The following is a 237,354-nucleotide window of genomic DNA, read 5'->3' on the forward strand; positions in this document are numbered from 1 at the left end:
GATCTCGAGCCCATCTATATGTTGCATCTCTTCCCTGATGGCCTGAGGTATCGTGGGCCCACTGAGCCATAAATAGCTCACCCCTACCTTGCCAGTCCAGGTCCACCTGAGACACTTCAATCTTGGCGGCCTGATCTGCCTGCTGGTTGTTTTGATGTTCTTCAGTGGCTCGACTCTTGGGTACATGAGCATCTATGTGACATACTTTTACCACTAGCTTCTCTATCTGAACAGCAATATCTTGCCACAATGCAGCAGCCCAGATGGGTTTACCTCTGCGCTGCCAGTTGTCCTTCTTCCACTGCTGTAGCCACCCCCATAGGGCATTTGCCACCATCCATGAGTCAGTATAGAGATAGAGCACTGGCCACTTTTCTCTTTCAGCAATGTCTAACGCTAGCTGGATGGCTTTCACCTCTGCAAACTGACTTGATTCACCTTCTCCTTCAGCAGTTTCTGCAACTAGTCGTGTAGGACTCCATACAGCAGCCTTCCACCTCCAGTGTTCTCCCACAATGCGACAGGACCCACCAGTGAACAGGGCATATTGCCTCTCATTTTCTGGCAGTTTATTATACAGCAGGGCTTCTTCAGTCCGTGTCACCTCCTCCTCTGGTGACAATCCAAAATCTTTGCCTTCTGGCCAGTTCGTGATCACTTCTAACATTCCTGGGCGACTGGGGTTTCCTATGCGAGCTCGCTGTGTGATCAGTGCGATCCACTTACTCCACGTGGCGTCAGTCGCGTGATGTGTAGAGGAAACTTTCCCTTTGAACATCCAGCCCAGCACTGGCAGTCGGGGTGCTAAGAGCAGCTGTGTTTCAGTACCAACCACTTCTGAGGCGGCTCGAACTCCTTCATATGCTGCCAAGATCTCTTTTTCAGTTGGAGTATAGCGAGCCTCGGATCCTCGATATCCCCGACTCCAAAACCCCAGGGGTCGGCCTCGGGTCTCCCCAGGTGCTTTCTGCCAAAGGCTCCAGGTAGGGCCATTCTCCCCAGCTGCAGTGTAGAGCACATTTTTAATATCTTGTCCTGTCCGGACTGGCCCAAGAGCTACTGCATGAACAATCTCCCGCTTAATCTGTTCAAAGGCTTGTTGTTGCTCAGGCCCCCATTTAAAATCGTTCTTTTTCCGAGTAACTTGGTAGAGAGGGCTTACAATTTGACTGTAATTTGGAATATGCATTCTCCAAAAACCCACAACACCCAAGAAAGCCTGTGTTTCCTTTTTATTAGTCGGTGAGGACATAGCTGCTATTTTGTTGATCACATCCGCAGGGATCTGGCGACGCCCGTCTTGCCATTTTACTCCTAAGAACTGGATCTCCTGCGCAGGTCCCTTGACTTTACTTTCTTTTATGGCAAAACCAGCCTTCAAAAGGATTTGGATTATTTTCTTCCCTTTCTCAAAAACTTCTTCTGCCGTGTTGCCCCATACGATGATGTCATCAATATATTGCAGGTGCTCTGGAGCTTCACCTTTTTCCAGTGCAGCCTGGATCAGTCCATGGCAAATGGTGGGGCTGTGTTTCCACCCCTGGGGCAGTCGATTCCAGGTGTACTGGATGCCCCTCCAAGTGAAAGCAAACTGAGGCCTGCACTCCGTTGCCAAAGGAATGGAGAAAAATGCATTAGCAATGTCAATTGTGGCATACCACTTAGCTGCCTTTGATTCCAGTTCATATTGAAGCTCTAACATATCTGGTACAGCAGCGCTCAGCGGGGGCTGTTCTCGCGATGACCCTGGTTCATCTTCATCTCTCACTAAGCGAACTGATTTCTTTGTGTGTTTCTTTTTCTGTACAGGGGCGACTGATACTGACACAGGTTGGTTCTCTGGTTTAGCTGCAGTACCTGTCACCGGGGTTGGGGTAGCCACGGGGCCTGTTGTTGGGCTTGGGGTAGCCACGGGGCCTGTTGTCGGGCTTGGGGTAGCCACGGGGCCTGTTGTCCTGTTTTCCATCTTTTCCCCCTGAGGGTGCTGCCTAGTATCAAGCAGTGTTTGGTAGATACTGGCCAGGGCCCAGCACAGTGCAGCGAGTTGTATGTCTCTGGGATAGCCACAGCATTTTTCTTTCAAATATTCTATCACTTCATGAGGGTTCTGTAGTTGTTCGGGAGTGAACTTCCAAGCCACTGGCGGTGAGAAGTTCTCTAGATACCTGCCCATATGCTCCCACATGCCGTGCCACCCATGAGTATCCAGCTTTGGGGCAGATCTCTGAGTGGTACCCTTAAAGAGCCTTTTTGTAGCCCTAAAGAAGACCTGAAACATATTCAGGAGGCATAGCACTAACAGCACACTGGCTTGCGCATCCCAAGGATATTCAAAATTCTCAAAAGCTGTTGTAATTAGTCGGAAGGAGAAAAGGGAGGCGAACGGACGGGGGGAAGTATCCCCCCCTAACTTCCCCATGGATCGGGTGTAATTACCAATAAAATCCGACAGAAGGTGCCCAAAGTATGGAAATGATATCACTGCCTCATACAGATACCAGCTTAACCTCATGACCAGTGATGTAATCATTTCACAAGTCGACATTGCCCAGTACAGCAAAATGATAATCCCAATCACTCTCCCAGAGACGAGATACGCAACTACAGGCAATACATAGAGCATATAAGAGCTTACAAAACGCCACCATGTAAACAAATGAAACAACATTGTGACTAACATCTATTTATCTAGTATAAGAAATGCGTATGACAAATTTGTTTCAACACGCTCTGGCCAGCTCTGTCGTTATCTCAACCCTTTTGCCCCACGTTGGGCGCCAAAAAAGGACTGTCGTGGTTTCAGCCCGGCCGGTAACAAAGGACCACGCAGCCGCTCGCTCACTCCTCCGCCCCCCTCCGGTGGGATGGGGAGGAGACGGAGGAGAGAAAAAAGAAAAAGAAACTGGAACCTCGAGGGTTGAGATAAAGGCAGTTTACTGGGACAAACGCAAAGAGATTACAACAACAACAACGGCACTAATGAAAAAAGGTATACAAAAAGAGTGATGCACGGTGCAACTGCTCACCACCCGGGACCCGACGCTCCGCCACTTCCCCCACCGAAAACAGAGACCACCCCCCGGCCCGCTCCCCATTTATATACTGAGCATGTGCCCCCACCTCCCAGGTTCCTGTAAAAATTAACTCTATCCCAGCTGAACCCAGGACAACAGTGGAGAAGAAGCACTCAAGCACAAAGCTGGAGAGCACATGCCAAAATAGCCAGGGCACAAACACCATCAACACAGTTAAGAAACCACTTTGAGAATTTCAGAGTACACAGCGGTAACAAACAAGAACCCAGATGCCCAATGCTGACGAGACAACTACTGCTAGATACCTGTTCCGTTGCTATGTCATTTCTCTGCAAGGCCAGCGTGTGTAATTGCAAACAAAGCCAGAGGATCAGTCATGCCACACTGCTGGCGTTCATGATAAGGAGGGGTAAAACCTGAGCAAGCTGGTACCCAGGCTACCTTCATAGCTTCTCCACTCTCAGCGAGTCAGCCGGGACATTCTTAGCTACAGAGTGCATCCTCACCGTGTAAATGCTGATGCAGGGGGTGGGAAGGTGCAATGATTTCTGTTAGCATTGGCATGAAAGAGCAGGACTTTTTTTTCAAGAATATATTAATTATAGGGACACAGTCCCTTTTAGATTCAGAGTATATGACAGGCGTGCATGTCACTTAATGCATGAGTACACCATGAAAATCTTTTGCTCCATCTACATTTTCTGGATAGATCTCCGGAGTGCTTCTATCACAGCAAAAATTGTAATTCAGGCTCAGCTGATTTTGCTAGTTGGCAAAATTAACAGCAATACTTTACTGCGGGCCCTAAAATGTAATCACATAATACACCTGCTGCTAAAATTATTTGAAACAGCGTTATTGTTATTGTCTAGGAGATAAATGTCTATAGATAAATGGAATTAAATGTAATTTTTTTTAAAATACTGTGCAGAGTGGTTTGTGTCTAATTCCAAGGCTCAGTCTAGAGACCTTATTAATAGTGACATACTAACCATCAGTATGTGTCATCTGGCAAGTTATCATATTGTCTCAGTTCTTGATTAATTAGTATCTGCATAGTAGTAACCTCAGAAAGGTTTTTTTGCGGTTAATGTATTATTATATTTTGAGACATTGCTAGGGCTAAGTGTTACAAGTTTATCCCAGCAAACTACAAACCTATAATATCGGTATGAATCTAAAAGAAATAATGTGGTTAACATGAAAACCATAGCCATATTATGCAAAATATAAAAAAATCAGGAAGATGCATCAGATGTTCTATTTGTGAAGAGTATACAATGGAGGAGTAGAGCGGTACAGGAAAATGATAGTGGAAAATAGCTGGATGAAAACTCAGATGAGAACCATGAAGAAGCCGATATAGGAAAAGCTTGTGTAACAAAAGGAGCAGAAGCCTCACAGAGGGAAAAATTAAAACAACAATACCACTAAGCACATTGTAAAAATTCTGTCCAAAATACTCAATGTTGGCATGATCTATAAACTGCAGAACAAATACCTGATGCTGTTAAATTCTAGTTGTTTCTCTTGTTTCTGCTTGAAGGGCCTTCTAGTCTCACCCTCAGTTCTGTTGAATAATGAGATCTCAGGCTGTAACCATCCAAGAATTACCAGTTAGCTCAATTTTGTCATTCTCATCTTTCCTCCTGGTGCTGAAATGTGAGATGAGCAAGGTATTCCCTTCCCATCCTGCTCCCCAATATACCTAGGAGTCCTTCTTTTCCCATGTCCTTTTTAGACCCAAACCATCTGATTGACATGAAACTGCAAAAAACTCTGCAGACATCTCTGCAAGAAACACTTTGTTCTGAAGATTTCCATCTACCCCCCTCACCAGGTATTACCAGGGCCTATGTCAAAAGCATGAAAGTTTCTGTATCAATTATATTTTTTATAGGGTTTTTTTTTTCTGTGTAGATCCTAACCATCTGTAGGGTTTTTTTCTCCTGCTGCTGAATACTAGAGCTTGTCATGAGGCCAAACTTTTTTCCATTGTAATCGCTGTGTCAGTGAGGAGCTGGAATTTTTTTCTTACAACTCTGTGAGTAACGATTAGTAGTGAGTGTATCACAAGGGATATCAATGTCTTAAGATGCTGAACAATTTGACATCATGGAGCAAGCTATAACTGGACAACAGAAGTAACTTTCCATTCATCGAATGTTTTGGCCTCTCAGATTTGCAGTGACTCTCAACTCAGAAAATAATTTCATTGCCTCCACAGTTAAGAGAGATCCTTAGCCTCTCATCTTCTCCCCTCTACGTGTTGGAAGCTGGGTCACCAGTTTTGGCATGGACCTTACCTAACAGAATTGCTTTTCCCCAGGAAATTGTTTGGTAAGTGGATGATGAGGCTGCTCTCATCATGAACTTCTTGAAAAGAGATTCTGCGTGAGGCTTAAGGGGAGGTACTACCCTTCAGACCCTCTTTGAAGAGCTAAATGAGTTTTCCCCCCACATTTAACAATTCAAATGAGAGAAACATCAAAGGCAATTAAGGAACTTAGAAATCTTTGATTAAAAATTCTATGCAAGTTCCATTCCTGGGGGAGTGGGCACTGGGGTCTGCCAAATTGGGTTATAGGAAAAGTACAGGTGTAGCCGATCCTATTGCATGGTGGGGATGTGCAGTAACTGGGTCTCCTGGGATGCTTCCAGGCCAGTTTTCTATACTGACTTCTTTAAGAGTGACAATTTGGAGGGCTTCTCTCCAGAGAGAGGGGTCAATGCAGACAGGGAGGAAAGGTCTCTTCTTTCTGCTGGTTGCTGTTGAGACAGGCAGCATCCCACTGTGAAGACAGTGTAATACAGAGGGGAAAAGCTCTGAGGGACGTCTCAAAGACAATTTATTCCTTCCACCTCCTACCTCAGCCTGGCTCTCTTGCTGAGAGCCTGTCTTCCTTCCACCATCTCTTCCCTGCCTGATTCTCTCCCTCTTTTTTCTTCAGCTCAAGCCCCACTTCTTTTCTTAGTGGGACTCTTCTCCCCATTCCTTTTCTCTTCACAGCTCTTTCCTGTACCTTTTTATCCTCATTTCACCCCTCTTCCCTGGGTGAACTCACCTTGGTGAAGTTTTCTTCCTGGACACAACTACAGACTGTTTTTCTGATGCTTTTCTTCTGCTGAGATGTTGGGAGCAGGACAGCGTTCCCACTACAGTTCAGCCCTTGGCAATATTGTTACCAGGTTCTCTATTTCAAGAGAGCCGAATTTGTTCTCATGAGAAAAGCTTGCTGTGTTTCTGCTTCATCCCCATTGTGTCTGTTGGTGCCTCCTTCCACCATTTCCTTTGGCACCCAGTTTCCCTGCTGCAGAGCTACATCAAAACTCTTTCTCCATAAAGAATTCTGTTTCTCTGTAGCACCAAAAATACCTTCTCTTTGGTTCAATAAAGGGACTTGTCATAGCCAATCATTTTGCTGTATCTCAGCACAATGCAGTATCTGACTTATTTTAGAAGCACGTTCTACTGAGTTTATCTCATTGCTTCAGCACTCTAAGAGATCCATAAATATTTTGAGAACCCAGGAGGTCCCAGACAAATGCTTCCTTGCAAGGTGCTTTCATAGAAGAGAATATTGACTTATCTAGTATTTTACTGACTTTAATTTTTCATTTTGACTAGATTGGGTAGTTATTTTGGTGTTCATTGCAGAGGGACATTAGTGATGGAGTCAAGTATGTTTGTGTTTGTAATCCTATGAAAAAATTGTATTGTCTAAACATTATTCCCTTTTAAAATTACCATTAGCTTCATTTAACAGTTCTTTTGTCGAGCATCAGTTCACAACGATTTTCTAACAGGCATTTTCGTACTTAAATTCTTGAAAGGACCACAGGGTGGCAGAGTGATTAAACATATCTGCTGGAAACAGTTTATTTCTCAGACATAAACAGACCGGAGTTAGGTGAGCCAGAGTAGCTGCTGGTGGTGATTATCCCAGTGGATTTGAGTGATGCCATCGGTTTGTAGTGCTGCTGACATCCCGCAGCACTGGTGGCATCACTGCAACGTGGTGTGCCTGCCGCCCGTGCCCCAGAGAGGCCCGTCCGCCAGAGGAGCAGATTCGCTGGCCTGGCGGGTGTTCCTCAGCCACGGGATGCCTCTGTGCGCCGCACAGCCTCACCGAACGACAGGATGCCATGTGGTTAAGGATGGAGACGATGCTGAAACCTCTGCTTTTTAGAGTGCTTTTTGACAAAGACTGGTTTTTTCTTATTAAAAGCCTCATCAATCATAGGGGAGTACAGTTCTGCAACTTATGGCAGCAGCTGTTTGGCATCCTGTCAAACTGTTTGCATCTGTTCCTGCTACCAGAACCACGCATCCATAGATGACGTGCACGCTGTGTGTTTGTACCCACCACCCGCTCCAACGCCTTGCTGTGGTGCTCTCTCCAGGGCACAGAAGAGCCAGATCGCCTAAGGCAGAGTGTGCTCCACCATGGGCAGCGTGGAAAGAGCAACAGTCAACAGCAACTCGGTCTGAGAAGCAGCAATATGTAGCCAAGGACTAGTAAGGAACAGTGTCTTAGACTGAATCTCAGCTCTTAGGTGTTGCCCCTCAAAGGAGAAAAAAAAAAAAAAAAAGGCGCCTGAGCATTCAGGGCTGGTTACGGTGCAGAGTCAAACCGTCAGTTCAAGCCACGGTGGTTTAAGCAAACCTTTTTGATCTTGTGCATTAACACAGATGTAGCTGGGGGACAGCTTAAGAAGCTGGCTTTTACCACTTAGCTAGTAGGTGTTGCCTTCACACTTGAGATGTGGTTTAGAAAGCAGTTCCTTTTCAGGTCTAACTCACACTTCCCAGCTGACTCACACCTCCCAGCCAGTGCACTAAGCTGGATACTGCAAGAGTCACGGACTACAACCTGGGCTAATCATACGATGTAGATACAGCTCAGGCTGAATGAGTACATAATTGCTATCAGTTAAATGCAGAATAAAATAGAGAGAAAACAAACCAAAAAAGAACTACTGGAAATACATATGCAATCTGGAAAGATTTAAGGTTGCTGCCAGTTTTACAGGTGCTTTTTGACAGGTAGATATTTTTGTGATGCTCAAAATTAGAAATTATTACAAAACTACTGAATATATGAAATAAGAGAAAATAGAAGATGTTCCAGGTATAATAGATAAGTAGAGGGACTTGTGTGTATAGAACAAGTGGCATCACTGTCATTGGGTAGTGCAAAATGCTGGTTTAGCAGACCATGCCATCAACTTGAGTTATTGGCTCTGCTGGTCTGATGTGCGTTTCTGATCTTTTTTCTTATTGAAGCTGTTTGTTTCCGTAAAATATTTATGTGTTCACAGGAGCAAGCACTAAAACACATACGCATCTCCTGGTCATGCTTTAACTGTCAGTCTGCACAAGAATCTCACTGTCTCTAGCCCAGTCAGTGTTTGAACATTTAACACAAAATAGAAAAGCTGGGTAAGGACAGGCTTAGGAAGCCCCTTTCAGATTGTCTCTGCATATCTCAGGATCAAAATGCCTTTTTCTCTGCATTTCGGCTCACTGTTATAACAATTACCAGGTCAGTGCCGCATGAAATATAAGAATCTAAACAGATACGAATCTCACTCTAGTGCTGAAATGTTGGACAGATTATGATAAATTCCTCCTGTTATCTCATCATGGTGGCTTTTGCAGGAACTTGGATGTTATAATAGAAAAAGAGAAGTTTAAAACATACCGATTTTTTTTTGCTGAAAACTTACTAACTTTTCCTGTGGTTTATCACAAGACTAAAATTAGCTCAGCCAGATGCATTCAGTCCTTTGAATCACACAAACACTGATCCTTCTGACTGGTTCCTAGCAGACAACTTAAACTGTTTGAACTTAGAGCAGCAAATGAGCAGCAATGAATGTAATCTATGCACTGCCAAGAATGGGAAACACTATTGTACATACCCTGAAAAGAGGAGGGGAGACTGGACAATACCTGGTAGTTCCTCCGGTTCCCCTTGCCAGGCCTCTATAGCTAAGGAAGTGAACCAGTTGAAACACAAAGTGAGCTCTTTGCAAATAAGCATGGGAATATAGAAAAAAACCAACACACATTTTGTGTGAGTGTTGCAAGAGCTACTTAAATGAAAGGCCAACTTAAAAGCCAAAAAACTATTTTGAATTTGTCTTCCTCAGTAAGAGAGGGACCAAGTATTTCTAAATTTGATGTGTACATAATGCTGGCTCTTATACAAAAGATGTTAGGAAAACCAAAGCTGTTAACCCATCAAACAGCTTACCGGCTAATGCATTTTCTTCCTGAAGTGCTTCACCATCTTTTGCATGAGGTGATCAATGCCTTAATGATTTGTCTGTCATTTTCCTGTTTAAAAAGCTCTAGTCATCCCAGCAAGGCAAAGACAAACAACCTTATATGGGACTCAGGAGCAATGCCATAGGAGAAATGAGAAGTACACACATGAATATTAGTAATTTTTTCATGTGAATGTCTCATGCTAAAATAAGCTTGTGGAAAGTTAATTAGTGAGACTAAAAAACTAATTTATCGAATCTCACATTAATTTATCAAGTCAAAATGTAGGCCACAGATGCAATATACTTTAAAGCAGTGAAAGCAATATTCTTATTTCACTATGTAAATGTTTAGCGTTTCACCACTTGAGCATTTACTCAGTGAGATAAGAAAGTTTATACAAATTACTAGAATGTTTTCTAAAACCAGTACTCTAATACAATGTCGCTATTCATGCATGATGTTCCGCACAGCATCATGACCTTGGGGGTTGAAATGTGCAGCCTAATACCTCACTGCATGCCAGAGAGCCTCCAGCGTCATCAAAAGTCACTGGAAGACACTTGAGCTTCCCCTCATGCCTGTGGTACCGACTCTCCACCAGGCCTATGGGGCCCTTCTTATTCTCTTGATGTGGTGGAGGAGGAGTTTTAAAGTGTCCCAGGGCTCCAGCTCAAAGATCTGTCATGCTCCTGGCTGAGGAATGCCTTACTGTTAGCTAGCTACCTTCATCTCACTTAACTCCAGCCGTGCTAAGGTAAAATGCAAGTATGTATTCATACCTAAAATAGACACCAACTCCTAAAATTGATCCTATATCTATAAAAAAGAAATCAATCTACTTCCCGGAGGTTACCTCGGAGGGATGTCTCTCTCTCTCTTGCTGTCAGGATTTCAGACTCTGCACATGCCGTCCCACCTCTTAGAGGAGCATCTTAGTCTTGGTAGCCAGTCTCCCCTGGGAGGAAGGGTCAAGACAGCTTAATCTTTTGCTAGACCTTATGTTCTATAGCAGTCTGTATATTAAAAACAATATACAAACATCTAACCAGGTTATTTTATGTAATTCATTACTGGCTCTTGGCTGAGATGTGACCCTTTGGGGTTATGTTAATCAGCCATTTTTGGGTGACAGCAGGTTTGGGGTGGCTGTTACCTAATTCCCTCCTCTTAGGCACACTGTAAGAAATTTCAGTACGAACATGTGGAACAAATTGCAAATGGGATATCAGTGCACAAAGGCAAACATGGCTGTGTATAATCATTAAATAATTCAGTGCAGGAAATTGCACTGGCCTGCATTTTCCAAGCTGCAAGAATATGCAAGGAAAGATATGCATTTCAGGCTGCAGTTTGCACAAGCACTCTGAGTCAGGCCAATAGCCTGTCACTGCCCAAAGCTTCTTCCCCCTTTTCCTCTCCCTCTTCCTCCTCTTTTGTTCCTGCTCCCAGCTGCCCAGTCCCACTCCACCTCGGTGTCAGCTCTGGAGCCTGTTGGACCCTACAGCCATCTGCACAGCTCTGCTCACTAGCCCAGAAGAAACTCCCCTCTGCAGCGCTCTTCCGCCTGTTCAGTGAATTGAATTGCAGCAAGCAGAGGTCCTAAAAGTGAGAAAACTGGCATAAGACACATTTTCAGATTGTGCTGAAGAGAAGCACAGTGTTTCCCCTTTTAGTAGTGGTGAACGGCTGAATCAGGCAAACCCAGGTGATGGAGCCGAAGGCTTACCCAGAAATGGTCTGCAATGTACAATAACATTCTCTTGAAATTGTCTTTCCTACAGTCATGTGATAAAGTGCTTGATAAAAATTACTGTGTAAATTCTTTGTCCTAAACATAAGGTCAGATGAGACGGTTGTTTCAATTCCCTTTTTGTTTCCAGCGCTGTGAATCTGTACTTTGTATGTTTGCAGTATGAGTGGAATCAGAGGGTGTTTGCAAGTATTCAGATTAAACGCATGTCTTCTGAATTTACAGCAAGCAAGCTCAAGCTGTCGTGTTCGCTGTCCTAAGGTGTCCTCCCTAGCCCATTTCATGAATGAAGTGAAGGCAGATTCTGTTTTTGTCCCTATGCCACCCATGGATCTCTAGTGGTCTTTGAGACCCACAAAGGGAGGTGATTGTCCCCCTGTACTCAGCACTGGTGAGGCCGCACCTCGAGTCCTGTGTTCAGTTTTGGGCCCCTCACTCCAGGAAAGACATGGAGGTGCTGGAGCGTGTCCAGAGAAGGACAACCAAGGCGGTGAAGGGTCTAGAGCACAAGTGTAATGAGGAGCTGCTGAGGGATCTGGGGTTGTTTAGCTTGGAGAAAAGAAGGCTGAGGGGAGACCTTATCCCTCTCTACAACTGCCTGAAAGGAGGTTGTAGCGAGGTGGGTGCTGGTCTCTTCTCCCAAGTAACAAGCAATAGGACAAGAGGAAGTGGCCTCAAGTTGTGCCAGGGGAGGTTTAGATTGGATATAAGGAAAAATTTCTTCACTGAAAGGGTTGTCAAGCATTGGAACAGGCTGCCCGGGGAAGTGGTGGAGTCGCCATTCCCAGAGGTATTTAAAAGATGTGTAGATGTGGTGCTTAGTGACATGGTTTAGTGGTGGACTTGGCAGTGTTAGGTTTATGGTTGGACTCGATGATCTTAAAGGTCTTTTCCAACCTAAATGATTGTGTGATTCTGTGATTCTGTGAAAGGTGCTCACTAAAACAACTATACTGGGTTGAACCAAAGGTCCATCTAGTCTAGTGTTCATCTCACAAGTGGCTATAAATAATGTTTAGGGAACAGGAGGGAAAGCACATATGAAACATCTCACAAGTGCTTGCCTAGCTTCCAATTATTTTTAGCACAGAGAATTTCCTGAGCTGGATGTGGCCGCTGTCAGCTTAGTAACCCTCTGTAGATTTCTTTCCGAGTACTTGTCCATTTTTTCCTTGACTCCAAGTCCATTCTTTCCCATCCAGAGCCTCATTTGGTAATAAACACTGCAAGTCCACTGTGGACTGTGGGGAGAACCACCTCTTTCCCCTTGTCTGCAGCCTGGCTTCTACTAGGTTCACCCGATTCCCTCTTAGTTCTTCTCTTGGTTCTGAAAGGATGGTCTTGGTCCTGACACGGTGACAATGTTGCAAACACTTAAGCACATCCAGTTTCCATGCTCACAGAGTATGTGCGGGCAGAATTAGAGGCAATGAGTAAGCAATCAAGGTATATCTTAATTGCACGTGTTTGTAAATGAAAACCGTGGTTGGACCACTGCAGACGATGCCTCCGGGACTTTTTTTAAAAAAGGCTGTTGTTTGTTTGGTTGGTTTTTTTCCCCATCAAAAACGTTGACAAGCAGTGCTCACGACCTTGCAATTCACTTCCCATCGCCAAGACTAAATGCTCCTCTGCCCTCCCAAGAATTCTGCATCCGCCGTCACCTGGAGACAAAGAGCTGAGGTGGGCAGGGGACCGATGTCTGAGAATAACCCCTGGGTAGCAGATGAACAGAAATCCGGGCAGCAGGAGGGCAGCAGCAGTTTTTGAGGCTGATAATCGGGACCAATAGCTCTCTCTTTGACCGGCTTGCCCCCCCCCCCCCCCCCTACCCCCCCCCCCCCCAGTATCTCTAAGGAGAACTGCCAAGGCGCAGCTCGCACTACCGGAGCGGGCTGCAGCAGCATCCCAGCGGAGCCGGCGGCCCAGCGCCCACCAGCCCCCTCCCGACCGCCGGTGTCCCGTCCCGTCCCGTCCCGTCCCGTCCCCCTTCCGCGGGGAGAGAGGCCGCGGGGTCTTTGCACCCGCGGGAAGGGAGTCACGGGAGGGGAGGGAGGGCTGCCCTCCTCCGTGCGCGGCCGCCGCCGCCGCCCGGGGCAGGCGGGGAGGGGAGCGGCGGAGCTGCCCTCGCCGCGGCGGGGCCGAGGCGGCCGCCGCTGGTCTCGCAGCCGCCGGCGGGGAGCCGGCCCCTTCCCGCGGGGGCCGGCAGCGCCGACCCTGCCGTGTGACAGCCGGGGGGGGACGCTGCTGCCTCGGCGAGGCTGGCTGCGGCTGCGGCGGCTGCAGCCATGTGTTTCTCCGCCTGCCTGTGACACAATAACACGGGAAGCGGGCAGGGGGGGTGGGGGGTGGGGGGGGATCCGAGCCTGCCGAGGGGAAAAGTGACCTGCCCCGTTCAGGTGAGCCGAAGCGGCGGGGGGAGGCTGCCGCTGCCCTCCCACCCCCGGCGACGGGCTCTGCGGCCGCCGGGGCCGGGCGGGAGGCGCCCCGCCGAGCTGCCAGCGGGGGGGGGGGAGCGCGGCCGGGGGCGGCGGCGGGTCCCCGGTCCCCCCTCACCCGGCGGCGCTGTGCCCGCAGGCCGGCGGCGATGGAGGAGGGCATGAGCAGCATGCAGCAGAAAGCGGCGGAGCTGGAGCACATGGCCGAGGTCCTGCTCACCGGCGAGCAGCTCCGGTAAGCGGTGCCTCTCCCCCCCCCCCCCCTCCCCCCCCCCCCCCGCAACCACCGGCTCCGCTTTGCCGGGGACACGGACGCGGGAATCGGCAGCGGGTCCCCCCGAAAGGCGGGAGGGGGATCTGCGGGGCGGAGGGCGAGGGTCCGTCCTCTCGGGCTTCCCTTGCACCGGAGCACCTGCCCTGCTTCCAGCGCGTCCCCGGGCTCCGGCCCCGCTTTCCGCAGCGAGGAGGAGGAGGAGGAGGAGGAGGAGGAGGAGGATTTGGAGGAGGAGGGGAGGTGGCAGCCGACGCTGCCAGCCCGGGGAGGTAAGTCACCGCCTCGGGGGTCTTCTGCCCCGGGCACCTTTGCTCCCCTGCGTGGGATAGGAGGCGTCTGGGGGAAAGGCTGCAGCACCGCTAAAGGGATCTAGCGATGCAGAGGGAGAGTTGCATCTTTAAAGAGGAACAACCCCCCACAACCCCCCCCCCCAAAAAAAACCAAAGAAACCATAAGCCGTAAAGTGTTTCAGCACTCCAGCGAGAAATAAGCAGAGCGCAGGGAACCGCTCCTGCACAAACGCCGTGTGCTCTCCGGCTCCCGCAGCGGTGCCGGGCAGTGACCCTGCAGAGGTGCTCCTTATTCCAAGGGCTTGTTTTGATTTTGCATCAGCTGGTCCCAGCAGATGGAAGGGGATCCCTACTGTCAGTGCCAGCAGTAATTAACAGTGCTGTGCGACTGGAGTTGTGCGCAGCACAGAAACCGTTAACAAAAATGCCTGACTCAGTTAATTTTTAATTTCTGCGATGTATTTAGTGTGCCATCTGTACCCGTACACTCCAGAGGAGAAAAAGAAATTTTAAGACTTTCAGCCTGTAGATGGAACATCTTGTGATTCAGGAAGAAAAATCCTATTTTTATCATGTGTTATATGTGTAGCTAGAAAGAGACTGTAGAAATATTTTCCCAGTAGTTTTTGCTTGAATTTTCTTTGAACTTTTTGCTCAAATGCCGGACAAACACTGCAAAATGATAGAAATGTTGCTTGATTTAGGAGGTGCCATCGTTGCTGCTAGGACAGACGCTGACATTGTGACTGGTCGGATCCACGTGGTGAGGACCATTGTCACCTTGTGATGCACACCAGTGATACCTGTGTTTGGGGGGTAAAAGTTGTTTTAGTGGTCTGGCTCCAGCACACACCAGTGTGTGCTCTAAGCTTGAGATTCCTCTTCAAAGCAGCCTGAAGTGAAACCTCGGGTGACAGGGTGCACCGGCACACAGGCTCTGCATGGTGGACTTAGTGCAGAGTTGTTCATCCAAGTGCCTGATAAGAATCCTGCTGTTCTTAATTTGTCTCACTAGAAGTTGGAAGATCGAAGGCTAATACAACATTTCTATTAAGATCACATTAATATTTTTATACCCCTCATAGTTAAATGTAAAAGCAAAAGCTTTACAATCTTTCGGGAAGGAGAAGACTGAGGAAATTTCAACAAATCTGGCTCCTGGAATCAGCTCATTAGGCTCACAATCAAGCATGATATTTGTCATCTGATTTATTAAAGTAATGAAGTATGGGGCTGCTTTGGGGCAGGACTATCTACAGATACAAAATAATTATTCCCCGTCCTGTGAAGTTACCTATGGACAGTCCTTTGTGAATCTGTAGGAAGTGGCCTAGATCTCCTTGGACTGTGGTTTCGTGAACAGCGCAGCCTGCATAATGTCTAGCTACTGCTGAATGGGGAGATCCACTCTCTCCCTTTTCCTACTCCCCACTCCCGACTGCGTAGTCCCACCTCCTCCCTCGTGCCGCTTGCATACTTCTTGCACCTTCCTGGGAGCAGATCCAATGCAGTGATCTGCCGGAACCCACAGAAGATAGGTGGTGGGAATGTGGAGCCAGGAGCAGGAAGAGGAGGTAGCGGAGAAGAAGCAAGATCTCCCATTTTGGCAGCAGTGAGCTGTTGGGTCAGCTGGAACCGTCTTGTGAAACTGCACCCAAAATTGTCTCTCTTCCCCCAGTTTTTTGTTAGCTTTGTTCTGTTTCTCTGTCAGGATACTCTATGCAAAGTGTTAGTTGTCTTCAGTTTTCCAGACCATAAAAGCCACCAAATATGCAACAGAAAACTGGCCGGTAGACAAGTTTTAGCCAACCCTGCATTTAAAGCTTCTCTTTTCCTGTCCAAGAAAGGTGTCTAATTGTTAAGGCTAAATGAAATTGTGGAGGATTTTCAGGATCAAAGACAGGCTATCTCGGCGGCCTTTGGGGCAGGCAAACAGACGATAGAAAACCAGCACACGCACTCAAGGAAACATACTGTACTCTATTCTTAGTGATGCTTACAAATGCCAGATAAGCCCCCAGCGGGAGTGATGCCGCCAGACAGGTGATTATGTGTGTATTTGGGTGAAAGTGCATATGAGCAAGTGTTGCATACTGCAAGATGAACGCTTAGGAGTAAAAGTGTAAAACGAAACTGTGAGCATGGTGTTGCTTACACAAAGCCAACCGAATGTAGGTATTTAAAGCACTCCTGTACTAGACCAAACAGTGCATGTGCCCAAACTCAAATACTTATGAGAGGTGCTTGATTTAAATTCCTTACAAAGTTCCTACTGCCAGTCTTACCCCAGCCTCACACATTGCCTCATAGCCCCCATTCCTGTGGCCTGTTTGTTGCACATCTGTCCCTCTCTGGCAGGGACTTCTTCATGCAGTAAGGGCTGAATTCATCTGAGCAGCACCTGGGCAGGCCTGGCTTTGCACGCTGGCAGTGCTGGCAGCGGGGATGGAAGCCCTGTGTCCCCTTCCCCTCCCCAGGCAAGTGCAGGCTGGCTAGGGGAGGGAGAGGAGGAGGCCAAAGAGTTTTCTCCTTCTTGTTACTGTCCTTCAGTTGCTTGTGATCTGTGTTTCTCCTTTGCGAGGTCAGGAGCCTCTGCCCCGGTGTGTGCTACGTCAGCTGGCAAATGCTGGCTCTGGGCTTGCACCCACCACCTTCAGTCATGAGCAGTTTGTGGGAGTTGAAGCAGTGATGTAAATCCTGGTCCATGGTTGGCGTGATTTATGGAAAAAGAAACAGGACCTTGAACTGTATTTTAGCTAACGTGGTAGATTTTTACATTCAGTAGCGTCCTCTGCCTCTAACCCCAGTAGCTGGCTGAGTGAATACCTAACTAGCTCTTACTTTTGGTTAATGGGAACATAACTTTTAAAGTGAGGACTTCTGAAGTTTGGCTCTTGATAGGCCTTTTAATTATCAAGCTGACAGCCATGAAACAAAGCAGAAGATCTCAGCAGCGTGGCACTTCAGGACAGATCCTTTGGCAGCTTCTCTCTGCCATGCAGAAGACTAGGAGGAGCAAGGCGAGAGCTGCGATGGGCACGATCCAGCTGTGGGCTTTCCAGGCACCGACAGCCCTGCAAGGACAAACTGCCTGACAGCTCCGAACACCCAAACCCCCAGCTCTTCCCTCTGTTCTGCTGCAGTTTCAGAGACCCTATAGCTGTTCAGTGGTGAGCTCGCTCTTTGGAGGATGCCTGCAACAGAGCTGCCCTTAAAAGGCTCCGTAAATTACAAGTGAGGGGTATGGACCCGTCTCCTGAAGAACCTGCGAGCTCTGCTCGAGAGGCTCACGGGGCCTTCAGCTTCCTTGGCACTGGGAGAGCCCTTCGAAGCCTCCCCCCGGCTACGTCCCTGCCTGCAAACACTTGCCTGGGGGCAGCCCTGGGGAAGCAAATGGCCCTGAGCTTCCTTGGTGTCGCTGGCTGTGCCTGAAGGAGGGTGTCACAGCCTTAGTGCCTTGGATAGTCATTGTTGGAAGCATAATAATGAGAACGTATAACAGCACTACCGAAGTCAACAAGAATTTTATCGGAAGCAGTGCGATTCCAGGCTCATTTCCCTCCTGGTCGAAGGGAACAGGTTATGCCCGTTTCAGCACTGTTTGGGTGAAGGATTAAAGTATATCTGCCTGAGTTTGAGCATTAACTTAGTTAGAGCTGAATCTTGCCTCTGGCAACCAAAAGCAGTTTCAATGGGCATGTTTTGATATACATGCATGCTGGCTGCCTGTCTTACAAGTCAGGGGCGTCTGAAATCTTCCTTGTCTGCTAACTGGTTCTTGATGCCAGATTGTCACCAAAATCTGGTACATCTTCCAAGAGTGCCTCATTTCTTGCAGAAAATATGCCTAGTCATTCAGGGTGTCTTCAGGCTTCAGTTGTCCAAACAGCAATATTAAAAGAGCACCTCTTTTTTTTTTTTTTTTTTTTTTTTTTTTAAAATCAGAAATTGCAATGGTATATATGGTGCAGTTCTCTGTAGTAGGTGTAACTTGAATGACATTTAATGTCTCTGCAGACTTTTGGATACCCCTTTATCACCAGCCTTTACAAGAAGCAACACCTTTGCTGATTCACACTTATGTTAAATAGTTGGATAAATAATTAGGAAACTTGTTAGATGAGCCAGTGGTTTTGATAGAATAGTTCTTATAATTCAGCATCTTCTTTCTTTCTGCTTAGGGAAATATGAAGCATGTTTCTTAGAGATTTTTCTTTCTTTCAGAAGAGACAATGCAAGATATGGTTCAACAGAAATTTGTTTGCTTTTTTATCAGAGTTTTTATATGAGTTTCATCTTACAAAAGAGGTTTTACATGGTAACCAGCTAGACATTTTGAAGCTGCAAGACATGTCAAAACCAGTATTCACTGGTCTTCCAAAGGTCTCACTTCAGGAAGATTATCACTTTAAGAAAACTTCTTAACATATTGGAGTGCATAACTTTCAGAGTCATTAACTTCTGAAGGGTGATAGCACCTACAGGTCCATAAATGTTTTTCTTATTTTGAGCAATAAATAGTCAACCTTTTTCACAGTGGTAAGGTTCAAAAGTTCATTGGCACTCTTAAGGTGCAAAGAACCCAGGGCACCTAACAGTAACAGTTTCTAGAGAAATATAATCAAGAGACCCTTACTGCTAATGTATTGCTACAATATAGAAAAATATTAACCATATAATTCCATAATTTATTAAATGCTATCACTGTGTTCGAAAGTATATTAACACTCTAGTGATGCACTACTACAACTGTGTAAGCTTATACGCTCAAAGGAATGTAAGGATTTATGATACAAAATTGTCTAGAGGTCACTTCCTCTCAAGTCAGGTCCTCACTGATCTTCAGATATCAAACAAACCTATATGCCATTTTTAGAGACAGAATTCATTAAGATGAGATTTTGTAATCTGCCTAAACCAATCTAATATTGTACTTCCACCTAAAGGGATGATGTGTTTTTCTACCCCCTGCACCTTGTTCTTGCAACCTCCTTAGTTCTCCACCAGTGGTTGCATTTCCCTTAGCCAAGAGCTACTGATCGGGCTCAAAGCTAACCCTGAAAAAAATAGTTTTCAGTTATCTCACTTGAGAAGGCTCTTGTTTGCTGACTTCTTCAGGGCAGATAGGACACAGGAGATTGTATCATCAGATCTCTGTGGAACAGGGTGCTCAAGAACTCTCTGTCCAAATAACTTCACTTACATTAATTTGTTTTCCAAAATCAAGCAACGAAAAAATTGGCAATATCTTCTCTGTGAGGTTCCACCAGAGTAATACACTGAAAGAAAAGGTTTCAAAGTGAAGGTTGGTAGAGCTGCAAAATGAAGTGCTGTGAAGTCAAGAAGTTTCCCACTAACTCTACCCTATCACAACACTTTCAATTATATATTTTAATTAATATAAATTATTTTAATTTTATAAAAAGCATGTGCTTCTCAAATTTATATGTTCATTTTTTCTAGACTCTTTGATACCTGGTGCACTTTCTCATGTGTTTCAATCTTGCCCATTTGTACTAATTTTAATGGCATCAAGTCCCATAGGTATACATAAGCATGCATATATATGCATATATGTATATGTGTATGTATATGTATATGATTTCTGGGCCAGGAATCTCAGTTTCTCATGTCCTTCAGTAAAATTTGTGGCTATTCAGCATTTGTAGAAATCAAGACGTAAGGCTTTTGTTTGCTCAGTTCTTTCCTTTAAGCTATGCCTTTTAATAATTCACTTGTTCCCATCAGCAGCTTTCCTCAAACACAACTCAGAGATCAAGTAGTTAACAATGCATGTGCAAATAGTGATCGCTCTTTTGCTATGTACACAAGAAGGCGGATGTTGTACGGGTGGTTTGTGCTGTATATTTTATGTATTCCATTCCACATGGAGTCAATCATTAACTTTTGTCTCAGGTTAGCAGAGATCAGCAGGCAAGCAAAGGATTCTGGATGCGTGTAGCGTGTGCAAGAATATTTTTATTTATTTTATGTTGGAGGAGCTGCCCGTGAACAGGTGAAGGAAACTGTTTTGATGTTGATGCTCGTGCAGGGAAGGCAGAATTAATGTGCCAAAAGCAATCTAGCTTTGCATTTACTACATGATCCCTGCTCCTGTGGGGGCAGTGGCCATAGGCTGGCACCATGACAGAGAAGTACTATCACTTGTCATTATTATTTACTATTTGTGTAGCGATAGTGCTTAGGAATTTGAGCTATTTATCAGGTCCTGGCAAGGGTAAGCACTGTATGCTCTGAAGAGAAATAAAGTCCTTGCAACACAAATCTTGGCTGCAATTCGTAGCAGTTTCTTGCAGCGGTAGCGGGCTCTGGCTGGTGAGGGAAGGTTTGTGTGGAGCTGCCAAACTTGGGGAACCAAAATGGGACTCTGTCAGGATTGGGATTTCTGGTTTGGGAGGTCAGACACCGAGCCCAAGCATGGCATCCCAAAAGCGCAGAGAAAAATACCTCCCAAATGTGGAGATGGAAAGGTGGTGCTGTGTGTGGCGGGATGGGTGGGGAGCTCTGGGTACCATGTTCAGGAAAGGATCCGCTCTTTTCTCCCTCCACGGTCACATCTGTAGAGTGAGAGACCAGACTGAAGCCAGGAGGGAGGCCAACCAGCTTTCACTATTGGATAGATGGACAAAGACTAGGAAGGAATCAGGGCATTTCATTTTAACTGAGGTATATCTTATATCTGTAGACTCCAGTACTTTTTGAAATGTAAAACTTAAAGAATTTCAGTACTTTCTGTGATGTAAAACTTAAGAAAGTGAAGGATATTGTCACAGCAGCAAACGTGAGCTTCTCCGCAGTCCAGCTAAGTTCCTGACACAGACTTCGTCATCCCCATCACTAAGTGCCCAGGCACTGAGTGCTGGCTTGGGTGGTAGCTCTTGGCTTAGGATCTGCTCTCAGAAACAGACATTCCCTCCTGAGACTCTGGGCCTTTCTATCTTTCTTGCCACTTAGTCTGTTTTTTATTTTCGTAACACTTGTATTGTGGTTAACGCTTTTGCCTCTTTCTTCCTTTCAGAGCAGGCTCGTGTGAGTCCTTTTGCTAAATGAAAGATACTTTTTTTCCTGTGTTGAAGGCCAGGGTGGAATACAGTCATCTCCTCAAAATAAACTTTTGTGGAAAGAGATTAAACTAGCTGATGAAGAATTGGTAAAGGGGTGAAAGGCTGGGTAAGAAGCAAGAGCTAAGCAGGTTTGGTTTGTGTACCTGGTCCCTGAATAAAAACTGCATTGAGGCTCTAAAGATTAATAAAGACAGAAACTGCAAAGCTTCAGGTCTCGGCAGAACCACTGCCATTTGTTGAGTGAAGGGTGCACTTCGCATGTTAGTCATGGGTTGTTCCTGGTTTTCTTTTCTTAATCAGGAGCAGGACGTATGAACCACATATTGTAAACAATTTTAATGTATTAACCACTGGAATGAAATACAGTTTAAACCTATCTGAACACAGGCTTACAAGGGTCTTTAATTACACTGCTTCAACTAAGACTATTGGTATTATAATAGAATGGAGAGACAGATTTACAAAGGCAGTTTGCCTTCACTAGCTAGCAGAAGGAAAGCTGAGAAGGGATTTTTAATCAGTTTCATAAATATTAACAGGAATGCCTTTTTAATTTTTTTTTTAACTGTTTGGACATTTGACCTTTCCCTTGAATCCCACATTTTTCCTGTGGCCCCTTAAGGAGAAATGACTGTATTGTGAATATACTTTTGTTCCTTGCAGCAGAAAGAATAAAACTGATTGCAGAGTTAAAGAAAAATAAAATATTTTAACCTACGCTGCCAGGAGGGTGCTATAGCAGGAGTGGAAGTAAAATAACGTGCAATCTTGCTCTGTTATTTTTTTAAAGCTCTGAAGCATTGAGTTGCATGGAAGCATGGAGAAAGGGAAAAGATAACCCACAGACTGTGTCACAAGCTCACTCAGGCTCTAGAGAAACCTGTGAAGTCAAAGGAGCCTCCTCAGGCAGGTCTGCTTCTGTTACATCTATTTCTCTGTTCCTCAGCAGGGCTCTTTTTGTCATGGTACGGCTACACAGGGATCCGGGTATGCCTGGAGCTAGAGAGGCGGAGAGGGGCTAATAGTTTGGACAGCTAAAACTTTGAGCTAGTACTGCCACTGAAAGCAGTGGTCCTCTCTTTCTTGTACCCACACCAACATAGGTTTTTCTGCCTCCTGGTTCCCTCCTCTGTGCTTCCGCTGCTTCGGACTGGCTTAAGCATCTCTGGACCATCACCATACGGTAACCTGCTGTCGTGGTTTAACCCCAGCTGGCAACTAAGCACCACACAGCCGCTCATTTACTCCTCCCTGGTGGGATGGGGGAAAGAATCGGAAGGGTAAGAGTGAGAAAACTCATGGGTTGAGATAAAGACAGTTTTATAGGTAAAGCAAAAGCTGCTTGCACAAGCGAAGCAAACCAAGGAATTCATTCACCACTTCCCATCGGCCAGCAGGTGTTCAGCCATCTCCAGGAGAGCAGGGCTCCATCACGCGTAACGGTGACTTGGGAATACAAATGCCATCACGTTCCCCCCTTCTTTCCCCAGCGTTTGTTGCTGAGCATGACGTCCTATGGTCTGGAATATCCCTGTGGTCAGTTGGGGTCAGCTGTCCCAGCTGTGTCACCTCCCAATTCTTGTGCACCCCCAGCCTGCTCGCTGGGGTGGGGTGAGGAGCAGAAAAGGCCTTGGCTCTGGGTAAGCGCTGCTTAACAACGATGAAAACATCTCTGTATTATCAACACTGTTTCCAGCACAAATCCAAAATCATAGCCCCATACCAGCTACTGTGAAGAAAATTAACTCTATCCCGGGCAAAACCAGCACACCTGCACTGGGGAAGTGATCAGCAGGGCTTTTGGATGTCTGATATTTCAGTTGGGTCAGTTTTACAAACCGATTTACCACATGACCACATAAAAGGTTTCTCTGAAGAAGTGCGGGGGGCGTGGAGAACGTCCACGTCACTGAACTACAGTTTAAGGCTGCGGTTTTCTGATATGGCAGGTCTAACTGCAGTCTGCTACTGCCCTGCTCTTATCACTTCTGTCGCACTGTGCACTGGCATTTGTTTGGGATCAGAAGTTCAGGCAACTAAAGCAGCTGAAGCCAAATAAGAAAAATTTAACTTTCTAAACAGGCTCAGCATGAGGTCAGATCAGTGCCAGCACTGGAGTGAGGGAGCCGGCAGAAACACATAGTCAAGGACAGAGAGGGAGGGAATGGTGGCAGCAGCCACTGCTGGGTTTGCTTGGCCACCCCCTCAGTGCTTAATTTGCCTAAACTCAATGTGGGTCAAACATTTGCTGGATTCCCATTTAAAAAATTCAGACTCCAGTAGAAGACAGATTATAAAAATCATGTTGATTTTGCCCAATGCACATGTTGTTACCAGATAGAAAGAGAAACTATCTTTGCATTTTTCCTAGATTATTTCTCTTTCAAGATTTTTACCTTTACTTCTGCACTCTTGTCAGGGTAGGGTATTGTGCATGAATAGAGACAAATACTGACATTTCATATGTTTTGAAATTTGTACTATGTAATTTATATGGCCAGCACATCACAGTGCTGCCAATGCGACAGCACTACTTCAGAATGTAGCCCCCTACCTTAGTTATCAGCCCTATAATTTTACAGTCTTCATAGTTTGCTTCTTAGCAGTGCCTCGATCAAGTAAATACATTCAGATCTCAAAGGTGCATTTACGAATAATTAAAAAATATGCCTGATTGGGCTTGCTAATTCAGAGTAAATACAGAAGCTGATTTTCACGCAACAAGGCCATAATTCTCCATTTCCTTGCAATTGTGTGAGTGATTACATGGGCTACCACAGCTGTGTCACAGGGATTTGCAGACAAATGAGAGTTTTCTGGTTTCTGTGGAGAACCGGTGGACTGTAAGTCACGCTGTGGGTTTTACAGCGGCGTTGAGCCAATGTGTGTAGCTGTGGCTGCAGAGCAGGGCAGCCCGGCTCCTCTGGATCGGGGCTCCTGCTGCTTGACCTGGTGCTGCTGCGTTGGTGCATGTCTGACCCCATGGTGAGCGGTCTGGGGAGCTCAGCCAGGTTACCGTCATGTCAAACTAGCACCAGTGACGGTGCAAAGGGTAAGGTCAGCTGGCCTGGGGTCGGGGGTGAGGAGCCCCGCAGACCCCCCTTCTACTGGGGGACCCTACAGTGAGATTGGCTTCTCATGGAGGCAAACCCTGATGTTAAAGCACAACTGTGCCAGGCCAGGAGCCCCTTCTCACCCCTTTCATCCATTCTTCCCCTGCCCAACCCGCTATTTAGATGTCAAGTTTTTTGGTGGAGATCGTAGCAATGCTGGATGGGATTTGGGGGACTACATCCAGACAGCTCTGTGGCTGTTTGGGTGAGGGTGCCTCCTGTGCATTAAGGCAGCAAGCACAAAGATGCTCGCTTGAAGATTTAAAACCAAATGGCAAAACGGGAACTAAATGGCCAGTCAGAGCAAAAGCCAACACCACCTGAGAGACGGTGATAGCAAAGGTGGGAGCTTGAAAGTGAAGATAAGCATGGTAATACTGTGTTTGATGTGACAGAAGAGGTGGAGGCAGTGGAAGGAATGAGGGAGATAGGCAACCTTATTGAGATCAAGAGCTGTGGAAACTATCTTTCCAAGAGCATTCCAGATAAATAAGAGCCAGACAAAACAATGTTTGTCAAGGACAGCGCATAGAAGAAACCTTGAGTTGTAAGGTGATAGGGTAAGAGAACTTGGAACAGAACTTGAACTTTCTGGGAGAGAAGTATACCTCTCCTGGAGGTGCATTGCACAAGGAATCCGCAGAGACCAAAGTTCTTCTGCTGATAAGCAGCAGTATCATGTTTATCCTTTATGGATCCTGGTTTGGGAAGATTCTCCCACCCCCAGTAGCACAGCTACCATCTAGCACAGTGGCCTTTGACTTGGAGTTGTGGAGGTTTATGTGGGTTTGTTTCATTGCTTCTCACACAAAGGGCCGTTGCCAAAACAGGTATATTGCTGTAACGTTTCTATTAGTGTCAGCTGAACTGTTGTGCAATCCGCTGACTCTGTGTATGCACCGCTTTCCTGCATGTTGGGCCAAATGAGTTTATCAGCAGGAGTTAAAAAGAAGTGTTCATATGTGGTATCTGTTGCTCTTCATGTTACTCATGTCTTAAAAACGCTGAGGCTGCTTAAGGCAAGCCTGTGTATTCCTTTGTGTTTTCGCAAGCCATTCTCAGCTCCGATTTAAGACGCAAACCAAACACAAGGCATAATTACAATATGGTTCATAAAAGCGATGAGTTTTAATTTAATTCCAGTGAGTATTGCAGAATATTCACAGGAAGCTGAAGTTGTGAGTGCTTGTCTGAAGAATCAGAGTCCAGCACTTATGCTTATCCTCTTTAGGAGGAGAAGCTGACAACATAGGGCCAGCACGTCACTCAAAGTTAGGATTGCAAATAATGGAAATGACTTCTGAAAAGATATTAGCTAAGCATTATTTTAGTGCTGATTGTCAGCGGTGGAACAATTGCCTTTCATTTTTTGCAGAAAAGATCCTTCTCTTGGTAATCACAGATCCTTTTCTGCAGTAGCATATAATTGTATAGCTTAGAAATCAGGGTGATAGAATAGAGAGCTGTTAATTGTTTCCTGATGCTCAGGATGTAATTAACTTATACTTTCCTCTAGCTATTTTTAGTAAGATGTAGAAAGAGTAACTCCTACCTTAAACTGCTATTTTGCTGCTTGGTCAGTGCAAACAGGGGAAATTGTAGTGCGAAGAAGCTAGAAGTAGTATTACCATGTACGAATCCCAAAAGAGATTGTACAAATGCCATTTTGAGAATTATTTGGGCCTAGAAGCTTAAAGACTTGTGGACAATTAAAGTATTTTCAAAACTAACAGCATTTGGACAAACTCAGACCTTTCAAGTCTTTTGGGAAATGGTAGAAATAGATAAGGTTAAATTAATAAGTAGGTCTCTGTGACAAGAAAAATGGCTCCATAATAGGAGCCATTGGTATCATACTACTGCTTGTCTAATTAGACAAGGCAATGAAAGTAGGTTCTTAAAAGCACACTGAACAAAAAGAAATAAAACAAAGTTTATTAAAAGCTTATTATCTCAACCTTAATTTATGCAAAATTATGCAATTATCTAAAATAGACAGCAAAAAGGTGTCTTCGTACAAGAAATGCGTTGACGCACTGGAGCAAGCCCCAAGGAGGGCTGGCTCTTGGGATGGGGGAGGGCTGGAGCACATACATGATGTACGAGGAGATGCTGACGGCTGGGTCTGCTCAGCCTAGAGAAGAGAAGGCTTAGGGGGATCTTAGTGCTGGCTGCAACTACTTAAACGAGAAGGTGTAGGGAAACGGGGAGAGAGTCTTCTCCAAGGTGCACAGGGATAGGACAAGAGGCAGTAGGCAAAATTTGGAAAGAATTATTCACCATAAGGGTAAGTAAAAAATTGGAATAGGGGCCCAGAGAAGCTTGGAAATACTAAAATCTTGCCTGGACGTGACCCTGAGCAGCTTAGTACTAACTGGACATGCTTTCAGTATACGTTGGACCAGATGACCTCCAGAGGACCCTTCCAACATGAATTACTCTATATTTCATGAAGGCATAGTGTGATGTCTTCTTTAAGCTGTAGTGGCTGATATTATCAGCATTTTGCTACTGGTTGGTAACCAGAGGTTATTATTCACTCAGTTGCACTGGTGGGAGGGCTTGTGAGAATTCTTCCTACCCTATTTCAGTGCAAAATCAGCTGGGTTAGTTTGTACAACGAATGCAGTGGTGGAGAGTACCACTCCTTTCACATTGTCCAGCCTTTCAAGCAAATTTAAGGATGAGAAGTGTATCCACTTCCAAATGAACGCCCAAGAACTTTTGAAATCTCTCTGTTTCAACTGATTTTTTTATGCAGATGTGAAGGTGAGAACCTGATTCCTTCGACTGCACTGTCTTCAGTCAGGCCAGGATTTTACTACAGATCATGTGAGATTCATGAGATGTCAACATCACCATTCTTCCTGCCACCAAGAGAGATTTTCAGGGTGTCTGTGAGGTTATCTGTAGATCCATTTCTTAGGCACTTGGGGGACAGAAACCAACCGCATATGTAGGACACACATACTGGTTTTATATCAGTCCTTGAAGGATGAGAATAGAGAAAAGACTGGGGGCAGTGTACAGAGCAATACATGCTGGAAGGCCAATAGATCACGTTAGTGCCAGAAATCCTGCTGGCTATGTCGTGCTGGCATGACAAGAGGAACAGTAATCTCAGGGCAAACCACCTGCTCCTCCGTTCTCACTGCCTGCATGGCGGTTCAGCAAACAGATCAAGCACTCTCAGATGCTCTGACACTGTGCACAAAGGGCCCAGTTTGGGAGTTTATTTGTGTGCATAAATTCCTGGTTTTCCATAGTCCTGCAGCTCCAGCTTTGCTTGTAGAAGGTGGATTTTCAGTCTCATGTTGAGGGAAGTAGGTTTTCCAACTGTTAACGCTTTCTTCCCTTGGAGGGGCATGTCTTATCTGATAATCCATTTGTAAGGTAATAAGATATATTCTCTTGCCTCCACAGATGCAATCAAAGATGTGATTAAATCAGGCATGTGCCCAACCATTATCCTGCCTTTTTGAAAATAATACCTCTTTCAACACGCACAAAGCAATGAGATTTTTTGCTTTCTCTGTATGCTGTTGTGCTTTATCACAATGCTGCAAGGCCTAGATCCTTTAAAAATATTTCATAACAGGGAAAATCCAATCATTTTAGGTTTCCGTAAAGTGGTGGTTTTTCTGAGTGCTATACTTTGGGCCTACTGTTATGAATCAAACAGTGGTGGTTGAAAGATAATTGCTTGCATTCACTTTGGCTACAGAGCTGCTCCAAACTAATATACTAAGAACTTCATATGACATTTTTTTGTTAAATCTGTAAATCAACACCAGCTGAAACAGTGTATCCTACGTAATTTCACATGAAATATGTTTGTATTCTGTGTTGATTTCTTTTCTGATGAATATGGAACATCTGAGTTTATATGAGGCCAGTAACAACGGTACTCTTGGGAAGTACATTACTGGGGCACAGGAGGAAGAAAAAAAGGATTGCGTAAACTATTTAGGAGAAGCACAGTAAACACAGAAAGAAGACTTTATTTAAACATATAATGGCTAAAGAAAAGTTCTAGTGGACTGGAAACTGTGACACTTTGCTTGCAGGCTGAAGACTATACGCAGCACATCTTTTCATGTAAAATATCAGTATTCCACCTCAGAAAATGACAGACCTGTGGAAAAAGGCACAGAAAAATATTGGCCACTTGATCAGTGATTTCATGCCTTCAGTGGCCACGAGTCTTTTGCAGTTTCAGCAGTTCATATATGAACAGCCTACTTACGTATGGAGCGAAATCTTGCAGAGTTCAGCATTCAGAAAGCTCATTGTAGTTACATTCAAATTAAGACCTAATTGGCACTGTTTGTATTGTGCCTTGATAGCCAGGGCGAGTAATGGAGTAAACCTTGGCATACTCTTTAGCATGCCTCCACGTGTCTGGGTAGCTACAAGAAGAAGTGCCTGTGGTCCATCTGCCCAACCGTGGTTGTTGACACCATCTGAGGAGCAACCATACCCATGTTCCTACAGATCCTGCCTTTCTTCAGGACACGTGATGTCAAGGCTCGTCTTGAGTAAATGAATTGAATTTAGGATTAACGCACAGTGTTGGGTCATTTACACCGATGGTAGGGGAGTATCTGAGTCTGTGTAAAGGCACAGTGCTGGCCCTAACCTCTCACCTCCTCTTGTCCTGTTGCCCATCTAAATCCTGTCCCTAACCGTCTGTGCAACATGTGTTTTGGATTCAAGTTCAGGCCTGACCCAGACTTTGGAGCATGTTGTAAACATAACCATATTGTTGTAATCTACGTCTACCAGCATTCAACTGAGGCTGATAGCATATGTAAAGCTGATGCTGTTACTTGGTGAATAAGGATCAGGGTGCACGTTCTGAGTTATTAAAGTAGTAAGAAGTCACGGTTTGCATTTATTGTCAGGGCACATAAATACCTGTTCACTGAGCTTTCTGCATGTGTGCAGAGGGAATTTTGCCTAGAAGGAGAAATGGCAAACACATGGCCCAGCAATGGGAGCAAGCTGTTCAGCAGAGTAGCAGAACTTCTCTGGGCTCCTTATTGATTTATTTAGAATTTTAAAGGAAAAATTCCATTTAATCTTAAAAGCAGAGGAAGAACGCTTCGGTAATATTTATCTTTTCAAAGCTCATCTACTTGTGAACATTTAACAAGGCCTAATCAAACAAGACAAGATCCTTGATAGCATCCTGACAGAAGGAACTATTCGTAACGAGTTGTTACGCAGCAGCTGTGTATCTGTTCATATCATATATCAGATGCAGAAAAATGCTGAGCTCATCCAAAGAAACCATCTCCAGGCTAGATTTTTGCAAAAGTGAAAACCTTTAAATAGAATTAGTGTTTAACTAGGATTTTTATCAATACATTTTCCTTAATGATAAAGTTCTTCCTTAACCTGCCAGAATTTAAGCAGTGAGTAACTTCATGCCATTGAGTAGTTCCCGTAAATTCATATAGCATAATTCTTCATGTTGCATGTTTGTATGACAGATAAAGAAAGAGATTTAAAGCAGATAGGACAGATCTTTATCATTAAAACATTTGTGTCAGAGAGCAATTCTTGCTATGTTTAAAAAATGAATACAGTAGTGTTATGTTGCAGAATTGTTGAGTAAAATCCTTGCTGCCATTTGGCATAGGTGCGTTTGGAACTCATTCAGTGTAGTTTGGGGCAACCAATAGCTTTCTGAGACATTTTTCATTTTTTCTCTGTAGATGGTGATTAATTTCTTCTTTTTCATTTGGCACTCACAGTGAAACCTTATTGGATGTTACAGGTTTCTCTTTAAGAAAAACATATATAAATAAGCAGAATGTTAATTAGGATTATACTGATTTGTTGCCTCCAGCTGGCTGTGAAGGTCATACTGGCTTATATGTTACACTCAAAGCAATGTTTTTTTTAAGCAAACATGACAACTTAAGGGAACTGAAAAAGGCTGTAACATGAGTCTATTTAGGCTTCTATCCTATTTTGATTTATTTACTTTAATAAATACATACTCTATATTATTTCAATAAATACATTTTTTAAAAAATCATATGCCGCTATATAAAATTAAACAAATTCCAGGCTTGAAAAGACCAGGGTGACTGTGACTATATAGTCAGGTTCTTCGTGGTAGCTTCACAAGATCTCAGATGAGGGGCTGGAGGTTCCTTCAAACCTCATTATTTGGGTCCCAGCGGGATGAGTGGGTGTTGCATGTGGAGGCAGGAAAGCCAACTGAGTACAGGCATGTAGAGGCTTCACCCAAAGGTAAAATGAATGCAGAGTTGGGCCATGGTGCTGGGAGAGGGATCCTCAGCCATTGCAACTCCTGGCTTCTATGCTTTGATTTAGCAAGGATGCAGACCAGACCCTTGGCCTCTATGCCTGCTGCTGGCCGGCTAATGGGCTTTCCTCACAGCAGTTCCCCAGCCATTTTTTGAGACAGTCGTATATCACAAAGGTCATAGGATTTCCCTCAGACATTGGAGGAAAACATGCCACTAGTTTGGTGTTGACTATATGATAATGGCAGGCCAGTTACATACCTACCTTCTCAATCAGCCACGTAAGGACTATTGTATGCTTGCACAGTGAAAATGAAAACCAAGTAATACCCTGTTGCAAAAGCAGGGAAGCATACTCACACCTACGGACATCTCTCGTCATACTTACAGCTCCTGTGCCTTGGCAAGCACATGAAGAATATCTGTGTACCTGCATACTCACTTTTACTGAAAGCCTTAATATAAACAGCAAATGTCTTAATATAGGCAGTGCTTGAACTTTTCTTCTTTGCAGCTGACATGAAACAGGACTTTAGAAAGTCTGTGAGTCCTGGTATAGTGCATTCAAAGGCCAGGCTCTGATATTCTTCCTCCCTGTAGTATTCCCAAGGTTGTTCATAGAAATTAGTGTAAAAGTCATGTAATTATTAAACATAGGACTTAAGGTCTTCTGCAGAATACTATAACACATGATCCTGCAGTATATTTATTACAGTTCTCTAAAAGTTAGGTGAGTTCTTACCTTGAGTAACAATTAGAAAATTTTGCTCCCAACCTTTGTCTAATATTTACCTTAGGATCATTCAGCATGACTTAAATAGCTTTTCTTGCACTCTGCTTTTAACTCACCTGAAAGATTATAGACAACAATTCCATTCCTCTCGCTTTTTGTTTAGATAAGGCTAGACCCCCAAGCCAGTAACATTTTCTCTCTGTTCATGAGACTGGCTCATCATTTCTCATACCAGTGTAGCGCTGCTTCATTGCGTCTCTTTGAGCTTATCGTTTTTGAATGAGGATGGCATGAACAATGCAAAATATTTAGATGATGTCCTGTGGTATTATATACAATGACATGAACAACTGGATTTCCCATCGTTTCTGGAAACATCTCAGTTAGTTAGTACAACCTAAGATTGCCTTTGATGTTTGTATGGTCTTGGCCTGTTGGTAGCCTGTAGTCAGTTGTATTGGCTTTGTGTGGCAAGGTTTTGATAGCAGGGGGGGTTACAGGGGTGGCTTCTGTAAGAAGCTGCTGGAAGCTTCCCCTGCATCCAACAGAGCCCATACCAGCCGGCTCTAAGACGGACCCACCGACGGCCAAGGCCAAGCCCGTCAGCGATAGTGGTAACGCCTCTGTGATAACATTTTTAAGAAGGAAAAAAAGTTGCGGGACAGACAGAAATGGCAGCCAGAGAGAGGAGTGAGAACATGTAAGAGAAACAGCCCTGCAGACCCCCAGGTCAGTGCAGAAGGAGGTGGAGGAGATGCTCCAGGCACTGGAGCAGAGATTCCCCTGCAGCCCGTGGGGAAAACCCTGGTGAGGCAGGCTGTCCCCCTGCAGCCCAGGGAGGTCCACGGTGGAGCAGATCTCCACCTGCAGCCCGGGGAGGACCCCACGCCAGAGCAGGTGGGTGCCTGAAGGAGTCCGTGACCCCGTGGGAACCCCGTGCTGGAGCAGGTTCCTGGCAGGACCTGCGGATCTGTGGAGAGAGGAGCCCATGCTGGAGCGGGTTTTCTGGCAGGACTTGTGACCCCATGGGGGACCCACACTGGAGCAGTGTGCTCCTGAAGGACTGCAGCCCATGGAAAGGACCCACGCTGGAGCAGTTCGTGAAGAACTGCAGCCTGTGGGAAGTACCCATGTTGGAGAAGTTCATGGAGGACTGCCTCCCATGGGAAGGACCCCACGCTGGAGCAGGGGGAAGAGTGTGATGAGTCCTGCCCCTGCGGAGGATGAAGAGGCAGAAATAACATGTGATGACCGTAAACCCCATTCCCTGTCCCCCTGTGCCGCTGGGGGGGTGGTGGTAGAGAATTCGGGAGTGAAGTTGTGCCCAGGAGGAAGGGAGGGGTGGAGGGAAGGTGTTCTGACATTTGGTTTTATTTCTCATTACCCTACTCTGGTTGACTGGCAATAAATTGAGTTAGTTTTCCCCAAGCTGAGTCTGTTTTGCCCGTGGCGGTAATTGGTGAGTGATCTCTCCCTGTCCTTATCTCGACCCACGAGCCTTTTGTTATATTTTCTCTCCCCTGTCCAGCTGAGGAGGGGGAGTGATAGAACAGATTTGGTGGGCACCTGGCATCCAGCCAGGGTCAACCCACCACATCAGTGAAAGTTTAGCTACTGCATATTCAGCATTTTCTTACTCTCTGTTGCTTTTAGCCTCCAAGTTCTCAGTTTTCAGCAGAGCATTTTGTTGTTAGTGCACAGCCTTGCATTTCATACTCATACCTGTTCCTCCATTTCTATTTTTGCTCTGTGAAGATCATCCGCTAACAATCTAATAACCTCTAGGTGACCCAGTGAAATGGATCATTACTTTCAGTGTTTAAAAATTTGCATCAGTTCCAGTTTTATTTTATAGTTTAGTGGTCAACCACTGGATTTCAATAGACTTCTGGAAGACAGTGGAAAGAACTCCCTTGAATCATGTCTTCTGTCAGTGTAACATCTTGCATATTACAGTATTGCCAGCTTTAGGAGGTAAAAAAAAATCATGAACCAGTGCCAAATATGGTAAGTTTATTTTTTTATTTAAATAAATTCAATAGAGTGCCTTTTCTAGTCATTATTTTTTCACGTACTGCTTTCACAGCTTCCTTGAAAATAAAATAAAACCCCAGTAATGCAGTTATACTAAACATGAAAAAAAGGAAGCTATTCATTTAGAATGGGAAGAGAGAAACAAAGTGTAACGGTTTTAATACAACATACTGTATATTGAAAGAGTATTGCATCTATACTCATTTTAAGATGAACCTACATATTTGTTGGAAGTGAGTAAAAGTTTTGAATCATAGCCTCAATATGAAATTGGGTTTGTTAACAATAGTACATAGCACTAAGTATTTTATTACTCATTTTATTACCTGTCAGGTACTGGCTATTTGTGCTTAATGACGCTCATGATTACACAGCACAGTAATTGTTTAAGAGTTTTGTGCAGAAATGGAAAACAGTTGCTAAAAGCAATTGAGATACTACTGCAGTATGACACATTATGGTGATTCTTACCCTCTACTGCACTCTTCTGAGACCTCAGCTGGAGTACTGCCTCCAGCTCTGGGGAACCCAACATAAGAAGGATGCAGACCTGTTGGAGCGAGTTCAGAGGAGGGCCACGAAGATGATCAGAGGTCTGGAGCATCTCTCCTATGAAGACAGGCTGAGAGAGCTGGGGTTGTTCAGCCTGGAGGACACTCTAGGGACACCTTACAGCAGCCTTCCAGTACCTAAAGGGGGCCTACAGGAAAGCCAGAGAGTGACTTTTTACAAGGGCAGGTAGTGATAGGACCAGGGGTAATGGCTTTAAACTGGAAGACGGTAGATTAAGATTAGATGTAAGGAAGCAGTTCTTTACTATGAGGGTGGTGAAGCACTGGCACAGGTTGCTCGGAGAGGTTGTGGATGCCCCATCCCTGGCAGTGTTCAAGGCCAGGTTGGATGGGGCTTTGAGCAACCTGGTCTAGTGGAAGGTGTCCCTGCTCATGGCAGGGGAGTTGGAAGTATATGATCTTTAAAGGTCCCTTCCAACCCAAATCATTCTATGATTCTATGATCATAGAATGCTTTCAGCAGGGTTGCCAAGGACTGCCGAAAGGAGTGCAAACAGTTGGTGCCCCTCTGAGGAGCATAAAATATCTGGGAGATCTCCTGCAGGTCTGCGGTGCTCAGGCTGAGAGCAGCCGTGGCTAGAGTGATTTTGAGATCAGGGGTTACCCAAAGCCATAAAACATCTCAGCAAAATGATTTGTCACTCATCAACAGGGTGGGAGAAATATCACAACTGCACTTGAGATAAGGCACTTGGCTGATTTCAGTTGCCCTGTGGATTTCTTGGGTTACCTCTGGCAGATAATGACACCTTTTTACTGTTTGCAGTGCAAACCTGTTCAGTACTGCAGTGCTTTCTGGGTGTTAATGGATTTGCTTTTCCCCAAATGCGCTGGGAGATGGGTGGGTGGGAAGACGTCCTCATTTCTCAGGTCTAAAACTTGCTGCACACAGTGCAAGAGCATAGCAAGGTGATACTCAGCTTTTCCCTATGGGCAAGTGTAAAAGAGGTGTCAGCCTTGGTGCATAAGGGACCTCAGCCTGTAGGTTTTTTTGGCTCCCCTACCCCCTAGGGATGCAATGTGCATCCAAGAGAGTGGTTGTCACACAGCAGAGCTTTCCGGCACCGACAGCCCCTTGTGTCCTTGCTGCAGCCCTTCTTCTTGCTGCCCGTGACACAGACCTGTAGTCCAGCACCCTATTCCCCAGTTCCCAGTCTGTCTCTCCAGGTTCCTGAATGGCAGTGCTAGCAGGAATAGCTGTAGCAGTAGGGCTTGGGCTGTTTGACCCCTATTTTGCCAGCTTAGCATTTCAAAGGAACATTTGTCTCTCCTGGCCATGTTACTGGGATAACAAACAGGTCTGCGTTCCCTAACACAAATTTCATTGATATTCACTGGCCTCCCATGAGACCTACACTGCTCCTTCCTCAGTTTTCTATCCGTAAAACACTTCATTGAGAGTGATTTTCAGCATAAGTCCGCAGGAGTTGGTGGGCTTTTGGCTGCTTTGTTAATCCAGTCAAGAGATTTCTACAACAGCAGTTGTCCTATGGTTTCTGGTCTGCACTTTGAAATTTTGGTGGTTTATGGTAGAATTCTTCAGTTTAGATTTGGGAAAACATCCCCAAGAAAATTAGTCCCCACAGTACTTACCGATTTAGTAAGCTTAAGAATATCCTTGCAATGGAGAAACAGAAAAATAATGTGAATAAAACCTAGTTGATGGACATAAGCAAAGAGGGCTTGTTCTTCAGTGAAAAGTACATTGGTTCTTTTGGGGATCCACACAGTAGTATCACAGAGATCTTGACTTGCATGCATTTGTCCCATATGTGCATCCCCGCTCATCCATACATGAGTGAGAAGCACAATTCTATTTAACTTCCTTGTAGAGGAGGAGAACCGTGAGTTCCTGAGTTCTGACAGCTTCAGCCCAGGAAGCAAGCAGCCGGAGTGAGACAGGCAGGCTTCCACTTTCCTTATGACTAGGGGCAGGTGAAATAATAATTTGCCTGCCTTTTGTGTTTTCATCTTCGTAAAACACGGGTTTATGCTTTCCAGTGAGACAGAAGCTCTCAAGGTTCAAATGCGCAGGCAGTTGGAAGTATTATTCATATTTGCACACATTTTGATTAAAAGTGAAGTGAAAGTGAAATGGCTTGGCAGGCAGGGAGGTTAGCCACTTCACAGCTTCCTGTGGACATGAGAAAGTATTGTTAGATCTGTAACCTTGCAAGATACTGAGTTTTCCTGCTTCTTGAAAAAGAGAGGCGAACAAATATTGTTCTAATTTGGTGATACTGTTAGACTACCCTCACACGTGGGTATACCACAGCCCAAAGAGAAAAGTGGAGGGGAGTCAGCTGTCCACCAAACACATTCCTTTCCCTTACAGGGTCAAACCCTAGAAAAATGCCAACATAAACCTTCCAAAACTTGATATAAAAGTTATCTAAAGATCATACTTACGTTCACTGTTTTACCAGATCAACATTATGCTGTGTTGTTTTAAATGAAGACCAGATAGAGGCTCAGATTATACTCCTTTGAGGTTTAAAAATCCCAACTTTGGTTTTGCAAGTGGTCTCTAGTTTTATGACAGATCAGTAGAAACACACAGATCTAATTTCCTCTGCAGTCTAGAGTACTCACAAGGGAGGCTGTGGGTCTACATTTCTGGCCTGAATTTGTGGGCTGAAAGAGCGTCTCCAAGAGACATCATTTTGATTTCATCCTAGACCCTGAGCCGTGCTTGTGTCTGTTCCCCAGAGCTTGCTTTGACCCCTGCCAGTGTTGGTAAGGTGTTATGAGTATTGGGGATGTCCCTGTGCACGCTCGGTTGCAGGCTCAGTGACCTTATTCCTTTTGAATTTATAAAAAAGGGCTTCACGAAAGAGGCAGCCCCAGTGTTTTATTTAAAGCCACAGGGGCGCTGGTGAACTGTCACTTCTTTGGAAGCTTTAGGCTCTCCTCCGCAGTGCACCAAGAGGTGGTTTATCTGATACCTCTCTATCTGGCTCTGCAGCCTGGCATCTCCTCACGTTGACTACGTGGCTGTGGGCAGAACAGTGGAGATAAACACAGTGATGAGAACTGATATCGGGAGCTGCTTTCAAGACACCCTCTCTAACCCTATTTCAGATGGTAGAATTCCTTCTCTGCCACAGCTACCAACACAGAAATATCTTCATCCTATTACCAGTATGACCCCATGTTTTAAAGGGTATTTTAGCTCCTGTGAATATCAAGTAACAGAACTAAGTGATTGCAGAGCTGGAGCATAAATAGAAAGAGGAACAGGCAGCAGTGAACCGCTGACACTTCAGCTGAGACTTGGCAAGCCCAGATGGAAATGCTTGTCCCAGCAACACACATCGCATTTGCAGAGTACCTTCACGATCACCTCTCTGTACAAAGTTTATATCGTCACTGACCCTTTTTTTTCTGACAGTGCAAAGGCAAAAGTTTAGTATAAAGGACATTTCATGTAGTTCTCTATTTTTCTGGGTGTGTACATATCCACAAATGCCGCTATAGGCTCACTTATTTTGTAATGAATTGGGTCCGCAGCTGACCTGTGAGTTTTAACTTTCAGTGGGAATTATGCTTCTAAGTCACTGAGACACTTTGGAAAATGCCATCTTTTAGAAAGATGCCTGTCTACTGTGCTGTAGACAGGTCATATGCTTACATTCAGAAAATAGCCAAACTTAGTGACCTCTGGGAGGATACAAAACTGTTCTGTTTTGAACAGAAAGGGGCAATTCTACCTGCTGGTGGAACACCCGTGACGTCTTTTGAGAAGAGGTGTGGAAAACCCATGCTCTTTAGCCACCATGAATTGTCCTCATCTTTGGCAAGATATTTTTTTCTGTCCATATATGTTTGTCACAAAGGAGGTCGTGACTTGTTTTAGTTGGAAATAAGTAAATCCTTCTCTGACAGAAGTTTAAAATATATGAAACTTGTGAATTAATTTGAAGATGGCAGAAACCACCTGCAATGCTTTTTCCCTCTGCATATCACTGTTAATTTTCAAGGGATCTAATATGGTTTTGTTCACAGTTTACCTGAAGGTGATAAACATGTAGTAGTGCAATGCATGCTGACTGGCAGTGCTCAAGCTGGGATAGCCCCTGAAACCACGGGTATATGCTGAAGCGAGGTGTAACCCAGCAGTAACCTGTGGGCATGCTGGAACTCATCAGTGGCAGTTGAGCACTCTGGGGCAGGACATGCTTTCTGCCATGACTAATTACAACATCAGTGTATATTATTAAATAATTAGCAAATTCTGCTAAGAAGTGCCATTTTAAATGGTCTCTTCACTGGTGTTTTGTTCTTCCATTAAAAAAAAGTTGTTCTATAATGATGTATTCTGTCATATATCTCTCATATATATGATATATAATATATGCCATTTTACATGATATATACAAATGTATCATACAAATATTATATATCATTTGTATATATGTGATTTATTTGTATATATAATAAATATACAAATATGTATGCACACATATCTATATATGTATGGCTTGGCTTCACCACGCTCAAGTCTTGCCTGACCAGCCTAGTGGCCTTCTGTGATGGAATGACTACATCAGTAGACAAGGCAAGAGCTATAGATGTCATCTAGCTGGACATCTGTAAGGCCTTTGACATGGTCCTCCACAACATCCTTCTCTCTAAATTGGAGAGATACAGATTTGATGGATGGACTGTTCAGTGGATGAGGAATTGGTTGGATGGTCACATCCAGAGGGTGGTGGTCAATGGCTTAATGTCCAGATGGAGATCAGTGTCTAGTGGTGTCCTTCAGGGGTCCATATTGGGACCAGTACTGCTTAATATCTTCATCAGTGACAGTGGGATCGAGTGCACCCTCAGCAAGTGTGCAGATGACACCAAGCTGAGTGGTGCGGTTGACACATCTGAGGGATGGGATGCCATCCAGGGGGACCTGGACAAGCTTGAGAAGTGGGCCCATGTGAACCTCATGAGGTTCAACAAGGCCAAGTGCAAGGTCCTGCACCTGGGTTGGGATAATCCCCAGTATCAATACAGGCTGGGGGATGAAGGGATTGGGAGCAGCCCTGTGGAGAAGGACTTGGGGGTACTGGTGGATGAAAAGCTGGACATGAGCCGGCAATGTGTGCTTGCAGCCTGGAAAGCCAACCATATCCTGAGCTGCATCAAAAGCAGCGTGGCCAACAGGTTGAGGGAGGTGATTCTGCCCCTCTACTCCGCTCTGGTGAGACCCCACCTGGAGTACTGCGTTCAGCTCTGGGGCTCCCAACATAAGAAGGATGTGGACTTGTTGGAGCAGGTCCAGAGGAGGGCCACAAGGATGATGAGAGGACGGGGGCACCTCTCCTATGAAGACAGACTGAGAGAGTCGGGGTTGTTCAGCCTGGAGAAGAGAAGGCTCCAGGGAGGCCTTATTGTGCCCTTCCAGTACCTGGAGGGAGCTTATAAGAAAGATGGAGACTTTTTAGTAGAGCCTGTTGCGATAGGACAAGGGGTAATGGTTTTAAACTACAAGAGCGTAGATTCAGACTAGAAATAAGAAAGAATTTTTTTACAATGAGGGTGGTGAAACACTGGAACAGGTTGCCCCAAGAGGTTGTAGATGCCCCATCCCTGGAAACATTCAAGGTCAGGTTGGACGGGGCTCTGAGCAGCCTGATCTAGTTGAAGGTGTCCTTGCTCATTGCAGGGGGTTCGACTAGATGACCTTTAAAGGTCCTTTCCAATGGAAATTATTCTGTGATTCCATGATTCTATGATATATGCATATGTATGTGTGTGTATGATTGCTTCAGGAAGGTTAAAAGTGGTGAATGAGTGGAGCACAATATGACAGTCTTCATATCACGTTGCCTATCGGGTGTCAGGAACCTACCTGTTCCCCGCACATTTTTACTGAGCCTTGCTAGGATAAACAGGGACTATAAAGGATGTACTAGGAAATGGTAGATGAATTATTCAGAAAATTACCAAGAAGAGCAGGAGGCTCTTTGTCCTTTCATGCATAGAAATCAGGACTGAATGGTGCTCTGCAAGATCTGTGTTAGCCAGGCACAAACTACTAGACTTAACAGAGGGAAATAGCTGGGTGAGATATTTGGATCATGGTCCAGTTAGTGACATCATTACTGTCTTCAGCCAGCAGGCTGGCCTTTTCTGGGGTTTAAAAGGAAAGCTAGACTCTTGTGCAGGCATTGCCTTTGCAAAATCCTTAACCATTGGTTCAGAAAAAGATGCAAGAAACTTCAAAATGCATAGTTTCCCTGGTGGAAAACAAAATGCAATTTTCATGTAGCTGCAAGAGCTATTTCTTCCCAAGTTCGTGCCCGACTCTTAATTTCTGGGTGAAGATTCTGATTTTTCAATTTTCATGACTTTTCTGACAGTTGGCAAAGAAAATGCCTAATGGCCTCTCAACAAATAACATTGTTCCTGATTAACTCTGAGCGTGTTTACTGCTAAGCAGGAGCACTGTGTTCCAGGTTAGCCCATTCCACGCTATGCAGCAGGAAGATACTTCTATTTGGAGCAAGAGTCCCTACATGTTGTTAATTAGGAGCAATTCCTGTTTAGACAAGCCCCCAAGAAAACTGTTCCGGCATGCATGCTTGCAAATACAGACTGTCTTTATTTGTTGTATGTATGAATAAGAGACATGGATATCAATTTGTAAATATTAAAGGGTTGCATATGCCTGTTACAGTTCACAGGCAATTGCTCAAATGCTTTAGTTCTTATATTGTTTTCTGCAGGTAGGGGAGACTGTAGCCCCAAGTGCAAAACCTGGCAGGTAATCTTGAATAATATATGGAATTACATTCAGATGATGTACTGGTGTACACAAGATTGTTTTCTGGTGTTAAGATATTAAGTTGTAGAAAGAGGGACAGTTTTCAAAGGCTTGTTGAATCAAGGTCTCCCCCCCATCACCCCTTGTTTTTCACCCTCTCTCTTCTCCCCTTCTCCCCTCAAACTGGTCAGGGTTTGTCAGTGAGCTAATTCTCCTAAGCAGCTCTTGAGAAAAACTTCTTCTAGCAAGAGAAACGTGACTGGTGTCAAGTTAGATCTTTTCCAGTCATCATGCAGACTAGCTGACGAAAAGTGATTAACATTACTTAAAGGGAAAACATCAAGGTTTTTTGGTGAGAAGCCTGTTTCCCAATGCCAAGGGATAAAGAATTTACCACTTCACTTGAGCATTGGTTCCAGTATGTAATTGCATTCACCACTACATTTTTTTCATTTTTGTCCCATTTGATTTGGCTCCTGATAAATATTTCTGAACATGGACACATTTATAGAATTCCTGCCTAAGCTTTCGATTTGCATACTGCAATATATGCTTAATAACTTTACCTGAGGCACTAGGTACAATTTCAATTTATAGAGCTACTTCTCCTCCATACAGCCTGATTTTTAGCAGGTTTGTAGAGGTGAGGGAGCTCTGACAGAGAGAACAGCATACACCACCAGGGAGAAAATCTGAATTCCCTCTCTGTTCTTTATTCCAAATAAATTAGCCTGGACAGAATTCAGTACGGATACGATTGCTATAGACTGCAGAAAAAGTTCCCGCTTCCATTTGGAAATTGTGGATAAATTTGGTTTTTCAGGTTTCTTGAGGCTTATGTGATCATGCTCTGTTTGATTTAATAATTTTGTAACCTCTTAGCAAATTTGCATCCACTTTAGCAAGTGGGTGGAGATAATTAAGATAATGAAATTTCTATGAGTTTTATGAATCTAGGCAAAAAGGTACAGTGAGAGACCCTATAAATGCTCTGAGTGAGGAAAAAGGTTGTAGTTGGAACCCATGTCTTTTGACATGACAGAGAACTTGAAATATTTATAAGCCCACCAACCACAGGAGAGCCTTCAGTCAGAATGTAAGACATAAATACTCATTTCTGGGGCTCTTGGCTACTGGCTTGTTTGTGGAACACCAGACCAGTCCTGGCACACTCCTACACAATGTTTGGACAAAGGATTTCATAGAAGCGGGTTTCCGTTTTGTATCAGATGGACTCTGTCCATTTAGACTTAGAGTGGTGACTGAAAGCTGGGTCGAGTCGTCTGCATATGTATTATATGCTAGTTTTGTTCTTGCAGATTATCGTGCGACATAAGACTGGCTGAACATTAACAGAACCTGGAATATATTTTAAATGTAAAGGTCCATCAGACATACTGATAATTGCACGTTCTATAATTAAAACTGTGTAGGCTTTTCTTTCTAAGTATGGCAACAGCTGTTAGAGCACATCTGGAAAGTATGCTTTAGGCAAAGGTATTTTAGCTCAGAGAATTTCACAATGCATGGGATATTACCAGCACTTCTTTCCAGAATACTGATCTGATTTATCAGTATTTTAAATATAAAAGTCTTCTTTTTTTTTTTATGATGTTTGCAAAGCTGATTTTGAATTCATATCACAGATTGGCCATTCCAGTGTAGTTCAAGGCTAAATGCTACAAAATAAAACCATTGCTACTATTTTTAGGTAGAAGCCTATGTAGGCCTTGTCTAATGCCCTAATAATATTTTCTTCACTGATTTCAGCCAAGTATTTTCCCTTTCTTTTATTCTAAAAAGAAATAACTGTTTCATACTGGAATCAGATTGAGAGGAAAATTGGTTGAACTCCTGCTCTGTGCTTCTTGAGGCTCATGTTAATGCCCTTTTGCGCTATCTCCCTCTCTAGAAAATATAGTTGTACCCCCTACAGTTATTGTAGCATTACTCAGAACTTCTTTGAAGTTAGTGAGGCTGTTTACAAGGTAGGATCATGGCCACTTGGAAATGAACAGCAATATTTCTGTTTGTGATAGAAGCCCAAGCATTGTGGTTTCTATGCTTTGTTCAGAACTGCTGTATAGACATGGCACTACAAAAACAGTATGGTTAAAATTATGAATTAAAATGGAAACATAAAAAACTTTAAAAACCTCCATCCATTAATTTATTGATTATATTACTTATTTTTGGGGGGCGGGGGGGGGGGGGGGGGGAAATGACTAAAGTAAAGATGCAGAACTCCAGAACCTGTACTAACAAGGTAATACTCTAATCAAGATCTTGCATTCTGACCCAAGCATCTCAAAACCAGCCAACCAACTTGTTTTCAAAATGATGGGGGAGATTTTGCAGATAGGTACCATTTACCAACAGCTCCCCAACTGAGAAATCAGTTCTCCTTTATTTGGCTTAGGAGGCAACTTGTTTATGCTAGATAACATTGTGTTGGAACAGCTTTGCGCCTGAATTTTAAATCATAGATGCTTTGCTTGTTGTGCAGCTGGAGGCAAAATGCAGTTACCCAAGGAAGAAACTACAGCTAAAAAAATGAATGAGTTTAGAAAAAGAAGAAAAATCTACGGCGGTGATACCACAAAATAAGAGTAACATGGAATGTGTTAGTGGCAATGTGGGAAAATGAATTCCAAATTATTGACAGTTTAATTGACCTACAGGAAATATTTTAATGGGCTTAGTGTGCTGCGCTGTTCTTCATTTTTTAATCTTTTCCACTGGGCAGAAAACCAGTTTTTCCAAGTATGGGTTTTAAAGTGGTAACAAATGGTTGCTGTGGATTGCCTGGTGGTCAGATGCCAGCAGTGGACGTGTGACCGAGTCTCCTCCTCTTCCATCCAACACCTGCAAAGCCCATCCTGTGAGCAGGGCTTGGGTGCCTCTTCTCCACTCTTGTCCCAGTCTTGCTAGTTACAGAGGCTCTTTGCAATTGATATTCACAAGGCGATTTGACCCCCAGGCTCCGACTGCATGAAGAAAAGGTCATTAAAGATCGGCGTCACCACCTCAAAACATACCCGAACTGCTTCGTTGCCAAAGAGCTGATCGACTGGCTGATTGACCATAAAGAGGCCTCTGACCGAGAAACGGCAATAAAACTGGTGCAGAAATTACTGGATCACAGCATTATCCACCATGGTAAGTGCAATATCAGCTGCTAAAAAGTTCTAAACTAAATTTTATTGACTGCTGTGAAACAAAGGGAAATCCCACTCCTGTTCTTCAGCCAAGTATAGGAGAGGTAGAATCCTTTCCCTGCCAGAAAGGGAGCATCTCCCTTGAACTGTGCTGCTCCGCAAGGTCCCCCGTGTCTCGAGGGACACCAAGAGCCTGAAGAGGTGTGGAGTGACATTCCCCATGTCAGTGCAGGGAGGGGGAAGTCACTGGAGACTGTGCTGTTGCTTCCTTGCCTCCAGAGCAGCCCCAGCTGGATCCCGTCCCCTCTTGTCCCGCTGCCCTCACCTCCCTGCTCCCCAGAGCACATTTTTCCAGCTGAAAAACCCATCTGAGAAATCAGCCGGCAAAAAAAGGTCATTTTTCTCACGTGGATTAGTTCTCCGGCCCTGTCCCTCACACCAGCTGCACAAACATTAGTGCTGGTACAGCTGCAAGAAGGTTAGTGGTCTGGCTGTGCCCTGATTAATTTTCCTCTAAACTTGTTGTCTATTTGAGATCTGTTCCTTTCAGCTTCTTGAATACCAATTTACACTGATGAAAGGGAGACTGCCAGTTCAGTGGTACCATTTAGTTGCCTTTTAGTGCACAAAAAGGCTAGGAAGCACACAAAGAAGATCCAAGCCCTTGATTTCAAACATACAGCATTACCCATTTCAAAAAGGCAAAATGTACCATTTGTTTCTTTTTTAAGAGAAAACCAAGTGACTGTGAACAGACGAATGTTGACTTTATGCAGGGGTCACTGTATGTGCAGCGATACTGCTGCTATCTGCAATACATTAACAACACCTTAATTAAAGTAAGAAATGCACATATTGAATGAGTGCCACTTCTACAGCTTCTACTTGGCTATTAAATTAAAATTCTGGGTTGTTATGGAAACTGCAACTCATGGTAGATAGTTAAAGAATAAAGTAATTATAGGGTATTCAAATCTGACTACTTAATCCTCTATTGAGAAAATGTCAGTGAAGAGTTGCATGGATGCCTGAGTGACTTAATTTAATTGAGCAATAGATGTTTTATTGCTGAATGCTTGTTTAAAGCTTTAACAACCTTCAAATGTTTTCTACCTCAGGATCCAATTGCACGCTGTAACTTCCGTACATATTTTATATATATGTGTGTGTATACATTACACATAGTGCAGGTGGTTCTTGAAAATGTTAATGTATTGCGCTCAAATCTAAAAAAATAGTTTGTGAAGTGAGCTAGGGTAAAGTCAGAGAGGTTCAGTCAGGTTCTGCAGGACACTCAGAGCATCCTTGGGGTACCAGTTCCTGCTCCTGTAGTGCAGAAGGTGAGCCCATGTATGTGGGCTGCCAACTGTGCTAGGAGCAGCTTGGTTGGGATATCTTTCCCATTAATTTATGCCCTCGCTGGAGCTCTGTTCTGCATTTACAAGATCCCATCGTCAGCTGCTGTCTTATAAACATTATTTAGCATTTCTCAGTGTGCTCCTTTTGTACCTACCATTTGCTAGCTGGCATGGCGGAGCAATTGAGACAATTTTAAGAGGGCAGAAGGCTTTGATTTTAACTCTTTCTGCAGCAAATCTCAGGCTTCCTACGGCATTGCTCAACTGATAAAAGTAACTTTAAGAAGTTTGCCAATCCTTAAATTATTGTGTGTTCTATTGGGTGGTAGCCTTTTAAACAAACAAGCTAACAGACTGTTTTAATGAAAAGGTTTTCCAGATATATAGCAGATGGATGCTTTTTTGCTCTTTATGTTCACAGCAATGCTCACAAAACTGATGAACACTTATCCCCCTCACCTAGAAATGTGGTTGCCTGTCTGAAAGTTTTCTCCAGCCTTTCATCAGTTATTAGAACTGAATAAAGGTGTATGCTCAGAAATACAGGAGGTTAGGCTCCTTATGTGCTTGCTTTGAAGTTCAGCAGGTGATACCTGCTAGATGGATCCTCAACTTCTTAACATCTATATGAAGATTTTTTAATTTTATTTTATGTTTCAGTCTGTGATGAGCATAAGGAATTCAAGGATGTCAAACTGTTCTACCGCTTCCGAAAAGATGATGGGACATTTCCGCTGGACAATGAGGTGAAGGTGTTCATGAGAGGACAAAGACTGTATGAAAAGTATGTTGCATTCAGTATCCGTAATGTGTTGATAATAGTACCACGGGAGGCAAATTATACTTGTTTGTCTATTTTTGAATAGTTCAGAGGCTTTCAAATCATGGAGGAATGGGTCTGGGTAATCCTGTGACTTTAGTTGGTAACCCTTCTCTGTCTTTCCCATTTCTTTTTTACTTTTCTACCATATTCACTTGTAGCATTTTCTTTAAAATGAAATAGCATTTTCCAATGTTCTGGGTAGTCCTATATGAGAACCCAATGTAAAATCAAGTCCTTGCACTCTATTCTGTAAAAATAATTACTAAAGGATGATTTGTCATGTAAAACTGTAATTACAAGACCTAAAATGTTAGTACATCAAAATGCACTGAACAAATGGCTACATATCTGTTGAGAGTCCATATCCACAGCTTCACCAGGATGTATGATTTTAAATAATAGGTGAAATTAATCTTCAGTGTTCCATTCTGCAAAGCTTCTACATCAGAAAGGTTATATTAAAAATAGTTTCAAAAAAACCCCATCCAAGAGCATCTAATTAAGATTTGAAACAGATGATTATGCTGAGATACTGAATATCCCACTGGATTACTTCTGTCAAATAACTAGGCAGCTTAACCATACTTCCCAATCTATAATTAATGACATTTTTATTCAGAATGTAGAGATTGTGACATGCTACTTTCAAGCAGAGAGAATAAAATGCATGTTGGCATATGCTACAAACTAATGCAAAAGTTGTGATGTGCTATTTACCAAAAAGCTGGAAGTACTGCTCTAGACTGAATCCCACCCACTCTCCTGCTTGGTTAGAGCAGAAGTGTGCAGCAGCTGGGAGAGATGCTGTGTTTCCTGGCTGGAGTAATTTTGTTTCCCACTCAGAAAAAGCACTCAGAAAAATCCCAAGTTGAAAACCTGATGACAAATATTATTTTCAAGGTTAGAAGGCTCTGAAGGTCAATTTGGTGAAAGAGCAATTAAACTGAAATATAAACCAATAGTTGTAAATGCCACTCCTTTTGTTGCACCCATCATATAAAATTCCCTGAGACTCAGTGACTGTGAGTATTGAAAGTAAAAAAAAAAAAAAAAAAAAAAAAAAAGTTGTATAAGACACAAGAAAATACACCACTGGAAAAAATCCTTCATTGGATGCACTGAGACAGATTAATTGAATCACCCACCTCCAAAATCTTCTGTGCCTTACTAAGCACAGCATTTGCTCCTTTACTCTGTAACATGTAGTGCCTGCAAGACTGGCCCATACTATGAAAAGCTGATCAGTGTGTCTACAGTAGCAAACTTTTTTTTTCCTATTTGTTTTCTATACTGCTATTTCTGTTCTTCTGTGAGAAAAATATTTTTTTGTTAGTGAAACTGATAACATGAAGGAGTCACGGTGGGAGGAACTCTGTTCTACCAGTGTCTGCTTCCATTCCCATTTCTCTGCATGGAGAACTATCCCCAAACCAATGTCTAACGTCCACTTTGTCCAACACTATACTAGCAGAAAAATGTTCACAACAGTATAGATTGTTCCCATCTTGGAAAAGGAGTTAATGCCAAAAGCAGCACCTATTTCTAAATATAACTGCATCCTCATGAGGTGGTTGCTCCTAGGCAACGTATTTGAAGGGTTCAGAAGCTTTTAAAACCAGCCCTGAGTGCTAAATATAGTATAGATTAAAAATACATGGCATTTCAAAACCAGTCTGTGACAGCCAAAGCTAGTAAAAATTCTCCATGGATCATTGGAAATATTTTATATTCATGGGAGATAAGAATGCATACCTGGGCTATCTGGGCCTCACTTTGTTTAATGTAGCAAATCCAATGTGCAGAGCACTCAGATTTCGTTAGGTCCCTGGTCCATGCATGCTTATTAGTAACACCTTCATAGTTTCATTGGATGCATTTTAAATTCAAAATCTAGTACTGAAAGTCAGGCTACTATGGAAAGAGTTCTGCAATTAAATGTGTGTATGTGTTGTATCAGTTTGCTGATAGCATTGAGGAAGAAAATATTAATTCAGTGCAATTAAAATAGTTATTAAATGGCAACAACTGGAGAATAGTATTCATGCACAGACGTGAAGTCACTTACCAGTATATTCAACTTGTTTATCAAAATGCCTGTAGGACTATTTTCAAGAGAAATGCAACTATGCCAAAGGAAATCTCTCTGAATCCAACATATTTGAAAAATCTGTGTCTAATTTTGTAGATGTTGCTGATCTCTATTAGGCTTTGCTAGTTTAAGACAGACATTATAATACTATTTCCTGCTCTTCTCCACCCACCGCATTAAGGCTGGAGTGCCGTTACATTCAGAAGCCAGCGTAGTTTGTGCTTGCCACAGTTGCGGACACGTTATCCAACATCAGTCCATGCAGATTTGTACCCTCAGTGGCTAAAATCAGCAAAATGCTTTAGGAGGATCAGCAGGTTGTTGCATAGGCAGAGGAATGGGTGCGTTAGGCAGGTTCCCAGACAGCTGTTTTGGGTAAGTGCCTTGTGCTCTCCCCTGGGACATGGGAACATGTTCCCCTGCTGAGGAGCTCCCTTTCCCTGTCTCCCTTCTGTGTGATCACAAAGCTCCTCATCGTCTGGATTCTCCTCTCTTGTGGCATTACCTCCTTCACCTACTTGTAGACATCTTCGGTGGCTGTACCTGTGCAATTAGAAGATTTAAAATCAGTCTCTGATTGTATTCTCCCTTCATTTGCACTGAAAATCATAAATTTCTGATGTTCAGATTCCCTGCATGTCATTGCAAACTTTGGTAGCCCTTTCTGTGAACATGCTTTGAGGTTCAAGTAAGTAACTAGAGATGAAACCTACTGGATTTCCTCCAGTTTTGTCTGAAAATTGTTGAACAGTTTATTAAGTCCAAGGATGATATCAGTTTTCATACTCCACAGGACTGACCAGATAGATCGAATGAGATAAACATGTTTCCTGTTCAACAAAACCCTCCCTGCAAACCTTAAATATGTCCAGTACAGACCTTTCATAGCTTAGAAAAACCAATCAAGTTGTGCAGGCATCCTATTTTTATGATGTTTGCAATTCTCAGTAGGTTTTGGTCAGACACGTGATTGTTTTTTCTGGTGCAGTCGAGTTTAAGAGCTATAAGTCATCTCATGATGTTGACTTCAACTGAGATTTTTCAACCCGATTTCACCATGAAAGAAGTGCAGATTTATGGTTTTAATTTCAGGAAATCATTCAGATAATTTTGAGACTGCATTCTTTGAATCACTTTCATTTTAACTCATCAGTGGTTAAGTCAAATTTATCCTCTCGTGCAGTTATTTAGATAAAACAAGCTTAAAATTTTCTTTTGAAAAGGGTTTGGATTTCAGTGTTTGGCTAAATACATTCCTTTAATGCAGGATAACACCAGTTTTAGCAAATAATATGTTTTGACATGAATAGCCTCATGTTTTTTTGAAACAAGGAGAAAGTGGAAGAGATAGAGGCAGTTTCCAATTCTGGCTAATGAAAGGCCAGGTTCTTGGCTGATGTAAATTGGTACAGCTTTGTTGACAGCTGCAGAGTTGCAGTGATTTACTTCAGTTAGCAATGTAAGTCTATGGGCTGCTGTTTCTGGGTTTGCTAAACTGTCAATTTGTCGTGTCTGTTTGTTCACAAGTCCAAATCTTTTGCAGTGCTATTCTGGGCACATGCAGAAGGGTGTGAAATGTCAAGCGGAGGTTTTTTCCACTTGATATTTTTCCAAATTTCTTTTGTGTCTCTGGAAAAAATCTGACAATTAGCATCTCTTTTTCAAGAACCTCTCTATCTGTGACTTCAATGGTCAACTAATTATAGACTTATCAAAGAACAATTAACACAATCCTAAGGATTTTTAATTTCGTGCCTGCAGAGCCTGGGTAACCAGTTCTGGGTAACCATGCAGCAGATGGTACAAAAAGACACGAGCCTTGGCTTTGCATTTTTTTTCTGGGGGGAAAAGAGCTTGGTGAACGAGGCACATTTAAAGATGGTCCCTTGGAGCACTGTCTGTATTAGATGTGGTTAATGTGGGCCAAAATGTTGCCTTGCATGCAGATGCTTGTAAATAAAAATATGAAAAAGAATAAAGTCTTTGCAAGAGCTCTGGAGTCAATACCTTGTCACCTATGGCACATACTCTTGCCTCATCCCTGACTTCAGCTAATTTTGACTTTCTTAGTTCTTACTCAGCTCAGAGGTGCTGGCAATGATGCACCAACATCTAAACAAGGAGTTCATTATATCTGCCACTGACATACAGCTGTGGCTGAGCAGCCTTTGCCTGCTTTGATGATCTGCTGCCTGGTGGTCAGATCCAGTCAGGTCAGGCTTGAGGTTAGCTCTCGTTAAAGTCAAGGGAATAAATCTTTCAGGCGAAATCACAAGGGCTGGGTCCTGTCAAACCTCCTTATTGTAATTTCAAACGAAACTTTTCTCTGTGTTCTTATGGCACAGACTTTTCTGATGCCTCCCAGAGGAGGTGACATATTCCATGAACTTTGGACATGCTGGCAGTTCAAAAGTGATGGCCTATGCATGGTTTGAAATTCAAATTTTTGATCAGATGGGCAAAGCTTTCAGAATTTTCCTATTGTAGTTCAGTTGTGCCCTTAATTTCAAAATAGTTAGTAAAGGGAGGGGACTTACTTAGTCTTATATGGAAAACAAAAAAACCCCATGCCATTCTTGGGCTGTTATTCTGAAAGTCTTACCACCAGTCCTATTATTAAACTATAATAAATAAAATAATTATGAAGAAAAATGAAATTAGTAAATAAGGAGGCTATGGTGCTTAGTCTCCCAACAAAACAAAAAAAGAGTGGGATTCTGTATTGAAAGGGAGCAATTCTCATTTCTTCTTTCAAACTGTCTTCTCTCTCCAACTGTCAACCTTACTTTTGCATCAACAAAATACTGAGGCCTTTTTTTCTTTTCTTTTTTTTTTTTTAATACTATGTCAGTTGTGTAGGTTACTTGAATGGAGAAGAATTTTATTAGTATATTTATGCTATGTACATGCCAATTGCTAGGAGATTTAGAGACGTCTCAGGATGTTCCTCTAAACTCTGGTGTTACATGGAGCCAACTGAGGCACAGAGACTCTGAGACTCAGATGTTAAAACGTGTTCAGGTGTGTAACTTCACTAATTGCAGCTGCATCCCTGGGTGTTGGACACTAAACAGTTATCAAACACCCAAACCACAAAACTACCTTTTTGTTGTTCCTCTTCAGTTTTTCTGCAGCTGTATTAAAGCTTATGGGGAGAACTTTCAAAACTACCTAAATGACTTCAGGGCATGGTTCTGCTAACTGTACAAATTAATTAGGAATTTTTGAACACATTAGTCACAATCTGGTGCTTTTAGACTAATTTTGTTTCAAAGTTGATTATACAATAACTTTTAGAGAAACTAAGGTACTAGATAGGGGAATTGTGAAACTGAGAAACCTTGTTTTCTTTTAGGGAAAAAAAAAAGGCATTAACTTCACACAGGGATATAAAGCCTAAATTTTTTGGCTAAGCAGTATAATTCACATCCTAAGTTTAGATTGATAGCTTGAGGAAAGATTTAGTAAGTCAGTGAAAGATTCAGATATGTTTGCTTAATATCAATGAGATTTGCCAGAATAGATCTGGAATTGCCTTTTTGAAGAACCAATTTCCCTACAAATTTTTTCACCCCCCCATACCAGGCTGATGAGTTCTGACAATACCCTTCTGCAAGCCAGGGAAGAGGAAGGAGTCAAGTACGAACGGACCTTTGTGGCATCAGAGTTCATTGACTGGCTGATCCAGGAGGGAGAGACCACGACACGGACTGAAGCAGAGCAGCTCGGCCGCAGACTTTTGGAGCATGGGATTATACAGCACGGTGAGAAATTTACTGCCAGGTAGCAAAAGCTACACTTTTTGTAGCACTTTCTTCAGGTCAAATCATGCGGAGGGTCTCTTGTCGTCTTGGTCATAATATGTCCAAGTTCTAAATAATTTCAGGTAGGAGTCTATGTAACTTTGATAAAAAGGGTGGCTTTTTCAAAAGCTCATTGTATTAGTTCTGAAAATTCTGCCTCAAATGCAGAATACAGCTAGAATTTGGGATTGTATAATAACAGCATAAGGACGTGGATGAAAATCCATGCTCCTACACTTGTAATTAACTTGTAGAACTTGTTATCAGCGATATGTATAATTGAGGTAAATAGCTTTGTAGGAATCAAGTAGGGATTAGAGCCATAAATAAGCTAAATTTTCTATGTAGAATAAAAATGACAGGTTGTGTATATCTTCCTACTTGAAGACAGGAGCAGAGCACAGTCTGATGCCAGAAAAGCAGTTTTCCCTCTTGGTCCTGTTGCGGAGTTGTTGTAGTATGTTTGGACCAGAAAGATATCGCCTTTGGCTGAAGTATTTTCTGGTGGTGTAACTTCTTTGAGGCAGGAATTGAATATTTCTTCATGGTCCAGCACAATGTGTCTGGCAGATGCACCTTCACCAAGGAGTTCCCTCTGTTAAGGGTGGAGGAGGCAGAGTTTTCTCTCCATATTGCCCTGAGGGTGAAGAAATGAATGCCCTTGGCACTAAACCCCATTTTACATGTTGTCGTCATCTACTCTCGGTGCAAGCTGCCTTTCTGTGACCAGGCGTTTTCCACCATAAACGTGTTGCAGTGCCTCTGGGAGTGATGAAGGGGTGCCAGGAGATGACAGAACAAGCTGGCAGAAGCTGTTCGCTACGTTGCTTAATGCACAATGGGAAAGTAATCAGATCCTGGTGGCCTGAACGTTGTCACATCAACGCTAATTCTGACAGAGAACAAACAATTCATGATATTAACAGGTTCTTAATATACAAGGTGCTAGATTGACTCGGTTGCTTGTTGCTTTGTGAGAAAACCTAGTTTCAAGGAATAGAGAAAAAGGGGGTGTAAGTGACATGCACCATTCCTTCATGGTTGTAATCACGCTCACATTATCTTTAGCTTCAAATTACTAGGAGCTACTTCTCAATGTTTACAGTAATCAGCTTCCAGTTCTATAATTACCCCTGTGCTTCCTATGATTTATAGGGTGCCAACTGCTTGGAGCTTGACGGACAGGGAAGGTATGCCACCCCTCCTCTTTATAGCAGTAATGATTTCATTCCTATTTTTACCCGAGCATTTGCTGTGTATTATATATGAAGTAAACTTTCCTTAAAAAAAAAAAATAAAAAAAAAAGACAGAAATGATATTTACGCTGCTATTGATGTTTTTGCAGAGGAAGTAAAGTCAGGACTTGACATTTGGTGCAAAGCTGGATTTACTTTGCTATTGAAATCTTTGCAGAGCTAAGAAAGTCAGGATGTGACTTTTATTGCAGATTAACCATTGTTTCAATAACTAAGGCAAATGCTCAGCAGTGCAGCTTGGCAGGGAACTAATTTTGCCCGTGTCAAGCCAGGTTTCTGAGGGTATTCCTGAGCGATGCTGGCCCTGCTCACCTTTATGGATTGCCCTGGCCGGTTTTGCAGATTTATCCCCTGCCCTTCCTCTTCTAGCAGTCAAGAGTGCACGCAAAGTGCTCTCTTAGAAAGAGTTTTGAAACTCATGAAGTGACCGCAAAAGGAGTGCTGGGAATTGGCTGAGTTCTGAGGAAGGCACTCACTCCAAGGTACCGTCACCTTCCTCACTCAGCTTTTATTGCGGCAAAGGTAACTCTGGGGGTTTCACACTGACTTGATGGGGAAGCTGGAAATAAAATAAAACTCAGTGATGTCTGTGAGATTTGTCTTTACCAGTGGACATGCTTTGTGCATGCTCCCAAGCAGGAGATTTCATTTTCCTCTGGATTTCACAGAAACAGTTTGACTAGATAGTGTTAGGAACATTGATGAAAGTACTAGCAGAATTAACACAGAGCTGGTTTGGGGTTCACCTTAGCAAGTGGATATGATCTGTACATATTGAAGGTTTATGTAATGCTGGATTCCTCTAAGAAGGGAGCTTGAAATGAGAACTCCCAGTACAGAACTGGGGCTATAAACCATAAAACAGCAGGAGTGCTTTTCTCTTTTTCCCACCCATCTCACTGAATTCTAGGTAAGCAATTACAAAAAAAGGTATTTTCCTATCTCTTAGTACAGTAAATTCATTTCACCATACTATGGTCCCTTTGTTTTGTATCTCATCAGCAGTACCAAAATGTTACTTGACACTAATTGGCATCCTTCTTGGCAGAACCAGCAGAAAGACTCTCGACTGAACAGGAGTGGGGAATAAAACATTTTCCTGCCCTAAAGGCAATTTTTTGCTAGCAGTGTTGTTTGATATCCACAGTATGGAATAAAATAAAGCTTGCTCTACTATTCTTACGAAGTATTTATTACCTTACTTAATGCAATAGAAAGTAATAGAAATAGTTGCATCAAGCTGCCAATCTCAGTAGTAATTTTCCAGCCACAACTGAATTGTGCAATTTGTTTTTACGGATACTGACTTTCATTTCAATTACTCAGAGAAGCTCTACTCTGCAGCTGAGGTACTGTATTCAAAACAGCTTCCTGACACATTTATCTTCACTTTGATTGGTCAGAAACAAACCAGGTTTCACACAGGAAACAAGCACTGATGCTAATTTTAAAAAGGAAGAGAGCAGTTTAAGAGGAATTGTATAAATGCTGTAAAAATATCAAAAGTTTCAGTTTAAAAATGATCTTCCTGAGCTCTTTGGGCACATGTAACTATACATATTTCCCCTGCCATACATGAAAATGACGAAATGCGTTTAAGTGCTGAATTGCTTCCTTCCAAAATCCCACTGGTGCATACAAATCGAACCCACAAACCACCATTTTCACAAATGGGAGCCAGATGTCCTTTCCTATGGACTGTTGCCCCCAGGTACTACTGAATAAAAAAAGTATAGGTAGCAGAGTATTATGCAGTGTACATTTCTTGAAGGCTTGTGTTGGCAGTGTAATTGCCACTAGTTACTCTGCATTTGCGAACACTGATGGTCTTCGCCAGAATATAGGAATAAAGATTGTGTGAATAATTATAAACACAGTGATGCGCATTCAGTAAAGACAGGGACAAAGGGTGCGCAGAAGACATTTCTAAGCTGTAGAAAAGCCCCTTTCTAGTACAGTGAGGTATATAGAGCTTTGCAATATTAACAGAAGACTTTCCTCCAGGAGACTGGATCTTTCCTAGTTCTTCATATGGAAATGGTGACACAGATTAGCTGCTGTGGTCGAAATTCACGTGCAGCACAAGTAAGTTCTCTGCCAGTTCCAGGGTAGATCAGACCAAAGCAAGGATGGGCTGGGGGCAGGCAGAGGGCAGTGTGAGCATCCACACATAGTCACAGCCCTTGCTCAGTCTGGAAAACAGAGATACTGAGATGTCCAAGGAGGAAAGAGGGTATCCACAGAGCTCTTTCTGGCATCATTTTTTGGCTCATACTTGCTTATGGCACTTGCTGCAGCACTTACCCTGCACCTGCAGCCCCAGCAGCAGAGCTCCACTGACATGACAGGCTAAGTCCTCCTGTCCTCCTCCGAGGACTTGTTGGGTACAGAAGCTTGGGGGATGGAGAAACATCTGCCTGCCTTGCAGAAAGGTTTAAGGACTGCAATCTCAAATGATAAATACTTTGCATTTTAAAATTTCTTTAATACTGATAAGAGGAACCTATGCCTTCTTAGGATAGCACTTGCACTTTGCAAGATGAATATTTGCATTTCCTCTGTGGCAGCGACCAAACCATAGCACATTTAGAAATACTTTTCAATGTGTTGTGGAGTGTAAACACGTGGAGATTGCCCTGCACCGCAGACAATACAGCATGTGCCACTCTCCCGGTTGAGCCTGCGAGAAATGTGGGTCTGAGCAGCAGTGCTTGCCTTCCCTTGCCAGATCACATTCTCTCTCTTTTGCTGTTGTTACTTTCCAAGCTGCTGCTTACCTTTGAGTGGATGCACTTGGTGTTATTTCCTCTCTGACATCCCTCCAGCACCTTCCCCAGGCAGTGACCACAGCACGGTTCAGCACAAAGCTGTTTGCACGGCTGTCCGCTCTGCTCCAGGGGGGTGGGAGGCAGATTCCCAGCCTCAGACCAGCAGAGGAACACATGTGTGATGGCTTCTGGAAAGGTCATAGACTTTGCTTTCCTTGAATGAGCGAGGGGTGGAAAAATCTCTTTTGGAGATGACTGGCTAGCAGGTATCTTCCTTTGAAACATTTTATCAGTGCTAGGATTTTATAATGATAGTAAATATGTGGTAAGATGTCCTAGGCATGATATAAGTGTCTTCTGCCCCCATGCCCCTTTAGAATATCTTTTGGCTTTAAAAAGTTTTATTGAGTTAATTGCACTTGGCCAGATCTGGTACGTTCAAGGCAGGCATATGTTCTGCTGGCTTAGCACAGAAGCAGGTGCTTACCACCTCTCAAGAGTTAATCTCAAGAGTTAATCTTTTATCAGCAAAACTCCACTGTGCAAATTACTTTCAGCGATGAAAACAAACATTTTGTAGTGACTTAGTGAGAACAGTAAATGTTGACATAGGCTATCTCCCTGTCTCAGCAGAAAATTCTTAAAACATGTATTTAATTTTCCCTATTCTTTGCAAGGACTCTGTACCTTTATACAGCAAAATTTCCTTTAACAAGACGATCAGTGCGTTTAGTTTTAAGCATCAAGATACATGGTGCAGCTGAAGTTTGTTATAATTGTGGAAATAGTTTAAATATCCAACAAAGTGTTATTTCTTTTGCTTTCTTTTGAAAAGCTTTTCCTCCCATCTAAAATTTCTGTAAACTGTGAAGTATGTGTTGTTACATTTACTTTTGATGTCCAATGGCTTATGATTAGCTGACATTTCTTACTTTGTAAGTGAAAACTTGCCATATATGTGAAATATACCCTTCTTCCTTAATTTGAGATTTCTCTTTGGAACCCCTTTTCTTGGAAATACCAACGGCAGGTAGCAATTTATAAGTGCCATTGAACTATCCCATAAATTCTTGACATAAATGGTTGTAGAATTTCTCCTCCAAAATTAACACACAGATTTTTTATATAATTTTTCTAGTTGCTCTAACACCTGGATCACATCAGCTGTTGGATATATCCAAGCATTCATTGTGTATACTCCATGCTAAAAATTAGAAAACATCACATTTTTACAGATGGTGCCTTGATTTATCTCAGTAAAACACAAGCCTTCAGTTAGTCTTTGAAGTCCTGCAACACAACTTTGTTTTTATTATAAGCCTGGTTCCCCCTGCGACGATGCCATGCAGAGGCACTCAGTTGTTTATTTGTGTGGCAGTTCTTCCCCAGCAATTCCCACACATAGGGACAGTAACCTCACCCACAGAAATTCAACTGCTTATCCTAAATCTGGAGACCACTGTGCATATTTTTCATGATTTTGCCCTGGTAGGAAAGTCAGAGAATAAGACTGTATAATCTTCCAGCTTCCTATTCTATTGGCTTCTCATTGTGCTCTTGCACTTGTCTTTATCTCAATCAGGAATGGGTTTAGTTTTTGAAAGAGCCACACGCTGTATGCATTATGTAAATAACATATGAAGACTTCTTTTCATATTAACTACCGAATTCTATTTTTCTGACAGAGAATGGGTTTCAGCTTTTAACAGCTGCAACAGAAAAAAAGATACCCAGATGGGCTTTTTCATCTTCTTCCCTTGCCACAGACTGTACTTTCCATACTTTATTTGGAAGCAAAGAAAAGCAGTTGGCTCTGTTCTGTAAACTTGCTAAATTAAAGACGATAAATCTTCATATACAAACTGAAAAGACTACTGAAATGTGTGTGATTCAACACTGGCTTTTCATGCTAGAGTAAGTTGCGTGCATTTGAAAATAGACTGCAAATAGATGGCAAACCTACTGGAAAGACAAAATGTATAGAGAAACACTTATCTGCATGCCTATTTTAAGGCAGCTGAAATAAAATGTTAATGCACTGAGCAGAACATAACCACGTTAGTAAGAGCAGGATACTCTGTATTTCAGTTCCCATGGAACTCTTGACAGTTGTCTATTGTAATCCTGATGCTTTAAAGGCAGTATAAAAGTTGTCTAGACTTTTTTTTGCACTATGCAAATATACCACAGTCCATTGAAACAGCTCAGAAGACATGGTTCTCTAATGATATCACAGCTTTTTTTCTGGACCTACTTACAGGTCCAGGACCTACTTCTGGACAGCTTACTGGCTTCACCTTTAGCTAGGATGAGCTGGAACACCTCTGTGGATTTTGTATTTCAGGGCCAGGATCTGCCTTGCAGTTTTATGCAAGAGGGTCAGCGGAAGCTAGAGCGGTTCAAGCTTAGATCTGTTGTCCATTCAAAGTGAATTCTTTGTAATCCAAATGAGAAAAAAATACTGTTTAGTACAGCTGCACTGCTAGGAGTTTAACGTGCCTGTTGAGTACATTCACAGGTGGACTTATCTACAGTCTACGTAGCATATATACATTCATAAAAGGTGGAAATGCAAGTGTTGTGCTTATACGGTGCAGGGAATCGAAGACCCCAGGCCCTGCGCTCCCTGAACATCTGTAGTCTCTCCTCCTTGATTTGAGGGAGCTCCAAGCAGGTGGAATTCATCAATGCGTAAAAGGAAACTAATCTGAATAGGTGCCATTATTAAAATGCATTTGCAGGTGCCAGATTAGCTTTGGAAAAACAGGAAGGCTTTGAGAGGAGCGGGAAAAGCATTGTCCGACGCGAAGTGCCGGTCATTCTCCTCCAGCCACCCCCTGTGCCGGTGCAAGGCGGGAGCGGCGGGGCCCTGGGGCAGAGGCGGGCGGCCTGGGGCTGGGGCGAGGAGCAGCCGACAGCCCGGCGGCCGTGCCGCGCAGGCCTCGCCGGCTGGGCGGCCTTCTCCCAGCTCGCGGGCTCGCCCTCGCCCTGCGAAAGCCCGGGTGGACGCGCGGGCGCTTTCGCGGCTTTTCTGGCGAGGGACCGAAACGGAGCTGGCAGGAGGCCCGAGGCACAGAGGAGACGGGCTCGGCGTGCTGTGCGCTACCCACGGACGGAGGCGGTCTTCTTAAGGAACCGTTATTTTGCAGCGTTGATTCGTTTCCTTCCCTTTTAAATACTGGTTCTGCTGAGGAGAGGGGAGCGAGGAAGCAAAAGGGACAGGGGGCTGGAGCCAGACCCTTCCCCGGGCATGCTTTGGGAGCTGGCGGGGGCAGCTCGGGCCGGGGCCTCCTTTGGGTACACCAGCAGCCCCCCGTCAGTCCCTGCGGCCCGCCAGCGTGCACCTCATGGTCCTGCCTGCGTCAGCTCTTCTGGGGCAGCGTCCCGCCGCTTCGGAGGCCAAACCGATGCGGTCACCCGCGACTTGCTGCATGAAGGCGCAGACTGTTGCAGCCAGAAATAGTGAAGGTCCAGAATGATCTCCTGCAGCTTCCAACTGGGTTTAACGTCACTTTAATAGAGGAAGCCACCTCAGTAAAAAGATAAAGTGTACTGGCGAATAGATGGGGGCTGCTGCCTCGTGCAGCGAAAAGCTTGGATATGCGTTGTGCACCACTGGGAAGAGTTCAGTGCTGCTTTTGTCTTTCAGTGAGGAAAGACATGATGTATCGGCGCTGAAAACCTCGTATACTCTGCTAATGCTTTTCTAACCCCTTCCTCTTAACGCCAGCGCAAGCACACGCTCACACAAACAAACAAGCGCACACTTCAACGCGTCCTCTGCTCTCCTGAGGAAAGCCGCTCATCCGGCTCCTCGGGGAACTTTGATCTCTTTCCCACCGCTCCCTCAACACGGAGCAGCCGTTCCCCGGCTCCAGCCACAGGCTCACTTGGTGACAGCGCCGCGTTTCTGGGGACGTGCAGAGCAGCTGGAGCGCATCACTGGATGTGTTCTACTGGGAACTGCAGCTTTCGGCTGGTAGAAAGCATTAATCACTGCGGTGGAGATGTACACAGATTATCAGTGCTAAAAATCAGGGGGAATTGAAGAGGTGGGAGGGATTTGGGGGAAAAGCCAGTTATGAAAATGGCCTGATTTTTAAGGCATGAGTCACACCATTTATTAAAATAGGATTTTGTACTTTCTAAAGCCTCCTCAGTTCTATGAAATCAATGTCAAGCTAATATTTCCATCTCTGCTGTGCATCAGCCTCCTTGCAAAAGAAGAAAAGGCTGTTTGAGCCCCGTGCAGTTCCCAGGTTTTTAGGTCAGAATCAGAAGCTGAAAGAAGATTTGCATAGATGTTGCAATTTATATTTTATGTATCTGGACAGAAACCATGGAGCAGCCAGGCACAAGTACCAAACCTGCAACATTAGGTACTCCCGATTGGAGAAATGCCAGAATAAACATTCTGATTTTTCTCTTCTTAACAGTAATGTAAAAGGGAAATGACCAGCTAAAATCCTTGCTAATGAAGTTTGCAAACTCTAGGGATAGATGAGTCAGTAAACAAATAACAGAACTCTATTAATTAAATGGTCATTACCCCAGAAGAGGCGTGGTTTAGTATAACTAATGGTATAACTAGAAGGCAATACATCTAGGAAATGCGAATACAGGCTCTGCTTTTGGGTGTGAAGCAATGCTGTCTAGGGAAAGGAGGATGTACAGGGCACAAATTGTTCCCATCTTATGCTTTTTGTGCAGTACAGTTGTAGTAACTGTTACTATGAGCCTGAGATGTACAAAAAGAACAACAGGAAGTAAGAGGAGGGGAGCGAGGTTGTAACTGAGCTCATAGTTCTGATAGCTGGATTTTAGGAAGGATAAAGAAATTCTGAAGAGGACTCGAGGAGGGCTAAAAAAAAAGTCAGAATTTAAGGGGTGTTATTTATTCAGCTGATCAAAGATGTGTTTGAGAGTTGGCTTCATCACTTCACAGACTTCTGTACAAAGATTTCTCACCAGATCTTATGTAACGTTCTGATAAAGGTGTGACAAAGTCCAGGGATTAGCAGCTAAAGTTAAATATTCAGCCTTGAGTTAAATCTTTATTGCCTGGCAGGGAAAGTAACTGAAGGCTTGAACAGCTCTTAAGGGGAAGGGTAAAATAGTCATTACAGGCTGCTTTAAAGTATGAGTAAACTATATTTTTGCAAGATTAAAAGATAGTTTTTGAATTCTGTTTCTGGGAGAAATTTTGTGGCCTCTGTATATGGGATATTAGGCTTGTGGGTTGTGACCATACCTCTGAAGTTTGACATCAGTGACTGTGAATTAATGTTGGTGCCTTTCCCTCCAGGAACATAAATGCTCTTGTGCACTTTTATGATTTTGGAGGTTGCCAGTCACCATATTTTTACTTTACTCTCTTTGGTACATTTCTTTCTGTTTCATAATGTGCACATCGTAACTTGAACATGTTGCCACATGAACACCGCGGTGAATTAAATTGGAACGAGAAACCCGTGAAGTCACCCCACCTTGCTCTTTACATCACCCTCATCACGTACAAATACAGGTCCAGATACTTGTCAGCCATGCCCTGACTTTTTAAGGCAAACTGAAAGGGGTGCCAGTTTGCTTTTCTGTGCTTCTTTATGAAGGGCAGTGAACTATTTCGGGAGTAGTTAAGACAACCCCTATCTGGAGGCAGCAACTTCCCCGAGAGGGACACGTACCTGGAGCAAGAGACTTGTCAGCTGCCACAAGTTTATCTGCTGCTGCCTCTGAGTCAACACTCCACGTTAGCTCGAGGTAACAACCTCTAAATTACCTTTAAAGAAATCCCTTCCAAGCAAGTCTGTGCAGTCCTCTCAGCATTCTGTAGTCAGCTTGGAAAAGTTTTTCACTCCCACTCTCTGCTGATTGCAGCGAGACACGGACTGTTAAAGCAGTGGAGCTGAGCACCCATGCCTGTGCCAGTACCGCCACCCAGCATGTACTAAGCCTAACAAAAACAACCTTCTGTGCGTGCTTTGCATCTGGCATTCATGTACTTGTGATTTATGAAAGACGAGGGCATGTGTAATGACTCCTCCTGGTTAATGCTGAAAGTCAGCCACTGCACCTGAGGAGGGCTTCGGAGTCAGCCTGCACCAGTGTCTGCCTCCCCCTCCTCAACCTCTTCCTTCTGATCCACCGTCTGGAAATCCCTTTTTCCACATGGTTCCAGATACACTTATCCCTAGGCAGAGTCACAGCATGGACATTTCATCCCAAATCATGAATATGTCAGATGATTTAAAAAAAAAAAAGCCCCACGGGGCACACCAATAATTTTGGTGCGATACTTCATTTGATGATGTATGTACAACAAGGCAGTCTTAACTAACTACTTCTGTTTGGTTTTTTAGCTTCCTCTTAAATGTGCAAAAAGTTACACGGTGCTACAAATATGTTATTTGCTCAAACTGAGGATGCAGGCTGTTATTCTAACACTGTCACATGAAATGTGAACTGTCAGTAGATATGAGGAATTAAACTATGAAAACCAATGAGCACTCCAGATTCTGTACTGGTGCTACTTGTCATAAACATTCTGGCTACAAATCCTTTGTTGTGTAAATCATATACAAATATTCTACAACATACAGTCACTGGTCTTAACCTTTTCCACTTGTATTCATTTATTGTATAAAAATTTACCCTTCCATGGACTGAAATAGTTACAGCGGGGATGAATTACTTCAGTATAAGACCTAAGCTTTGCTCTTGTAAGTATATAAATATTACAATATTTTGGTCAAAACAAGTATTCTTATTCTAAAATATGTTCAGTATCTTGGCATAAAAAAAATTTACATTATCTAGTTTCATGGTCAGTAATTATTGTAGAATTTCAGTACTTTACGATGTCTGCAACATGAGTGTGTGTTTTCTCTGATTATCATAATTTCTGAACTGTCAGAGCACTTCAGTTAATGACACGAACAGAATAGTTTTAATTAAAAACTGTAGTGCCATAATACTTAACTTGAATCAGAAACCACACTGATATTTCTTATATTGCAAATGGTTGGCAACAGTAATTCTACTTCCAAGGGAATATTTCATTTAAGATTATGGACCTCTTGGAGCAAGTCCAGAGGAAGGCCACAAAGATGATCGGGGGGCTGGGGCACCTCTCCTATGAAGACAGGCTGAGAGAGTTCGGGTTGTTTAGCCTGGAGAAGAGAAAGCTCCAGGGAGACCTTATAGCAGCTTTCCAGTACCTAAAGGGGGCCTACAAGAAAGCCGGAGAGGGACTTTTTACAAGGGCATGTAGTGATAGGACAAGAGGTAATGGCTTTAAACTGAGAGAGGGTAGATTTAGATTAGAAGTAAGGAAGCAGTTCTTCACTGTGAGGGTGGTGAGGCACTGGAACAGGTTGCCCAGAGAGGTTGTGGATGCCCCATCCCTGGAAGTGTTCAAGGCCAGGTTGGATGGGGCTTTGAGCAACCTGGTCTAGTGGAGGGGGGCTGGAACTAGATGATCTTAAGATCCCTTCCAACCCAAACCATTCTATGATTCTATGAATCCCAGTAGCGTGCTGAATAAGAAGAGCTTATCTTTTTAAGTTTCAGGGAACTGTTTAAGATGTCATAAAAAAAAAAAAAAAGGATTTTTTTCAGGTTATTCTAATAATGTGGTAGGATATTGCAGCTATTGCTACTTTTACTTATTGTGTTAGTGATATGAAAATGAGACTGGTAGCTGCAAACACCTACATACTAACTCTGCCTCTGATAGCAAATCCTTTTGTGGATGTGGGCAAGTCTCCAAATCTCTCCTCCTTTATTTCCGTTCTTCAAAAATAGTAATTGTTAGTAAGTGTTGTTTAATAGTATTGCATACTATATGTGTCCAAAATGAGGAGCACAGCAGCAGTGTGAGCCTGCAATAATTAACGTGTCAGAACACAGTAACGAACGGCTTGCAATGCTATACTTTGTGTACCAAAGCCTTTTTGCTCATGGAGTATGCATATGGCTGATTTGAAGAAACAACAGGTTCAGCACCAAAATGAAGCAGAGAAAAGCCAAGTGTCACTGGCTTTTCTGAAGCTCTTCAACAGAACCAGGCAATCTAGGTAACAGGGGTCTTTTGTGTAGATGGTACTTGAAACGTCACAGTTTGGCTGACTAGCATGACCCTTCTGCTTTATTCATGAAAAAGTAGAGTTTTAAAACTCTACCTTTTTTCAAAACTCTAAGAAATGCCTTACAGCCTATGCCATGCTGTGGGACTCAGGCAGACGGTCTGCATGGCAGCTCGTGCACAAACACGGGCAGTTCAGAAAGCTCCTGTGTTCTGATTATTCCTTGTGTCCCAAAGGCAGAAGTCCATTTGTACAGACAGTGTCCCCTCTCTGGCAGTGGCCCAAGCAGGCAAGAGACATTATTCTTTGCAAGACAGACATATGGTCTGATCCCATATGGCATTTTCTGTATCCGTATGGAGGGCTGTGCCCTGAGGATCACGTCTAGGACTGCCATCTTCTTTATTGTCTGCATGACTTGACATCCCTGGCATGAATATACTCGAAAAGGTGACTGGGCTTTTTCCTCCTTGAGGCTATTCCTTCAGCTCACAAGCATCAGATGGCAGTTTATGTCTAAATACAGCCTTTTTTGCAAGGCTACCATGTATGTGATGTACTTCTGTAGGGCTCATGGAGAGCAGTCTGAGACACACGGAGGTATTAAGAAGGGATGAGAGCAAGAAAGAGTGTTCTGGGGATATGAGGACGAAGGGAAAGCAGGCCAGCAGCGCTCCAGGCTTTGGATCTGGTGTAGCACCTTGGGCTCTGCTGCCTTTGGACCCCACATGTTGGGCAGAGCAAAGAGCAAGGCAAAAGTTCAGTGTCTGTAGTAGGAGGCTGAGGCCAAATGACTGAGTCATGTACTCAAAGACTTGACTGACCTCTGAGTGCATATCTATGTTGTTGTTTACACTTTACATATAAATACATATAATCCACCAGTTCTTATGTTTCAATATTGGAAGACATGCAATTTGTAAACTAGGTAAATCCAGAATCTAGATCCTTCATGGAAAAGGTCAACTGTGGGAAGTCATTTCTGTGGAACGTGATCGCGGGAGCTAGGTGAAGATGGAGAAAACGCAGCCAAAACATCTACTGCAGCTGTTTAAGGTGCTGCAATGCTAATACAGGGAGTACGCCAGAGGGCTTTCCTGCGACCAAGCCTTGAAGGAGTCAGAGCACTTTTGGGACCTGGCACAGAGCTCCATCTAACTGCTGCATTTTTCATTGCTATTAAGATGCAGCGTCAGTGGCAGCGAACACACAGACGTTATGGTGATGCTGCAGTCTGCGGGTAGGCTCGGCTCTTTTGCTCTGACACCAGCAACCAGGGATTTGCTTTCAGGTTGTAATTAAGACTTCTGCTCATTATGTAAGAAATGATTTTTGGCAGGGTGCCTGTTCCCAAACCTTGCATATCCGTGTGAAGTGGGGGAAGGGGCCTGCAGGAAGTGTCTGGGACACAGTGTCTGTGGTGAACAAGGCAGAGGAAATACACAAGTCTTGATTCTTTGCTGCCCTGTAGCTCCAAACAAGGTAGTCAGTCAGAGCTCCCAGGGGCTACCCTAGACTGATGAATTTACAAAATCTCAATGTAAGGAGCTAAGCCTGATTTGTAGTGACCAGCAGCAGCAAACGGCATACAGAGGAAGCATGTGTGGAGATGGACTATTATGCAACCTGTCACAGAAAGATAAAATACTTCCATTTCCACTTTACAATAAGAAGTGCTTGTCATTAATCAAGGTAATGTAAAAGATTCCCCTCAGCAGTGGACACTAAGGTTCCTACATTGTTATCGATGCTATAAAAGCGTGTATATTGAAGCTACCTGCATGAAGCTGACCACTGTCCTCCTTTTTCTGAGTCTGCAGAGGGGAGGTGAGAGCTCACAGTGTTGCTTCCTTATACCAAGGTGTGCAGTGCATACACTGCAGGTAGGTATGCTCTGATTTCAGTCCTACAAGGCATAGACTTTCTATCCATTTCTTTTCCTAGTGTCCAACAAGCACCACTTTATGGACAGCAACTTGCTCTACCAGTGCAGAATGAATTTCCGCCGGCGGCGACGATTAATGGAGCTCCTCACCGAGAAATCTCGCTTGATGCCAGAAAGCCATGACAGCCCATTTTGCCTGCGCAAGCAAAACCATGACAACAGAAAACACACCAGTTTTCTCTCAGGTGACTCATCAACTGTACTGCTGTCTGTAGAGCAACTCCATGGGATGTTAAAAAATCCTTCTTTGGACAAAGGCTTCCAGTATTTGTCTGAAAAAAAGCAGGGCTTGTTATCATGTGTGCCTGTTCGTAGAGATTGTCCATTCACTCAACCAAATCTTTAGTGACCTGGGGTAGTTTTGTATCTGTATCGATAGCATTTCAGATCCTGATCAAAATTCGGTGTCCATGAGCAAACAGGACTGGTTAAAATCCCCCAGGCCCAACATAATTTGTCATATATACTATATGGAGTTTTTGAGAAGATTAAAAGTGAGGGGAAGGGGTCCTGCAGCATTTGCTGTACAGCAGCATCTAGTAAGAACTGAAAAACTAAATGTGAAGTAAAACTGGAAAAACTTACTTCCCTACATTGAAATGCCTCTGAGAAGATACTGCAATGGGAGCAGTTCAGCCATCGTATTAGCTACAGCATTATACTCATGCAGTGACTCTTCTAACTGTGTAGAACACACTAACCCCTTCCCAGTGTTGTTGACGAAAGCATGGCTTATTGCTATTGTTTTAAAGAAACCAGGGAAATGGGTTTAATAATTGATAGCGGTTCCCTTTCTGTATTTTCTCTCTGTTTGCAGTGAGTCCCACCAAGGAGATAAAGATCGTGTCAGCAGTACGGAGGAGCAGCATGAGTAGCTGTGGCAGCAGTGGGTACTTCAGCAGTAGCCCAACGCTCAGCAGCAGTCCCCCTGTGCTCTGCAACCCTAAATCTGGTGAGCACCAGCCAGGGCGCAAACATCTGTTTGGGGAGAAGGCAACAGGAAGAATGCCTAGCGTCGCATCTAAGTTTATCTTTTCAAGGATACATTAAAAATTCACAGCGTCACAGGTTTTGTAGGCTAGAAGGGACTATTATCTTCTAGCCTGAAGTCCTGCTGAACACAAGCCAGACGTCTGCCTCCAATAGTCTCTGCATCAAGCCCATAATTGTGGTTTGAGCTACAGTTTATCTCGTAGGAGGACATGCAGTCAGAGGCCCAGATTTGCCTCTTCATTGCCAAGCTCTGAACCGATTCAAATCTCCTCCTAGAGACATTCCTTTGGTGCAAGTCAGAGGAAAGTTTAACTATCCAGTGGCTGGTTGAGTTGCCATGAAATAACACAACTCAGAAAACAGCAGCCTCTAAAAAAGAGGCAGCATTGTTTCAGCCTGTCAGGGACCATTTCAACATTTTCATTTGTTTAGGTCTTACACTGGTCTGTTTAGGAAGGTAAAAGTAGTGTTGAAGCTTATTTTCCTTTTGAAAGGATTTCCTATCTCACACCGGAAGGTTAAACACACCCATTCTTCCACAGTTCACTTAAAATTGTTTCTTACTGTACGTCTGAGAAGGGGAAAACAGACCAGGATAGATATTGTTTCAGCCTCTCTGTTTCCCTCAGAAACGGCCCTGAATTTCAAAGCAGAGTCACTGCTGCCCTTTGTGCTCCTTATTATTTCAAACTTACCGGGTCTCTGCCAATGGTGTGGGGAGTGTTTTGCAATAGGGGAAGGCTTCAGAGGATATGTGTAAGCTTTGCTTTCAAAGGGATGCTGGCATTTGAAGTGATTACTAGAGAGTGCCTCAAGCTCTGTATGAATCCTGTTCAAAACATTGGCAATTTACTCTGGAGATGAGTGAGCTAAAGTGCGTTTCATTCCTGCTGTGCAGAGTGGCCATCAGAGAGGCATAGTTATGGGGATATTTTCTTTCTCTCTCCGTTTAGCACATTTCCTTCCGTCTCCTTAGGCTCTGCTGGGAATTCAGTATGAGGCTCAGTATGGAAGGACTCAGTAGGATTGCATGCCCAGCAGCCATAACCCCCTATATCAGACTTGCTGTCCAGCCTGGGGGAATGTTCTCAGTGCTGGTGGTCATTGCATCTTCGGAGTACGTTGCTGTGGGGCATTCAGCACCACCTTCCAATGTGTTTACCCCTATATGCAATGGGTTTGCCCCTATACAAAGAGTGCCACGGTGTCACATTTTTGCAGAATCTCTCTCACGTATACTTCCCAGAAGCGGTCTGATAGATTTTGTATGAGGAGCTCTTTAGCCCCAGCACATCATTAATTACATCCTGGAAAATTTGCTGGGACAAAAAAACCAGCATTCATGCACTGTCCATAAATGTGTGTATTACCTGAACTATGCCGACTATTCTGTTCATTTATGGTTCTGATTATATATGAAGTGTCAACCCATGAATAGTGAGAACAAGTTTATTTTAATGGAGCCGGTTACACAACACTGGAAGAAAAAGGATAGGCTGATGTTGCCCTTGCATAAATTCTTTATTTTTTTAAAAGAAATTCTCCCTTAGGACTAGTTTTCAAACTCTGAATAGCTTTAACAGGCTCATATTTGAAAGAAGACAGCAATGGGCTTATAAACAGACTTATTTTTAAGAATTATACAATTACCAGCAATGTAAGGTAATTTCTCCCATAGGGCAAGTACAGATCCACACATCATCTTGCTTAGGTTAACATCAGGTTATCAGATGTAAACGTGAGGAATTCTTAATCCTCTGCTGGACTATAAAGTGATCTTTTTCACAAACAGTTTTCTGCTATCCAGACCCAGAGCATGTTGTTGAACTGTGTGCTGATAAACACAAGGCAGAGGTATATTTATTGTCAGATGAGTTTTCTTGCAGGCAAACACTTAAAAAAACCCCAGGTCATGACCTAAGCAGTCATATAGAAAAACAATCATCAAACAAAAAAAATTTCTGGAGGTATAATGAAGGGAGGCACGCACACAAGGGAGTCCTGCGTGGATGATTTACCTGATTCTGACTTGTTGGATGAGCATAATTATTCAGGTTTTTTACGTTGATGAGGCATGCTCTGCAAAGTGTGAAGCTGGCTAAATGGCAGTTTGTCAGAATCCATGGGAAAGTAAAAAAAATGCATATTGGTTTGTATGCTAGAATTCTCCCTGCTCCCATGAATGTCATTAAGAAACTCGTTAATGTCTTTGAATACATACCATCTGTGGGAAATTTTAATCTTCCACCTGTGACTGAAAAGGCAGACATCATCAAAATTTTTTATCACTGAAAGAAAAGCAGCCATAACATTAGAGGTGAAGCAGGCAAATATGGTGAACAACATATATCTTTCTATTGTACTCCATCTTGTGAAGCATTTATAGACAGATGAAAAATGGTACACAGAATGGTATCGATTTGATTTGGCAGAACTTTACATTTACTTTGTTCAGGGGAAAATTATCCCAATGCATAGCAAGGCAATGCGGAATCACCTGCAGAAACTCACTGGTGTTTCCTTTCATCTAAAATCCCAGCCAGCTCTAGGTTACCTAGGTTGTCCCTGGATAAGATGAGGTTAGACGTCTGTGCCTACAATTGCAGAAATCTTTTTGTTGGGATAATTCCTGACTCAAGCAGAATTTTCTTATTACTCAGTTCTGTGGTTCAAACCTGGCTCATGAAATAGCAGAAAGCACCCAACATGCACAGAGCAAGCTGGGAAGAAAAGGTGCTCCATGTCAGGTAGGTTGGTCACTGGCTTCAACAGTGGACCCAGGAACAGCCACTTCTGATGTTTGTGAGAGTGTTTAGTGGATCTTGATTGCAGACAACAAAGTCTGTTGGCTAAATGCCCTGATTTTCCAAAGCTCTTATCATTTGTACTTGGAGTTATTCTGTTGCCTTTTCCTTGGCCCTTTTACTAATTTCAAGTAAGTCTGCAGGAACTGAAAGACTGTATGGGAAGTGGGACCAAAAAGATGTTGTATCCCAACACTGTATTTTATTTATTAGGAGGAACTCCAGAGGAATGTTTATATTGAGTATTCATTTATGTATCTCCACAGTATTAAAGAGGTCCGTGACTGCTGATGAGCTCTTGATGCCTGGAGCCCCATATGTAAGAAAAACTTTTACGGTATGTCTCCAGTATTTTTCTTTATTTTCTGCATGTTGTATGCATAAGGTAATCCAAACAGCCATTTTCTGATGGAATAATTAGACCTTATTTGCATTTGCAAAGTTTTGTACTTTAAAATCCCACACTCCGTTATCAGTACTTCCACACATTTCAGGTCTGATTCTGCACTTGTTTATCCTGTCTTTATGCCAATGTAGTACTGCTGACTTAAATGGAGTGTAAAATTACATAAAGCCAATAACATTTGTATTATACAAACTCATCTAGCCTTTGTGGTCCTGGTAATACTTGCTCTGCAGGAGTGGATTACCTACTCAAATGGAAGTTTCCTACTTAGGTCTTTCTAGACTATGATGGGACAGAAATTTTGATTCATATTAACTGTTAGAGAAAGCTTTTCTGTAAAGATATTTTTGAACCTAGTCATTGGAAGCATTGCTTTTTACAGCCTCCTAGTTCAACAAAAAAAGTTCATTAAAAGCAAGAGGAATCACGTGGATAGAGCCTTTCCCATGAGTGATATAGCAGCCTGTATACAATGCCCTTTACTATGTGTTGGAAGTATAGAGATGTTGAAATTATGTCTTGCACCATTTAGATGTTAGCCCCTTGAATTTCCTGGAGCTGCTTGACGGTGATCACGTCCTTCTTTTCTCTTTCCAGATTGTCGGCGACGCGGTAGGCTGGGGCTTTGTGGTGCGGGGGAGCAAGCCCTGCCACATCCAGGCCGTGGACCCCAGCGGGCCGGCAGCCGCGGCTGGGATGAAGGTGGGTTTTCAAAAGGGGATGATTTACCAGGGGTACTTGTGCTGCTCAGTGAAGGTCTTGGGCTGCCTGTGTTTGGGGAGGGAGGGGTGGTTTTGTTTCCACAGTTGAGATCTTTGTTTCAGTTTCAGGCGTTTGCGCACAGTGAGTTCTGCTGCCTTTTACCCCTCTCCTGTTTCTTTTCTTCTGTCTTTGAGATTCTTCAAGTCCCTTTTCCACGTGAAACTCGTTTATCCTCTCCAATTTGCTTTCTTGATCCTTTCCTTTTTTTGTTTTGTTTAGGGGTTTTTTTTGTGTTGGTTAGGTGGGTTTGGTGATGGTGGTGTTTTGGTTTGGTTTGGTTTTTTTTTTATTTTCACCTTTTTCCATTTCTGCACAATTTTAGCTTCCCTCTTTTCTTTGCAATTTATGTGGTTGCTGGTATGCAGCTTCTGGACTTTGCCTATGTAGGAAGAGGCAAAGTCAGACATACCTATTGAAAGTGAAGCTAGCATAACCTGTTGTTCACTGTAAAACAGTTAAGATTCAATATGTTTTGGAAAGAAAAATTTATGACACTTTCATATTTCATAAAGAGTTGAAATAGTTTCATATGTGATTTAAGAATAAATAAATACAAATTCCATGTGAAGGCTTTTGTACTGCTAATGCAGAGCCCATTGACTTACCTGTAGGTTTGGATCACATCCTGCATATATCTGTGGATAAATCACTGTCTTGTATAGTGGGAAAAATAAAAAAAAGCATTATGCCAAGTATAGATAAAAGCGAGAAAGGGAAACTAGCTGCTACACCTACTCCAATGTCCAAGCTGGGCCAGACACAAAGATTAAATTATCAGTTTATGTCATGCTTTATTGTATGATAACACCACAGATGAAGGCTTCAGATGTATGCCACATGCAGCCCAGTTTGCCACAAATTTTGTTCTGCCTTCTAATTCATCTCCCTTTTCCATCACACTCACCCCAGCTGCCTCTTGCCCGTATATTCACACCCACCCGTAACTCCTGGGATCCGCATCCTGCCCATCGCGCGGTGCCAGACCTGCCATGGCACCCTCCTTAGCAAATGCACTACAGGGGTTTCTCCTCTCCGGGTGCTGCTTTTTTTTTTTTTTTCAGATGAAACTTTGAAGAAGGTACTGTCTTTGAAACATTTACTTTTTTTGAGCATGGGCAGGCAAAACTCCTGGGAGGGGGAATGGCAGCTGCAGAGCCTGTTGGTGCACGCAGCACCCTGACGCATCCTGCTGGCAAACAGCTTGATTCCTGAGGGAGCTGGAATTTTTTATGTTTTATACAATACCTCAATATAATATACAGTTACATTTTTTATATGAAGAGTATCGTTTTCAAATGGCAATCCTGCCTAAAATTTAAGGGACTTAAATTGAGTAATAATTCATTTATTCACATGTATGTTCTAGATCCTGAACTTGGGAGTTTAGTACTTTACAGCATTTTTTACTCTCTGAATATAGCAGCTAGCAATAAAATAGATCTATTCTGAAACCTGACTTGTAAAAATAACTGTGGTGTCATATGTATAATCTTAGAGATTGCACTTCTGCACTCAGCAGCTTAGAGCTGAATATAGTGGGCCTTTGGTTTGTTTTTACTTTTGGTTTCATGCTGGCAGCCCTGTGACTAGACACTAGGATGTTTCAATTAAGCTGGGTTCTTTCATAGTTCACCTCTGAAACTGGTTTTATGTACCAAATTATGTCCTCATATCTTCCATTTATGCTCTCCATGCACTCATGTACTCTGAGGGGGTTACAGAGGTTTGCCTGAACCATTCAAGACATAAGAATGTAAAACAGTTTACTGTCCTGAGGGGAGCAAACAGTATTTTAGACAGTAAAGCTGGAATATATTGCCTTGAATTTGCACAAAGGACAGATCTGATTATTTGCAAAGGTGCTATCTTTATATAAAATCGCTTTTCAGAGCAGAATTGCACATAAAACATTATGGCTATGTACTAGATGAGTGCCTGTTTAGACACCAAAATTGGCACCCCATTTTCAGAAATGCTGAATACCTTTAGCCCCTGGTGAAGAAACGCCAGTTTTATTTGAAACTAAGGGGGTTTGTTGAGGTGTTCCCATGGCAATAGGTATGTAAATTATAGTGCAGTATTTGAAATTTTTAAAAATCTATGTCACTTAATCCATCTGTTTACAGAACTCTTCAATCTGGCGATTTTAAAGGAATTGCATGACAGGCTTTAGATGACAGCTCCTTGAAAATAAACCTTCCCCTCTGTGGAAGCTAGAGGAGGAGCACTTTGAAAATAGACTATTGGGCCTGGTAACTTGTGGTGGGCTGGCGCAAGAGGCTTTTGTCTGCCAGTGTTGCTCTGAGTGCTACACCAAAGAAGCGCTAACAAGGAAAGTTGGCTATGATGAAAAGGGCAAGAATTTGAAGAAGAGCCAAGACTTGGCGTTGCAGTTTGTAGGAAAGTTCTTGGCAGTAGCAGCAGGGGTTTTCCTCCTAAGGAGATGTATCCAGTGTAGTCGTTTTTGGAAGTGTCTTTGTAAAGCTTGTGATTTTACACTTATCTCTCTTGGAAAGCGCTGTAGTCCTGCTCTGCATTAGGCTGGACAAACTGTTGAGAAAGGACTGCTGCCTACAATCTCGTTGTCGGACGTCAGCCTGTGCACTTAAAACTCTCCCGTGTATTACATATAGCAGTAAACATTACAGGCTCAACCTACCTGAAGGACTTTGTGGTGGCTTTCAGTTTGACCTTGGCTGGGCTCCTGGCCTGCTCCAGAGCGCTGTGAATTGGGGGTCTGAGTAGAAATCTCAATGAGCTTGGGACGGAGCTCTGACCGCACACAGCGGCTCTGCGGTGGGCACGGCGCTGGGTGGCTGGGATGCGCGGGTCTCCGCAACACACGTGCACCTCTGCATGGCAGCGCTTGCCACGTCCTTATACGTGACATCCTCTTCTGGGGGAATTTTCAGACAATTTAATTCTGAGAAAATCGCTGCTAGCATGGTCTGCTGAAGAGGCGTGAGAGGGTGTTACATTTTTTTGGCTTTAAGTCTTGATACCTCTTCTGGGGCTGGTAAATAGGATTACCATTTCCAGTCTGAGGTTTCAAGTATGAAGCTGAGCAAATAATTTAATAAATATCTTGTCTATTAGCTTTATTAAAGTATTTTTAGACATCATTTGTTGAAGTGCGGTTGCCTGTGACAGCGTTGTGAAGAGCGTGGTTGCTGTAAGCACATTAACAAGTGGGAGCTGGAGGCGGCGCGGGGCAGTGAAAGGAGTCAGTGTTGCGATGCGTACTTGTAAGTTATTTGCAGCTCTGTTTTGCTGTCTGCTGTCGTCAGCAGCGATAGACAGGAAGAGCAGGATTTTGAAGTTTCCAGGTTGCTTTAATATTCAGTATTGACTGGCTGCAAAATTCAGGTCTCTGCAGATGACACTGCTAAATATTGCCAGTTGTTGTCAGGAAAACTCTTTTTCCCCTTTTTTCAGTGTTTTATTCTGTAAGTTAATTTCTGTTTTTAAGGTGCAAGTATTCTTTGAAAAGTTACATAGCTTGACTTCAAACTGGTGACTTAAATTATGCATTACATGTTGTTATTTAGTGTGACGTCGCTGCAACAGAGTGTGACAAAACAAGCAGACCTAGCTTAGTGTGAGGCTTGTGAAAGAGACAGATTAATTACTCATTTTGCTGATTATCTGTTCTTTGCTTTGGCTGGAGAAATCAGTGCCCAGCTCTAACCTTTGAGGAATGCTAAAGAATATCTGATTCCTTAAACTGATTTTGAGCAAATTAGTATTTATACTAGAATTGCCAATGGCCACTAGAGCTTTTTTATCCTACTCTAGTTCTTCTTCATTTCAGTTAGTAGCAGGGAGTTTGGGGACCATGTATAGTCACTAGTACCAACCCCTTCTGTTTTGAGCTCTGCTTGGGGATTACAGTTTACAGCCAGGACCATTTCAGCGTGGTTCTGCTCTCCTGATCTTTAAAGGCTGGTGCAGGGAGGAGGTCAGCCTCATAAATTTTCTGCCTGTGCCATTGTCTTCTGCATTCACAAATTATTATTTCAGGTCTAGGTTTTCAAGTGATCTCACTAGCAGAATAAGAGCCAAATCTCAAGTGTAGTTGAGTAGCCACTGTGTCATGGAGCAGATTGCTGTCAGGTTCATCGAGGTCATCAGGCTCAGTCTCCCTGCAATCAAAGGAACATAGGTACTATCAGATTAGTCCAAAAAGTCCAAATACTGCCACAGTCACAAAATATTACAGGCTTGTAACATAAAGAACTAAAAGCTATGCATTATAAGGTGCCAAGTTGGGGGAAAACCAACACCAAAACATGTGATGTCAAAGAAATTGCCAATGCCTTAGATTCTTGCAATAGGAAGAAATTTGAACTGTGAGATTCTCAGGAGGTTGAATGTACCCCATGCTGCAGAGAAATGCAAAGCCCATTCCATGGTCCTTGCCAATCTGACCTCAAACCTAGGGATTGCTTAACTGTTTGACAGGCAAGATAAACCAGTCTAAAAATCCGCCCCCCCCCCCCCCCCCCGCCCCCCAATTAAATAATTATTCCCCCAGGAAAAAATACCCCATTTATGGCTGTGGCCAGTCTCCAGTGTTTTACAAGATAGTGGGAAAAGTAGAGAAGCTTGGACATCATAAATGAGAAATTTCTTTATAAAGGTAGCCTAGTGGGAGCTTGAAGACTGGGATTTATATTGTATAAATAAGGCACAACGAACATGCCTCCATTTAACCCTCTCCATGAAGCTTAGGAAGGGAAGATACCTCAGTGTTTGGTGCTGGGACTCTAACTCTTTAAAGCACCAGGGAGATGCTTCAGTGCTAATTGAAGGTTTCCGAAGGGTACTTTCACTATCTCATGTGGCTGAGCTTTAAATGAGAAGATGAAGTAGGTTTGGATAAATATTTATACTCTGCACTAGCATATGGTGTTGTTGAAGCAGATGCAATTCAGTCTTAGAATTCTTATCTTATACCAACATGTTACTGATTGTAGAAAAGCATAAATTACACAAGTTGCCATCTGTTTTCAATTACAGCATGAAAACACTGAGGCAGGTTGGTATTTTCCTTTAGCTGTGTTATCAGCTTGCTGGTGAATTTGATAATTATATTAGAGTGAATTCAGAATGAATGTATTTGGTAATGTGAACACTCAAAAAAAGCTGCTGACAAACTGCTTTCATAGCTTGTCCATAAATAGAGAAGCAGCAGAGTTAAACGTGCATAGCCCTGCGTGCAATGAATGACACTACTGTAGGGCTTGAATATAAATGTGTATATGCGTTTCAAACATGTCTTCATGAGTGCCTCATTTTCTGATAGTATTTATTTATAAACTATAACGTAAAGGTCCATTCTCCTCCATAGAAATGTGGAAGCTGTATTCAAGCACCTATGACTTTAGAGAAATCCAATTTAAAGAAATCAGATTTGATATTTTACCATAAAATCAACTCTGGTTTTGCAAAACCAAAGAAAATTCAAACAAATTTTAGCTCCATCTTTCACTTTATGCAGCTGTAACCAGAACCTCAGATTTTATGTGCTACTATCCGTCACAGAAATTGGAGAGAGTGAGCTGAGTAGGGTAGCCATTAGCCTTGAACATCTTGTAAGTCATGCTTGAGAAGAGGGGTTGTCACATTAGGACGTATGTTAAGAGCATAGTAAGAACATAATGGTCAAGTTTGGATGCAATTTTTTTTCATTTGATCTTTAGTAGAAATCTTTCTAAAAGACTCTAAAGAAAAATTTAGTAAGGCAGCTGTTAGTTTCTGGCATGATGATTCAACAGAAGTTGGAAGAGATCAAATATTTGTGAATGTGAAAATACTCAGCTCTGCCATTGAACTTGAAAAATGGATTAGTGGTTGGTTGTCCTTGACAACTGTTTAGCAGCATGTATAGCACTCACCGTACTTTCCCGATAGATGCATGAATCTGTGCCTGGGTGTTCCTACTCTGTCTGCCTTCTCTTTTTGGTCTATGGTCATCATTTGCTCAAGGAGTTTGCTGGTGAGCTGTGGTGATGCCTCCGTAACTGTCCCAAAGTTTCCATTTCCAGGGGGTGTGTTTAATTAACCTCAGTGAGTAGTTCCCAGATTTTTTAGAGAGTCCTGCTACCACTTTTCTATCCTAAAACCCTGTTACTCTAACTATACTGGGATTGTTGCCATCAAAATTATCATAGTAACATAGTTCTGTGAGTACTGGGCAGCAAACTGCATTACATCCATCTCCTCTTGTCTGAGAGTTTTCTGAATTCAGCCCTCTCACCAAACTAGGGGCTTCTCTTACTGAAGGAAAATGTGATTTTGGGAGCTACATTGTGTTTCACTGCCAGAACTTTGCCTGGTTGCCAAAAGGAGACAAGGTTTGGCAAATCTTTTCTTTGCTTTCATTACAAGTGCAACAACAGAGTCCTTATGTCCTTGATCATCCTTTGCATTAGCACAGTGTCTTTAGGCTGATTGAAATAATTAAATGTTTTCTCAGCAGTCCTCCTTTCTCCTCATCATTGGGAATCCTGGTGCAGCGTGGTATGAGCTGCTAATCAGTCTCTCTTCTGCCCCTTTGCTGTACCAGCTACTCAATCTGTTTTATTCCTCTTCCATCGTAGAAGCCCTATCATTGTTGGACTTCTCTGAGTGTCAGGAGACTGTCTCTGAGACACTGTACCACTGGCCTGCTGGTTGAACCTGCCCCATGGTGGTCACATGGAAGACACAATTTGGATTTGGATTCTCTTCTTTACCCTGTCACAAACCCTCTATGCAACTACGCTGACTGTTTCCCTACCAGAATACATAGGTATAGTAGTTTGGGTTTAAATAGATGGAAAATGCCAACAAAGCTGACGTATTATCAAACATAATCAAAACATTCGATGAGTAGATCCATTTTGGTACCAGTACAAATGAAAAAAACTCTAGGTTTGCTTAAATTTCCTTGTGTTTTGTGGGGCCGTGGTTCCCAGTGTATGGTCTAGGGTTCCCAGTCTCAGAGCAACATGTAGATCCAAATTTACAGACTGGACCTACCAACTCCCATGCAGCAATACTACACTGTCACAGGCTCCACTGAGTTTCAGACTTCAGTTTGTACAACTGCCCTCTTTCTAAGCCATCGTCTTCCCCTTCCTGATGAGAAATTTGTGTTTGTATTAATCCCAAATACTTTCTTTGTGACATACCACCTGCCATCCCCGCCCAGGTTGTAACTGTTCTGGAGGTAGAGACTTTCTATTTCCAATGCTACCATATTCCAGTCTCTGCTAATCTTTACCAAAATTATCCTCTGTTTTGCTCTGTTTTCCACTAATAAATCATTAGACTCTAAGTACGCCACTTTAAAGCCATGATAAAGCTCCTGTCTTCTTCAGACATGCCAGAAATTCACCCTATGTTCCTACTTCTTTTGGTAGATCTCCATTTTTCTGCTTGTTTCCTTTGTTTGCCTTGCTTCTTTCCCCACAGAGTTGTTTAAGGATCAGTTTGTTTTGAAGACATCTCTTCTGAGGCCACAGTGCTTCTATTGAAGTTGTTTTGGATGGTTAAGTGAAATCCACCCTTGTAAAGATGCCTCTGAGTGCACAGTCACCACCAAGTCGATGGGGTGCGGGACTGCACTTCCTTCAATGGACTATGGGCTTCTGTTCTTCTGAGTCAGTGAACATAAAATCACCTAAAAAAACCCAGACAGCTTTATACTGGACTAGAGACTAGGTGCTTGCTGTGGCTATCAGGGACTATTACATGATAAAGACATCAAAACTCTGCGTGTGAAAAGTCACCCCCCTGAAGTATAGAAAAGATCCACTTTCATGCAGACGGGCAGTGCAGTGCTCAAACGTCACTCCAGCAGGATGTAAACTGCAAACTGCACGCACAAAAGAAAACAGAAAAATTCTTTTTCTGATTTTCAGTCCTGTTTTTGAATGACAGGGTCCATGGTAGTCACTATGGAGAAAGTAATTAAGGCAGTGGGAATTCCTATGTAAAATATAAAAGGAGTTAGTTTAGCTTTTCTGAGTATAAATTTCACCTTTAACAGTGAATTTCCTCCCCCCCACGCCCCTCTCCCAAACTTGTAGGACACAGGTGTAGCTAGGTTTTACTTGCTTATCCCAGACCTGAATTTTGGCCTGCAGAACAGTATTAGATTTCCAATAACTCGGTGTGATTTTTTCTAAAGACTCTTAACAGAGAGAGAGTTTTACTGGGCAATAAAATGATATTTTTTTTTTTTACAACTGAAAGCTTATGCAAATACAGAAAGTTTCATAATACCTCAGAGTTCCTTTTTCTGCATTCACAGCAGTTTAGGTGACATTAGAATCGAACTTGTTTGTAGGCCAGCCACCTAAAATGCTGTTGGGTAACAAGCGACCTACTATACTTGTGTCTGTACATTGGCTCCTTCTCATCAACAGCAAGTACAATTCAGAAAAAAAATTTGTTCGCAGGTTCATAATTGGAGGTCAGTGGTTGTGTTTTTTTTTTTATTTAGTCACATTATTTTAATAAAAAGTAGATTTAAAAATTCTTTTTGAGTAAATGGTGTTTTATGGCAGGATAACCCGGATAGCTGAACACCCTGCATTTAGGAAAGTGTTTTCTTGATTGTTTCTGAAGTCTTACAGCTGTAGCCATTCAGAAGGAGAGAAAGCAGTCTTGGTTTCAGCTGCACTGTAAAACAGGGCTGTGCTTGTGTTTTGATACAGCTTCCAAATTCCAGCATGGTCTATAGCCCATTGAACGGCGAGATTTAGTGCCAGCCGGAACAGCTGGGATCTTACCCTTGCTTGAGCTTTCTTAGGCTATTGCAGGTCACTCTTAGGTAGTCCAGGCTCTCTAAAGAGAGGGCTGTCATCTGAAAAACTTATCTGCAGAATGGCTGAAATCTTAAAAAGTGTACCCTAAGTGTTTCTAAAAAAGATACAAAATTTGAGGCTGCTACAGCAAAATGCTGGCATTTTGAACTGCTTCTGCTCTCAATTGAGGATGAAAAGCATTTTGTATTATTAGGTTCAGTTGCAATATCCGTTTCACTTGAAGCCTTGAAGGGGTCCTCGGACGCTGTTGGGTTTACAGCATCGTGGCTATCACAGCTCTTCGCCGCCAGCGCTTTGGGGATGCTGCTGCTCCCCGGCTGCCTGCTTTACAGACCCTTCCCCGCACTTCTCCATGTCTTTTCTTGTTTCTGCTCAAGACCCAAGCTGGCTTCCTTTCATGATATAAGCGAATGATTTGGGAAACATGTTGCATTAAAGCCAAGGCTCTGTTTAGCTAGTCAAACACATGGAAAAACAATTGCACTTTTGTCTGCGCAAACAGAGAGCAGCTGTTTGTCTCCAATGGCGCAGACCGTTCCTGCTCGTTACAGTCTTGATATCGGAGGGCGCTGAGGGTGCCCTGCATGGGTCTGACTGCCCTTGTAACTCCCTTGTTTGGGCTGGTTTAGGGACTGTTTTTAACTAGTATGGGCCTTAAACAAACTACATTTAGTTAGTTTAGCCTAATTATATTTGACCTTGTAAGTAAACTGATACACAGTTTTTAAGTTCTTTACTCATTATATGTGTTTCTCTTTTAGCAACTCTAGTTTAGGTATAGATAGACCAGGAAAAAAAAAACCAAAACAGAACACTAAAAGGTCAGTCCAAGCATAAAAAGACGTTATTTCTAAGCTAAGACTCCATGTTCTTCTGCTACTTATGCAGTATTTCACCCAGAGCCACCTTTAGCCATTTGAGTTATTTAACATTTTCAGAGCTGTTCTGTGGTAGGTATCAAATTGCAGTATACAATAAAAACGCTTATAAAGTTAAGCATGTAGTCACTGGTTTGCTTTCCTGATGTGGCCCAGTCCAGCTCGGCTTTACCTGTGGGTATTTCCCGCTGCAACTCAGATTAAGTCAGTCATTTCACACACCAATTCCCAATTAGGGCCATGAGAAGCAGTGACCTGTATTTCCCTATTCCCTATTTATGGAAGGTTTGCATTTCAGGGTATTAGGTCCTTACTGTTATTACCCTCCAGGTATGTACAGATAGCTTTCATTCACCTACATGAGTAATACCCGTTTGCTGTGTTGGCGTTTGTCTGACCACTCCGTCAATCTATTGGGGAAACTGTGCCACTGCAGAGCTGAGACTTGCATGCAGACTGAAAGCCACCCACCCCAGAACAAGAGTTGTTCTCATGGGCTGTTAGGTCAGCTGTTTCCCCCTCTAATTTGTCCACTCTATTTGTGGAGTTTGCACAGCAATGGTTTCATTCTATTCCTGTTAAAAAGAAGACTTAAATTTCCATTAATTCCCATCAGTGGGGGAGGGAGGGAGACAAGACACTATCTGAACTAATGATGAGGCCCTTTGAGAATCTAGGACTTAATTTTATGTTTTGTGAATTGTTATATTATGTTGTAAGATATTTTATTAGATGTTTTTATGTTTTATTTTTATATTATGTAGTTTTTATATGATGCTGTTTAATTTCTGAATTTTTTTCCAGTTATAGGCAGATGAGTTTGGAATACTATAAAAAATTTAGCCTCTTTTTTAAAAACAAAAAGAAGAATTATGTAGTAAATGTATGTAATGAAAATATGTAACGAAGCCTTGCCCAGGCAAACCATCCATACCAGACTGCAGCCACAGACCAAGATGGAGAGACAGAATTACACGCTTATGTTTGTAATTCTGCAAATGGAGTTGGTTTTCTCTGCTATGCATTGTACCATGCTCTGCTGGTATCCAGTTTCTAGCCCACTGATGGGACAGTGGGCCAGCTTAACACTGGTGTAAAGAGTGAACACGAAATGTGTCCCTTTAGAGAGAGAATCCTGTGTTTATGCAAGACCTGGATACTTGCCTACTCCCACACCACCCACTCTACAGCCAATTACACATTTGCTAGAGATATTTACAGAGCTGAACACACAGCTGCAATTTATTCTGTTTCATCCAGTAACCTCAATTATGTAGAAAAGGACATTGCATGATTTTTTAACCTTCTGGCGACACGCAATAGGTTTTGAATTGTTAGGTTTCAGCTTTGATTTATTAATCCTAGCAAGATTGCATAAATTCTTTTTAAAAAGGGCGTGGAGGGGGGAGATAAAAATCTTAGCTGGAAACATAGTTTTCAGGACCTCTGATTTTCATCTCTTTTCCTCATTGCAGTGTGACAATGCGCAGAGTGGGAGCAAATACTTCAATGCTGCCTGTGTTTGCTTTTATTTAGGAGGTTAGTCTTGTGTCTTGGGCTCCTCTGTGGCAGCACGTTCAGCATCTCTGTAGCCTGGGGTCTTTGCTGAGCACAGGGATTCCTCTGCTTTATGGCTATGGGTTACCTATTGAAATAGAAGAGACCCTGTATCAGCATAAATGCAGGTTGTGTGTGTAAGGGTGTAAATGAAGTTGAGCTCTGCGCCCTCTCTCCTCCACCCTTGTTCTCCTGCCTCAGATTTCTCTGCGCTTGTTCCTTCTACCCTAACATCCATCTTCCCATTGATTTCACTGGGACTTTATGTTATCTGAAAACTTAAGCTGCAGTTTACTGATCTAAGCGTAAGCTGCTGCCAGAAAGGTTGATTCTATCTTCATGTCCTTTTCATCTCCCTCTTCCCCTTTTCCTCCAGCCAGATACGTATCTATTGCCTCCTTCCTCCAACCATGTCAGGCACATCAGGGAACTTATTTTGCCTGGAGACAAGTCCTTTCATTTATTTATTTTTGCTGGCACAAGATTAAAAGGGAGCGGTGCCTGGCTTTGGCGCACTGCTCCCTGGAGCCAGCGCAAAGGGACTGGTGAACCTCTTGGGAGTGGAGGCACCAAGTCCTGCTATGAACCTTCCTCCCCTTTAGAAGAGGTTTGATATCTGGATCCACAGAGTCCTTGGCAATTCAGGCTGAGGGTATTCCTTTCTGCCAGCGGAAGGGGTTGTGGGGTCCCAGATCAGGTTACTGCTCCGGCTTTTAATAAACAAACCTTTTTTTCCCCACATTTCTTTTAAAAGTAAGATTAGTCCTTTACACCCTAAGGAAAGGGAAACGTCATTCTCTGGTCTTGTCACTAAGGGTTTTGTGTGCAAACCCATGGTGTGGCGTGTGAAGTAGAAGATGATGATACGGTAATTAGCTCAGAAGATTTATTCAAGAGATCTAACAACCGGCAGGGCAACCCTGCATGGTTACCCGCTTGTAAATAGCTCCTTTTTAAATGGTAACTGAAATAAAAAGTAGAAGCAGTGTAATTTTTTGTTCCTCTGTGACAAAATAATAGCCTTAAATGGGAGTGTTTACTTTCACTAATTTCTCAACTCCTTCATATTTAAACTAGATTTTAAAAAATGACACCTTGATTTCCATTTGTTTGCTTCAGAGTGCAGCAGTGCTTGGGAGGCAGGAGTGGGAGCAGCAGTTCCCAACATTCCCAGAGGAGCAAGGGGAATGTGAGGGGAGGAAATCCCTTTGGAAGGGTAACTCTTCCTTTAAAATGTTGGAAGCTTGGATGTCCCCTTCCGCCTTGCTGAAGGCTGGAAAGCTGTGTTTCAGACGTTACGTTCTTGTAGCACCTAAGCCTGCCTTCCCCCAGTTTTGCTGAAATCTGTCAGCAAGACAAGAAAAGCCAAAGCAGGTATATTGCCTTTTTAAACAAGTGATGGTAAAGAGTATATTTTCTCTTTTTTGCTTTGCTTTTTCCTTCTCGGTTTCAGCAGTTCAGTAACTTTCACAGGTGAGAGCTGTGGCCATACCACAAGAATCAACCAGTAAGTTTTCTGTCTTAGAACTGGCCCAGAGTTTTAAAAAGTATCTATAAAGTGTGAAGAGCTTAATTTGTTTGGTATTCTGCTTAAGACATCTCCAGGTCACTGACAGTTGCCAAATATTAATCCTTCAGCCCCAATTTGCACGGGTGCCTGTAAGAAAGGGTTCTTACTGAGAGCATGGCCTGATATTTAATAGAAATCAGGATCTTGCAGGTCTCTCATGCAGATTACACATAGAAAATAGATGGTTTTGCTAACCACACATGAAGAACCTTTCCTCTGGAAGATCACAGTGAGTTTCACAATACCATAATGAAACAATTATAAGCCTGAGCTACTCAAACTGGCCAGCTGATCATTCTCCCTGTAGGATTAGTAGGACATGAAAAAAAGCATTTATTTATAATTATTGAGGATATCTCTAGAACAGAAATGTAAGCAGGCTGTTTCTGTAATGGATTTCATTTTAATTTTCATTAGCAAGAAGAAAACCAAAAACATTAACATTGGACTGTTCTTTTTGAAATAGTTATATTGTCAGTTCTGGTATCAATTTTATTCTGTAAAATTGTCAAAATACACTTTTCTTTAGACAGCTCTGAAAGAAGTTATACTTAGAAGCTTTTATTTTAGTTCTTAGGAAAATTGCTGAAGAACTTTCCAGTGTTGAAAATAACTCCTACATTTGCCTGAATTCATCATTTCTGTTTGATGCTAATAAGGTTTAAAAAAATAAGACCAAAAAGAAACCAATACATTTTTCCATGCATTTTGGGAATGGCTTGTCTTAAAGTAAAAATTATCTGTGTGACTTTGGCATCACATCAGATGATAAGAAGAAATAATAGTCAAGGGAGTGTGTCCTAAACTATCTGATAACTAATGTAAATCAGTGTGCGTACAAATAATGAACAGAGCAAAGGGTTAAATCCAGTCTGTCTCATGGTGGACGACTGAGCCAGCCCTGATCCTCACACAGCTTTCCCAACAACTGCATGTTTCCGTGCAACATGCTAATAAGTTTTGTAATAAGTACCTTGGTTTCAAAGGGATCTGCTTTGCAGCAGGACGTGGCCCTGGTTTGAGCTGCCAGCTTCTAGAAATCTGTTTCAGATCTCCACAGAGTCCAGGGGTAAAATCCTGGCTGCTCCAGAGTGAAAGATTAGTGCAAGGCTGGATTTCACTCCTTATCTCGCCAGCCTTTTTTAAGATCTTCCTTCATGCAGTTGCCACATGTACAATAATATTCGCACCTTCAATGGAAATGGATTAGTGGCAATGTTTTCAGCATCTCTTTATGCTGTTAACACTTGATGCCAGAGCATCTATCAGTGTCAAACAGCCCGTGAAAACCTTGCCTTTTGGTTGACCTTGGTGCTGTTGGGGGAGAAAACTCAGGGATGCTGGTAGAGACTTTGTGCTTTGCAGTCTTAGACCCTGAATGGTGCTATTACTGCCCAGATAATTGGGTAAAATATCAGTACTGCTGAAAACCAGTATTTTTGCCACTAACTTTAATGTGTCATTGCATAATCTAGGTTCGTATTCAAGAAATTCAAGACTAAGTTGTATTTGGTAACATTGATTTCTTTGGTACCTATTTGATCTGTATTTGTAATAGTCGTCATACTTTCCTTCTTAAAGAGAAGTTAGCAAAAAAAAAAAAAAAAAAAGGAAAGTGGATTCCGGACACTGACCTTGACACTGAAATGTAAATGATAAATCCATTGAGAATTAGAACCTTAACCCATGGCCACTGAAATGAGGTGCACATGTTTGCTGCTGTGGAGAAGGGCAGTCCTCTAGCCCCTGCCCAGCCATGCTGCCTCCTGTATGCTGGTGCAGGCATTTGTGTTCCTCTTCATCTCAAGCTTTTTTAAAAATTTATGTCAAATTGAAGTGACTGTGTAATCATGGTCTTATTCTACTGTTTTGAGATGTATTATCTGTTGACTCTGCATAGCTGTTACTTGCTTCACGACCAGGGATGAACAGTTGCACTCACTGCTTCTTTAAAATGAAATGCTTTTTTTAGGCCTGTCCCAAAGAACTTTGCAATCATCACTTAAACCAAATTCTTCAGTGGGAATTTCCAGCTCTTCATGATCTTTCACAGCACCGTTCTAAAAAGTATGCCTAGAAAAAGAAAGGAAATTTTAAACGTATTTTTATATTTATATATAATATTGAAAAAAGTCCAGCAAGCAAGGCCTGTCTCCACAAGGACGGGTGACTAAAGCCTACGGTGCAAACGGCACCTGAATATCCAAGTATCTGGGCTAACTGCCTATCCTCAAATAATATTCCTGTAGCATTCACAAATATTAAGGTCATCCTGAGGCAGAATGCTAAGTAAGAATTAGTGACAGGTATGCAATGTTTTTATTTAATAATTTGCTTTAAGGTCGTTGTGCAATTCCACGCTTATGCCTGCAGCCGGTCTTGGGAGCATCCGGCAGTCATCCTCACCACAGCTCCTGATCAATGCTGGCTCAGCCATCCAGCCCCAGGGCAGGCAGCCCCTGCGAGGGAGCGGGGCTTTGGTTTGGCTGGCGGGCAATTCTCTTGGCAGGAAAATCAAGGGGTGTGGATGTACATCTCCAGGGCAGCTTGGCAAGACCAAGGAGGGGCAGGCAGCCAAAGCTTGCTGTGGCGGGAAGAGCAATAACCAGTAAGGGGGAGGAAGGGTTGTACAGCTCCAAGTACAGCACAATCCTGATTTTGGCCATTAAACGTTATGGTAACTATTTATAATTCCTCTTCTCACCATCTTCAGTTTGATGATAAATGGCATGACAAACCCTTGCTAACTTCTTTAAGTGATAGGTTCCCAGATCCCTTCTGTTCAAACGTAAGCCCAAAGTTGAAGTTTTCCTTTTCCTGGGAACACCTGGATTTGGTTAAACCTTCTGTATATGCCAGTGGAAACCTGCAGAAAGACAAAGGTGCCTTTTCTGCTATCCCTACTTCTGTGGGCTGCTGTATGCCAAGGTGGGAAATGGAAATACTTAACAATAAATGTTTATTACTGTAACATTTAAATATTTGAAATTAATTAAGGGAGTCTTTTCATGTCAGTGTTGCTTTATTTAACTGTTATTGTTTCTGTGGTTTTTAGATCGTCACATCCTGACCAACAAAATGGTTGGAATTTATTCTGGGCTTTTCATTTCTTGAAGTCTGAGGGATGCTTATCTCCTGTCAAGTTCCTTGGAGAGCGATGAGGAAATGAGCAATAAAAGGCTCTTTGAGGGCCTTTTAACTTTAGTTTATTATCTATTATAGTTATTGATGTGTGGAAACCAACAGAGAAATTCTACATGTTTGTAGTTACAAAGCCCTTAACAGCTGTAGCTATGAGCTGAGCACTTACAGCTTTTTGAAATGTGTTTTTATAAATGTAACATTAAGTCATCATGATTTTGTAAACCAGTCTCCTTAAGAAAATTCCTGAGATAATAATATGTGGGTTGATACACTCAGTCAGGGCTGGTTTCTGGGTACTTGCTCGCTCTCACTCATTTTGTAATTCCACCAAGAGAGCAACCCATGATGTGGGCTTCTTTGGGGCAGGATTGATGATGGCCAAAATGCACAAAGCAGCACTGCATTTCTTTTCCCCTTGCTGGATACAGCACTGATTGGAAAAACGGGGTGGGGAGAAGAAAACTGGGTGAGTCGAGCCCACTGAAGGGCCCAGGGCTGTGAAAACCTCTTTCCCCTCATCAGGACTGGAGGACACAGCAAATGGCTCCACATTTCTTTATCCCTGAGGGAGCCGGATCTGGAATTTGCAGAGACTCAGCCCTTGGGGGCACTGCCCAAAGTGATGGCCATGAAGAGGGCTCTCCACCCCTACGGTGACTGCCTCTTAATTATCATCTCCTGTTCCTCATGGGCCTTTCCATGCAGTTTTAGGAGAGAAGTACACTCTTCTGTGCATTGTCCTCCTCTCTACATTTCTCTTCTCATCTGGCCTGGGTGGACTTTTTACATCTAATCCTATCCACTGGAAATGGTGAAACTAATAAGCCATTTGGATCCAGTGCAAAGGACAGCACGAGGGGGACTGTTCTCAGTCTGTAGACATTGCTGATTAATAATACCGCCAAGGGCATACATTAAAACAAACACATCGAGAATGCAGACGTGTCAACTCTTGTCTTTTGCATAAGAAATTCACTCTTTGGGATCCAGATTGCCATTCAGGGCTGCGGTGCCTGTACTGTCCACATTTACACTACTGTAGCCCTTGTGCGAGTGGCTGGCCAGTCTGGAAAGTCTGTTCCTCTGCCAGGGATGTTCCCTGGAGGCCCCTGAATGCCCCAGACATGATCCAGCATGCAGATTTATCCATCACACGCTTGCATGCCTGTCCCTGGCCAAACACAAGTCCCATGCATTGGGATGCCAGTAACTCGAGAAGTCTGAGAATATGCAGCAGTAAAAAAACCATCAGCCATTCAACTTCCAAAAATTGCATTAAGCCAGAAGAGACAATGTTATTTCTGCAGGTCTGTTTTAAATCAACCCAAATATTATTCTGGAGCCAGAGCTATAATTCAGTAAAACTTGATACAATCTTGGAAATCCATAGAAAGCGTTAGGAAATACCACTGGAAGTTAAGAGACCCATAGATACTGCAATAATCTACCTTTTAAACTAAATAGACATGCTTCTTAAATACTAATTGAGGCACACTACAGATGATGATGGGTTACTTTTTCAACCAAAATCCTTAAAATTCAGGAGGCTTTTCTCTGCATGCAAAAACTGAACCATTTTCCCAATGCTACTTGCAGCTGAAATATAGCATATGAATGTGTAGGAAAGATACACATCCATACTGCCATGGAAGTTGGCTAAGTGGTATTGCCGATTGCCATACTTTAGGCTACCAGTAAGGTTGACTTTCAGGATCTTCAGCTCTGCAGAGGAGTTCTGAGGGTAAGGGGTAAGGTGCAAGAGAGAGGTCTGCCCTCCCTTCAGGGACTGCTGCTGCTGCTCTTCCTGTGCAGAGGCTCTAAGGAGCAGAGATTAAAATTATTGGTGGCATTTTTGATGACATTTTACATTTTTGGATTGGCTTTGCTTCCTCTATAATTTTCCTTAATGGAACATCAATAGGTACATTCTGTACGTTTTGCGCAAATACAAATTGAGTTTCACCACGCGTTTTACTTGAGAGGGAAGGTAGTTGATGCACAAAAGTTAAACGACTTGGCTTGCGAGAAAATCTGTTTTAGAGCTAGCACTGGAAGACACCAGAGCTGCTTCCCACCCCTCCCGCATATATTTCTGTGTTGTGTTTCTGCCTAAATAGGAAAGATAAAAATATAAAATAAAGCCTGAAAATTTCTAGTGATACTCTCCTCATAGCTTCTTTCTTACAGACTCAAGATGACTTATGAGTAAGATAACCTTCTAGTGAATGTATTGTTTTCATTGAAACATCAGGATGATATTACTGTTGCTTCAGGCTCCATATTTTTATCATTAAAAACACAGATCTAGACACTACACATTTTTGGCCTTTTTACCAATACCATAATGTTATGATTAGATACAGACAAGGCTTAACGTTTTTGAGGAATCAGTACTGTTATCTTTCTTTTCCTCCTCTGTTTTTTACAATGGGGATGTGACTTTTTCTCTGATTAACTCTTTTAAGATATACAGTGATGTTGGTCTGAATATTTCTATCAAGACTTTTTGGACAGAAGATGGCCTCTGATGATAAAAGACTTTCAGTGTTTGAATTTGTTATGGCTTTTAAAAACAAAATATTAGCATATTTGAAATTATTTAATGAGCCATACTTGCTGAAGAAAACCAAAAAACATTCATATAAAAAGTAAATCTGTGTAGGAATATCTTCTGAAAATGGCAGTGACATCTTAATCCATCCTACTTAATCTTCTGTGATATTATTTCATAGAATTTGGATCCTTTGGGTTTGTGTTGTACCAGTGCAGGTTTTGGCACCGAATCTAGTGAAGTCATCATCCAGACCTTGCCCTGAGCCTGGAAACATGATGCATATATTTACTGTAGCTACCAAGAACTGTCTAAAAGGGTTTCTATGAAAGTGTTTAAGACAAACTAAGGATAATAGACTCTTTGCAATGGCCAGAGTTGTCTTGCCCACATTGTTTGCAATGCACCATTGATATCAGAAAATATCACTGTTCTAAGAAGAATATCATTGTTATAAGAAAAATGATTGATGTAGGACTTCAAAATTCCACAGATTTGAAAGTTGCAGTGATATTGCAAAAAATTTTACAGAAAATTAACTTGCCAGATTAATTCTAAGAAGTGTGTTTTTCTTAAGAATGCTGAATGAGATGGTATGAAGAGTTATGGAGGTTTTGCACACTCGGGAGTTGATAGTACACCTGTGTAAATAACCTTACAAAAAAGTGCAATGCCTAACTTTTTTTGCTGGTTGCTTTTCTCCTCAGGTTTGCCAATTTGTTGTATCTGTCAATGGCCTCAATGTTCTCCACGTGGATTACAGGACAGTGAGCAACCTCATCCTGACCGGCCCTCGAACAATTGTGATGGAAGTGATGGAAGAAATAGAATCCTGAGAAGGAAAAAAACTCTTACTGGACATTTCTGTGAGAGAAATAGTAATGACCATGGAGCAGCCTGACACAAGGAGGCAGAACGTTGCTGTGTCTAAATAGATGATTTTGCTTTTAGGGGAGGGGAGCTCTCTTTCATTTAACAATAATAGCACTGGTGATTATGCTAAGAAGTGAACAATACATACTGGCCTATTTTCACTAGGGACTTTTCTTTGCCCGACAGTGACAAGGTTAAAGCCTTTAGGTTGTCTTTCCAGCCATGCCTGCATCGGTCAGAATGGTTTCCCACCTGAGAGGCCGTGCAGTCCACCATTGGATCAAAGCACTTCAGGAAATGAAAGAACCAAACACCGTGGGGTCAGGATGTCACAGATGGTTTGCATGACATACTTACGTTAGTAAACATCCTCCTGGTGTCCAGCTTTGTGCCAGGAGCATGTGCTGTCGCAGATGCTCTCTCCTTGGGCTGAGGGACAGCTGACTAAATGCTGGCTTGATTGCAATCAAACACAAAAAAAAATGCAAATGCATGAAAAAAAGCTGTCCATTCTCTGTGGAGGGTACTCTGGTACGAATGTTTGGGCCTGACTGAATACATGGATTAGTCTAGAAAGAAAAATCATGCAAATGGAAAAGCGTGCAGTACTTTTACAAAACCTGTCTTTGAAAATCGGGCTTTTTGTTTAGATGCCTACACACTGGTTTAGGTGCTCAAGTATAAAAATGTTGATCTTGGTTTTTTCCTTATCTGTAAAGGAAAGGTGTCTTGGCCTTGCTGTTTGTCACTTTGCAGAAATTTTGGACACCTTTATTCCTAGAAGAAGAAGATTTGGTGGGTTGAAGTGGGAAATTCAGTGTTAGCATTAGCAATGATACATGGAGATGCTCCAGCAGAGAAAGTACATTTCAAATGGAAGCAATGTACTTGAATGTACATTAAGCTTGTTAGCACTTTCCAATCATCAAATGTTCTGCAAACTACAGACTTGCCACATGAATTGCATTTGACACTATTACTAATAAAACATTGTATTTAACTGACTCTTACTCTTTTTCAAACAGGATTTCTTTGTTGATGAATTAATGCATCAAATATTTTAAAAAAATGTATATACAAATTCCATATTCTGCAGAGTTAGGTGACTTGTCAACTCTATGACAAGAGGACTGCATGGGTTTTCTTTGATGTTTGAACTGAATAAACACATCCTTGTCCACAAACTTATAATCATATATTGCAGACTTTATCTGCTGTCTAAATTTTACAGTTAAAGCTTGACTTTCTATATGAGCATACCACAAATCCTTCAATTACGGGGTGGGGAAAGTATTTTTTTCCTCAAATAATTTTGAAATATGTTTTATATTAAAAATTGTTCTCACTAAATACATTGCTCTTGCAGTATGTTTTTCCCTCACTCAAACACTTCTACATCAGAGATGTAAAAACAGCAAGTCTTCAAAATCACATATGCCTGCAGCTTTGTAGGTAGAAGTCCATGTGTTCTTTGTTTCTGACATAGTATATCTGTGGTTGATTCTTCACCATGAAAACTTCTCATATTCCACTAGTATGCAGCAGTGCAGGGAGGTATAAAACTGCAGCTGCGAACTTGATACTAAACAAGGGACAAAAACGTTTGGAGGATTCTTTCAATCTGTCTTTTAGTATGACAGTTGTTTATCCTGATTGCACCCCAAAAAATTTTGGTACACATGTATAACCCATAGCAGATTATACTCTACAGTTCCTCTAAAATAAACAGTTCAGCACATAATGTTATATGAGATTGTAACAACTGTTGATGGTATCCACTAAGAACAGTTGGAAAAAATCCTGTTATCCCAGAAATGTGTCAGTATGATACAAGTTCTTGATTTTGTGAATCCAGGAATGCTTCTCTAAATACTCTTCTCTTTTCTTCTCTTTTCTTCTCTTTTCTTCTCTTTTCTTCTCTTCTCTTCTCTTCTCTTCTCTTCTCTTCTCTTCTCTTCTCTTCTCTTCTCCTCTCCTCTCTTCTCTTCTCTTCTCTTCTCTTCTCTTCTCTTCTCTTCTCTTCTCTTCTCTTCCTGGGTTGTTTTGGTGGCTTGGTTGGTATATACTTTGTACCACTTTCAAATAAAAATTCTACATGTTAGGCTAGGTTAAATATTAAAATGTGAAGTATTTCTGTAGCAAAATGCTAATGATACTCTCTAATGCCATCATAGATTCTTCTGTCTTACATCTCTTGCCTTAGTTAATATTCTGCTACAAGTTCCCTGTAGCTTACAGATAATTAAGAAACTGGGTCAGAATTTAGCTTAATAATGCATTACAGAGTGCACTTTAGAGTTGAGCAGAAAGAGTGGGAATGGGGGCAGGGAGAAATCTCTGCATATCATTAAGTTACAGATTCGAGATGGCATTTTAATTTGCAAGATACATTAGTCTCTATCACAATTGGAGCACCATTACTTGCCTGCTGTTTAATGGGGATTTCCATACTGTGTTCTCAACTCGATTGGCAATACAGAATTTAATTAATTCTTTCCCTCTTCAATGTGACAAAGGTTTTCAAATTATCTCTGGTATGAAATTTTGTATTTTTGGAAAAAAAGGATCCAAAGCTAACAATTAAGCTATGAAATATATCATTTCTGATTAAATTGCAGTCTGTCTGCACATAGTGATACATACCATCCAAGACAGTCCACAGGAGTCAGTGACAAACTTTCATGCACTTCAGAGGGCACAGAATTTTGAGTATAATAGAGCACCTTGCTTCCTGCAAAGTACCAGGGGAAATGTAAGATTATTCACGGAAGTGGGGCATTTCAAGAGATGCATGAATATCGCAGTATGAACTGAAGCAAGAAACCAGAAAGGAAAAAAAACCCCTGGCATCAGCAGTAATAACTTCTTTAAAAACATAGGCATTTTTGTAAGACTTAGTCTCTTAACGTGATCACATTTTTGGTTACTATAGATCTTGTAGATCCTCTAATAAATCTTTATGCCTTAATAACACAGATTAGTGCCAGTCCTCTGCACATGTACATTTGCAAGTCATTTATGGAACATCTTCAAGCAATATAACAGTTAATTAAACTCAAGTAGCAGTTAAGCTAATTGGAGCATTAATTCATTGCAATATTTCTCCTATTTTTCTTCTGTCTCCTACAAGATACACCATTTTGATTATCAAGATCAAATACCATAAGTATACTATTGAACACAACTGGTTGCACAGCTAGTCCCATGGAAGGCATTTCACTCATGAAATAATGCAATAATCAGGTGTATCAGAATTTGATTGTCTGCAAACTGTAAATCACTGGGGTATTCAATCATAAGGATTTTTGTTTTCTTCTTCAGGTTTTAGACTATCTTGTATTAAACAGAAAAAAAAAATAATAATTCTCCCTCTATTCTATGCTTGTCCAATTAGAAAATGCTCTTTTTCGCCCCTTATATTTCCAGTGGAACTTGTGATGAACAGAAATCATACTTTTCTTTTTGTGCCCAAGCATAAGTCAGGGAATACTAGTTCTTACCTGCACTTCTTAGGCAAACTTCCACTGAGTCTCCCTGGGAAAATTTTACCTGAGCAAAACCTGCAATATGATGCCTATTACTAGATTGTAGCTGGAAAATACATAGTATGTACAAACCATTAGTTTTTGCAAAAAAACCAAGTTAGCTTGTTTTTGATGATTTTGAATTAGAAGCAAAACAAGTGTGGAATCCAGAGGAGCATCCATCAGGCAGGTACGGTGATAGGGTTCTGTCCCGTTATCTTTCTTAATAGCATCACAGAGGAGAAAAATGTTGTAGTTTTATGACTAAATTTACAATTTACATTCTTAACCCTGTCTTCTCAATAAGAACAAAGTTGTAACTAATACTTGTGCATTTAAGAACATTCAAGCATAAAATGCACTAGATAAGAATATAGTAAAGATATATGTTTGTTTGTGAAATACTTGTTTCAAATGTAAGAAGCTACCCAAACAAAACATTTCCTTTAAAGAAAAAAATTTTCATTTACATTATGAAGTAATTAAAACTTTTTTTTAAAAATCTTTGATTTCTTCACAAAATATATATATATATATGTGCAAACACTGTGTGTATCAACTAAAAATAAATACACATGCAGTTAAGCACGCTTGACTGAACAACTGCTTTGTCAATGGAGTGCAGCAATGGGGCTAAGCTGAGCTCTTCATGTTTATTAGCAAAAGTTTAATTAAGCGTGATGTTGAGCAAAGCCTGGGAAATATTAAGTGATTTCACTTGGAAGAAGTTCTTAGTAGTTTGCAGGATCAGGAATCCATTTAATTTCTGTTCTCAAAGTACCCTAACATCCTTGCTTTACCTGCAAAGTATTTCTAGAAACAAGATAAGATTTTCTTAAAACTCATATAAATATTGCAGATGGAACCCACTAGCTGTTACGGGTTAACTTGGAAAGGAAGAATCATGAAAGTATTTAAGATCTTAATGTCACATTTTCCTATTGCCTGTTTTGTTTTATAAGTATTGTCAGGTCAACTGCTTTTTGAAGATAACTTATTGCACCCTTTTGTTAGTTGCTGCAGTTTGGGATGTATGTGTGCTTTGTTTGTTTTGCCAGAACCAGCAAGATCCTCTTGAATAATACAAAAATTCAATAATTCGTTTTCCATTACACTCCAGCAGGCAAATCGTCTACTACAAAATATGTTTAAAAGAAGCATTTATGGAAGGGTGCCGAGTTACCCTGTTACGTGTTTGATTTTCATGATGAAATATGCGTTAAACTTTTTAAATTTTGTTTCATTAGCCACTGTACATGTGTCTGCATGATTGTATTATTGTTCATTCTCCTAAGAGATTATTTTCTGAGGGTTATTGATTCACCTTCATTATAGCAGCATCAGTATTCCATTCCAGAGACCACTTAAATATAAATCCCATTGACCTCATCTCCTACATAGTCACAGAAAAAGATCTTTTCTTCTGGTTCAGTTGGAAATTGTATTTGGAAGATGAAGGCACAGAAAACATTCACCTTAACTCTTGCTGATTAGTGTTTCTTTTGCAAAAAGCAGACAATGCTGTCTTAATGTGCAGAGCTTCAGGAAGCCACGTAATACAGGAATAAAAATTTTATAATTAAGGTCAAATTGTCCACATTTTAAAGGCTCTTTGATGATACCCTTTTCCGGTAGTTATCATGATTAACTCCTAACAATGGGTTTGTAATTGCAAAGATGACCTTTGGCACGTGGGCTAATGCAGTGCTCTTTTTGCCAATCTGCAGATAAACTTTTTCAAAGCATCACAGCAGGGTGATGGCATCTACTTCTATTTAGCTAATTGGAACCTGAACTCAGAAACCAAGGGCTTGGTTCTGTTCCATACATGTAAATGTTGAGTGCCATCAAAGATGCTTTAGGGTATTTGCAATATTCTTATGGGATAGAGAGGACTTATGAGAAGCCCATGCCTCTTGAAATCACATCTAGAGACTAAGTCTGAGAGGACGTCTTAAATACTGTAGGATACTTCAAATAGCACTAGACACCTATGTGTGAACAACTGAATGACATCCCTAATAACCACCACTTAATATCAGCTAATTCAACTGTCTTACTGCTGGTAATTTTACTGGCGTTACCCAGCTGTATATTCAATTAGCGCTTTTGATGGGAAAGAACTTCCTGCCTATCCAGCCAATCCTTTGAGAAGTCGTTGCACAATTGTATCATGCAGAACTGAATGTGATGATGTGCTATTATTAAATGTCCCAAGAAATATGTCTCCTTTTCCTTTCCTCTTATGCTTTTTGTCAAGATGCAAAGTGGCCTCTCACCCAAGGACAGCTTTGTTTCTGAATTGTCTATTGCCAGTCAAGGGGACCAGAGCCATTTGTCAGTTGAGCTGTAATCTGTATGTATAAATGATCCTACATAATTACTCTCTCTATGTCTCAGCAGATTCTTCCTGCTTTTTGGGTGTTACTGTCTGGAAGTTGTCCTGAAAAGTACTAATTTCACCCAAGGAGTCACAGCAAGGCAGCAACCTGTTCCCATTAGGGAAATGAGATGATAAGAACCAGTAGCATCTACTGCAGCCACAGCAGATGAGAACAGAGGCAGCAGCAGCTGAGTATTTCCACTTGAAACTGAGTTTTATTTCACTGCTTGCGATATGACTGGTATCGTAGCTCTCAGGTGTCCTGAAGTATTTATACACCTCCAATATGCTTCGGTGATGGCTCTCCCTACTATGCCCCTTGCACCACAGTCAGTCACGTATCTCAGTGTTTGACATCTCAGCCCTTGGTACAAGGACAGCTTCTGCTCACACCCTGCAGCAGAAGGGGCACTGTGCCAGCGTCCAAAACTGAATGAGGAATTCAAAGTGAAATTTATAGAGAATTTAGGTGCTGACATAGGAAAAAAGTTAATAAAAAATACCTGTCAACCCACACCGGTGTTTAGAGGGCCACCGGCATTGAAGATTTCACCAGTAGTCACCAAATGTGTTGTGACCGTAGCCCTACTAGCTGGCTTATACACCTTCGTGTTCAGCAGGTTTTGCAACTGGCAGCACATCCATCCACGGTAGAGAAGGTAAAACCCAGATGGGCAACCTGGATACCTAAAGTCATCCAGGAAGCCTGTGGAGAAGCAGAGCTGAAGCTCGCTCTCTCAAGGCCTCGGCCGGCTGGCTGACTGCGCCACGGGCCTCAGAGGGGCGGCAAGGCGCCCGCCCGCTAACGCAGAAAGACAGCAGTCCCCTCTATTATAGACTGCAACCCACGGGCTCCGTGGATGTGGAAAACACTACCGTCTACGTATTTTGAATCTTCGGTAGCCGTAAATATGTTGTTTGCGACCCTGTACGTTCATTTTTGGCAGGCTCTCACCACCAGTGTGCCAGGTACCCGCCACGTGCAGTCAACCTGCGAGCTCCTCAGCTCCACAGCCCTCTCCAGGCCCCTTTCCAAGCTTCCCTTCCTCCCGACCTTTCCGAGGGAGAGGCTCCCTCTGCAGCAAGCCTCAGCGCCAAACTCCGCGGCCTGCCAGCTGAGCTTGCTGAGGGCTGGATCAGGCCCCGGTCCCCGGCGCGTGGGAGGATGTGGAGGCCAAACGGCAGGCCGCCTTGCGCAACCGGCCCCGCGCTGTGCAGCCAGAGCCATGTTTGTGCAAGGAAAGCCACAAAAACAGTCTGCGGTTCGTAGAGAAGCCGGTCGTGCAAAACACCCTCAATAGCTCTTTCAGTTCAGGGCTTGATTCGTCTGGCACGTTCCTGCCCATCGCTGAAAAGCCAACATCGGGAAGCCCACGGGCTTTTTGGAGGAATAATGTCATAAGAAAATAATGAGTATTGCTACAGTTCATATAATATTTTTAGTAAAATAAGTGGGAATTTGTAAGTAAATACGTCAGGTTAACATCTTTTGAACTATGATGACTGTAAAATATGGGTTTCACTCATGTGAAAAGACTGTGAATGATGAAGAGTTCAGGTGTTTAATTTTACCTCCATCAATAATTCTATTACTGACATTAATCACATATAGAAAGCCCAATAAATCTTACACGCTCACTAGGCAAGTGAAGAAAATTAACACTAGTTTAAGAAATAGTGTTGAAAATTCTTTGAGAATGCAGTTAGGGAAATGACAATAGTGAATATAAATATTTATGGTGAGCTTCTGTTTTATTTACCCACTTGAAAATTGGGAACAAATCCATTAAGTGTACAAAAATGCCACTTGACTATAAGAGTAGAAGCAAAATTACAGTCTGACCTTTCATTGGCAGGTTGATTTTAACAGCAGAAAGATAAAAGACAACTCATATTTAGGAAATTATTTTGTAAATTCAAACTGGACTTGCCCACCAAATGCAGCCTTGGTTTAATAAGAAATATTATGCAACGCGAGAAGCACAGATTTGACTATGATGATCCTCTAAATCACTCCATGAAAAAAAAAAGACAACAAAAGAGAGAGCAGTGCTCATAGTGACTACTGCCAATACAGAATTATGCTGTCCCATGAAGATACAAGGTGGTTATTCAGCATCACTAAAGCACCAAGTCTTGTTCACTTATTTTAACGGGTTATTTTAAGCGTGGCACACTAGGCTTTCACCTAATCCTGTGAACCCAGAAAAAAATCATGGCACTGCACTCTTACAGTGTTCCTCTGCTGAGAAAATTGTATATACTATGAAATATTTTATAAGTTTTATGAGAAAAATTTTTGAGAATGAACAGAATGTACATAGCAATCTGAACTTACTTGCCCTGTCTTGTGGTTGTAATACTTTGTGAACATGGCAAAAGGCCATGGGTGGAATTTATTTTAGAAGATAAAATATAGGAAGAATGTAGTGCACAGGAGAAACACAGGTGTTCTTCACTTTTTCCCATTATTTCTTTTTTTCTTTAGCATGCTGGCAATAACTACCCAAGTTTTTAAAACTATCAGCAGTTATAATGCAAAGAAAACGGACTTCAGACAGTAGAGAAGGGCAGAAACATGATTTTAGTAAATTTACCTTTATGCTTAACAGTTGTTGTCAGTAACAAAATGCATTGTTACTGCCTGTTCTTTTACTGATACAGTACAGAAGCAGCTAATAGACAGACACCTGGATGGTTCTGCATCACCTGGTGGAGAACCACTCAGGGAGAGCTGAGCCTGAAGCTTACTGAATTTCAAAGGTGCTTATAGCTTTCTTTGAAATAAGCTGACCCCATCCTCCCTCTTCCCTACCGATGAGTTTTGCTCTTCATTTTAATGGAATATAGTCAAATCCCAACCAAGTTGCTTTTATCATTACATAGATTCAAGTCCTTATTGTAGACTCCTACAGTTTGCATATCTTAGGTCCAGTGAAGAATTATTTTACTGAGGAAGACTCATTGCCCCCAGACCCCATGCTCCTCCTATTCAGCTTCCCAGGTAGGCTTTCCAAGCTGGCAGTCTGAAGAGTGATGGACAGCAGGGAAGATGAGAGGGGGAGCTTTCCAAAGATTAATGTCAGTCAAAGAATAGTCTGACTCCCCCATGGAGAGTTACCTGTGCTATATGGGAGACAGGGAAACAAGTTATTCCTTTGGCTGGCTTTGGGAAAAAAGAATTGAACAGGATAGAAAAGGATCATGATCCATCTTGGTTTAATTGATCTGCTGTCTAATTGTCTGTATACTCAGTCTCTTACACAGGCTAATATTAGCTCTAACAAACCAACATATGCAGAAGCAATATAAAAATACGGTTTGCTGCTACAAGGACTCACATGCTCGCTACTCAGTGCAAAAGCATTCAGAGCTTCCAGATTTTAAGGACTAATTCTCCAAGTCAAACCTTGCTAATATTTGAAGGGACAGATTGGCTGATGTCCCAAACACCAGTAACTCCTTTCATTGTGCTGAATAATAATAATAATAATAATAACAATAACAGCAACAACAACAATAACAATACTAGTACTACTACTAATAATAATCATCATCATCACCACCACCAACATTGTGAAATGCCCAGTGGCCTAAAGCAGATGTTTTGGCTATTCTTCCAAGACTTCAGACCTCGGGACAGAGATTTTATTTGTACTAGATAGTGAAGAACATCTACTATTCCACCAGCATCTCTGAAGATTGTGCTGTAAGAAACATTGTGCTCTTCAAGGCTTTGTTTTCTGCAGGGCCCTGTTGTAATCTGACTTACCTTAAGCACTGTGCTAATTTAAACAGGCCATGGACAAGCTTTTTTCTGTGAACCGTAAGATAAATACCATTACTGCTGCCAGTGCCACTATTACAAGAACATTTAAACTAACATTTACAAAGGATGCCACTGGTAAATTAAAGATTACAGTAGGGCCCAAACAGCAATAATCTAAAGGAAACAGCAAAAAACAGATGACATGCCGATTACAGGACTTTGTCAAAAAGCCTAAGATGAAAAGTCAGTCACTACAGTTTAATGAACAAATAATGGAAAATCATGTAGCATCATGGATGGAGTGTTGCCAAATGTCCTATTTTTACCTGGGTTTTGTGAAGAACATGGATTGAGGTGATGTTCAGTGCAAGATTCAGATGCTGCAAAAACTTGTACAACTGCATAAAATATAGCCTCTGAGTGTTGCGGGGGGGGGGGGGGGGGGGGGGGGGGAAGGCTAACCCAAAAGCTTTTGAGATGTTATCTGCTTTTTGTGGTTGTAGACTGCTGCCTCTCCTTTTTTTCAGCTTCCACATTCTTTGTCACAATACCCTATAATTCTTTAAGTCATCAGATAATTGCTTTGGAGCATAATTACTGCCAGCTATTTGTTTAAGGCTAGTATATACACTTGCTTTCCTCCTCAGTAATTTCCTGTTATTTTTGGCTTTATGTTTAAGGTACTTAAATCATGTTCAATGCGAAGTATCCAAACACTTCCTGGGTGCATACGCGAGAGCTAGTTCTGCAACACGTGCAGAGCTGAACCAAAACTTTGCCTCCTTCTTCTCTTCATCCCAGCAATTCTTGGCAAATCTTGAGATAGCAAATAGCCATCTCAGCCTTAGGGACAGCTTATTGACAACAGTCACACATACTCTTGCAGTGTAGGTACCACTCTGCAACTTTAGCAGTAATCCTGAGCAGCACGGCAGTCCATCCCATGGTAGCACCTTCTTCTCCGTAGAGGAGCTTCATGAGTCAGCTTTGGCTGAGTGGAACCCTTCTGCACAGAAGCTGAGTAATACAGGTCTTTACAGCTGATAATTCCTTGACTGTTACAATGTAGATCAAAGCACGGTGACTATTGAAGTGCTGTGTTTTAGCACACAGTACTTGAATTTGGGTCCTCAGAAGCTAGTTTAATACACAAAAGAGATTTTTGTCCAAGACTGCCCCCCTCTGTCATTGCTTCACAACTGAAAAAGAATGTTTAAACCTACTGTAAATTCTTCTTGTACCTGATAAGGTGAGATTTCCAGTATACTGATCTTTAGTACTGATATTTATTGAAAAAATTAACTGTCAGTTATTTCGGCTGCTTAAATGCCCCTGAAATATAAAAATGGAAGGCATACTGAATTTCTTCAGTGAGTATTTGAGTGGGGGTAATTTTATGGAGCTGTCTGCAACAAATAAAAATATTAATGTTTCTCTTGGTTTTCTCCATTCACATTTTGTATAAAATTACTCTGAAACACAGGCTACAGTTTTTTACAATAATAGCTTTTTCTTTGGCAAATACAAATCACAGTACCACTTCTCTTTGTAAAATTTCTGCTAAGGTAAATTTAATATTTTATGGACGGAAAGCTAACCTTATGTTTATATGCTTAAATAAATATTGGAAAACTAAGTCTATTCTTGAAAATTCCAACTGTAATGCTTAAAAATGTGTAGGGGAACAAAGCACCCATCTCTGAATCTCATCATCCACTTCGAATCCCTTGAAACAAAAGCAGCAAAGAGAACCAGGCTGCTTAAAACTGAACAAAGGAAACAGATGAATAAAATTTGTGAGAAGTATCAAGTACTATCTTAAAGGAAAGTTTTGCTTGGGTGTTTATCCAGCGGCAAAAAACTCCCTATGTCTTGTCACACAGTATCATTCTGGGAGATAACTCTGTAATTATTTTTCAGAGTGTAATGAACAGACATGCTTTTCTAAAAATTGCAAATTAGAAAACCTGAAAATTCACAGTTTTGCATTAATTGACCAGATGGGAAAATGGATCATTGGGCAGCATTTAACAAATTTTGTTCCTCACGTCAAGCATTTTACTCTCATGGCCACGTGTACTAGAAAAGTGCTTGAAGTAGATTGAGGCAGACCAGAGATGTGTAATTATAGTGTTCAAGAGTGTATAGGGTAGGAGCTCAGACAAGAAGCTCAGTAGGAGACAGACAAGAAGCTCTGCTTCTTTTAGGAAATAGCTTAAGATACATGATATTTGTAAAGAAATTCTTCCTTGTTCCAGACATCTCTTGTATTCCTTACTCAAGGTACATATTACAGAGACCACTGTGGTATTGCTTCCAGCTCTTACTGGGTTTAAATATTAATTTCATCCTTGATTTCACTCCAGAGAAAATTACTTCTGGCACAGACAGACAGAATCTGTAGGTCTTCTGCTTATTCAGTAAAAAATGTGGGAAAACCTTCCATCACTGTTCTTATATTGTACCATTGGGTGGTGGGCTGCAACTTAATCTGCACTGCAGCATAATCCAATGAAAAGAAATCTGTGCCCACTTTTGCCAGCCTAATGCTGTATTTATCCCTACCTATTTCCAGCTACTGGTAGATCCAAACATCCTAAAGTCTGGTCTTTCCTCTTTCCTCAGGGCACCCTGCCTCCATGCTGACAGCCTCCTGGGACCTGACCACCAAATGCAGCGCTCTCTCAGGACAGTTGATGAAGTCTCAGCATGCAGTCTTGGAGCAAGTGGGAGCAGTGATTATGGATTTGGCATTTTGACTGCAATGTTGTTTATCTTAACTTTAGTAATGTTTTTATCTCATAACTTCCTCACAGACACACTGATGAAACATGGGCTAGATAAGTGGACAGTGATGTGAATTGAAAACTGGCTGAATTGCTGGCCTGAAGGCTTGGGATCAGCAGTGTGAAGTCCATCTGGAGGCCAGTCACTAGAGATGTACCCCAGGGGTTGATATTCAAGCCAATACTGTTTAACCTCTTCATTAATGTACCGGTCAATGGTGGAGAGTGCACCTTGAACATGCAGATAGCAAAAAATGGGGAGAAGTGACTGATACACAAGACGGTTCTGCTACTATTCAGAGTGTCCTCAGCAGGCTGGAGAAGTGGTGAAACAGGAACCTCATGAAGTTCAGCAAAGAGAAGTGCAAGCTTCTGCCCTTAGGGAGGAATAACCCCAGGCACCAGTACACACTGGTGGCCAACTGACTAGAAAGCATTTTTGCAGTAAAGGCCCTGGGGGTGGTGGACACCAAGATGACCATGAGCCAGCAGTGTGTCCTTGCAGCAAAGAAGGCAAACAGCCTCCCAGCCTGCATGGGCAAGAGCATTGGCAGCAGGCTGAAGGAGGTGATCCTTCCCCTCTACTCAGCCCTGGCAAGGCTGCATCTGGATGCTGGGTCAAGTGCTGCACTCTACAGGACAAGAGAGACATGGATTTACTGGAGTAAGTCCAGTGAAGGGCTATGAAGGTGATTAAGGGCTTGGAGCTTTTTTCATAAAGAGAAGAGACTGAGAGAACTGGGACTGTTCAGCCTAGAGAAGAGAAGGCTCAGGAAGATCTTATCCATATGGATAAATACCTGATGGGAGGGAATGAAGAAGAGGGAGCCAGACTCTTCTCATTGTACCAAGCAACAGGGTGAAATGCAATGGATTCAAACTGAAACGCTTTAAATTCCATCTGAACATAAGAAAATGCCTACTTCCCCGCCCCCCCTCCCCGCCTCTTTACTGTAAAGGTGGTCAAACACTGGAGTAGGTTGCCCAGAGAGGTTGTCGAGTCTCCATTCTTGGAGGTACTCATAACTCGACTTGACATGGCCCTGGCCAACCTGCTCTAGCTGACCATCCTTGAAGAGGGTGGGGTTGGACTAGATGTTCTCCAGAGGTGCCTTCCAATGATTCTGTGATCCTGTGTAATGTTCATGGGTCCAGAACATTGCCCAGCAGCAGACCAGGAAACTCTTCCATCTCCTTGCAGCCTGGGGAAGAATGAGCACACATGTGCCCTCCCTGTCCAGTGATGTAAGATGGGCTCCTGCCTTGTGACCACATGCACATCAGAGAGGATAACATCACTTTTCTGGTGGACTGCCTTTTCACTCCAGCTGCGAGGAGGCTGTGGGTGCAGGAATTAGCGGCTGGGGCTCCAGTTTCTCAGCAGACTGAACTCAGCTTCCCTGCTGCTCACGGACCACAACGTGTGGCTGAACTCCCTCCCTAAATGGATCTAGATAAGCTACACTTGTCAGAGGCTAAGAGGGAGCTTAGCTCCTGGCCGTGTCTCCAGGCTTGTACAACTATGTCTGTTCCTCAGCACTGGCCAGAAGAGGGCTCATCAACAAGCTCAGATGTTGAAGTGTAAGTAAACACAGGATAGATGAATCTCACCTCACAAGTCTAAAGGGATCTAATTCAATTGCAGAATGAGAAACGAACTTTATGAAACACTAAACTCACTCTTCCCATTACCTTCTGGAACCCTCATACCAAGAGATGAACAGAAAAATACATGACTGAGAAACATTTGTATTTTTCCATCTCCCCATGCTCCCTTTCCCCAGTTTTGCTCCCTTTCCTGCAGGTTTGGAGGAGCAGGACCAACCCTAAACATGAACAGTTAATGGCATGGCATCAATCTGGCTTCCTATATATTCCTTTCACTTACCTCATTATGTGTAATAAGCTTCAGATGAATAAACCTAGCAGCTCACTAAAGTGCTGACAGCACTGAAATCATCTGCTAAAAAGTATCAAGGAAATGAAAATGACTCATCAGACATGCCAACTGATAACGAAGCAAAGCTGGACTACTGTGACAGTTCCTGTGTGAAAATAGAGCTGCAAAAAGCCACATTTGTGAGGTTGATATCAGAGAAATAGTTGTAGCACAAAGAAAGTCACTAGAAAAATAAAACTCACAAAAAATAGCTACCCTTTTCAGAAGTCATTTCACAGCATATTCATAACACAAAATAATGGTGAAATTGTCTTAACTAATGAAGAGAAGAAACTTAAAAGTAAACATGGCTACTATGTTAGAGAGGGTGTATCACAACTACATTTTTCATTAAAATATTTTTTCTCTATTTTTAATTTTGGAAGAATACAGTCCCAAGTCCTTCTCCGATGTCTCAGATCATGACTTCATAAATCACTTAATTATTGCAAATGTTGACAGACTGATCTTGGCAAACCACTTTTCAAAGAAAGAGCATTGTATGCACCATTGTATTTAATAATAATTACAAAATGCAAAGTAAAAGTCAGTTATGCTTTACCTCAACTATTACCTCTGTCTGTGTTCTTTAGTTCTTTAAAAAAAAAAAAAAATTTATGAATTTTTGTTAGGACTGGGGACTAGTTTGAGTCATGCAAATGGACGCTCCATAGTCAAAACCTTTGAATGTGACTGGAGTTTTTGGATGCTGGGGGAGAGAAGGCATTTAAAAATTTACATCTCAATAAAATATTTTAGTTTAGGAGATAAAAACACTAGTCACCTTTAAAAACATGTAACACACCCCCCTCCCCATAATAAAAGAATACAAGACCTGATTAGTTTTTAATTATTTGCAATTTAAAAATATCCCCCAAACTTGATATTCTGTTTTCCTAAGTCTTGTGAAAAATGGCATGGCAACAAACATTGCATTCATTACTATATCAAAAAAGTCAGCGAAATATTCTAAGTATATCCTAAAAAGCAGAAGATATTTGAAAAAGGTGAGGATTGATAATTACAGCATACTTTTTCCCCACAGCCACCAAAAACATCCATTATTTTGGTTTCTGTTCAGTTCTCACAAATACTGCTGTCAGTGATCTGACACTGGTGATTGAACATTGGTTCCATTGTACCATTAGATATTCAGCACAGCTCATTTTGCGCTCACCAGCCTGCACTAATTCTGTTCTTGCATTGCATTAGTGAAATTGTTTCCAGCTGTATTTTCAGTATCATTCCCATGTAATCCTATTTATAGAAATTTTGTGGAATCTATACTAGCCAAGCAAAGGATGGTTCATATCTTGTTGGTGTAAATACTTTTAAAATGTGGCAGCTGTAAATTGTTCTTTTGAAATCACTGAGACTTGGCCAATTCGAAATAGTGGAAGGTAAATTCACACTCACTAAATTTCTTCTCAAAACTCCAGGCTTTTTTTTTTGGATGGAAGACAAGAAGGAAACATTGGTAAATCATTTATACATTAATATTGTGCATATTGTGATCTTACTCTATTTCCAATGTGCAACTTATACAAACTCTTTCAAGGAAGATTTACCTTTTATCTTGAACTTTTGAACAACATATGCTCTTCCTTGTAATTATGCAAGGAGATTTATGGTGCTTTCCAGAGAAAGTTGAATAAAGCTTAGTATTAACAAGCGTGATTCACTCTAAAAAGTGACAAATAGTGTAAAAATAGCATTGTAAATAAGGAAAATAAACTGACGTTAATAAAATCAGCTGAGTTACCCTTGAAAGCACACACTTCGCACAAACTTAAAATATTAGTTTCATTTCTGATGCAAACAGGTGATTAAAAATTAAAGTATAAAGTTGTTGGAAGGCTGCAGAGAGTTACAGAATCTATTTACCGGTCAGTGGGATCGTCAAGACTTTTTATTGAGTCCCAGTACTCTGACTAGATGTAGCCACAGGATGGTGCTCATGGACTTTGCATACTACATTATAAATCCAGGGGAAAAAAAAAAAAAAAAAGAAAAAAAAAAAGAGCGCGAGAGGGACCCAGACTCTCCCTTTGGCAGGCTTTTCCTTGTCCTGCCCTGAAATACATGAGCCAGCAAGCAGTCATGGATTAGGCTGATTTATCTCTCTACATCTACCAAGACTTCAAGGGCATTGCAAATAGACCTATCCATCTGCTTCCTTGTCTTCTGGATATTATTGTTTAGCTAAATACATAAACTAGGGACTGAAAACGTACAAAATGTATCACATTTAGCATTAATGAGCTGAACATTTTACTGCTTCAGAGGAATTGTTATCTTGTAAGCTAGTCTCTTCTTGACTGGTGCAAGTGTTGGCCATTGCACACAGCTGGCAACGCAGTAGAATAACTGCAGATGATAGGATCTCCCACATTCCTAGATGTGGGAAATGCTTTTTAGATCTAGGAATGTTTTTTAACCTTTGTTATAGAAAACAACTGGACTCAAACACTTCTGCAGTTTCAGTGGAAAGACATCTGTGCACTGTGAATTTGGACAAGAGTCTGCAGGACTGGGAATCCTACTCAGCAACAGAAGGTCCTGCTTTACAGAGTCAGTCACAGTCGTCTCCCTGAGACTTACTGCCTTCCCCTTCCCTAGAAGGGACTCTTACATTAAGAAAGGGATCCACGTCTCTGTTTTACCTACGCCTGTTGTTTCTTCACTGCAGTCCTTTGGTGATTTAATTTGTAATTTTATACAGATGACCAGGCACATCGTAACGACAATTTTCATTCACCTCTTAAATTCTCGGGACTTCCAAACTTTGTGCCTAGCAGCATTAATTGTAGATTCAGTAGGGTATACCATAAGGTAACTCGTATTTCTGTACGAACAGAGATTCTGCAACTCCACGTCCCCACTGCAGTGTCTATGCATACGGCAAAAATGCGCGTATGTACTACGAGGCTTTTAATCAAGGTTTATACTAAGCCAGACAAGTGCTGGAACACTTTAATATAAATGTTTCCCCGATGAATCATTCCTCCACACATCGCAATACCCGGCACTGGGGGATACTTGCATTCCAAGCCGTACCGCGGAGCAGGCACCTTCTAAATCATTTAAAACGCGGTGAACCAGGACCTTCGGGGAGAGGAACGTGAGTGGAAAGGTAGCAACACCAGACGAAAGCCGACACTGAAAAGCACAGCACCTGCACGCGTGACTGCACCGCCCGAGCCCCCCCGCCGCCCACGCCGGCCCTGCCTCCCCGCGCACCTGGCCGCGCCCCCGCCGCGGCGGTCGGGCTCGGGGGCGGAGGGCTGGATCTCAGGCATCGCTCGTGCCTCTCTTTTTTTTTTTTTTTTTTTTTTTTGTTTTTTTTTTTTTTTGTTCCCCCCTTCTTTCCACCTTCTGCTCTATAACTGCCCGCCTCCTTTCGCTACCCTTTCGCCTTATCAGATGCGGCGCAGCGAGGGGAAGAGCGGCCAGAAGGGAGGGAAGCGGCTCTCCCGCAGCCGCCTCGACACCCACAGCCCCGCCTGAACACGAGCGGCCGGGCCGTACCCCCACCGGCTGCTCCCCCGCTGATGCCCGCGCAGGTCGGTGTGAGCTCCGCTTCGTCTCCCTCCAGGGCTGGGGCGAGGCGGGCGGGGGGTCCGGGGCAGGAGCGGGAGTGGGAGCGCTTCCCACCCACCTGCCCGGCCACGGGAACGGCGCCCGGAAGGAGACTTGGGAGAGGGAGGAGGAGATGGAGGGGGTGGCAAGTGGCGACCCCGGCGCGGGGGAGCTCCTTAGAAACTCGCGCGAAAGCCTTACTTTTAAAAATAATCATAACTGAAAAATAAACAGTCACACTTTAAAACGGAGGGTCTGGCCGCTGCCCCCCCCCCCCCCCCCCTCGGGCGCATCCTCCCTCCTTCCCTCTCTCTCTCCCGCGGCGCGTCGAGGCAGATCGCTTCGCCCCGGCTCCTCACGCCCGCCGCCTGGAGCGTAGCGGGTGGCGGCCCGGGCAGGCGGCTGCTGCCGGCGCGGGGGTTCCCGGCAGGCAGCCGCTGGGTCTCAGCGGGCCCGTCCCTCGCTTCGCGCTCGGCGGAGGGCAACCAGCTCCCCGCTGTCCCCTTTCTCAGCGTGGGGGCTGGAACCCGCTTTCACACGGGAGGCCCGTGGGTGCTGGTGGCGCGGAGCGCCCCGAAGAGGAGTCGGGGCGGGGGGTCGTGAGCCGCGGCCCCTCAGGCCGGGCTGCAGCCCCGTGGCGGGGGGCCGCGGAGAGGCGGACGAAGCGCGCCCACCGGGCCGTGCCAGCGCCGGCGGGTCCGCCAGACCCGGGACGGCGTCTCCGCCTCGCCGCCGGCCCCCTCCGCCGCCTTCCCGCCCTTCCCGTGTGGGGGCGGCGGCCATGGCGGCGGGCCCGGCGGCTCTCTCGAGGCCGCGGCGGTGCCGGGGCAGGTAGCGCTCTTCCTTTCGCCCAGCGGGGACGTTCCCAGGCAGCGTGTGTAGGCCGTGTCACGCCGCTCCATAACGAGCCACCGAGACAGGGAGAAATAACCCCCGGGCTCCCCTTCAGGAGGGCAGCGCCAACCCACTCGGCTTGGGGAAGGGCGCCAGGCCTGTGCCGAGGCCGTAGGGAGCACGGAGATGTGCGTCCCGTTTCTCCCGCGCTGGGAGGTCTCAAAGGCAGGTCGTTCCCTCAGGAGAAGGTGCCTGTTGCCAGGCCGGTGCCGATGTCCCGGGCAGGCAGGCAGGCTGGCGCCCACCCGGGAGAGAAGCTGTGAGCACACGGGGGAGTGGGGCTCACCTCATGGGCAGGGCTCTTGGCTTGGAGGGTTTGGTCCCTGCTGCCAGGGCTATTCTGTCAGATAACTGTTTTACCAAATAGTTAAGAAAAGGCGAAATATATAGAAAGCTGGAGGATATTCCTTTTTATTCCCAGATGATGTCAGCCACAAGGTGGCTGCAGACTGGTGGTTGCCTTTCCTAGTTAAGCGAACCTTGAAGTGCCGGTCACGGCAGAGGTGAACTTGTGCCTGGTTTATCCAGCGCCAGTTGTATGTATCGCAATAAATCTTACTTCTCTGTGCAATGGCTTTTCTCTAAAAGCAGCAGTAGAGAGTGCTTTTATGCAGGATTACCTGTCAGTATTTATAGCTCCTATTTGGGAGGAGGGTTTATATCAAATCTAGCAGACGGGAAATTGAGCTACTGCTGTAAGTGAATATTTTAATGTCTGGGTTATTACATGGAAAGAAATCTACACATTGTCAGCGGTGACTGCATTGAAGAATGAGTTGTGTGCTGTTCTTTGAAGGATCTGCCTTTACTTGCCTCAGGTTGTATACCCGAGTGAGGGGAGAAGCATTGATACCCAGTGTGAGATACACAAGGGGTGGATTTCAGACTGTTTAAGACTTGACTCTCTTCGTTCTTCCTATTGCCCGTCACTAGGCAACTGTCTGCTGACTGTGCTGACTCGTCTGGATCTAGTCCTTGGGTGTCTGACTCTTTGTGTTCATGTAGTAGGGAGCCTGGACATTTTGCTCGGCTTTCTGAATTCCATCTGGAGGATGTGTCCTAAGAACCGGGCGTAGCCATACCTAAGTTTCTGGTGCACATTTTTGTTATTGGATCTAGCTATTTGCCTCTGTCTTGAGAGATTTATACTGTAAGAGATAGAGTCAAACTATAGATTTAAGTAGTGTGAAATTTGTTGATAATTTGGCTAAAACTTGGGTAACCTCCTGTGGGGATGGAATTCACAATGATTGAGCCTCCTATATGTTTCTAGATGGCATATCAAGCATTCTTGATTGGGATTTGCAACAGTAGACCTACCAAGTCCTGGGATAACTATGGCAAACTGCAGATACTTGAAGAGAGAAGGAGATGTAGGTCGTATCCCCTTGTCTGTTTATTAATAGTTGAGGTGCTTCAGTTTGCCTTTTATATTAGATAGTGGTTGAACCACTTGCTTTGTGCCTTCCTCAGAAGACAATGAAAACACAGAAGGCGAATTCAGTGATGGTATGTTGGGAATATTAAAGAAAATGACACAGGAGGTAAATGGGAGGACCTGCAACACAGAAATACATAAACCAAAATTTACCAAAGTAAAGCTTCAGATGCTGACTCCTTGTTGACAGTAAGAAATCTATTATTAATTATCTTAATTTAATTCTCCTGAACATAGTTAACAGGAGAGGGCAGCAAAAATTGCTTCCTGGCTCAGAAAATTGACTAAACTAGTGCAGTAAAGTTGAGTGATAAATAAATGCTTATAAGCATGATGTTATGAACATGTTGGTGTATCTTGAGAGGTGCTTCTATATATGTTGAATAACTGTACTGGAAAGTGTTAAAGGCCAAGTTCAGATAATGAAATTTGTACTGGTTTAAACCTAGCTTCTGAGGGACAGATAAATCACTCCTTCTGGAACTTGTTCTTTGGCACCAGATTTGCTTCCTGTAACCCAATGAGTTCACCTAGGACTACCCTGAGCGTTCATATAGTGCTGCACTCTAAAAGTGTTGATGTTCCTAACTGATTAAGTTAGAGTATTTTTGACCATGGTATTACCTACTAATAGAATTAATGCTTACTCAGCTGATACCCTGCATACCTTCTGAGCTGTCTCCTTTAGTCACTGTAAGTGCCAGGTAGTACAACAGAGCACAGAGTAAGTCGAATAAGACAGAAAAAGGAAAAATAGAGTAGGATGTAGAGGACAGTGAGAAGAGGACTTGTGTTTCCTCAGAACAAAGTTCTGCCTTTTTTGACAACTGATGTGGAAAATTGCTCAGTTGAACTCATCAATGATTATTTCACTGCAGTTATTGAGTCTGTGCATTTGCTATTTTATGGTAGGCTTGCAAGGAAGTTCTCATCTCATTTTTTTTATTACAGAATCCCAAAATATGTAATTTAACATCCCATTCTGGATGCTTTCTGGATATAAAGTAGATAACAGTTTCAGTCGTACTTTGTTATCAAGAGCTTCAGCTCCAGAGTTGTCTACCACAGGTATCTTGATAAGGTGCTTGCAACAGTGGATTGTATAGAGATATCCATTTTACCTTGTTATACATAGCAAACTCTACTTCCAATACTCATGCAGGCTTAGCAAAGAATATCAGTTTTTTCTTTACATGGACTGAATTTTCAGAACTGTTGAGTGGCCCAAATGGGGTTCTTCGTCCCTTTCAGGTAAAATATGCTTTAGTTATAAAACTGCTGTCAGGATGAAATCTTGACTCTGCTGATGTCTGTGGCAAATTCCCATTTTTTTTTAATGGAATCCAGATTTTGCCCACACTCTTCATTAAAGTGGATGCCTTATCTTTGCAGGTCAAATAACTCTTTTTGTTCTATGTGTTTTCAGACCTGCTGATACTGTGTGCATTGAGGGGAAGAAGATGCTTTGTCGGTATGAGATACAGAGCTGTTTCTTCTTGGCTTTTTTAGCTGTCACAGCTTTCTTCATCAGTGATGCCCAGGGCCAAGGTAAGTCATAAATAAGATGATGGAGCTTTTCACTCTGATGTACAGAAATAGACTTTCTTATTCCAAATGCAAGTGTTACTTCCGTCTTTGTAGGATGTAGATCCAGTACTACTGAAATGAAGCAGGAATTTTGCTGCTGATCTCGGTGGGGGAGAGGGTAGAATTACGTGTTCATGTGTGCTCTTTGAACTTAGTATCTCAAATAGCATCTTTTTGCAAATTCAGGTGTCTCAAAATGAGTTATATGGAACATTTTTTTTAACTCTTATTTATATGAAAGTACTGATCAGAAATTGCTGTGACTGTCCTCTATGTAATCAAGTAAGTTTGAAGGTCCAGCTATGATACTAAGCTTGTATGGAATATATATTTTTTTTCTTCGTTGGGACAGTAGCTATTTTAACACATCATACAATATTGCACAAGACTGTTAAATGTCACAGACTCCTTCTGCAGCATTTTTTTAAAATCTCCTTTGTGGGTATTAAAGACACTGCTGAGATTGTTAGACTTAAATACTTGTTGGATCGTATTGACAGTGGTTTGACTTCTAGAGACAATTTATCGTATTGCTTGGGGAAGAAGGGAGGAAGAATGCCAATGATTTTTTTATGAGTTCTAAAGAAAGATGTTTCTCTCAACTTTATATTTATGTAATCCCTTTGATATGAGACTGCATAGGCGTAACTGGGAGCAGAATTTGATCCTGGGTCTCTTCTAAAACATCTTGTATAATGCATTATTCATGAGCAAATTTGGAGAGTAGTGGTAACTTGAGGCCTTCCAAGTTCTGGTAAATGCAAATAACGGTGCTGTCCAGTCTGCGTGGCACTCAAGTGCTAGGCAGGCATGCCATCTTGGATGTTTGGGAATCTGCTAGCGTTTTACAAGCCTCTCCCAGAACATAGGGACACATGTAAGCAGTAATATTTAATGTGGGTGATGTGAGGTGAATGAAGAAATACATGTTCCCAGTGTTCAACACATCAATTCTGGTCAGAAATGAGGTCCAGAATGTTTTTGACTTAATGAGCCAATAAAGCAAAGCATATGGTTAGTTGTCTCTCTGTGTATTTCAGTACTAATACATATGGTTAAGATTTGCAAAACAGGATTGGGGATTGAGATCCATCTCCAGAAAATTTTGCAAGATTCCTTGAGCTTGGAAAACCATACTCTTCCTCCCACTCTTTTTTTTTTTTTTTAAACATTGATTTAATCGGTCATATATAAGGAAGAAAACTCTCATACTATTAATACAATGAAATGAAGGTCAGAGAAAGTTTTTTCCGCAATCATCACACCAGCAGAAGCTAGAGTTGGTGTACTTGATGAATAAAGAACAATACTTCCCTTGTTCTTATACTCTTTCAGCAAGCATCAGCTGCTGAATGCTGTCAGCAGTGTGATACTAAGCTAAGTGGACTATTGACTTGGCCCAAAATGGCTGTTGTGTTATGGAATGGGGTGATACAAAGTCTCTATTCCATGTTCACAGAATAAAAATATCTCTTGCTACACTTGAAGTAATAAGATGTTTCTCAAATCTTGTCTTTTTTCAAGGTTGCCACCCCTTGCTGTAAACTCTTCATGCAGCTGGCTAACTATTTACAATTTAATACAGCACTAACAGTATGTTTGTCTGTTTTAAGAAATTGTACACTGCCAAGTTGTAGGAAGAGCTGGTATTAGTTCCAGCTTGTGTTTCCTTCCTTTGGCATAGATGCTCAGGTAGAAGTGTGTAATGTGACTTCTTGGAAAGGAGAATATGTTTGGGAGGCTGAAGTCAACATGCCTGAAGCTACAACTTATTCCTTCAACTGAGGAGTTACCTGCATTGAGCTACATGGTTTTATCTCATTTATTGCCTGAATACCTTAAAAACCACATAGTGCCATTCAGTTTTTACTCAGCAATTATTCTTTCATCACTGCTGTTTCTTCCTCATTCAGCATAATGTCACTTAAACAACAGCAACCAAAAAATCCAGCTTTTGTCTACTTATGTTCTTATATAGTACACAAAAATAGTGGTGGGCAAGAAAAATACTTCAGAATCTTCCATTTATTCATAAAGTAACTTGCTTTAAGAATTTTCCTTCTGTATTTAAAGATGGAAACTTTTCTTTGTGTACCAATTATTTCCATGTGTTACTAATGTAATTGCTATGTAATTGCAGTGCATATTAACTTGTTCAATTCTTATGACAAAAGTAAATTGGAAGCCACAAAGTTTAGTTGGTATCCAATCTTAGACTATTGGATGTCTTAGAGAGCTGCACATATGCAATTTATGGTATTTTTCCTTTCCATTAAGGTATGGAATAGTTCAAAACACTCTTTCCCTAGTTGTCCACAAGAGTCATGTATTTGGAGTGCTAATTTATCTGGTGATATAAACCAAAGCCTTGAACTTGTCTGTAGTTTTCTTTTGGGTGACTGCTCTAATGTTGCTGACGGCCATTCACTTTTGCATTCCTGTAAAACCACTTAACGAGCTCTAGCTACTGATTTTTATCAGTTAACTGACTCAGCTTGGATTAATTTTTTTCCCTTTCTGCAAGAAGTGAGATTTTGTTCCACAGACAATAAAGGTCCAAAGAAATAAAGATATCCTCTTCAGGTTGGTGAATGTGTAGTAATTCCCATCAATATTTTGTTGTCTGTTCAAGTGTTAGATTTTTAACTTCCTTAGCTATATGTACTTTTCTATGCCAGAACCTTAGTCTTTGCACAACTAAGACACAGTTGAGTATCTCTCTCTGGTGAATAATTCTTTTATTCCTTATGGTTAATTGCTGTGTGGGAATGTCCATTCCACTGCACTGCCACCTTTGATACAAAAAGTACCCAGTGAAAATTGACTAGTTATGTAAAGACTATTCTGGCACAACTTTTCTAGTCTTTCACATTGTAACTCTGTAGTAAACAGAAAAACTTTTGGTGATTGTGTCCTTCTTTGCTTGTAAGATCTGTGATTGTTTTTTAGGGGCTCCCAAAATTTATCTGGTTTGGTGATGGCTAATAGCAATTAGACCAGAACTATGCTTCTTTGTTAGAAAGTGCTTTCATAAACTGTTAAGTTGAAAGTAGAAGAGAATGGAATGACAGGGGAAGGAAAAAGATGGCAGAGAAAACAAATTCTGCAGTTCTAAGACATGATTTATTTTTTTTGTCAGTCCTTGGTGTTACTTTGTTGCTCTCTGCTCTGCCTCTTAATCCCCATACAAATTTACCACAATCCGGGTAAAATGTGTAGTATTTTATGCATACTGTCACTGTTCAAAAATTTATTTGCTATTCCTTAGATGAAATAAATAATAAAAGGAATTGCATATTTTGCAAACTTCCAGGTATGATTTGTCACTCTTGGTTCATTCAGCCCCAATTCATTGTGACTTGCGTATAGCTCAAAGACAGAATCAATCTTGAGAATGAATTAAAAGCTGTAATCCATAAGTACAGTCTGCTTGGCTTTCAAAATTTTTTGCCATAGTCTCTGTCATTTTATTACAATCATAGCATGCTGAATGTTCTTGCAGAAACCTGCCCAGAAAAACATTTTGCAATACAAGGGCCAAATTTTCAAAGAACTGGTTTTGTATTTGCAGTGATTCCTACACACACTCTTGCTCGCAGCCTCTCTTTCTCTAAACTTCAGGGAGGTGACAGGCACTCTGAAGACTAGGTCTGACAAGATTGAGCCCAGCAACTGGGGAAATGCACTGTTTGGGTGTAAGCCCAGTGCTGCAAATCAGAACAGTTTTGAGTGTGTGGAATTGGTGTGCTACCTGCTGGTTCTGTCCTCTTGCCTCTCTTCTTGAGCTTGTTCTCTGAAGTCTTTGAGAATGTGGAGGTGTTACTAAGCTGTTCTTGGTGCTTACATACTCTCTGTTCTGCGTTCTGGTGTTAAGTCCCTTAAGGCAGGAACTGCAGAACCTGCCTTTGGTCTGGCAAAACTGTCCCTTATGGATTGAGAGGCTGGGTGCAAGGGAATACATCTCTTGTATTAAACCTCCAGATTTTTACTTCTAAGACCCAAAATGTTTTTAACAGTAGAAGACATGAAAAAACCACGACCCCAAATCTCAAAAAAACTACAGCCTGCCTCTTTTCTTCTTCTTTCTTCCCCCAAGCTGTTGGAAAAAGGAACATGTAGGAAAAAGTAATCCGTTCAGGACAGGTCTTTGGCTGCTGCTAGTGCCAGAGCTGCATTGACTGTAGCAGGTCAAATGGAGAGGCCAGAGACTGTTGGCTAGCACATTTGGCCTGTTGACTCAGATGTTCTGTATGCTGTAATATCTCAGAAATATCATGAGAACTCATATTTGTATCTAGTAGACCAACCAACTGTGGGCATGAGCCTAGTCAATTAAGAGCTATCTTGGGCCCAGGGAAAAAGAAATTGCCACTTCCCCCCCTTCAGATAATTTCCCTTATTTCTTAGACTTACTAACAGAAACCTTAAGGGTGGTAGTGGCAGAAACACCAATGGTTTGGAAAATGAAGGAGAAATTTCAGGGGGCTGTGGAGGTAGTGGGAAGAGGAGGAGTAAAGTTCATGGAGGAGTTTGTTAAGCTTTTCTAGCCCTTTCTGTTGTTCAGCCTCTGGGTAACTTCCCTGGCTGCCTTTCACTCTAGATAGATAGTTCTGCGAGCCGAACCCTGTTCAAATGTATAAAGAGTTCCCCTTATTGGCAGCCTTGGATGCCATAGGCTGTACAACTGGCAGCTCTGCCTCAGTTATTTGCTGTGAAGGAGATATGTGACTCCCTGAAACAGAGCAGAAATGCTATGTAGATGTGTTGTCCAGCATTTCTGGAGCTTGCCTGAGCAGAGGGATGCAAAGCTGTGAAAAACTAGTTTATGTGCATAGATAAAAAGTTGCTGACACTGCAGTAAGAACATAGGGTTCATTTTCCATTTGTTCCTCTGTGCATTGCTTTACTGAAATATCACCTCTTAATCATTTCGTGCTTTTATTCATTTCACCCGCTGCTTCTATTTGAAATCTAGGCGATGGCACAATATAAATAGAAGCCAGATTTGCTTACTATCCAGATTGCCCCTGTCTAAGTCTCGACTAGCCTGTTCATGCCTTCTAGTCTTAAATGAGACTGAAGCAGTGCTTGCAGCTGGGCGAGTTTGCGTGCTGCTTAGGCCAGGTTTGCAAATTGGGCAGCTGATGTTCCCTCTGCCTTGTGCATGCCTATCTTTCCTCTTGGTTATTGTGTCTTCACAAGGCTTTGAAAATTTGGCCCTGAGTGACCTTAAATGTGGGGAAACACCCATGGCAATGCAAGGTAAAGGAGGCTAGGTAATGCATATCATCAGTGTAAGCAAGGAGAGCAATTTTAAATCCCATATATTAACAAAGAGCATTTTTATTACCAGCTTTGCCTGCTAAACTAGAGTCTTAACATCTAACACTCTTTGTCTTTCTGTCCTCTGCTGTTAGGTTGTTAGTTTGTTTTTATAAAGAGATAAATAAAAGGTATGTCTGAGGGAAGTAGTGCACCTGGGGATGTCGTTTTACAAACTAATAAACTGATATATGTGACATTTTGAATAACTTGCATCCTTTATGATTAAAATTTTGTGTTGTCTTCCTATATGTGTTTATGTTTGTTTAAAATTGGTGGTTGCTTTTTATTTGAATTTAAAATGTTTTCTTTCCCCACTTGCAGTGTCCCCACCAACAAGACTAAGATATAATGTAGTCAATCCTGACAGTGTACAGATCTCTTGGAAAGCCCCCAAAGGGCAATTCACTGGATATAAGCTTCTTGTCACTCCAAGTTCAGGTAAAAGAAAAGTCTGTATGTTCTCTTCTAAGGTGAAAGGACTGTCTTCCTAAGGCTGAACAACTTTTCAGAGGCTAGGGTCATCTTTCAGGGCTAAGGAACTGTAAGCAAGCTGTTGATAATGGAGTATTGGCTGGTCAACAGAAGAGAGAAATCAATCTCACCAGAGGGTGGTCATAGGCATAGAATATGGCAATCAAATGCTTAAGATAGTAGACGTGGGTAGATGCTAGTTATGCTTCGTATGTAGTCCTTGGGAATTGTCACTGATCATCTGTCTTTACCTTTCTTCCAGTGGGGTGTAAGGAAGTCTAGGAAGTGTTCAAAGGAGGAGAGCATAGCAACCCTATTTCAGTCAAAGCTTTGAGGTAGATCTCCATGGGCTTTCTCCCATAGTGAGCTCCCCAGAAAAGACCAAAAACATTTTAGACCAAACCTTAAAAAAACCAAACCAAAACACAAAACCTTTTAAATTTTTTTTTGAAGACTTGAAATGTAAAGATAGGCAACAAAGTGGCTGTATCAGGCTACCTGTGTAGAGGCACTACTTCTGTACATATTTAGGTATAGATACACTTTTAACATACAGCTAAAATACATATTTGTACATATGTGTAGATGATCTTTAAATATACGTATGAATTGAAATGTTTAATATTTGTATTTATACACGAGAATTTCCTTGCTCAAAGGAAGTGGGCAAAGAGGCTATTCAGAGATGATGTGGGTATGATGGGGTGAGAACTGGCAGCCAATCACAGAGCAGTGTGAAAGCCTGTGGGTATGATGTTACCAAATTTGACAGCTCTTTGTCAAATGTTTCATTCTTCCTTAATTAATAGTTTTGCTGGACACTGTGGCTATTCCATGAGGCCCAGATACAAAGGCTGATTGATTGATCTTAGAGTGTTTCTATCTAAGAAAACTGTTCTATGCCTTTGGTCAGGCTGCCTGACTTCTTACTTTTGTGGGATGTCCTCTGGCCTGGCTGTGTGGGTGGTCCCAAAAGTGGGAACACTTGGGTCATTGTAGAGCTTGAGGTAGTTGTAAGTTATTACATTTACCATGCTATAAGAAAAGCAAAGTTGTGTATTTGTGGGTTTTTTCTTTTCTCTTACAGGTGGAAAAACCAATCAATTAATTCTTCAAAACACTGCAACCAAAGCAATTATACAAGGTCTTATTCCAGATCAAAACTATGCCCTTCAGATCATTGCATTCAGTGAAGACAAGGAGAGTAAGCCTGCACAAGGCCAGTTCAGAAGTATGTGTCTTTTTATGCCTGACATGTGGAATTTATCAGATTATTAAATATAACTTTTGAAATTGTAACGAAGTCTGACACAAAGGGGGACAATGGAAAAACAGTTTCTTCTGTGGTGAAGGGGTAATCAGAGCCACAGATTTTAACTGGTACGTAGACAGCTGGAGGCCTGAATTCATCGAGTCAGTCTTGCACAGGAGATTCTTGCTTTGGGCTATCTTTATTTCCACTGGTTTGGAATTCCTTTCTTCCCCATTCTGTTATGAAATTAGCCAGTATCTCGTGGAGAAGAATCTTCAGTGAGTGGAAACGAGAAGGGAAGTGCTATATTCTGATACTTAAAAAATTTCCTTCTCTTCTTCCAACTTTTTATTAAAACATTCTTATAGCTGTGCCAACTGGCAACTAGTTGCTGGTTCAATGATACTATGAAAGTCTGAATTCTTACTGGTCTTCAGCTGTTAAAATATGTTTACAAATTACGTTTAAGACTTATTTTCTGACCTACACATACTCTTAATGCCTATATCATAGTGATATATATGTCTTAGCTGATTTGTTTTGATCTGCATCTTAAACAGTTCAGTTAAATATGGTCGGTGGAGATTTGGTTGATAAAGACAAAAATGTGACAGTCTGGGATTACAGATGAAAGCCTACTGAATTCCCTTAACACTGAATATTTCTCACTGACATTGCTAAACCACCTTTCTCTTAGAACCGGCACAAGATAAAATATGCTGCTTGCTTGATGTGGTGTGTGTCAAAGTCTTTCTAGCTTTTCATCACTGCAACTGTGTGTTTACTACTTTAAGTTCTATCCCAGTTAGGAAACCCATGAAACCACAGATTACTTTAACATTAAAGGGCAGCCCACAGAAAGCTACACCGACTTCTATAATGTTAGCTGTGGCTGTTTTTTAAACTACCTCTATTCTTCAGGAAAAGTAGTGCTGGCAACTTGATTTAAGAATAAGGGTGTTACGTTCTATTTAGTGTACTTTGTCTTTGCTGCAGGTGAAAACATGTAGTAGTTAATGAGGCTGGAGTTTCATTTGACAATATGATACCTTGCATGAGTAAAACCAGATACATTGGGTATATAAATCCTTTTTTGCTATCCTGTATTCTATGGTGTTTTTCCCCTTCTCTGACAAGTGGTCGCTAATTCTTGAGATGAAAAAAGGTCAAACATATACAAAGCTTTGAGAATATCCTCTGGTTTAGTGCATTGGAAGTATGCTTTTAATGCTGCTGAGTTGTAACTGATGTGCAAAGAATTCTCAAGCCTACAATAAAATTCTATTGTTGAAAGAGTATTCTTCTTTATATAGTCAGGTATACTTTCTTATTTTAGTGCTGCTTATAAATTATTGTACATAGTACGTAATTAACAAAGATCACTTGGAAATTTTTTCCTTTTAAATGCAGCTGTAAAAACATGCACTAGGTAATTTTTCTTGTCTGGTGTCTTCTGTTCTTCCTATGTGGTTAGAATTTTGACAATTAGAAATGGTTTTCCCAGATCCAGAAATCTCTATCAGGATGTAACCAACTTATCTTCTATGAGCATTTTCAGACTTTTGTACTGTTTCTCTGGAGATTTGCTGCTCAACAGCACTAGCGTTAGAGGAGGCCATCAAGCAGGTCCTTAGCTTGCTCTTAGCCTTTTCTCAAAGGAATGCTCTTAGAAGGCTAAGCAATGGCATCCTTTTTGACTAGTATTATTGTGGTAATTTAATGTCTTTTATTTTAGTTGGAGACTTGTTTAGGTAAGGATTAAACTCAGAATTCTGAGTAAGACCTGGCATCATCATGGCTTTATCTGTAACCCAGCTAATAACCAAAATCTACCTTGGTAAAAGCTGACTCAGTAAGCTTGTTGACCTGAATTTTCTTCTGAACCAGTTTCACAACCATTTGCTAAAGGTAGAGGTGATGTACAGGTACACAAACTGTGTTAGTAAGGAGAGGAGTCAAAACTTCAGCTATTTTTTTTTTTTTTCCCCACCAGTTTTCCTACCTCTATACCTGGAGAGTGAGTGTTATCATACTGAGAAGGTCACACTTGGATGTTTGACAATGGCTTGTTGTCTTCCTAAGACCTTAAGATGGTCTTGTGGTTACATTTTGGATTAGGACTTAGAGCACTCTTGGCTGTTTCAGATATTGTATATACTGTTGGGTAAATTAATGAAATGCATTTGACTTTGGTTCCACTTCTGTAAAACAGAATACTTGTCTATTTTATATCATATGTTTCAAGAGACAGATAACCTTCTTTCACCCTCTCACAGTGTTTTTTGAGCGATGTAGCGCAGACAGACTCTGATCCTGGCTAGGACTCACTGCCTGCTTGGATGAATGTCAGTCATAATCCCGCTCTACATAAAATAAGGATTTTAATTGGAGTAGAATTTTATTTTCTATGAAAGATATTCTCTGTTTCATTCTTTTAAGCTGTTCCTGGCCATTGTAGACAGCTGGGGCGTTGACACCAATTAGCGTTCCAAGGAAATTCTGAAAGGATTTTTTTTTTTCTAGTATGTGACTTTAGCAATGATTTTACCAGGATCTTTCAGACTGAGTAGAGATACTGGCTACTAATGTAATATTAGGAATTGCTAATCAAGCTGGGTTCTGCTTGACTGTTATGAGAGATCTGGGACATAATAAGGTAGGTATCCCACCCACTTGTGGGACAGGACACTGTTGAAGTCTGAGCTTTGGAGCAACTTTGCTCTCATAGGAGTATTTGGTGCCCTGAACACAGATTTGGGCATGGGATCTAAGCTGATTCTTTGAAGAGGATAATGTAACAGCTGGCTTATATGCTTTTGTGTTAAATGACTTGGAGTGGAACTCTGCAATGCTGGACTTACCCCAACTAGCTTTGCCAATTTTCTGGACTATATTTCCAGTACTGGATCTTGTCAGCGTGGGCTTAGGTGCTGATGTCACTGTATTTGGACTCTCCTTGTGTGAGGAGAGTCACTTTCGAGAACTTTAATGATGGTAGGATGGGGAAAGATTCATAAAAAGAATAAACCCAAAGGGAGGGAGGGAAAACCCAATAACAGTCACTTGTTACCAAAGCATATTGCAAGATGTTGCGTGCAACTCTTTATCTGGCAGAAGAAAATTACATGCTTCTGATTGCACTGCTTCTAGTTTGACTGATTTATTTTTTTTTTCTCCCCCCTTACTTTTCAGTTAAAGATATAGAGAGAAGAAAAGAAACGAGTAAATCCAAGGTGAAGGATCCAGAAAAAACAAATGCGAGTAAACCAGCTCCAGAAGGTCAGATCATAACACATATGACTTGTGTGATATTCTGAAAATAATCAACTTTTTTATATAACTTGGCCATTGTATAGATTTTCTTTAAGTCAGTACTTTAAGTCTGGTTCCCAGGGTTATGTTAAACAGAAGGGAAAAATCAGTATTTTCAGGAATATTGGAGAGTTGCTGCAAGAGAAGTATTGCTTTTAGTTCTGTGTTTTGCTTTACCACTTTATACAGTAAGGTCTAAATACCACCATGAACAGCATAAAAGCAGTCTTAGAACCTGTATTAAAAAATCATGTTGCCTGTACTTCCCCACTGGGTGCACTTTGAGTAGTGAAAGAAGTGCGTGCATGTGTAGATACGTAATAATAATTTCATATCATCTTGGCAGCAAGACAGACTTGCAGTAATAATTCCCATCTAAGGTCAAATTGGTATTATTGTATTATTAGGCACATAATAACTTGATAACTCTGTCTGAATGTAGGTCATATATATGAAAACATTTGAAAAATTTTGTCCAGTTGCAAGGAGCCAATCTTCTGGTGAAACATGATATTGCTTGTCATGAGAAGCTCGTCTAGTATGGACAGGAAAATCTATTTCAAGCTTAATATATAACTCTATTTCCTGTTATTCTAAAATTTAAATAACATCTTATTTATGAAGTAACCCCAACAGTAATTATTCCCTTCAGTGGTTATTTATGATGTACAGAACAAGCACAGACAAGAATAGCTTGCTATGACCTTAAATAGTCTCTTCTGTGAATAAATTGGACAGTTTCAAGGATCCCATTTCTCCCATCTCTTTTAGCTCTGTCTCCTACTAATGCAAGTATCAAAGACCTCACCCAAAGCTTCTTGAAGCCCATGCAAATTTTTCTCACTTCAGTGGGTTTTTCTTCTTACCATACATACTTGTGTCATGTTGTATTTATTAACACTGTACAAATTTGTTTCCATACAGCATTTCTCAAGCCATAGCATCCCTGAATTCATCACATTGGGTGCATTGGGGAGACTGTTCGCTAATATTTACAACACTTAAAGAATCAAGTTATACCTGCTAGGGCATGATGGGGTAATGGATAGATGATCTTTCTTTCATGTGTAGAGGAAGACTGAGTTGGAAGAAATGAGAGAACTACAGAAGGAAAATGTGATTTGTTTTCTTAATGAAGGACAAGTGATAAAAGTTGAAGGAGGGAAAACTGGGCCTGTAATAGGAAAATGTTGATTAACTGCAGACAGAGGAAAGTGTCTGCCAGACTGTGGGAGAGGATTTATGCTTTTTCAGGGAATAGGGGCAAAAACACTGTTGGCAAGAGGAGATTGGATCTGCAGTCTCTCCACTTTTAGGATTCTTGTTTACTTGAAAAGTCTTTAGCTCAATCACTTTCCTCCTCCATGCACAACTTTTTACTCATCTAAACTTCAGTTGTATTGGGGCAGTTTGTATCAGGGCAAAATACACTTCCATCCAGCACTTGTGGAAAGCTATTGCCTTACACTTACTGTAGCAGGTTTTACTAGAAAACTAGGGTATATATTTGAGAGAAAGGCAAAGGTTAAAAATTTCTCGATCAGCAAAACTGACCAAAAAGAAAAAAAGTTATGCTAATTTTTATAATTCTTGATTTAGTTTAGCTCTATTCCCAACCCAGTTATATTTTAATGTAAAGTAATAGACTTTTTTCCTACTGTCTAGCTATTGCATATTTCTTCCCTTTGCGCAGTATAACGATTATTCAAAGTGATGGAGATTCCAACTGAATGACTTCAGTGGGAGTAAAGTAAGAGTCCAAGCAAAAACGTTCTGTAGAAATAACAGCATCAGCAAAAAATGTGTAGCTGGGGTAGAAGTGAATTCAGGACCGATACACAAAGAGTAATGGTATCAAAACTTTCCTAGTTTAATATATAAAGACCGCTCCACCTCAAATTGAAATTGTATCAAAAAAAAAAAGGAAGAGTCTGTGAAAGAAATGGATTAAAGAAATAAGAGCAAAATTTTATGGCAAAACCATGAAGAATAACTTGATCCTCTGCAGATGTTTGGCAGGAAATTATTTGAGTATGACCAAATGAATTCAGGCCAGCAGTTAATTGGTTTCATAACAATTTATTATGTGGCTAAATTTGGTGGATTTAATAGCAACCCTGCTTCCTTCTGTGGCTGTGTTATATCCTTGATCAAGTTGGTAAGACCTTAAGTGTTAACAGTACAAAAGAAATTATTAGGTAGTATTGTACTGTATCTGAAAACAAGAGCCATCTTTGCCCACAAAACAAACTGAAAAGAACTGTTGTCCAGATTGGTATTGTCAGTGGTTGTGGCTTCTGCTCTTGTCTTGATTGAAAGAATAGCAAAAGCCTATTTTACCGTTTCTGCAAGTATTAAAGTTTTGATGTAAGGAGGTGCCTTCTGTGAACATCTGCCCCACTTGTTACAGAAGGATGTTTACATAAGAAGAAACTAGAGTGTCTTTGCAAGCCTTAGAAAGGCAGAAGTCATCAGTCATTCTTCTGCATGTGGAGAATTTTCTGGCAAAATTCTCCAGTGTCAATATTAGTACAGATTTGGCAGTTAGTAGGCCAGAAAATCTGAAATCAATGTTTTGGGACAAAACTAATAAAGCACAGCAATACACTGCTCAGTCTGTATGAAAAATCACGTGGACTCTCTCAATAACGCAAGGTCCAGTTTGTGCATTGTGGTAACTCATGTATCCTGCTGATTTTCCTGAAAGGCACAAAAGGCACATAATCATAGACATTTGTTGTTTATAAATACTTAGCTAATATCCTTGCTTCAGGGTCACATAATAAACCACAGAAATTTCACTTTCAGTTTTGGTGGGACAAAGAATTCACCATAACCCTTCTGCTCATAGAAACTAGCTCTTCATTAAGAAATACAAGATGGGTAACTATATTAATGATTCCAGATGGTTTCAAAGCTTCTCACTCTTATTTGCATCTGTGGTTTGGAGGACTGATTCTGCAGTGCTGTCCACTCTTTGATTGCCAACTGTCTGATGCTCTAGGTAGTGCTGGGAGGTATGGATGTCTTCTACTAAACTCCCAAATCTACTTTTTTCTTCTGTCCTTAAATTAGATTGTACTTGGGTTTCACTCTGTTTTTCTGGAACTCTGTCAGTGGCTTGTGTGGCTTGCTCGTAATTTTTCCAGCAGCTTCAGTAACCTAGATTAAAATTTTCCATCTATTCTGTCCTGCCCATTCAAGTAGTTTGAAAAGATTTGCTCCTTTCTTTCCTGCTCAAAGCACTATGCTCTTATCTCAAACAAACCTCCAGTGTATATCCAGTAATGTCATTGTGCCAAAATAATTCAGGTTTAATGTCTAGCACTCATCCATCAAATGTTCACTTTATATTTGATTTCCAGAAACCTTCTCTAGTTCTTCTGCACAACCACTTTCAAGTCTTGACTCTCCTTTCTATATTTTTCAGAACCTGTCAGTTTTCAGCTTACTGATTTATTGCTGCTGTGCACACTTACATTAATAATGTCAGAAGCCTTTTCTCTTTCTCTCTGTTGAGATAAAGCTCACAGACTCAGCTGCTTTCAGCACACACTGATATTTGAGTACTTGTACCTTGGCCCTTCTCCAGCTCCCTCGTGTACAAAGCTCCTTTCTGTACAGCGACAGGGGTTAATACATTCTGTGCCTTCTCAGATGTTTTACAGTTTCTCAGAGAGCTTCTATGAGTGATTCTTTAATCAAATCCCTTTGGGGAGGGGAGAATCACAATGTTTTGACTATCTCCTGTGGCAAATATACGACTATATCCTTTCTCTGCAGAGTACTTCTCTGTGTGTCTGAAATGTTTTTAGCCACCCATTTAAATAAAAACAACAAAATACTAAGGGACAGTTTTATTTTTTTGCTTGTGGACTTTATTTTGGGGGTTTTTAGTTGAGAGGTGTGGTAAATTAGCCTAGGCTAGCAGCCAAACTCCCACCTATCTGCTTGCTCCCTCCCCTCCTCAGCAGGATGGGAGAGAAAATGGGAAGAACAGGAATGAAAAAGCTCAGGGGTTGAGATAAAGACAGGGAGCCTGCCTACCAATTACCATGGTAGGCAGACATACTCAACTGGGGGAAAATTTACTTGATTTATTGCCAATTAAAATAATAAAAAAAAATTAATAATGCGGGTAGTGGGAAACAAAAAGACAAACATTAAAAACAACAGCTTTCCTCCCTGCTTTCCCAGGCTCAACTTGACCTCCCCCCTCCTCCCAGACTCCTTTCCTCCTCCCTTGTTATCACTGCAGGTTACACTCAGTCCAAGTCCCTTCAGAGAGGAAGCAAGCTGTGCAAAAGGGGCGTTGAGGGGTTATGATCAGGACGTAGTGGTTTCTGTCTGCCGTTTCTTTCTTCTCACACCTTTTTCCTCCTCCAGTATGTGTCCTTCACAGGCTGCAGGGAATATCTGCTCCATCATGGAGCGCCTCATCCTCCAACCTTGGGGTTCCATCTGCTCTTTCTCTCTTTTTTTCCCCTCCTTCTCTCTCTGCCTGGCATTTTCTGCCCTTTCTTAAATATGTTTTCCCAGAGGTGCCACCCACAAGATGTGCAAAGGCACAGGGTGGCCTCTGGTCTCTTCTCAAAAAGGCCACCTCTGCAGCTTCCCTGCTGCCAAACCTGGGCAGACGCTCAATACAAGAGGTCCTCTATTAATGCTCTACTAAAGTGTTTACACAGTCTTAAACCTGTCCTGTTCAGAAATTCCCTTATGCAAATCTCAAATTGGGATGATTTAGGACAGCATAGATCATGTATGGACCAGATGTCTTCTGAATCAAGTTTTCACAGGATAAGCCTTGTACAGACTGTAGACTATTAAAACGATGAGAAATAAGCTCCCATAAAAGATTATGTGATTTATGTACGATGCAATGTAACAGTTACTTTCTCATCGTAAAGTACATGTAATGTAGTCATATAGTAAGTATGACTTGTTAGGGAGGCCAGAGATCTTCACTGCACAGCACAGAACATGCTGGTTAGTTCAACCTTCCCAGATGAAAATTGCATTTCATAGCTGGAGCAAGTCCATTGGGGGCAGATGTGTTTTTTGTTTGTTTGTTTGTTTTAACTGATTCCTATGAAAATCTAGTGATATGTGGCCTAGTTAAAAAGCCTGGGAGAACTGCAACTTTTTAAATCCCTTAGATGGTTCTTTCTGATGGAGGCACCTTCACCACAGGTCAGGAACCAAACTGGCAGAACATTACCTGAGCTGCCTGGGCTGGTGTGGGCCCAGCTGGATGACCTGAGGAAAGAGGTATTGCACCTCAGTTCCTTGCCCAAAAGGAGTATACGGGAGGAAGTTCTAGGGTAAATCAACTGACGATAAAAGCTAGATCGGAGTTTCTAGCTAGACTGAGATAAACAAGTAGAAGTTTAGGAAAGAAAATGTATAGCTAATCTGTTGGGTCATGGGTATAGAAAGGACAACTAGAAATGGAAAAACTAGACGCTGGGTGAGTGAAAAATAATGTAGAAATCATAGTGAGCCTCAGAGATAGAAAAAATTGCAGAAGTTTTTTTTTAATGAGCTATGTAATGCCATACCTTGTCTGCCACAAAGCCTAATAGAAGGGTGCAGATGCTGGATTATATTATCTGTATGTAGGTAATATGAACTATTGTTAAAAACATTGAATAGTGACTTTATGTATCTTGATCGATGTTCCTGCATTTGTATATTAATTTAAATATAAAAGTTTTTGAGGAAGAGGTAAAAATGACCTGTAAGGATAAACAAATGTTTCCTTTGAAAGAATTTAATAGTGATCTTTACCAGTGATTTTTAGTGAATTTAATATTATTAGTGATTATTATTATTATGGATAAAGATATATATACATACAAGTTATAAATATTGTGGAGAATGGCTGCTCACTCAGTCAGAGTTCACTTTGGCACATGCTGGTCCCACGCTTTTTGTGTTCTTCACTACTCAGTGCTGCCTGGAGAAGAGATTTTGGTTGTATTGTACTAAATTTCAAGTTTTTAGCACTTTCAGGGTTCAGTATCAAAGTCTCCTGGAAAGCGACCTTGAAGCCATCTGTCATGTGACACTTAGCTGCGAAGTATTAATAGGAATAAGTATGCCTGCAGTTACTTTCAGGCGAGTGTGCTCTGCCAGTGCTTTGAATGATGCAGCATCAATGTCTTTTTGGTGCTGGATCTTTTGTAGTTTTTCTTGTGAATATAACTTTTAGCTTCCTGATCTATGTCTAGAAAACAGGTGGAGTTCTCAGCTGACTGAAAAACTGTGTAGACATATCCAGAGTTATCCTATTTTGCAGTGAGATAGTTTTTGATTTTTTTTGTCTTCCCAATGTATTTTACATTATTAGTGATATTATTTACATTATTTCTACAATCTTTCAAAGTAAATGTTTCTGATTTTTTTTTTTCCATATTTTTTCTTCCAGTGCTATGCACACTATCAGAATGCAAAAGGCATATCATTCCTCAAAATGACATGGTATACATATCTGAGGTTTCTATTATAATAACTCTTGCAGTGAGGTCACATCAGTCTTCAGATAGTGACAGAAATGAGAGGTGCAATAAACTTGAAAAATACGCTGATTTGCTTTCTTCTTCCAATACTGCTATCACCTTTGATGCAAATAAGCTTTGACATTCACTCTGTAGCTGTTGAATGGCACTATTTAAGCAGAGTAGGAACAAATCTGCAGAGGTATATTAAGATACTATTCAGCAGAAGAGACTAATTATCTAATTTATTAACTTGTCTGTTTAGTTAATGTCAGATGCTTCAGTAAGTATTACTAGACAGTGTGAAATGAGTGCTATGAGGTTTTTGACTAAGCCACAGGAATGAATACCTTCTGAACTTCTCTGTTGGCTGCATTTCATAGTTTTACTCACTTCATCCTGGCTAATGTAACCACAAATGTTGGTTTTAGTCATGACATTTTTCTATTTTTTTATTACTTACTGAACTCCTAGTCTATGGAACTCATTAACTATGTCTTTATGCAACCTATAATTGGCCTTACTAACAGTGTTTTCTTGAGCTTTCTGGAGGGCACCTTAGCTCTTGTATTGTGAGCAAGCAGAAAAAAAGAGATTGTAACTATGTTGTGTGGGTGGTTTTTTTTCCCCAGTGCCATTCTGTTCTTCCTAAACAATCCTTATCTTCTCAGCCCTTGCACTTTAATCTGCTTCGGCAATCTGAGGGTAAAAGCAAGGTTTATTGGAAAGTACTTGGCTTTTCCACTGTCAATATGATTTCTTTTTTGTGTTGTGTTAGGGATTACTGAATCCTGTAGCCCAGTAGAAGCATGCAGGGTTGCGCCAACTCCATGCCCCCAGATCCAACCAGTAGCAAGACTGAGCCTGTAGTTCCAATAGGTCTGGGGTGATCAAGCACGGGGCTTGGCCAAACAAGTACTAACTAGCCACCTGTGTAGATGGAACTGGCCCCCTTTATGACTTTATCTTTCTATTTTCCCATGCTTGTCCCTCCCCAACTACCTTGATCACTCCCTTTTGTTGCCTTTGGTTCCTCCCCTAAACATATCATACTAAATCTTGTACCACCCCCAGATACTCTTTGCTGTATCCTGTAAGTCTCTCCCTAAGCAGTAACCACCACCAGGCTGAACCATGAACAGACCATGTTATGAAGTACAAGTTACAAGTATGTGAGTACAAGTTATAAAAATGTGTTGCTGATCTTGGAAGATACCAGCAAGATGAGACCCCTGTAATTAATGTTTAGTTTCTGGGTCTATGCCATACTTACACAAGAGGCAAACACTGAACTACTTGGCCTGAGGCTGCATAATAGGTAAAGCACAAGGTTACCAGGGAGGTATCTTGTGGCTTTTGATAATTCCATGATTAGTATTTGCTGATCAGTGTTTTTGTTTGATTAAAGTTTCTGCTTACCTCCCCCCCCCCCCCCAATGTAGTGCAGTATAATATCAAAGAGTCACTTGAACTAGATGCAACCAAGTTTACTACAAAACTAATTGCAGTGCAGCTATGTTGTCCAGTACAGCACTCTCCCTGGTGAATGCACTAGCCTGCTTAGAATTAGCGAGCTCAAGGACTTCTACCTTATTCTCTGTTACAAAGTGTAGACATAACCCTGGCCATTAGTCTTTAGTGTCAGTTTCTTAGATGCTACAGAATAGGGGTAGATGCATTTCCTTCTTCAGAGATATGGTAAGTTCTTTAAACATTGTGGAATACTTCAATATGATAGGTTCAGTTTTGGACATGTGTAAATTAAAATCTGCATCAAAAAGTATAGTGAAGTTTAGAACTATTGATTGTATTTGTCTAAATGGTAGGCTACTGTCTACATTTTCCTAAAAGTTGTATATACATCATACTGAGACTTGAATATTTCATCTTTGTAGTGTCTGTAGGGTATGTGGATGCATTACCTTGTCGTGTATGAAACAGGATGCATGTCTGCTGTCATTTAACTGCCTCACAGCTGGGGACACATGCTCTGTGTAGGCTGTTGAGTTACTTCAGGACTGCTTTTTTTTCAGTTTACTTTTGAGTTCTGTGCTTACCATCTTGACAAGGATTTTAGTAGTCTTTACCAAAAATTGCTTTTCAGCACTGTGTGGCATGCAGTCCTTTGACATGATTGTGAATAGCTCTTGTGTGTGTGGTATATATCTGCTTGTTCTAGCATTTGCTAATCAATTAAAGGTAATATGAACATAAAAATGAATCTATTATCTATGGTTCTTTGGGGGAGTTGCCTTAGATCCTCATGCCTGCCTTGGGAAGACTGGGGAATGCTTGGACCGTGCTCCAGTGTTCTGAGAACATTTTGAACGACCACAAAGCTTTGGCAAGCATTTATAATTATGCTCCCCTCATCACACTCTTCTGACCGCTCTGAAGCTGCTTAGACCAGGAATAATTTTATATACCTATTTTGGTTTCAGACTCTGTCACTTTGGCTTTGGACTCACTTGGCTTTGTTCTGTCCAACCTTAGCCCAAGCAGGGGATCCATGATACATCCTATCTCAGCTTTCACTAGTGAAAGCAGCACCTGACCATCTGGTCTTTGCCAATAAGACTCTCACTTAAATGCCTGCAGCTGGTCTGTTGTGTCAGTGGTTTTGCTGCTGGTCAGATCACCATCCTGACGTGCTAAAAGATCGCTGCTCTGGACTCCACTTAGAACCTGCACAGTAATCCTATCAGCAGGCCCCCATCCATGCTAAGTTTGCAGAGCATGGTTTTTTTTGACAGTGACTATTTTTTAACTTGTGCCATGAAAGTGATGGCTTTCCATTCTTATTCTGTGTGACTCCTCATGGACTTCTTCTTTCTCAACTTCAGGTGATGCAAATAGCTGTTTAAAAACAAGAGATGAAGTAGACTTATCAGAATATACCATTGCTTTTTTTGACGTATGAATTTAGGTTACCCCGTCCAAGCCATGTTGGTTTCTGTGCTTCTCAGAAGGTAGAATTTAATGAGAGGCATCCATTAAGTTTCCAAGCTAGTCTATAAACCTGTGAGCCATCATGCAGAGCTTTGTACATTAGAAATTCCTTGTTAGTCAATGGAGGACTTACCGGAGGACTCTGTTGCAAGGAAACTCATGGGTAAACTCCCCTTTACTGTCTGGAAAGTTTAGCTTATTGTGCTGTGGATGATCAATGCTTATTCCAGAAGTTCATCATACAAATTTCTATGGAGGACATAGCTAAGGTTTTGTATTCTTTGACTACTACTTGCAACTTAGATTTCCTTTTGCAATGGCAATACTTTTATGGACCTGGCCAGGATCCTTCGGCAGACTCCTGCTTCCTGCCTCCCACGACTGGAAAACCTGATAGGAAGTATCAGCACTGCCATGGGCAGAATTCTTAAATGCTTTTCCTTTGCCATAATTTTGGTAGTTGCTTTGAAGAAAACCAAGCAAGCTGCATCTAGAGATTGCAGTATTTACATCTGCCATCTGGCCAAATTAAATAGCCATTAGTTTACTTGCAAGTGCGTTGAAATCATCTGAATAGAGAAATACATTCTTGAGAGAAAGCAAGCTTGAAACTGAAGACCCAAAAGTGAATTGGGAAATGGTTCACTCTGAGTAGTGCACTTTGATCCTGACAGAAAGAACCCGACTGAAGTGAGATCAGGGAAGACAGAGGAAGAGAGAAAGATTGAGGAGGGAGTGGTAGATCTTAACATAAGAGTGGTACCATATATATTTTGTAACTGCCTTGTCTGTTTTGGTTATCTTTAAAATTGTGAATAATTTTATTTATTTACCTTAGCCTGGTTTGAGATTCAGTATTAACATGGAGGTTGCTGGATCCCTTCTTCAATTTGTGTATGCCAGACAAACTCTGGATTTGTTCAGAAAATAAAAGGATTGGCATTAGAAATTATGGCCAGTCTCCATTCTTATCCAGGGATTCCACTTATCTCCTGGCTCCTCCTTTCTGTAGGAGGAACTGCTTTTCTTCCATCTGTCAGTATGTTAACATCAAATAAATGGTCGTGGTTGTGCATTACCTCTCATACAGTGTTCCAGGCCAGGCAGAAGCTGGAGATTGGTCAGACTGCCTTTCTGTTATCCGCAGTCGCTCTCCCTGTTCCTCTTTAGGAACTCTCCCTGAATGCATCTGCTTCATTGAAAAGAAAATACAGCATTGACATAGATATCTAGGGAATCCATAGCTCATGAAAAAAAAACGCGCTTTATAGCTCTCTTTCTACTCTCTCAGAGTAGAAAAAGAGACTTAGCCTATCTTGGACCTAAACATAAGTTTCAATTTTGTCATAAAGTGATCCAGCTCCTAATATCAGAACTACTCAGGTTCATAACCCTTGAGTTATGTTTGTCCTCATACTTCTGCACAGTAAATATGTATAACGCTTGGTAAGTCTGAACCATTACCAACTGAAAACCTCCTGTCTAGGCTTTTTTTTCTTTGGTAGCTTTCCCTAAGGCACTGACCTTTTATTGTGCAATCTATTATTGGTTGAAGCGGGATACTGCTATTCATGTTCTTGAATGACTGATTAATAGAATTAAATGAACAGTCTTTCATTCTCTTCAGACTGCTTTTCGTCTCTTCAGGTCATTAGCTCTTGAGCATCCATCTCTCCGCAGTGCTCTGGCATGGCTAGATTCTCGTGGCAGCAACAGACTGTGACCTTAAGTCAGATTCAGGGTCTGTGTTGACATGTTTCATTATTGAAATACTTTCGTTACTACCACGCTGAGACGCTCCTTAACAGTTCATCATCTGGTAGCATGAATTCTCATAATCTGAAGTCTGTAGGCTTGCTCATGATGATGTATATTCTAGGCAAATATCTCAGTTTATCATGAATGGTGCTTGTCTTTGATATAAGACACTACATCGTCTTTGAAACTGAAGCTACATAGCAAAAAGTTGAAACTGGGCAGGTTTTAAAATTTGTATGGCAACCTTGAAGGGAGAACCAAAAAAAGCTTTGGGGAGGTGGTAACAGACAGATACATTAATAAACACTGAAGTGCAAGACCAAGACCCTCTTGTAAGAAAGCTACAGTCATGAAGGATTGATGCATTCATCAGCAAACTCATCATGAATTTGCATTCCAGTTGTATTGTATACCCTGACGAACAAGCTGCATTGCTTTGTGCTCTGGGCAGCAAAATGGGAGATTAAGGTTAATGTTTTGGTATCTCTTTTCAGGGACTGTGATCCTTGAGATGGTCTTGTCTTGAATGCAACTAGAAGGTGCCAAATCTTTTGCTTTTCAGCTGTCTGCTGTATACATGTTCCCTTTTAAGGCTGTTGCTTACACTTTGAGAGGGGATGAGTCTTGTTTCACAGCCTGTCCCATTCATCTGATACTAACACTGTTGATCAACATCAAGCAGGAGCTTGTACTGAGGAGAGAGGATTTCAGGGTCATTTCCACCATCACTGCATAATTGAAGTCTTCGTGTTCTTTCTGGACCTGTTGATGCATTTTGTTGATGCTGATTCTGAGCTCTCTCATGGCAGCACCCTTTGCCTGGTGCCCTGTGTGCCGAGTAAGCCTTGGTGTTACAACTGAGCTATGCCTCTTGGTTAAAAAGGTGCTAGTTAGTAGCTGAAACAGAACTTAACTTACCTGGCTGAGTGGTCCGTGTTTTCCATCTCAAAGGTGTTCTTGCCTGTCTGGTTAGCTGTACTGCTCAGCTCATACTAGTCTGTCTGCATATAACGAGGGAGTTCTGTTTCCTTATCTGACTGCTGTATTTCATGCGTGTGTCTTTAGCTCATCAAGTGTTTGTTTGGCTCATTATTCCTCAGTAAGTGGAGCCATGGTATTCTTGTACTCGACTCTCCTGGAATCCTCAAAGGAGCTTCTCTGGAGCACCAGCTTGATGCCTGAGCATATTTAGTTTCCTTGTATGCAGGAAAGTTAGCAGAATTAGGGCTGCATAGTGGTGCAGACAGCTGTTTCAGAAGTAAATGTTAATCTCAGCATCTTTGCTTGGGTTTGGTTTGTTTATGTGGTTAAAAATGTGTGGTAAAATTTCTGGTCTTTTGCACTGATCTTTCTAGTAAGTATGATAAAGGAAGGAAAACTGTAAATTGTGAGCGTGGGGATGGTAGCTCCTTCAAAAAGAATAAATTGGCTGTGGCCTGTGAAATACGACTTATCTCTTGTCTCCCTATCCTATGTCTCATCTCTTCTCTCCGTACCCTCAAGACCTTTCAAACTCAACATCCAAATTTAGGTCAATACTTAAGAAGCAGGGAGGTTGCGTCAAACTGTGGTGGATGTTTCTGCCTTAAGAGCTTCATAATCTTTAGTGTTCTTCTGTTCTCCAAGAAGCAGTAATAAAGTATCAGTTGCAAGCAATAATGATGTGTCTGTTAGAGGTTGGTTGAGATACTTTTATGACTTTGATGGGGCAGTTCTGTTTAGCTATACCTTAAAAAAAGAGAATGACACTCAGAAGCTCGTGTTTTTTCTCAACAGAATCACAGATCCTTTGCCAGCCTTGCAATTGTTAGTATTTTATTAATCTGGGAATAGGAAACAGATGGCGGGAGGGAAACCCTAAAACTGATCTACTAGAATGTAATTATGCAACAATTATTATTTATTGGAAAAAATTGAGCAAGAACAACTGAAAAATTATTTATTGAATATTGAATAATTATTTATTGAATATTGAACTTTTTTTTTTTGAAAAAAATTGAAAAGATCCTCTTTTGAGCTCCATAGTTGGTTGCCCTCATCCTGCATTTCAGGCATCAGGGTGTTTAACTATCTGTGTGCATATTGAAGTACGTGGTATTAGGTAAGGGCCAGCAGTTTCATTTTGATTATGGCTATTGTAAATTGCTGAGTAGCTACCGGCCAAACTGAAAATAAACCCAGATGTCTAAGCATAGTCTGTACTTTGTGATTGGACTCTGCTTTGGTTTTGACAGCTCCCGTAACAGTTGAATGCTTTGGGTAGCAGCCAGTAATTTGTCTAGATTAATTAAAATAATTGTCTTTTCCTCAGTGCAAATTTTAAATTCACTCTTAGAGATTTAGAATTTGCCATTGTTTCTGGAAGATGTTTTAAAAAAATCATATGCATGTAATTGTTAGAGTCTTATTACTTCTATGCAGACCTTTTCTGTAAAATCAGATTAGTATTTTTCTCATATGACTGCAAATTAAAGATTAAAAAAATGCCTTTATCTGTAGAGTGAAATTGTTAAGAAAATCCCTGTACTAAAGTCCTTAGGATAAGATTCTGCATTAGATTTTTGGTTTTATTTTTAAAAAAATGCAGTTGGCTTTGGAGATAAGACTTGTCATTTTGTTGTAAAGCCTTTGAAACACTATGAAGAAAAGTAGCTATAAATGGAATTGAATGGAAGAAAATATTCAGTAAATTATTTTGAGATTTATTATTAGTCCTTCCGTAGTTTAAAAATATAACTATCCACCATATATGATATTGCATAACTGATATGCCTATGTGCATTGTTTATTTGTCTAGCTGGATGGTACCATAAGTACAAGATCAAAGAAACAATAAGTGAATGGAAGATACTGGAATCTTGGACAGAAAGAAACGTTGCAAGCTTGAAGACAGGGGTGCAATCTGCCTGAGGGGAAAAATATGTAACATGGCTATTTAGCAATTTGTTTATGGTAGGGAATAATGATTTTAGTGGATGAGAGGAATTCAAAAGTCTGTGAACTAGAGGAAAAGAAAATCAAAGGTTATCTTAAATGCTCACTTAGGAAAAGATATCTGTAGCATGTTTATTGCCACTTAGCCCGCTGATTGGTACTTCAGTACAGTACAGTGACACAGACTTTTGGGATTCTTCTTTTAAATTGCTCATTGGGACATAACCAAAGAACCACAAAATCAAATCCTCCAAGGAAGACTTTTTTAATATTTTTCTGCTTTTGCTTAATAGCATGTATTTTAAGAGGTCGGGATTTAAATATGTGGAAACTAATTATGGTAACCCTGTTGCCAGGATCTCTTTGCATTGGGTGGCAAACTATCAACTATGTGGCTCTGGGGGCAAAAGTCAAGGGCATGGGGGTTCAGGTGATCTTCTTCTTGATCCCACTTATGAGGGGAAAGGGCTTGAGGAGGACTGGGCAGATCCTATAGGTCAACAACTAGTTTTGCAGCTGCTGTCAGCAACAGGGTTTAGGTTTCTATAATGATGGGACCCTCTCTGAAGCCCAATAGCTGTTTGGAAGAGATTCGATCCATCTGACTAAGTGGGGCAAAATCATCTTTGCTAACAGGCTGGCCAGCCAGGCGAGAAGAGCTTTAAAATAGGAATGATGTGGGAGGGAGATAAGAACCTGCAATCACATAAGGGCTGGGATGGCAGGAAAGAGCACACCCTCACCAAGTTGTGCAGACGATACAAAACTGGGAGGAATGGTTGATACACCAAAGGGTTGTGCTGCCATTCAGAGCATCCTCAGCAGGCTGAAGAAATGGGCTGACAGGGATGTCATGCGGTGCAAAAAAGGGAAGTGCAGAGTCCTCGGACATGCTGGTGGCTGACTGCCTGGAAAGCAGGTTTGCAGAAAAGGCCCTGGGGGTCTTGGTGAACAAGTTGAACACTGTTAGCAGCAGTGTGCCCTTGTTGTAAAGAGGGCCAACAGTCTCCTGGGCTTCATTAGGAAGAAAACTGTCAGCAGGTCAAGGGAAGTGATCCTTTCTCTCTGCTCAGTCCTGGTAAGGCTACATGTGGAGTTCTGTGCCCAGTGCTGGGCTAGATCCCCAGTAGAAGAAAGATGTAAACTTACTGGAGTAAGTCCAGTGAAGGGCCATGAATATGATTAAGGATTTGGAGCATCTTTCATAAGAGGAGAGGCTGAGACAGCTGGACTGTTCAGCCTGGAGGACAGCAGATTCAAGGGATATTTTTCCAATATATAAAAATCCACATTTGAAGGAGTGAAGAAGGTACAGACAGACTCTTCTCAGTGGTGTCCAGTCAAAGGACAAAAGGCCGTTGACTCAAGCTGAAACAACTGTAAATTCCATTTAATCAAAGAAAGCACATTTTTTACTGTGGGGGTGGTCAAACACTGGAGCAGGTTACTCAGGTTGTGGAGTGTCCACCCTTGGAGACTCTTTAACCTGACTGGACATGGCCTGGAGCAATCTGCTGTAGTCGCCCCTGCTTTGAGCAGGGCACTTCAACTAGGCAATCTCAAGAGGTCCCTTCCCACCTCCACTACCCTGTGATTCTGGGAGTTGGAGGTTTTTCAGAGTATGGTGTTCACTCAGACATCTCTGCTCATTAGACAATGGATGAATTGCTACATTCAAGAGGGCACAAGTTTCATCCCGAGCTTTTGTGGATTGACACATGACATCCAAAATTAGTGATGCTTCTGAAGATCACTGCATATTTATATTTATACAAGCATATACATTGGTTATGTTTTGATAATATCATTTCAAGAAATGCTTGAAGTTAATAGAGGGACTTGTATTTGAGTCTTCTGCACTGTAACTGTACTGCACCATCTTTTTTGTTTCTGGACACACTGGCCACAACATCATATGTACCTGGATCTACAATGCTGAGCTCTAATGCAACAGTGTTGTAGAAGTTCACTTCAACTAATTTTTCAATTAGTTGCGTTAATGGCTTTCATAGATAGGCAGCTTGTTCTCTCAGGCAGGCTCTTTTCTGTTACTTTACCTGTTGTGTTGCAGCTGTAACTTAGTTACAAGCTCAGGCACGGACCAGCTCTTTATCATGATTTAGAGGGATTTATACATAGAGTATAAATTAATACAGCTTAACTAATGTTGAGGATTTCTGAGTGATTAACTGCATTCTAGACAGCCAGAGAAAACTGTCTCAGGGATTTCATACTTCACTAAAGCAAAGGGAAAAATAACCCTTTTAAATCCTGGCCTATTTGTTACATAGGAATGGTGGATTAATATGACCATATTAATAAAAAATTGTAGTTCTCTGCCTTGAAAAGTAATTTAGACTTTGAGACAGCTGTTTCATTTAAAACATTCATGCACTCAGTTGCAGAACTGAGAGCAAAGAGAAGTAGAGGATTATCACTGTAATCTGCAGAAGAGTTTCTTAGGTTTCATGTACTTTACAGGAGGGTTGTGGACCATCTTCAGTGTAAATTATTATGGCTAAATGGACACAGTATCTTGCCATCTTGAACTTCAGTTTCAGGAAAGATTTCAGCAGTGTGCTTTGTTCTGTGTTGACATGTTACCTGTTGGAAGAGAAACTAAAATAAATGTTTTAAACTCTCAGTTTAAATGTAGGGGGATTCTAAAATATATTTTTCTATCAAGGTACACACACCAAGAGAGTTTAGTGTTGCTATTTGGGAAGCTCCTGCAGACATCAGGTGCTTCAGTGCTATCAATCAGCAATGGTCTGCCAGAAAACATCAGCACTTTCTTTCATAGTTACCTTTTATATTTATTTTGTCTCTCAGGTAAATTAAAAAGTTAAGATGTAGGAAGAAAGCGACTGCTTACTGCAGAAGTACAACTATCATTGAGTGTGTATGGAAAGGTGCATAGAAAATGGCTGTATGCTTCCTTCTCTCACAGTTGAGAATTATCACTAGTATAGGTAGGCAATTAACATATTTTATCAGCTACTGCTTTAATTAGTTTTGTGGCTTTAGAAGGTACGCTTTAAATAATATTTATTTATTGCTATGTACTTTTTGAAAGAAGCAAAATTATTGAACTACAGCATTCACAGTCAAATGTGACATGATTAGACACAACAGATTCAGTAAATCTTAATAGTCCAACTCCACCAAATAACAAATTTGTAGGCCTGCCAGTTGGGCTATATTAGTTTCCTGGAACAGAAAAAGGTGCATGGGAAAGGGCTGGCTGCTTTACTTTATTTTGCTGTTTTTTCTAGGGAGCAGGGACAAACTTCTAACCTCGTTGGGCTGCTCTTTCAACCTAATGATGTTCCAGCATTTGAGTCCTTCAAATTCAAGCTATGGTTGGATCTAGTTCAAAGAAAAGCAGTTATGTTGTATGCATTTGTCTGGTCTGTAGCCTGACATATGGGATGTGTTAAACTGAGGTCTAAGTGCAATGATGATATCACCAGCACAGTGCAATAATATCAATGTCAGAAGCGTGGACTAGTGAGTTGCTGAACTTTGGAGCTGAACCCTGCCTTACATCCCTTTATGTTTTTAACCCTTTTTTAAAAAGAAGTGATGTTTTGCTGATGTAGATTTATATTGCCCTGGTCTTCAGTGGTGCTTCTGCTCCGCTGTGGTGCTGTCAGTCACTGTGGAGGACTGAGTTTTCTCTGTCATTCATGCTTTATTCACAAGGTATTTCTCACTCTCTTCTGTCATTAAGCTTCTTGCCTTTTGTGCTTTGTTACCCCCTGAATGAGTCTTCCATTCATACTGTATTATTACTGACCTCTACTTGAACTTTCTTCCTTTCCTTCCACATGTATTATTTGACTTTTCCACTGTGACAGGGAGTAAGAAAGGAAACGACATATTGCAGACTCAGAAAGAATTATAGTCTTAACTTCTTCTAAGCAGAAGAAGTGTGTGTTTTGGCTTTTGAAAATGAGAACAGGGTTTCATACCAAGGGGAGGCAAAATACCAAATGTGTTTCTGCAGAACGTATCATTACTGCATGCAAACTGAACTGGTTCTTCTAAGGCATTGAGTCCTCCTGGCTGGCAGTGCCTATATTTGCTGCTTCTTCCTTTGCCTTTCAAAGAACTTTCAAAAAGTAGTAGCATTAAGTCCAAGAGCCAAAGAGCCACTACTCTAGTCTAAAAATCATAGTTTTGTATTTGTGTCGAAGTAAGGCTTGCAGGTTTTTTTGGTCAAACTTCTGTTTTTTAACATTGCTTGCTTGCTCACTGAATGCATGTGTGAAAGAATACCAACAGGCTGAAAATGCAGCCTGAGAGAGGTGGTCAGTGTTTACAGAAGCTTGCAGACCCTGCTTTTGTTCTGTGCACCCCCTGTACTGCCAGAGCCCCTCCCAGTCCTCACTCTGCAGTCCATTCCCTTCAATGGGACGTCTCAAGGGTCACGTTTTGCAGGCTCCAATAACTCTCCCTCTATCCCAGAAAGTTCTAGCTGGATTTTTTTTCAGTGTTGCCATCACTTGCTTCACTCTCAGCCAAATTCTGACATAGGTCTTGATAGTGCTACAGCACTTGCACATTGGAATTGCAAGCAAATGCATCACCTTTAATGTCTGGGGGCTTGAGGGATCAAAGGCAGGAAACTTCATTTGGTAGATGCAAAAGTCCTTCAATGCTGGTTATTCTTTGAAAGATTTCCCTGAAACAAAGGAACCTAAATTCTTGATGATGATATGACTGTTGGTAATACTGAAGCAGGTTTTGACTATATAACTTGTCCTAATACGTTGCTAGTAGCCTTTAGTTGTATGCTGGTGTCTTTGGAGGTGAAATTTTGAGCCTATGCCTTCATTTGTGACATGCAGAAATGAGCAGACCAAGCCCCTTCCTCCTCAGTTAGCTTCCTGGCAAGAGTGGCAAGTTTCTTATGCCAAATAAGGCTAGGAAGATTGTATATGTGTTATAGAAAGTCCATTAATTTTTTACTTTCTCCCCATAAAACTCCTCCACCTATTGTAGGTGGATGCACTGAGTACAGTTGCTGGTGTAAAATATATAAGGTCTCTTTGTGACTTTAGGATGTTTGCAATTCTGTCATTTTCTCTACCCTAAAAATTGCAGGCTCTGTTTTTGTTTGTTGTAGTGGAATGCAGCACTTGAAGTAGAATACTGCTGTCTATATAACATTAGGAAACATTATACAAAATTAGGTAACTGGTCTGCTCCCTACTGTTCTGCTCTTGAAACTGGTGAGTATTGTATAATTCAGAAGAAAGTGGTACCTTCTGTCTCACTACTGTTTTCTTGATGACTGAGTAAAAGGGAAATAGGCACAACCTGATCACAGTATTGAAACTTGTAGTGGGCTAAAACACTGAGTGTTGGAAGCTTTCTTTATATAGAATTATATGCTGTCATCCTCCTTTAAGAAATGTTTTTGAGAAAATTGCCTATTAAAGTTAACATTTAGATAGTTGAAATGTTCAAAATTATCCCCAAACCCTATAGGAATTCATGACCATGTATGGTTGTATGGAAAGACTATTGAAAAAGACATTTGCTAGAACTGGTAATGGAAACTGGCTAATCTCAGTGGGGTGCGTAAATTATTTGCTACACACTGTGTCTTTTAGACTAACTTCACAAACTAGGATGATATGGTGTTTGTATTCCTACCAGGTTTTAAAGATTTCTGTACAGTATGTTATTCTGTTTAATATCTCACTGTTGTTTATTCCATTTTAGGGAACTTTCTACAATTCTATTAAGTACAACAAGGAGAAAACATAAGCAAATAGTGGGTGTACAGAAGTAACAAAACCTAAATGTTTTATGCAGAAAAGATTCAACAAGTATCTCCTATCTACGAAGAATGAATCAAATTTTCACATTTTGTGACATTGCAGTACAATCTTGGATCAAACCACACATGCTTTTTTAACAAAAAAATAATTGAATGATACTATTTGCACTGATCTGATGATGTGGAAATAAAATATTGAAAGGAATGCTGTTATTGTTTTCTTTATTATTTGGGTTTTCCTTCACTGAATGGATTTACTAAAACCAATAAAAGGTTTTATTCACAAAGCCATCACTAGAGGATTAAAGAAACCTTATAGGCAAAACTTGCTGATATGAAATGAGTAAGACCTAGGATACTGACTGGGTTTCATAGTAAGCATAAGATTTTAGAAGTAGAGAAGGGAAATACAGCCACACAAATCCTGTTATCCTCATTGGGCTATATGATTAAACTGCTGGGATCATACTGAAAAGGTACATCTGTGCTATAGTACAGCTGCTTGGATGCGAATCAGGGGTCCAGTTCTATCATTCTTACTGGTGTTGAGTAACATTTTACTTTGCCAGTAGTTCTTTTAAAGCTTAAGAAGCTAATCATGGCCAGTGTGAGAATGGCACAATTGAACTGTGTGTTAATGGAAGACAAATACTGCAAGTAAGGCAGGCTGATTAACAGGAAGTTTATTTGGCAAAGAGATTTAAAACATGAATTTTGCCATGACCAGTAAGTTCCTATTAAATCACAAAACAGATTGCAGTCCTGCTGAAATCAAGGGGAGTTTTCCTGTTGACTTCAGTGATGCAAAGATTTGGACCCCCTTTGGATTTATCTTCCAATTTAAGATCATTTTTCTGATGCTTACTAAATGTTCCCCAGTGTTTATACATTAAAATGTGTTGCCAATTCAAATAGCGTTGTCTTGTACTGTAAAAACTAAAATAAAATATTTGTTTTGGCATCTTTGTAAGTGGAATTTTTGTAATGTGTTTAGAACTTACTCTACACTGCTAGCTGCACGTAGGAAATGTTCCCTGCTCTTCTAAAAACATTTTTAGTACATGTTTAAGACATTAACTGTAACTTTATGGATTGGGTTTCTTGCTCAGTGGATTTGCACTACAGTACGAATCTAACAATTATTACCAATTGTTTGAAGTCCTTCTGCACATCAGATTGTTTTTACCTGTGAGACTATCATTTTGTCTTTAATGAAAAGATTGTCATTAATAATATGGTGTTAAAGTTTTAAGTTGCTAACCATGTGGTTAGTTCCCTCTCTGTAACAGGAAAGCTGCTTGTGAGCTAATGCAAGCACCTTTTTGATTATTTCTCATTGAATAACTTCTTTTATTTGCTGAGTATCTCTGCTCAAGATCAGTGTATTTCTAAAAATGTACTTGGTAATTCCTGTTGGTACCACCTTAGGTGTTGGTGTCCTTTGTCAATTAATTTATGTAGTGGATCCTGAAAAAACTGATGATAAAAGTTGGGCTGCAGCTTACTTCACTACTCTGCAGGTTTTTTACTGTATTCAGGAACATGATTTTCATCCCTAAATGGTTTGTGATGCACAATACCTTTTCTACTAACATGCTTTGCTTTGACTTTCCTACTTCCACCTTATTCTGTAGTCAGTCTGGTGGGGAGTTTTCAGTTTTTATACTTCAAACATAAGCTCATTTGGTATACCTGTGTAACATCACTCATTTGTTTTCCCTCCCTACAATATAAATCCACTATTTCAGCAACCTTACTTTTACAGTCGTGCAGCCACTTCTATGGGATGTGGCAATTCTGTCTGAGGTTATGGAAACCTCCTCCTTTCTCTTACTTCCCTTCCTGTCATTTTCTTGAACAGAATGTAGCACTTTTGTTTACATTTCTCAATTTCTTAAAAATGTGTATCCCTAAAAACCTTCTTGTTGGCTTCTCTTGCTATTTGTGTCTAATATCTATTTCCATTTCCTCTGATTTCCCCATTGGTTAGCTAAACCTTAGAGAAAATAATATGCATCTCTGCTAATTCTCATCAGGTCTTTTCTGTTGCTTTTTTAATGCTCTTTTATTTTTGTGTACTTTTCCATATATCTGTAACACTAAATTTTCATGTGGTGCTAGTTCTCGTAAGGATTGTGAATTTGAATCTAAGGTCTTTGCATTTTACCTTTGCTGTATAGAGTGCCTCCTACTTAGGTTTAATACAGCATGTTCAATTGACCATCAGTTTTCCTCTGGACTCCCAGGGTGAGATTCACTTCTAACTTTAGAAGTCTACAATGGCAGCTAAAGAGGTTTTTCTACAGAGTTGTTGAGATGTATAGAAACAACTGTTTTTCTACGTTGACTATAAAAGGGGTCTTGATAACTGTTTTGGATGTCTGCATCTCTAGGTAGCTCTCTTGTCTACACCTAAGGTTAAGTGTCATGAACTGTATATTGTGTATGTATATTCTTGAGAATGAAAATGAACTGCTGTTTTGATTGTGTTATACAACAGTTAATTTTTTCTTTCCGAAGTATTGTATTTTTAGAAGCAGGATTTCTTTTTCATGGGTTTCCCAACAGTAATTTTGAACAGCTTAATGAAAGAACTGAAGTACATAATGGCCAAACTGTTCTATTACTGAATTTAGAACAAATACATTTAGTGATTTTGCTTATTTCTCACTTTGCCCATGGAAGAAAGCTTTAAGTATTAAGCTTAGTGGGAGGACGAAGGTATACATTTATTGAGTTACAATTTTATTGTTGAATTAACAACATTGGTTTCATTTTAATGATTTACAGGAAGCCTGTTTACCTGTAAAACTCCAGCAATTGCAGATATTGTGATACTGGTAGATGGTTCTTGGAGTATTGGCAGATTCAATTTCAGGCTTGTTCGACTGTTCCTGGAAAATCTGGTTTCTGCTTTCAATGTGGGATCTGAGAAAACAAGAGTAGGTAAGGTGTCTTATTTTTTTATTAATACTTCTGTAGCAATGTAAAAATTTCATTATTTCAGAATAGTTAACAGCTTAATGCTACTTATTTGTGCAAGATTCATCCTCACCTGGAACTAGCACTTCTATCATAAGAGCACTTCTATCATTGCATGCTACTGGAGTGTTTGTAGTATCAATTCCTCACGTTTTACTGTGATACTCAGCTTAAGTAAACTCTACTGCAATGTCAGTGGAAAAGAAAAAACAGTGGAAACAGTCTTACTGACTTCAGTCAGCATTAGATCAAACCCTTGCAGTTTAATTTTCAGAGGAAGAATGTGCCGATGGATGGCTTTTCTCATGGTTTAAAGTGGCTCAAATATTATATTTCTATTCTGCTACTTATATTGTAGTCTATTCAAAAGCATATTAAATAAAATTGTTCTTTTTTCAAAAAACAATTTCTTGGAATCTTACTAAACTCTGAAAAAGTTGTGTACTCCTCATTTACTTTCCTTAGCGCTTGAAAGAAAAGCTTTGAAAATAAATTGAGGAGTTGCCACTAAGAACAACTTTATACTATTTTTTTTTTTTTTTTGCATCAAGCAATGCAGTTTTTCTAGTATGGTAGCAAAGCTATTTATGGTAAGCTTACTATGGTAACCTGTTAGTAACCAAGTACATAAAGTGTAGATGCTTGAAAAGAAATGCTTTGTTGTCTAATGGATTACCTTAATTTCTGGTTCTTTAGGTCTTGCACAGTATAGTGGTGATCCCCGAATTGAATGGCATTTGAATGCCTATGGCACAAAAGATGCTGTTTTGGATGCAGTCCGTAATCTACCATATAAGGGAGGGAATACATTAACAGGTACAGTGTATGTTTTAGCTTTTGCCTTTCATTAAAAAACATATTCTGCTGCACAGACTAAGAAGTGTTAGTGCTTATTATAAAGGGTAAAAAGGACAAGCTTTTTGCAGCTTGCTAATGGCTTTATCCAATGTCAGTGAAGTCTTTTCTGAAGTACTTGTCTCATTTGCTTCATTGGGAATCATACTGGTCAGGACAGGCTCTCATAAAACAAAGTGTACATGAACTCTCTGTGTTGGAAGTAAAATATTTTACCTGCTAGGAAGAAAATGCAAAATCCATTCATAATGTTCATGCACAGAGCTTTCTTCTGGAGAAGGAAAGAATGTTGTTTTAATATCTGACAACTGGCAATAGCAACTTTTCAAATGATCACCTGGGGCTTTTAGATTTCCATTGACCTTTTAGTAGTTAGAGCACTGAAGCCCCAGAAGACACTTAGTGATGGATAAATGGGGCATGCCTGTCAACCTGGGAAAAATACAGTCTCTGAATACAATTCCAGTGTCATCAAAGCAGCAGTTAGTAATATTTGCTGTCTTGCCAGGAGAATGATATATCCAAAGACCCAGACATGGCTTTAAGTAAATTGCTCCTTCCGTTTCTTTTTTTTGGCGAGGAGGGAAGGGGAGGAAGAATGTGAAAGATTCTTCTTCTCTTCTGCAACAGCCTTTATTTTGGTAGAAGGAGTGATTGTAGTGGAACAGACAGAAGGACTGTAGTACGATTATAGGAATGAGATTACAGTGAGGTAGCAGGTAGTAAATTATCGTGATTATTTTATATGGCTGTTAGAAGAAGGTGAGTTAGGAATCTTTGCTGTGGGAGACTTAAGAGAGTTTTCAGGTAGGATCTCATTGTGACATGTAGGTTTGTCCTGAGGAGTTGTTCTTCTTCCTTCCCTTTAAATAATTAACAGTTATTAAAATAAGATTGTTCCTAAGCTTTATTTAAGCTTTTCTTTAGCTTGTAAATTGGAAAGAACAACAAACAAATTAAAGTAAGTTTGATGTGATTAAAGTAAGTATGGTGATGTATTAAGCTATCCAGAGCATGTGCTTTCATATAAGCAAAGTAGGTAGAAGGGAGAGGGGACTTACTATTCTAACTTTGCAGAATAAGAAAGAAAAGATGATGCATGCAGACAGAGTAAGATCAATTTAGGTTTCTATAGCCAGTTTAAAATACATTGACTGATCAAAAGGCTGCTAAAGATGAATGTCACCTTCTCTGTAGTTTAGGTTGCTTGTTGGAATTTAATCTTTTGGTAAATAAATTCTTTTATACTTAGTCTTCATTAAAAGATTTCTCACAATTTTTAAATTGAGTGGAAAGACAAACACTGATATTGCCAAAATCAATGGGCATTTTTCCCTCTTAAAGTCTTTTAAAATGTTTCCCTTTTTAGGTCTTGCGTTAACTTACATTTTGGAGAACAGCTTTAAGCCTGAAGCAGGTGCAAGACCTGGAGTGTCTAAAATTGGTATATTGATCACTGATGGGAAGTCCCAAGATGATGTTATCCCTCCTGCTAAAAATCTACGAGATGCTGGCATTGAGCTGTTTGCTATTGGTGTGTATTCTGCCATATCCACCATATATTGTGTCCCATTATACTCTGGTGTATTTGTATGCATTGCCCTCTCTAATAAGGAAGTGTTCTTTAATGTCTCTATCCAGTAAGTGTCATCATTAATTTAAAGCATCTTAAATATGTTCTCCAATTTATTGCTGCTATAACTGGAATTTAGCACTATCCATGGATGCTGCATTATCAGGAGACAGCCAAAAAATCTCAATTATGTTGGCAGAAATTAATGTCTTGAAGTAACTTCTTAACAACAGGGCAATCCGTACTTGGTCATCAAAACAAAAAGAAAGAATTGGATCTTAGTAATTTTTTATCAATCCCTGTGCATACAAGGTTTTTTCTTTTTTGTTGCAAATATTTTCTTTATTTTTCTTTCCAATGAAAGGTGTAAAGAATGCAGATATAAATGAACTCAGAGAGATTGCCTCTGAACCTGACAGCACACACGTCTACAATGTTGCTGACTTTAACTTCATGCATACCATTGTTGAAGGTCTTACAAGAACAGTGTGCTCACGAGTAGAGGAACAGGAAAAGGAAATCAAAGGTGAATAAGAAACAAGATATAACTTAATATGAACTTAGAGCTACAAATCCTATTCCAAATACCCATAGTTCTAAGCCGGCTTCTGGCACTTGACTTATGCTGTATATTCTTTTGGTCACAAGAAAGTACATTGTCAGGGAAGTTATCTTCCTAGGTATGTTTCATTCTTGATTTGATATCTTTGATCTTTTGGTCTCTGTCTTTGAAAGTGGTAAATATTATGGTATTTGGTAGTACCAAAAAAATAGAAAAATTTACATTAATTCTGCTGTAACTGTTTCCAAGTGGTGGGTAAGGAAATTTTTTTTATAATACACAGCTTTGGGGATGAATTACTTCAGCAGCTGCACATGGAATTGTTACGTTTGTGCTGTGTTTTCCATCATCTAACTTACTGTTTTTATTGTCTCATAAGTTTTCATAAATTTCAACTATTACGATTTCTTTGTCCCTTCCTAATGATGGATTTTTTTTCCCCACTTTCTTATTTAATACACAGAAAATATATTTCAGAGCATAAGGAAAGATGGTGGTGAAGAAAATTGTTCTTATGTAAAAAAGACTTCTCTGACTACAATATTTTTTTTTCTTTTCTGACCAAAAGAAATGGCTACGAAAAAATGTTGCAATTTGCTAAAGAAACAGTCCTACCTAAGGAAATTATTTCTGAAAGGTCTGAGTTGATTTTGTTTGTATTGCTTGGTTTGTGATTCTATAATATCCAAAAAATGCTGACTGATTTTGCAATAAGCTTGTAATATATATCAGTAAGGAAGGCTGTCTTTCACATATATTTCTACCTGTGCCATGAAAAAGTGTGTATTAGTAAGGGTTCATTCCATCTTTTTCCTCTTTTATTCACCTGGAAATTGGAAGAAATACAGAATATTAGGTGTGTCTTGGGGGGGGGGGATAAGCAGTCAGTTGGGAAATTGAGAGGGAGAGGATGGGAAAACCATAAAGAGATGAGACATATTTGTGGAAAGGAATGATTGCCAGAGAAGATGACCATTCGCTACATCTCTTCAATCTGCTGACAGGCAGCATATCAGTTTCCAAGCTGCAGAGGAGCACAGGAGATCACAGCTGTATATGTACTTGGATGTTTTTCATGACTGGAAGGAAAGCAACCTGATAAAAACACCCAGAAAGAAAGCGCTTGAAAGACTAAGGGGAGGAATGACAAGAAGGCTTAGTTTTTTATTTTTGTCTCTTTCATATAAAGGTTTATGAAAGACCAGGAAGGCTTAGTCCCAGTGAAAACTCCATGTGCAGTACTCATTCTTACTATTAGTTCTTTGTTTCCATTGAAAATTACCTAAATAAATGTGCAGTAACCAATTTGATTTTCTGATGAGGAGCGATCTTTGGAGCTTCAGCAAATACAACAGACCAAATCATTATTTTGCAGAGGGGAATAAAAAATTTGTGTTGTCTCTAATCTAGGAACAATTGTTGCTTCACTTGGGGCTCCTTCGGATTTGGTCACATCTGAGGTAACAGCTAGAGGATTCCGGGTTAGCTGGACCCATGCACCAGGCAAAGTGGAAAAATACAGGGTTGTGTACTATCCCACTCGAGGAGGACAACCGGAAGAGGTAATAGGAGGAAAAGAAAGAACTAACCAGACAGAAAATCCATGGTCTTATTTAAATCTACCCTGAAATTCCCTATGTGGGCTCTGAAGCCCACTACAGAAAGGAGATATAGTCACATTGAATGGTGGTGAAGGTTAGGTAGTAGCCAGGCTGCTTTTCTGTCATGTGATTTAAAGTAAATGTGCTATACCAGTGAGTGCTTTTGGGGCAGGGTGGTGAGCTGCCTGCAGTTTTGCTTACACATACGGTTACTTAAACCAATTCTATTGACTTCCCCTGCACTATTCTGTTTACAAGAACAGAAAAGGTAGGAGCTGATGGTAAGCCAGATTTTCAATTCTAAGAAAAAATAATTCATAAAAGGAAGATGATACGGGTTTATGTTTTAGGACGCCTACAATTGGTCATTAAAAATTTGGAGAGAGGTGTTTATTTGAATAGGACTTAAGCATTTTGGAGATGGAGAAAAAATGCAGTGGAACAAGCTTTTGGCTTCAGCTAACAGCTTACAAAATTGAAGGGAAAGGCAGAAGAGCAAAAGGATTTAACTAAGGATATATTTCTTTTTGTAGTATAAACATGTTTAGCATGGATGGATATATATTAATGTCAGTTTGAAGTACTGTGTGTGTACATACGTAGTACTAAAGAAATATTCATGATGATATAGTAATTATATCAAAAAGTGCCCAATATACACTCTTAAACTGTAATCCATACACTGTATTTATCTAAGCAGTTCTTTTGTTCTAAATGGCTACTTATGTATGCTAAACATTTTGATTATGTGTATAGTTGCTGTTCTTTTTCAGACACCCCACTGTACATAAAGGTAGCAAAAGCCAATTTGATTTATGAATTGAACTTTAGTGTATTGATTCTTAGATGCCAGTGTAAAAATTGCCTGAGAGAGGGATTGATTTGATGGTAATATAGTTAGTTTGCTTTATGTGTATTTAGTTGAATTTTCATCTAAACAGGTTGTGGTAGATGGAAGCTCATCAACAGCAGTTCTGAAAAACCTGATGTCTTTAACTGAATACCAGATAGCTGTTTTTGCTATATACTCAAATGCTGCTAGTGAGGGCCTCCGTGGAACTGAAACTACACGTAAGTATCCTTATCATGTTCATTACGGTTTTGACTGTCTACTTTTAATCACACTGTGTAAGCATTAGTCTTTGTGAAAAAGAACTACAGAAGAGAGTCTTTTTCAATTTAGCTTCTTTTAATGCATTTGCCTTAAATTAAATTCTGTTTGAATTAATTCTGGGCTAAGTTCCTAAGTCCAAAAGCTCTATGGATATTAAAACACTGAGAAAGGTTTTATCTCTGGGCTGAATTTTAAAGTTGGTTTTATTGAACCCTGAATTAGAACATTCCTACACTTTGGGTGTGCAACCAAGCTTTATAAATTAAGTTAGTGGCTGAAGCTGATCTTATGAGTAGAGGATTAGGTGGGACCAGAAATACCTGCATGTGATTCCCACCAGTGCCAAAGATTTCAAGGTAACTTCTGCAAGTTTTTTTCTCAATGATTCAGTTATTTTCTGTCTATAAAATGGTGACTTGGGATATTATTAGAATGAATACATTTACCGTTTGGGGTTCTATAATGAAAACTATGCTAGCACCTGAGATAATGTGCTGCTATTGATCATATCAATATTAGGTACAGTTACTTTTTTAGTAAATATGACAGATATTAGGAATGGAAGTAATGAGTAACATTTTAGTTCAAACTAGGAGCCAGGAATTCAATATGTGATATATCAATAGCTGATATCTGCTGGAAGAACTATACAGCAGGGCTCAAGCAATCTAGATGATTTCTAAAGTGCTTTGACAAGAACTTCCTGACACAAGTGATCAAGGAGCCAGCAAGAGAAGGTGCTCTGCGTAGTTGATACTTAAAAACAAGGACGAACTGATGGGGGGGATTTAAAGTCAGGGGTAGCCTTGGCTGCAGGGACCATGAGATGGTAGAATTCAGGATTCTAAGTGGAGGGAGGAGTGCAAAAAGCACGACCACAGCTCTGTATTTCAGGATAGCAGTCTTCAGTCTCTTCAGAGATGTGCTTGGAAGAATCCCAGGGGATATGGCCCTGGATAGAAGAGGGATCAAGAATTGCCACTTGATACCCAAAGATCACATCCTACAAGCTCAAGAAGGGTCGATACTGCCAAATCAAGGAAATCAAGCAAAGGAGGCTGGCATGGATAAGCAAGGAACTCCTAACAGAACTCGGACAAAAAAAAGGTAGTGTATAAGAAATGGAAGAAGAGGCAGGTGACTCAGGCGAAGTATAGAGTTGCTGTCTGATCTTGCAGGGGTAAGTTTAGGAAAGCCAAGGCCAACCTGGAGCTGAATCTGGCAAGGGTTGTGAAGAGCAACAAGAATGGACTCTACAAGTGCATAAACAGTAAAAGGAAGACTGAGGAGAACATGGGCCTACTCCTGAATGGGACAGGGGACCTGGTGACAAAAGAAGTGGAAAACACTGACGTACTCAATGGCGCCTTTGACTCAGCCTTTACCAGTTAAAATGGCCTTCAGAAATCCCAAGCTGCTGAGATCAGTGGGAAACTCTGGAGAAAGGAAGACTTATCCTCCTTTGAGGAGTACCAGTATAGGGAGCACTTAAGCAAACTGGACACACATCAATCCATGGGACTGGATGGGCTGCACCTGTGAGTGCTGAGGGAGCTGTCTTATGTCATTGTCAGGACGGTCTTGATTATCCTTGATAGGTCATGGTGACTGGGAGATGTTCCTGAACACTGGAAGAAAACAAATGTCAATCCTTTGTGAAGCAGGATCTGGGGAACTACAGGCCGGTCATTGTCACATCAATCCCCAGGAAGGTGATGGAGCAACTAAACTTGAAGCCCCTTTCCAAACACATGAAGGACAAGGAGATGATTGGAATTAGTCAGCATGGATATATGAAGGGGAAAACACATTTGACCTCATGCAGTTCAACAAAGGGAAGTGCAAAGTCCTGAACCTGGGGAGGAATAACCCTATGCATCACTACACACTGGGGGTGACCATCTGGAAGGCAGGTCTTCAGAGAAGGACCTGGGGGTCTTGGTAAACAACAAGCTGACTGTGAACCGGCAATGCACCCTTGTCACAAAGAAGGCCAAGAGCCTCCTGGATTGCACTAGACAAGGATTGCCAGCAGGTTGGGGGAGGTGATTCTTACCCTCTGCTCAGCACTGATGAGGCCACACCTGGATGCTTGGTCCTGCGCTGGGCTCCCCAGTACAAGAGAGATGTGGACTTACTGAATTGAGTCCACTGAAAGCCCACAAAGATGATTAGGGGCTTGGAGCATCTTTCATAAGAAGAGTGACTGAGACAGCTATGGCTGTTCAGCCTGGAGGAGAGAAGGCTCAGGGTGATCTTATGGATATGTAAAAGTCTCTGATGGGAAGGAATGAAGAAGAGAGAGCCAGACTCTTCTCAGTGGTGCTCACTGACAGGACAAGAGTCAATAGGCACAAATAAAAAACCATGAAATTAAATGTGAACAGAAGACACAATTTTATTGTGATGGTGGTCAAACACTGGAATAGGTTGTCCAGAGAGGTTGTGGAGTCTGCATCTCTGGAGATATTTAAAACCCAACTGGACATGGTTCTGAGCAACCTGCTCTAGCTGACCCTGACTGAACAGGGAAGTTAGTTGGACTAGGTGATCTCAAGAGGTGCCTTTCATCCTCAGGGGTTCTTTGATTCTGTGTCAGTGCTAATCTTCCCAATCTGAAAAGGAAATAAAATAGGATCATATAAAACTGAGACTTCTATTTTAGTCTCAGTCTCCCAAAATGTCATCTTCAGCCATGTTATACTGCATAATATGGTGTTAGGACCAGTTTAATTTATTGAGGCAGAGAGAACAGTCACACACTGAGCCGACAGGATTGTTTTGTATTGCAGCTGGTATTCCTTTGAAGTCACCTTAGTCAAGTTCTGACGGAGCCCAGCCCTGCTGGCTTTCTGAGAATCAGATCACACCCCAAGGTCATGCAGCATCAAGCATTTTGTAGAGCTATCTTTGATAGTGTGTTGGAAGTAATAGTCTGACATGTGCAAATATTAATCACTCTGCATGCTAAAATAGCTGCAGTTTGAAAGTAATTTTTTCTATCCTAATAGAGAACTATGGAAAACTGTAGTTTACATTCCTGCTTTTGTATGAGATACTGACAGACTACAATAGCCACCAATCACATTTGTTCATAGACAACATTGAAAATAGTTTACCGGTATGTGAAATCTAAATAGACAGATTCAATATGCATAGTGTACAGATAATTAGAAAGGTTTCTGATTTAATAGTCGCTCCTAACTTGAAATAAATATGAAAAGCATTCACATTAATTTGCTGCAAATATATTTTTACCTGTTTTAGTTTATTCCAGTTGGTTTTTAGTAGGTTTAATTTATCCCTATGTTACCAGAGTATTAGGATACTCTGGTAACTGTCCAAGATGTAAATCAGCATTATCTACTGGATATTTGTATTTGAGATTCTGAGCTCTTCAGCTGAAAATTCTAGTAGAAAATATCACTTCTTTAATTTCCAGTCACCTCTTCGTTAATTATTATTTATATTGCCAGAGTATCTAGGAGTTCCTGTTGAGAGTTAAAATATGAGTCATAACTTAGAGTTAAAGGATACTTTTCTTGTAGATTTTTAGAATCAAAATAAGGAAAAGGACAGGTGATGGATATTCTTTCGGTGATCCTGGGGCAGTGTGAATAGGAATGAGACAATGTGGTAGAAAGTGCCTTCAGAAGATCTCAACATGTAGTTTCTTTCTGTAGGTATCAGAGGTCTGAGTGGAGCTCTGAGGGAGGAGACTGAAGTACATTTGAAAATCTTATGGGTAGTTTCTTCCTATAATTAGAGGAATTGTGGGAATTCGTGGCAATACGTGTCAACACACAACACATCAACAAGGGTTTAAATAGGATAGAGGTAGGCTGTTAAAGGTTTGGAAGTGAAGATAGATGGGTAACGTGGAAGTGGAAACTTGAAGGAAGGCCTGGGCTGAAGTTGTGCCCATGCTTACAGACCTGAACAACAGACTGAGTGAACAACCTCAATGAACAAGAAAGGATGAGGCTGCCATGTTTTGTACATGGGAAGTTAAGAGCTCTGTTAGACCTTGTTGAATGTAACGTAATAGATATACTACTCCTTGGACGTGTCAGCTAGACGGGCTGCAATTTTTGTTTGGACAAGGAGATTAGAGAAGCTCTGTGAGTTATTAGCATTGTAATTAAAATTGGTTGTTGAATCTGTGTTTGCAGATCAGATTCTTCAGGAACATGTAAAGCAGAGCTTTGTAGAGGCCTAACATCCAGCCTATTACAGTGTCTCTGAGTTCCTAATAGGAAAGATTTGATATCAATTACCAATGGCCTTCTGGTTTTTTTCAGACCCTTTGAGTCATTTTAGGGACTATTCTCGGTGTAGAAGTTCCAAAGGAACAGCCAAAGTTCCCTTATATCTCTCCAGTGACTGGATATTTTGGTGGGATCCATCAATGATGTAATAACAGTGGAGAGGCCTTGGGATGTTGTTCTGTGAGAGAAAGAAAGCAAGGACAATCAGAGAATTGCAAAATGCTACTCTAAAGAGTTACAGAAATACAAAGAAATATTCAGGAACTCAGACTGGTGCTACGTTCTGGTATCAGTGCCTTAAATTCACAAGTAAACCTCCTAATAATGTTTAAATTTCACTCAGCCTGCTTAGTTGTACTCACCAGGTTAGCATTTGCCGTGATTTGCAATGGATTATCTTGCCCACATTTGCATAATCCCACTGACATTGGCCTGGGAGCCAGTTTGGACAGTCCAGGCCTTAAACACACAGCAGTTGGTAGTCAAAATATTTTGATGTGTGCAATGTGCTCATTCAGGATTTCCTCCAGGGTGTGCTACCTCATGGCTGTCTCTCCCATGCTCTGGCTTGGGAACTATTGTCAGAAAGAGCCACCTCGGGAGTGCTATTTGTTCCTAATAGCAACTGTGCCCATTATTTCATAGCAAGTGGTCATTCTCCTGCAGATCAGGGAGAAGGAAGGGTGAGATCTGAACAGAGTGATTTGGTGCTTAAAGGACAGAAATCCTCCCACTTGAAATGCTCAAAACCATTTAGGACAAAGAGCTGAAATGCTTTGTAAGAGGTAACTCTACCCTGGCATTAGAATTCATTAGGCCATCATTTCCTTGTTTCTCTAATTCTGTGTTCTTTTATATACTAATCAGCTCTTCATAGTTGTGGCATACAGACAGGATACTTCCATGCCTGGAGATAGCTATATTCCTTTGTGTTTCCTGGGGTAAAATAAACTGTTTGAAAAATAGCTCATTGTTGAAGTGAGGCAACTGAAGTGTCTGTCTCTTGTCCCACTGTAGTTGCCTTGCCAATGGCATCGGATCTGCAATTGTATGATGTGTCACAGAGCAGCATGAGAGCGAAGTGGAATGGAGTAGCGGGTGCCACAGGCTACATGATCCTGTATGCTCCCCTCACAGAAGGATTGGCAGCAGATGAGAAGGAGGTGATGTATTGTGCTTTCATTTGAATAGCAATTATTACAAAAATAAATATTTTAAAGAATAAACTAGTACATGGCCTTTAACCTCCAACTTGATCAGCAAATACTTCGGGGTTTTTTTCCATGACTGCCTTAAGTACTGTATGTGTTACAGACTTACGAATAAAGTGCAAGTACCAGTTGATTATTTTTATATGTCATTGCCATAAAAATACAACAATTTCAGCTGAATTAAAGTGACGCTTTTGAAATGATATATGAAGTGATACTGTATCATCATATAAAACTAACACTCAAAGAAAGAAAAAATAAAGTAAAACTAAGATATTTTCTCAGTGTGTTATCAGAATAATATGAAGGTTAGCCTTTGTTCTAATCAGGACCTTTAAAAGTAAATAAAATCTGCAGGTGTGACCTTTATTGGTTTTCTTTTAGTTCTGTTCAACTTCTATTTTTAAATTTAAAAATAATGCCTTCCATCAAAAGTGATTTTCAGAAGATATTTTTAGGAAGAGAAGGTGGAACAAGGTAAAGTCAAGTCTTCTTGTCACTAAAATAGTAAAAACAGTAGACTTTTCTAAAGTTGTTAGCATAATTCCAATGGAACTTCTGGTCTACGATTTAAAAGTTTTTATGCTCAAGTTTCTATATGTGTAATTAAGATTATGTACAACATCTCTGTTCAAGCAAGAATACTAAAAAGCATGCAGGGACATGTGAAATTGTGGAGAGCGTAGGAAGCTACTGAAAGCTCGCATAGACTTGTGCTGTCTGCTAAATAAGTGGCTGTGAGCACATAATTCTGTCAAAAATGGAGCCTCCCTGAAAACTAGCTGATTCAGGAGGACTGAGCCTTACCCTGAAGAAAGACTTTTTTTTTCAATAAATAAGTCACTCCATGTTAATGTGGCTCTCAGTGAAGAGAGGAGGAAAATGATACACACCTTAAATAGCAACAAATCTGAGCTTCGATGTGCACTGAAATCAATTCCTCCTATGAAATTTCAGTCCTATGACTGAAGATGAAACAAGGTGTAGCTGGGAATGAAAAGGCCTTAGTAGCTGCACATTCTAGAAAGCACTATTTTGTCATTGCTAATGTGACTAGTTACTTTCAAAGTTCTCTTACCTGTATGTTGGCTTTTGGCTTTTTGACAATTTTGTTCTTTTGATTATTGTGCAAAATCCCAAAATCTTGGGCCAAGTACTGCAGGCACAGTATCAGACAAATGTTCAGCAGAGCATTTGATCACATATCTGATTTCAAGTGTGTAAATAATGTTCTTCCCCATCACAAGCTAATTCAGAAATAATGTGTCATTTTTATTCATGGTGTTTTTAGATAAAAATTGGGGAGGCCTCAACAGATCTTGAACTGGATGGACTATTGCCAAATACAGAATATACAGTCACAGTTTATGCCATGTTTGGAGAAGAAGCTAGTGATCCCCTTACAGGACAAGAAACTACATGTAGGTAGCACATATGTATATTCACTTCAGTGTTGATAAAACTTCAGAATAGTCTTTGCACGCAGTAGAACAGACATCTGATTTTAAAATCTGATTTGAATAGTCCATAGGGCAAGGTGTTAACTGTACTTAAGTTTCTCAGTGTGAATACTTCATTTACAGAGGCTGAGGATGTGAGTTTCTACAAAACAACTTGATTTTGGAACAGGATTGTGAACTCTTCTCTCTTGTTGGTAGTGGTACTGTGGATATCCCTGTTGATCTTGGTGGAACTACTGACGGTTTTCTGAACTTGCTGAAGGTGAATGAAGGTCACCACATAGAGCTAAATTGAGACTGCTCTGTTTAGCCTCCTGTAGCAAGAGAACCAGGTGTGTGTGGGAGCCTGCTCAGATGGAGACGTTTATTCCTCTGGCTCAGTAGTAGTACAGATGGAAAAGCAAAGAGAAGATTTCTGTCCAACCCCTGCTGCCTAACATCTGGTAAATGAAGGGTTGGAAAGTGCTGGTGCACTCATGGTAGATGGTCTGTTTTTAATAAGCAGCAAGAATTTTGCCAGCTAAATTCTGTCCTCTGCTAACTGTACAAAGCACTGTATGTCAGCTTTCTAAATAGCCACAGCATTTGGAAGATAAAGGAATTGAAAATAAGCGCTTGTGCTGCTGGGGATATTTCTGGGACTGCATTCAGTGACATCTCTATTGCTCCCAGCAGTGGACTGATTGCTTCCTCTTGTTTTGTGCTCCTGGCATGAGTAAGCCAGTATGAAAGTGACTTGCATTTAATAGGTGAGAGAAGTTCAGGCATGTGAGTGCTAAGAAAAAGAAGGGCCAGAGCAAATGCTTGTAAGGTCAGCAAGTAATGGTGGAAGAAGCTCTAGGAATGCTGTTTGAAATGGGTCACCTCTGAGAGGACAGCTGTAGACAGACAAGTGCCAATAGTAAACTACTGCAACTGGGCATGCTTGTGGACTTGAAATGAGTGTAGAAGATTCTTAACACTTGGAGAATCAAACCTTTGGCTCTTTGTCCCTCTGTCCCTTTCTCCTTCTCTTTGGCTGTCACTCATTCTTTGCCCTACACCCCAGCTTTTGGTCAATATCTGCCTGATATCTGGTTTTCATTTGTCCTAAACAGTAGTTTATGTAGTTTATAAATGTGCCAGCCTGAATTCACTTCATGTCATATGATCTTGGAAGTTGCACAGCTCTAAACCTGGCTAACACATTGGATGGAAGATCACATCCAAATTCCAGATACATTGGCACAAGCTGAGGATTCAAGACCATAGCATTTGATCACAGAAGCTAGTAACATATGTTAGTCAGCCCATCATCACTGCTGTTACCAGACCAGAATAAAAAAACCCACCCTAACTACTCTGCAACCTTCATTTATTTTTAGGGTAACACAATGCAGCCAACTCTGACTGATATTTAGGACTGTAATATGAAAGAAGATTGATTCTGACCTTCCATATGCAGCTATTCAATTAAGCCCTCTTCTAACAGGCTTTGATTGGTCAGGCAGTGGGGCAATCTGGGAGGAAAGAAAAGCTCTTGGCGAGCACACTGGTTGCATATAGTCAGTGTTCAATGGTAATGTTTTCTCTGTCCAGATTCAGATTTAAGCTACGTTTTTTGTTTTGTTTTTTTTTTTTTTTTTTTTTTTTTTGTCCTTTCAGTGTGATTATTTCTGGCTTCCAACTAATGAATAGACTACCTAGTATTTTCTTCCTGGAGCATATATCTGCCTGGAGGGTGATCTGCCTAATTTGCTGCAGTAATATGTGTAGTATCTGCTATTCTGTATTTAGTAAATAATATTATTCTACATACTGCATTGTCTCAGTTACTGTAGTGAAATGTTTCTCTGTGCCAAACAGAGGCATGATCAGTAAGCTTATTCTGGGGTGGGGTTTCTTTTTGGGGCCAGGATTTATCCAATACTCACTGTAAATATCATGTAACTCTGCCATCAGGACTGCCTGTCTGGTTGAGAGCAACGTTGTCAGGAGGTTAGTTCCAAAAGGAAAGACCTGAGACTGAAGCATTTTGTGGTATGGTCTGATTGGTGAAATGAAGTGCATTCCACAACTGACAGAAAGTAGAAAGGAAAGCCAGCACATGATACTCCCTTCACTAGACTTGGAGTAATATATTGAAGGCTAGAAAGTGTGGCAAACCCATCTAATACAATTCCAATGTGTTCCCGTCTTCTCTTGTGTCATAGCCAACTTGACTTGACCATTCCTAACCTGTTGAGGTGTTTGCTTGCAGATTCTGAGTTGATATATGGCCTGGCTAAAGATCCCACATAATGTATGGGGTTTTTTATCTTTTGCTTTTTCCCATGTGCTCTTGTGTGAGGGCAACAGCTTCTGAAGTGCTGATACTTATCTGTCCGCATGGATTGGTGAGGAGTGTGTGTGTGAAGGCAGGATGGATAGAGAAGAGTTTCACAATTCAGAAAAAACCAGCAGATGTTGGGCTGATACAGAACCTACTGCTGAGAGTAGCAGACAGCACAAATTGCTTTCTTTGGTGTGACAGAAAAGTGGATGTGGTCTGAGACTGTCTCTTGCGTGACCTGGTTTTCCTTCAGCTCATGATAGTCAAGGAATATATAGTATATAAATATGGCTTTAAGCGGGGTTGCTGTTAGGAAACAGCTTCTTTCTGTAATAAAAGAAGAAAGGTTAAACAGAGGTAAAAAAATAGCATCTTTGGAGGTCTTCTGAGCTAGTTACGCTTTTGGGGCAAAGTTACCCTTATATCAAAGACTTTTAGGATTCAGAAATTTTTTTGCCAAAATACTACTGTCGTGAAATATTTTTGCTCGGACACTCACAGAAAACAAATGCATATAGGATAAAGATCTAGTTGAATTAAATTAATTCAGAAATACAAACACAGATTTATTGCAAGTATTGTGTAGGCTAGATCTTGCTATGATATCTGCTATGAACAATAACGTAATTTCTTTCTTTTACAGTATTAGCTGAGATGCACTTAGCAAGACTGAAAGTTCTGTTTAAGCAAAAAGCTAAGCCATTTAAATGCCTTTAAGTACTTGTGTAGCTCCATCGATGTAGGTCTTTTAATCTAAATATCGGTGATAAAAATTTTTGAATGGAAAAATGTGCTGTTTATTTTCAAGACATGAAAAATTTCACAGCTAAAACCTGGAATCACTTTCATGGTTTCATCTCTTTCCTTTTCAAGTGCCTCTAAGTCCACCAGCAAACTTGAAATTTTCTGATGTCGGACACAGTAGTGCTAAGCTAACATGGGATCCTGCTTCCAAAAATGTAAATGGCTATCGCATCATGTATGTTAAAACAGATGGAACAGAAACCAATGAGGTAAATTATTAGCATCTCTCTTCCTTAACCAATCTCAGACGACCCCAAACTTCTGTAATTATTAAGGATAACTTTTATAAATGAAAGCTACTTTGCAAGCTGTAACAAAAGATTTGCTGGAAAATTCTGAAACTTAGTGCAAATAAGAGCTGGCTTAGTATCGTGTATACATTCAGAGTGGATCATATGTGTGGGGGACAGTGCTCTGAACTTCTTAAATACCAGAACAGCCATTGCTGGTGCACATAGACTGAAGGAAACTATTCAAGTGAGCAATGGTTTGTAGGTGCAGTATCTTGACTAAATGTATGGTATGGAAATATTTATTCTTGGTTCAGTCCAGATAATGAGACTTTCGATATATCATATGTCATGGACTCAAGCTCATTCAAAAAGACTGTCTGAAGGCTTCACCACATTTTCTTAATATTTATTGCTTTAATTATATATTGAGAACTCACTTCCTAGAAACAGGATTTGGCTTGGACAGAATGATAAGATGGTACCAAGATGTTTTAACTTAGACTCTTGCATTTAATAATTTACTTATGCAATATTTAGTTATGCCTTGTTACTAAAGCTGCTTTATAATAGCTTTTAGCAGCATGAATTCTGTGATAGAATGAAAAATGGGATGGAATAATATTAACTACAGAAATCTTAAAAAAAACAGAAAAAAGTTTTAAAAAAATAATTGCAGTAAATGGGTCCAATCATTAAAACAGTCCAGATCCCTTACAAAATAAGTTGTCATGGAGAACTTAGCCCTCCAAAAAAGTCTTTAATCGTAGTTACGTGTAATTATGTTTCTTCTGGGTCATATGTGGCTTTTCATCCATATAAGATGGAATATTTGTGTTTATCCTGAAAAAACTGTTTCTGAGTTTGGAAGACAGTATACCTGTGCAATGGTGCCGAGCTAACGTGACACTGAATAGTTAGACTGATAAACTGTCAGTTTTGAGCTGTATACAGCTTTGAGTTCTAAATCCTTGGCAAAGTAATGTTAACTGCAGCCTGGATAGAGACCAGATGAAACTGTCATCTTGTCTCTTGACAAATGTCAAACATAATGGTTTATGCAATGATTATCCATGATAAGGGACTGGATTCATTAGCCCCAGAAGTTTCTTCCCCTTCTGGGTTCCTGAACACGTTGTGCTGCTATGTTAGGTAGTGAGTTAGGCTTACTAAGGCTGAATTCTCCTTTTCCCTAGTTTGTTATAATTTTTACAAATTTTTACAAAATTTTTCTTTTCTCTAGTTTGTCTATTTTAATTGATTTTGTCAGCTTTTATGGCCCTGAATTTATATTTATACTCGTTCATAGGTTCACAGAACTTCTCTACTAATTAGATGACATTCTCTTTCTGTATCATTATTACCCAGCAGAATTTCAGACACTGATAATATGAAGTGTATGATCAATATCTATTGCAAATTATGCTTTCTGTAGGTGGAAGTTGGTCGTGTTTCAACCCATACTCTAAAAAGTCTGACATCCCTTACAGAGTATACTGTTGCTATTTTCTCCCTGTATGATGAAGGACCATCTGAACCACTTACTGGCAGCTTTACCACAAGTAAGTATTGCCGAACTTTTGAAGGCTTTCCAAGAAGAAATTTTATACTTTCTTACTTTACTGGAAAGTAAGACCAGTAACAGCAAGTGCCTCTGGCTGTGAATTCAGATATATGAAATGCTTTCTGTTATTTTCATTGGAGTTTTCAGCTTCTTCGCTCCCTTATTATGGGGCCAATTGCATCCTTGCTCATGGGAGTAATCTCTTGACATCATGAAAACATTTGTGTGGATAAGGTTCATTTCTTAAGTCTTTCCACATTCAGCCATTTTAAAGCATATTTTATTGCATTTAGGTAGTAAAGCATTTGTCTCCCCAGCTTTCTGAAGCATTATTCAGTGTGATGGCATTTGTCTCTCCAGCTGAAGTATGATGAGTTTTGTATCATACATTTAACCAGTGAACTATCTAGGCAATAAAAGGTAGAACCTTATATACATACATACAAACTGGAACATCAAAAGGAGAAAATGCAAGACATTTAAGGCTCCTGTAGTCAGTTTAGCACAGTTATAGTTTCTGTAACTGTAGTTCTGCATTAAACAAATGGCTGATGACACTTATTAATGGTTTCCAATGTAACAATGGGAAGAGAAGGACTTTGAGGGAGGAAAGAGAAACATGAGGTGGAAGAGGAAGGAGAACATCCATGTACAGAACAAGAGGCTGATACTTACATGCAAACTGCAAATGGAAATACACACGGAGTGTCTGGAAAGGACAGAGATTGGGACTTTGCTTTGAGGTAGAGGAAGAGAAAAGACCATGGTGCACAGAGCTCTGAGCAAAGGAGAGGGACTGAGGGTTGCATGGAGCTCCTTCAGTGTAGAGAGGATAAGGAGGTTTGTCCAGTTAGAGTAGATAAAGAGCATGTATTGTGCATATTCCCCTCCCTCAACTACAAACCCGCTTCCCTAAGTACAAATAAGTGTGCAAAGAATTCTGTAGTGCCTTTGTTATCTACCTCCCATGTTATACTCTTTGTAACAAACTGCAAGTAAAATGGTACATTCTTGACATTGCCATCTATGCAAGTCTTAGAGAATAATTTACTCTCACTTTTCTTTTGCATATTTTGCAGAAAGAGTTCCAGCTCCTCAGCATTTGGAAATTGATGAAGCGTCGACAGATAGTTTTAGGGTCAGCTGGAAGCCCACCTCGTCAGATATTGCTTTTTACAGATTGGCATGGATTCCTTTGGATGGGGGGGAATCTGAAGAGGTGAGTTGCCTTGACTTTCTGAGGGTGTGAAATGGAAGAGAGAATTCCATTCTGAGGACACGTATGCGGAACTTTTGCCAATTAAATATGGCCAATTGACTTACAGAAAAATCTGCCCTGCTGCAAAGCTCTCTAAACCAAAATCAAACTAATATTCCAGTTTCTTTTTGAAGAGGAAGTGAGGAAAGAAGAGGATTTTTGTGAATAGTCAATCTAATCTGTAATGTACCAACTGCCATAGAACTAGCATTGCTGTTTGATGCTCCTTCAGTTTTTACTGGTTAATGCTCTTCACTTTGCTGTGAAGATGATGACGGTAGCTGAGCCAGAGCAGTGATATCCTCACATAAGTCTCCACATCTGTCTAATGTGGTGGCCACAGTAAAATTGCCTGTGAAGCGTTAGTTATGTAATGTTACAAAGGGAAAAATTTACACATAGTTAATTTATTAGATTGTTCCTTTATTCCTCTTTACAGTTCTCTTTTCCCCCCATGCTGTTTTTGCTCTAGGCCCTCGTGTGTCTTCTCCATAGTGCCATTTTCATCAGTCTGAATTTTTAAATGATTTTTCATCCCTTTAGCCTTTCCTGGTTTATTCTCTTTTTCCAAGTAGAAAAAGACAGATACTTTATCTCCCTTTCCCAAATTTTCATCTTTCGTAGTCTGTCTCATTTCCTCTTTCCTTTTCTTTCTTTATTTACTCATTCTTTTGGCTTCTTTTGTACTCCTCAGTCTTTAATGACTCTCTCAAACATCTTGCTCTCTTGGCATCAGTACTGTGAAGAGAGGCCACATCTGCAAATTGTTTATCTGGGTACAGAACTCAGTGGGGAAGATGACATTTCCCACATGGCCCTAGGTTTCCTCCATCATTTTGTCATACATTAGGGCAGAAAGCAGTCATTGCAGCTTAGGTTATGTGGCATTTTTTTCTGTAAATTTAGCTTAGCCTGATTCTTTCCTCCCTTTCACCTAGCGAGAGGTAGTCATGCAAGAAAGAAAGAAATTACAGGAGTGAGCAGGGAAAAGAAGTTGGCAAATGAGTGGACACAGGTCATCCCCTAGCATTTTCTCTTGCAGTAAATGAACTGATTTGTTTCTGTTTTTAAGTTCCAGTGAGTAGCTGTCAGTGAATCCTTCTAAGCCATGTGCATTTTTAAGTGAGATTTGATATCTTGTGTTCTTTGAGTGTAAGAATAAACAATCAAGAAATACTTGAACAGTTAAGGTTCCACTTGTTCATTGTATTCACTAAGAACTGCTGGAGGCCCTAATATTTTAGTACATTGAGATATTAAAAATACCCGAGCTTCTTTCTTGTTCTCCTTGCATGACCTCTCTAATGGGGTCAGGCTTAGGATAGCACAATACCTCCAGGCTGTTGCCACTTCAAGCTTCTTTCCCAGCTAAGTGATCAGTCATGCAGAGAAATGACATGCAGTCTCTCTGTCATTCTCCCAAGACCCAACTTGCCAATTAGCTGAGTGGGGTCAGGGGGTGGTGGTGAGAATTACACACTTCTCGGCTTACTTCACCCACACTGCTGATGGGTGAGGAGCTTTTCGTGGGGTGTTAGTGCTAAAAAGCCAGTACAAATTTAAGAGTGACCTTTTATTTCTAGGTTACAGTAGAGAATGCATGCTGTTATACTCATGTGCATGTTACTAATCTTGCTTCCGTTATTTGTCCTCTCCACTTGAAAGTTCAGCACTTTGTGTTCTTTTTTTGTGGTCTTCTCTGTGCTAAATTAGCAGGGAGTGGAGGGTGATGGAAGTGATTCTCCAGAAAGTATGCCAAAATTATGTGTGAGATAGTAACTATGTATAGATATTTTATAATGATTTGATACACAACTAGAGGCTCTAGGGAATTGGAAAGTGTCATGGTATTACTTATACCTTTTTAGTATACGGCTAGACTCACTCAAGCTTGTTTCTGAAATTTTCCCAAGAAAGTCTGTGCCAGAAAGTGTGCAGCACGGGATGCCTAATTCATTACTTGATAGTTGTAGAAGGCATGGCCCCAACTCATTTCTTTCTGCTTTTGTTTTCTGTATCTGAGTTCAGAAGGTCTGTGATTGTTTTATGGGTCCCTCTTCCCCAGGACCAACTCAGGAAATCTCCTGTGGTAATTAAAAGAATGAAGTGTGATTTACTGTTTCTGCTAACTGCTGTAGTAGATTTTATGCAGCATATACCTATTGTTTGATTTCTATTTGTGTATTTGTGTATACAGTGGCCACCTTTAAAAACTTGCCAATGTTAACCTTGAGAAAGGTTGTTTTATTGTAGTATATGTCTGCGTAGTGCAAAAACTACTCCTGAAACCAGTCAGTCCGTTTCACCAGAATTACTGCTCAGGCTCCTTTCATTCTGCTTTACAGTCCCTTTAGCTCCAACTCCTGCCCATCTGTTGATCCCTTCCAATAAAATAAATGAAACACACAAAAATCTGAAGTGAAACATACTTAGAGTTAACATTGCACATGTGAATCTTCTGCTGCTATCATAGGTAGAAATAAGGAAAATTACTATTAAAAACATCACACCATATAGCAAATTTCTCATCAGCACATCTCCCCTAATCCCCAAGCCTGCAGCAAATATTCTTTCAAGTTGCATTCAGATGTGTGGAACCATAACTCGGATTATAGTTCTAGTATAGAAACAGCATTTTGTAAGACTGTAGAGATACTGAATACACTTGTCATAACAGTGCTTGACTGGTAGAAATATGAATGAAAGTTAATCTACCCTGTTATGTTGCTTTAATTGATGAATGTTTTGAATTTGATTTTCAAATGAACTTCTTATGGTCAACTTTAGTAATTAATTAGTTGTGGGTGAAAATATAAGGCTACACATCAGAACAGTCAAGCTAGCCACAAAATAATAAATACATTTTAAGTATTCTTACCAGTGTTTTTTCCAGATGTACTCAGTGATACTTTTTATTTCAACATAGCTAACAAATTCTTTGGGCAGATCTGAATGTAGATTTCATTTCTTTTAAAGGAGAATCCATTTTCCTTCTTTCATTTCTGTCAATTCATATAAATTAATCAATTGCAGAACTAATTTTCTTCAATCTTACTGTGTTACTTAGGTTGTCATAAACGGAGACACAGACAGTCATGTTATTGAGGGTTTGTTGCCCAACACAGAATATGAAGTTTCTTTGCTGGCAGTTTTTGATGATGAAACTGAAAGTGAAGTTGTTGCAGTTCTTGGAGCTACACGTAAGACAAACTCGATTGTAATTTTTAGAGATGTTTAAGTGATTTAAATTCAATGCATATATTCTATATTTAAAATATTGTCCATCTTTGGGTAGCTATAATATTGAAGACTGTAGTGGTTTAGCACCAGGGCTTTCCTGACTTCATTTTTTGCTTTTCTTATTTAATATTATGTGGTAGATGGCATTGAATCAAAGTGATGGTTTGGCTCCCTATGTGAGCTGTGATATTAATAACCTTTGGATCTAGGTAGATCCATCCTACACTTCAATATTTAGTCTTTGAACAGGGTTCCTTATGAGAAGATATATTGCATTTGGGGTGGGTGGGTTAAATGTTTTAAATAATTTACAAGAATTTCATTTAAGACATTTGGCATTTAGAGTATACCCTTTTCTTTCTTATTTATGTAATTTATACTCACTAGAGGTGAATTCACTCTTGGCTGAAATAGTGGTCCAAAAAGCTTACACAGGCATCCTGTGCCATTAACATGGAAGTAACAAAGACAAAACTTGAAAATCACGTACAGTGTATTTTATAGTTTATAATGGAAACAGTGGCCAGCATTTCAGGTAGATTGCTCTATCCATTCTCTTTTTATGGATAGTGACTTGGTTAAGTAAATGACTATATCTTTCATGTGTAAATTCAAAAATTTATTTGATTCTTAGTAATTTAATTGCAGGCTTAATCTTGAACCTTTTGTTAGGACAAGAAGCCCTTACTGATCCAAATGATGCTGATCTTGCCCAGTGTTGCTGAGTGTGCTTTCCATTTTTCACTTGGACAGAAATGAAGCACCCTTAAGAAGCTTTCAATTTAATTAATCTGACAACCTTAACAAATGGTCAAAGTGGAAGTCATTATGCATAGTTCAGCCAGAAATGTGGGAAACTATATCCATTCTCATTTAATTGTACAGTTTATAATTATGTCTTATCTGTAGATTTAAGTGCTAATCCTGCAAACATATGTGCCTAAAGTAAATTAAATGAATTCTTCCCTTGTAGTCTCTGACATGCCGGAAGTGTGTGGGATACTTGTAGGTGTGAACACATAGTTTCATTCTTATAATTAGAAATACAAGATAAATACTGTGACTTCCATGTCTTGTTGAATTGTTAGTGAACTGAGTATTGTTTTTCAGTTGCAAGGACTACCACAATACCTACGACGGTGACTACTACCAGTACCACAACTTCTAAGCCCACCACAGCAGGTAAACAGCAAATGTCAACAGTTTAAATGCTGAAGGCAAAGAGCTAAGCACACCCAGATCTAGGGGCAGAGAGCTGCGATGTTACCAAGCAGTTGTTAACCCTGCTTCCTGATCGTCCATGCGGTCAGCACACTGCCACGGCAGATCTTGTGGAAGTGTAGACGCAAGCAAGGGATATCACTGGCTGAAGGTACACACTATTGCCCTCCTGCACCTCCCTTCTGTGTGTGGCCAGCTCCCTGCACGTGCCATGCGTGGATGAGGAGCCAACCTACAACACAGTGTAGGGACTCTAAATGATACCAGCGATGTTACACAGCAATACAAAGACTAATTTGGAAAATTCAACTTTCTCTCCTTTCCCTTTATAAATATGAGCTTGGAAACTCTTCAGAACTTTGTTTAGTTTTGAGTGTTCTGTTTGTTTTCCCTGGAATTAGAAAACTGACTTTTAAGGATCAACAGTTCTGGATTATTTATCTTCTGTAACATTCTAGCTGCAGTGGAGTTTTGACTATTCTAAAGCTCCATAAGCTGAATAATATAATCAAAGCAGATGGGGTAATATTTGTTAATGGCAGTGTAGGATAACTATTATTCTATTAAATGGTTAAAGTTTTTATGTTATTAATCCCCAGTATGACTGAACTGTATGGATTTGCCCCACCATGGATCTACAGACCCACTGTGATTTCAGTAGAGCTTGCAGCTACCTGGTGATAATTAGCACAATTTTAAATCTAAAAATATAGTTGAGAAAATATTAATTAAATTATTTTGGGCTTTAGTTTTTCGAACAGGAATCAGAAACCTTGTTATAGATGATGAAACAACCTCAAGTCTGAGGGTGATATGGGACATTTCAGATTACAATGTTCAGCAGTTCAGAGTGACCTATCTCACTGCAAAAGGTGACCGTGCTGAGGAAGCGGTAAGAATGGTCTGTATGGGTTTTGCAAATGGCTTCATAAGCTGGAAAAGTTTGTTTAATAATTACTAAGGCATAGTCTCTCCTTACATGATATTCTTGTTGCAATTAGTAAAAGATCCAGGTTTGGTATTACTGTGAGATTGAACTTCAAGGTTTCAATCATATAGCACCTGCTGCACTGCAGGCAACAACAGTCCAAATATAAGATCAAGGCCCAGTCACGCAGATGTTTAAAGAAGTCATAATTAGAAGACTAGCTGCCTGTCCTCTCTTTTCTCTATTTTTAAAATTTGTCTTAGGTTTTTTGGATTTATTTTTTTTTTTGCTTTTTGGGATTTTTTACTCCTAGGCTTTTTTATATCCTGAGATTGTGTTCTAACAACTCTTAAATGTTTGTACAGGACAATCTTAAGTAATTTTTTTTCTTCAGCAATTTTTCTCCTTTGCTAAAAGTCTCATTTTATGCTAAAGCAATGTAATTAAAGTTCAAATGCAGAGTTTTCATACTGTGCGTTAACCTTAACATGTCACAATAGAGACAGCATTTTTTAATCTAAATGCCTAAGAATATTTGTTATTTTTCTAATACCATATGATAATCAAAATTAAAATTGTCTTACACAGAAAAGTTTCTGGTGATCAAGATTTTGGAAAATATTTGAAAGAATGAAGAGTACTATATGTACTCTTGTGCATATAGCAAATAATTAAAAAAAGAAAGAAGCCCTAGCTGTATTTATTTTAAGATTTCACAATTTTTGAGATAATTTCAGAATTCTGGGAGGCCACGTGCTGCTTTTTCTTTTTTTTTTCTTTTTTTTGTTTGTTTTGTTTTTAATTGGTGAAATCTTAGTATTGCAGTGCTTGGTTTCCACAAAAATCATGTCATAAAATTTTAAGATAGCTATATCTCAAAATAGATACATTTAAGAGGTTAAATTGGACCGTTTGAGGTTATTTTCTTAGTAAATAGCTCATAATGCAAAAATATTCCCCATATCATTCTCCTGTGTATGTCATGTGACTCACTTCTGTTCATAGAACAGCTATATCAAAAATACAGGATTTTCTTTTTGATGCTAGGAGCTGATACTTTTAGCCCTATGTCAGACTACATCAATAAAAAATATTAAAAGGGGTTAATTGAGTATCTCTTTCCTAGAAAAATATGATTCGGTCTTTTTTCTTTTTGGTTTCATTAATCTTTTATGAGGCCTTGGTAGAAAATTACTTTTTAGCCATCTCTTTCAACTATAATCTGAAATCGAACTTTCAATGTAGTGGTTTCCTTTTGGACTGGAAAACATGTTTTATGAATTTACCTTGACTATATGATAGTATAGTATATATTATAGTGGCAAACTTGCACAGCATAATGGCACAAATTGTACTGTCCTTCTGACAATAACCTGAAGTTTCTGAAATTCAGATCTCAGATCTATTGTTTCAGCCCTGGAAAGCTTAATCAAATTCAGTTGGATGATATAAATGTAGTTCTGTTTTAGTATTCAATGACTATTATTTTAAAAGGAAATTAAAACTGTAGGAAAGGTATTCAAATTCTGGCTATTCAAAGGATGTTAGAGTTGAGTCAAAAACTCATTAAAGAAAATGATAAAATTGTAAGATTACATATCTTGGCTCTAATTACACAAATTATTTAATTTTAAGTACAGTCTCAAGTCTTCTTATCTTTGGTCACAATTCAGCAAACAGATTAACCATGTGCTTCATCTTTGAAATTAATCACGTGCATAAATACTTTACTGAATAAGGAATGATGTAAGATTATACTTACATTGAAACACTTTTTAAATGGGAGGAATGTATTTTATCATGTGGTTTCAAGCACCTGAGAGGTGCAACACAGATGTCAATAAAACAGCACAGATGTTCAATTTTTAGGGGAGTGTTTATATGTTTAAGTACATTTCTTAAGCAGAACCCAAAAGTTTTGTGGAATTTAGGCTTAAATATACTATAGCATGACAGTTCTGTGATGGATGCTTAAATTTTTTGGCTCTGATTTCAGTGATATAAATTTCAGTTACTGCTCCCTTTCCATAAAAATATTAATAAGCTTTTTAATCCTTGATGCAATTGGCTGAAAATCAGGGACTAGAAAATGTAATAGAATACTTTTCAATACAGAAGGGTCAAGCCCTAAATTGCCTGTATGTTCTTGGGTGTGCTGTAAATACTGGAAGGATCAAATTTTTCTTCTTCCTTAAAGTCAAGAATGTTTCTCTGAACACTGCTGAAAACCTATATTGTTCTGTAGAAGATCTCTGATGTGCACATGTGGAATAGAGAGAGTTCTCAATGCTTGCATCCCCTCTCCCTAAAAACCTCCAAAAGTTGGTTGTTCTTTTTTCAGAAACTTGGTTTGTGTGTTTTGAGTATATATATGGAAGAGTTTAGCATGGCAATCTTTCATGGACATGTATTTACTTGGTTTTGTCCAGTTTTGATCAATGAGTGAAGTACTTTTTTGACAAGTCTCAACACCTGGGTGTACTAGATTAATTTCCTTCTGTATATCACTTGCCAAAATTAGAAGTAGCTTGAATGTATCCTGGAGCATTAAGACTGGTGAGAGCTTTCTCATCTGAGTATATGCTTCAGAAAATTTTGTTCTGCCATCATCACATGCATCAGTCGTCTTTGAAACAACAAAACGCTTTTAGGCTCAGTTTCTGCTTTTTCCCCTTGAGTTTAAAGAGATTATAGGTCTCTCAACTTCTTGCCAAATATGTGTGGTTGCTGGCTGAGGTGATAGATTCACACAATGGACTTGGGCCTGGGAGGATCCAAAATATGAGGTTGGACCTTGGGACTGTTGCTTCCAACAACATTGCTTCAGAGCACAGGTTTGGTGCAGGAAACACAGGAACGGTTTCCTTTTTTTTTTACCATGTCCAATCCGTGTGCTAGGTAGCTCCTGTTCAGGCTTTGGAGTCTTTCTGAGATTAAAATTTTACTGTCACATTAAAAGGTTGCAAGGCTTTATTTGAGCACCTCTACCACCACTACTGTGATACTAGTTTTTGAGGCTTTGGCTAAAATACAGTCATCCATTGAATAGTTTCAGAAATAGCTGCTTATGGGGAAACCTTGTACTGTGTTAAAAGAAGCAGGGCTTAATTCAGCAGGTTGAAACATTTGCTCTAGCACACCCAAAACTGCCTAGAGGGATTTCTACAGCTTCTCTACTTCTACCGGGTTGCCTGGTTGGACTTCTGCTGCAGATCTTCCATGTTTTGTGGCAGTTTGGGATCCTCTGCTACTTGTGGGATGTTCTCCTACTTCCTCTCCTAAATAGCTACCTTCATTTCCTTGTCCCCAGACTAGATGCAGATGGGACAAACATGTTTTATTCCTGCTTGCTCAGTTCATGCTTCCTGATCTCATGAATTAATTTTCTTTCCTCCCAGGGAAGGAGGAATTTCTGTCCCCAACGAACATAAAAACCAACCTTTATTGATGGGCATAGCTTTGGACAATCATATTCATGTCAAGAATAAATACAATAAGAGGATTTATTTTGTCTGTACAGTAAAATTAAGCACTAACCATCCATATAGTACCAGTCATTTATGGAGCTGTAGTGGCTCATAGGTTTAATGTAAAACTATTATCCCATAGGCACATTCTTCTTTTTCTTTTACTTAGGTATAACTCTGTGGATCTGTTAAAAGGGTGGATAATTTAATTATTTTATTTTACCATAGAGCATCACAAACATGTAAAAATGCAAGCTATACAGCAATACTAGTGGAACATGGTGTCAGAGATCATGTAAGATGTAAAAAGGTTTTGGCCCTAGTCATTAAGCTTGATTGTTTCTTTTTTCTTGACCATCCAGGTAATGGTGCCTGGGAGACAAAACACTCTTCTGCTTCAGCCGCTTCTGTCTGATACAGAATACAAAGTTACCATCACTCCCATCTATTCTGATGGAGAAGGAGTCAGTGTCTCAGCTCCTGGGAAAACTCGTAAGTGCAAACTTTCTGCTTGTCTTTGGCCACGATATGCATGAAGAAAGGCTTACTCTTTTGGTCTTTTTTTCCTTGGCTGTAGTAATATATTTTAGTATAAACGTGGGCTTATTTTGCATGACTTATATGACTCGAGCTTTAATTAATCTCAGTTCATTGATTTATAAACAATGGGTTGCTTCTAATTGGCAAATTGTATTTTATATCCAAATACTGTGAGTTTGCAGAAACTTGTTGAGTAAAAAAGCTGGTAAGTCTTTGATAGATAGCTCACCGAGGACAAGCCAACTAATGCAGAAAATAAAGTAAACAATGCCTGCTGGGATAGTATCAAACCAACCATTGTACTGTTAGATTTTCTTTTGTGTGAGATCATTACTTCCTAAAGGTCGTTAGAAATGCTGCTGAACTTTTTATAAAAGTGATTGCATTATGTCTACAGTTCTGACCAAGTACCAAAAGATTACTCAGCTGTAGCTTAAGTTCCCTCTCTACTGTATATTGGTAAAAAAATCATCTCATTGTGCACTGCTACTCATGATAGTATAATTTTATTGAATTATTCTACTAATTTACATAATTTCTGCCTAAACTGAAGTGCTATTTGTGCAGACACTTAAATCACTTGTAAATCGTTCCTTTGATTCCATTTGAAAGTGTTAAGTGTTCACAAGAGCACAATTTATACAATAAAAGCTTTGGTGCACTTGGATTAAAAGAAACTATATAAATAAAAGATAATTATCTCTGAATTGTCTTAAGTTCTCAAAAAACTGTAGCGACAAATTTGGGAATTAATTTGAAAATTCATTGTAATTCATGATAAGACTTGCTTTTCAAGTCCCAGGATAATGTTCCAGGTGGTGGCGTGGGGCACGGGATATGTTTCCAGCCATCCGGTGGTTGTTTCCACCATTGTAAGCACATGGTGTTTTCCTTGGTGGGTTTGTGGTAGCGTGATATAGTCAATCTGCCAGGCCTCCCCATATTTATATTTCAGCCATTGTCCTCCAAGTTCATAATTAATCCTTGGTATAACTTGGTATAACTTCTTAAATTTATCAACATTAATCCACTGACTTAATGGCAAGGATGAATTTGATTAAAGGCTTTCATCCTGGCAATTTTACCTGGAAATCTGAGAGTACTGGGTATTGCACTATTTTCTTGTATATGTCTTGAGTTTTATGCATGTGCTTGTATGAGATAAACTTGTAAAAGCTCAGTTTGCTTTCCTTTTAGTACCCCTGTCTGCTCCTAGAAATTTACGTGTCTCAGATGAATGGTACAACAGATTACGTATCAGCTGGGATGCCCCACCATCACCAACAATGGGTTACAGAATTGTCTACAAACCTATCAATAGTGAGTTTTTAAACTGATTTTTTTTTTTGGCCATTTGTTTTTGACTATATAATGTCTTGAAATCATCTTTTGCTGAATTTTGTACTTAAATCCAACAGTTGCAGTTACAGCCTTGAAAGTGCTATTAACTTAGGTGTCTCACATTTTAAATATGAAAGTTTCATAGTCACAGAATGATGCAGGTTGGAAGGGATCACTGGAGAACATCTGGTCCAAGTCCCTGATCAAAACAGGGCCAGCTTGGAACAGGTTTCGCTGACCTTGTCCAGTTGAGTTTGTAATATCTCCAAGGATGGAGATTTCTTAACCTCTCTAAGCATCTGTTCCAGTTTTTGACTACCCTCATGGTGAAATTGTCTTTCTTAATATCTAATCAAAGTTTCGCATGTTGCAAATTTTGTCTGTTTTGTCTTAGTGTCCTCCTGTTTGCCTCAGAAGACATTCTGTCTCGGTCTTTTCTATCCCCTCCCATTAGGTAGGTGTAGGCAGCAATAAGATTCCCCCTTAGACTTCCCATGTTAAGGCTGGTCAAACCCAAATCTTTCAGTCTGTCCTTTTATGTCGTTTTACCATGACTCACTCTATTTCAGAGACTACCTTTGTTGTCTTCCTGTTCCTCTCTTCTGCGTTCTCCTATTCTTTAACTTCCTTCCCCTCACAATACAAAGTTTTAGTTTCCTTGACTTCCTCTCTACACCTCGCAAATACTTGACATTTTATTCATTTCTCATTTTGTCTGTGGTGCATCCTCTGCCCACCTGCACATCGCAGCTAGATAAGGCACCCAAGTTCACGCAAATTTCTTTAGAAAAGCGTAGTTCTCTATCAAGAGTGAAACACAAAGGTATGACCATTAAGGGACTAAAATACTGACCAAAGACAATACTGTTGCCTGGTTTCTGACGTGTATCCAGAACAACTAAGAGAGGTGACAAAGAAGCTGTTTGCGGTTCTGATTTGGGAAAGTTTTATTATTTTCTATTTGCATTATAATTTTTGCACAGTGTTAAATGATGCTGTTGTGTAAGAACCCCTTAGGGACTGTATTGCTGGCTGGCATCTGCTGTCCCCCCTGTTGGTCCTGGCATACCATCAAACTGGGGAGATCTTTGGCTGCCTATTTAGGGCAGTAGTAAGTCACTGAAGCAGAACATAAAGGGTCTTAACAGATGCCAGTGTCTAGCCCTGCCCTAATGAATCCCACTGCTGAATTTCCCAAGGGTGTTGTGGCTTCTATCCATGCAAGGACTAAGCATAGTGTCTTTGTTTTTGTGTATGATATAAAAAAACCACTAAAGGCAAAAAAATAGCAGTAACTTTAGGAGCACATGTAATTTTGGATGTGTCTTAAGATTTGTTTCAACTACCTGCTAATTAAATGGATGAGCAAATGATTTTCTAATTTATTTCATTTTTTGCAGTTCCTGGTCCTGCGTTGGAGACTTTTGTAGGGGATGATATTAATACCATTCTCATTCTAAATCTCTTCAGTGGAACAGAGTACAGCGTTAAAGTATTTGCTTCATACTCAACAGGCTTCAGTGATGCCCTAACAGGCATTGCCAAAACCTGTAAGAATGATTTCATGCTGTTCAGATCTCTACAGGCTGATTTTTGCTATAACTATGGCTTTGTGCAGCTCCCTGAATAAATTTTCATATGGAAGACTTACTCAGTTGTGTGTAAATTGTTTTCCTGAAGTTAAAGTCCCTTTTTTTTTTTTTTTTTTTTCTATCAGAATATATCAGGCTTTAAAATAATCTGTGGGATGTTAGGAAGACAGGGGTCATAAAGCAGATGTTATTATTTATCAGCCAAACATATTTGCTTAGTAGTAGATATCAATCTCCTTAATGGAAAGTCTATTCAGTGGGGTTTGGGGTTTTTTTTCCTAGTTCCATATATATAATATGATTCAGTCTTTATATATCTAAAGCTCAATTTTAAATTAGATTTTTACAGAAATATTGCTATAATGATACTTTTATACTTATTGGTAGTAACTGAATTTTTAACAGTGTTCATTATTTAGTTTTAATTAAATTGACTTATGTTCCAAATCTTTGGTCTAAAGATTCACTTTTTTGTCCTTCATGTTTTGGATTTTCTGGACATAATTTTTTAAGCAGCTTTTGAAATTATTTTTTAAAAATTAATTGGCACAAGTGTTTCACTATAATTCTTTTGTCATTTTTTCCTGAATGTCTTATTAGAGGTGTAAATCTAATTTTCTGGTGTTTAATTTTCAGTGTACCTGGGTGTGACAAATTTGGATTCCTATCAAGTCCGCATGACTAGTCTCTGTGCTCAGTGGCAGCTTCACAGACATGCTACTGCATACAGGGTAGTTATAGAATCACTTGTGGGTAAGTTACTAAATCATTCAATATGCAGCTACAGCCTAACCCAGAGAATTGAATTGCATAAGTTAAGAAATTACATGCAGTTGGAGCTGTAGACTGACTCCTGAAATACTGGAAGGGATGGACAGAAGAGAGTTGTGTATACATTTGAAGTTTCAGGAGTAGAAGTACCATACCTGTCCTTTTATATCAGATGTTGATAACTTGTCCTTTTTATGGGGGAGAGCTTTATCTACCCATAGAAAATAGGTGATTACCTGAGTTTTTCACTAGTGTGAAGGACAAAAGATGGATAAAGGATGAACTGAATGCATCTAATATTGTAAATAAACCATCAGTGATAGCTCTGTAGGATTAGGGTGGACATGAGAGGAGGGTAGAAGGGCAGGGAAAGCTCTGATTGAATGCGTGCTCACAGAGTTGGAACAGCATCCAGTTTTGTCTGTTCTCATTCCGTTGATTGTTAATTATAGCTAGTAGTAATGTTACTCATCTGGATAAGCATGAGATATTTTTACGCAGCCACACATGGTGCCTTGATGCTTTTAGCATTGAATGTTTAGAAGGTGAATTACAGCCTCTTCCATCTCACTGATTCTCAGGTGTAGCCAGAAGAGGTTATGGAAAAGTCACTATTTGTGCAGACTAACCCTCTTATCCCCAGTAGACATCAGTGATCTTTTGGATGGTGACAAATTAAAAGCTTGGATAACTTGAGAGAAATGCAGTTAGTAACATTGATGGGATCTATCAAAGGTATCATGGAAAATAATCCTAGTTTGGTTGCAAAAAAATTATGACCTTTCTGTGGAATGGCAAATGGATGGTGATATGGTTTATTTGAAGGCCTGGAATACAGACAATCTGTTCAGAAAGCAGAGATCTTGGCGGGCACAAGACAGCACAGATTTCCTTCTCATCTGGGAGCTAGCCAACATTCTGCTTTCATCATATAGAACTGCCAGAATTGTTTTAACTGAGCCAAAAGAGCCTAAATGTGAGCAGAATGAGCTAAAGTGTGAACAATTGCTTCTTATTAACATCTATCATGAAAAGTTTCGATTGTCAGATTGGGTGTATGTCTTGTTGAGGCTGTGATCAATTATTTTTATACTAACGTAACACCTTCTGATAAAATTCAGGTGTTTTTTCCTTGGCAGTGAATGACTGTTTGGCACTTTTTGTATATACTCTGTAAAATGTGAGATCAGTTGCTTGTATTTCACTTCTTTCTGCTACAGATTATGAATTGTGCTGAAGGTTTTCTTCTTATTATTAAAATATGCTTTATGCTATTTCCAGTACCTGGGCTTTTTCTATTGTCAACATGTTTTCCAATTCAGAATTTAGCAGAATTAATTTTTGAACCCTGTAAATACTATTCCTTAACCAACTTAAGTGGTTACCAGTGGAAGCTGGAATGCAGTCTCTAGTTCAGTCTCTCTTGCAATTACTAAGCACGTTACAGACTCTGAGAACCACAGGCATAGACAAAGATGCCGTAGAATTACATAATGCAACAATTCCTCATTAGACTCTGATAATTTAGGACCAGATCCAAAGCCCATTGATGACAGTGTTAGTGATTTTTATTAACTTCAGTGCATGGGGTGAAATTAATCTTTTTTCCTGCAGATGTCTTACACATTCCTCAGCTCCTACTTAATATGAAGGATGAAATGTTACAGACACCTCTGCACAGAGGTGAATTTCCAGAAATAAGGCAGCATGTAGTTTATTAATTTATGTCAACCATTTGCCCTTCATCTGCTGTCATGTCCCCTTCTTATTTCAGACTTAAATTACATTATTCAATAAAACAGTAAAGAAATGTTTTAATGGTTTCTTTTATAATTCCAGATGGGAAAAAGCGAGAAGTAAATCTTGGTGGAGGGACGCCTAGACATTGTTTCTTTGAGCTGATGCCTGGAACTGAATATAAAATCAGTGTTCATACACAGCTTCAGGAGATAGAGGGCCCTGCTGTAAGCATCATGGAGACAACATGTGAGTAAAATAGATCTGAGTTCAGCCAGCAGCAATAATGCTTGATTGCTTCTCATGTTTTGACCTTTGCCCACAGATGTGCTATTCCTACACAGTTTCCTTTAGCTGAGTTTTTAATTTTTCAACTACATTGTTAGTCCTCCACAGAAATGCTTACACCACTGCTGTGTATTAGTTGTGAAGTCACATTCACCAACTGTATTGAACTTGATGAGAAGGAAACAGGGAGGATGGTTTAGCTTTCTTCATAAGAAGTCCCACTAGGGATACTCTGAAAATCTGTGACTTTGAGGGAAAAAAAAAAAAATCCAGAAAAATGAAGCAAACAGAAAAACAGAGAAAGTTTTGCATCCTGCAGCTCTTGTTATTTAGTAAAATTTTACCAGTGTCTGAGTAATTTACAGTTAAATGGGACCTTGATACCCAATCTACTTATGTATTTTAAAACAAAGAAACAAACCTTTTTATTATTATTCTCAATAACACAAGACAGGCAAACAAACCCCCTCACAGCTCTTTATGAAGGCAAGATTCGCTCTCATCAGTTCAAAATACTGCAAAACAAAATACAGGATGAACAGAGTGAATATTTTAACATTATCTTTATTTTTTTGAGCCCATTTTCAATCTTGGTGATACCCTTCTTGTCATACTATATTACTATACACCACAATGCTGTTACCCTTCTCTCAGGGTAGATAATGTTTATAATTTTCCTCTTCAGGTGAACCCTCCCACACTTATGGTTTCACATAGGAAAAACTTGCACAGATGCATGACTCCACTTCTCAGTTGTCCAGGGCTCATTCTCAGAGCAGTAAGGAACAAGCCAAGCTTCTCCTGCTTTTTGGAGGAATGCATTTTGTGTGCTCTGCAATTCAGGGAATTAGGAAACATAAGGAAGAACACACTTTGGCTTACATGTCCATTTGAGAAAGATGGTTTGTGATGCAGACAAATTATTGTGTCACCTCAGAAGAAAACACTCTTCAGAGTGACCTGTACCTTTCTGGTGCTTAGAGAGCAGCTTTTCAAGTCACCTTACTGCAGTTGTGGCCCTTTCTACATGGGTCTGGTCCTAGTCGGTCTGTGGCCATGGAGGTCTTGGGCATTAGTTTCTTGTAGGTGTTTCAGAGTCTTGGCCCTTTCTTTTGTTGAAGCCAGTGGGAAAACCCACATCAGTTGCAGTGGGAGTCAGCTTGGATGTGGACATGAGGCTTGTAATGAATCCTGTTTGCACTAATCTTTCCCAAAGACAGCTGCCTTTTCTGAAGTTGTATCTAATTCTATCCATTGTCTATAAATGTAACTTATATATTATAGCAAATAAGAAGTGTAGTCTTACTTGAAGGAATGATGTTCTGTAACCTGTGGCTTCTTATGCTAATTCCATTGGAAAAAATTGGAAAAAATGCCCTTGAACAAAAGTGGAAGCTTTTCCTCAGATATAGTTGTGGGATTCAACATGTGTATGTTCTCTGAGAATTCAGCCAAGACTCTGCTGAAAGGCACTAAACAGAGCTTTTGCATTCAGCAAAGCTGTCAATCAGTGATCATATACTCAGCTAGGTTTCTGGGAGGTTGTCATTCCAAAGCTTGTTTTCAGAAGGATGAGACAATTTTCAAAAACTCTATATAGTAACCTTAGTAGAAGTTGCTGCAGTCAACAAAGCCACAGTCCTGTAGGCTTGTGGTCGGAACTACATTTCTAGCTGGAAACATAACAAGGTCTTCCACCGAATTCAGGAAAATCTTGATCAGGGCAGTGATCTGCTCTGAGTGCAGGCACTGGCTTTCTTTTGCACTGTCTCTTTGTAGTTTGGTTTGCAGGACTAATATCTTCTTCTTTCCAGGGTGGGTAGCAACCTATTTTCTGTGACTAAGGACTGGTTGTGGTCAGAAAGAAAAAGGATGCTGACCTTTTACAAAATGAATTATGGATACTAGGTCAAGAACAGAGGTGCCACATGGTCTACTACACTGGGGAAACCCAAAAAGGGGCAGTTCTAGTAGTAGTTCAGTTGTATCACTGTGTCATTCACACTGAAATGCAGCCATTAATTGCTTTGTAATAGTACTGTCCTCTTTCAGGTGGTCAGTAGAGGAGGACATTACATGCACATGGCAACCTACGTTTCTCTCCAATTGCATAACTAGTTGATTGGAGATAATGGATTTTAAATCTAGAGATGAGTCGAAAATGCTGTGTTTAATATAGATAAGATATATTGGGCTTTGAAGTATTTTTTAATATTCCTTCTTTTTATTCTTCAGTACCGTTTCCAACTCAACCACCAACAACACCTTCAACACCACCTCCACCACCTACAATCCCTCCTGCAAAAGAGGGTAAGTGCTGCATGTGTGGGTTTATAATAATTTTAAGGTGTTATTGCAATCTTTTTCTGCTTCTGACACTATTTTAGACCTGTGGGGATCAGATTTCAAAATGTATTTTCTACAGTGACACTGTTAAGTCAGCTGGCTTAAATTCAACAAGCCAAAAATCTGAGATCATTAATGTATTGCTGAAATTTGCAGAAAGGAGGGTTAATATGTGCGAGATTTTCTTTTTCTAGAACTCCTAAACCATATATATTTTGCAACTGAAGCAGACATCCTAGGGTAATTAAACTTCTAAACCAGCATGATTTTTAAAAACATGTCTACTTTAGGTAATGTGAAAAGTGTTGGCCATGTTCAGTCTCTTCTCTCTTTAAATATAGACTTCCTTCTATTTATTATTTGAACATGTAGAGTTTTGTACAGTCTCATAATTATTTCTGTGAGGGGAGCATTATTGTTGGAGACTGAGGGTCAAATCCATCAGCTTGAAGTTGGTGGGCCAAACTGACATATAGTAATTGAGAATTTAATACATAAATACAGAGAAAAAAGACCGTGTGTGTGTGTGTGTTTTAGAACTGCATAGCAGCAGATGTTTTTTTGTTTTTAATCCAAGGAGTAATCAACAGAAAACAAGAAATACAGGTACATATCTTCCTGTCCCATTCTCTGCATTTAGATGAACATTTTTCTTCAAGATGGAATATGTTGAAAAACATAACTTTGCTTTGAGTCTGTCTGTTTCTGACCCCAAGCAATAGACTTGGATTCTGTAGAGTGTTGAAGGTTCCCAGTTCCCATGAAAGAGTGAGGAACTTCTGTGAGCAAGTGCACAGCTCTGCAGGCCATTTTGCGTAAGAACATGCTAGAATAGGATGAGATGGGGGAAACCTGCATTGCTTCTAACTAATGCAGTTAAAGGGGCAAGCATTAGGCACTACAGAGCTTAGGGTAACTTTTTGAATGGACTAGTTTCCCACTGGCAACCTCCACAGTTGAAACTCTCTGATCTTGCTTACTGTGTCATGCTAGGAGTCTGGGATTCTATAAGTTCATGTGTGACTTTACTTAACGACCTAAATAAAAATAAAAATGTTTAGCCAGATTTTAAAGACCCATTATGACCTTGAAGTGTATTCTGTGATAGGATCTGTCAGTGCGGACCCTTGCAGAGCGCAGCTGGTTCTATACCTGCACTGAAGTCAATGCCAGCAGGTCTGTTTGCTAAAGCATTATTAACTAACATTAAACAAGGGCTCTTCATGACAGTTGCATTTCTTAAGTGATTTATGAGATTTCATGAGGCGTTGAGGCATTGTTCTAATTTGCTTTTCTTTCTCAGTGTGCAAAGCAGCCAAAGCTGACCTAGCGTTCCTGGTGGATGGGTCATGGAGTATTGGAGATGACAATTTCAATAAGATAATTAACTTTCTCTATAGTACCGTGGGAGCTTTGGATAAGATTGGTCCTGATGGAACGCAGGTAATCAACATGTAAAGAGACAGAAGGCGCTGGGTGTTTTAGACTAGCACCCAGTGCATTCACTAGAAGTGAAATGAATCAAAAAGTAATTGACATCATTTCACAGTTCTTTTGAAAACATAAACTGCTTTAGGACACCATTTTTTTTTCAATATCGTCTTTTAGACATACCATATGATGAAATTCATTATACGAGTTTTGCTAGTGTGAAGGCTAAGTATCATTTCAGTCTCCTCTAAATCACTCTGAGATTTAAGTTGTGTTACTGTTTGTAGTATCGCTACACACTGTGGTGTTTATTTCTAAATAAGCTAAAATTGGTGTTGATAAGGAAAATTAAAGGTTCATTTATTTAAAATCACGTGCTCTACAGAATCTACAGTACTTGAAATAAAAGGCAGTATTTACAATGATTGTTCTATTTATGTGTTTAGAGAGATGCATGAATCTGCCCCAGAAAAGATTATTAGCAAATATATTATTGTTTTAAGTGTTATCTGTATAATACGCAGATTGGGATAGCATTGAAAATTATTTTTAAGTTGTCCATTCCCTGAAGCATGCTCAGTTTTTACTGCTTCTTGCTGTACAGCTATTTTCCCAGAATATTGTACATGGTGCTTCAGAAACTTATGCACAAGCTTAAACTTAAGCATGTGAAGAGCTCCTTTTAAATCAGGGACACCACTTATAGAATATGAAGTTCCATATATGTTTTGTGAGTTGTAGGGGTTTAGCATATAGGATTGAAATACAGGGTCTGGACTCATGTAGCATCATATTTGGGAGAGGCAATATTTCAGAATATGTTCTTGCATCTTTCCATTACTTGCTTCAGTATTGCTCCCTAACTTAACTTACTTATGTGCAGCTATTAATTTGTGGAGACTGAGTAAAGTCCCTGCAGTTCTATGTATGAGTAACTGTACACGTGTGAGGAGCTGTAACTAGGATTTTGCTTTTGGGCTCAACTGTGAGTGCTTTTGCCATAGTGGGTATTACTTTTCTCATCCTGTTTGCTGCAAAATGAAACCAGAAAGCTAGATGGTTAGCAAGGCAGCAGAGAGTAAAATTAAACTTTATTTAGTTCAGTCTTCTGAAGCTTCTTGAAGAGAAAAAAACCCCTCTGGCTTCAATTAAAGGATGAAGTGAAGTTACAAGATAAATCCTTGTTTTAAATGCGCTGATTTGGTTACTTTTTGCTTATACAGTGGGTGGTGCTTTAGTAATGAACACATCTTCTGTGTGCACAGGTGGCAATAATTCAGTTCAGTGATGATCCCAGGACAGAATTTAAATTGAATGCATACAAAACAAAAGAGACTCTTCTTGAAGCTATTCAGCAAATAGCCTACAAAGGAGGAAATACAAAAACAGGTGAGAAAGGTCATGATTATGATGCAGAGTTTCTCCCTGCTACTCACTGTGCAGTATTTTTTTTCCCATTTGCCAAGTGGTTTAGTATAGCAGTGCAAAACCAGTGAGAACATGCTATCTCCACACTGGAGATGAAAGGTTGGGCTTTGAAGTTAGAAAGTCTTTGTAATCTGCAGTTTACACCCTTCACCTCCTCTTGCTGGGTATTCACCCCTCTGACCAACAGTGATGTCAAGGATCAGGGAGGAATGGAGAGAGGCAGCTAGGTATTAGTGAATGACTTTGGGCATTGTGGAAGGTGGAATGGGGAGTAATATGAAATCAGCTTGGCAGTGGGAAAGTGAGAGGGGAGAGAAGGTGGGAGGGAGCTTGCAGAGCGTGTAGAAAAGAGCAGACAGAGTGGAGGGTCTGAATGGTGATCAGCCAGGACAGTTAAACCTCAGTGGTATGTTTTAAGACTGGGCTGGGCGAAGATGTCTGTTAACTGAATGTAGTTACATTTTAATTAATCCCTTAAGATAGCACTCTGACGTGAAGAAATTAAAGATGAGTGCTGAAAGGGTTAAAATCTGTTTTAGTTGGAAACCATATGTTTTATTATTCTCAGACTGCACAGAAATTTCTTGCAGCTGTTGCATCGCATCTAATCTCAGTAGTATCAAAATAACACCTTTTCCATTTACTCAAGAAAATGCTACAATGGCACTTTCAGTTGTTACCTGGACCGTGCCTTACAATCCAGTAAAGAAAGATTTTGTTGTCTCAAACCTGCACAGAATACCCTTTCCCACACGTCGTGTTCTTGATCTTCACCTTCTGGACTGAAAAATGGATGGCTGAAACCATCCAATTTCCAAAGGCTATGGTCAAAATTAAACTTTTCTAAATCTCTATTTTAATAACTACAGAATGCACTAATTTACAGACTACTCAGGACCCAACAGATTTCTCTTTTTATTGATGTCTAACATATGATATGAGAAGCCAATAGAAATTGGATTTATGTTACAGTGAAAGTATGTTGTCAATTTTTTCTGTTTCAGGCAAAGCCATTAAACATGCAAGAGAAGTCTTGTTTACTGGAGACGCAGGCATGAGAAGGGGCATTCCAAAGGTTTTGGTTGTCATTACTGATGGGCGATCACAGGATGATGTGAACAAAGTCTCCAGAGAAATGCAGCTAGATGGTAAAATGTGTAGTTTTAAGAGCTATTCACATTTTCCTTTTCCTCATTAATTCTAACTATGGAAGTGTGGGCATGAGATAAGGGTAACTTTTGCTCCAGGAAGATTTTGACATTTAAAGAAAACAGGCAGCAATTACTGAGAAACTCAGATTATCACTAGGATATGGTTAGATTGTGGATTTTTTTTTTGGTGATTAATGCTATTATTTTAAATTTCGGCAGCAATGCTAAAATCACATAGTAGTCAATGGAATTCCTCCCATGATGAATTTAGGGGACATGATCCTGAGAATCTGGACTGTCACCTACGAAGTATAGTCTTGTGGTTACCAGCAAACGGAACTGTTTCGTTTTCTATACAAGAGGTCCTTTGAAAATCCTTTCATATGTTCTTTTACTGATTCTGATCTGCTCTCATGTTACACTAATTACCTTTAGGAATTTTTTTTTTAAACCACCAATTTTAGAGCTTTAGCAGCTGCACAGTGTTTGAGTCTAAGCATAAAAACTGGGTTAGTTGTTGTAGAAATATCTGATACTGAGGTTTGTATCGAAACCCAAAAGGCACAGTCTGCCACATGGAACAAACCTGAAGGATGGAAGAAAAAAGCTATCATCCTTTTAATGTGAGGAGATCTAAGAAGAAATTACATTTGTGCTTTTTTATTTGCCTTTAGACTTTGGCAGCTATGAAGTTACCAGTGTATATTACTGATTCCTGAAACTCGAAGCAATCATCAAGATTGGCAGCCTGCATGTATTATTGCTAGATACTGAGTGCAGTGCCTTCATAAATAAAATCATATCACAAAATAGTAGAGCATGCATAACTTCTTTTAAGTAGCAATCAAGAAACCCCCATATTTGTGAATAAATTGGAGTCTATGTCTAAGCTGAACAAAAAACGTTCAACTGTCACGTAAGTCTTGCAGTTGTCTTATTAACTATTAGACTGGCAACGACCTTGAGAGGAGATGCCGTATGATGGAGGTTCAGTAGCTGACTGGGATGTGTCACCTTGGCCAAATTACTTCCTCTCTCCCATTTCCTTTTATGCATGCTGTATGTTTAGGCTGTAGATAGAGATAGAGACTGGCATGAAGACATGCCAATCTTGGATAAGACATGCAGATATTGTTAATACTATATTAGTCAAAGTTTTGTTATGCTAAAAGCTCGGCAGAAGGTGATGAATGCCCCTTAGCTTTCTTCAAACTTAAATACAAGATTGTTTGACTGGAGTAAATTTGGGACTGAGCCATGCAAGAACAGTACATCCATTAACAATATTCAGCCTGATTTAGACAGGTTTTTTCTTTATCTTTTATGGAAAAGAAAATGTTGAAAAACTTTTATCTAGTTTGCTGCTCCTCAAACATAGAGGATACAATTTCCATTGCATATAAATTTTTTAAGTCAGTCTCAGATTTCAAAATCTGTTCATGCAGAATATATTGAAAAGAGTACAGTTAAGTTGCTGATGAAATGAGAATGCATTTATTTCAATGTTCATGAGGCAGCAGTGGCGTGAAAACTCTGATTAATATATGGCACAGAAAAAAATCTGTAAAAGGCCTACAGGAAATTAATTTCTGTGCTTTGTATTTATGATATACTTGATACATGGATATTTCTGTGTGTATTACAGTATAGCATTAAATTAGAAAAGCATTTAAACATATGCTAAAACTTTAAACTACTGAGTAGTCTTATATGTCTTCAAGAAAACACTTAAGCATTAACTTTAATTAACTGATTAAGCATAAATAGCCAAAAGAAATATCTCACAGAGAATGTATTACCCTTATTTTAGATTACATGCATGATTTTTTTTGTGTTATAGGATAATAATAAAATTTCCATCATTGTATTTAATCAGGAAGGGAGCCAGTGCAAATACGGTTTTGTTCATATTGTATTTCCACTCTTTAAATGAATGACTCAAAAGAGTGTTCTTTTTTGTTTTACAGGTTTCAGCTTTTTTGCTATTGGTGTAGCTGATGCTGACTACTCAGAGTTAGTTAATATTGGCAGCAAGCCTAGTGAACGACATGTCTTCTTTGTGGATGACTTTGATGCCTTTGCAAAGATTGAAGATGAGCTGATCACTTTTGTTTGTGAAACTGCCTCAGCAAGTTAGCCATTTTGACTTATACTTGTTTCTAAATAATAACTGCTACATACGGGGGGGTTTGTAACTATTATTTTTCTATTAAAAGGTATTCTTGAGCTTTTTAATATAATTTACTGCAGATGATATAACTCTAATATTATTTCCATAAAAGATTAAGGAAATTAAGGTGTTGTGACTTCAAAATAATTAACGGTTGTTTGCTATAAATCCAGAATTCATCCATTGGTTATCAAAAAGTTATTTCAGATTTGAAACATTGTTAATCGTTCAGAATTTAGTCATAAAAAGTTAATTATATTTTATTTTCTAGGCTACTTTAACCATCTGTAAGAATAAAGTTAGCTACATTCATTATTATTCATATCGTGATTAATTTATTAATGGAGAGCTAATCATTAATGTTTGTATTATCAGAGAAAGTAGAAGAGTTGTAGCCTAAGGAAAAGCATAAAACACACCCAAACTCTCTGAAATCTGTGAAAATGCCACACTTCAATCTCTTTATGAAAATGAAGGGAAAGACATTCTGGAACAACACCTAATGGTTAGAGGTGAATAATTCACATGCTTTTAGGTGTGTGCCCTCAATATGTTTCCTTATGTATAAGCCAGGAAGTAGGAAGTTTATAGCTGATGTTAATGATTTGTGATTGTAGGGAGTCCTTGTGCATAGGACTGTGAATTATCATGGAACTGTGAGTTATCAGAGCTGGTAAACACAAATACGTTGCTTGTGTTCCATCAGTTCTTTGATTTTGACCATTAAGTCTACTTTCAATGGTAGAGAGAACTTTGAATGTTGAGAATACTCAACAGTAGCATTTATTGGTCTCTTGTGCTTGTATTCTAAAAGTGATCTCCGAATACAAGTATCCTGGGGTGTCATATTGACATCCTGTGCCTAGGCTTATTGATTTCCCAGGGCACCTTTCCTTGAAGAGATTAGTGTGCTTTCTTCCCTGCTGGAAGAAAAACATAAACCAGATTTACAGCTATTTAAAATGGGTGCACACGTCTTAAGGACTGTATGCAATTCTGGTCTCTGTTGCTCATGAAAGCTATTGTGGAGCTTTAAAAGGTACAGAGAATGCCAGCTAAAGTAATTGAGCTTGAGCTGGAGTTAGGCTGGAGAAGCTCACAAATAGAGAACTAGGGAGCTCTTGGTTAAAACCCAGTATAAGACACATATTTTACACAACAGACAGTGAAATTGTTGCCACAAGAGGTTGTGAAGGCAGGTTCATAGAAGGATTAGACAAACTCATAAACAACAGATCCATAAAAGGATATTATATGGAACACACAGGGATGTACCCTTTAACATCTTTGCTATAACCCTTGTGGATCCTGAGGAACATCAACTGAATGGAGTAGAATGGGGCCAGATTTGCATGCCCTTTCTGAACAGCATCTCCTTTTGCTGCTGTTGGGGATAGAGTATTGGGCTGAGTGGAGGATCATTGTTCTGACCCAGTGGGACATCTCTTGTATCCTTAAATCTGTCTTTCCTTCTTTTCCAGCCTGCCCGTTGGTAGTTAAAGATGGCAACAATTTTGCAGGTACAGTATGTTTGTGTTCATCTTTGTTCCTGATTTATGGAATTGTTTTCATTACCTGATTTTCACAATATTGGTCAATAAACTTCCCTTTATGCTAACAGCTGTTAAACAGATGGTGATATGAAACTTTCTGATGCAACTGCTTTGTCCTCTTTTTGTTTCCTGTAATGCAGTATTAATTTCAATTAATAGAATGTAAATTTTGATGCCTTCCAGGATTTAAAATGATGGAAATGTTTGGTTTGGTTGAAAAGGAGTTTTCAGCTGTGGAAGGGGTTTCAATGGAACCTGGTACTTTTAATGTTTATCCATGTTACAGACTGCACAAGGATGCCCTGGTATCCCAGCCTACCAAGTATGTATTAACATATAAATATTCATAAACCACATGAAGATAGTTGTCCAGTGCAGGCAATTATTCATTTCAGGGACCAGTATTTTCACGTCAGAATAGCAGAGATGCTAGTGTATATCTACATTATACTAATGAATAGGAAGAGTGTTTGATGTCCTGAGTCCTCAATCAGTTTCATTCAAAACTAGCAGTTGGGGATAAAACTAGGTAAGCCCACTGGCTATTTTGGGTTTCCCGCATGAGCTAGTTTTGGGCTTGTGCCAGTTTAGCATCAAGCAGTTTTGTGCAGGCGTATGTCTGGGTGGATTCCAGCGTGTAGTACTTTGTGAAAGGTGCCTCTGGAAAGCAGGTTGGTCTCACAGAGTGCAGAATGTCTTTGAAGTCTGAGTCAGAGTGGGAACCCGCTTTAGGTGTCAGTCACTTTCTGCATCAGCCTATGCCCATTCATTGATGACTAAGGAAGTTTATCTCCTTATGCTGAAATGAGTCTGTGTGAAACACCATCTAGTTCCTTCCTGGGAGGCAGGACATAGTTCAGTCACGAGGACTGTGTCCTGGGAGAGATATGGAGAAGGCAATGAAGAAACCTCCTATTGAACTTTTACAGTCATTCCTTGGAGAGGAAGTAATGAAAACTCTCAATTTTTACTATGAACAATGTGTATGTTGTGTTTGGTTCCTCTCAGTCCAGTCCCCCACTTTTGTATTAAGTGGCACCAGAGAAAAGCAGTAGCCCTGCTGGATTAAAGATTGGAAGATGTAACAAAAAGTATTCTTTAGCTGAGATAAATAAGAAAGAAAAACAATGAGAAATTACTTTTAAGGTTTATATTAGATGTCATCTTAGTCTTTTTGTGTGATTATCCTGTTGTGTCCCAATTGGAGCTATACTTCTTGGAGCTGTTTCACATTCTCTGTGTTGAGTGTCCTCCTGGGTCTAGTTGGACTGGAATTTCCAAGGAATAGCATTTCTCACTTCTTTTTCCCTTTCTGCTTCATTCTAATTGGATCTGCTGCATTTATATGCTCTTCTCTAGCTGCCACTCCAGCCTAATCTTACTGCTTCATTAGGCTTTCACTCCCTTTCATGGTTCAGAGAACACCTTTCTCTTGATGATCTACAGGTATGTCTGAATAATACCACTTGTTTTTGTCATCTCATCCGTGCATTGAATGTCATTAATGTTACTCTCCTTTTTGAGCTCTGTATCCCCAAACCTTGTGTTTCCCTCACCTTGCTTATTGAATTTTCTTTCATTTCTGCTTTGTACAATGGGCATACTGTAAGGCTTTGTTCTTGTACCTACTGAGTTGCCTCTCTCTTTCTTTATGGGAAATGTGCAGTGTAACATCACCTTTGATCATCTATAGACACTGTGCAAAATATATTGATTATATATCACATTTAACTCCTTTTCCAGCATGATTCATATCTATATATCTTATATGTGCCAGAAACACTTTAGAAGGAATGGATCATATTTGGGAAAAAGAAATTCATTAAATAACCTCTTCAGGCTTCTTTCTGATCCCTTTACTGTAATTTTAAAGAATCAGGCTAATTAACATTTTCAAAATACTGTCAGTCATTTCAGGCACTTGTCCAAATGTCCCACTTTGGGATTTGACAATGAAAGGTTAAATTAAATTGGAAGTACTAAATAGCAAATTTTAGGAAATGCCATAAAATAACATACTTTTATATCATAAACTTCTCTCTTCTGCAAAAATTCTAGGAGAACAGATTGTATATCTGTATGTGTGATCTGTTCTGACTTCACTTTCTTACATATTGGCTTTGAAATGTATAAACTACGTTCCTTACAATATATAAAGCTTCCTGTAACAGTCTCTGTCAGTCCTAATTTCTATCCATTACTGATGATTTAATGATAAAGGATATGTCTGTTGAGATTGGTCTTCCAAGCAACTTCTATTTTCATTGTCTTAAACCAGACAATAGCAAAGGTCTTGTGAATGGCTATGATTTTTAAAAAGCTTTTAATATAATTAATTTCAGCTTTTCTTCAAGCTGGCCTCCAATTTGATATTCAAATTTAAAAAATAAAAATAAAAATAAGGGCAATTTTATACATTTCAAGGGAAAAGATAACTTCTCCTTTCTTCATAGGTATTCTTTTCATAGTTATCAAGTTGAGTAGATTTTGCAAACACGTATTCATATTGCTTCTCAGTCTTGATTTCCAAAGAAATATACAGAGTAATAGAAAGTGAGAAAGTGTGTCAAGTAAACATCTGGTGAGTAAATCACCAGATTTAAAGTTTGTTTCAGTTTAAAAGACATTATTTCTCTTAACAGGTATTTGCATCCTGAAGGTCTTCCTTCTGATTATACCATTACATTTCTCTTTCGTATACTTCCCGACACACCTCAGGAGCCATTTGCGCTTTGGGAGATTTTAAATGAAGAGTATGAACCACTGGTTGGAGTTATTTTAGATAGTATGTATTTTGTATTTTATCAGTGACTTTTTCTTTAACTGTATGAATGATTAATTGTGTCAATATTTATTATTGCTAATGTTTTAATCTGCTGCCAGAACAACTACCTGAATCTGGAAGGTGATAGTGTCTAATGGATATTTTTTAGATTTAATTTAACTGAGTTTAATTTGGAGGTAGAGTCAAATTTTGAATATGCTGCTCTAAACTGAGAGCAACGATGCTGAAATCCAAAGAGCTGTTCTAGATGTAAATTCATGTAAGAGATCTACTCATTTGCTTTTAAAATTTCCACTGCTCTGAATCTGGTTCTAATAGAATCTATATTGATATATGCCAGTGGTACTGACAGTGTGGTATATGTAGAGGCAATGCAGTCTGCTGGATAGCAGACTTAGAGCTAGAGACATTAACTCTTGAGGATTCTTTTCATTTCTACTTGATTTGACTTCCATAACTGTAAAACAGGGATTATAACTTAGAAGGTTTCTGTATTCACTGTTGAAAACATGTAGATACTCTGATAGCTGTTCTTTATAGCTGCCAATTGTAAAAGAGATCTATTAGTACTTATCTTTCCATCTTTCCTAGAATTTTTTAGATAAGTCACCTTGAAATAGGTGGGAATTAGGCATTTAGCTACCTTGAGGATCTGTGCCTCCCTTTCTTGTCCAAGTCCCACAGAGAACTAGTGGGAGAGTAGGATCAGGTAGACATGGGTGAGGTAGACTCCCATTCTTCCTTGTTAAACCAGGAAAGAACATTTCTCTGAGATAACTTGTTACTTCCAGGTCAATGTATCACTTATGAAGGTGTTTTACTAACATTTCATCTGACATCTTTGGTTGTCTTTGTTAAACACAAAATTGACCCTTTTAAATAATGTATCAGGCCTTTTCTTCCTTTAACGGAGCCCTTATTTTTATTCTCACACAGATGGTGGTAAAACCCTGACTTTCTTTAACTATGACTACAAGGGAGACTTTCAAACGGTGACTTTTGAAGGTCCTGAAATAAGGAAGATATTTTATGGGAGTTTTCATAAGGTTAGTATTGGTAATAGGAAAAAAGAAAAGCACTCTGAATAAAGGTTTGGGAGTGTTTCATGTTTTGAAATCTTTCATGTGGTCAGCTGCTGCCAAAAGGAATGTATTTTGCATATTCAGAATCATCTACCAAACTGTCTTAAGTCTCTTTGCAATATTGAGTTAACATTAAACAAATCATAGTTTTTATGTTGAAGTTGATGTGATCAATTTTCATCTCATGCTTTGTGCCTGTATTTTCGAGTCAATTAAAAACACTTGCCTTGAAAAGTAATCTAGAAATACATTGGCTTTTTCTTTTAAGGTTTGGATTGGAAATGTCACTCAAAATGGAAAGAAAAAGTCCAGCAAAAAAAATTATCCTTCTTTCAACCAGAGTTGTTATTTTTAAACATATTTTAAGGGCTATGCCATGTCGAAATTTTCTTGGCTGTTAGAGAACTTGTAACATTCTTTCCAAAAGCAGATGAAGTAGTGCTGGGATTGTAGCATATATTTGTTGTGGAAGGTGCTTCTGTTCTTCACTTTTATTCCTGATGTTTGCATCTTTCCTAAACAAAAAAAAGGAGACTGTGGATTGAGGGATAGTATTTACAGACCTTAACTTTTCTGTACTTCCTTTTTAATTGATGGTGTGAGAAAGGGAAGGTGGGTCAGAGCTGGAGTCTAATTCTGACTCTTTTAAGTTGTGATTTGGTGGAGTATATGAGGCTTTACCAAATTCTTTTCTTAAAGCATTTTTTCTGCCTTTTGAATGATGATCCTTGCTACACATGTGTTTGAAAGCCACAGGACACCAAATTCATTGCAGCTTTTCAGTTATTTAGTTCCAGCTGAGCCCAAAGCAAAGCAGCTTCAGGACTCCTTCCCTGACATTCTCTTACTTTGGGCTCTGATCTCCACATAGTGTACAGGTGTAGAGCAGATCCTGCATTTCTACCAGGTCTTCATCAGGTCTCTCCTCGCCTCCACTCCTGCCACCCCCCCCGCCCCGCCCTTGCTGTTTTCTTTGCTTTACTGAGAGTTTGCTTGTGACAAGATAATTGTGGTTAGGATTGTCCTCTCTGCTGGGAATGTCTTCGCTGCATCAGTGATAGCAGAAGGAAATAACTTTGTTATTGTGCTCTGCTTTTCTGTACTGTGTTTGATGCGATTTGATTTTTTTCACTGTAAAACCTTCACTATGAAAGGTTTTGCTGTGTGGTTACTGTATAATTTACAGGCTAAATTTTACTGTTTAGTTTTGGCTTTCACAGGTGGCTATAAAATATGTATTGGTGAATTCCAGTGCTATATAGCAGGACCATACAAGGCCCAGGAGTCATTACTGACCACATAAATCAAGGGTTGTTTGGGATCTGGGTGGTATATGAACATTGTGTAGATCTTTTGTCAGCAATAAATTATTTTCTTACTGAATAAATTATGTAAGGTGCCAATTTGTATGCAGATGTCATAAGCAGAAAAATAAGCTAAATTTATTAAACAGATTAGAATCATAGAATAATTCAGGTTGGAAGGGACCTCTAGAGGTCATCTAGATTATTTGCTATGGATTATTCTCTGAGTTTTGTTAGCAAACATGGAGTTAGGAGCTCATTTCAAAAAATGCCCCCTTTTCCCAGGTGATTAATATATCCTATGTGCTCCTTCATATGTTAAAGCATCTTTTCTTTTTCTTAGTTGCATGTTGTTATCAGCAAAACTACGGCCAAAATAATTATTGACTGCAAGCAAGTGAGTGAGAAGACCATTAATGCAGCAGGGAATATTAGTTCTGATGGCATAGAAGTGCTGGGAAGAATGGTCAGATCCCGAGGACCAAGAGACAACTCTGCACCAGTGAGTAGAACAAGAACAAAAATCTTTAAACCATTTAAAATATCCTAAAAACAAGTGTTTGGGATCTTTGCAGTTAGTTTTAAGTTGAAGCAGAGTGAACTCATACTTGAAACAGTAAAGTTCTAGCATTTCAGAAATTCTGCAAAAGCCTGCAATAGTTCTCAACTTGGGCAAAATCTGGTTTTGATTGTTTTAATAAGTGAAATCACTAGATCATCATTGTTCAAATGTTGTTCTCAAACACATATGTGAACACAGTCGATACGTTCAGATATGACCTGTTTCAAACTTCATGACATAGAGTGATACAGTGTGTAGCTCCTTTGCCTAGAATCACTTAAACTTTGTTTTGAGTGATAATTATTACCCATGTCTCTTATTCCCTCTTACTCTTTGTTTGCCCCAAAGGTCACTCTCTGCTCATTAAATAATTGAACTGGTTTGACACAGATGGCCCCCAAGCCCCCTGTCTTGTTATATCCAGTTCTTTTATAATATAAAATATTTTAAATGTGAAAGATCGTCCCTAAGATTAAGTACTCTTTCATTCCTCTGAGATTATTCTCATAGAAGCAGATCATTCTGTTTGCATGGCAACCTTTGGGAGTCTTTCCATTCTGCTTCAGATGTCATTAAGAAGGTTTGTTTGGGTTTTCAGGTAGATTTAGTTATTGAAGAAGAATTGTCAGTCTGGTGATGATCTTGGGAAGGCTTCTTTGCTATGCAGTACTGTTTGCTAATTTTCTTTGAACTTTCTTGACCCTAGAATGAGGTTAGCAGAGAATGTGAACTTTGAACTCAAGGCTTGATTTGAATAGGAATGAGGTTTCAAAAATGTATTTACTTGCTACTGTATGGAAATACTCTTTTTTAGTAAAAAAATAGGCCCTCAGAATATATCTCTGTGTACAAAAAAGAGCCTTTAGGCCTCAAACTTATGGATAATAATTATATCAAGCCTGTAAAGACAATTACACAGAGAAACCTTTGTAGTCGCATTCCAATAGAAACAGAAAAAGGCAAACTTAGGATATCTTGGAATTAGAGAAGGCTTTGTAAAGAAGTGGAAAGAAATGGTGTCTTTTGTTAGAACCCAGGAATCTATAAAAGATAAGTCAGACTGCCCACTCACTGAAAAATTTGGTTTTGTTCAAATGAGCTGTAAAACTGATGTAAGACTACAAATGTGTAGCTGAAGACAAAAATTCTTTACTCCATAGTACTGTTTAGCTGCCTTCAAGTATTATCTCATATACTAAATTACAAGCAGGTCAAGAAAACACCCAAATACCATTCTTCAAAGTCCCCATTCTGCACATTTTATACATATTGAGTAGAACTTGCGTGAATAGTCACATTTAAGGCATGAATGAGTTAGTTTCTGCTACTCTAAAAATTAGAGAACGTCAAAGGAAGCTAGTAGGAGGCAGGATAGAGGTTCTTCTCATAACAGGTAATAGATCAGTGCAGCTCCTTGCCGTAAAATTTTGTGGGTGCTAAATAATTATATAGATTGTAGGGAAGCCTAGACAAATGAATGAAAGGGAAATGTTGGTTGTTAACAAATCTGGGGCAGGAGATCCCTGATCTGAAAGACGTTGGAAGCTAGTAGACTGTAAGGTAGAAGTATGACTTACACCCTTGAGCTTCATTAGATATCACTTGTGCCACCGTTGGAAGTAGAATACTGGGATTTATTCCATTCCAGTATCTTCACAGTTTTAAGAGGTTCATGAAGGCATGCATACAACAAAAATTACTTTTTGTAAAATGTTTTGAGGATTCTTTTGAATTGGTATGAAAATTGGTGTTTGTTGATAGTTCTGAAAAGTTCTTTTTTCATTAGCTGTACGTTCATTAAATGCTTTAATCTTACTGTTAGAGATGCTTATTAGAGAAAAACACACAGGCAGTTATTTTGGAATAAAATTGTGGATGTTTTGTTCTGACTATTCACATGGAACAGTTTAACATTGTCAGAATGTTTTTAGTGAGTTTTTTCTTATAAATGGATCCAGTGCAATCACCTGTATTTTGCAAAATGTTTCAATTTTGAGGGAACGTAATTGTATAATAGTTATTTTCCCATTGATGTGTATGGTGTGCAACAGGCAGAAATAGAGATAGATAGGATAAAAAAAGGACAAAAAAAGGATTGGGCTAAAGGTGCCTAGCCCTATTAACATCCCTTAATAGTAAGGCATCTCTGGATTAGACACCCTAGCCAGCTAGAGCAATGAAACCTGACTGTGACATGCGGCAAGTAATGTTCTTTATTCGTTCAGTGGGATTTAATGAAAAGTCCAGCTTTAAAACATTGTTTATTTACAATCACAAACCTTCTCTTTATTGATGTTTCCTTTTCGTTGAGATTGTTTACCTCTGTGTATAAGTACTGTTAAAAAAAGTGATCTGGTCTTGAGAAATCTTTGCAGAACTGTAGTCTGATCAGATGAGGATGGGTGGACTTTTCTGTCTTACTGGTTTTGCTTGCACGGCTGGATTTAGAAAGCAAAATCACTGTGAATGTAGAGAATTATGAATAAATGTTTAATGGTAGCAAAGAAAGCTTTGTTTAGTTATTTAGCTTGAGTCAGAGCAACCCACATAATACTTTAAAATAAGAATACTGAGTCATTCAACATTTGGATGGTGAATACAGCAATTCAGGGAATGTCTATTTGCTCTTTATTTTACACCAACATGCTTTATCGCTATGGATCTCTAGATTGTCTAATCCAGAGAAAATGAATGCATATACACGCCTGTGTAGGACTGCATAAATTTAGCCAATACTGTCAACCTTCAGTTGTTCAGGATAACAGAATAGCTTGGGATGGACTGTGTTATGGAAGAAGTGGCAGCAGTGCTTACTTCTGAACCTAAGGTGCTTGCTGCACAACCAGCTCAGGCGTTTCTGCACTCCTTTTCTGGGATGTCTTATTTACTTAAGTGTAGGATCATGCAAATGCCCAGGGTCATTCTGAGTCCCAGAGCAGTATGTTCATGTGCTACTCTGCTCACCTAATGAGTCCGCCAGGAATTAGTAGCTTTGGGATGTGTAGCGAAGAGGCATCTAGGTGGCTGCACCTGGAGCCAGCTTGCATTTGACATAGCCAGGGACACAGACTTCTTGGACTTAGGATAGACCTTTGTGGAGCCAAACCAAGGGTCCAAAAGCTGCTTTCATGCTACGCTTCGGCTGTCTAAGGTGTTTATCATGGAGCCAGCTCACGTGTGTCTGCATCTGTAGTACAGCATATCTACAAATCAGCTAATCTGCTGGCAGATAAGAAGAATTTCTATATATATGAAGGTATTCTATTGTTTAAAATATAATAGTTGACTTTTATATAAGAAAAAAAATAAGGCAAAACTGAAGGTACATATATGTAGTTCATTTTAACAGCTTTAGAAACAATGCAGTTTTAAGAAAGTCTTTAAATTCACTCCTCTGTTCTAGTGTTAAAATAATGCCACTGAAAGTAATAATGGGAGCAAAACCAAAGAGAGTTTTATCTCTAGCAGTTCCTCACACTTTTTAATGTGTGGAGTTAATTTAATGTGATGTTCTGTTCCATTCCCCTCTCTATTCAGTATGCACATAAAAAATGCATGGAAAAAGAATAGAAATAGTAACAGAAGAAAGCTTCATCTCTCTTAGACCCCTTTGTTCAGTTCAAGGCTGTAAAGGAGACAACTGGTTTTACCATTGAGTCCTATTTAGTATATTGTTTCTGAGTACCTAGCATCCATTTTTTTTACCAAATGTGTGTGTTCTTGTAGATTAAATTCTTGTCCAAACCATGTTCCCAGACCTGTGGTGGGAATTTTCTTCTCAATCTTGTCATGTGTTGAGCAAGCTTTTCACCATCGTTAAACTTTCGTTGCCTAGGGATAATATGGATAACAGCGGGCATATTCTAAAGTAAAATAAAACTGGAGAAGATGATAAATATTATTTGTGGCTCAGCTCCAGTGTAAGTAATAGGCTACAGGAGACCTTGTCCCAGATAAAATCTGAACACCATACCAGTGGGTTAAGAGAAATCACTCAGTTTTGAGAAGCTAAGCTCTCTTTTGCCTGTCTCTTGATGCCTCCTTTGCTAGAAAAAAGTTTTGGGAGGTACCATTGGGCAAAGTCAGGAATTTAATCAAGGAGGTGGGGATAATCCAACAAATGTCTGCAGCATTTAACTGTGAACAGCTTGCTCAATCGACATAATGCCTGATAGTTCAGACAAGTTGGTTAGAACACAAGCCTTTTACTGTTTACCTTACAGTGTTTGTGGCTAGCTGCTCGAAGTCAATAGCCTTTCCTCTGTCTAATCTAAGTGCTTGAATTAAGGTAGCTTTTCTTGCTGATGGCTCCATTTTGCACTGATCTTACAACTAACATTTATCTTGTATATCACCCTTGTTTTGAAACAGTTGCAGCTACAGATGTTTGACATTGTTTGTGCTACCTCATGGGCCAATCGAGACAAATGCTGTGAGCTTCCTGGCTTGGTAAGAAACCTCTTTCAGTAATTGTAGAATTTACCTTTTACTTTCCCCTTTATTAAGACAAATGTTTTAATGAAAATGAACGGTTAAGAGTTTTCAAAAAAGCCCAAGTCTGCTTGGATTATTTGTCCTACTGAAAGTCAGTGTGATGTATGTTTCTAAATCAAGTAGGTGCTTTTGAGGCATCCACACAGTACTGTGTCTTAGATGCATAAAATTCTTAACTTCTGAATCGAAGTTTTGGACATCATTCTCCTCCTATCTTGATTTTTCCGTAGAGAGATGAGGAAAATTGCCCTGCCCTTCCTCATGCTTGTTCCTGTTCAGAAGCTAGTAAGGGTCCCCTTGGACCTCCTGGACCACCGGTAAGGTTTTATTCAGGTTTGTAGTCAACTGTATCAAATAGTCCCCTGCATCCAGACGTGTGTTTCTCTGCTCATGCTGTGTCCTGTATGCTCCAAGAGCATGTTTTGAAGAGAAAGAGCCAGTGAAGAATGTGAAGGAAAATAAGTTTCTGAAAAGGTTAAAGTATGCAAATTAGATGAGACACATGTTCAACAACAAAATTAACTTGCACATAAGACATTCATCTAGTAGATCCTAGCAGACATTTATCCTAGTAACAACTCAGAGGTTAATCTTTCTGCAAGAACTGTTCTTCAAGCTCTGGTACAAAAACCTGAAAAGGAACTCAGGAAAAAATTCACTGAAGAGGTGTATCTTGAACAAGGAAAAATTATTCTGTTCTCCTACTTGAATGTTGGTTATAAATCTAGTATGGATTAAGGTTTTAATTTCTGTATACAGGTGTCCAATTTGTGTTCTGTGAAAAAGACAATGGTATAGTTCACACAAAAATGAAACTGAAGTTGAGTAGTTTGACCACATTTTAGAGTAAAATGAAAAATGTTTAAAAATTATTTGACTGGAAGGATGTCTGCTATTATAGTTCAAAACATACACAGGTCAGGAATTGCCAAAGCTTAATGGAGCAGTAATGTAACATACTTGTATTTATTACATTTAGGATTAACAATATTTTGAGTAGCATAGTGCCATGCAAGAGAAGGCTTAAAAACAAACAGAAAAATTACTGCCTGTGCAGGGGAATATGTGATTCTGGAACTCAGCCTCTTATGAGTGATACTTTTTTTTGCCAGACAGTTAGATGGCATAGCTCTGCAAAAAAGTAAGAGGCCTAGGAAAAAGCAGAGCAAAAGAATAAACTCAGCATTCATCTCTGTGCCAACCAAAAGTCAGAAAGTCACATGTGCTATGTCTGGTCAATACTGCTCCAAGTCATTAAAATGTCATGTGACTTTTCTCTAAGCCAAGGATTTTTCTGTTTAAGAGATCAGGATTCTACCATGTAGCCAGTTTTAGAAATTAGATTCAAATACTCCAATTAAAAGGCTTCCATTTGTTTGGGATAGTATCTCTGGAAATATTTTTTAAGCTCTTTTAGGAAGTGGGTCATTTTGGGTAAGACAAAGTATCATTTAAAGTTAAGATTATCTGTCAGATTTCATTATGGAATACTGTTTTTATGGCTTAAACTTTGCCAGAATTTGAACATCCTGTCTGAAGTTCCCTACGCAAAGTAAAAGTAAGATATCATGCCTGCATTTTGAAAGGAGTGTTGCAGAACTAGAGAAGATGAAGGAGGAGATAAAAATTATTGGAAGACTGGAGAAGTTTAACTGCAATGAAAAGCCTTCAGTGCTTCATAGGTTTTAACTATTAAAAAGAAATAAGGTGGTGAATTGATAACAATTGTTTAAGAACTGTTTCTGGGGGAAGGCACTGGCTATTCGGAAGTTATTTAAAATAAGAGAAAAAGGCATAACAAGAATTCCTGGCTCGAAGTAGAAGCCAAAGAAATGAAAAATCTGAAATTAGTCACACAAGCTTAGTAGTGCTAGGAAATAACCTCCAAAACGAGTTTATTAGAGAAATGGGGGAGGCTCTTGTGATGTCTTCAACTTAAATCAATGGTTTTCTAGAACTTGTGCTTTTACCAAGCAAATATTACTGGGTTTAAAACATGGATAAGTGTACCAAACTCTGTGAATCCTAAAGCATACAATTTAATAGCTCATCATCAGGCTATTTTTAAATATATATCTTTACTCAGTAAAAAGTAATCTGTTTCTGAGAACAAAAAGGGAGAAGACTGTGTGATTTTGTTTATGTTAAAAAGTTGCAGTTATTTTGCTGGGCATTTACACAGCAATTTTTAATCTGAAAGAGAGGTAACAGAAAGGCAGAGGCAGGAGAAGGGGCAGAGTGAAGCTACTGGGCTGGAATGCAGAGATGTGAGGACCCAGAATTTGGGAACTTGCAATTGGAACACAATTCTGTGGAGAGCGTGGGATGAGGTTTTAGGGTCAGAGCTGATGGAATGGGTCTTGGCCAAAGAGCTGTGGGATGGAAGTGAGAAGACTGAAGGAACTGGGAAAAGGAGTAGAAAACTGCTCTGTGATCACACATATGAAGACTGTATCATGATACCTTCACTAAAGAGCAAGAGTATTCTGGTACTTCCAAACATTTCTGTTATTGGCATTCCTATTTAAAACCTCATAGATACTACATAGGCATTTAATCTGATAAGCATGTGTTCTATTTTTACATCTGTCGTGGTTTAACCCCAGCAAGCAAATAAGCACCATGCAGCCACTTGCTCACTTACCCCCCCACCCCAGTAGGATGGGGGAGAGAATCAGAAAAAAAAAAAAGTAAAACTCGTGGGTTGAGATAATAACAGTTATATAGAACAGAAAAGAAGAAACTAATAATGATAACAATAATAAGATGACAATAATAATAATAATAATAGGATTGTAATATACAAGTGATGCACAATGCAATTGCTCACCTCCTGCCAACCAACGCCCAGTTAGTCCCTGAGTGGCTATCCCCCCCACCCCCACTCCCTCCAGTTTATATACTGGGCATGACATCACATGGTATGGAATACCCTTTGGCCAGTTTGGGTCAGCTGTCCTGGCTGTGTCCCCTCCCAACTTCTTGAGTCCCTCCAGCCTTCTCGCTGGCTGGGCATGAGAAGCGAAAAAATCCTTGACTTTAGACTAAACATTACTTAGCAACAACTGAAAACATCAGTGTGTTATCAACATTCTTCTCATACTGAACCCAAAACATAGCACTGTACCAGCTACTAGGAAGAAAATTAACTCTATCCCAGCCAAAACCAGGAGAACATCTTTAATGTAACTGCTGTTATTTTTATAAGTACTTGTTGTTATTATAGCCTCTAAAGAACACTATTCAGTTATGAAGCCTAGTTGTACAAGGTCCTTTTTGAGTACAAAGAAGGGCAAAATCCATGTAAAGCTCGTATCCCAAGAAATTAAGCAATATAATCAGGTGGAGTAAGAGGGAAATTGATCTGAAAAAAGTGAAAAAAAAAAATCTTTATTTGTGCTGTCCTAGAGGACAAAGTACATCCATCATGTAATGTGCCAAACATGTTCATGGCAGCCATTCATAGATGTATGCAACTCCAGTGTCTCAGATGATGCTAATAAGGAAGACAACAGTTGGTTAATAAATGATTAACAGGTTTAGACACCGCTGAAGAAAGCAAAAAAGAGACAAATGGGCAAAAGAGTATTTTACCTAAGACTAGCTCTAAATTAAACCTTGGTAAGTCTAGTAGATCCTGGAGTTGTCCTGGCTGAAAAATACTCCTGAGTCATTGGAAACTTAGCCTTTGACAATGTGGTGATCTTGGGGAGAACAGACAGATGTGCAGAAGGTTTCAGCAACTGGAGGGGAACTCGTGACCACATGTATACATTTCCATCCCTGTGGTAGCTTTCAGTGTTATTTTGATGCTTACGTGGTGTGCATTCTTGGCTCTAGAAAGTAGTCACATCTGTGTTTAAATCTGTTCCTGCATATGACCATGCTTAAGTATGTTCTCAGTTTAATTACTTTAATGGAAGGATATGGACAGGATATTCACTGATTCTTAAACAAGAAAAAACTGTTTGGGCTTCTCTGGATTTCGTTTTTGTTTATTTGAGAGTTTTGGTTTTCAGCAAGTCCTGTGCTTGTGCTTCACAGGGTGGTCCAGGTGTCAGAGGTGCCAAAGGTCATCGTGGTGATCCAGGTCCAAAGGTATTTTGTACAGCACTTTACAGCTGACAGAGGCACAGGTTCTTGGTTTCTCTCTGCTGCATGTAGACCTTGAAATTAATTCCAGATTGTGTCTGATGTCGCCGAGGAAAAAGCATACTGAAATGCCATTGGCATTTGGTGTGTCTCTTTTCATAACAATTGCTTGTCCTGTTTGTTCCTTGATAAAAGATATAAAATTCAGACTGCTGCTGTCACAGCATAAATCTTCATTGTTTTGTATTTATAAAGCAACCAGGCAGTTTTAAATTGAACCTTAACTGCACAATGAAATGTTAACCCATATTTCAGATGTTTTTGAGTCTATTGGTATTTAATTCTTCAAACAGAAGCTGCCTTTGTCCATATGATAAGAGTTTAACTTATGTCCTGTGCTACTTTAGGGACCAGATGGACCTCGAGGTGAAATTGGTGTTCCTGGACCACAAGGACCTCCAGGACCACAAGGACCCAGTGGACTTTCTATTCAAGGGCTTCCAGTGAGACTTATAAAATCAATAGGTTCTTTCCTGTGATGTGTTGAACAGCACATATCTTAGACTAGACTGAAATATCTTTTGGTGTCCTGATCTGAATCTGAATTTCAACATTTGAGGTGAAATCACAGATTTGGGCTTGACCTATAGTGGATGTGGGTTCAGTGCCAACATTCCTGTTTGTATTTGGATCTGAACTCTTAGTTAGCTGGAAGGATTTGATCGCAAGTTGAATATGACCCAGGTATTAGCATCCAAGCCTGGAGACAAGTGAAAAAAATTGCAGTGGGGGTTGTAGCATGGCCCCAAGCCAAAATGTTAATGTTTTATCTTTTTCGGATTGTGATATTGTTCATCGCAGATCCGTTCTAACTTGAAAGGTATACCCAAGCAAGAACACCATATTCGCTGCCAAAATTAAGCAATAGTATTCACTACACTTACAGAGTCTTATCATCAGAGGAGGTGATTAGGCCTGGAGTTTGCAATGCTGTTGTGAAATAAGTCTCAGAATTTCATCATAAAGATACATTGGTAGAATAATGAACCAGCAGTGCTAATCTTGTTTCATATATGTCTCTGGTAGATGGGTACACACAAGCCTTGAAAGGTAGTAGATACATATCTTTTTCAGCTAGACTTTTTTCCAAAATTTACAACAGTATAATACACTTTCTTTTTTTTTACCCAGTCTGTGTGATACTGCTGTACAATATAATGAAGTGATTTACCAGAACTGTATATTCTTGATGATGCTGTCATCAGAATAATACAGAATACATTAATTATAAGAATAGTTACTTGTTAGAGAACTTGTGTTTCTACATAAAATTTAATTAAGATTAGTTTATTATCTAGAAAAGTAGATCTTTGTCATGCGTATGTACTGTAGAAATGTGTAGTTTCCATAGAAATCCATTGGTTTCACCATTATAGGAAATACTGAGGGCTGAAGAGAAACAGATTCCTTTGAGGAAAAAAGAAAATAACTACCTTTTTTATAACGTAACGGCTATAGTTTTGTCACATTAATTCTGAAGTCTTTTAAAATGAGTTTTATTTTCTATATTTGTAAATTCTTCATTTACAGTTTTGCAAATAGAATCTGTAGGTTTGCTTTCAGCAGGAAAAATAGTCTGTTTTCTTATTGGTTGCTTGGTTGTTTTTTTCTAAAGAAGCTGAAAGGAATATTAAAAATAGGAATGTAACCATATATTAGGTTTACTATGTGTGATTCTTAATTTGCAGGGGCCACCAGGTGAAAAGGGAGAGAAGGGAGATCTTGGTTTTCCCGGTCTGCAGGTATTCCCTTAGTTATTGTTTAACCTGTCACTTATTAAGTTTGAATGTTGAATTGACATCATTGTGAATTTAGGACATATATTCAATACTGCTGAGAAGTGTGTCATTAGGGTGAATTTGAACGGAGGTTTAGAATCAGGAGGAATCTAGGGTATGCTGGTGTGCAGTGACCAAATCATTCAGGGCCTGCAGAACCAGTTACTTTCTTGACCTTGTTTAACACTGAAATTGGGTCTCCATAGACTCAAAACCTATCCACTCTTAGATTTCTGCTTACACAGTGGATAATTAGCATCTGCATGTTTTCACTTTAAACCCATTAAATTCCTCCTGGAATTATCTAGGAGGACAGATCCGGCACTTAATCTTTTTGATGCCAACTTTCACAAGATCAGCATCATAAAAAGCTGTAGTATTCAGTGAATCTTGCTCAGTTTGGTGTCTGGTGTTTAGTCTGGAGATTGCATTCCAATTTATTGCTGCTTTTCAGGATCATTTGCTCTTCCCTTTTTAGATGCTCCTCTTCTGCTGATTATATCCCTCCAGTATTTGTTGGGTGTTACCAGGTTCCTCCCTCTTGTTCATGTATACTAGGGATAGTAAACTCATGCAGTCTTTCCTCATACATCAGTTTTGTTAGCCTCTGGACCAGTGCAGTAATGGTCCCAGACTGCTGCTCTGCAGCCTTCATGAGCCAGAGTGACATTTCATATGAACAGTGGGCAACTGCTGGATGTAACTTGTAGTCCTGCTCAGGTAGGTATTTCCCCTTTGATATTGTTGCACTGATTTCAAGCATTATGGTAACAGACTTCATTTTAGCAATGAGAGAGAGAAATAGCAGTTGTATTTTTAGGTTAAGGTACTGATGTTGTGCGGTGGAGTTACACTGATGCGACACTGGAATGATGTAGGAAATCAAGCTCTTTTCAGTTTAGTGGCAGAGGAAGCCTGACTTGATGGAATTATCAGTGTTCTTAACAGAGGATTGCAGTGAGGTGGTATGAGCCTGTGCATTTTAATAGTGTGTGTTTAACCATCTCTCATTTCACAGAAATACCTTCTTTACTGAATCTTTTCTATGGCCGCACCCATTATTGACCTCCCTAGTTGCATTTATCCCAAACATTTATCCAGAAGCATGTCATACAGTTTCATGGGAAAGTGATTTAGTTGGATTCTGTTAATTTGATCTCATCATTTGCCCTCCCTTTATAATGCTTAGGGTGTCCCAGGAGCATCAGGTTCACCTGGAAGAGATGGAGCTCAAGGTCAAAGGGTAAGGTAAAATGAACATGTTTTGCATTTGTTTTAAGAGTTTCCATTCCATAATGGGTATGTTTCCCAGCATGGTTGATTTATTATAGTTTATGTCACTTGTATTCTATCATTTCTGAAGACCTATATCTCTGTGCCAATCAGCAGAGAGGTCAAAGATAGGGTGGGGTATCCTTCCATCTGCTAGATCCAGGTTGAGAAATACTAGACAAGTAATGGGCAGCCATGCACTATGTTTGTGTTTTAATGCATTTGATAGGAGTAGATATCACTCGTGTCCAGCACTGCCAATTAGTCTATTTGCTTATACATTTAAAATTAGATGGTAGTTAAATGGTATATAATTAGCATGCAATCCAATGCAATGATCTAAATTTGCTTTCTAGCTAGTTAATTAATAACAGAGACAACTACAAGGGGATTTAATATTGAATGTAAAACAATACCTGTAGAAACTGGTGACATAAGGAGAAGGTATAGAATAATATCAAAATTTAGTCAACCTTATTCTGCTTCTGGTAGAACAAATGAAGATACTTAGAGTCTGCCTAGGAATCAGTAAAAAAATTTTCATATTCATGTGTACAGTTAAACCTATAAGTCCTGCTCCCTGTCTCCTTGGGGGAGACTTTTTTTTCATTATTAGTCAGGCACTGGAAAGTTATTGTTAGCATAATACTAGGTTACTGTCTACAGCAGAATTTTATTAAATATGACTTTTAAGTTTCATTTGAACAAGACTTACATATTCATGATCCTTTTTTGGATATCTTAATGTAACTTGAACGTCAGAGAAATCTGGACCTTGTTATAAAAAAACATCCCTATAGCGAAATGTGTATTTGAGCTCAGTATTATGAATATAAATATTGGCATATATTTATGTATAGAAGTTTTCACTGAAGTTACTGGAGAATCTGGGCAATGCATAGATGGTTTTTTTTCTCTAAAATCAAGAAAAGAAAGTAATTTTATTAAGATAAAAGACTTACACAACATTATCATCAGATGAATAACCTTCTAATCAGATGAATAGCCTTCTAATTTTCAATTAAGTTGTGGTGAAATAAGAAGGTAAATATATTCCTTTTCCTACTTTATAATACTGTGATGCTTTCTTCTGTGTGGAAGCTCATTTTTGCATGTTTTTAAAGTCGTCTTTTTGACTGCATTGGAATTTTTCCCCTTAAATTCCCCAAGCTTGGTGTCACTTGTTCATCTTCAGGTTAATAAAGACCTGGAGCCTGATGGACATTTGGATTTTTCCTACTCTGCTGTCTAATCTTAGTCATAGTTAGGTTGAGGTTACTTGGTGCTAGATGCTGTACATGTGAGTGTGCCTCCTATTTCAGCATTCCTGATCACGAGGGACACTGAGCATCCTGCAATTCAAGGAGAAAAGAACTCTGTGTTTTTACTTTATTCTGTACTTAACTTTATATTTAGTAGTGGACGCCCTCAGTCATGTCTTGATGTCAGCCAGCAGTTCAGAAATGGTCTAGTTTTCCCACATGTGGAAGTCAGCAGGTTGTTGCAGAGAGATGGTATTTCTGAGAAAAGCTGGCTGGAAGACTAGTGCAGCAAAGGCTTTTGATACAGCCTGGAAAGATCACGCATTGCTTATTCTGTAGAAGACCCCAGTGTTGTCTATAATAAGGTAGGGCAATTACACAAATTGCTGTTTTTTATAGATATGGTAATAATTGTTCATGTGTTCACTTTCTTCTGGCATTAATCAAAGGAGCTGGATAAATAGCCTAGATCTCATAAAGTTAGGTCTGTTAGCCTGTTATTGTCTCTGTACGACCCTTATGCAATATTGTCTGGCAGTAATTATTTCTATGGCAACAAATAATTATGTTATACTAATTTTATAGTGTTGTAACTCATTTGATTCCTGTGAAGTTATGACAACATAAAATTGCTTTTAATGAGTAAAGACTCAAACCAATGATTTCACCGCAGTCTCTTTGAAGGCCCAGTGCTTGAGAAAGGCATAATTCTAAAGGGCATAACTACAGCAACAGCAAAGGGGAATTGGAAAATTCCTGAGAAGTAAATTGCCTTTTTGTATAATGTTCCCTTTGTTGGGCTTCTCTCCTGTTAGCCAAGATGCCGAACTGTTTTGCAGCTACTATACTACTAAAACTGAGATTTTCTATGTTATTCTTAGTTTAGCTATCATTTCCTCTGTAGTATTTATTGTTCATTGAAATATTTTAATTATAGTGGTACTGGTGCTGTAAAATACTTAAACAGATGGCTAAATCACACTGATTTTAATGAGAGATAAACATGGGACTGATACTTATTGGGAGATCTGTGACAGCTTTGCTGAACTGGGGATAATGTGATATTAGACCCAAGAAGTCCTGGAATGGAGCTTTTTCCTTCCAGTTGCTGGTAGCTGGAATCACTTAACTTTCACAGTTCTTTTTCTTTCCTTTTTGTTTTGATTTCTAGTGTTCATTAGTTCTGTTTTTATTTTTTAAATCAGTTGAGAAAAGGTCTTTTTTTTCCTCTTAATGTTTTAATTCAACAATTAATCTATAAAGGTTCTTTTTATATTTCTGAACTTCTTTTTAGTCCCTGGTTTATTTGTTTTTCTTGGGTCTTAGAACCTCATTAAGAGATAGACCATCTCTGCTGCCAGTTGTGTGAATTCATGCAAAGATCATTTTCATAATGAAATACCCCCCCCTATGAAAAAGAGTGTGACGTAATAAAAATACCATGGGAAGGTTGAATCAGAGTAAAAAATGTGTTCTCTGATAATAATGCAAACTTTCTGAATATGCATGATAATATTTTATACCTGTCTGGTAACTGGTTTAAATGTACATCTCAGATTCCACATGACGAACAGTCCCCTCCCCTCTCATCAGCTTCCAGTTATAAACGAGTGTCATAAAAGATTTTGTAAAATACAAAATGCTTTTTTTTATTTCATGGCTGGGGCTGTGGTTGTTTGGTGTCCTCTCTTGCTGTGTTTTTATATTTGTAGCTGGCAGTATAGAGAGGTTTTACTAAAGAGAACAGAATCTGTTTCTCCACCAACTCTCCCAGGCATATCATGTTGAAAGATATAGCTTGAACTGCACATAAGAGAGAATCCAAACTGACATCATGTTTCTGGTGACTATGTAGACAGTAATTAGACTCTCTTGTGCTTATACTCTTTCAGCCAAGAGTATAAAGTTTGGAAGGAGACTGGGACTGACCCTTGTTGAGATGTGTAGGTAGAGGGGGGGAAAGTTTTCCCTTTCCCATATGTCCATGGCTACAAACCAAGGTCAGGTCAAAATTGCAATCCCTGTTATTTCTTGCGAAGTGCAGGCCACCCAAGAGGACAGTTCTATACAGCTGTGACGAGAATCCTAGTATATCATCCTGAGTGACAAGCATGCTCTGCTTGATGACACAATGTAGGGAGGGATCTCCATCATTCTGAATCCCAAGTTTGCATCTCCTGTGCCTGTGACGTTGTCACTGCTCACTGTCACCTGGTTTGCCCAGGGCTGTCTTCTCCTGGCCAAGCTTCTGCCTGGTAAAGAGGCATTGTTCTTATTTAGCAGGTAAAAAGTTCTGGAGGAAGCTCTGTTGGATGTGCTTCTCTATATGTCTGCTAAGGGTGGCACCACAGAGTTGAAATGTCAAATGATTGATTTCTCTTGCTCAGCTCCTGCAGCTAGATTGGAGTCCAGAAGCACTGACCTTCCTTTCCCTGCTTGAAGACACTGGTCTGCAGTAAGATATCCCTAAATGATAAAGAGGATGATTCAGTCTCTTAAACATTTCTTCAGCTCCTAATGGCTCCTGTTCAACTTACTCTCAGAGCAGGAGGGCAAAAAGACCAGCTGTGAAACACAAAGCCTGTGTCTAGACTAGTAAATTAGATATTGCCCCACCATGGTTTTGAGCATCGGTTAGTGACCTACGCAGTCTAATGCTTATCATTCCCCTTGGCAGTGTTGGACTGGGCCAATTACAACTCTTCCAGCACATTGTTCAGGGGATAGCATAGATCAGAAGCCATTTCCATTAGGCAGTTTAAATGCACAGTTTTAGTGGGTTTTATAGAATCATAGAACTAAGGTTAGAAGAGACCTTCAGAGGTCATCTAGTCTAACACTCTGCTCAAAACAGGTCTGATCAGTTCAGGTTTCTCAGGTCCATATTAAGTCAAGCCTTGAACACCTCCAAGTATGAAGATTTCACAGTCTCTCTGGGCAATCCAGGACAGTATTTATTTGACCACTTTCACTGTAGCATTTTTTTTCCTAATGTCTAATCATAATTTCCCCTGTTTCCACTTTTGTCTGTTGCCTCTTGTCTCATCGCTGTCCCTCTCTGTGAAGAGTGGTTACGCCTCTTTTTCCTTTCATTAGGTAGACAGCAATAAGCTTGTCAAGCAGAGCAAACCCACTTCTTTCGACCTCTTTTCCTATGTCATGTGCTCCAACCCCTGACCAGCTTGGTGGCCCTCCACTGGACCTGCTCCAGTACGTCAGACTTTCTTGTACTGGGGATACCAAAACTGAAAACAGCACTCCAGAGGTAGTCTTAAAAGCACTCAATAGAGGCAAAGGAGCACTTCCTGAACCTGCTCCTACAGCCAGACTGTGGCTGTCTGCCTTTGCTGCAGGGCCATGCTGATGACTCATGTTCAACCTGTTGTCCCCTAGGAATCCTGGGTTCTTTTCCACAAAGCCACAGAAATGCAGTTATGTATGTATGAGCTGTGTCACATCTTTTTCTCTAAGGACTTGTTTAATTTACAAGCAAAGGCATAGTCAAAGGGGACAAAGAAACACAAGGAAAGGAGTATTATCTTTGTCGTGGTTTAACTCCAGCCAGCAACTAAGTACCACGCAGCCGCTCACTCACTTTCCCCATCCAGTGGGATGGGGGAGGAAATCGGGAAAAAAGGTAAAACTTCTGGGTTGAGATAAGAATGGTTTAATAGAGCAGAAAAGAAGAAACTATAATAATAATGATAACACTAATAAAATGACAACAGTAGTAATAAAAGGATTGGAATGTACAAATGATGCACAGGGCAATAGCTCACCACCCACCGACCGACACCCCGCCAGTCCCCGAGCAGCAATTCCCTGCCCCCCCCCACTTCCCAGTTCCTAAACTAGATGGGACGTCCCATGGTATGGAATACACCGTTGGCCAGTTTGGGTCAGTGGCCCTGGTTGTGTCCTGTGCCAACTTCTTGTGCCCTGGCTGGGCATGAGAAGCTGAAAAATCCTTGACTATAGTCTAAACACTACTGAGCAACAACTGAAAACATCAGTGTTATCAACATTCTTCGCATGCTGAACTCAAAACATAGCACTGTACCAGCTACTAGGAAGACAGTTAGCTCTATCCCAGCTGAAACCAGGACAATCTTCCAGACGTTAATCTTAATAGCACACTGCAAGTACTGGAAGAGAAATATGACTGATTAACAAAAGATATGCAAGAAATATATTTTATAAGAACATAAAAGAATTAATAGTAAAATAATTTCAGGCTATCAGCTTGTAGATGGCACTGGTAGTTTCTCAAAGAAGAGAGGAAATGCTAAGTCAGCATTATTGTGTGTTAAGACAGTTGTGTGTTAGCCTATTTTGATTAAATAAAGGCTGTGTGTTCTGAACAAAGTTTCAAACTCCCCCCCCCCCCCCCCGCCTTTCTGCTCTTTTACTGGGTTAGCTTTAATTTAAAATCGCTCACGTTGGTGCAAAGTCTTTCGCAAGCTACACCTCAGATTAATACACTGAGATAGTGTTTAGTAGTATTTCTCTAATGGTCACGGTGGTTTATCTTGAAATGAGGAACATTTGTTTTTTAATTTTTCATCAGAAAAAGAAAAACTAAGGACAAAGCAGTCATGGGTCCCAGGCTGCAGGGTTATTTTAGACACATTTAAAGGTAGCGCATGAAAATCCTTCAAGCCTGGGCTCAGTAGCTTCAGTTGAGGTTTTGCCACTGTCTAGTCCTACTTCAAAACTCACCTCTCCACAAATACCCCAAACAAATTCCAGGCTACCAAAAGCTAAAGAGTTTCTAGTGAGGTCAGCAGCAGTCTCACTGACTTCAGCAGACTTCAGATTTTACTGGGATTTAGGTGGTGCCTACATTCTGTAATGCCATTTGTATTCTGGCAAATAAAACCCCGTATAAAAAATTCTGTCATAGCTACACTGTTTCCCTGTAACTGTTTTTCATGCCATTAGCAAAATATGCCCCGATTTAAGTTAACCTTCCAAAATAATATACATCTTGATTCTAGACTGCCCTACATCTGAGGTCACACATCAAAATCTGTCCCATCCTGCTCTTGGACATACAGCTCCAAGGAGGAGATTCAGCGGCTGTGTACAGAGTCACTCCTATTCTGGATGTGACTGCATCAGAGAGAAAGTGCTGTTGTGCTATGTAATTCCCCCAGTCATTCTGGAGATGGACAAGCAAAGATGAGACTTCAATAAATGGGAGAGTAAATAACATCTTTAGGGCTTCAGTAGTCTGAATACAACTTCATGAATTCTCACAGTGCTCTATTTTCTTCTACATTACACAGACCAAAAATAATGGGAGAAAGAGCCAGAAGAAATATGTTCCTAGTTCTCCTGCCAATTTTGTGGTACCTACTAATCCCCTCTGCTCACTAGTCACAAGTTCAGAATGAGTATCAGATCCATTCTGGCCATCGGATGGTCTGAGTAACATCATCTTCAAACCCTGTTGGCAGCACAAACGAGTATCTTTGGTCTTTTACCTGCATGAGAGAATAAGTATTGCCATGCTCCTTCTTGAACCCAACCTCTCTTGGACTTCATTTATAAATAGCAATTTTCACATCTAACAAATACAGTAGGAGGCAATTTTTTGTGGACAAGTGATACAGACACAGTGCCAAGAGAAAGTGAATCCTAGGAGAATAGACAGGAGATGATTCTTGAGCGGCCAAGAGCAAGAATACTGCTCAGAAGAAAAAAAGAGTGAAACATATTCAAAGAAAATGTAGTAGTTCTGATCATACTGTTAGTTCTACTGTTTGACTTGGACGGGAGAAGGGAGGGACATACCACGTATTTTTTCTTTAGAAGCTTGTGTGAATCCACACGAGATCCTAGAAGTCAGTGGAAAGCTCTCCGTTTCCTTCCTAGTTAAATTAAGTCTTTTAGAGGGTCCAACCAGTTTTCATCCTGCTTTAGGACTGATCAAAAATAAATGCAGATTTTAAATCTTTGCTTTGAAAAGTGAAACATACTTGTAAATATGAAGGTATCAGTCTTCCTGAAGGTCTTACTGTTAAAAAACAAGTCTAGTTTGCATTATCCTTTAGGGACTTCCATGTTATTATGAAACTGTGAATAGCTATCATTGAATTTTTCAAAACACTGTTCACAACTAAATGCTTCTTCCAGAGAATATCAGAAACCCTATTTTATAATTTTTAATGCATTTCAAAGTTTCTTATATCATTCTGTTTCCTCTAGAAACACCAATTTTGAAGACGGAACACACTTTCCATTGCAAATTTACCTAATTGAGCCTGGCTTGCAATCTTTTCTCTGTATAGGTCTTAAAACTACTGTGATAGAGACACTACTAGTATCTTTATTTCAATGCCACTTAAATGCTGTTACATTTGCTTTAGTTCTTACTGTGATAGGGGAGCTGCTTTGGTCCTTGAAGCTTCAGGAACCATTTGGCTACACTGTGAAATAGGAAAGTATTTCCTTATCGAGACTAAGGATGCATAGATGACACAATATGAGTTGACTATGTGGCTTATTTTATCATCGAAACACCCTTCTGGTGGAATTTTTAAAAAAATCCTTTCCAGGTACATGGCAGATAATATTCCCCAACCAGGTTTTTTTATGCCATATGATAGCAGGTTTGAGTCATATTTTCCAGATTATGTAAGAGATAAAACTAGTATTTTATGCTATGTTCATTACTGAAACTCTGTCAGAAATAAAATTTCAGAAAAAAAGTACAAAACAAAAAAGTTATGAATTGTTTTTCTGAAGCTCTATGAGATACTGAGGCCTAGAATGTTCTTTACCGTGTGCGTCAGCATAAACACTTTCAAACCCTCTCTTTCCTTCTACTCTCACCTCCATATTCTGGTCTTGAGCCAGTGATAAGATCATATTTCTCTTTTTTAGGCTGTGCAGTAATTAAAGAATTGACTTATCACCAGGCTGGTCAGAAACCTATGCTTTATAGCATGTGGATACAAAATGTGCATATTGATTAATTTGTAAGACTACTTTGTTAACTAGTGTATTTTCTTCTACATCTGGTCTGTCTTTTTTCTATGATTTGCTTGCTTTCCAGTTCCAAGTTATCTTTAGTTTTTGGCTCTCATTTCTGGAAGCTCTGAAGCACGTTCATAATGTAAACCACATGAGCATTCCTGCTGCTTCCTGAATCAGGACCTCGGTGATAGCTAGTACATATGTACAGTATTGCTGGGCAGAGAGAGAGACTCTCAGTTGCCATCTTTCAGCACTTAATCAGTGGGACTGTGAGTAGTTGCAACCAGTGAGAACAGATGTAGAAGTGTAACCCATCTTGTGGTGGTGAAGTCTTGACAGCAAATGCTCTCATATATCTCACTACAGCAGTGTTATAACTGAAATTCACTCAGAGGTGAAAATTGCCAGTACAAAGAGTTTTGCATTGCTGCTTCTTACTTCAGATGTATTGTGAGACTAGTTGGATTTTTTTTTTTTTTTTTTTTTTTTTAAATATCAGCTATGCTATAGTTCCTTTTCAGAAGTAAACTCTGCCCAGGGCAAATAAGGGAATTTTCTTCTAAGAAACCACTACCACCAGTTATTAATTTAAAAAAAAAAAAAAAAAAAAAAAAAGGAAAAAAAACCCAGAAAAAAATCTTCTAGATGAAATGGAACAGTTTCATGAAGTACATATAAAAAAACAATAAAATTGCATATATTTCTCTTTTATAGGGCCTTCCTGGCAAAGATGGACCCACAGGCCCACAAGGACCTCCTGGCCCAACGGTGAGTATTGCCCATGGAATTCATTACTGTAAAAATCTGCAGGGTTTTGGGGGATTGTAGATCACTGTTATCTAGGCTTCAGTAGATAGACCAAGGGAAGGGTTCTCCCTGGAAGTTAAAATTCTAATGACCGCAGGGGTTGGCAAAGAGCTGCTTGTTCAGTGTAATTTCTTTCCACTCTTACTTAGCTCAAGAAAAAAATGTCTCCTGTGGGAAGGGGGGACAGTTGTTCCATCAATAGATTGACAGCTTGTTCTTAGTCAAGTAACTGCATTATATAAAGGAAATTGGTGCTTCTAACACTTGAAATTACTTTCTTTTCATAAGAAATTCCAATTAGTTTTGTTAGCTGAAGTGAACCACCAAGTTTTGCTTGGCCTGGAGGCTGAGTGCAGGTATTCAAATGCTCTCATAGAGTAATGAAGAAAAACAGCAGAGGCTGCATTCAGCCTTCAAAGCAAGACATATGTTGCCTCCAGAATCAGCCTCATCCTTCTCAGCTAGGGCAGTCAGGTAAAATTAATGCCACCTTGATAGATCTAAGAAGTTAGGTGAACCTGCTGATGGTGTTGAGTATTCTCCAAGCAATCCTGCTCTTTTTACAAAGAATGTTCTGAGTCATCCCTCCTAAACATGGTAGTAATGTCACAGGATTTAGTCTTGTGGTTCAGCAATCTGCACCTGTTTCTGAAAGTACCACAAGTCCATTTTTCTCAGCTTGTGCTTTCAGTGCTCTTTTTCCTGCAACATGTACTTCTTAGTCCTCTCTCGCAGCATCTCCGGTCTTTGACTGGCAGAACTGTCTGTGCACTGTCTGCTTTGTGCACTTCTCCATCACAGTTATTTCTCTCATCAGGATTCATGGATTTTGATTGTCATCACCACTGTTTTCTTTCTCTTTTTCCATGTAGGGCATACCTGGTGCTCCAGGTGTTCCAGGTGTTACTGGAAGCCAGGGGCCACAAGGTGATGTTGGAGCTCCTGTGAGTAAAATTAATTAATATTGCTATATTTGCTGTTGTGCATTAGTTGATTTCTCATCCTGGCTTCACTGTTTTACAGAACTCCTCAATATTTATAGCTTATGATCTGTTTGCAATTAGTGGCTAGAGCAAAACATCATTTTGGTCTTTCTTTGTTCATTCTTCATAATTAAATTTATTTGTTGATCTTACATACAATGTTTGGAATATAGGGATTACAGAGTCAAAACACAAGATTAAAACACAGAACTTAAAAACGTAACAGTACGTGAATTTGGAGTCTGTGTGTAATTACCTTCTTTTTTTTCCTTTGCACTTCAAGCAACTCTTGGGCAATTAAAGTATGCCATTTATTAACCTGAATATTTCCAAAATATTATTCTGATTTTCAGACTATGAAAATATTGCATGAATAAAAAACTGGCTTTTGTGGTTACTCTGGGTTTACGTCAGGACAACTGACTAATGATCAGGGCTTTTCTAGAATGTTGTTATAAATTTGACCGTTAGTTTCATTGAGTGGGAAATTACACCCTCTATACCTAAAATTAGTATAGAAACCTCTAATACTAAGTTTTTCTTTCAGATATTATTTTCTTTATTATAAAAAAAAAACAGTTTAACTGGGAGAAAGCAGTACAACTATAAAATGAGTGTGTAAATTACATAAAAGAAGATTTGCAGTGGACCTCTTTTTCTCTGTAACAGTTCAGATAATATTGTGTATTCACATGTTAACATTTGACCACTTGGTTAATTATAAAGCCTGCTCAATTTTTTTCCATATGTCACAGTGGATGTTCAGTTTAATTTTTAAAGACATCAAAATGGAACAGTGTATATTTCTGACTCGATTTGCAGAACAGAATTTTTTTTTTTTTTTTTTTTTTCAAAATCCAATTTGCTTTGGAGATTTAGTCCAATGCAACCATTTTTATTTGGTTGAGTGGAAATGAAATGACTGATAATATATAAGCAAAGATAATAACCTAATGCCTAGTTCTGCATAGTTTCTAAGTGTAATCATGAAATCTACTAAGGAGATTTGATGAGCTATGGAACTTATTACTATCAATGTATAATATGCTGACTATTCAGTTCCTGTCCAAACACATGTTCCAGATATTGAACTGAATTTCCTAGAGTGTAGATATTCCTGTGAGTCATGTAAGACTCACTCTTCTGTAAATGTTTAGACTCTAGTAGTTCTGAAAAAAACAGTTGGGTGGGTTAAAAATTATTGAGCTTCAGTAACTGTCTTTCCTAAAACGTAGAGTAATAGAAAAGACACCTTGAAATAATCTTGCAGTCTTTGTAGGAGTTTCTTCTTTCCCAGGATAGAATAAGCTGTGCTTTTAACCATGCATCAATCAGCCGGTTATCTCTTCATGCAGACCTTTCCTCGCTTCAGGAGTTCCTGAGAGATGTCTAGCCTACCCCAAAACCCTCCATTGGTGAAGTTGTAACTGCCCTAGACAACTTGTTCCAATCCATAATGAACCTTACCATCATTAAAGTATTACATTATCTTTAATGTCATACTTAATTTTCTGTGCAGTTTAATCCTGTTGCTGACTCTGTTCATAGCGGATGCAGAGTCCTGGTGCAGAAAATGCTACAAATTTCAGACTGATATTTTGTCTCCCATCAGCCCTCTCTTCCTTATAGTCAATGATAATTAGACCCATTTCAGCCATGCTGCCATATTAAACAAGAGAATTCAGTACATGACAAACCCCAGAGAAAGTCGTTGTTGCCATGTAATTGCCAAAGGTGAACATTTTGTTGAGTACTGAAATGGAAAAAGTATATTCATTATTGTCGCAGAGCTCCTGAAACCTTGTTCCTTGTTTACTTTTTTCTCCTTTTACTGTGGTGCTGCAAGGGAGATAATGTTTAGGTGTTAAAAATTTTGAGTGAGAACAAAATGAGAATTAATTTTGTATTGAATCTTTTCATAGGGTCCCCCTGGAGCTAAGGGTGAAAGGGGTGAGCGGGTAAGTCTATGTTCACATTAGCTACCATTTTTTTCCTGTCTGGCCTTCTATCTCATAAAAAGCTTTATCCAACAGCTTATGTTTCTCTGTGTTTACAGGCACAATAGTTCTCTCTGTGCAGTCAAGCAAACTTTTCTTCTTTTCCAGACATTGTCTTATAGATAGCTACATTAATGTTTCGAAGGTGAGAAGTATGTGTCATTAAGCATGTCCCCAAATCTCACCTTAAGGTTGTCTTCTCAGACCTCCGTTTGCTGGCTAAAAACAGAAATGGGAGCCATGTCAATCGCAAAACTTCTTTGGCTTTTTTTCTCATCTCTGAGGATATAATCTCTCAGGGATAATAAATGTCTTTCATTGCTTTAAGTGTTTTCAAGACAGAAATGATGCAAAAAATTGTGTTATGACACTGCTGATGTTACTGTGCAGGGTGATCTCCAGTCCCAAGCAATGGTGCGTGCTGTTGCTCGTCAAGTGTGTGAACAACTCATCCAGGGCAAGTACATCAATAGTTCATATGCTTCTATCTCTAGAATGGATCTTTTCCTACCACAATTACTTAAAATATGCTTTTCAAAGCATCCAAGGGGATCTGTTTGTTTCAGGCTAGACAGTCAGGATTTATGTTCCAACTAGATTTATGTTCAATTAGGTTTATGTCCAACTAGAGCTGATTACCATCAAGCATTGCCATGGTTTAAGCTCAGTCGGTAACAAAGCACCATGAAGCCACTCGCTCACTCCTTCCCCTCCAGCCCTGGTGGGATGAGGAGAAAATATAAAGAAAAGCTCATCGGTCGAGAAAAGGACAGGGAGGGATCACTGACCACTTATGGTCACAGGCAAAAGACAGGCTCAACTTGGGGAAGAAACAAAATCAATTTAATTTACTGCAGATCAAATCAAAACAAGGATAATGAGAAGTAAAACCAAACCTTAGAACACCTTCCCCCACCCCTCCCTGCTTCCCGGGCACAGCTTCACTCCTGGCTTCTCTACCTACCCCCGCCAGTGGTGCAGGGGGACGGGGAATGGGGGTTGGGGTCAGTTCATCACACGTCATCTCTGCTGCTCCTTCCTCCTCAGGGGGAGGACTCCTCACTCTTCCCCTGCTCCACCGTGGGGTCCCTCCCACAGGACACAGTCCTTCATGAACTTCTCCAATGTGAGTCCTTCCTGCAGGCTGCAGTTCTTCATGAACTGCTCCGGTGTGGGTCCATTCTGCAGGCTGCAGTCCTTCAGGCACAGGCTGCTCCAGCGTAAGCTTTCCCATGGAGTCATGGCCATCCTCAGGGCATCCAACTGCTCCGGTGTGGGGTCCTTCACAGGCTGCAGGTGGGCATCTGCTCCAACATGGACCTCCATGGGCTGCAGGGGGACAGCCTGTTGTCTCACCATGGGCTGCAGGGGCATCTGCTCCTCAGGCACACCTCCCCCCCTCCTTCTTCACTGACCTCGGTATCTGCAGAGGTGTTTCTCTCACATTCCAATCTCCTCCCCTGCTGCAGGTTTCCCCTTCTTAAATATGTTATCCCAGAGGTGCCACCACTGTCACTGACTGGGTCAGCCTGGGCCAGCGGCGGGGTCCGTCTTGGAGCTGGGGAAGCTTCTAGCAGCTCCTCACAGGAGCCACCCCTGCAGCCCCTCCCCTGCTACCTAAACCCCACCACACAAACCCAAACCAGCCATCGAAAAAAAAGCTTCAATTGCCTCCAAGCTATTATAGTACACAGAAGCTTCTGCTGTATCAGTTTAAAATTTTTATAGACATAAAATACAAAAAAAGCCCACCAAAGCAAGGAAATAAAATTCTACATAGTAGTTCTTCCACCTTCTGTGTACTCCCTAAACACTATTTCACCACCAAGAAGTGTACAACTTCATACTATCACCACATGACAGACCACAGCCTTGAGAACCTGCCAGTGCTCTGTTCAAACTCAGCTGAACCAGATTCTCCACTGGAACTTGAAAACGATGGCACTTTTTTCTTGACAGGTCATATGGCAAGATATAACTCGATTCTGAACCAGATTCCAAGCCAGTCTGTCTCAACACGAACCATCGCAGGACCTCCTGGTGAGCCTGGTCGGCCAGGGGCTCCAGGGCCACAGGGTGAGCAAGGATCACCAGGCATGCAAGGGTTTCCAGGAAGCCCTGGTCAACCAGGAAGACCAGGAGAAAGAGGTAGGCTTCGTTCTCCACATATATAAAAATACACCTCCCTTTCCTGATACATTATAATGGCTTTTGTCTCCTGTCTAAATATGAAAGCAACAGTTTTCTCATTTGTTGGCTGGTGAGCTCAGCGCAGACCATAGTGAAAGCTCTGGATACTCTCAGTCATGAAGGTAATGCAGGCTTTACCAGGTGTGATTTGGCAGGATCAGACACAGGTTTAATGCCTAAACTGCTGAAGATCGGTGGCATTCAATTGGGCTCATCCCATCACATCATGCTTTCATCTTAGGGCTCTGAAGCGAGCTGGAGCTGTAAATGTATAAACAAAAAAGCTTTTGGAGAAAGTCAGCTGCAGAACTGACAGGCTTGTGTTGGGGAAAGATTGAGCTTTTCTGCTAAACTTGAAATGTGTCAGTCTCAAGATTTCTAAGTTATGATAGTCTGAAAGGAGCAAGGTTGATAAGAAGAGGGAAAACAATCCTAGTTACGGTGAGATCAGAGAGAAGTAATACAATTAACTGTTCATTTACAGTAATTCTCCTCTGTATTCTTACTTGTAGGCTAGATCCCTTGCTCCTTTCCTCCTCCAGCATTGTGGAGGAGCAAGCTCCATGTTTTGATTTACTCTCTGTGCAACCCTGGCAATCTTCGGGATACCAGAGTAGCCCTAAGCTCACAGAGGCAGTACTAAGTAGTACTGTGTAGTAGTGCTATGATTGTGAAAGTGCTTTAAAGACCATCACATGAGGAAGTGCCCAAAACCCCAAGAGACAAATGTCATACTCAAGAGCAATGAATTGGTGTTGCTGTTACAAAATCTGCTAACTGGGTTTTTAAAAATGAATTGCTATGAAGGCTGTTCAATTCAGGAGCTTAATAGTTCCAGTTCAAAGTAGCCATGATGACTAGAGCTAAAGCATTGTTTTGAAAAGAAAGTCTTTGAGTGAACCTGTGAGTGGGTCCTTTCTTCCCCTCAAGACTCTAATTCTAATTACCTTCTTGAAAAAACAGGCAAAGTTTAGGGTACTGGCCTCTCAGTCATGCTGCTGCCTGCTCCAGCTGCGCAAAGACCAGACACTCCAGAAAAAAGAAGGAATGAGGGGGTGGGAGGCAAGTAGGAAAGAAAATTGGAAGAGGCAGCAAGTGAGGAACTGACTTTAAAAGTGGTGACCTGGAGAGACTGAATGCAGATTTCAGGGTAGTTGCTTAAAATACTAGTGTATTTTAAATGGCTTCTCAGGCAGGAAATGTTTAAGCACACAGAATATTTTGCTGGGGCTTCAGGAACGGAGGAACCACGATGCCAGGCTATGAAAAGGGAAACCTGTCTGGCATTTACCATGGTTTTTCCATTGCATTTGTTGTGCTGAGGCCCAGACCAGCATGTTGTACTACTATGAAATTAGTCATTTAAAAGAAACATGATGTGGGTTAATTCACTGCTGATAATATTAATATCTGGGAAGCAGCATTGGCAATAGCATGAGTACAGAAAGAGTAAAAACACATTAAAAAAGAATATCTTCTCCTCTCTCTATAACTGATGTTAGAAGGGACTGATTTTGGCAGGTAGTGCTTGTGGGGAGTTTCATACTTGGTAGAGAGCAAGCTCTTACTGAGCATATTCAAGAATTATAATCAGCCAGAGCTCTCTGCAGATTTTCATAAAATGTGATGCCAAATGTTGGGAGTGTTATACAGTACTTATAGCTTAAAATGACACTGTTTTAAGAAAAAAGAATCTATGTGTAAACTTAAAGACAAAAGAATTGTCTTTATTCAGAGTGAAAATGGCTTTTAAGACATTCAAGTAACTGTAGCCTTGCACAGAACCTGGAAGGAAGAGGAGGGAGCTCATTCAGAACTTAGGAAAAAATATAGAATAATTTATTAGTCCTTGAGGATTTAATTTCTTCAGAAGAAGCTGAAATTTTAGATTGATAGTGTGCCTGATGTAGTAGCAGTTTATTTAACAGAAAGATATCTTTTGAGTTGTACAGACCCTTGGGATATCTCAGGGTCCATTTCTAAGGAATTGCTCTAAGTTAACCCCAAAATACAGCAGTGAAAAGTAAAAATTATTTTTACTAGTTTCTCATGCTTGTGGAGATTGATTGGAAGTTTCTTGCGCCTTCCCAGTTCTCACTTGATTCCTGATTACATATCATACAGTGAAGTAGCAGATCAAAAATTGCTCTGCTTCTGGATGGAAAGGGCTTTAGTTTCCAGTGACTACAGCAAGGAGGGTGAATGGACTCAGACCCCATCCTTTGCTGTGCTCTGAAGCGTTGTTTGTGTTTAACTTGTTCAGCAAGTCACAATGTATAGCCCTGTGCTGAAGATTTCCAGCCAGCCACTTGGAGGTCTTTATGAACTATGTGTTTCTTTTTGCTGATGTCATCAGCATTTTAGTTGTATATGAAGTCAATATAATGTTCAAAACCAGTGCCAGATTAGCAACTCTCAAAAGTCAGCCTTCACCTTTAAGTACAGAAAATACACTGCAACAGTGACAGCAGTGTCCATAGAGAGTACTAAAAAGTAATAGACACTAAAAGGAAAAAAAAAGACCTGTTGTTTATCTAGTAGAGTGTTGCTTTTTTCCCCTGGGTTCAAACTACTGGGATTGCTGCAAAAACCTGTTACTGCCAGTGAGCTGAGTGGCAAGGTGCTGGTAGAACAGGAAGAGGAAAGGTGGGGGAAGGCTGGATGTTTCCTCCTACTCACCTCTCCTGCCTACCCCCCATTCAATCCCAGTCTGTGCGAAGGGGGAACTTCTGAAACCAGCGTGTGGAACTGGTTAGAAGTCATGCACTAAAGAGAGTTTTTTACTGGAAAACGTCAGCAGTGAGAGATCTTGACATCAGTCAACTTCCCTGCTAACTTGCATGGCCAATAGCTTCTTTTCCCTCGTTTACCTTGTCCCTCTGCCAAGCATTAATCAGATGTTTTGGAAGGAGGCTTGGACTGAGACAGTGTCTTGGAGGTTTGCTAGAAACCTCCACTTGAACTTTTAGGTCCAGGGTGTCCCATTCCTGGATGTATTGTCTCACTAGTAAGACACTGAGCTGGTCCTTCCAAGAAAGACCACCTCAGTGAGAAAAGATAAGTCATTCTGTTGACAGATTCAGTTCTCAGTGTCTGTTGCCAGCTGAGATCTATTTTTTCCAGTGTAAATGTAAGTGAATGGATTAGGATCATGCTAAGACATTTGTTATTTAGTTTTCCTTGTTGATTATTGTTTTAGCTGTACACTGTGTGGTCTTATCTGTTGTATTTTTCTAATGATGTGAAAAGAAACATCTCTAGCAATCTCAATATTTGTTAGAAATATTAACATTTCATTGGTGCCCCAACGGGCTATTTGAATTGGACTGGTGATTTAAAGATTAAGGAAGCCACATTGTGTTATGAAGGCCCCTATAGTACATAATCCCATATAGATTACTGGAATTTTGCTCCCTTACATATTTGCATAAATAGAGGACTTTGGAAAAACACAAACTCAAACACTGATTATTCACAGCACTCATCCCTATTTTTATTTTAACTAGTTCACTGCACTGGTTTCTATTTTCATATCAGCTAGTTCAAACATCTTTTGATTTTATGTTTATGAACTGGGACTTAAATAACTAGTGTCTGGGTTCTGAGTGCTTGAAAGTAGTTAGACTTCTGCAAATTAATATAAAAAAAGAAAAGATTCACTATGTTGTTTTTTTCTTTTTTTTTTTTTTTTTTTTAGTTATTTTTATAATACAGGGGTATTTTTCTCAACTGTGAGGAAAAATGTAAAAGCCATAGTAAAAATTATGCTGAGGGACTGCTAGTTTCCAGATGCTGTGAAGGTGCAGTTGTTCTTCTACTACTGGGTGGACTTCTGAGTTTATGATGTGTCCTGAAGTGATGCACAAAAGTTACTGCTACTCACTCCATCCCACTATGATTAAAATACAATAAATACCTAAGCTGTCACTGGGAAAGTCACTATTCTAAAGTACAGCTTCATCCATATTTGCTTCCTGGCTTCATATGAAAGAGTTAGTTAAACATGTGTTATCGACAGCTACATGTTTATAGCTCTGATGGCAAAATTCCAATAGAATTAAATGGAACTGTTGCCAGTTGAGTCAATTAAATATTTTTATTTCCAATTTTATCTTTATCTGGATTAAAAAAAAAATCACTGTGTTATTATACGTTATGTTTACAACTGAACATCTTTGAAAGAGGACATTTTTGGTAGCAGTTTAATTTTTCTTAATTGCAATATGCAGTTCTCCTCAAAAGACAGTATTCTCTTAAAGGCAAAACCAGATAAGCAATACCCAAGATTTCCTTTTGTGCAGAAACCATGGACATTTAATTTTCTTTGCTAAAGAATGTGTTCATGATCTTGGTTTTGTTTTTAATAACTGATGCTATCAGAGGTATCTTTAGCAGAGCATTGGAAATAATTGATTTCAGTTGCTTATGATCTCCATGGGGTTGAACCCAAGCCATTGCTTATTCTGGCTGGCAACAAGACATAAAAAAGTGGTCAGCATGAAGGGGGAGAGACAGTTTGATGGTATTGCTGAAGTATCTCCAGAGCACAAATATGAAAACAGTTACTAGAATTTGAAGCCACTCTAACTCAAATGGCAAATTTTGATACACACTTTTATCCTTGAGAGAGATTAACCATTGCAGTAACTTACATGGAGAGCGATGTCTTGTCTGGTTGACTTTCTGTAAGCTATGCTCTAATGAAATGCAAAGATGACCTTGATAGCAAGCAAAATGGGTGAATTTTGAATGTTCTGTCCCTCCCAGTGGAGGGAGCCATTCATTAACTATGACCAAGAGGTCTGTGAATCTCTTAACTTACTCTCATTAAAAAGCTTTGGTGGAAAGTCCATTAGGGAATCCCATGGAGTGCTTGATTTTAACTCATGTGAGTTTTGCCTTAGGAGTAAGATATTCTTGCTTCAGTGTTTGTGTTCTCTTTCACTTGGGTAAACTTCACTGGAAATTACACTAAAAGAAACCTGAAGCAGACTTGTATCTTGGCCTTCAGCATGTTTGCTTTAGGAACTTGATATCCATGTGATTTCAAAGGAGGTTAGCCCTGCGCAAGAGCCTCATAACTTGTTCCAGAATGAACATTTCATTCTTAGCCTGAGTAGATTTGTTCCATCTTTATCATTTCTTACTGCAGTTTATTTTGTGAACATCACATATGGGTATGTGTTCTTGTGCGTGTAAGGAATAATAATTGAGTGCATGGAAGGCTGTGATTTGAAAACATTGTGGCCATTGTCTTTGAAGTCACCATGTAATGTTGTCGTACAGTAGGATAAGCAGTGGTCCTCATACTAAACATCTGTATAGATTCCAGATGGTTATCATGGGCCAGTCTTCCTATGATCAAAGCAATCCACACATACAGACTTTGCCTTTTGAAAATGGCAAGCATTTCCTTACAGGCCATGTATGGTAAGAGACAATTTAGATGAATTTACCTTGTTAAAAAGCTTGCAGCAGCAGTAGTGAATTGTAACAGAGAAATCTCTCCATATGTTTGAAGCAAGCCAGAGCTAAGCAAATTTTAGGTATCTGGAAACTGCATTTGGAATGCAGGACAAGAGGTTTGCCTGAGAAATTTGTCTTTAAAATGGGTGGAATTCAGCTGATCACAGATGACATGGTGTTTCTGGCAGGTTCCCCGCAGAAATATAAATGTAGGTTAGAGCATCTATCTGCCACCTAGGACTGCTTCCTACATACACTATGCAATCACTCATCAAAGGTTCTGGATAGCCCTTCTGACTGAAATTGTGATTTCTGCTAACCAAATGCTGGATTGCAAACAGGAGGTTCATACTGGACTTGGAAGACGGTCTCTGAGAGCAGGAATCCCACGTATTACGTTACTAAGAATCCCAGAAGAAAAGATGTTAGCAAATTTCAAGATGTCTGAGTACTGTAAACACTTAAGACCCATTGACCTTCAGTGAGATTTAGGAGCTAGGGCTACCAAAGGCTACAGATAGAAAATTCCTGAAAATTACCTTTTGGACACTTTATAATCTGAAAGTCTAAACCGGTCTGTACAAGACCAATAGATACCTCGTACAACCATGAAGTAAGGTGGGTGTACTGCAGTATGTTAGTACACAGGAGGCAGACACAAATTTGCTGTCCTGTGGTCCTGAGATCACCAAAATGGTTGTATTACCAGACTGCTGAGCCCTTCCTTACTGACAAGGTTGTATTAGCTCAAGGCTACACCTTCATCAACCTGGTCACACTGCTTAGTAATCATGTAGTTTGGCCAGAGGTTGCTCATTATCCACCTGCAAAAGACTGCTAGGAACTAATTTAGTTGTGGTGTACAAGCAAGATAGAAAATGGGAAGGTTATATGTGAAGGAGGCTTGGTAGAAGAGGTGGCAGTGCTAGTTCCTCTCCAGCTTTTCTCCAGTGGCTAAATGGTTAGAGCACAATTTCTGAAAATCTGAAGGTGAATTCCTTTCCTACCTACTACCACCCCTGGGAGAAGGTCTTGTGGTCCAGTTTGATGACTATATTCCTCTGTGTTTTGGATATTAGATCTTGGAACAATGGTTGAAACAAGGCCACCCTCTCTCTGATAAGTTTTTGAGCAGTTAGGCTAGAGAGCCATTCTTAATCTTTTTGGCCTAGTGCATCCTGAGGTGGTTGTCAGAACCATCGAGTAGGGGAGAACATACAGTCATGTATTCAAGCCACATCATCAGGATTGTCTACACTTGAACATCCAAGATTTCTGGATTTCGGCTATATGCCATCATCTAAAAATCTGCAGAGCCTGCATGTGGGATGGGTCTCAGCATGGCAGAGCCACTTTGTGCTGCTGTCTGCACTGTGGAATGAGCTCAGGACTTCTCCAAGGGGCTCAAATACAGTGGGAAATGGAAGGGTGCTAGAGAAGGGGAGAGGAGATCCCTGAAATTCTACTGGCCTCTTCCCCAGACCAGGGCTCATATATGGATGATATAATTTAAATCTTTCAGTGTGCATGCATTTACCTGTTTGTCTGGATAGATAGAGAGGTAAAACGTGTGCCCTGGTGAGTCAGCTCTGGAAGCTGTTCCTAGAGGGGTACATTTGTGGCATGCCTCCCTTCAGCATTTCTTCTCTATTTAATTGTGACCACCGTAGCACTCTGGCTTCTGTAACCTATCCGAAATGCCTAGCTCTCTTCAGGTACTCTCAAGTGAGCGTGGGTGCTTAACTGAGTTGTGCACATCAAACTTGGCCTCATTCCCCTGCCAAGCCTAAATGCCCTTTGAAAAGCTAGCTTTGTGGCAGCTCTGTAGGTTTTGAGACTTGTAGTTACAGATCGTTTTGAGAATTTCACCTAAGATTTTAAACAGTGGAGGAGGTACTTCACTGTGCTTTGAGTGTCATAGTAAGCACAGGTGAAAGTATTAAACCAGCAAAGAAGAACCCAGCCCATGGTCACAAGAATTGCAGGTCCTTGAATATCAGTGTGAAGCATCCCTGGAAGTCAGTGTGAAGTGCCAGACATGGGATAACAAGTTACGCCATCAGAAATCTGGTTAGTGAGCATGATATAAGCAAGAATTTGCCAATAAGCTTGGCAGGCAATTCAGGAAAGGAAGAATTATGGTAATTAAATCAATGTGTTTGTATTGGGTCTAGCTGGGATGGAGGTAACTTCAGAGGCATGAGTTAGAGTCTCCAGGTCAGAGCACATTCTGGGGTGCACCCTGGCACTTGGGTTCCTACACTGGTCAAAGGAACATTTGGTAACACTTCTAACATGCTAACATAGATAGGGAGTAATGTTAGATTCAGAAGAAGCTGATGCAGCACGGCAGTCATCAAATGACTAAACAGTCCAGACAACAAAATACAAAGATTTCACTTTTAGAAATACTTTTATAAATATTTTGTTATCCATAATTTCAGGGATGAGGTGTACAAGACCTTGCTCTGTCTTGCCCAATATCCTCTAGAAGCAAGAAGGAGATACCTGCTATTTGTAAAATAATGATGTAAACATCACCCAGATAATCACACCTGCTCTCTTTTGCCACTTCTTGCTGATTTAGTTTGGCCATGGTATTTCTTCTCTTGGTGGCCAAGTCTCCCCTGTAAAATATAGTGTTACTAGAGACACTTGGAAAGCTTTGGAGACCCCCTAAAGGAAAATGCTGCGAGAAGTGGTTGTGGTTGTATAATTTCTCTATGATAAAATAAATGGTCCCCAAAAGACATGTTTTTTTAACTCAATGACTAAATTGTGTAACCAAAGGAAATAAAAGGTACAAAATGGAAACTGGAAATACTTAACCTATGCCAGAACAGCGGCAAAAAGCCTTGTAGAAGTAAGACAAAGAGCTCGTCATGCTTTGGTTAAAAACGATGTGCTCAGTATGAAGTTACTGATTGCAGTGGTGTGGCCTGGGTTTTCCACATGATTGGGCTACATGATATATTGCCCTGGAAGCCTCCTGTTCTGTAGAAGATCTACAACTCCTCAGCAGATACGGAATCCCCTGTAATTCAGCAGACTCTTATTTTGTAAACTTGATCTGAGCAGTTCTTTGTCAGTGATGGGTTTTAATTACAAATTTTTCCACACATAGAGTTTGTTCTTGCTTACTTGCTTCTATCAGAAATTAGCTTAGAAAGGAAAAAAAAAACCTTCTATTGCTTCCTGCAAAAGTGAGGTGTCCTCCAGATGTTTTTCCCTAAAAGCTAATGGTTACCTGAGCAGAAGGGAAGGAAGGAGGCCAGTCAATTGAAATTGTAGATACTGTCCTATCAAGGGGCAGCAGCTGTTTTCTTTCTACTTTGTTTTTATGAAGGTGCTCTATGTTGGCTTTGACTCTGAAAGTATGGAAGCTGTGAAGCAGCGAGAGCAATTACCAGCACTGGGAGGTCTGGAAAATGGGGGGAAGGTCCCACAAACCAGCCTGGATTTGGTGTCTCTGAATCATCCAAATCAAACACAGACTTTACGAGAGTTTCCAAGTCGCCGGTGGAAACTCAGGGTCTGGAATTCGTAGTTTTGACACCTACTTAGTTCAACACCACTTATTGTGATCGCTGTGTATAGAAAGTGTTTTTATAGGATGCCATAGTGGTAGTGCAGAAGGAGATGGAAAGCTGAAAGAAGGTAGTGCCTTCTCTGGATTACTAGATCTCTGATCTTCATGGATCAGACCCAATGATAGAAATTTAGGGCCATGAGGAAGTGCAGGAAGAGAATGCAATGGCTGTGCGTGTTGGAACATCAGAGTTCTGTAACTGGGAAACTCTTAGATTGGGCTTCATTTGGGGGTACAGATTTTGACTGTGCTGAAACTCCGTTCTTGCATTTTCGCAAGACTCTGCAGTAACCCACTATCGCTCTCTCCATTTATGCTTACAATCATCTTATGCTGAACCACTGTTTGGTGGGTGAATGTTTGAAGGAATATTGGCTGTAGCATTAAAATTTGACTTTTCTGGGCCACACAGTAATTTATAGACAACTTTGTAAGGCTCTGAGGATTCTTCTGACTTACAGTAGTTGTACCTTGGTATAGTCCAGAGGCAGCTTTCCAGCAGGAAGTGCAGCCTGGAAACTGGCTGATGCCTCTGCATACCACCTCAGTGAAACCACCATGGCAGCAGGAATGTTTAAGACCCTAGGAATGCCATGTTTCCCTCGAGAGGCTGTCAGGGAAGGGAGGGAAAAAGTACCAAATAATTCTTTATTTTTACCTCCTCCCTTCTTTGCCATCTGTTTTTAGATGAAAAATAACATATGGAACTATAATCCTGGTTAAATAATAAACACTGCACACAGTTTTGTTCAAAATGTGACTTTGATGAGGACTATTTCCTTAGGCTTACCAGGCGAGAAAGGAGAAAAAGGCAATCCAGGTGTTGGCACACAAGGACCCCGAGGCCCACCAGGATCTACAGGTAAAGTTATTGCGTTTGAGATATCTGGATTAGACCACTCTTACCCATGTGCAAAGCAGCCAAGGCCTGCGTGGCTCTGTCCTCCGCTTCTAAGGTTTAAGCAGCTGAAGAATAAGTAGTTCAGGTACCTTAACTGTCATAATGTTTTTACTATGTCATAGGATGTTGTGATGTGCCACGTGATGGTGTCGTCATTACACAAGTATTTTCCTTTTCCCTGTGATAAACTGCTTCCCCAAAACCTTCTTTTTAAATGTTTTAACTATTTTTTTCAGAGATAGGGTCTGGAAGGGGAAAAAATTAATCTGGATTGATTGCATATGTTTTCTCATTGACTCAAGGTCATACTTAACTGTGACTTGACAGAGAAATGTATATTAATTAAGCACATTAATCACAGGGATTTATATTTAGCTCCTGAAAAAGCAGAGAGGGTGATATCCAAGTTCTGTTGAAACAGGTGTAAAATTGCATTGACTTCATTAGCATATTCTGGCCATTAGAACACCGATATCAAGGCATGGCATTACCCAGAAGCTGTATTGAAAGGGAGTGGGGGAATCAAGAGCTGCACAGGCATCCAGGGCTGTCCTCCCCCAGTGAAACTGCCTTTCTGAACATCTGACACTTGGTGAAACATTTGCTCTAGTATGAATTTCTGGCTAAAAGCTGTCTCTGGCAAGGAAGACAAAGCAGTGGCCAGAGAGGCGGCTCATCAGGAGTGAGTCTCCTCTCCGGCCGCTGCTTTGACTTCCTTGCCAGAGGAAGGCTGCAGCCTTTCCCTCAGCTTGCCCGGGGGAGTCAGAGCCAGGATGCCTAGCTCCTCCGCTCAGGCAGTCTCCTGGAAGTGTTTGTAGCACACTCAGTGCTGTGTTTTCCAGGCCTGGAAAGGTGGCCTCAACTCCCTGCTTTTATGAAAGATGCTACTCAGATGTTTCATCTCCCTTTTCTACGCAGGACCTCCAGGAGAAAGTCGAACTGGCAGCCCGGGACCACCAGGATCTCCAGGCCCACGGGGTCCCGCCGGTCACACAGGACCCCCGGGCTCACAGGGTCCTTCTGGCCCGCCGGGGTACTGCGATCCGTCCTCCTGCGCTGGTTACGGCATGGGAGGTGAGTACTTGGGAGTCAGGGTCGCTGCTGTTTGCAGAGGTAGGGGTGGCATTTTCTAACAGCCAAAGTAAGATGGAGGCTACTGGTGAACCTTGCACTAAAAGGTGGCAGCTCCCCAAAAATATGCGTGGCCAGTGCCGCTGTATTTTGTGGGACCGCAGCACGAAGAGAAGGTGACCCCAGCATAGTGACCAAAGGAAGTCCACCATCTGATCCCAGCCTGTAAAACGGATCCCGTGTAGTGGGTTTTCGTCCTGTACGTGTTTGTGTAGTTGTATGAGCCTGCTCCATCTCAACAGTCTGTGTGTTGAACCCCCACCTCCTAATGTTCGTGACAGCAGAGTTTTTATTTGTAGTTTTTCAAACGTGTTGCTCAACTTCCCCTTCTGTGTGCCTCTGAATGGCATGAGAGCATGACCCTTACTAAACCCCTAGTAGTGTAACCTGACACAGGGATGCACGTGTCCGTCATTAACCAGTGAAGCAATCCGGAGAAAATGATTCTTTCTACATCTCCTCTGCATCCTACTTTCCCGTCTCGTTATAGCACGGAGAGGCCGTGGGAGGAGGTTAACACAATCATCAACAAATACGTCGCCCAACCTAAAATTGAAATTTATTAGTAAAGCAGTAGCTACTACAAATGTTACACATAAGGCATATTTGTTTAATGTTTACGGTTTAATCTGCCTGTGGGCTGATTTGTATGTTTTACTTACCTGAATGTTTTTGTTGTCGTCTCTTCCTATCCTTTTCTCCTCCCTTCCCCTCCCCGTTGTTCATTTCCTGTTTTAAGGCCCAATCCCTTACAATGGCTACCAATCCCGAAGGTGAAAGGCTCATTCTGGTTCAGGTCTCATTTGGTTGAAGGTCAGAGATGGATGCTGAACTGCTCTGTGCTTTCCATCAACGATATTGACTACCACTAATGAACTCACTAGCTGCTGTATATGCACTTAGCTTCCTTGCACTGCTAAAAATTATTGCCTGACCCATTTTTGCCTGTTAATCATGTATTCTAGACCATAATTGGAATAAGCTAAAGCAGGCAGACTGTGCAGTGTATAATAAGTACAGTATTACAACTGGACATTTGACAAATTGTGGTGGTGGTTTCCAACTAACTTGGCTGTCTGTTGGTGGGTTTCCAATTGCTCCAGCTTATTAATTTTGTTACATGTTTTCACTGTTCCTTTATGTGAATAAAAGATGTGTATTTAAAGATTTTATATATATATATATACTCACACACATTATATATAAATATATCTATATATGAAATGTCAATTTCCTAATGAGTGCTTTAATTTTCTACTCCCCTTCTCCTGTGTTAACCGTATGAATACTCTTGGTGGTGGTGGGTTAAGGTGGATACGGTGAGCCAACTGATCAAGACATCCCAGTAGTGCAGTTGCCACATAACTCCTACCAAATCTATGACCCTGAGGACCTTTATGATGGTGAGCAACAGCCGTACGTAGTTCACGGGCCCTACCCCTTACCATCCCCATACTCCCAGTCCTCCTATCCATCACCTCATCTTGCTCAACCAGAGTTTACTCCCGTTCGCGAAGAGATGGAAGCCGTAGAACTGAGATCCCCAGGAATTAGTCGCTTCACAAGGAAGATAGCCAAAAGGAGCGTCAAGACTCCAGTACGCAAAAGGGCGAATGGAAAAAAAGCCTCTCGGTGAACTGCTTAAAAAAAGGGAAATATTTTATGTGCATCTGCGTTTGGCCTTTTGTCCAGGTGCCTAACCTGTCATGGAAGATGTTTACAGGCTCTTATATTAAAGGAGAAAAAAAATGTACATGACCAGTTGACACAACAAATAATGCTATTATCTTGCATGCCAGAAACTTAGTATGTTAGTGGGTTGGTGCTAGGTGATGATGAAAGGTCACTTGTAGATCTTTCGCTGGAGTACTGTTCCACACGCTATTCAAACTGTATGTAAAAAACGGCATCCGGCTAGTTGGTGTACGTGGAACCATTCAGAAAAGTTAATGTTTTATCTGTGTTTTTCCAGTTGATTATGTTCTGTTAGTTTTGGCTAAATTGCTTTACTAGCAGAGTAACCTGACTAAGTTCACTGGAGAACAGTGCATAATCAGGTTTCTTTGAACCCAGCTTATTACCCTTTTGCAAAAAAGTCTTATGTTAATGGAATATTTTTTTTAACCCGCATTATATAAATACACAAGAATGTTCCGTGGGAGCACACTGATAATTTATTGTGAACCTCTTTCATTTCTGTTTCATATGCAAATAAAAGTGGCAAGCTTTTATACGTTAATTCTGCATTTGATTGATTTTTAACTTGGAACAATTGTATCAATCTTTGGGGGACAGAATGTAAAGAGAAGAAAACATTTTCCTTTTTGAACACTTCTCGGCAACAGTTTTATTTTAAAGGATAGAGGCAGTTAGTATAAACAATATTTAGCCTTACTTTTAAAATTATACATAAACAAGTGGAGAGAATAAATATGAGATGAGGTGGTCATATATTGACATGCCAAAGTCAAAAGCCCGGCAGGTATAGGCGCAAAGGCAACTTGAATCAGCTGATGACGAAAGGAAGGAAAACCCCAACCCAACCGCTTGAGGGGCACAATGCAATTAATGATGTCAGAACAAACCAGGTAAATTATAAAGTGACTCAATAAACAGTTTTGAACAGCACTGTGGAGAACAAGCATCAAAGAAGGATTTAAAGTAGAAGGCCAAAAATATTCGTACATTGAAGTCATCGGTTTGGAACACTTTTAGTTCGGCCCTATAAAGACACGGAGAGAGGACGGCCTGTGGATCCCAGGGCTGTGCTCCTGCTCGCCCCTGACTGGGTTTGGTCCGTCCGTGCTCCGTAAGGAAAGACCCATCAGCTTTTGCTTCTGGCCACTGCCAGCCACTCTCTTAGCTCACCAGGAAGAATACAAACAGGTACCTTTGGTGTCTAACCCCAAATTATCTGCCCTAGAATTCAACCTCATTAGTAACATAAACCAATTGTACATGTGACGGACACCCACAGCTGTGTATATCGCAGGGCAAGTTCTGGCTCTGTGGCTGCTTTTCCTATGCTGTGTTCCTGTTTTCCCATTATTTCTCTCACCCCTAGCTCCCACCACTTTATTGGAGAAAAGTGAGAAAAGTTCATAGAAATGCGAGTTGCATCGTCATTTCCTTACCTAGACTTGCATTTAAAGCAGAAGGTAGAAGAGTCTAACATAACTTAGGGACTTCATTGTTAAGCAGCTTAATTCCAGTTTACAGAATACTGAGGCACCGAATGAGCACAGCTGCGTGTACACATGTGTAGGTGGCACAGCCTTGCACACACAGCTGACATTCAGAGAGATGTTACTGAGAGATTAAGCACAGGTTATGGCTGCATCACGATTAATTTCCCTGGTTGCACTTGGCTGTGAACACCCAACTCTGTGTCCCCCTCCCCAGCTGGCACTCTCCCACCTATGTGTTGTACTGACACCTTCTACAGTCCCGTCCCCCCCGGCTGTGATGTGCCGACGTGTAGGTCCTGTGGAAGCGACTCTGAGAAGGTCACTGATGGAAAATCAGCACTCAAGCAATTCCGCCTGTGTTGTCTCAGAAAGACTTTGACCCTTACCTTACAGTTGATAATTAATTTGCACCCCAGGCTGGTCATCAAGCAATGCTGTATCAAATCTCAGGTTCCTGTGGGACCAGGAAGAGTGGCGAGGCAAAAGCAGGGATGTAGGGAAGACAGCACAGACGGAGACAAACTCTTCAAAATAAAGGCAATTGGGTGTTATTTGCGCCATATTTGAAATGGATGGTAACAGCCTGACCAAAGCCCCGAGCGTGCCTGTGTCGCGCAGTCGGTGTCACCTACGCTGTGCCCCTCCAACAGCTCCGGCACCGGTCACCCCAGGCACCTGGGCTGGGGCAGCAGCTGGAAGCAGCACTGCACCCTTCTGCCCACGGGAATGCGGCTGCCCCCAGCCCGTGGGGTCCCCGGCCCCAGGGACACGCACCTGACCGGCTGCAACGCAACCATCTCCCTCCTCGCGCCACACGGGATGTTCGTGCAGTGAACCAAACAAATGATTACCTGCTGGTAATAAAGTAGGCACACTCATTACAATTTTATAACTTAATTTTATATACTAAAGCACGAACTGTAATTGCAGTAGTTAATTTGCTTTAACTTCATAATGACATTTACTGGCGCTCCGTTAACCAGAATGCTTCATGTATCATTGGTCATATGTTCGCTTGCTGGGTATACCTTGGTAATAAAAGTAACTGGTGAGCACTACCAATTTATAAAAATGTTATTCAGGATTTGTATGTTCACCAAAAAAAGTAAGACACAGATGCATACGGTCAACATTTTCTCCAAAATTCAGTCTCTGAATAATCGGGAGCATCTCCTATGTTTCCAGACTGCCTAAGAAACTTAAGTTGCTGACAGTGAAGTATTTAGCACATGATGAACTGCTCACGCCACCCAGACCTTACCAGTGAAGTGTATGTATGTACCTTGTCCTTCCACAAAAAAGAACATATACTTTAACCTATTGCTTTTAAAAATACTTTTACCAGTTAACTAAATGTGGTTACTGACTTGGAAATGAAGTCTGCACATTCACTGGATGGGAAATTTCCTGGGATAAGCCCATCTGAATGCCAAAGAAATGTCCGATACCAAACCATTATTTCATATAATGAAATATGATTAGAAATAAAACAATGTTTTTCTTCCTATATGATACTTGTATAACAGACATAGAAAACACAAATTTTCCTCACCAAACATTGTAAAATTTGGCAGATAGATCCATATCAGCATCTTCTACTATACAGAAAACAACAGGTGCTTCATTTACTTACACAACAGCTTTGGCTTGAGGGTGTTCTGTGCAGAAAAGCAATAATGAACTCCAGGGAAGTAATTTGCAGAAGCAAAATAATTTTTATCATTCAACACTTAAAGTTCAGCTTCCTCATTTGGTTTTCATAATAAAAATGTTGCTGCTTCATTCTTTAATACATTCTTCAAGTAAGGAAGGCATGTTCCTGTGACTTGAATCAAAATCAGATTTTGGCTTAAGAAGGGGAAAAAAGGAAGAGTCTCTCCCTATGATCTGCCTTTACTGTCTGTTATTTCAGTAAGCTCTTTAACAAAATCTGTACTGTGTTGGGCTGCCAGCAGACC

The 237,354-nt window shown here is 40.5% G+C and overlaps 2 protein-coding genes across 5 annotated transcripts; both read left to right on the forward strand.

The window, feature by feature from the left end:
* The first annotated feature begins 13,416 nt into the window (after positions 1 to 13,416).
* On the forward strand, positions 13,417 to 91,286 carry DEPTOR (DEP domain containing MTOR interacting protein). Its single transcript, XM_049824834.1, has 10 exons — positions 13,417 to 13,461; positions 13,640 to 13,735; positions 43,626 to 43,804; positions 45,822 to 45,945; positions 51,659 to 51,837; positions 65,930 to 66,115; positions 66,748 to 66,882; positions 69,994 to 70,064; positions 70,731 to 70,835; positions 90,119 to 91,286. The coding sequence occupies exons 2-10, from the start codon at positions 13,650 to 13,652 to the stop codon at positions 90,245 to 90,247; spliced, it is 1,194 nt and encodes a 397-aa protein (XP_049680791.1). The 5' UTR covers positions 13,417 to 13,461; positions 13,640 to 13,649; the 3' UTR covers positions 90,248 to 91,286.
* Positions 91,287 to 108,109: 16,823 nt separating this feature from the next.
* Positions 108,110 to 234,542, forward strand: COL14A1 (collagen type XIV alpha 1 chain). 4 transcript variants are annotated; one of them, XM_049824494.1, is made up of 49 exons: positions 108,110 to 108,248; positions 112,023 to 112,144; positions 117,830 to 117,946; positions 119,067 to 119,210; positions 122,424 to 122,510; positions 145,266 to 145,421; positions 146,154 to 146,273; positions 147,682 to 147,846; positions 148,250 to 148,411; positions 149,858 to 150,009; positions 150,990 to 151,119; positions 156,448 to 156,593; positions 157,933 to 158,062; positions 161,286 to 161,425; positions 162,882 to 163,008; positions 164,090 to 164,229; positions 167,336 to 167,468; positions 168,619 to 168,690; positions 169,479 to 169,621; positions 173,487 to 173,616; positions 174,862 to 174,984; positions 176,406 to 176,555; positions 177,234 to 177,350; positions 179,208 to 179,354; positions 181,629 to 181,703; positions 183,043 to 183,182; positions 184,436 to 184,559; positions 185,603 to 185,746; positions 187,717 to 187,881; positions 189,401 to 189,439; positions 189,656 to 189,794; positions 192,115 to 192,257; positions 193,194 to 193,303; positions 194,987 to 195,145; positions 199,577 to 199,654; positions 199,930 to 200,016; positions 203,744 to 203,797; positions 204,199 to 204,294; positions 205,540 to 205,593; positions 206,819 to 206,872; positions 215,859 to 215,912; positions 216,824 to 216,895; positions 218,857 to 218,892; positions 219,322 to 219,388; positions 220,891 to 221,079; positions 230,961 to 231,038; positions 231,996 to 232,151; positions 233,519 to 233,611; positions 233,705 to 234,542. In XM_049824494.1, exons 2-49 carry the CDS (start codon positions 112,057 to 112,059, stop codon positions 233,842 to 233,844), a joined length of 5,565 nt encoding a protein of 1,854 aa, XP_049680451.1. In that variant the 5' UTR covers positions 108,110 to 108,248; positions 112,023 to 112,056; the 3' UTR covers positions 233,845 to 234,542. The 4 variants fall into 4 exon arrangements, with proteins under 4 accessions (XP_049680451.1, XP_049680461.1, XP_049680441.1 ...); XM_049824504.1 differs by having other exon boundaries at positions 233,726 to 234,542; XM_049824484.1 differs by having other exon boundaries at positions 233,519 to 234,542.
* The last annotated feature ends 2,812 nt before the right edge of the window (positions 234,543 to 237,354 follow it).

The sequence above is a fragment of the Accipiter gentilis genome, chromosome 2 (genome assembly GCF_929443795.1).
Source record: "Accipiter gentilis chromosome 2, bAccGen1.1, whole genome shotgun sequence".
Taxonomy (NCBI): domain Eukaryota; kingdom Metazoa; phylum Chordata; class Aves; order Accipitriformes; family Accipitridae; genus Astur; species Astur gentilis.

Coding starts and splice junctions, on each gene's coding strand:
- DEPTOR (XM_049824834.1), top strand. CDS start 13,650: ATGGAGGAGGGCATGAGCAGCATGCAGCAGAAAGCGGCGGAGCTGGAG. Junction 51,838..65,929: donor GCATGGGATTATACAGCACG/GTGAGAAATTTA, acceptor TTCTTTTCCTAG/TGTCCAACAAGCACCACTTT. Junction 66,116..66,747: donor ACACACCAGTTTTCTCTCAG/GTGACTCATCAA, acceptor CTCTGTTTGCAG/TGAGTCCCACCAAGGAGATA.
- COL14A1 (XM_049824484.1), top strand. CDS start 112,057: ATGCTTTGTCGGTATGAGATACAGAGCTGTTTCTTCTTGGCTTTTTTA. Junction 119,211..122,423: donor TGCACAAGGCCAGTTCAGAA/GTATGTGTCTTT, acceptor CTTACTTTTCAG/TTAAAGATATAGAGAGAAGA. Junction 168,691..169,478: donor TTCTAAGCCCACCACAGCAG/GTAAACAGCAAA, acceptor TTTGGGCTTTAG/TTTTTCGAACAGGAATCAGA.